The 288358-nt window shown below is 32.5% G+C and overlaps 10 protein-coding genes, 3 long non-coding RNA genes and 1 other non-coding gene across 19 annotated transcripts in view; 9 read left to right on the plus strand and 5 right to left on the minus strand.

The window, feature by feature from the left end:
* The first annotated feature begins 426 nt into the window (after positions 1 to 426).
* Positions 427 to 9445, plus strand: LOC148629590 (uncharacterized). Its single transcript, XR_015916951.1, has 4 exons — positions 427 to 560; positions 4566 to 4650; positions 5925 to 5985; positions 9311 to 9445. It is a non-coding gene; the product is annotated as an uncharacterized LOC148629590 (long non-coding RNA).
* Positions 9446 to 13116: 3671 nt separating this feature from the next.
* On the minus strand, positions 13117 to 31111 carry LOC148629591 (transmembrane 9 superfamily member 4-like). Its single transcript, XM_088554119.1, has 21 exons — positions 31062 to 31111; positions 25421 to 25519; positions 24714 to 24816; positions 23981 to 24024; positions 23541 to 23653; positions 23046 to 23148; positions 22412 to 22464; positions 22047 to 22088; positions 21746 to 21828; positions 20982 to 21134; positions 20361 to 20431; positions 19551 to 19683; positions 19125 to 19206; positions 18582 to 18657; positions 18234 to 18317; positions 17331 to 17426; positions 16977 to 17056; positions 16600 to 16663; positions 16086 to 16205; positions 15609 to 15698; positions 13117 to 15095 (listed from the first exon to the last, which is right to left on the minus strand). Exons 1-21 carry the CDS (start codon positions 31092 to 31094, stop codon positions 14946 to 14948), a joined length of 1872 nt encoding a protein of 623 aa, XP_088410245.1. The 5' UTR covers positions 31095 to 31111; the 3' UTR covers positions 13117 to 14945.
* Positions 31112 to 31441: 330 nt separating this feature from the next.
* On the plus strand, positions 31442 to 36106 carry LOC148629592 (small ribosomal subunit protein uS10). The gene is made up of 4 exons (XM_088554124.1): positions 31442 to 31600; positions 33583 to 33682; positions 35443 to 35642; positions 36005 to 36106. Exons 1-4 carry the CDS (start codon positions 31598 to 31600, stop codon positions 36059 to 36061), a joined length of 360 nt encoding a protein of 119 aa, XP_088410250.1. The 5' UTR covers positions 31442 to 31597; the 3' UTR covers positions 36062 to 36106.
* On the plus strand, positions 35065 to 35260 carry LOC148629593 (small nucleolar RNA SNORA53). Its single transcript, XR_015919389.1, has one exon. It is a non-coding gene; the product is annotated as a small nucleolar RNA SNORA53 (small nucleolar RNA).
* Positions 36107 to 45644: 9538 nt separating the features above from the next.
* Positions 45645 to 64486, plus strand: LOC148629594 (serine/threonine-protein kinase PLK1-like). Of its 3 annotated transcripts, none has more exons than XM_088554125.1 (12): positions 45645 to 45853; positions 46046 to 46475; positions 51075 to 51182; positions 54165 to 54281; positions 55737 to 55954; positions 56197 to 56292; positions 56559 to 56834; positions 58228 to 58348; positions 58960 to 59152; positions 59365 to 59527; positions 62051 to 62300; positions 62758 to 64486. In XM_088554125.1, the coding sequence occupies exons 2-12, from the start codon at positions 46266 to 46268 to the stop codon at positions 62965 to 62967; spliced, it is 1962 nt and encodes a 653-aa protein (XP_088410251.1). In that variant the 5' UTR covers positions 45645 to 45853; positions 46046 to 46265; the 3' UTR covers positions 62968 to 64486. The 3 variants fall into 3 exon arrangements, with proteins under 3 accessions (XP_088410251.1, XP_088410252.1, XP_088410253.1); XM_088554126.1 differs by having other exon boundaries at positions 45645 to 45842; XM_088554127.1 differs by having other exon boundaries at positions 45645 to 45802.
* Positions 64487 to 91521: 27035 nt separating this feature from the next.
* LOC148629595 (uncharacterized) lies at positions 91522 to 92772 on the plus strand. Its single transcript, XR_015916952.1, has 2 exons — positions 91522 to 91743; positions 92424 to 92772. It is a non-coding gene; the product is annotated as an uncharacterized LOC148629595 (long non-coding RNA).
* Positions 92773 to 97971: 5199 nt separating this feature from the next.
* LOC148629596 (uncharacterized) lies at positions 97972 to 100214 on the minus strand. Its single transcript, XM_088554128.1, has 2 exons — positions 100025 to 100214; positions 97972 to 99124 (listed from the first exon to the last, which is right to left on the minus strand). The coding sequence occupies exon 2, from the start codon at positions 99055 to 99057 to the stop codon at positions 98089 to 98091; it is 969 nt and encodes a 322-aa protein (XP_088410254.1). The 5' UTR covers positions 99058 to 99124; positions 100025 to 100214; the 3' UTR covers positions 97972 to 98088.
* A 609-nt stretch (positions 100215 to 100823) lies between these two features.
* On the plus strand, positions 100824 to 139843 carry LOC148629597 (uncharacterized). Its single transcript, XM_088554129.1, has 31 exons — positions 100824 to 100895; positions 101448 to 101535; positions 101875 to 102081; positions 103805 to 103935; positions 105097 to 105205; positions 105694 to 105863; positions 106641 to 106757; positions 107721 to 107832; positions 110072 to 110256; positions 110903 to 111013; positions 112074 to 112160; positions 115188 to 115311; positions 116175 to 116339; positions 116595 to 116825; positions 117265 to 117380; positions 117914 to 117953; positions 118230 to 118327; positions 119036 to 119147; positions 120513 to 120691; positions 122471 to 122581; positions 128904 to 128984; positions 129414 to 129549; positions 129917 to 130090; positions 130342 to 130566; positions 130927 to 131042; positions 131725 to 131791; positions 135645 to 135881; positions 136382 to 136618; positions 137309 to 137539; positions 137960 to 138283; positions 138765 to 139843. The coding sequence occupies exons 1-31, from the start codon at positions 100890 to 100892 to the stop codon at positions 138893 to 138895; spliced, it is 4458 nt and encodes a 1485-aa protein (XP_088410255.1). The 5' UTR covers positions 100824 to 100889; the 3' UTR covers positions 138896 to 139843.
* A 5088-nt stretch (positions 139844 to 144931) lies between these two features.
* Positions 144932 to 149057, plus strand: LOC148629598 (ATP synthase F(1) complex subunit delta, mitochondrial-like). The gene is made up of 4 exons (XM_088554130.1): positions 144932 to 145103; positions 146154 to 146307; positions 148465 to 148553; positions 148871 to 149057. The coding sequence occupies exons 1-4, from the start codon at positions 144978 to 144980 to the stop codon at positions 148991 to 148993; spliced, it is 492 nt and encodes a 163-aa protein (XP_088410256.1). The 5' UTR covers positions 144932 to 144977; the 3' UTR covers positions 148994 to 149057.
* A 13998-nt stretch (positions 149058 to 163055) lies between these two features.
* LOC148629599 (rapamycin-insensitive companion of mTOR-like) lies at positions 163056 to 193329 on the minus strand. Its single transcript, XM_088554131.1, has 35 exons — positions 193248 to 193329; positions 193112 to 193159; positions 190011 to 190170; positions 189463 to 189594; positions 188782 to 188972; positions 188428 to 188600; positions 187594 to 187661; positions 187183 to 187250; positions 186093 to 186175; positions 185608 to 185695; positions 185357 to 185447; positions 184665 to 184731; positions 184099 to 184179; positions 183058 to 183158; positions 179506 to 179683; positions 179057 to 179161; positions 178508 to 178554; positions 177975 to 178110; positions 177644 to 177703; positions 177210 to 177358; positions 176927 to 177053; positions 176366 to 176530; positions 175520 to 175675; positions 174928 to 175034; positions 174311 to 174398; positions 173209 to 173301; positions 172786 to 172892; positions 170811 to 172433; positions 169530 to 169701; positions 168985 to 169036; positions 167892 to 168017; positions 167277 to 167420; positions 164653 to 164776; positions 163794 to 163932; positions 163056 to 163314 (listed from the first exon to the last, which is right to left on the minus strand). The coding sequence occupies exons 1-35, from the start codon at positions 193303 to 193305 to the stop codon at positions 163207 to 163209; spliced, it is 5415 nt and encodes a 1804-aa protein (XP_088410257.1). The 5' UTR covers positions 193306 to 193329; the 3' UTR covers positions 163056 to 163206.
* Positions 193330 to 193478: 149 nt separating this feature from the next.
* Positions 193479 to 204019, plus strand: LOC148629600 (diisopropyl-fluorophosphatase-like). The gene is made up of 5 exons (XM_088554132.1): positions 193479 to 193673; positions 195628 to 195768; positions 196171 to 196302; positions 198168 to 198384; positions 200166 to 204019. Exons 1-5 carry the CDS (start codon positions 193503 to 193505, stop codon positions 200426 to 200428), a joined length of 924 nt encoding a protein of 307 aa, XP_088410258.1. The 5' UTR covers positions 193479 to 193502; the 3' UTR covers positions 200429 to 204019.
* Positions 204020 to 210989: 6970 nt separating this feature from the next.
* LOC148629601 (uncharacterized) lies at positions 210990 to 215455 on the minus strand. The gene is made up of 2 exons (XR_015919361.1): positions 215342 to 215455; positions 210990 to 212350 (listed from the first exon to the last, which is right to left on the minus strand). It is a non-coding gene; the product is annotated as an uncharacterized LOC148629601 (long non-coding RNA).
* Positions 215456 to 227935: 12480 nt separating this feature from the next.
* Positions 227936 to 277353, plus strand: LOC148629602 (sex peptide receptor-like). Of its 4 annotated transcripts, none has more exons than XM_088554133.1 (3): positions 227936 to 228065; positions 246119 to 246203; positions 275932 to 277353. In XM_088554133.1, the coding sequence occupies exon 3, from the start codon at positions 276065 to 276067 to the stop codon at positions 277190 to 277192; it is 1128 nt and encodes a 375-aa protein (XP_088410259.1). In that variant the 5' UTR covers positions 227936 to 228065; positions 246119 to 246203; positions 275932 to 276064; the 3' UTR covers positions 277193 to 277353. The 4 variants fall into 4 exon arrangements, with proteins under 4 accessions (XP_088410259.1, XP_088410262.1, XP_088410260.1 ...); XM_088554134.1 differs by lacking the exon at positions 227936 to 228065 and adding an exon at positions 240712 to 242834; XM_088554136.1 differs by lacking the exon at positions 246119 to 246203 and having other exon boundaries at positions 227963 to 228065.
* Positions 277354 to 283173: 5820 nt separating this feature from the next.
* LOC148629603 (uncharacterized) overlaps positions 283174 to 288358 on the minus strand; it is a 23212-nt gene continuing 18027 nt past the window's right edge. Inside the window, exons 12-15 of the mRNA XM_088554137.1 lie at positions 288277 to 288358; positions 285994 to 286073; positions 284872 to 284946; positions 283174 to 283396 (exon numbers count right to left, since the gene is read on the minus strand). The exon at positions 288277 to 288358 is cut by the window's right edge and continues 21 nt beyond it. Of these exons, the coding sequence (XP_088410263.1) occupies positions 283313 to 283396; positions 284872 to 284946; positions 285994 to 286073; positions 288277 to 288358 (321 nt within the window). The 3' untranslated portion in view covers positions 283174 to 283312. The remainder of the gene's footprint in view (positions 283397 to 284871; positions 284947 to 285993; positions 286074 to 288276) is intronic.

The raw sequence follows: 288358 nt of genomic DNA on the forward strand, positions 1-288358 counted from the left end.
TCATGACACGTGCAACATAAAATCCATTACACATGTATAATTGTGTAACAGATATGTAACACAATATAGTAATTCATTACACATATAACACAATATTATTAAATAGTCAAAGCGACCTACGTAATATGTTTAATTATCAATGATATAATATATCGAGAATTAACAACTTCAAGGATATATTTGTTATCATCAGAGGAAAACCATTTTATGTGTTTTACACTTACTGCAATAAAACGCATGTTACCGATACTAATATCAAATAATTACTATATGAAACAAAAAGTCTACTTTACCATATATAATATCAATCTGTCATTTCATCAGAATAAATATGATGGAAAACATTAATATTGTATTCAGGTTTTTAAAGATTCTTCAGGTGGATCACTCTTAATATTTCTACTATATATAATTTTGTTTTGTGTGTTCTCAAAGACGACCTTGAAGGAAGTTATTACCGTCATGACTTTGGTCATTACACTGTGAAATATTGTATTTGGATAGTACGAGGAGGTATTGGGAACAATATGGTCGTATAGACTTTACTTCTGAAATCAAAGGTAGTTTATCACTTATTCACATATATCGGACAATTTAATTAACGCGTTTCGCACATCAGTGATTTTAATTTTCAAATATTGTCTGCGAATGCTTTCACGTCTTAATATCAATATACATTACTAGACTTGCCATATGTCCCTTCCATCATTTTGCTATATAAACAGTAGTATGCATTACAGTTCTTGCCTTAACGGGGTATTTCGTGTCTATTTATAGATCGTTTGTTAATTCTTAACACCCAAGAATATTTTACTTTATTCGAAAAATAATTCTTTTCGCTCATTCACTTACATTTTTAAACTTATAATGTGATCCGTTGTTTTAATTGGATATGATGTGATGGAATTATTCTTTCAATATTTCCACAGATTAATTTTACCATCTAATTTGAACAAATCATATATTCTTTATCTTGGTTAGTAAAATTAAGTAAAATAAGAGTTAAAAACCAGTAATTTTTTATTACCAAATAAGAGATTGGCTTGCCAAACTGACTCTATAAATATCTGCATTTTAACAAAATATCCGCAAAATATATTCCGACAGTCCACAGTAAAAAAAAATATCTAATTCAACTGTTTATTTTAATTTGATAGAAATATTTAATTACGACACAGTTTTACATCTAACAGTAATTGTAAATTTTGTTTGACGCTATATTTCTTTGATATCAAAATCGTTGGTATTTCAAAAACACTGAATTTTAAAGTTTAAACTTAAAATAATTTATATTTGAATATTTATCCTGCTGCTGGTGAAACTTTGTGTAAAATGACATTTTGAAAAGAAAACCATTGAAAAATAAACATTGCCACGCGTCATTGTCTGTACATTCCTATCTTGTAAAAATAACAGTTTTGTTTTTTTTTAAAGTGAAGTGAAACCAACACTGCTGCTGCCCATCTATACAGCGTGATAATTAGACAATGTATTTTGCATGCAGTATAAATTTTCGATGCAGCATTTGCCTTCCTTTTTCAGTATTTTTGGCTTTGAGTATTTCTTGAATACAGTTTATTTTTGGATTGACATCATTCTATTTACTTGGTCCTATTGGTGGTAATGCGAGGTTATTCATGTTACACTGCTTTTATAGTATTTACGTGATTTGAATTTGTTTATCTTTGCATACTTTGAAGACTGAATCCTCAAACGTCGGAATACTGTCTATATAACAGGTGGTATATATCAAATGAGTCACATCAGCCTAACATGACTAATTGAAAGAACCATAAATGTGTTGTCTAAGAAAGTATTGCAATCAAATACTGAATGCTGACCATATACTTTCTATTCATTGACAGTAATCACTGGGTGTCACGGAAGAATAATATAATACCATGAAGTCCATATCTGTTCATATATCATTGAAGATTTGCTGATCTGGTTACTAATAAGGAATGGCTAAAAACCTTATTTCATAATGTCATAAAATCTCTACTGAATACAAACGAAGCGGATATTTCAATGAAAAAGGCATCAGATTTGGTAACGTTTAACACAGAGCATTTAAAATGTCAGTGACATCATTTCTAGGAAATAAGGTTGAACAAAGTAAGGATCTAGCAATATGAAAAGTATTCACAAATAGATTAAACACCGTGTTTTTAAAATTCAAGTGAAAAACATTTCATTTCAAATAAAACCAAGAAATATTTTGCTATATTCTCTTTTAGACTTGACTGATTTAAATATACTCGTCACAACTTTATTAAGATTCTTATTATAAATGTTTCGAAATCAACGAACAAATGAACAATTTCAGATTTGTTCGTTAAAAAATATTGGTAAAGCATAAAACGATTTCATTCAAATTTAAGATACACAGCAAGGTCTAAAAGATTCGCCTATACAATACAATGTTTGTCAACAATCATTTTCACTGCTTCCGCTATCTTTATGTTAAAACAATTTAAAACCTTTTAAGTTTCTGCATATTTAACATGCTGACTGCAAACCGTTTCAAGAGCATAGCTGTTTTCTTTTCGGACACAACTTTCAACTGGTCCTCACTTAAGATCATTTATGATAGACTTCTTCCATCAGTCTAAGACACAGGTACCTTAAATTACTTTACAATTATAAATGCATCATTTTCTATATAGTTTCATTTGTCGCCAGAAAACAAATTATTATCAAAATAACTAATAAACTAATAATCTGAAAATGAATACCGACCACGCATTTAATATTGCTTTGCAAAGTTAGATTATCAATGTTTTCAAATTTCTTGATTCAAAATTATGTATTTCCTCTAACTAATATAAAACAGTTTGATATTGTGAGGCCACTGTACATTTTCCATTTAAATTAAGATATTAATGAATATTTATTTTCAATTAATTATATGCTTTGTTGTCAGATTTAATGAAAATCTGAGAATTTATTCTTAGTGTTCTGTGAAAACGAATTTGATATTCATTTTGTTTGATATAAAGTGACAGTTTATTAAGTAAATTAAAATAAGAAATAATATAATATTTCTACATCATGAACCAATAATGTCATGTTCAGATTAGGTGAGTATTTCTAAAGAGGAATGAAAATTGTAACGAAAGTAATTTTGATCGAAATATCTCCATGATCGTGAAGTGTGAAATAAATTATTAAAAAAAACAAACAAAACGTGAGTTTAAGTAGACATAACTTTGCATTACACAATGAGTTTGGTTCTACTATTATACGTAATAAAATAACTATTTATATGTTTAGTTTAGGATGACGTCTTAAGAAACCATCTATACTCAAGCTTTGCTCATTTGGAGAAAATAATAGAAACTTTGCGCAGTAATATGAAATAACTGAAAATAATTGTTGCAAAAACATTGGAGTTTTAATCATCTCAAATTACGTTTTATACAGATACCCGCGGTGTAACATCGACCTTTGTAGAATGATTTAATGTATGTTAAAACTCTTTACGGACAGGACATGGAAAAGAAGATGTGGTAAGATTGCCAATGAGATAGGCATCAACCAAGCAACGAACAATAAAATTTGTACAGGTCACCATACGGTCTTCAATAATGGACCAAACCCATGCCATAAAGTAAGCTGTAAACGGCCCAAAAAATGATGTGAAACTATTTTATAAAAGACGAAAATCGACCTAATCTATACAAAAAAAAACGTAAAACGAATAATATTAAAAACAACGACAACCAACCACTGGACTACAGATGATGGCTTGGGACAGGCACATAAAGTATGAGCTGGGGTTAAACATATTTGTGAGCTCTCAATCAATGAATGTATTATTGCCAAATATAAATCATACAACAGAACACTTGATGAAGAGACCTCACAAAGAGTTGCTTGTTTTTAACAAGTTCAGTTTAAAACCAACCTCACTGTTATTCAGTGGATTGGCATTTTTGTCAAGCTGATTGACTAAAAGGTATAACAGCTTTCTCTTGCCGAAATTTATTAGGAAATTTATACATTACAAAACAGTATAACACGATGTTGTTCATATCCTTACTGTACATAAAAAAAACCCCTCAAACTTGAAATATTCAATATGTTAAGTAGCAGACTTTGTAAAAACCGTGCAAATTCTTTAAAAGATGATACACCTTAAAAAAAGAATACATTTTTTTTTTATATTTTTGTTATTAAGTTGCTTTATTTGGTGAAATGTTTAACTATTCATCCCAATTTTGGCTGCTCTTAGGAGATAATCTACATACAAACAGTTTATATCATATTTTAGTGTGATTTACAAAGTTATCTCCATTAATTTTGAATTCTACAGTAGATTCTATATAATTTGTATTTCCTATGAACAAGACTTATATGAAAAGCCACATGTTACTTTCTGTTTACTATGACATATTAAACAAAATACCAAAAAATAAAATAGGTAGGATTTTCAACCATGAATCACATTTTGCATGATTCTTAGCTGGAATGCTACTTAATACAAATAATCTAAGCTATTGAATATAGACGTACATGTATATAGTCATTTTTAATCAGGATTCGCATAATATCTCATTTCTTAGTAACACCAGGATGGAACAAGAAGTAGGCTATGTTAGGAACATATGTGGGTCTTCGTGACAGTGATCAGAAATCCATTAGCTGAGTGTAAGTTTTATATGAAGAAAAAGTTTTTAATGCGATGATTTTCGATGGAGTGAAATTCCCTTGGTAATTCTGTTAACCGGGGAAAAACCATCGATATTTGTTTTTGAATGCTAATTCTAGGGAGAATATGATTGCGCCACGCTTGTCCATTAAATGGAGCATATAAATGGCTTACCGCATTTTTTATTTGCTTAATATCTCCGCTTTCGTCTACTTTTACACGTAAAAAGGTTTATTTGTTCTTCATTGAAGTTAATAAACTGGTTAAAAATGCAGTGTAGAGTAACACAGTAAGTAACGCAACTTTTGTTCTTAAAGCTTAACTTTATCAGCGGGAAATGACAGAAATAAGAAGCAAAATGCAACAAAAATTGAATGATAATAGTAAAAAAGATTTTTACTATATAAAAACTTGAAATGTGTGATCTAACAAATTGAGGTTTGATCTCACGTTTAGTATTAGTTAGTACTTCAGTTCTACAACAAGGTAAAATGCTGACAACGACAATGGTACATTTTATTGTAGTTCAAAAGCATGAAATATCTGCTTCATTTTTCCTGTCTTTGAAGTTTCAATATTTGATGCTATCAACATTTACGGTAGGTTTTATCTTCTGCTTACTCAGATGCATCATTGAATTTGTTTTTTTTTACTAATTGCGTGTTCAACGTCAAATGTCAGACTTAAATGTTGGTAATAACAGGAAATTAGAGTTTGTCACCGTGTCGCATACAATAATGTATATTTACGCTAATATTGGTGCAATGTTGTTACTTGATTGTGTAAATAAGATTATTTCACTTCATCTGTTTCCTTGATTTTACTAAACCTTAGAACCCAGACAGTTTTGAACCACAAGAAAGTGAATATGTGCAATTCTCTCACATTAGCAGCAAATAGCATTTAAAAGAAGTTTTAAAGTCAATACTTTATTTCAAATAGAGCTTTTTGATACTTAATAAGTGACTCATTTGAGATTGTTTTAAGTAATGGACCAATTGTAGGAGTACATTCACTAAGCAAATTAAAATGAAACTAAAATTACAGTCGAAAATAAAATGATCAACAAATATATATTGGAATTTATTTTTTTTTTTCTAAAAGACAATAAACCGGTTTTTTATGGAAACTGTTGCAGCAAATTATGTATTTTCAAAACAAATTGTATAAATGAAAATAATCTCGTATGTATCTATTATTATATTACTACTGCACAAACTTGGTAGACTATGAACATTACTGACATTACTGACGCCATGTCCATTTCGTACAGAATTTTAGAGAACATGACGTCAATTCGGATCATAAATATAATCCAGAGGTCGCTGAAGTAGGTAAGCAGTTATCTACTCTTGAAATATACGAAAAGGATGATATAGCAATCACATCTATTCAACCTTTTCATTTTATTTAGTTTGGTTAATGATTTGTTTGTTGTTTTCTGATTTTTTTCTGGAACTTGACGCAGTTGCACGAAGTTTTTGTATTGAACTTATTGTCGTGTATATGCATTTGAAAATAAGCGTTTTACAATATTGCAGTATCTAATCCACAAATTCTGTCTTCGGATTACAATATCTTATCTGCAACTGATACAATAACACGCGTTATTTTTTTCTATGTATGTTTTGAAAAAAAAATCTATAAAATATTTTGAACCCTAGATTATTAACTATAAATACTATAATACCATCAATCCTATAATCCTTCGTTTCCTCATTCTTCATTTGCAGCTAAAATTTTTATCAAAAGATAGTTATACATTGCTTTTTCACCAAAAACATTGGAAAAATACTACCAAGATTGTAAATACAAATCCAAACCGCTGTAAAAATTCTGTGAAGTAAATATTTAAAAACGATTTCAATGGAACAAAAGAAGGCCCAATGTGCTTTACATAGTTTTCAAGACATTATCTATATTCGAGTAATAACAAAATGTGTCAGCATTCGCCATTTCGTTTCTCCTTTCAATTATATCAGATTTGTTCCCAAAAATATAAAATGAGGAATGTTAAACTATTATTAACTTTCAACTCGGCAGGTGTTTCTAGAAAAGCAGAGGACGCTTACCCTACCGGTGCACCTGGTCCATGCTCCCAGTTTTTAGTGGAGTCCGAGTTGCTCATTTGCTTTTGTTACTTTGTATGTATATTTTTAGTTACTTTATGTTCTTTGTTGTTTATGTCTGTTTTCCATGTCTGGTCTTTGTCCCTGGATTACATTCTTTTGATTACCGCTATAACCTTGGTTCCCTTGATTACTCTTTCAAATTTGTAACATTGTTATGATAAACGGTTTTATTGTCCTTACGCATTCTCCTATTGTCATGGTCTGAAATATGTATGGGCCAAAATTTACGGTTTTATTTTTGGGTGTTATGTCTTTTTTGGGTCGAATTGTCCGGTATAGATAAGCGGATAACGTCATTTTTTCGTAAATATTCGGATGTCATGTTTTGACCATCAGCTAAGATTCGATTTGTGTTTAATCATCGAAGCTAGTTAATGTTTCCTAGACTGGTTTGGTTTTCAATTGCGTTTACCAAGTATACGAGAATGAAGCTGCCTTGATGCTGTTTTAATCTCTCGATTTTACATGCACAAACCAGATATTGATGGTTTTTCTACCCATAAGAACACTGAACCCTGTTTATAATACAACCATTTACGCTCCCTTTGGGAGCATATTAATGATTGAATAGTTAAAATGTTGTAATTCATAATGTTTCACTTTTGAAGTGAATTTCTCATGTGACATTTTTTTCTGATGATATAGCGTGATTATGGTAGTAATTGGTAGCGATTCCCTATACTTTAAAAAGAAGGATTCCAAAACATCTAAATATACCATAAAAGAGTATATCAAAATGCTGAAATTTTTATTTGACAACATATTTGTACAGTATGATGGGTGTGGTTTTTCAACAGACTGTCGACATTTAAGTGGGAACAAATTGTGCTCAGCTACTGGTTGAACAAAAGAAGAAACATCGTTAAGTCTTCGCTTATTAATGGCGTATTGTCTTTAAACCAACCTAGCTTTGGGGCTTTTATACATCGCCTCTATCTTCAAAGAACGTGAGATAAAGGATACTACATGAAGTCAGCTTCATATCTTAATTTACCTTCAAAGATCTATAGAAAGGAAAAACTCATGATCAAATTATACGAAAAACGCGATGACTTCTCGTTCCGCATTTTCTTTCATTCCTTCAGCAACTACGTACGGAGTTTTCATATTACAACCCATAAGTTATGCCAGAACTTGCCGAAACTACTCTGACTTTTTGTAACGTGCTAGACTTTTCACCATTAGGCTTATGGAAAAGAGTTATGTTGCTTCAATATAAAACTCGTTTTATGGTCATCATGGATCGTTATGGCGTATCTATCTGCACCACAGGAACCTATTATTGCACCCTGTCATGGCTTCCCTTTCCTCTTTTATCTACCCTGAACGTGACCTTTTATGAGAATTCGGTGGGTGTTTCTAGAAATGCAGAGGACGCTTATCCTACCGCAGCACCAAGTCCATGCTTCCAGTTTTAGTGGTTGCTAATTTTCTTTCGTTTCTTTATATTTGTTATTTTGGTTATTTCATGCTCTTTGTTCTGTTTGCCTATTTTTCCTGTCTAGTCTTTGTCTTTTTAATATATTCCTTTGATTTCCGCTCGATTCTTTGTTTCCTTGATTACTCTTTTCACAATAAGGACGACTTCCTCGTTGTCTCGTAGGTAACTTTTCTCATTCACCTCATCTGTAACAGTCAAATTTTGGCGGTGCCCGGGTTGTATATGTAAGTTTTTTGTTTAGTTTCTGTGTGTTCTTTTGTGTTTTTGCCTCTTTTTGTCCTCAGCTTTTTTATTTTCTGAATCCATTTTGACTGTGATTGTCCTTAATTTTACTAACATCAAGTCCAGAATCTCTTTTATCCTTGATCATACGTTATGATTCTGAAACATTTAGAAAGTTCACTTTTGTAGAATTTGTATAAAAGATGTGAAACATGGTATAAATGTCCTGACAAAATTCCATTTATACAGAACTGTTATGTCTACTTGATTAAATCATATAGGCTGACAATATATTCCATTCGTAGAATTAATGTCAATTTAGTTGGCTATGATCTATAAAAATATGCCTTCTCATGGAATAAAAGCAGACAGGGGATCAGATATTGTTACGGTAATTGAATTCGCTCTGATGTTGATTGCTGATTGTCTTTGTCAATGAGTTGACAGTCACACACGTGATCCACTCTCTTTTTCGCACTGGAAAATATGAAAATTTGCATTACTCGTTGTGTAAATAACTGCACTTATTACTGATGGGGAAATGTCTTGGGAAAAAAATGAATAGAAAATAAATTAATTTAAATAGGAATAAGCAGTTTACATTTGTCATATTTAACAAGGATCACAACGTTCTTGCCAATGTCATATGGAGAATATCAGGAAATGATACTCTACGTTTACAAGATGGTTGGGAGCTATTGGGGGGACAGCAGGCCATTCAAATGGCTTAAAATGATCTACAGTACTCATAATATGCTAAAACGACCTTATGTCAGCATTTCGACGTATAATTTACGCAACAGTGCGGATTATCCCTTTTAGATTAACTAGTATTGAAATGTCATTTTTGTATTCAACATTTAGGGATTGGAATCAACTGAACTAAGAAGACAAGAAATGCCAGGAACATAAGCAGTTTCGAAAGAGTCGTTACAGGACAACATGAAAACCCCCTGATTACTTTAATTTTTGGTGAAATGAAAGCTATTGTTATTCGTACCAGACTCATAAACATGTCCGTAAACGCCGCTTTATTTCATATAAATGTAGACCTTTCCCCTTCTTGTGGTTGTGGACATCCCTTCAAAGACTGCATTAACTATTTTATGGAATGCAATTTATATAATAAATAGGGATTCCCTCTAGGGACAATTAAGTAGTTTTAATGTAACGATTGAATTTCTGTTGGCCAGTGACATATTTTTCTATATGCTCATCACTTCATTAAACGAACAAAAAAGTTTGAATTATGCTGTATATATAATGATTTTATCTCACCTTACCCATTTTGTAAGGCCCCCATTCTTCTTCTTTCAGTTTTCTAGCGGTCTGTCAAAGATCACACATCGACCGTCTAATACGAATTTACAAAATGATGATGATAAATTTAAACACGTTGATGATGGAAACCAAACATGTATACATTTCATTTCAATTCCCCAGTTTCAGTTTCATATTGTCCGTATTGATTCGCATGGTGTTTTCCTATTCTTTATTTATTTATTTATTTATATTTTTTGCCGTCATTGTGCATTATTGTTGTTGTTATAACTTGAGTCCAGGGCAAGTCTTCTTGCTTATACTTTGGACAAATAAATACGTTTAAACTAAAGTATATAATACCAGAAAGTTGCATTATTTTTCAGGCTAGCTACCGTCAACGGTAAACCTTGAATCTATACCATTAGTTTGTGATCTCCATTGCCCTTATAATTTATATTGTGAATTTTAGGTTATCCATCATTAAATGTAATGAAAATGGGAGGTTTTTACTAAAGGTTCTCAGTTTCGTGGTAAATTGTGTTCACTTTCTGGAATTGTGTTTTAGTCATGGTGACTAATTTACACCATTTACGGCCATTTTAATTAAGAGATCTTTGATGCACCAAAATATTTAAAGCAAACAAAGGGCTTGCTAACAAATTCATTGAAAATAAGATGATATAATGCTTGAATTTTACCAGTGGGGTTTCATATTGACCAAATTATGCCTTAAACAAAAACCTAAGACTTAGAACAGATAATTGACCATCAGATACTAAATGTGATCCCTTCTACTCCATAATAACATTTTCTTTTTTTGTGTGTGTTTTATTTTAGTGGAGGGAGTGGTTTCCAGGAATTATATGTTCTAGCTTTGTATTATGCAAAATGGGATACTTGGAAGACTAATTAACAACTGTACCCGGAAAATCATAAAATTTATATTTCAATCAAAGGCTATAAACCGCCACGAGATGGGCCATTGAGAATATAATATATACCAGGATATTGAAATGTTTCAACAGGAAAATCATGTTAATCCGACTATTGACATGTCTGTGGTTACTGCATCAACTATTCTCATAACGAAGCTATTAGTTTCTAAAAGCGAGTAAATGATTATGAAACAATAAGCGGAAATAGCGTCATCATTTAAGTGTTCGTGGTTTACCTTTATTGCAGTAAATAGTAATAATAACAGAAAGTGCTTGATTACGTAAGGTTTTATTAAGTCAGTAGTCCGGAAGTAGGATTAAATTTTAGCGCTAATGACGTACCTGGCTATTCTGAAATATTCCCACAGTCTGTTGAACCCCGTGCATTTTGGGGACCATTGTGGACACACGGTTCAAATGGGAATTAATTTTATGGGGATGAGACCTAGCACTTTTGACACAGTTTTGCTGCCATTCTAAAACACCAACTCCAAAAATAAATTTGTAATTCTGTTAATGTCACAATAACAGAATATGACTGCAAATTTTCTGTAAACATAAATTCCTGGCGATATGCACACCACAATATGGTAATATAACACTCCGCTCAGTGTCATTACAATCCTGCAATTCGCTGAGGAGTTGCAGACAACATTTGCTGAAAAACGCGTGCGTTTCATTTCTTCAACTTTTGCCCAAACATTATTAATTCCTGACAATATGCACTTCCCAATATGGTAATTTAGCACTCCATTAAGCTTCATGTCGTTGAGGAGTTGTGGACAATGCATCAGACCAAATTTTGCTGAAAAACACTTAAGTCCAACTGCCGTCATTTGTACAACTTTTGCCCAAACATAAATTCCTGCAATATGCAAACTCCGTTGAGTTTCATATTAATGCTGCAAGTCGTTGAGGAGTTACGCAGCCGTCATTTCTATAATTTCTGCCCAAACAAATCCCTGACAATATGTAAATCCCAATATAGTAATTTGGCACTCCACCAAGCCTGACAGTTGTTGAAGAGGATTTGCGGACAACGCATGAGACCAAATTCAGCTGAAAAACGTCCACCAGCCGTCATTTCTATTTTCCCAAAAATTCCTGACATTAAGCACATCTCCATGTATTTATATTACATCTCACCAAGTTTTAATACAATGTGCAAGCTTCTTAGAAAATAGTGACGGATAGACAGGGTGAAATCTATATACCCCACACTTCATTTGCGGCTGTGTATAATTACATGTAAATAATAGAAAAAAGCCGTGATACCCCCACTCCCTCATTGGATAACATGCACCTTTTGACCTCCCAATTAATAATGATCAAATCTTAACTAGAGGCCCTCCTAGTTAACCATTTGCTTATTTGAAAAACTTGAGGAATGCGACAGGCTAAGTTAAAATCAATTAAATTTTCAAATGCTGGAAATGCTTTTAATACCATTTTTATGACCTGAATCAGAATTTCGGCATAGGTCGAACAATATTACCCGTGCCAGATATTTGCTTAAGGCAACGGTTTTTTTTAGTCATTTGCAAAAAAACTGCCTTCAGACCCGTGTTTTATTTTTAGTAATGGCGGCAATGTTTTTTTTTTCACGGATCAACGGTCATTTTGTGCAAAACATTTTAAGGAACAATCATGCTAAGTTAACATCCTGTTGGTCTAGTAGTTTTAAGAGGAGAAGATTTTTGAAAATTTGTCGACGACAAGGGACGCAAAGTGATGGCATAAACTCACTTGGACTTCGTGTACACAATGGGAATATGTACATTTTGTAATAAAGATTGTTAAAGTAGCATTAAATTCCATTTAATTGTGAAGGAGGAATTACAGATAAGAGATTGGTACCCAGCAGATTGGTATCCAGCGTCAGGGAACGATTAAGTTAATGTTTAGTTGATGGGAGACCTAAAAACATTCAGATCAAAGTTTAAAACAGAAGGTGTATATATTCAATATTAAATGAGGATTTTTTTTAAGTTTCATTTAATTCTATTCAGTATTTGGGAAGACTAATGGACCAACATACATGACAAAGTCCAAGTTTTGCTATGTGAAATCTACAATAGGAAGTGCACAATTGGAATATTTGATAAAGATCTGTGTAAGTTTCTATCCAGTGGTATTGGAGGAGTAGGGGGACCCTCCGCCTCGTGGAAGGGACTATGACGTAAGAACACCCCAGTCACCATACAACCACAGTTTACAAGATTGATAGGGCCATCAAATGATTAAAAGGAAAGTCAACAGCAATACACATGACAACCATAACTTATGTAGTACCACAGTATTGCGTTTAATTGTTAACTTAAAAAAATTCTTTGCTAACTATCCAGAACTTAGTGTAATTAATGAACAATTGGTTGAATGAGATGAATAGAGAATGGACATTAGCACCACTACTAATCCTTAACTTCTGAAGCAGTGGTATAATGAATGTAAGTAATGCCTGAAAAGATTAGCTCGCTCAGATAAGATTTTAATCAGTCTTAATATATAACAAATATCTCTACAATATTCAGCAACATAGAAATCATCCAACAGAAAAGATCATGACAAACTATACATTACATACATGGCACAATGGAATGTCATATTTAAGGAGGGTGTGGGTCAGTCATTCATCTATACAACATAAATTAAGGTACCGTTGACTTTTCTATAATTATTGAACAAATTATCAAAAGAAATGTAACTAATGATTCTTAAAAAAAATAACCCTATTAACTTCAAACTTCCTTATACACATAACTTTTTACTACTTTCACTAAATTTGGCTTTATTTCTGTTGAAGACTCTGAGTGATCCAATTATCTTTTAATAGTTTCTCATGATCTTTTGTATAAATATGCAACCCTCTTATAAAACATAGACAAAATATTAAATCATTAAATGACAAACTCTATTAAGCAAAACAAATACAAATCTATGTACATTAGGTACCCCGAGTCAAACACTGTACGAGGCCCGACTGTAAAGGGATTGCTACTGTTACACATGTACATAATATTTATCACAGAACCCTCTTTACACAAATGTAATCACAAAACAGTCTTACATTCATTGTGGGACAGAAAAATATTCACTAATCAATCAAAATCCATGCCTATACTTTATTGTAAGTTTTAACATAAAAATAAAAGAATCCATTCAACAAATTTCAGTGGTCAAGTGCAGTAAATGTTAAAGATGGTTTATATACCCAATCAAACATATGAGAGTATCTCATGAATCATAAATGGATTTCAAGTACTTGTATCATCTGTGGAGAAAAGAAAAGAAGGAAGTAAGCATTCAAAAATGCTCATCACAGAATGACTATTTAGTTTGATTTTTTTTTCTACAGCCATGTCTAAGGCTAAAGGATAAAAGTTGATAAAGAATTAATTTAAATCTGTTAATAAAAAAGCATTTTTTTTTGTAGCAATATGAAATATCACACATATAAGATATAGAAGTTTCCAATGCATTTCACTCATACAAAAATTTTAAATGTTTTAATGACCCAGCTTTAAGAGAACATATTAATCTATTTTTTTTCATGTTCAATATGAAGTATGAATAAATTAAATAAAATATACATTATCGAAGTTTTTGCAAAACATCATATCATAATAAAACTACTTAAGAAGATTTCTTCTATGATAGTAAACGATACAGTTAATAGAAGCCAAGTGAAACAGTTCTATGTATTTACATGATTGCTTCAATAATTATTGTTCTTCTAATGAAAACTTTGACAGAAAATAAAAAATATTAAATTTGGATAAAAAAAATAAGAAATTACCTGCAATATAATACAAAAATGACAATAAGAGATGCTTTATTCAACATTATTTTTAGTAATACATAATACAGGAAAAAATAATAAGTTCCCATTAGCATGATACTGTAAATGTATCAATTTTCACAGATTTCGTCAAGTGTACATATTCCAAGGTATAAATTTTCAATAAATGATAAACGTTGTATAGTGTTAAAAATCAATTTTATGGGTACTATTTTTCGCGCTTTTCTGTCCAACGCAAAAAGAGCGAAAATAAGTCCACTGTGAAAATAAATACTTTTACAATATATGAATGACCATATTAAGAAATGTGACAAAAATTCATAGTCTCTAACATATCATCATCCAGACACATCACATAAGAGGAGTTTTCAAATTCATACAATATACCAAATGTGCACACAATCATGTGTCAAACTTGACAAGTGTCCTCTTGTTATACATCTTTTAATACACCCATTACGATGATACAAGTCCCTCAGGTTCAACTAATGATTTCACAGAATCAATCAATCTTGATTGCCCCATAGATTTTCCTAATGAAGAAATAGGCAGCATAAAAACCTATTGTACCAGTCAATATCCAGAATGTCAATACCATTACAAATGTGTAACCAAAGTACAACAGTGTTGGGATGAATTCTGTGATCTCTAACTGTAAACACAACAAAATATAATTACTCAACACAATCTAAAACCGACAAAGTTTTTTGTAAACGAAGAACTTCCCATCTCTATATATAATACATGATACCATTATACAATCACAAAAACAAAAATTTTGCAGATGTATAAAAAGCAATCACTTTGAAGTTTCCTGACCATTTGTGAAATCAGGAAACATCAGCACTATAGAAGGAATAAAGATGTATTGGTGAGGACCAAGAGTGAAAAGAAAAATGTCATTACACATTGAAGTTTTTTAAATGTATAATATATTTTTTTTTTAAATGTCAACTTGGAAATTTATGCAACATCTTTTTTTAACATTTTTTATCTGGCATAGTTCTGAAATCATGATCATATTTCATTGTTCTTTGAAGAAAACATCAATGAATTTGAATTTAGTGTTTACAGGTCTCATCTAGGAAATAGTAAAATAAAACTGCCACAAAATTTCAGTTTACAAACCCAAGGTTTGGTTTATTGCAAATTCATGAAATCTTACCTTTGTGTAAAAATAGAAGACTGAGTATGCTAATACATAAATGGCAGATCCGCCAGAAACAATAAATGATCTCCACCACCAGTGGTAGTCCTACAAAATAATACTGAGTATCACAACAAAGAATAACAGTACAATGATACTACAATTTTTTGCATTATTTTGCAATACACCACACTGCACACAATTCAATATTTTAGATGCTGTGGACAGAAAAATTAAAGGTGATAGAGAGAAATAAAAATTTGAAATTAACCAGGAGTGAAATTCTACACCCTACTACTTCAGCCAAATATTGGTGACATGACAATGTACTATTTCTGTAACAAAACCATGTTTCCTTCCCTAAAGCAGTTCTTCTTTCTTAAATTTCTTTTAAAAAACAGTATTTTGACTATTATACTGTACACAAGAAGATAAACAAAAAAATGTTACTGAATAATTGAATAAAAAAAGGAATTAAACTTAAATAATGCTTACCTCTCCACACAGCTGGAAATACACCATTACAATAGATATCTGTGATACTGAGATTACCAAAATAACAAATACTAAAAACAGGAAACCAAATAAATAATAAAACTGGTTCTCCCAGATTGCCTGAAAAATATACAAATATTTTACAATATGCTTTAAAATTAGATAAAAGTCATTATAAAGTCAAATGTAGGAAAAATGGAGATCTATAGATCATTCACATAGGAGTGTTTTAAATAATCCAATCAAGATGGTTAAAATTTGAGCCATAGTATTAAAGCATTTTAAAGTCTGAATTTTGACAAAGAGTATGGAGAAATAATTTGCAGAGAACTTGAAAATGTGAAACAGAAGGGAACATCTTGCAGAAAAATAACTAAAAGGTGGCTAAAAAGTTCTTTATGGATCATGTAGGTACATTCTGATAATCACAGAAAGTTCTTTAACTGATTCTACCCTGGTACTTCCAAGGTTAGATTAGCACAGCTATCTCGAGCTAATATCTATGGATACTTACAGAGAAAATGAAGAAAAGCTCTATAAACATGGCCCCAAAGGGCAAGATTCCTGCCATCAAAATCCTGAAATATAGATACAAGTAAATATTAAAGTACATACTCGTGTACATTGTTCACACAATATTGAAATATATTGTACAATGACAAATACCAGTTCATATATTAAAGCAAATTCTTGCAACATCATCCATTCAAGCAGGCCTAACATGCTCGTTTTTATTATAACTGACAAAGGGGGGGCATATAACTGCAAATATATACTTTGTTGCAAAGTAAATTTTCAGAAAACTCAGGGCCCAAAGTTTTGCTATCTGAGTTTATGAATTCATACTTATATTAAATTCAAAATAATGAAGAACTTGTGGACACTGCTTACCCAATCCAGTGATTCATATACCACTGTTGTTCAGGGACCTGTCGTGGAATCTGGTTAGTTCTTACTGGGTGTTGATAAGGCTAAAACATAAGGTAGTACAGTAACAGTGAGTAGAAATTATCTTTAATAGGACAGCACTTTCTCAGTGTAAATAATATATAAAATCAATGAAATTTAAGCAGTCACTTCATACATATCATTGCCATACAAGTATTTTGAAAAATCTTTTATTCATTTAATATTTATGATAAATAAGTCACTTCATAAACTTTCATAATAACAGACCAGAAATTGTATCAACTAATACCTGAATTTAACAAATATGAATAGAGACTAAGTATACTAGTGTAATACCTGTTTTCTGTAACCAAAATAATACCCCAAGAAAACAAGAGGAGTTGATATACCAAACCACATACACAACAATGCCAACATAGTTGTAAAGGGCAGCTACAATACAAAACAGATTACATGGAAAATCAACTATTCAACATTATTATCATTGAGAGCTATTCCATTGCACAAGCCAGGGGCCAGCAGCCCTTTTCATAAAAAATCATTAGAGTAAATTTAGTTGTAAGTTGTGACGTCACAATACTTAACTCTATTGTGACATAACTTATGACTAATTTTACACTTACGATTTTTTGTGAAAAGGACCGCAGACTTTTATCTTGTATTTATTATCACACGTATATCATAGGATAGTTGTATATATTAAGTTCAAGAGAGAATATTTATAATCATTACTTCCATATGCAGAATAAACAGTGATCTACAAAAGCTTACCATTAGTGTTTTACACAGGTATTTTCTCGGTATGATTAATTATATTAAGAACATAAAGATATTTGAGACAATTTTTTTGAGAATTTTCAGGTTTTTTTCTTCACATTTAAGAATACAATATCCTGTCATAGGTAAGCAAAGACAAAATACAGAAGTTCAAATATAATGACAAAGTCAATAATCACAGTCAACAATATAATTCACATTTTGAATGTTGTTAATGTATCTAATAAGTCTTTTTAAGTTATATAATCGTTAATTTCAGACAGATGACTTTTAATGAAATCAAACCAATATTGACTTAATCAGATGAGCGATAATTTATATTTCAATAACTTTATATTACACTATAGAAACTGATTTCTTCTTTAATAATAAAATAAGTGCAACATCTGGCAGTAAAGATGCTCAATAGATCTGAAGTATGTGCAATAATAAACTAGATTTTGTTTCTATGTTAGAACTTACAGCACCAGATGAATGTTTTCCCCAGATAAAGAAATTTAAGAGGAAGATTGTCCCAAATATTAGCCCTGGATACAAGGTGGCTGTCTGAAATATAATAAATAGATATTGTATTATGAATAGTAATCCTCACTAAACATCACCTGAAAACATAATTAAGACTTCTTAGTTTACCTTTGATATAAACTTCTATTTTAACTTTGACAGCATTACACACTCACTATGCCTGGAGACAAGTAATTCTTTACAATTACAAATATTTGATGTTATGATACTTAAACAAAACAATTATTCTAAAAACATACACGAAATTATTATTTTTGATAAATCCCACTTTTCCTTATATTTTACCTGGACTGCAGATTTTTTCCATTGTAGACCTTTCATTGTTTTATACAATCTAGCAGAGAAGAAGCCAGCAAATACTCTAAAAAAAAAAATGTAAATCATACATTCAGATCCATGTTTACATTGTAAGGGGATTTTTCCCCAATACAAAATAAGAACAAATAAAATACTTGAGTAGAGCAGTAAGCCAGGTGTGCCTCAGGACAATAAATTCTATTTCATTAAGTTTGTATGGCCTTGACATTTGACTTTTAATTAATATGTGTTTTCCATATCTCTTAATCCTTCACATTAAAACTTCTCCAAGAGGCTTATTTAAGTTATTTATTGGAAACCAATTTTTAACTGAAAGCTTCTATTTCATAAAGTTCATCACAACATGCGACTGTATCCTTTGACCAACATAGGTGTCTTTTCTAACCCCTAAAGTCTTCACTTGTATAAATTTCTTGAAATCCATGAAGCTTCCAAATGTTGTATCATCAACCAATCTTGCTTTAAAATCCATTTGATAAAGGAAATCACACATATCACTACATCCCTTACCCCATGAATACAAAGAGAAAAATGGCAGCTGTCATTAAAGCACCTCTAGAAGCTGGAGACAACATTCCTAACATGGCAAAGACTGAAATGTTCAATTCATATACTTCACAAATCATGATTAGGTTACCCATTGCTATGGTAGTTAAGGAACATTTAGAAATAAAACACTAATTCTTAAAGACATAATGATAATTTATAGTAAATTTCAAATTTTTATTACAGCTTTGCATAAAAAAATTCATTTGCTACAAAAATACATAGAAGCTTACAATTTACTTGAGAAAGTAACTAAATTTCAATCGACAGAACTTCCACATTATCTATAAAATGAGTATTTTTATTGTAGACTTTTATATAATATTTAATGAGAATTAACCTTATTATGACAGGGTTAAAACAGGAGAAAATAATCAACACATCTCTTACATATAGTAATAACAGCCATGCTAAATATCTGTACACCAGCTCCAACCAGTGATGCCAGTAATTTGGTATGCTTAGGTGGTCTGAATACATCACCATGAACCAACTTCCATCCTGTCTCTTCTAATGTTTCTTCCTGTAATAGATTTATACACATTTAATTTACTACGAAATCAAAAGAGGCAGTGTGTGATTTCTTCATAACAACTTAAGAGAGCCAACATGTTATTATGAGGTCAAGAACACATGAAATAAAAAAAAAAACAGTTCAAGTTGACCTATAATTTCAAAGCTCTTCTAACTGAATTCAACCACTATAGAGAACTTGAAACTCTTATCCTGATGTGCCTAGAACATTCTTAGATTTTAATTGTTTTCAGTTTCATGTCATCTCCAAGTAGATATCTAGTAAATAGCAATAGTGAAATTACAAATACTTACATTATCATTGTATTCATAGTACTGCGATGTCTGTAAATTTGAGATGTATACCTTTAATCATGGGCAAAAAGAATGATGTGATATTGCCATCACATGAGCACAGATAAGCCAACATCTCTTGTTTATTAAGTGTGCTATCCCATCACATGGGCATAGATTAAATGGCATCTCTTATTCACTAACAGCAGAAGTTTACCTATGATACTATGGTATATGAAGTTCTAAATCTTTTATATAATAGGTGAGTGACATTGGTTGCTTAAGCACCACAGTATTTATGGTAAAGAGTTGTCCTGTCCAATTATCTGTTTGAGCTGTTTTGCCAAAAAAAGGGACATTATTCATGCATAAAGGTTTTGACTTGATACTTACTAAATCATCCTCTCTGTTGTACTTAGCAATGTCTTTTCTTAAAGTTCTCACCATAATCATCGTCAAAATACCTATAATAAATGGTAAAAGTATATAAATGTAATGTTCATAATAGAGTAATACAGAAGTTTTAAATATACGTAAATGACATGTAATCTCAATTTTGTTTGAGTTCCTAAACTCAGGGTTTCAAATTAGTGCTGGTCTGAGGTCCGGGACCCTCAATTTCTGATGAGGACCATTGAAATATCCTTTACCTAGGTCCTGGACTTACCTTCTTTCCACTGAAGACTAATGGGTGACCTTGGACTGACATTTTCATCCCGGTGGGGTTATTGCCTCTTTGACATACTCACCATACATTTTCTCATTATATTTAATTAACTCTGATTGAGGACCTTTCACTAATTTCTGGGGGCCTTTCATTTAGGATGCAAAAAGGTCCAGGCCCTTTCACTTTTGAAAGTAAATTTGAACCCCTTTAGACTATTTAAATAAAAAAAAAATATGCACATATTTTTTTAAAATGGTTCTTATTGTTTTGTGAATGATTTTTCCAAGTCTATTTTTAGTATTCTGTCTTATGAAAAATTCTAGTAGGACGAGCTTGATAGACCCTACCTGATAAGAATATAACAACAACTACAGAATTGATGATGGAGAACCAATGAATCTGTACATCACTCATTGTAAGATAGATGTCCCATCTTGATGCCCAACGTATGTCACTTTGGTGCCATTCAACTTCATATGTAAATAGAACTTCAGTTGGTCCTGCAAATTATCAAAGTTTAAATGTCTGTTTTTATTTAGTATGTATCAAGATATAAAATAGGTACTTAAAAGTAATACCTAATTTTTGGTCAACAAGACATTTCTTAATATGAACATCAAAACAAAAAATAAATCATCTGAAAGACAGTCAGTTTGAACCAAAAGTATTAAAAACCATATGGTCAAATTATAAACAAAGTTGACAAACTGGAAGTTATTGTATGGCAAGTCTGAAATTAAAGTCTGATATGGCACACCCATATTGTGTCAAATGTGTCAAAAAGTGATTGTGACAAGTAGTTGCAGAGAAAACGGTTACAAAAAATGTGTAACAGACAGATGTACAAGGATAAACAGTATCCCTTCCTCATTTAGAGTAGGGGTATAATCATTAATTGCAAAACAATCTATACTAAAAACAAAAATTATGCACCAAAATAACTCTTTTTTTTTATTAATTGAGATGTCTCCAAAAATTTCAACTATTTTTGAAAATGCACCTTCTCATTTCTTCAAATGGTCATTTGTAAATATTTTAATTAGAAATATAATAAAAAGTTTTGCCCAGAAAAAATGCTACTTATAAGGTAAAAATGACTATGTATAGTTACCATTCTCATTTATTGGCTGAGGAGTTGTGTCTTTTATTGTGCACTTTCCATCAGTAGATTTTTCAAAGTTTTTACTCCCAACACTAAAACAAAATAAACAATTTAAATTAATGCTGACTGGATATTCCACTTTTTGTAAACTTGTTTTCCAATTTTTTATATAATAGATTTCTATTCATTATGCCAAGTAGCAAAATCAATAAATGGTCAACGAGCAATTTAATTACTTATTGGTGAACAAAATTTTTTAACAATATTCAACAAATTGGATTACAATAAAAACATATAGAACAACATATACCTTTTAGCTTCTATTTCAAATCCCACAACTCTGTAAGTCTGCCTGGAAAAAAAGAATAAACAAGAATTATACCAAATTCTCATTTCTGCCATTTGCATGGATTTTCGAATCTATACTTGTTGTCATTAGCTCTTTTCAACATTAAAGGCAAAATGATTAGCTAGTTTTCCTAGACACCCAACCTTTCACTACAAAATTCTACTGCTCAACCTAAACTTCTTCAATAAAATATTCCAAACATCTATTTTGATCTTAAAATGCTATATGGTCAATTCATTTACTGAACTTTTACCTTCTTTTATAGGTTTGAATACATTTTTTTTGCATAATTTAAGGAAATCAAAGTGTAAATTGTCAATACATACTGATCATCTGTGTGGTACTTGAGTACAAACTTAAGATGATTGTTCAAGTATGGCTGCAAAGGAACAAAAAAAAAAAGATAAAGTGATATATATATCTATCTTCAGCATACAGAGAAGATTAATTAATTTGATAGAGGGAGTGGTATGTAGTATGTAGTTGCAAAAATTATCAAAAAACTGTACTGGTGTATTAAATGTTACCAACTGGTTAGAACAAATATATGTTTAATCTAAGTTTTGAAAAAAAGGGCAGCCCTTAAACTTTTAAATAAATTTATACAGTTATCATTTGCATATTAGCCAAACTCTGTAAACCCACCAGCATTTGTATTAGCCATGGCTGTCGAGTTGGTGGTCAATTTCAAGGACTGAAACATATGCTTGTAAGAAAATTTATAATTAACCATTAGACATGCTAAAGAGTAAGTCGGACAAGATGCTCCTGGTGTTAATAGTCACCTGATTGAAATTCTGTATCCAACTGCCAAAATACTGATAACCTAGTGGCATTCAAAAAACTATTGAGAATTGCTAGCTTCAACTATGTGTTACTTTTTTTTAAATAGTAAAAAGAACAAAATGTTACTGTGTTGGTTATCATTTTTTTAAATATAGTTCTTGTTTTAACTCTTACCACATTATCTTTGACAAATCCGAGTCTGTAGCCATGTTCATACTGCACTTCGCCAGTCTCCATCAGTTCAAACTTAGTTGCACAAGGGAGATTATCAACAATTCTGAAACAAAGAAAAACCTGTCACAAAACAATATGACACTCATATTTATATTGCATAAAGCAAGCTGAAATTTATGTTATTTGTACAAATGTATACTGTTTACATTCATACCAAAAAGATAGCACTGACATTTTGAGAAAGATTACCATTCAACAACAAAAAAAAAACAAGTACATGTAAGGTCAACTAAATATAATTTTTTGGTTCTCACGCATCCTCCGATAATCTCTTTTCTTTTGAATGTGTTCCACATTACAGCCATATCGATGAAATTAAAAAAAAACCCTCTCTCCCTCATAGGTTTTCTTGTAAATGGGATGAGAAGCAAGAAATAGGCTTTGAATACACAAAATGTGCTGGTATATGTTTATTACATTGTTACAACTACTTACAAATGTACAAAATAAGAATGTTTTATTCTTCCTGCTAACTCCTTTGACTGCTTTTCATTTAGTGTCTTCTGTTCACATAAGACAGAGCATCCTTTTGGTGTAGCCATTTGGACCTATAATATACAAAAAAGTTTTCATTAAGTTAAGGCTCCAGGTGTTATCAAATATAATGCACACTAATTATGAATTCATTGTGAGTAATGTACAATTCCAAACAATAAAAAAATCAAGAATTTTTATTGCCATGAACAACAAAATGTAGAGAAAATGGATACACATAAGTTTTTAACAAATAACAATCTGAATGTTATTTGTAATCAACTGCTAACTGATAAACATACAGGATTTTTTTCCTGACCATCTTTATTCAATATGACATTCTAAATAACCCCAAAAAATAATTAATTCATAATTTTAAAGAAACTAATAGTCTAACTTACTTTGTATGGTGTATTGACAATTCTGTCTCCTCTCAAAACTTCACCTATTTTGAAAAAAAATAGAATTCAGTCTGGTGGATTACAAAAAAATAAATAATAATTTAAGCTTCAATTTTCTTTACATGATTTGTTCTCTATAAGCTAGAATATAAATACAATTGTATTTTGGTGATCAAGCAAAGTAAAAATTACTATAAAAATATTTTTTACTTAATTTCACCATTATAGTATATGGTCAATGCCCTGATATTTTTGTCTAGTTGCAAACCTTATTATTGTGTTTCATATTCTCTATCATTTTAAATGTTTACTTGTTTTACTTATAAATTTGTTATCACCACAATCCTTGCTTTATAACAAGTCAGTGTTCCACCTACTGAAACAGTATAGAGAGGCAAAATCTTGGGTACTTAAGGATACTTTAGGAGATTCTAAAGGATTTTCTTTCCACATTTTTGGATTTACAAATGTTCGTACAGTTGAACAATTAATTAGTTAAGGAAAGCATTCCTATGACAGAAGAATAAAATAATGGAGATTTAAGATAGTAAAAAAAAAGTTCTGCTTTGTGGATGTTTCTTTTTTCATGTTTAATTGAAAGAAAAAGGAGAACAGCACTCCTCTATTGAAGGTAAGCTGGGACACTGCATTTGTTTTAAAATTGGTCTACCAGTACACCTGAGTTCCCTAAATTTAAAATAAAATTTCAAAATAAACTGTTACACAGCCATACCAAGGTTTTCAGTCTTATATTCCTTTCCACCAACAGGTTCACAAAAAGGTAAAGAATAATATTCATATGGTAGCTGTGTTTTCACACTGGTCATCTTCACAGCCTGTAAAGTCAATCAACATGTATTTAACTACTGCTAGTTGCCAAGAAACTGTCTTCATCATTACTCTTAATATTTAATTAAAGCTATGATCATGCCTTTCTTAAGCTCCGTAAAAATCACCTGCAAATTGTCTACATTAATAACAATTACTGTCTTTATGATAGTGCATATAAGAAAAACAAGGCTTTTACGAGTAGCAAAGTAGAAACTTAAGTATAAACATTAGGCCAAAAACATAAAATTTCTTAGATTCTCATCCCCTTCCAACCCAATATTTTCACCCTCCCCAAAAAATTTTTTTTTTTTCAATCATGTCATTTCTTTGAAATTGACAGAAATTTTCACTTAAATTGATAACAAAAAAACAAAAAAAATTTGCCTGCCCGACCCTAATTTTGAAAAATGTTGGATGAGAATCTAATCATTTTTTTATGATGGCCATATCTACAGTCTTTTGATCTGAGCTTTTCGTTAATAAAATGACCTATAATTTTCTTGGGTTTCAGTCAAATATATTGATACAAATGATAAACAGCATTTCATTTAAATAACACAAGTTACTCAAAGCCTTACAGAGACCCTGCATTTAATTACATGTACTCACTCTGACTTCAACTACTTGATCTTTCTCGAACTCAACAGGAGCAACACCAGGCACATAAAAACCATGGCAACAGCAGACCATCAGTGTAAAAACAAAAACCTATAAAGAATAGTCATGTACATACACAAGTAAATCTGTTGATTAACAAATGTAGCTAGTGATACAATGTAGTTTTTCAAATACTGACACAAACGTACCTTCAGCGTTACAAGTAAGAAGTAGCCAGGAACTAATTGGCCATCCAGTGGTCAAGAAATATTTTTTATTCAAATGGACAATTTTCAGCATCTTTTACAAACATTTGAAATTTTAATGGGCCATTTATATCATATTAATATTCCAAATAAATTCTGTTACCTTAGTGGGCAATTTTCAGCTTAAATTGGCCTATGGCCCATTACCCCTACCTCTCCCAATCACTGGCAATCCTGAGCACTTAAATTAGTTTAACCCTGGCTTTCAAAGGGATTCATGATCAATGTTAATTTTAGTTTATGCATTTTTTCACTCTTTTGGGTTGCTTGACCTGTTCTTTGTCTGTTGTCTGAATGATGTTCCAAGCATTCCTACGCCAAATCTTGAAACGTCAGAGTAAGATTTGATTGAACTAAGCAGCTCTTAAACTAATTGGGATATGAACTTACATTCCTTTTGGACCATTTCAAGTTTCACCAGTCTTTAATCTATTACAACATTAATATGAGGAAGGCATTTGCCTTAAATGCAAGCAATAGTTTTAGTAGGTGCCTTTTTAAATAAAATAGATTTCATGTCATTTATCATTTTTTTGCTAAATTCAATTTGAAATAATTTCATCTGTGGGCAATGTTTTTTGATGAATAAAAAATCCCACATCAGTTCTATGTAGGATACCCCAAGAAATATACATACAAAGTTTGATTCCAATTGGTCCAGCAGTGTCAGAAGAGAAGATTTTTGAAAATTTGTTAACAATGACAAAAACAGTTGACGACAACGCACACCAAGTGATGGTAATAACTCAAGTGGCCTTTGACCAGTTGAGCTAAAAAATGCCCTTACCTGTTTTTGTATTTGGGAAGAAAATTGGTTAATTGGGAAAAGAAATGCTGGGGTAAACTGGTATGTATGGAAATATTGCGTGATTTTCAAATATTTTGCTACAGAAAACAGCCTATATTCTGGGATAAATTCACAGTAACAAAATAACTGTGCATGATCACCATGAGGGAGGAAAGCCTGATATGGCCAAAAAAAATATGTGTGTTTCCTGTTTCAAGTCTGAAAAAGATAAATAGGTAGGTTTTTCTTTTTTTAAATAAAAAATAGCCAGTGTATGTCTAAATACAAAAAATCCCAGTTTTATACATTGTAAATTTCAATATGCTGTACATGTGTTTAAAGGAAGAACCGCTCATCAGCTGCATTAAAATCAAATATGTAAGAAGATCATAATCAAAATATTGATTGAATACAAGAAGTACGCAATATTTTTAAATTTGGAAAACTTCAAGATTTCATAAATATGATGTAATTCGTGATGTATGTGATATATAATGTAAACCAACAGTTTTCATCTATACCATGATTTCTTTTCTCTTATCCATGTGGTTACATTAAGGAATTTTAATGCCAATAGACTTGTAACTTGTAGAATGGATGAAGCCTGCAACATGTACACCACCATGTTGGGCGATATAGGGGTGCTCTGGCTTCCAAAATTCTATTGCCAGAAAATTTGCCAGCTACCAATTTTCAAAATTCAAAGCCAAAATGGGTGCCAAAAAATTTTTATTTTTTAAGATATGACACTTAGTTAGTCCACTGTTGAGTTATCTTTGTCAATTCAACAAAATAACCCCTTCATTCTTGTCATACATGTACCAAAAATTCACTCTTGATGCGTGTATAAAGCAGGTTTTTAGCTCTAGTCTTCTTCAGGATCTAAAACCATTAGTCACTTTTTATATGCAAAATAATAAAGTACTACTCCAGAAACAGGTGCTTTATTTCTATCAAGGACTTTATATTACTATGCACATATAGACATGTTGACCCTTATCCTTTATAGTCTAATTAAATTTATCTAAAATTATAATTTGATTTTTGATCTATAAATTTTCAACAAATTGGATTCTTTTTTCAAGTGATAAAATTTCTAGCAAACTAGCATGGACCATTAATTACGTCCCTTTTAAATTATCTCTTGTACTTCTACTTGATTTTAGAATCATTACTACTTAATGCTGTCAGTATTTCTGTAATTACATTTTGGGAATCCCTATTCTATTTGTTTACCAATTTTCCTGCCAAAAAAGTGTAAACAAATGTCATCCATTTCCTTTTATCAATTCTTGCATTTTGAAGTGTTTTAGACACTTCCTGATGGGTTAATTCAAGGCCGGAAAATTAGTAAAACCCCCATGCCAGGGTTAGTGCCTGGAAAATTAGACACGGGGGCTCTAACCTAAATCCTGTGTCTCAACCATTTGGCCATCCTGCCCCTATTACGAATGTAACAATTCCACTCCTTCACAATCTAACACCATACCTGTTATTCCTCCTACACTAAGGGGGGGAGGGAGGATGGAATCCCACAAAATCAATAAAAAATTTAGAATCTCCCACATAAAAATGTTATATTTAAGGAAGGTTTATAGAAACAAATACTACATTTTTGTGAAAAATTACTAAATTATATTTTTTTACGTATCAAATATTTGATTTTTCCTAAAATATTTCACACATAAGACAGTGTAAATGGGGGAGAGTCTCCCACATGAGCTGTTCCAAAGATTAACAGGTATGCTTACACATGATTCATGGCTCATGATCAGATTTGTATCCTGATCTTTACCAATAGGTCGCATTGGTGATAATTCTTTAAATATTTCAACAAGTTATGAAAAGAAAAAACACTTGTCACATCTGTAGGCAATGACTAGCCTTTATTATGTTTATTATTATTCATCATAGTTGAAGTGAATATCATTTGTTATCACTGCAGATTTAACAGTTACAGACTGAAAAACTAAATTCCTAGCTGTCAACTCTGTTTTTGGCATCCAGTTTGGCCTATCGAGGTGTCAGAATGATTCAAGTATCTATATCCAGTTGGTAATAGAAAACAGACTGAGATGGACCAGTGAATCCTCCTTACCCCACCCCATTTAGGTTTTTTTCCAGGATTTTGAAAGCTTTAGTCACTTTCGCGTGAGAAAATGAGGACCTTTTTAATGGTATATTTTTTTAAGTATGGTAGTATTTGCATCTGACAAATGATATCTCAGAATCATCTGTTATTTACAGCACTTTGTAAAATAAAACTTAAATGTACATTGCATATGAATAAAGCACACAAGATTTTTTTCCACCGTCATGCAAGCATGTGTTCCAGAGTATCCAAATAGCATTCCTGAGATTTAATTAAAAGAGAAACTCCCCAGCTTTTAAGAATCATCAAAAACAGAAATCCCTTTACACTCTTATACATTAATCAGGGACATACAAGTGTACATCCCTGGCATAGTTTTAAATTCTGACGATTGAAATATTGATCTTGCTAGCCAAAAAGAAATTCTACTAGCCAATTTCTATTTTGGTTTTTTGTCTGTACTATCATCTGTTTTCTCTTGGATTTGACTATCTTCTGCCTTTCTTTTTCTTTCTATAACTATCTTTCATTTGTTTTTCAATTTATCAAACATTTTTTCTATTTTCAAACATTCCCTCCCATTGAAGTTTTTCATGTAATTTACAGTAACAAAATAAGTACTCCATTTCTGAACTCATATTTTAAGAATAAAATTATATTTCAACAGACTCATCATTATGAAACAAGAAAATGTTTATCACTTGCTTCTTGTTCATTTTTATTTTGACACTTAACAATTTGCAAGGTAATAAATCTTAAATTAACAAGATAATTTTGTTTGAATACTAATACGAGATCAGGACTGTCGCATAGGTTTTGGCACATCCCGTGTACCGGAAATTAAAATGGCAGATCATAAACAATGCTTTACAAGTCAATAAAATTGTGCATATCATGCCAAAATTCACTTGACATATTCAAGCTATTCTTCTTAAAATGTAGGAAACATATTTGTAATGTATGATGTTAAGGGGTGTTATACTAAATAATCGGTTGGCTGGTTAACTTTCCTTGGAACTTGCCAATCCAATTACCCACATTTGGTTTACACTCAAGTTTGATGAACAAAAATAAATGATAAATTACTTTTTATGTCATTTTGAGACAAAGTTAATGAGAAGTAAAGGAATTTTCAAAGCAGCAATTGTTACTGGCATTTGAACTTTCATGCTTGAGTGGTCAGAGATCAACATTTACTCCACGTGTAGTGCATGCTTAGTGTAATTGGCGAATTAGGTGACTGTTTACACAAAATGTTGATACCTTTTGAGAGTTGTAATTAGGTTGGGGTAATTAAATTGTCACTTTCGCCACTTGAACCAATGCTGGGCTTACAGCTCATAATGTTTTTTGTACTTTCAAAGATTTCAGGTGACGAAACGAGACTCGATTATTTTTCGTCATTCTGAAGTCTTTCGTCACAGGCGAAAATGACGAGCACTAGAAAAAAAATGCCTATTACTAGCTTTTTGTCCAGGTTAAATGAGACCATACTTCTATCAATGTATATTATACCTGCTTGTTCTATTTAATTTGCTAACCTATTTTGATGACATATCATAACTGAGCGATAAAAACCAACATTGAAATCAAGCAATATAAACTAACAGTACTGTATATGACTTGGTGTGGTCTAAAATGTGTAACCCGTACTCATACCAACTTTTCAAAGTTGTTGAAAAAAAAGGTTTTTTTTCCATTTTCTCTTTTCAAGAGGTCTACAATGTTTAACCCGAAATTACCGTACCCAAAAATCAATGTCCGGTATTTTTGTTATCTGTACAATTTAAATGCATATTTAGCATTAGAACATCATGAAGTTATCAAAATTTTCATTGACGATAAATTAAAATCGCATCAGACTTTGTTTTTCAATCTGGAAAAGATCGTATCCATTCTTTGCTGGTACTGGGATTGACATTAGATACCCCATGGAATTCAAACTCAATCACTTCTTTTTAAAACAATATCAAATCTTTCAAAACTTTATCCAAAGTCTTACAGTGAAGTTTTAACTTCTTAGTGATTTTAGAAAACCGTAAAATTTGGATAGGAAAGTGAGAAATATTTAATAATTAATTTGGTACAGTAACTTCCAGTTATACATTTTACTTTAAGTTTAGACCTTTTGACTTCAGAAAACCGATCAAACAAGAACTGAAGAAATATTAGACAAATATAGATCACTTTCTTGATTAGAAATGGATTTAAACAGACTTTTCCACATCTCATGCAATTTTCAGTCCTTAACATACCGTAAGAATGAATATTTTAGCAAAACATCATTTGGGTACGGGGAAAAGTTGGTACGGATACGGGTTACACATTTTAGACCTACCATATGACTTGAAGATGTTATTAATCCAACAAAAAACACTCAGTGCTTTTTTAATGCTAAATTTCATTTATATCAGTGTTAAAATGGCATGAATTATTTATTTACTCTGTTTTCAATTACTTATTAAACATGATTAATGCAAGAATTCGGAGAATTCTATCGAAACTTACACCGGCAAAGGCAACTGTCATTTTGGTAGCCATTTTGCTTGTCTAAACGTGGAAGCGTTACGTCATATCCTTAATCATTTTCGCAGAACGTCGTACGTTTGAATTAAGAGCTAAATGCTTAAAAAAATCTAGTTTCACTAAAAGTTACAGATAACATTGGTAGAAATTCTAAAAATATATGTTTTTTAATTATTTGCGAAACTATTTGACCATTCCAAATTTGGAAAAAGGGTGGATTGAAATATTACATCTATTTTTCGAAGAGGATCATAACAATTTTATGACAGTTTTGAACCTTTAAGACATATTATACGAAATATTACTCAACCATTTATCATTCAAACGTTAAATATATGAGTCATTTAATGTATTTTTTTTAGAAATATGTGTTGATGCTACATTCGTACCTCACTAATCCCAAATAGAATAACCCATCCATCATGTGCTTTCTTTTTCATTTAAACCTCGTGGTGGGAAGAAGTCTCTGGCTCACCTCTGTTTAAAGACACAAATTCTTTAATTAAGTCGGCCGGAAAATGGTAATCTTAACTTTCCTTTTGAAGTTTTGTAATTGGTTGGGAGGAGAACTCTTGCGGTCAGATCGAAGAACTGACATGATCGACTCGCTCGGTCCGGACACTTGTTTCTCTCACTCTCAGTCTCTTAGAATGGAATTTTTCCACTTAGACATCAACGTGTGTGCCAAGTTGCACGATAATTTGGATACCTGTACACACATGTACATTCAGCACAACAAGTCGAATGACCAACTTGCGACCGCTCTCTTTTTCAAAATAAATTTGATGTTCAAATGTATGCCTATGATTGGCTGCAGAACCGTAGTCCACAATGTCCATTTTCTGCATTTTTGACCTGAAAAAAATCACTAAAATTAGGCCAGTTTATATAATTTTTCATAAAATTTAACATATTTTATATTGCCTAAAAATTACTCTAGGTACAATGTACACAGCCACAGTTTTATCTTAAGTTGGTGGGAAATTGATTTGAAATGGTGGCTATTATTTGTCAAAAGTTAAAGAAATGTCAAGAGAATGTTATTTCAGGGACAAAAACCAGACATGGAAAACAGACACACAATAGAGAACACAATATAACCAAAATAATACAAATTAACAAAGTAAATGCTCAACTCCACAAAAACTGGGTGCATGAACCAGGTGCACCAGTATGGAATGTGTCCTCTTTTCTAGATACAACAGTAGAATTGCTCCTATATAGTCAAGTGTAAGGTGAAAGTCTGACATAAGTTACTAAAATGTACGAGTTGTGTATGAAAACTCAATATGCAGGTGTTCAAGGGATGTTTCCACAGATGAAAGGAAAGTTGACAATTTGGAATGAGAAGTCTTCATGTTTGTTGTATAGTTATGTCAATAGTTTTCCTTTAGAAAAGATCTCAAAGTGAAGGGCCAGATATGAGGCTGACTTCACAGTATCTGCTGTATACTTTATCTCATGTTCTTTGGGGAAGATGTGATGTATAAAATTCATGAAACTGGAATTGTTTAATGATAATATGTTATCTATGTAGTGGAAACTGAGATGAAAGGATCTAGCTAAACAATGTTCCTTCGTTTGATCATTTAACAAAGTGTCGTAAGGTACGTAATAATTGCATTCTTGACATAATGAATATAATTATCTTGAAGGTAATGTCCTAGATATTGACTGAAGTGGAACCTTAACCTCTCCACCTTGAGGTGGTGGGGGGGGGGGGAGTCTCCCACAAAATCAATGAAAAATGTATCTCCCACATGAACTGTTACGAAGGTAAACAGGTATTGGGTCTCCACAGCTAGACTGGTAACCTCCCTAACTCCATTACAAATTCAAATATGTTTATTACATGTGCCTTAAAAAAAAAAGGGCATAGTAATTACAAAGATTATATTTGAACATTATAAATCATTGCAATTATAAGAGGCAATCGATATGTGTCAGACAAAAAATGTCCATTCAAAGAAGAATAACTCTAATTCACAATGAGAGAAATCTTTTATTTCCAAAATGATGCTTAAATATTGCAATATGCTGCACAGATATCAGCAGTATACAAAGGTGTTGACTGGAAAATTCTGAGCAAGAGCTGTAGAATTATTTTCGAAGCAGGAGATTTGCCTAGGTTTTGATTTCAGAACCTTATTTGAAATAGTGATAAATGTGCAACTGAAAAGAAGCTGTGTGTTTTCTTCTACTGCTTAGTTTATAGAAGATAAAGGAATTTAAGTGGGTTGCAATCACTCAGCCATTTAAATCAGGAATTACATGTTAACCCCAAATGGGGATGTATTGTTCATAAGTACAAAATACTATTTTTATGAATGAAAAAAAATGATCGTAGAAATGTCCTTCTGAAAGTGATACGGAACAAAATATATATATTCAGTAAAACTATGATAACTATATGTAAGTGAAGAGATGTCACAAGTTCATTTATGGTCTATTATTATGGTGCAGTTTACAGAGGAGATACTAAAACTAAACATTTTTTTTACAGTCACACTTCAAAGATGGTAAAGCCCCTGCATCAGAGGAGGCTACAATACATAGAATTCGTATCACCTTGACAAGTCGCAATGTTAAGAGTCTAGAGAAGGGTTTGTTTTCATTAATTTCCAAGTAGATGCTTGACACCAATCTTGGTTCCATGGTTTGAAAAAAAAAACTTTCCAAGCTATTTATTCTGAAATGTTGGGTTGATAATGGTTTTCACAATTTACCTTATTCCATCTATACACTAGAGTAAAAAATAAGCATACAGTGTTCTAGAGACTTTGAGATACCTCTTAGTACATGTACATTAAAAGCTGACCAAAGATAGCACAGTGCTACAATAATGGATTGTGTTGTAAGATGTACAGTCGACTCCACTTAATCGCATATCGCTTTATTGCATATTTCGGTTATTAGCATAATTTTCTCCTGCGCAAAACCATTTCCTATTATTCTAATAGGGAAAAAATCGCTTATTTGCATAGGCCTTGCAGGTGCATTTCGGTTTATTGCATAGAAAATTTTGCCTCATCGAGGTAAAGACAGGGTTTCCCAAATTCTATTTAAGCCTTCGGGTCATAAATATGTCAATCATATTTATTGTTGTAAAAACTAGGTTATCATCAATCAGGAGGTGTTAATTATGGATTAAAAACATAATGGACATAAAAGACAATTTAAATGATTTCTAATTGCATTAAAATAAACAAGCACCTAGGTCAACAATGACTTCTGACGACATGCCAAACATCACCTTGTGATGCGGCTTGGGGTATTTTTTGTCCCTATTTAAATTCTTCCGACTACAAATGATTATCAATGTAAATTTAATTTTCTTTAATGAGCTGAACAGTTTTTAGTTAGCTTGGGTTACTAGGCATAAATATCAACCGAAAATTAAAAGTCATCATTCATTCAGTACAATGTCTAATGAAATTCAACTACCCTAAGGTGCCCCATACTATCCACACTTCATAGGAATATATTGAGGTCAATGACACGTATAATACACAACTGTCAGTGCACAATGGTGATTGAACAGAGGAATAAAAACGCACAGACCATTTCAAAAGCCCAGAAACTGCAAACATTGATGAATATTACACTGAAATATGAAATATGGGATTTTTTTCATGGAAAGGTCAGGAAATTACTTGACTATTTATAGATGAGAAACACGTGGTTTTACTTATAAATACACACGACGTAAAGAAGGTCAACAAACAAGATAAACACAATATATATTATTATTTATTGATAAAAGAACAATACAGTGTGAAGGTCTATAACAATTAAATACCAGATCAGAAATGTTGAACAGTGATATATCCCTTGCTGATCCACAGTATCGTCGTCTTACCTGAACTCACACTTCCGGTAAAATCGTAATTTCGGTTATAAGAATAGCCCGGTTATTTGCATATTTTTTACTGGCAAATAGGCTATGCAATTAAGCAGAATCTACTGTATATGCATCCAAACAATTTACACACTCCTTAGATCCACCCTTGGGACTCTGTCATTGAAGCCTGATGTGACAGGTCCAGCAACCTTTTTCGTTGTGCCATCGAGGGTGCTTGAGTCATTAGTGTGTTACAGAAAGATACCTGAGATGACAGACTTTAGATTGATACTGTTCCATCTGAACTTCTAGCATCAGTCAGGCTGTTGCCTCGGACAAAACTTCATTGTGATTTGATTTTATCTGACACGTGGTGTAAAAATCTTCAATTAATGCTTAGATTTAAGTTGTTTTAAAGCATAATTAGTGTTTTGTCAGTCCTGTATTGAATATTGAGTCACATGCCTATTCCAGGTACATGTACATGAAAACGAACTAACTTTCCCTCTGTTGTTCCTTCAGTATGTGCTGACTTGATCAAGGGAGCTAAGGAGAAATCTCTGAAGGTAAAAGGACCAGTGAGAATGCCAACTAAGGTATTGAGAATCACAACAAGAAAGACTCCATGTGGTGAAGGTTCTAAGACCTGGGATCGCTTTCAGATGAGAATCCACAAAAGACTGATCGATCTTCACAGTCCATCAGAAATTGTCAAGCAAATTGTATCCTTTTAAACATACAGTAGTTCGGATTTTATTTTGCCGCAGTTTGCAATGTATATGGCTTCGAGTCTTTTCATTTGGTATATGTAGTGTTGAATGACTTGAAAGGTCATGTTATAGATAAGACTTTACAGAAGTTGATATATATTAAATATGTCAGCATGTTGTTCCTAGTACAAACGTAATCGGAACGGTTAGGAAATGGAAATCATATCTGAACTCAACTCTTCTTAGATACATTGTTTGAGACTATGTAGTTGACCGAGATTGGTTCTAAGGACTCTCTTTACCTCTTACATGCACTGTCTATAACTATTTAATGATTAATATTGATCTTCAGTATTTTTCTTAACACAGATCAGACCTCCATTAGCATTGAACCAGGAGTAGAGGTTGAAGTTACAATTGCCGATGCATAAAGGGACTGAGCCCAATAATTGAAGGAAAATAAAGTTAAAAACAGATTTGTTTCATATTTTACATGATCACAAACAATTTGTTGTCACCTAATGGTATCACGCTGTCATTGTCTGTAAACATTTGATGATAATACGAGTCAGTGTGTAAATCTCATTGAATTTGTACGAATGTATCACAAAGGATCACATAAGGAAAGGGAGGCTGGGATTGAATTTGGGGGTTGTGGTTTGAACTGTCATGGATTAAGGGCCTTGCAAGAAGCAAGAATTTTCGTGATGTTCTGTGAAATCATGCCATAATACAAATAGGGGGCTTGGAAGGAATTGAGGCAGTTTTCTAGGTTTTTCAAGAAAAAAATTGGTTTCGACAGAACTCCAAATGAAGAATAATTATTCTACAATTAAAATCTGCTTTCCAAAAGCAACAAATCCTTTCAGAAAGTTTTCTACTTGCAAAAAAGAAAGTAGAACAACATTAATTGCAACTCTTCCAAATCAAAATTGTAAGAATAGTCGGGTGCATATCTGATAAAACTTGGCACTACAAGGTATATAATTACGTTCATTTTGCTTCCTAGTTAGTTGTTTCTTAATATTTATACTCGGGATTGTGGGTAAGCTAGGGCTTTAATTAAAACTATTTGTGGCATCTTTCAAATAATCTTCGGAGTTGAATATCACTTTCTCAGCTTAGAAGGTATTGTGCTAATATTATCCCTCTTCAATGTTCATTGTATTCATAAAGGTAATGGTACATTTTATATTTTTAAAATCTGTAGTGAATATATGTTTACTTTGTGTTGTAGAAAACCTCCGTATATCCCCACCGGTACTGTAGCCTTTTGAATCGGTATCAAAGTTGAATGCATTTTTTTTATACCCCTGCAAACAAAATTTAGGGTACGAGGTTTCACCCTGTCTGTCGGAACTGTTTTTAGCACCTTGCAGCATTGTTACGAAACTCTATGGGATGTGAGATAACATGGAGTTGTGCATACTGTAAAGAATTTATGTTGGGACAAAAATTGTAGGAAAGACGACTGTTTTAACTCGAGCGTTTTTCAGCAAAATTTTGTCTCCCACATTGTCCGCAATTCCTCAGAATACTCGCAGGATTGTTCTGGAACTAGATGGGCTGTTAGATAACCATATTGGGATGTGCACATGGTCCGTAATTAGTTTGGTCAAAAATTGTAGAAGTGACGTCTGTTTCCAAGCAACACTGTGATGCATTGTCCCGCAACCATCCAAACGACTTTAACGATTGTAATGAAACTCAATGGAATGTTGGGTTATCATAATGGATATACATAATGTCGTGAATTTATGTTGGGGGAGGGGGCGATGTAACAATAGAGGCAGTTGGATTTAAGTGTTTTTCGGCTTGAACTTCGTCTGGTGCGTTGTCCGCAACTTGCAGGATTGTATTGAAACTTTGAAGGGGTGTTGAATTACCACATGTGCATATTGTCAAAAATTTATATTAAAAGTAAATTTGCAGTTATCTTCTGTGGTCGTGTTGTCAGCAAGAATAGTACTGATTGCGGTTTGGAGTTGGGTTTTAATAAATGGCAGCAGAGTGCTTAGGCAGAGACCATTTTCCTTTCGATGGGGCATGGGATTTTATATGTAGATTTTTTTCAGTGGCAATTCGAGTTAAAAGTATTTGGAAATTTACATTGTTAAGTAATGGGGGGAAATATTGAATCTTTTTTTCCATGGCTGAGTTGAAAAATTCTTTGCTCAAATTACGATTTTTTTTTCAGAATCCCAGCCCCATCCCTTCGGTATAAAACCGGTCGGTGCTTTAGTTAACCACCTATAAATATTGTGTAAAATATTGATTGGGAGTCCACATTGGTCCTCAAACGTACCTGGTTTGAACAGTCCCGTTAGGGGACAATGTCTAGTTGTGACATAACTAGAGAGTACTACACTCGGTGAATCTGTTTTGCCCTGAGTACTAAGTATATTTCTAGTATTGTTTTGTTGAGGTTAGATATTCTAGCAAATTTTGACACCGTTTGGCAAAAACATATTTCTCTTCTTGATAGTTTTCTGTTCTCGGCATTCGACTGGCTATACCAATTGTTCTTGATAGTAATATTCAATCGACAAGCTTCTTAAAATATTAAAGAATATGAGCATTTGTTTTTCTGGGTGTGAGAAATATTTCATAATCAATTCTCAATTGTAGATTTTGTGTATTCTAATAGCTGTTATCGGGTATCTTGGTAACAATACACGAGAGTCTTCATTTTCTTCAAAATGCCAGTGCTTTCTTAAGCATCTGACTAATTGTTTGAATATAGTCGCTTGGTTTTTTATACGCCTGGCTTATTATGGTATAACGGTGTCCGCCTGTCGCTCACACTTCGCACAATAACTCAAAATTGCATCCCATTTTTGTGAAACCTTGGTGAATTGTTTTTCTATTGATGGGAGTTCCCTTAAGAATTTTATAAATTTTCGTTTTCGATATATGGGACTTGTATAAATTGCAATCACCTTGTTCGTCCATCAAACTTTTCATGACAGATTTCTCATCTTCTGTTGGAAGGAATGCTTAGATATTTGGTATATTCCTCTTGCACGACGTACAAAATTGGGGTGATTTAATGTTTTTGGACAACATGTATAACTCTAAAACCCTAGCAGCAATGTTAATTGACTCTGGTGAATCATTTACTTATTTCGATGCAACACCAGAGGGTGTGTCATAATATCCATTCTTAACCAATTGTGTCCGCTTTATTTCTTGAGAACCGTTGTTATTTCATAGTTACGTCGATGTGTCACAATACCCCCAAAAATGGATGTGGAGTATCGTACATCAGTCAAAATGTTATTGACAGCGGGGCCCACAGAGATGGCTCTCATCTCAATGAAATCTAGTAACTCGGTAGTGATTGCACCCAATTATATTCATGAGACAGGAAAATAGCGTAAAACATTTCGAGTAACACTTTACTGCTAATAAACAACATCAAAACCGTATTTCCCGAATTAAACACGAATCGAAAGGACTCCGCAAGGAATTTGGTTTTGTTCCTGCAGATAAAGCTGCAAATAATATTATTTGTCGTAAGTTTTGTATTGAGCTTCGTAGTATGGAAGTTCCAACTATGATTGTACTGCATGGCTTCCCAAACTTCACAAATTACCTTATCTAGATTTAATTCCTCTTCAAGTCATCTACAACTAAACTTTCTATTTTACTTACTAGTGCGCTTAATACCATAAAAAAATCTGATTATAATTTTTTGTAACAAAGCTTATGAAAGTTTATCGTCAAGTTATTGGAATTCCCATGGGGACCAATTGTGCACCACTTATCGGAACCTCTTCCCGTACTGTTACGAAACACAATTTATGGCTAGAATAATATAGGCCCTTCCAAACAACATTTTTTGGAGAAAAAAATAATAACATTATGCATCGTTGTTTTGCCAAAAAAAGATGGTACACCTAGATACAAATACAATATATAGTTCTTGGTAGAGATTCCTCACATTTTTTAAGAAATAGTTCCAAATATACAGAAGATGATGTTTATAAAATGACAACGTGTTTGTCCAGTGTGGTGGACGCGTTTTTCAACAAAGGGTCGGCATTCTAATGGGGACAAATTGTGCTCCTCTACTTGCTGAAATATTCCTTCACTCTTATGAGGCTGACTTTATAGCTGATCTGATCACAAAGAAAGAATATTGTTTAGCTAAATCCTTTAATCTCAGTTCCCGCTATATAGATGACGTATTATCTTTAAACGATCCTAATTTTGGGAAGTTTATACGTCGCATTTACCCCCAAAGAACTTGAGGTAAAGGACACTACAGACACTGTGAAGTCAGCCTCATATCTTGACCTGCACTTAGAAGTCGATGGTAAAGGAAATCTATTGACCAAACTTTACGTCAAACTTGATTTTTCATTCAGAATAGTCAACTTTCCTTTCATCTGTGGCAACATTCCTTCAGCACATGCGTATGAAGCGTTCATATCGCAACTCGTGCGTTATGCCAGATCTTGCCGAAACTACGCAGACTTTTTTGTATCGCGCTAGAATTCTAACAAGTAGGCTTCTTGGACAGGGTTATGTTGCTACAAGATTGAAGTCATCACTACAGATTTTTTATGGTCGTCATCATGCACTCGTGGATCGTTGCGGTGTATCCATCTGCGCCACGAAAAGTGATTTGTTCAACGTGTGATAGTTTTCCTCTTTCGTCTACCCTGGACTTGACTTTTTATGAGCAACTCGGCGGGTGTTTCTAGAGAAGCAGAGGATGCTTACCCTACCGGTACACCTGGTTCATGCTCCCAGTTTTTAGTGGACTCCGAGTTGCTTATTTACTTTTGTTACTTTGTAGGTTTTATTTTAGTTACTTTATATCGTTGTGTGTGTCTGCTTTCTATGTCTTGTCTTTGTCCCTGAATTACATTCTTTTGATTACCGCTATAACCTTGGTTCCCTTGATTACTCTTTTAGATATTTGGTTGATATTTTGGCTCTAAACACTGATAATTTTAATATTTATGCTAAAGATATATGTCCGGCGGAACTGCCTTAAACAAAGTAAATATTGATAATAATGTCCATTTCTTGATTTCAGTATTCATATTGATAATGGTAAACTTAACACAAAAATTTACGATATTAGGTATGACTTTTTTCATCCCCTATTGTCAACTATCCGTTTTTAGTTGGTGACGTCCCCTTGTCACCATCATGCATGGTGTTTACAAATCACAACTGGTTCGATTTGATTGTATTTGTAACAGTGTTTCGGATTTCAAGGAGATATTACTACATCAAGGTTCTCGATATCACAAGCTCGAAAAAAAAACATTCACAATATTGTTCAATCAATACAAGGAACTCCCTCTCGAATACAGATGTACTTGTAAAGGATTAATACGTGCGGGTATCTCTCACCCTTTGTTTTACGGTAATATTCTACACAAAGCACGGAAAGCTCTATACTCACCCAATAACAATAAACCGTTGAATAGGCTCATTCGAAAGGGATATATATACGATGTGGACATAACTTTTTGTAGGTTTAAACTGGTCTGGAGCTGGCATAACAGTTAAGTCTGTACATTTATGTAATTTTATATTCAGTTTCTTGATTACCGTTGTAACCAGAAACTCAGACCTTTTTGAACTGATTTTTAGGTGTGTTTAATTGTGTAATATATTATTCACAGTGGCCAGATTTTAAAGTGGGTGGGTTGTGATCACACCAAAGTACTTTAACCCCGCCGCATTTTTTGTGCCTGTCCCAAGTGAGAAATTTTTGGCCTCTTGAGTACGTAGGGACAACTCATTCGCAGTACCTGTGTATAATGATGTTTTTTGGCCACCTGCAACCAGCCCTGTGGTATGAGGATTTCCTCGTCGTTCATTGAAAACTAATGGGTAACCTAGGGCTGACATTCTCATATCTTGGGTTGTTTGTTGTCTCGTCACCTTACATATTCTCATTGTATAGCAGTTCCCTCTTCAATTGTAATAAATGTCTGAATAAAACTTCAAACGTACGTAAAATCATTAATTTTTTGCAGATATTCGCTTGATTTTTTACACAATGCCAAGGTAATGGGTAAATCATTTTTGGCAAAAATTGAAAAAAATGTGTGAACTCCAGTCTCTCAGACTGTCCTATAAACCTTTCTTCTTCTTCTTTATCTTCTTCTTCTTTGTTTTGTTTTGTTTTTTTGTTTTCGATTCCTTTCACGAAAGTTAAGGAAACTGGCGTAAAACATAAATGTATTAAAATATTGAAAGAAAAGCTTTCCATCTTTCAATTATTAAATTAGAAACTTAATTTTCTATTGGTATACCTTGTTCCCAAACAACGTCGACGCCATCCTTGAATATTACGCAGAGCAAAGGGAAACGACGAGCTCCAGTTCTTCCTGGAGAGACTGTCTTGAGCGGCGCATTTCATTTTTATCATTTTGTTTTGAGAGATAACACTACAATGCAATGCCAATATCGGCTATAAATAACATGCTGTGGATGTCGAAAGTCTCGATGTCATTTTGATGCAATATCTGAGAAAAAACTATTCAAAAAAGAAAGATCATATAGAAGTTTTTACATTACGGCGAGAATTGACTATTGGGAATAAATAAATGTTGTTGTTTGACAGCATAAGAGTGTGTAACGATATATCCGATCTGAACAGGCACAGAAAAAAAAAATGAAAAAATAAGGTGTACATTGGCAATCGCTTTATAAAATAGAGTTGTTCCCCTTTATTAAACCAAATAGTATAAAGATATAATTGGTATTAGCCTATACAAATACAAATGGGAAGTAATAATTAAGTAGGTATCATTTACTTGAGAGGTTAGTAAATATCTAAATTTTGACGTGTTGCTAGTAACTAGATTCTCGTTCCATGAAAATGCCATGTAATGCGCCCGTCGTCGCTCATTCTAAGTCATTATTGGGAAGTGGTGTCGATTTATAACCCAACCCAAAAAAAGATTGATTTTGGGGTGTTGTGTCTTGAACAGATAAGGAATGAGGAGTCAGACACAAGCGTTTTCCTGATGTCCAGATAATAAATTGCATGGAAGTGAATGCATATCTTTTAATGTATACCGAAGGTGACATACCCGAAAGAAAACTTGGGGTTGATTTTGGTGGTTGTGCTTATCGGGAATAAGAGGCCAAAAGTGGGCCACTGCGGTTCTAGTCAAATTATTTTCCTGTGTCAAATATTTAATCGCAATCAAAATTCAGAGCTGCACCAAGCTTGAATAGGGTGTCATACTTGCCATAACTGTTCAGGGTTCCACCTCTAAGGTCGTATCAAGCTGCACCGTGTTAAACATTCTTTTAAGCATATCAGATTCCAACGAGATTGATTGATTGATTGTTGAGGTTTAACGCCCGAGCAGCAATATTTCAGCTATATTCAGGCGATGAACATGAAATGGATGATAAAATGAACATGAAATGATGATGATGATGAAATGAAAAAAGGGATGGGACACAAGGATAATAGGGTCGACAAATTTTGAATGCCACAAGATAAAAGGGAGGGATGGGTAGTGTCGGGCAATTAAGCCTCCCATGGCGGAGCGCAAAGGTTCCTACTCCTATCGAATCCCACAGCAGGGTTCTTTAACGTGCGAGAAATCTTTCCCAACATGGTGCACCACTATGGTTTGCGGTCAGGTTTTCCGTATTATAGCATGACAACCCAAGCATGTAACATGCCAGTGGTACCCCATTCCACCACCTGGGGCAGAGCGCCTAGCCCCCGGCTAGGTTTATGAGCACTATTTAGTCGCCTTTTACGTCAAGCTTAGCGCTGCTGTAGGCCTATTCTTTTGACACCCGGACTTGCACGGGGCGGTTCCAAAGAGAGACTCGTTCTCCATTTGTCTCATATTCTACATGTAGTCAATTTTTTTTTATTCCTCTCTCTCTTCGCTGTAAAAATATTATTTTTTTAACTACAGTCAGTACTATCACAATAAATTATGTATATTTTGTTTATTGGTATGAGCTTTCCCAAATAAACGAGTTTGAATTTAAATTGATATATAAAAAGTTCGAATTAACTAACAGTAATGATGTTAGGCAATAAAATGAAACCTGCCTAAAGCGAACCTCTTTCGTACTGAAGGTTTTGTTGGTTTTATGTATTCAAAATGCATAGAGCACTCAAAAGATATCCAGTTTAGATAGATTTCTGTGTTTTAAAGAAGATTTAACCAATATTACTTATGATCCACAAGTACTTGTATTTCCCATGAATTGTAAGTTTTCTTCACATACTGTTGATGTTTCATTTGTATGATACAGCGAAAATTCTCATTCTGGCCACTATCACGATCGAATGATTTTACAACAGCAAGCATTTTTGCGTTTGTGACCCACCCGACACTATTTCTTTTAACGATGGGTACCAGAAATGGCCGCAATTCACATACGTTTTAAAGCTGAGAACACCGTGTGTATTATAACCTTTCTACATCAAAGGAGTCTGTTCTTATTTCTCACGAGTTGTAGTTATGAAGAAGGTCAAACACGATGTCCATCCATTATAAGCTTTGTCTATACATGATAACCAGAATTGATAATCGTTGTACGGTCAGTTATAATTAGTCGGACATAAACAATGTCATACCGTAAACTTAATGCATGTAGGATATGTCACTGGGTTACGTGGTCGGTAATTGGAAATAAACAAAAAGAAAACAAACAGCAATGCATTATATATACTTTGAAATGTCGGTATGAACTCTTTCTGTTTGTACGTATATGCTTAAAATTCGATAATGCTGTTTTGCCTTTTTTCACTTATGATAAAGAACTTAATACTTTTAATCTGATCACTGTTATCTCAACACAACAATAGCGTGTCTTTTTTTAGAAAGTTTACATCCTTCAGTATTATTTTTAGTCTTGAATTGCATAAAAAAACACTCTCTTCTTTGAAAGTCTGAGTGACTAGATTAAAAAAAAGTGGAGTTGAATTAACAAAATGTCATAGATGTGCAATGTATGTTACAATATACATTTTGTGGATGGTGGTGGAAATGCACATTAAAAAAGACACAAAAGTGAACGTCACCCTGAAGATCGGTCAAGATCGTGGTACTGGTAGTTAGATTATAAAAAACCTTTTACGAAGTATAAAATATGGTCACTTAGTGTCACATATAAAGAGTATATATAAAGTGATGTGACTGCAAACTTCGATGAATAAGTGACTATTTAAACATACATGTACGTACAGTAGCTATGTATGACTACTATTGGTAACGGCTGGATCTTACTTCAGTGATTAATGGATGCTCTCATCAAGGTCTCAAACTGTTACAAACCACAACCTTTTAATAAGTTTTTTATATTATGTACATTTTGTGTATATAATATACGCTTCTAGTGAGTAATACATTAAGTATGTCAACTTTCAGCGTGGGAAAGGGTTTTAAACCTTAAGATCTATACTTAAATGTATTAATCCACCGTCTATTAATTCTGTTCCAAAATATTCTTTCTTTTCTAAATGATATCATAATTATATATCCCCTGAGAAAAAAAACGCATATGGTGGGTAGGGTGGAAAAAAAAGTTTCATTCGCGGTTCTGTGTCAAGGCCTATCAACAGTATGTTCTATGTGTTTTGCTTCACAACTTTCAATTTTTTTATGATCAGTTCATATTCTTCAAGATATAATAGGATGGATATCAAAAGAGGCCTACAGTTGTTTATTCTTAGCAGCCATTGTCATTGCAAAATAACTATTTATATTGTTTGGAACTTTATTGCTTAAATAAAGGATGACATAAGTTACTTGCTTTTTACCTATTTAAGAGATGTTTATTTTTACCTGCAAGTTTTGAAATGAATATTCATAACGTTTGTCAATATCTATAGCCGAGAAACTGAACATTTTATCAATATTTATCATGTAATATTTATGTATTTCCTGATAGGTGTATTAAAACATATAATTGTTTGCCTCCGATATTAATATCGCATTATGATATAGTACATAATTTGCCAATAATAATTAGTAGATCTACAGGTAAGACTGGTAGGCGGAGTCAAAATACAGGTAAGCCCATTGTTAGTATCGGCTTCCAAATGGGTGACATCACATTTACTGGTATTGAACACAAATCTCTCATCAGCTGAGTTGAACAAGTTTTCATTTGCTATCCTGACAATGAAAAGGAAATACTGGTTTAAGAGTCGATCTTGTGTTAGTGTTTTATAGAGTTATTTGACAAATTCCATCATAGGTAAATATCAGGTAAGAAATTTAGATCAATTTTCGATAGGAGTTTTATCAATACACACATTAAACTTCTGTGTATTCTTTCAACACGTTGTTCTGATTTTAGTAGTAATTCTCTTATCTCCAACGTTGTGAAAATAGGAACTGATTTCCTGTATTTCCTGCTAACCAACTGGGTTGCCCTGATAACACGGTCGTCTTTTTCAGATTCACTCAGGCAACAAATTAGAAAAAAAGTGTGTAAAAATTGAGAGGCTAAGCACATCTGTTGGGAAGATAGACTAGATTACATCAACATAAGGACATAGAAACTATGTGACGGAAGACTTTAACTTGTCAACATCCGATCTCTCTTCCTTTGTTTGTTGAACACGCAAGAGCAAAATAGTTATTATTTTGAGACGAGGAGTATACAACAACTAAACTAATGTCTGTGGACGTTCTACCACCGAATTCTGGGCATTCTATAGCCCAATACCCTGTGAATGTGAGTGATTCTAGACGTGTTGATAGCAGGACCAGAAGAAAGCTAGCAGATCCAAATAACAGGATAAACATGGTCCATTTTGATCCTAACTACATTATTTATGATTCCACAACAGATACAACTTACCTCAGAGGACGTTTATTAGGAAAAGTAAGTTATGAAATAGAGTAATTTTATGATTTAACTCATTGGTAGGGTTGATACATTACCTTTGTTGGGTGGCTGTACGTTGGTTCTGGGTTCAAAAATCAAAATGAAATGACAACAACAATGACAAAATGGTATGACAATCAGAACTCTAGTGTTTCGAAACAATACTTTTTTATATAAGAAAAAATTGTGTCCTTGATTTTTCTTTGATCTTTGATTTTTAGTATATTAAACGCGAAAATTTAAAGTACTTGAAAAATACTTTGCATATACTGAATGTTTGTTTCGCCAACGACGGTGTTACTCTTTTATTCATATAGAAGATAGTTTGAGTTGTAATTTTTATCTTGTACCCTTGTTTGACTTCCCCTTGTCAACCTGAAATACTAGTTGTTTTAAATCATGTTTTTGTGCATGTTGTATGTGATTTTATGTAACAGTATAGACCGGGCTCCAGGCCATACAGGTTGATCGGGCATCGATCATTTTATGGCAGAATTATCTCCGAGTCGATAGTCCTGCTCTAAGAACTTATGTTTGTACCCCCTCCCTCCATTTTGGGAAGGGAATGGAGGTAATGGGATTTGTACGTATAGTCGGTAGCTATATCTATTTGTGGAGCCCCTATTTTAAACTTGTTTAGATTATTTGAGTAAAAAAAGGACATTGTTCAAAATTAAAATAAGAAGATAACCTAAAGCAGGTCCCGAAATGCCTAAAGAATCTCTTAGGTGAATAGCTGGACTCTATGGTTTATGTAAGCGATACATTTTGGTCACGCTGCATAGAAAATGCAAGCTTGCTAAGTCTTCTGTTTCAGAAACGTGTGTATGCTGTATGTAGGCTTGCATTTTAATGCAACTAAAATTGAATATATATTTATTAATGATTTTTTCCACTGTTTTTCATAAATAAGGTTTGCTCATGCAGTCAGTTTAAAGTGTTTTACATTGATTTCCAATGCCATGACTTGTCTTGATCTATAGTTACTTCAGTAACAGGTTTTATTGCATATTGTGCATTTATCTCGTATAATTTAACGTAATAAAGGTATTTTTTCTCTTGCTTCCTAAATTATAAATTCTCAGTATGGGGTTAATATATTTCGAGACGTATTATGGAAACTTACGAGTTTTATATTCCTTATGTAAGATAGGTTGGTATGTTAGCCAATTGTTCCATTTTATTAGTCTCGTTACCATTTAATGTTTTAGAACTATATCAGTCCAGAATCAATTTTCTTAAGCCTTTGATCTGTAGATAAATTATGTGCTAATTTGAAAACCAGTCCCCTGCGGATTACCACACCTTTCCGTGTCCTGCAAGTAGATGTCATTGCGTTATCTCTGAATCTATCACATTATTTCATTTCCCCCTGGGGTTGTCACAGTACAATTGAAAACACAAATTGTATGAGAGTGAAATGTTTTCGTTTGTTATGAAGTATTTGTTGACATTGTATTAAGATGTCTACCTGTCTGTATCGCCTGCCATTAATTGGGTTATTTCTATTGACCTGATTATCGCACCTGCTAAAACAATAATTACCCAACAATTTATTTCCCCTTTTGTTACTTTTTGATGGCCCTATCAATACCATTCCGTGAACAATATAATGGACTATATTTAACATTACTTGAAATCGAAATCTTTCCCAACATGAGTGATAATGCAAGAAAAAAAGAATAAACAATGTGTGATTAACACACATGACAGGATTGGGTGTCAAATGTTCAATAATGGTCTTCACGATAGTTTATTATAAAATTAATAGTTTGAATATACTTCTTTACAAGATTTAGAATAACTATTTTAACGGGAGCTTCATTTCTCTCTTTTGATAAAAGAATCAATTATATATTTTTTTATTCGTTAATTTTAATTGCTCAATGGTAATCCATTTATTTTCTCATGATTTTTTAAAGAGATCAATATTTATAGAAACTGGACCAAACACAAGTAACTATTGACTAGGGTGATTATCGACATTCCTACAGTCTTAAAAACAAAGTTACAAAGTGACCCACGAGGGAAATATCTGATATTTAAACATATAAACTATTTAATTCCACATATATTACACAGACTATGATAATCAGTTTTATAAACACAGAGCCCACATCGTCCTTAGTATTAGGGTATGTCACCCCTTTATCGATCTCATCCATTCAAATTCTGACTCATTCATAAAATTTAAATTTAGGTTAAGATCCATAGAATCGTCAGATAACCATATTACTGGGCGTATTTACTATTTTTACCACTTCCTCTCGATTATTGCAGTTCTCACATTTTGCATTGACAGAAATTGACTTGACTTTCACATGTTTGGTTTCAACATTGTACTGCACAATGATAGAAAGAAAGAATGAAATCATATTTTACCTTCTTTTGTCTTTCAGTAAACCACAAAGATTTGCCTTTTATGCAAGACAGATGAGAAAGTACAAAAAAAACCTGTATCATTAAAACTTGGTTGACAGAGTTCATTACCAACATCAAATATATCACCTAATTTCTTTGTTCTTGTTAAACCTTAGAATAAAAACTATATACTAAATGTACACGGCAGGGTGGTTATGATGGGTTTCGGGTTTCTGTTGAAGGACATAATGACTAATTCCACATTCTAGTTGCGGACAAAAAGACTGTTGAACAATGTAATAATCACCAAGTATTGTAAAATTAGCTCTTATTTAAAGTTACATACCTAAAAAATCAACCTTAGACCTACATCAGCGTCCGGAAATACTAATTCATTGGACCTAATACACATAATTCTGTAGTTTCATTGGATCCAATACACAAATCTTGTAATTAACTCCATTTACAGTATATGATTTTTATCAGTAAATTGACCAGCGAAACTTGAATAAATGATTTTTGATTACAGGTTTCAAATTTCTTTGATGAAAACTTTTCGTTGCGAAAGATTGCGTGTTAGTACATTAAAACAACGAAAATCTGAAATACAAAACTCGATGAATAATTACAAAAAAAGCTTTTCCTCGGTTGTGACCTCAACTAATGCTGTACTTGGCTTTGCTCGTTTAAGCATCTTATCGGAATTCTGTATTCTATCTGATAAGGTATCTAATGACCCGAAGCATCAGAACTGACAGATAATGTTATTAGTCGATAACGGCCCAACGAAACAAGCACCTGTTTTCTGATGCCTGTTATCACTTTGATGGCCGACTTCAGAGAGAGAAAATTGATAAATAAAATATTCGTTGCTTACAGTTCACTTATATGCATTATATCAACAATTATAAATCATTTGGAAACGTAGATAGTTCCATAGATGTGAATACAAGACCCTGGATCGGCCCTTTCACAAAAGGAGCATATCTTTGTCCGTATGCATGTGTTTGTCGAAGGTACGACCGTGAACAGACATTTCAGTTGCAGAACTTTTTAATTATTAAAGATATGCCCATTTGTTAACTGACCGGAGTAAAAAACAAAAATATTTAAATTTCCTGATAAAATATTTTTGGTATGTTTTAATAGATCATAATTCTTTAATAATTAATATTTTCAGACTTATCCAATTTTTCCTTGGGCCTATTTTATATTTTGCCTCGAATTTTTAAGGTTATTTAAAAGTTCATAGATTAAAGGAATTACCATGAAGAAAATATTTAATCGCGTCGAAGTCTTTGTGGAATCTAATATTTCATTTTAAACACATGTATAACATATTTCTACATAATTGCTTCGATTGCCTTAAGATTTTTTTTATTATTGAAGGATTTCTTTTACAAAAATTCCTTGCCTAAATAGAATTCAGCATGCAACGTAGAAAAAAAGACGTTCTTGATTTTGTCTAAAATGAAGGGCTTTCCAACATTTTACAGTTAAAAAACGATTAAATGATATGTTCAGCGCACTAAATGATATCACTGGAAAATGGGTCATGTTATATCTAAAACCATATGTTTTATGAATTATGAATCTTTTGCACCCCAGGAATCTGTTTACAAAATTTCTTTGTGAAAGAAACTGTGGGAAAATAATTCATTCAGCCACTTCAAACACGTGCAAAACTAACGCAAGCTTGCACCAAGAGAAGTAACAACAAACTTCAGCTGTTGAAGTTCCTGACCTTTAGTTATGCTATATGTGACAAATCATGGTGAACCATAGTATGTTTCGTCTGACCTATCATTTCTATATTTCATTTTTTAGCTATCTGTTCACACATAACTATAACATCACAGTAAATACAGACAAGTAATTATTGCCCTTATTTTTTGTGTCTGGGCGGTGCAATGCTAAATAATCGTTTTGAATGCATGTTTTTTTTTTTGTTTTCTTTGATCTCTTACATTCAGTACATTCCACTTGTATGTATTGATACATAACAATTATGTCTCCTAGCTAATTGTTAAAAGTACATAGAAAATTACTTAAGTTTTTGATCTTATCTCGACTGCAGATAATTTCTCCTTTATTTCTATAATTAAAGGGTAAAGTACAAACCATTTTGTTAACTTTGGTGCAATTTATCAGACCTTTTCTAATGTTTGATGGAATGTGAAGATCTAAACCACGAAATAAACAATACATAATATTACGTTTTTGATTTTTTTTCAGGGTGGATTTGCACGGTGCTATGAACTTCTAGATCTGAATAGTAATAAAATATATGCAGGAAAAATTATTGCTAAAACTAGGATTTCCAAACCTCACCAAAGACAAAAGGTTAGTCTTTATGGAATTTAATCGAAATCATATGATATAGGGCCATTGATCATGTTTGAAATATTCAAACGCATAGTTAACATCCCTTTCCAGATAGCTCTTTTAAATAAGGAAGAAAATTGATCAAAAGTGTCAAATTGCAGTTTTACTTTACCTAAAGCACATACTTTTTGGCATATTTCAACAATCCACCATAATTGAAGATGTTTAGCTGTGTAAAACAGAGAGCAAGTGTCTAAGGGCCAATATTCCCATGTAAACAGAAAAAAAAACAAAATTTTAATATTTCATGAGAAAATTCTCATATAGTATCAGATTTTGTGATAATCAAGACACACCAGATGTTTATGATATATTTCATGAAAGTTCCTTGTCCTTGTACTGTAAATATGATAGGTAACTAATACTTCAAGATAATTAACTGACTGTGCATGTTTCTAAAGAAGAACTGCACACGTGTGACCAAAAGATCAATCAGCTTTGATGTTAAAGGTATATTGAGGTATTTTAGGTATGTAGTTATTTCAGGTGGTTGTCTGGCAATACACATCCATCTACCCAGCATGCCTTTACATGCAGGGAATAAATAAATTTGAACTAGTCATTCAGGAAAAAAAACTAGACAAAGGCAATTAAAGTTATAAAGCATAGTCAAGTCTTTTTTATTGGCTGTGTAGATGTGAGATTTATCTATTAAATCTAATTGTTTGTTTGTCTTTCATAAAAGACATATCAACATATCAAAAAGTATGTTGACTAAGATGGGATGACAAACTTTATGTGAAGTCGGGGTAGTAAATTCTTCTCGTCTTTGTACACTTGAGCTACTGAGCTTTAATCTCTTTCTGACAGAGGTTTTAACACAGTTTGACCCCCTTTGTTGTATACACGCATTGTCATACCGTTAAAAGGTTTTTGGGCCTAATATGTTAGCTGTATGATTCATTAAACAACAAAGTCTCGGATGAGGCTGTTCCTTGTATGGTCAAAGACCGCATACATTATTGTTCCTGATTCTTGGGACGAATATAATTTGATTTTCAAAACTATTCTACTATACGTTTGACTGTTAATAGTTCAAATGATTGATGAATAATTTAAGATATCGATTATGCAAACAGCATAATGATAGGGGATTTCAACTCTGGACATTTGAACTAAATAGCTTTATGACAAATAAAACCCAAGAGCATTCTTAGAAGATTGAGCAATATAGTCACTGAATATAGTTAGCGATTCAAATTTCATTTGTTGTTTGTCTTTAAAACAAGCTAAAGTTTGTAGGGAAAGCAGCAACAATAACAAAAACAATCTTATATATAAGTGAATATGTCATTCCTTATTTTTCTCTCCAGTTCCTGTTAATCCTTTCTTTGTTCGTCACAACCATTGACATTACATATGTCCTATTTATAGCGCCACAGTCTACAGATCATGTATATCGCCCAAGGATAAGTAACAAGAAATGTGATAAAACATTACAAATTTCTGTCATATCATTAATATTTATGTACATTATTGTAAAATATATACTTCTCTCTAAAACTAAGCCACTCTGCCAGATGTCATAGACAGCTAATTTCTCGGTTCAGTGTTCATGTCTTGAGTTATTTTATCAATCTTTACCCTAAAAATATTCATTACCGTCTCTCATTACTAATGGATGTTTGTGGTAAGGGCGAAAAAAAACTTTCTTTCCTTTGTACAAATGAAGCAGGGAGATCTATAAACAACTAGTGTGACAACCGTTCCATGCTTCCCATTTTACACACTTTTGTAATTATAAATAAACCAAAAAAGCTCGAACAATTGTAGTATTGGTGAAACTCCATTGTAACCGAATTAGTTGATTTGCTGATATAATCATGACGCAAGTCAACGAAGGACGTGGGAACTCATAAGAAAAGTCAAATTTATTTTGGATGAATAAATCACTCTCTTTTACTTAAACCCATTAGTACAAACTACTTCATTAAAATCAACAAAATTGTCACCAGTTTAAATGGACATTTGAATATTAATTGAAGGAGCTGAGACACCTATTTTGTAAAGTTTTCAACTTGAAGTCTTTGTTCATTTTGATATATCTCTTATTCCATCAAGTTGGTTTAATTCGTCTATTTCCGACTATTAAATTAACATCGAATTTTAAGATCCATGGCCTAGAGAGGAGGCGTACAATTTTATAGTGATTCAGAGTTTGTACAACACAATGACTTGAAATCGACATATATTGTTCAGTTTGTTTTTGTTACTGATACAGCTAACAATTAATGTACACATTTGATATATTAAAATACACTTTCCTTTGTTGGTGTGAAAAGAAGGAAGTGCTTTCTTGTACAGTTTCGGTTTAGATTATTTTTTTCAATCTACCAGGGTTACGAGTAATAATTTATTGACACAGTTGTCATTACTGAAGGAATGCATTGACAATGTAAGCATTTACTGTCAACGTTATATTTGTAGAGGGTTAATTCATTTAACCATTTACTTTAATTGATTTGCTTTAACTACAATTACGGAACAATTTGAAATATCCATAATAAATTAGCTTTTAAATAATATACCTGTCTTGAGGCTTGACACAAAACCAGAAATATTGATTAATGAAGGAAAAACCCAATAAAGTTGGAATTTCTGATTTCTATAGAGACCATATACATGGTGGATCTATATCAGAAAAGAGAACAAGAGAACAAGAAGATAACAATTATCACAAAGTCATGTTCATTGTGTTTCTAACACGAGTTTTTGTTACTGTTTCTTAAGTCGAAAGGTTAGACACCTAAACTTCAATCGGACTCGAATTCTCGTCACAATACTAAGTCTTATAATTGGCAGTATTGTCCGATTATATATTCTTTTTATGACACAGATTTTGTGTTGTATAAGCTCTGTCCATTTTTCCGTATCCATTTATCACATTGAAGCAGAGGCTAATATCAGGTTTGCAATCCACTTTTTTACTTTACTTTTCAGATTATGAGAGAAGTCGATTTACACAAAAATTTGAAGCACAAACACGTTGTAGAATTCCATAGTTACTTTGAAGACGACGAAAATGTTTACATTGTATTAGAAAACTGTCCAAGAAAGGTAATGGTTGATTTATGTATTATTGTTTCATTGAGCCTAATAAAGTTGTCAATAAATAATATACTTTCATTTTAGGTTGTCTTGGTGTATTTAGATATGTTGTAAACATAAGTAGTAATATAATATCAATTACTATTTTACATTTAAGTACATAAATTATGTTGATTACAGTAAAAAGAAAGCGTAGACTCCTTCTAAGATGTACAGTATATAGACATACACAGTTTATAGTTTGAACCCATTTAACCCTTTAGTCTACGTGCTCTCAGATTGTCTTTGTTTGGAAAATATACCAGTTGTAAATTTGTCTGATATTTATCTACGGACATACTTATCCATACTCTAAACTGTTGTTAGGATAATAAATCCCCATCTACATAGATATCAACCAGTTATTCAGATTAAACCGAATCCGAGCATGTACAGTCATCAATAATTCAGATCTTTTATACCTACAGAACAGCAAGATGATTTGAGTGTCGCTGACTGAGCAATGATTAAAAAGCCTTAAAGGCATGGTTAAATATCTTATTGAAAAAGCCCTAAAATGACAGATGATATACCATTAAATCAGATTTTCTATACATTAACTGACCATAATCTTTTTTGAAGTAAATTGATTAAGTTTACCCTTTATGAGATGTTATACAATAAAAGTTTGTTCCCGTTGCCCTTTATCGGAAAATAATAACGGATCCAAACAAAACAGTCCCATTAGACTCGGTATGGTAGATCAGTAAAACATCTGACTTCACACTAACAAAAGGTGAAAATCTTATCACTTTATTCCGTCTGTAGTCAAATCAACATTATTTACAGATCCAAAAACTGTGTTTGGCAATAAAGTGTTGATTTAAATTCTTTCAAAGATTTAGTAGAAAATCTATTTCCATTCAAATAGGAAAAAGGTTATGACTCCCTAAATCTTGTCGAGATAAATTTTAAATGAATGAGTCAGTGAAATTGAAAGACATGTTAACCAACCAACACGGTCGATCTTAACACACAAAGAACCCAAAACAAGGCCGCACAAAATATTAATAATACCGTTTTGATTTCATGCAGGCATTGTGTACATTGTAAAACCCACTAAGGTAAAGCAGACAATACTAACAATTATTTCGGGTAAATATCTGCCTTGCATACTTGAATATTCTTTTGAAATGAAGTTCCAACATTGCTGTGCTTAACCAGATCACGGACATTAACATTCGCAATACCTAATCATAAAATCAAGCGAAAGGGAGTGTGAATTGCACTGCACTCGACACAAATCAACACATTGTGGGTATGTCCTTAATTGCAGATCTAGAAGCGCAGGTCTTTGTTCGGGTGATGCAGTGTGTCTCTTGTACAAACGAAGGGGTGGATGAAGTAGTTGTGTTATCTCACAATGCTTTGAGGTCTGTTGCGAATTTCACATGTAATTTATAGCTCTGATGTTTTCTCTTGCAGTCCTTGGTTCACATGCTCAAACAGAGGAAAACCCTAACGGAACCCGAGGTCCGTTTTCACCTCAAACAACTAGTCAGTGCCGTCAAATATGTACATAGTCAAAATGTAATACACAGAGATCTCAAACTTGGTAACATGCTCCTAAACGATAGCATGGAGCTGAAAATTGCTGATTTCGGTTTGGCCACCCGGATAAGCTATGAAGGAGAAAAGAAAATGTGAGTGAATGAAAGTCACACATTTCAAAGTTTTTAAAAATATCTTCGCCTCCATTTTACTAATTTATAAGTAGTAAATCTTGCGTGAATTTGTAGCGCATCATTTTTTTACAATGGTCTTAGTACTTTTTATATGATAACAATTTTGCATGGAGAACGAGAAATGCAAGAACTTGAAGTGTGGACAACATTATCCTATCGTAGGGCATGATGTTTCTTGAATGAAAATGTTTTATTTTTAGGACTGTATGTGGTACACCAAATTACATTGCGCCAGAAGTGCTACAGAAAAGAGGTCATAGCTACGAGGCAGATGTTTGGGCCCTCGGCTGTGTCACGTAAGTATTTAAACCGTAATACATGTTTATAACAGGTGAATGTCTTGGCAAAGTTGCATGTCTAAAATGTCAAATGGTGTCCCAAGTACAGGTTTAAAGTTGTTTTATTACATAATATCTTGCTTTGATAATAATTTTTTTGTAATTTTTACTCGTTTTCTTTTTGTACACACCTTCTATTGCTCTGAGCATTGTAATATTTTAAACGTATGTTCTTTTAAACGAACACATTTTGTCAAGTATTACAGTATACTTTTTATCAACAGGTATGCACTGATGGTTGGCCGACCTCCATTTGAGACAAGTACCTTGAAGGAAACTTATGTCCGTATAACCAGTAATAACTACACCCTTCCCTCGAACCTGTCTCAGTCTGCAGCAACCTTCATCCAAAAGTGTCTCCGTCACGAACCTGATCAGCGACCAACAGTTCAACAGTTGCTTTCAGACGAATTCATCTCATCCGGTTTTATGCCAAAATCGTTGCCAGTCTCTTGTTGTACAAATGCCCCAAAGTTTGCTGTATACACTAGGTTGCCTAGGTACGCTTTCCATGTCTATTTTGTTAAAACACTAATAAGTATCTCTTACCCTTTTATGTTAGGAAACAATCTTCGATTTTTTTACAGGTAATGCATTAATTAAGTCAATACGTCATTTCTGTTATATTTGCAGCTGTAATCATTTTCAGGTACTTATTAATGCATGTGGTTTAATGATTTAACAACGAAAATGAAGGTCAGCATATGTAAAAGCATTACCATTAATTCATCTATAATGTTCTTTGGTCATGTTTGTTTTTGCATCAGTTCCTATTTAGGTAAGAGATAAAATCTAGACACAGTATAAACAAGCAGTATATTTGGACCATAATCTATAACAATCAATATAAGTTATAAATGGGATTATTTAGATTTTAATCTTCAAATTGAATGTTTACTCGAGTTTCATACATTTAAAATTTTAAATTTCAAATTGATTTCCACTGCCTTATTTGCTTTGAAATACCAGTTCTCTGTGTTATTGTAAAGAAAAGCTGGAACAATTATTTTGCATTGTAGATTTTGTGGCTTTAATCAGTGGTACGTTTCAAAGATATGATTTCTCAAAACGGTTTAGTCTATCAGAAATAACACACGTTTAAGAGAAAATGATTTGATTGTGATCCATGGCAATATCTTAAATAATGGTTAAATGTTCTGTAAAAGGTTTAAGATTGGGCTATACCACCCATAATCTGGTTAGCAAGGTAAACCTGGTTATATGTAGATATAAAGAACCTGTTCACCACCCATGTCTATCACCTCCCTTAATACCCTCTTAATCGGCTTAGAAAATAAAAAGCTTACAATAAAAGCGTCAAAGTATTGTGTACCAATACAGCTACACGACTAACCAGAATGCAAAAAATTGAACCACTTTCAAGTTTTATGTTCATAATACATGCGAGTTTATAATCAAATTTTAAGGTGTAATACCATTAACAATTATTCTACATCCATAAATTGTCTGTTAGACAAGGTTAATAATTAATAGTGAATGACATCTAGAATTTGAATAATGGTATACATATCTGTGGCCCTTTTCACAAAAAATCGTAAGAGTAAAATTAGTCGTAAGTTATGACGTCACAATACTTTTATTTACTATGACGTCATAACTTACGACTAATTTTACACTTACGATTTTTTGTGAAAAGGACCACTGATGTTTTGAAATAAGACTTGAAACAATAGCATTTTTTTTCAACTATCAGGTTGTGTAAATGTATATATAAATTTAAAGGCATCAACGTTTATCCTAATTGCCCTTTGTTTACTATACAAGGCCAACTCACACCTGTTTCTTTGATATTTTTTACCTTTATATTGTAAACTTTCAAGCACTTCTTTTAATCTGCCTTTTACATAACTCCTTTATGTGTATTATTTATAGGCCTAAGTCATATGCAGTGTCAGACAACAAACAGGACCAGGTAGACAGAATTACTTCATCTATGAGAAAGATTGAAATCCAAGCTAAACCAGAACATCCTAAATCTGAAAAACAAACTGAGGTAAGATAAATCTGAAAAAAAGGCTGAGGTAAGGTGAATGGTTTGTGATGCAAGTGTCCAGTTGAAAAACATTTTACTAAGATGTGTAGATTTTAAGGCATAAACAGTCATATATGTAAAAAATATTTACAAAATCTCTAATATTTTGACGAATTTGGAAACTCACTATCAACTGGCAGATTGAGTTTTGTCAGTAGTTTTCACAGTATCATCCACCATGCTAATTGACAAACAAATATAGTGTTATAGCTTCCTTGGCGTCCTTGAAATAGGAGTTATTTTTATATGCCTACTTAATTCAGCAACATAAATATTCCAAGATATTGCATAGCCGATTTTCCTTGTTTGAACCCTGTTATTTAAGAAATATGTAATAATATTCGGAGAAATTGCAATTTACCAGATTGTTTTATAACATATGTATATATAGAAATGAAAGAATGATGATACATTTACAGTAGAGTTTTCCACCTTGCTTATATTTGAGTTTAAATATTACATTATGAAGTTCTTATATTGTATTTCACATTGATTTCAAAGTTTGATCTGTAATAAGATTATTTAAGAAAAGTCCTTTTGAATGGATAAACTCATATTATACTGTCTTATAGATTCAGACAGTGAGGGTCACATCTCCTGCCGCCTTTCCAGCTATCAAATCTCCTATTCGAGAATTAGAAAGATCAGATTCCCCACCATATACTAGAGATTCTCCTCCCTACTCAAGAGGTAACTCACCCAAGCCAAGATGTGCCTCAACATTATTAGACGTACTCCATACGTGTTTGGAACATATGCCGAAAGGTAATACTGCATTAATACCATATTTACAGCTACCTACGCCTGTTGACAACAAATTAAACGTTCGATGAGATTCAGAATGAATTAAATAAATTTGTATTTAAGTGTAAATATAGTCATCATACTTATTGAGTTGATTCAACAAAGCTTGTTCATGTCAGGTAATACATCATTAAAATGATAAATGAAATATATTGTATTTTTGTTTTCTTTAGATGTCAGCTTCAACCCAACTCCACTGAGTGATCCGTGTACTGTGTGGGTGACAAAATGGGTAGACTATTCCAACAAGTATGGCTTTGGATTCCAGTTGTCTAATGACGTTATGGGAGTACTGTTTAATGATACTTCCAGAATAGTCATGTCACCAGATGGAAGGTGAGTACTGTTCAGTTATACTTCTAGAATAGTCATGTCACCAGATGGAATGTGAGTACTGATAAATTATACTTCCAGAATAGTCATGTCACCAGATGGAATCTGAATATTGTTCAATTATACTTCCAGAACAGTCACGTCACCAGATGAATAATGAGTATTCATCAATAATACTTCAAAATTACTCATGTCACCAGATGGGTGTTGCGTTTCACTGTTACTCATTTAGATGTAGAATTACTGTCAGCCCATTAACTTGATAACAGGTGCCATGTTTTCATTTAAGTTGTGGTTTTCATTTTCGTTGTGTTTGGATAATGAATTTGACATATACTTGAAACAATGTTTTCATTTTTGTCGAAGTTAAGAGAATTTCCTTGGTTCAGTTTAATTGTGTCAGTTACTCCTGTTTGTTCCATTATTACTCTGTGGTTGAATTAAGCCCTGATATTCGTCATCTTTAAAACTTTGTTTTCCATGAGTTGTAGTATGAATGACTATATATGACTGCCCTTTTGAATATGTGTAGATATCTTCCATGAATGAAATGTCAAAGTGGTTAATATAAAATGTCCGATATGTCATTATCAAATAACCATAGCCATTTGCCTTGGTTTTAAGGTCTCAATTTACAGTCTCCAGTGTTCTTTTCGAGTTTTTCTCACATAAAATTTGTTGTGTTGACTGCATAATTTATGCAGTTTTCAAACATTTAATTAAGTGTGAAAGTATTAATAATAGACGAATCATATTTGTAGTTTTTTATTGTCTCATGAATGACGTCATTAGATTGCCAACCTATACCGTAGTGATGACATGAAATGAGACAAATCTGTAGAAATAAACAAACATCATCACATTGATAGTGGCATACTTCATACGTCTTAGTTCTTGCTTTAAAATATACTTCAACGTTTTTGCTTTTTTACTAACATTCAAATCTTAGGTCACGTATCAAGAAATTTAATCCCAATTCTTTAATTTGATGATTAAAAATGCAATCTTCCGTTGTAAAAACATTGAGAAATGTTAGCTTCTTTGACAACGCCCCAACTGATTTGATATATGTACATTAAATGTCTAGAGATTGTTCTATTACATTGACAAAATTATGTGATCAGACAAAGATATAAAGTGTGGATTTCAATCGGTCTCTACCTGATCACCTTAGTTTACTATCTCATATCTTGTGGTGATAAATTCTATAATCAGGTAATTGTGTGTTCCTTCATATCACCTGTACAAGATCAATAATATTGGTCTAAAACTTGAATATTTGTTCTTTCTAAAACCGTTAGTGTACCTGTAATGAATTTGTTGATTTGTCAAATTTATGAATTCAGGCGTGCTTCCTTTGTGGTTTACTGATGGTAAACATTGAAGGATGTTTTTAACGATAAGATTAAGTGTTAAAAACCTGACGCAACAGGACACTTTAATTGACGAAAGATTAAAGAAAGCAATCAGACTGCATAGAAAGCTGGTTTTTAGAATATATTTTTTATCAGATTGATTTTTCTGGATTTTATATGATTTTTATTAAAGCCATCTATCACACATCAAAGGTGAAATGTTTTATCGATGTAGTGTCAATAAAGAAAACTTTAATATAGCAAGATACACATTTAAAACAGTAGTCATGAAATATTTAGTATCAATATGCTCCTTACATCTTTGATTTATACGTACCAGAAGCAACAAATCGGTTATCGAAGTTACTAACTCAGGAGAATGCATTTACTTTCATTATTTTAAATATAATTCCATGCCTATCTGCATCTGATGCTAAAGTACAATGTAGATACTTGAAGGTTTAGTTGGGTTATTCCTTTTCCTTTTTGTACTTTTATTTTCATTTGTGTATTGATGTTTGCTGTTCTTCTACTGTCCTAATGATCTTCCTGTCATTTTTATTGTCCACGATTTTCCCACGATGTTCCTGGCATTGATATGTCCACGATTTCCCCTCGATTTTCCTGGTACTGTTTTGTCTACGACTTCATTTCGATGTTACTGGTATTGTTTTGTCAACGATTTTCCATCGATGTTTCAGGCATTGTTGTGTCCATGATTGCCTCTCGATTTTCCTGGCATTGTTGTGTGTACGAATTCACCCGGTTGTACCTTCCATATTGCTATACCTGTCTTACATGGAAATGGATGTTTTTGCTTTTTTTTTGTATTTGTCTATATTTTAGTAGTATTAAGACAATTTGTTGGATTTCACGTACTATCCCTTCAATTATCAGGACACTACTAGTCGGGCGTTTAGTAACAGCAGAAGATAACCAAATAGTGATTCTAGTCCGTAGGTCTAGTTTGTTTCAGTTGCGTTAGAGAAAGGCATATCCATTTTTGTTTTGTTTCATATTTTGTATTAACCCCTTATGTTAGCTCTGATCCTTGTTTTACTTGTTGGTTAATTTTTCGTGTAGTTCCCATCCTCAGTTCGACATATATATCTGTTTATGAACCTTCTTTAGTTAAAATTGATTTTATAAAAAAAGGTTCTCATTTTTTCAGAACGATACAGTATTATGACATGACAGGGAAAATCTCTACCTACTCTTTAGACTGTGTACCCGAAGACTTAGAGAAGAAAACTACATTATTGTTATACTTTGCCCGATATATGGATGAACATTTAATTCAGGGTGGAAATGTTGAACTTTCCAAAGATTCCGATGATTCATGGTGTGGCCATGCCTATCTAAAAAAGTGGTTCCGTACTAACAAGGCCATAGTTCTATATCTCAGTGATGGCACGTTACAGGTAATATAGTGAATTGATTCATGAACCATGGACTTTCAAACTTTTAATTTTGTTTGAAAGGAAAATCATGTTTTACTTCATTAAACACTTTTTGATAAATGGATGTGCAAAATAATCCCTGAAACAGTCATGTATGACCACGTCAATGGGTGTAATGTTGAATAATGTAATCTGTGGTACTACAGATGTCAAAACAGGAAATAAAACCTTCTTTTTACAAAAACATAAATTATAATGTTATTATCTGATTATTTACATGTTTCCTCCCAAAAAAAACACGACTTATAAGTTTGTACTATAATACTTATACTGTAAGTTCTATACAAACAAGAAAATAATTATTTAGTATTACCCACAAAGTAAACATGTTATGAATATGATGTGTCAACCATACATTATTGTTTTTAATTTCTATGATGTGTCAGCGAAGTTACTGTAATACTATTCTTTTTAACAGGTGAACTTCTTCGACGACCATACAAAAATAATAATGAGTTATGTTAAGAATGACTACTTCGTGACCTACATTGACCAAGATAGAAATGCTAATACATATCCAATGGTTAACCTCATTCAAGACGGATGCAAGAAGGATATAATAGAGAGAATGTCATTTGCTAAAAGTATGCTAAAAAATCTTGTGGACATTGAAGGTGCTGATATTTAGCAGACTCGCCCAGAAGTAGGATCTACTTGTCTTTCGAATGGTGACGTCATTGCATTAATATGATGACGTCAGAGCTGATGATGTCATCTGGCGTGCATTTGATCATCACATGCATTGCCAGTGAAACGTTATGACTTTGTTTTCGATTGATCTCTTACACACTGGCACTGTTTACCACGTGTCTTTCATATGCAATATTATAAATCCATAATAATAAGCATAATCAAAGTATTTTTGATTGGACTAGTCAGTTGGTAAGGACTACTGCCATGTATGTTGATCGTCATGCATTTAATTTGTGGGTTAAATATTGTATCTCTGTGGCAGATGTGTTAAACAATGGGACCATGCCACACGATGACAAAAGTGACCACAAACAGACATAATTTCAGAAAGGGGCCAAACTATGCAGGGGACCATTTGATGGTTATTTCATTCATTAAACGAATTCATATCATCAATAATCATTGTCGTTTTCATATTTCGTTACCAAGGATCATTAATGGATTATTTAAACACCATTCAAACACACCTTACGGTGCCTAAATTTGTTTGCCTTTATCAATAAATACTAACAGTTAATGTAGGAGAAATGTCTCATTTTTTGTATAAAACCGTCCTTGCAGAGGTGCTTTACATGATCCGTTTTCGATCTCCAAATTTACGATTAGAGTTGGTATATAATAACAATAATGAACATCGACTGTAAATCTAGTCAAAAGTCTTATACGATATGTAAAGAAGTTAATTGAAGATCTGATAAAATTAATGAACCCTGGCAAAGGGGTATCAGAAGTGTTCCATGTACATCATTTAAAATTAAAAATAGCTTCACGTAAATCATACGTGCACTTTAGAGGAGAAGTTCATTAAGCAATAAAAAGCTTTAGAGAAAGATATATTTATTTGATATGAGCATTTCTTTGCCAGGTGTACAGTGATATAAATATCTGGTGCCAATGCAAACTTCAAGTGCTTTTTGTAAATATTGTAGTATAATATTTTCTTGATCTCAAAGTTAACAACCTATGAACAAGACACATGTTCATAAAGTGTAGGTTTCTCATGTTTAGAATAGTCATTTTGTGCATTTTGTAAATCTCGCCATTTCATTAAATAATGCATTTACTCTTTGTAAGGTAATGAGGAAGCTAAGTTTACAAGTAGTGTATTTGTCAAGCAAATAAAATGGAGATGTCGCGAAATACATAAATACTCCAACAGGGAATGTAATTCATATTCAACATATGTTCATCAAATTATTTTACTAGTTTGGTCTTGATGTTTTTTATACAAAGTTAAGAGCTCACTTTGATTTGGGAACTTGATGGAGAATGACACTGTATGATATTGTGTACTAAATCATGACATTAATCTGTGATATTGTTAATGAACAGCACAAGAGTTTGCTATTTGTTTTTGTTAAAATATAACGAAAAATGTATAAATGCTGATATGAATGTTTGAATGTGTTTAATAGCAGAAAGATAATTTTCTCGAAATAAAGAAGTTAAACAAATGTTTTAGCTTTTTTTTCTGATACTTTATATTGTAACCAAAATAATTAGAGAGAGAAGGAGGTACTTTATACAAAGAACTGTTTTGATAAGCGCTCGTGGGAGATCTGAATAAGAAAGAATACCACATACATCGCCTTCGTACTTATTTCTCATGTTGAGTTCCTGATAAACTTTATTATTCTAATATTTCACTAGGTGGTTTCTACTGTTCAAGCTCATTCACAAAACGCAGATGTGGTACTATTTTCTGACATGAGTGAGTAGTGCTTTAAGAACATACCTACTAATGGTGCGTGACAAAAAAGATTTTAAAAATTTCTCAAAAGAAATTTTAATTTGTTAAAACGGGTTAGAATAGGATGCACCTATTGAAATCAGAATTACACTCAAAAACCTGTCCAAGGATAATGTTCTCCTTTATTGGCTTTGAAACTTTGTTTGAACACTCCATAGTATATTATCATTCAAATACTAAATATTTAATATATTTATTTCGAATAGGTAAAAAATCGACCCCTAGCCATTTAGAAACATGTGAATAGAAATTTGAAACATATGACCACAAATTCAAGAGCAATACGACCCCAAATTGATTTGAACGAAATCAAAAACTACAAAAAAACGTTCTCTTGAATAAGCGGAAGTCAAAAGGTCAGCTAGGTTGTCATTTTACACGTTGATCTCGAAGAAATGTGTGTACAATGGTCCTTGGAATGATATTGTAAATCGTTTGGAAAAATGGATCACTGGACTTTTTTTCAAGATATGAAGCGTTATCACATTTCATGTCCTACTGAAAAGAGGACCAATACTACAGTCAAACCAATAGGTTTAAGGAATTTGTTTTTGGTTTCTACAACATAGTATATACAGCTCGAATATATCGAAAATAATATACTTATTCGATTTTTAATTGCGCCCAACCAACAGTCTTATATGATAGTCACTCTTCTTGGTAGGCTAAGTCCTACGGAGATCTTTGATACTTGGCCTTTTGGGCCAAGATTATTGTCTCTTTTGAAATAATACAAACATCAAGCAGATATAGACTTAAAATACAACACTGTTGATAGGGACTCGGTGCAATTTAACGTCTTTAGGGATGAAAATCTCTAGATATGTTGGGAAAACCAACATATTACTTTATTCTTCCCATGTCGATACCTAAACATACATTGAAAGAAGAGAGAAAACGGCATTGTTATGTGGAAGTAAATGACCCCTAAATATTGTTAAGAGATGGTGACAGCATATCAAAGCATTTATCCAGATCAAAGGGAAGTAACTTTTAATGATTAAATTGCATTTTATATTCTTTAACTTATTTTGTAACCACATATTATATTATGCAGGAAAAAAGCTCACAACGTTTGATTAATTCAAATGCTTGATAATAGTTTTAAATATTTTAATGTGGATTAACATATTTTGCCCCGTCTTGTTTATTTTCGTATTTCCCAATAACATTTTCAATTAAAATAGAAGCGTTGTCCATACGTGGCTGTTGAATCCATCAACATATAGTAGTACGAAGAGCTTTCAAATTAAGACTGGCAAAATTGCAAAAAACAACAAGCATTCTTGTTTAGAAAATATTAGTGATAATACTTCGTCTTTCATGATAAAATACCGATAAAATGTTATATACACTGCCCAATATTGACCTTATTTTTGACTTTGATACAAAACGTCATACAAGTTATTGTTTTTTTTTCAAATTGCAGTTGAATGTTTTGGCGTTCAAGTTCGAAGAATGTATTTCTTCGTCATCAGATTAAGTAGCACAGCCTTACCTAATCTTTGTTAAACCAGCACGTATAAACATTGATTCTGGTTGTTGTAAAAATGTTAAATATGTATACATTGGAGTATGATATAAAATTGTATAAAGTTCATTTATACATAAATAATGAACTTAATTACTAATAGGATAATTAATTGGAAAGAGTATACAACCGAAATATGATCATGAGTACCGAAGAACGCCTAGATTTAAGGTTACAGACCACCAATTCAACCAATGAGCATTTGGAACGTACGCAAAAATAGTCCTACGCAGAAATTACCCCTGTTCCTCATAGTGCTGTGAAAAAAGTTCTCATCTTATTTAAAAAATTTAAACAGTTTCTGAAAGGAAAAACATTTCTGTACATTTTATAGGTGCATTTTGCTTCTTGTGATGTGAGGCCTAATCTCCATAATGATTTTTAAATATACCCCTATCTTGTGAAAACACTGGGATTTCCCATGCTATTTATAGACCCTTCACTTCTGGTGACCAGTACTGCACTGCAAGTCTGCTAACCCCACATGCCATTCTGAGGATTGTGAGCTGACATATGTAGAATCATGCTGATATATAGTCCTCTGCAGGTTAAAGTTAAGGTAAAGTCCAGAGAAGCCATTGAATATTGTGAAATTAGCATAGAAGCCTATGGAAAGTGGAATTGGTGGTTTTTAGCCTTAAGTTGAAGCCATGGCAAAATGAAAAGTTTCTTGAAATAGCTTTAAACTACTTGAAGATCTTGTTAACTTTGCCATGAGAGGAATACACTACAAAAATCCTTCAAAATATGCATTTTTTAAAGTTATAGGTCCAAATTATGGAAAATTGGTCTTTTTGGCTTATTTTCATGTCCTATCTTGTAAAAAGTGTAGAAAATTTAGTAAAAATATCAAATATTAAACTTTGAGGGCTATATTTACCTAAATATGGTGGTAATAAGTACTTGAAATCAAGTTTTGTGTAGATTTGAGCAAAAATTAGGTTAGAAATGAGGAAAAACTCACTTTCATTACTGCGGTTAAGGCCATATCAGCATTCCCCTATGGCAACATGGAAAATCCATTACTGAGAACTTTTTTTGCTTTAGGTGCCCTTTACTGGTCATGTTTTAATGTGAAAACACTGTATTTACAAATGTAAAGCCAAATATATCACCTTTTGTGAAAATTTAAAGATTTAGGATTTTTGACATGTGATCAAGAAAAAGGGGGAGGCATGTCAGAAATAAATTTTTAAAAATAGACCAATTTCTCAGAAAATGATTACTTTTAAAACTATTTCTTCATTAATATTGTTAAAAAACAAGTTGTGATTGATATTTTTTATTTGAAAAGTCAGAAAAAGTTCTTTGCAAATATTTAATGCATTTAAGTATGGTAGAATATTGTCACTTTTTTGCTCGCACAACTTGGTTACCCTATATTTAAAAATCAAATATTTAAAAAAGTGCTTGTCACATTTCACTGAAACTTTGCAAATGCATTCAGTATGTGTGTAGGAAGAAACCTGTATAGTTATTTATTTTTTCTAAGACAAAAAGTGACTCTTTAGGTTACAGACCACCAATTCAACCAATGAGCATTTGGAACGTACGCAAAAATAGTCCTACGCAGAAATTACCCCTGTTCCTCATAGTGCTGTGAAAAAAGTTCTCATCTTATTTAAAAAATTTAAACAGTTTCTGAAAGGAAAAACATTTCTGTACATTTTATAGGTGCATTTTGCTTCTTGTGATGTGAGGCCTAATCTCCATAATGATTTTTAAATATACCCCTATCTTGTGAAAACACTGGGATTTCCCATGCTATTTATAGACCCTTCACTTCTGGTGACCAGTACTGCACTGCAAGTCTGCTAACCCCACATGCCATTCTGAGGATTGTGAGCTGACATATGTAGAATCATGCTGATATATAGTCCTCTGCAGGTTAAAGTTAAGGTAAAGTCCAGAGAAGCCATTGAATATTGTGAAATTAGCATAGAAGCCTATGGAAAGTGGAATTGGTGGTTTTTAGCCTTAACGAGTGTGCGGAACTTGTTCCGCGCACGAGTTAACCGTTCTTGGCGTGAGTAATAATTTTTTTTCAAGCAATCTCATTTGCCAAGTACTATTTAGAATAAAAACAAAATAAAAAACAAAAACAAAAAACAAACAAAAACAAACAAACAAAAACAAAACAAAACAAAACAAAACAAATGAATTATTTCAAAGGAAATGTTTCAAGGTTCATGAAAATCTTAATTATTAAATCCTTAATATTTTTTTCAAATGAAAAAAAAATTAAAACAAATTTAAAAAAAAACAAATAAAAACAAATAAAAACGAAAAACAAAACAAAAAACACAAATGAAATGTTTCAACTTGAAGATTCATTTTTTATTAGCATTGGAATTGATATGTCGTTTAAAAAAACACCAGGTCATGAGCTTTATACGAGCTAGACCTTATTGATCAGAAGTTACACTAACTTGTGTTTTATCACAAATTCAATTTTGAATGTAATGTGGCCGCAAAATCTTTTTATGCAAAGTTAAAAATACACTATGAAACATTTTATGCACAACTATATATAGAATAATGCATTATGAAGCCCATATCACATGCCGTATCATTCTGAGATACCGCAATAACGGCTTGAAATTGTTCGAAAGTGATACGATATGATATATTATTTACAACATGTGATATATGGTTTGAAGATTTGTACAGCATTTTATCACAAAAATGTTTTACATAAGTATCTTGTTCTCATAATCAATATAAAGATATTTTTCGTTGAGCTGATCTTTATTAACAATATTTGTGTGTGTGTGTGTGTGTGTGTGTGTGTGTTTAACTTAAAAGCCTTGAAGGAGAACCTGGGGAAGGAAGTATCCTAGACTTTTTTCATAACATGATAACATCATGCCAGTTAAAACTTTGAAGAAAATTAAATGGCATAACGTATTTGTTGTGATATGAAAACTCCAAACGCAGATGCTGAAAGGCTGAAAGGATGTTGCCACAGATGAAAGGAAAATTGGCGAAATGGAATAAGAAGTCATCGCATTACTCATACTGTGTAGTCATGGTTTTCCATTACCATCTTAAAGTTAAAGATATGGGAATGACTTCTTAGTGTCCATAGTGCCCTCTATCTCAAGTTCTTTGTATGAAGATGCGATGTATAGAATCCCCAAATCTAGGGTTGTTTTATGACCGAACGTAATCTATATAGCGGAAATTGAGATAAAAGGTTCTGACTAAACGATGTTTCTTCTTTTGAAAAAAATCAGCTATGAAGTCAGTTTCATAAGAGTGAAAGAACTTACTATCAAGTAGAGAACACACTTTGTTCCCATTGAAACGTGTCCGACCATCTTTAAAAAAAAACAATCACCAATTGAGCAAATGATTCAAGCATTTTGACAATATCCTCTTCGGTGTATAAAGAAGATGATCTGGAATCATTTTTACAAAGTATTGAAAATCTCTACCAAATACTACGTATTTGTATCTAAGTGTTCCTACTTTTTTGGAGTTACATCGATGTATAATATTTTGAAGACGGGATATCAACTGAGTATGGGGAAAAGTGAAGAGTCTTGGAGCTATTACATGCTGACATTAATCTATCATTGAGAGTTCCCAGAAGTTCTTTCTTTTTTTCCCCGGTGCGGGTCCGGGTGTCAAAAGAATATGTACACAGCAGCACTAAGCTTGTCATAAAAGGCGACTTAATAGTGCTCAGAACCCTGACTGGGGGCTAGGGTGCTCTGCAACCGGGTTGTGTGCCCCAGGTGGTGGAATGGCATATTGCATGCTGGGGTCGTCAGGCCATAGTGGTGCAACGTGTTGGGAAAGATTCCACGTTTCTCGCACGTTAAAGACCCCTGCTGTGGTATTCCATCGGAGTAGGAACTTTCACGCAAGAGGCTAAATTTTCCGACTCTACCCACCTCTCCCTATTTCCAGTGGCAATCAAAATTTGTCGACCCTACTATCCTTGTGTCCCATCCTATTTTTCATTTTGTCATAATTTCATGTTCATTTTATCATCAATTTTATGTTCATCGCCTGGATATAGCTGAAATATTGCTGCTCGGGCGTTAAACACCAGCAATTAATCAATCAATCTTTTTTAGGATCCACATTGAATTGATACCACTACAGTAATAACAAGTATCGTGACAAGACTGTTAACCTCTTCGCCGTAAGTATGAATGTTCATATGTGTGTGTTCATATTACTAGTGCTTACTATTTTGTATGAAGTCTTATTTCCATTATGCTAAGTTATTATCTGTAATTTTTTGTATTCGATTCGCTACATTGTGTACGTAAATCGTCTCTGTATAATGTGTTCACGTTAAGGCCTTGTTTTTGGATGTTACCGCCAACTTACCAACTTTTTCATTAAGTTGACAAAATGATTTTAAAATTGATTGATTTTTGACTTGAACTATTTTTTGTAAATCAAGATCCTTCAAAACGAGCGCGATTTATGAACACAATATGTTCAATTAAGATGTGGATCAAGCAAGTCTTGGTTAGAATTGCTTACCGTTTACTTTTATTTTCATTATTTTAGGTTTTATGCTTGGTTTGTAATGTAACCTTTTTTTACAATTGATGCAGTCTCTTGTGTGTTGTTTTGTTTTTATTGTCTGCATTTTAAAGAGATGTTGAAGGGTAAGTACAACGACAAACAAGCTCGACCCAGTCACATCCTTTTTTCCAAAGGCTTTCAGCCTTTGTTTATATACAGGAAATTTGAATTTCTGTTTGTGTAGGGTATACTTGGATGGCCTTTTCGAAAAAAACGGTAATGATCGTTTAATAGCCAGCCGAAGAAAACCTCCGGACCCATTGACTTCCTTCGCCTGTTTTTTGTTTTTTGTTTTTGTTTTTTGGTTTTTTTTTGTTTTTTGTTTGTTTGTGTTTAATTTTTTTGAGGGGGGGGGTCACTGTTTTGGAAGGTATATATTCTCTCTTGACCTACACTTAGAGATCGATGAAAAAGGAAAACTATTGACCAAACTTGACGACAAACGAGATGACTTTTGATTCAGAGTTCTCAACTTTCCTTTCATGAGTGGTAACATCCCTTCAGCACCTGCGTATGAAGTTTTCATATCACAACTCATACGTTATGCCAGAGCTTACTGTAACTACGCACACTTTTTGTATCGCGCTAGACTTCTCGCAATTAGGCTTCTGGAACAGGGTTATGTTGCTACAAGATTGAAGTCATCACTGCAGAAGTTTTATGGTCGTCATCATGTACTCGTGGATCGTTACGGTGTATCCACTTGACTTTTTATGAGCAACTCGGTGGGTATTTCTAAAAAAAAATCAGAGGCACTTACCCTCCCGGTGCACCTGGTCCATGCTCCCAGTTTTTAGTGGAGTCCGAGTTGCTCATTTACTTTTGTTACTTTGTATGTATTATTTTAATAACTTTTTTTCGTTTTTTTGTGATTGTCTGTTTTCCATGTCTGGTCTTTGTTTCTGGATTACATTCTTTTGATTTCTGCTAGAATCTTTGTTCCCAATATTACTCTTTCACATATTCAACATTTCCCCTTTTTCTCTAATTGAATTATATCGACAAAAAATAATAAATGTTTTATTAAGATTTTTATTATAACCTGTATAGAATAACAAGTTTAGACCTACAGAAAAATGTTTCAGGTTTATAATCCCTTGTTTAAATGTTGCGACAAGGCGTACACATACCATTATCGTATTCCGACAGTAAAACCAACATATGTTTGATATAAGCTCTGTTTTTTCTATTCGTTCTGTATATGATTACCTCTGGCTTGATTTCAACTATTCCAACGTTTGGTTCCTTTAATCACAGATATCAGATTTCTTTTTCTTATTCTGAATTCCGGAAAGTGGCATCGGAATTACTGAAATATATTTGAAATATAATTTAATATCCCGGAAAATATCTACTTACTTGCTGTAATTAGTTTTTATAATCATGATGTTCTGAAGCATTGTTCTTCGTAAATTCCTTTATAGTTGCAAAATTCAATTTTTGGTTTTTACTATTATAAAAGATTGTAGATTTGAAACATCAGGTGATCTTGTTGAAAATGCAAAAAATAAAAACCAATAATGAAAAAGGACTTTTCTGAGTTAATACATCTACTTCATTTACACAATGATTTGCTTTTATATTACATTTCTCTTGGAAATGTCACTGATTTGTTGTAGCGGTTGTAGAAACGATTTTAAATACATAAAAATTACCTATCATCAACGAAGTATGTTATCTTAAACTGATATCAGCTTTCGCTTCAATTAATAACAATTTTACTCACATAAATGGAATAATGTAAAAAATGGCTGAAATATGCAACCGATTATTTCCATTAACATAACACCAACTATGGCAAAGAAATAAACTAAGATCATTTTGTAACCCATCATCGAATAAAATATGCACCTAACATAGTACATGTATATTAGTGACAATAATTGAATAAATATTTGCTGTAATACAAAAGTATGCTAATTTTGGACTTTTAGACGATCTGTCGATATACATGTACTTTAAAGTTAGAGTCGGTCTTTAACTCTACAACCTGTAGAAGATACTAACTGCAAGTTAAATGATAACAAGAAATTGTTTTTCATATTTCGCCAGTTATAATTGTGATTTTGATTTAATTTTGTAGGTAACTGACAGAACAAATGAAAGTATTATCGTTTGCAAGGTTTTTGTCAAAACAATCACACAACTTACCGAATATTACTTTATTCATAAAATTTATGTCAACACGGTAACTTTTTCAAATACTAAAAAAAATAGTTTTTTTAAAATATCCTTACCTTTCTTAAAAACACTGGCAATACTTAAACTGAAGATAAACATAGCATAGAAAACGACCATTAGAATTAATGGACAAGTTGGAGTCAACTCAACGTTTTTTAACATATCGTACATGATGGTTGCTGGTTACAACAGGATCAGAGAAGCTTAAGTGTTTTATGGAGTAACATCTTTTAAAGCGGAAATTTGTAGTGAAACAATGATCCCCATAATCTCATTAAATAATCATCACATTGATTGTTCTTACATTTTTCTATGTGTCATTTAAAGTTCATCATTGCCTTTGGACACATACGGGTTCCATTTCACCACAATTTCCCATTTACTAAAAACAAGTCTATTCATCTAGAATAATGTTTTGACATAGCGCACCCTAAGCAGCATAAACATACCCATTAAGTATGCGTAAAATTAATATAAAAATGACCAGACTATTGCTACACATTTTGTTCGATCTGTAAAAGACGACAAAATAAAAATCACTTGAGTTTCACTAGACACGGTCCACTCTATAACACAGTTAAATCTCCTGTTGCTTATAGGTCTTAGGACCTTTGTCCTTCCATTGGCCAACATGTCAACTTGAAAAGAGATCACCTTTAATAAATGGGCAACATTTAAAACGTTTCCTCAACATAGTTTATTGTTGGCACTCTTTACAGAATTGGTAAATGTACAGCAAAATCAAGTTGAGATTTTGATATCCTACGACAGAGTTTTCAAATAAATTTTAATCATCTAGGTCAGCCATATCTTATACAATTTTCAAGTGGACATGCTTGTCTGTAATCAGATGGAAAATGGAAGTTAAATTAATGATCAAAAGTACTATTATAACTGAATAAAGTTGTAGTGCTATTTGAAATCAAGGAAAAATAATTTTTGTAATTACGAAAAGAAAAAGGCCAAGAAACATTCAGCAATTAAATTGTTCACTATAAAACAATGCTAACGAAAGATGTATTTTAATTCTGGCCCCATCATAAATTTAGAAATATCGATATGAAGATACCTCCTTATTACCTAAACACAAAAAGAAGAGCAAAGAGGGATAACTGTATTGCAGAGTTAATCTTAAATATAGCCTAGTTGGCCGAGTGATCTTGTGTGCTGGACTATGTGCAGACGGTGTTGTCATATATGTCACAGCGATACAAGTTCGAGTCCCGCGGAGGGGACGACCAAAATCTGCTTCGCGAAAGTTCAAACCTCGCTGGGAATTTTTCAGACCCTTCTATTCGTACGTAAGCTTCCTTGTATCAATCCGATTCGATGGTGCAGTATAATGAATAGAGTTGTCTCATTCTGAGACGTATGAATATATAAAAATTCCAACGATGTTAAAATTGTCACATTTGCGAAGCAATGTTTTGGTCGTTCCCTCTGCGGGACTCGAGCTCGTACCGCTGTGACATCTATGGCAACACCCCCTGCACAAAGTCCAGCGCCCTAGACCACTCTGCCAGCTAGGCTAATATAAAAATATAGCTTTCGCCGGCCGGATTATTCGTTTTCGTAGGATTAACCTAGGGCTGTAACTTAGTATATGATGTATGGTAGTACGGGACAGCTCATCTAGGTATTGTTATGTAGCTAGGATACAGGATCAGATGAACGATACATGTCACAACAATATATATAATATTTTATCTTGGCTTAATTTTTTCAAGTTTTGAAATTTGATAAATATTTTTTTTCTAGAAAGATATGTCTGTTTTATCTTTATATTTCGAGCATGTAAGTAATATATATATAGAAGCGCAAGTTAATATGTATAATATTGAGTTAACTCCCTTTGCACATGTTTTATAGTATATTTTCTTTAGGTCTGCTTTGGGTGTTTTTTTTATTTTTTTATTTTGTTATATTGCTTTTTTTATAAATTGTAAATATATCTGTTCAAAATTTTGTCATCTTTAACTTTCTTTTTGATTTTTTGTCTTTAATCTCAAATTGCTGGTACAATAGAATAAACTTATAAACATTCGAAACTCCATATTTGGGAAACTTACAATTACCAGTAACAAAATTACTGAACTGCGACACTCTATGTTCCAGTCAAAATAAAACCATTCTCCAAAATTAGAATTGTTAATGTAGAGAACATTCGTCAATGTATCTATGTGTGAATGTGCGGGTCTACCTTCTTTAACCTTCTTGTCTTTCATAGGATTTTGAAGACAATCCAATATGGATATAGAAGAAGGGCTGTTAGAAAACGGGCACAAGTATTGCTAATTGAATGGCGACAGTTAATTAAAAAAATGACAAATCCACCATGATTAGTGCTGCGGACAGGCATTTAAAAGTGCTTTAATTTTCGAGTTAGAGGGACTTATAAGGTTAACGGCTATATCATATGTCTATGGAAAAATGAATCCATGTAGTTTTGGAATACCGTATTATGAAAGTGAAAAACGGTTAAGTTTTCTGCTATTTTGCATTAATTAGCGGAGGGGGTCAAAGATCAATCGACCCCAATGCACTTTGATAGATAATTTAAGTGAAATCGTGCATTGTAGGCATTGGGAAACAGGTATAATAGAGCTTATTCCGACAAAATTTGACTATTTAATCGCGGAACTAAAATGCCCCTACACTCGGTTGCATTTTAGTGCATTTTCATTGATTAAAAGATAATAAGACACCCTAGAATATTACCACGAATATTTTGATATTTTGTCCTGAATAACAAAATAAAATAAACACAACGTTCTCGAATCGATCTGCTACAGGAGCTTTGCAGTTGTAGTTGCTCATTTGTTACTTTGTATGTATTATTTCAGTTACTTTATTCTTTATCAGAAGAAAATATGAAGTTGCCAATTTTCACATATTTTAACTACTTATTATATTAAAATAATAAAATACAAAATCACTTTCCGGACAACCTGACCGTTTTATTGGTACAACAGTGAAAAAACGGTTAAAATATGTGAAAATTTGCAACTTCTGATTTTCAATGATTGAGCGCCCAATAATATCCGTTTTGATGAAAAGGGAGGAAGAAGAACACCCATAATCAAGAAAAGGCACTATAGATACAGAAAAATAGTCATAAGAATTAGATTTATAAATTTTAAGAATTTATGAGCTTTTAAAACTATTCTTTTCAGGTTTTAAACTTTTACAATAAAAACTAATGTCAACCAAGGATCGATGTCTTTACTTCACTTTCCCGAAGAATACAAAGAACACAAATATGTCATTGTTTTTACGTCAACAACTATATTAGGAATGCAGTGTATGTAATGGCTCTTCCGTCGGAATTTTTAATTTGTTATTTTAGTTTTTATTCAGATTAATACTAGCCAATTGCCATAAGAATTATAACACAATTCATAAATTAGTCTAACTTTAGCATTGGCAAAAAAAACTGCATTCACTTGATATTACACATAAAAAAGCCTCAGAGCTTACTTTACAGATATTATTGACTACTTCTGGAATAAGATTGAAAATTGTACACAATAATAGCACTTTGATACAAGGCTTCGTAACTGTACAAAGATTTATGGGTTTGCTGTCTAGTTCATAACCACATCCAGCTTTAACACGGCGCACAACTACAAAGTCTTGTGATATATTACTGTAGATATTGTAACACATTATTCACATATTCACATGAATCCGCCAATCAACTTAGTATTCGTGTAGGTTATAAAACTATATTTTGATAGTATAACGCGTGAAATTAATTATTACCTTATATTTTGATATTCTATGACAACCTTATTTGCCAGATTATAGAAAAAGATATATATAAAAATATACCATTTAAAGTAGACAGCAACTTGAGGTATTTAAAACAATTTACAATTTATATTGTTTTTGGTCTTATCTTGAACACGATCAGTGACACTTCGAAACATAAATGTTTAGAAAATAATTCAAAATGTCAATATCCTATGGAATATACTTGAACAAAACCATTTAAATTTAATATTTCTCCATGCGCTTCCTCAAACGATCATTTTCAAACCAGATTGGTGACATTAAACATTTAAGGAAATTCTTAATGTAATATCATTTTTTTAAATGAAGTTTTTGTTTGTTTGTTGGGGTTTAACGTCCGAGCAGCTATATTTCAGCTATATTCAGACGATGAACATGAAATTGATAATAAAATGAACATGAAATGATGATGAAATGAAAAAGGGATGGGACACAAGGACAATGGGGTCGACAAATTTTTATTGCCATTGGAAATAGGGAGAGGTGGGTAGGGTCGGGCAATTTGGCCTCCTGTGGCGAAGCCCTATGGTTCCTACTCCGGGAGAATACCACAGTAGGATTCTTTAACGTGCGAGGAACGTGGCATCTTTCCAAACACGGTGCACCACTATGGTTTGCGGTCAGGTTTTCCGTATTATAGCCTGACAACCCCAGCATGTAACACGCCAGGAGTACCCCATTCCACCACCTGGGGCACACATCCCAGTTGCTCTGTGGGCAGAGCGCCCTAGCCCCCGGCTAGTGTTCTGAGCACTATTCAGTCGCCTTTTACGACAAGCTTAGCCCTGCTGCAGGCCTATTCTTTTAACCCCCTGACCTGCACGGGAAATAGCATGTGCCGAAATACAAAAGTGAAACAATTGAATTATGGAAGTTGTCACATGGTATTTTTTTCAATTAAACTTTAGCATGTATTTCATCCTCTTTCAAGAAGGTACTTTATTTTGAACACACCACAACAACCTTTTATCGGCTCATTGTTCTCCCATTCTGATGGTTGATATGTGTAAGTAACGAAAAGTATTTGATATAATGGAGTTTACACTGTTTAAGATTAAAACTAATTGCAACAAGTATGGCTATCTTTTCTAAGATAAAGCAGGTTTAATAAATGTACAAATTATCTTACATGTATTATGGCATATAAACGCCGACTTTCAAAATCAATTACTTTCATTAGAGTTATCTCCCTTCCAAATTGATCGATATTTTGTGACGTCATTCATTGCTTTCTTGGTGGTTGAATGGAAGCTGTTTGGGAAAAAAATGATTGAAATGAATAAATTGGATATCTTGAGACTCCATGCTTTTTTCCCTTCTTTGAAAATAGTTTGGAGTGAGATTTTACCAAGACGTTACTGGCATTTTGCCGATGATCACTCTACAGCCGAAAAGACTAGAAAAAGAATATATGGCAGTTAAGAAAATAGTTATGGGAGAAATTCGGCATGATTTTGTGATTGGTCATCCCAATATCAGGGAAAAAGAGCCCACTTTATATAGGCATGATGGTACCCACTTGTCCAACGTGGGAAATGATATAAACAATATTGCCAGTGCAGGAGCTGACAGATGAAAACAGGAGTCATAACACTAGATTACTTCAATGGATCATATTTTACACCATCCGGTGGTACCACAAAATGGTGGGGGAATTTAGACGAGGCTTCCTCTTGTTGCCAAAATAGCCGGTTCATTACTGTTACCAGTTCTGAATTTATATCATGTACCCTTCAAACGGGATATGGGAGAAAAGCTTGAAAAATGTAGTCCAGTGAAGTCTTGGGTTGTCCTACCAATTCTTTCTGTAGGGCAACACAGAAGAATTTGTTCTACTGTTACCAGTTGAATACCTACCAGCCCGTTCATTCTTGGCGGTTTGTAAAATTTGTGTCATCTTGTTATTTCCTGCTTTAATTATATTTCTGCCGCCAATGTTCATCCAAATTTCGTCCTTCATTTATATGGGTCTTTTATTAAACACTCTATAGTGTCTATAACTTGACTTCATAGCAAGCGCCGCGAAGTGGTCTGAGCTCTACCGTTATTACGTGTACTTTCTAAATTTCCCTTCAGGTTCCCCAATATACTAACGAAAAAAAGTCAAGTCCCGAAAGTAACAAAAAGTTAACAGTCCTTACGGAGAAAAAATTCATCATTTCCTTCAGTCAAACAAATAAAAAATTATAGGTTAAGATTACGTTTCAGTAAAAATAGATTCATCTCTTCTGATAGTTTTCAAGTCTTTTTCTTATTTGTTTTACTTATTTAAAGAAGTGCATGTTATGTTTATAAAAATTTCGAGAAACACGTGGATGTATGTACGTGTATCTCCGCTGTTCCACTACTGCTGTTGTCAAACACCTAACCCGCCTCGGAAAAAACATAACTCCGATTATAATATCAAAATCGAAGCATAGCTTTTCTAAGATAGGAAAGGCGATCATTTTCATGTTTGGAATATGCAGCTGTCGTCTGATCTGACAGGCCAAAACTGAAATGTATGTTGCTACAGATGCCCTTAAGGATAATAAATGTAAAGTATTGCGAAGTGTTATAAATTTATTTACCATTTTGAGAGCGAAGGGAAAGTGGGGTATGGGTTGGAATTTTGGGGAAAAAATGTTCAATATTAATTTATTGAAAAAAACTCCCCCATTAATTAACAACACAGATTTTCAAATAGAAATATTGATCTTGCTTGCTGATTAAATGTAAACAAAAATATTGCATTTACGAAACAAAAATTTTCATACGGCTCGAACCCCTCTTTGTAATGTCCATTATTATTTTTACGAGTCTCGCACAGATGGTACATGTATGGTAGAGCTCACTGTGCTCCGGTTTTATGCAATGCCTACCCATATTATTTGTTTCGTAATACTAGTAGTTATTTCCTATACAAGTATTATTATTTTATTTGTATTCATTTTGTTCTAGTTCTGTTAAAGAAGGTACAGCATATCATTCATGTCTAAATATCGAGCAATATGTACATGAACACAAAAGATGAGCAGTTGTAACATACACTATATCAAAATATCAAAATAAGAAAAATAAGTGTAAAAACAAAATATGCTATATTGACAGTAATATTACGCATCAGATACATTTCAGCAGCATATATTGCTGACAGATATATGTTTGTAGCAGTCGAGCTCAAGATCGACTTAATATAGAGTTTAACATACGGTTATAGTCTGCAGCAGATCGAACCACATGCGTGAAACACAATGTGCGGAAATCGTTCAGTTCAGATTTAACAAGTTCAGTAGACGGTTGTTTCCCGAGCATAACACAGTATAAAATACCTGGGTTATAATAACTCAACTCAATGTATAGATCTAGGGGAAAGTTTTCGATTATCAGATCAAAGAAAATATTACGTTGATCTGCAGTATGACTACACTCGCACGATGAATGCATCATTACGTCCAAAAATGAACAGTGACATAGGTTACAGTCTTTAACTTCAGTATCAGGTACTTTGACGATTAATTTCGCAATGAAAAAATGCCGTTCTTAGGTCAAAGGAAGACGACGACCAACGCCATGTCAGCAACAGATAAGTTCGTACGCACTTGATGGAACCTTGTGAATTCACAATCAGAACCCACACGGTCATGCCATAAATCATATTGGACTGAGTTAATATCGGCAGTCACTATGTTTCTCCATTGAGATTTACATGGAAAATTACAAAAGTTTAGATATGTATCTAGAAATTCACAAAGATTGTATTTTTGAATAATCTGTAAAGCGTCCGGAACGAAACCATTTCGGGAGTTGATATTTGGTAAACATGTAAAAAGTCTAATAAGAAAAAATGTTGCGATATGTTCTTTGGATCCATTCTACAAATCCCTCTGTCAAAGATTCAGGGCTCTTATACGTAACGTCAGATATGATTATCTCGGGTACACATTGTCTTCGTTTTGGCTTTTGGCGATTTATCATTTTCAAAAAAGTCTCATGTCACATTCTGCTGCATGGTTAATGTCATCAAGCGTCTCGTTAATATACTTTTCATACGCTGCGCTCTGAATGTTTCGAAAATCACGTTTGGCTCGTTTATAACTGTAATATGATTCATGGATCATACCACGGGGCCGTCCCTCTGATACCCAAATGTTACGCATGGCTCTTTCCACTTAGTGTGCTTGTTTTACATCAGTATTCCAGTGAAGGCTTCGTGTGACAATTGAAAGTTGATTTAGGAATCACTCTGTTTGCAGTGTCAATTAGAATATATTCAATGCGAAAGCAGAGTTCATCTACGCCTATATTACAGTTAATATCAATATTTGATGTTAGTTCGGTTAATGGTGATTCTAGATTTTCTTGAAATTGTTCAATTATATCAGGCATAATCTTGTGCCACGAGGGAAGTTTGAGAAACTGTTGTAAATCTATTTGAGGGTTGTAAGGTAACGTAATGGAGCATGTAATGGGTAAATGGTCGGATGTGCTACAGATGCCCTCCTCCTCATAACGTTTTACATGTCTGACCAATACCTCCTGTACAAAAATATAATTTAGCATAGTTTGTTTTAAAGGAAATGTGAACAATGGACCCTCTAAATCTATTTGTCTATCTACAAATTTGGTCGATTCATTTGATATTTGTTTGTTGCACTACAATCTTTTTGTAAACAAGAAGCATTAATATCACCTGCGATCACAATGTTACCGTACTTACTATAATAACTACACAACTCGTCCAGTGTACTGAGGACTTCTCCGTAACTCTCAAGAGAACTCTCAGATGGCAGATAAGCACCAAAAATATACAAAGGATTTGAGTTCTCATTGCTCATACATATACCCACTACTGTCTGAATTTATGTCTACCAAATTATCAAAGAAAATTGTAATGTTTTCTTAAAAAAGAATTGCAATTCCACCTTTACCATGAGTAATGTAAGATATATCTGGAAGTGGGTCAGCTTTGCAAGAGAAATAAAATTATTTATATTGCACCAATTCCCAAGTTATTCCTTTAGAGAAAAAGAGGAGAACTGTGCAAGCTACTCCACTAAGTTTTTTGGTAATGACATAAAATAAAACAAAATATCCCATAAATGCCATTTATTAAATGACGATAATCAAACAGTAAAAATAAGTAACATATGTACATTAAATTGGAGTGTCACTGTCAGAGATGAGACAAATAATATAAAATTGATAATACAGTTGACATTCCCTAAAAAGTATACCAAATTCCTTACAACAAAAAAGGTATGGCCTAAAAACGGCCATAGCCGACATTGAACAGTCAATGGCGGCGCCCCATACCTGGAGTAGCGAGCACAGGGAGGTTCGGGATAAAATCATTAGAATAAAACAATATTTTCAACACATTAGAACACATACATGTATGAGTAATACTGAAATACAGCGTGTACATTTACCGAAGCAGCCACATGCTGACCAACAGTACATACAATTTAGCAGATACCTACATGTATATATGGTATAACAAATATTATGTCGGAAATGAAACATGAGCCATCAGCTAGGGCAATTCCACCTTTACGAGTACTGTAAGATATGTCTGGAAGTGGGTCAGCTTTTGCAACAGAAATAAAATTATTATCTATGCTATCCAAGTAAGATAAAAAGTTCTCTTTTAACTTATGTTCACTTAAAACAATTATGTCAGGATTGATCACTGCTATCAAGTTAGAAATACATATTGTTGAGAATATTATTCCCCGTACATTCCAACTACAAATGTTAACATTCATAGTGACAAATATTGATAACAATACAAAAAATAACATCAAAATCCTGATTAATATGTCTCTAGGATTTAACTTCCCAAAAAACAAACTTTGTTGACTTCGATTTACGTTAATTCTGAAAATGTAGTTCATATTTTACATTTAAAGCTGCATTAGCTGTCATTTTCGTAAAATTTTGTTTCTTTTAAAATATACCTTAACTTTGAATTATTTCTACTAAATTGTACTTTTCTTGTACAATTTCATTTGATATCCACGAATAAAATGCATTAAATAAATGAAATAGGTGTCTATATATTTATTGTCCGGCAAGACAAAAAATCGTCCTAGATAAGTTCGTATGCATGTGACTTCTGGTGACCTTAATCCGCGCATGTGCTGTAAGAGTCGCTTTTTTAATAACAAATCTAATTGCAAAGTGAAAGTGATTATTCAACGGCAAGAAACACCGACGGACTCAAGTTCGAATACAACGCAAGGATCCTTTTGAAATTTTCGTATTGTGATATAATGCGGCTCAAATATGGTCATTATTTATTTGAAATCTAATCTAGAAATAGATGAAATGAAATGAAAATAAGACACGTGCTTACCTGTGTATCCGTTAATGTTATATTTTACCAAGGTTAAAGTATATTTAACCCTGGTGAATGTCCTTTCGGCAATATTCGGAAGTAATGTTGAAAAAAAATTAGATCAGACCTATTGTTCTTCTCTGATTAAAAAGAAAAACGTTGTTTTCACAATATTCTGTGGGTATTATCGACATCTATTGCTTTAATTGCCCTACTGGATTCCTAAACTTCATAAGAATCCATACAAACAACGTTTCATAGCTGGATCTGCAAAATGTACCACCAAATCTCTTTCAAAACTTTTAACTTCTATACTCACAACTGTCAAAGAGGGTCTACAGATCTACCACAACACTTGTTACTCCCGTAGTGGTATTAATTCAATGTGGATCCTGAAAAATTCGAAAGATCTTTTGGGGACAATCAGTTCAAGACTATTATCTGAATATAATAGCATTAAAACCTATGATTTTTCAACACTGTAAACTTCTATTCCCCATACTCAGTTGAAATCCCGACTTAAAAACATTATACATCGTTGTTTTTTCCAAAAAAGATGGTACACCTAGATACAAATATATAGTTGGTAGAGATTCCTCATACTTTGTAAGAAATAATTCCAAATCATCTTCCAAATATATAGAGGAAGATGTTTACAAAATGCTGGAATTTTTAATCGACAACATATTGGTCCAGTGTGATGGACGTGTTTTTCAACAAATGGTCGGCATTCCAATGGGAACAAATTGTGCTCCTTTACTTGCTGACCTATTCCTTCACTCTTATGAGGCTGACTATAGCTGATCTGATCAGAAAGAAAGAATATCATTTGGCTAGACCCTTCAATCTCAGTTTCCGCTATATAGATGACGTATTATCTTAAAACAATCCTAATTTCGGGGATTTGATGCATCGCATCTACCCAAAAGAACTTGAGATAAAGGATACTACAGACATTGTGAAGTTAGCCTTATATCTTGACCTACGCTTAGAAATCGATGGTAAAGGAAAACAAAATTATTGACCAAATTTTACGACAAATGTGATGACTTTTCATTCAGAATTGTTAACTTTCCTTTCATCTGTGGCAACATCCCTTCGGCTCCTGCGTATGGAGTGTTCATATCACAACTCATACGTTATGCCAGAGCTTGCCGAAACTACGCAGACTTTTTGTATCGCGCTAGAACTCTAACAAATAGGCTTCTGGAACAGGGTTATCTTGCTACAAGATTGAAGTCATCACTACAGAAGTTTTATGGTCGTCATCATGAACTCGTGGATCGTTATGGTGTATACATCAGCACCATGAAAACTGATGTATTCAACGGGTCATAGTTTTCCTTTCCTCGTTTGTCTACCACGGACTTGACTTTATATTAGCAACTAGGCGGGTGTTTCTAGAAAAAAAAGAGGACGCTTACCCTACCGGTGCACCTGGTCCATGCTCCCAGTTTTTCGTGGAGTCCGAGTTGCTCATTTACTTTTGTTACTTTGTATGTATGATTTTAGTTACTTTATGTTCTTTGTTGTGAATGTCTGTTTTCCATGTCTGGTCTTTGTCCCTGGATTACATTCTTTTGATTACCGCTATTACCTTGGTTCCCTTGATTACTCCTCTAGTACAAACTTATTTCATTGAATCAGCAAAATTCAATAGAATCAAAACTGAACAAATTTGGCAGTTAATGCAGCTTTAAGTCTCCTGATATTTCAGTTATTTGTTATGTAGACAAAATATCATTGCAATGTCTTACACTAAACATCAAAACAGGTACAAAAACATGTATAATGGTTATTCAATGCTGAAACCTGAAATAATGCGTCATAACATTATTATTATGCAATGTCCGTTTAAATCTATTTATTTGGTTTACTGTTATTGTGTCTTAATAGGAAGTGGAACGATCCTTTTAAAGAAAAAAAACAACAGATATTCAATAAATAGAAATTTGATCACGATCTTCATGTAATAAAATACACTCACTTCATCCGGATTTTTTTCTGTTTAAAGTCGTTGCTTAAATATTTAAATTTGTAGTGCATGAACTAAACATGGACCAGCTCATTGACATTTGACGATTTCCAAGAACTGTTCCATAGTTTTGAGGAGTTTAAGTAAGGCACCTGCCATTTTATTAGCGAGAGGGGCTTGGGATTTTTAGATAAATGTCCAAAATTTGGGAATTTGTTTTTACTCATCAATTCAATATAATAAAACGAGGCAAATTTTCAAATAAATATAATGATTTCGGTTGCTGCTAAAATATTAATAAAAAACATTACACTACGCGAATAAACAATTCTTATTTGACAGTAATTCCAGATACCCTCCCCTCAGGATAAAAAATGGTCCGTATCTAATCCTTATTATTTTTTAGAGAAATCAATGGAGGCAAAATTCGAGCGGATATCAAAAGAACATATTGCAAAGATGAAGTCTAGACAGGGAAAAAAAACACACACACACACACACACACACACACACTACAACGAACATGAAATGACCAAAATAACAGGTATAAAGCGACAAAAGTAGATGAGAAACTTAGACTCCACTAAACTACTGGAATCATGGACAAGATGCACCAATAAGGTAAACGCCTCTGTTTTTATAGAAACACCTGTCGAGTTGCTCATTAACTGTCACGTCTGGGGCAGACGAAAGAGGAAAGGAAAACTATGACGTTCGTGACGACCATAATACTTCTTTAGTGATTACTTCAATCTTGTAGCAGCAAAATTCTGTCCCAGAAGACTGATAATTTAACAATCACGCTGGTAATAAAGAGAAGGAAAAATGTCTGAAGAATATTAAATATTTTTAGTTCAGGTATAAGTGTTTTTATGAATGTTTAAACAGTTTCTTAATACACAATAATAACTTCTCCATTTTGCCGTTTGTTTCCGTGTGTCAAATGTTACGGTACGAAATGGCGATTTTAACAACTATCTCAAGAAATTATCTCTGTGTCTGAAAACTAAAACTTTGAAAAACGTGCAATAACAGATTCGCGTTAACAAACTTCAAAACGGCAAAAATCCTTGATGAACACAAAATGAATATACTGAATATCCACACAAAATACCGAAGTGTAAACAATGAGACAACTCAAATACGTCAAAATCCCTGGACATGACCTGAACGTGAAAACAGGAAACAAAGACGACCTATATACACAATGTAGCTAACCAAATAAAATAGATTACGTAAAAAAACACAAAATTAACTAAAGCCCACAAAAAACGGGAGTACATCGGGGATGGTAAGCATGTCCTGCTCTGCGAACGACATGCGTCACATTTCAAGTGACTAGAATCTAGTAATAGTCAAGCAACAATTATGAAGCTCCTCGACACGAGTCGCAAAGGAGTTGCATCAACAACAATTCACACTTAAATTGTATCATTCAATGCAACGAGTTGTCATTATGTCAATAAATTATATGATGCGGAATAGTGGAAAATTGTCCGAAATAAACATATTAAAAATCAAGACTCAACACAAAACATGGGATCATTCCAACGACATATGTATAAACACCAGAACATTCGACCCTTAATTTGAAATATCATAGCTATAAATCATGCGAAAAACAGACACCATGTCAAGAATCTCAAAGGAAATGAAATGCATCTCTTCGTAATTTCAACCCCTTGGAATGATGGTAGTTTGATTAAAAAGAGTAACCAAGGAAACCAAGGTTACAGCGGCAATCAAAAGAATGTAATCCAGGGACAAAGACCCGACATAGAAAACAGGCATACACAACAAAGAACATAAAGTAACTAAAATCATACATACAAAGTAACAAAAGCAAATGAGCGCAACTCGGACTCCACGAAAAACTGGGAGCATGGACCACGTGCACCGGTAGGGTAAGCGTCCTCTGCTTTTCTAGAAACACCCGTCGAGTTGATCATAAAAAGTCAAGTCCGGTGTAGTCGAAAGAGGAAAGGAAAACTACGACACGTTGAACAAATCAGTTTTCATGGCGTAGATGGATATACCGTAACGATCCACGAGTTCATGATGACGACCATGAAACTTCTGTAGTGATGACTTCAATCTTGTAGCAACATAACCTTGCTCTAGAAGCCTATTTGTTAGAATTCTAGCGCGATACAAAAAGTCTGCGTAGTTTCGGCAAACTCTGGCATAACGTATGATATGAAAACTCCATTTGCAGGTGCTGAAGGGATGTTGCTGCAGATCATAGAAAATTGTAATTGAGGAAATACCGTAGTAAATGATGTGACCTAAATCATTTGACCTGCTCCCATGCAGTGTGTCAATGAAACTACAAAATTGCAGCTGGTAAGTGTTAAGTTCGGTAAGAGGTAGAATCTAATTAAGAGCTTTTCCTACATGGGAACGACCTTTTATTGGCGTTTTTTTTCAACATGGTCCCCCGACACACGGGCGTTACATCCCTTGAAATATCATACTGAAGTTCAAAAAAAAATGGGACTTTCATCAATGATCTTTGGACCACGTGAACTTTCTTTGCATCTAAGATTAAATGCCACAGAGTGCTAGTTTTTTTTTCCCTTCCAACATTTACTTTGACACGGCCCTGTTTCGTCATCTTTCAAGATATCATTACAAAATTTGGACCATCGATAGATCTCATTTAGGACTTTAACATGGATAACCCCATGAAGAATTTCATTATCCACTGTAGACGTTATCTCCCGCTTATTGAGTCTCATCAACATGTCAACATGGCCCCTCGAACTCATTTTCAGGATATCATTATCATACTTGTTGAACATGTAGATGTCATCATGTTCTATTAGAAAATGACCCTGCTAAGGAGTTCATTATCATCTTTAAGAGTTATGTCCCCTTAAAACAATTTCTTTTAACTGCTCATATCTTGAAAACCATAATAGATAGAATCAATCTAAAAACTGTTTCATGCCCATAAGAAGAAGACCTAATGAATAAACATAAACATGTATTTTATTACCAAACCATACAGGAGTGATATCCCTTGAAATATCATATTTAAGTTTTAAAATTTATATTTCGAGAACCAACCGGAAGTTGTAGAAACATGGGACCTTCATCAATGATCTTTGGTTTATGTGACCTTTCATTTGCATCCAAGGTCAAATGTCCTAGAGTGCTAGAAAGCTTTCTCATTGCAAACTACGAGCCTTGATATTAAGAAAACGGTAAGAGATAAGTGCATACATAGAGCGTATGAAATGACCCTCTCGATAAGCCCTACATTTTGAGACATAATTTACAACTGTCAGACCGTCTGCTTAAATGTTATAACAATTTAAATGTTTTGCAGAATCCGGTTTGTGACCTTAACTTAAATGTATGACCTTGACCTTGTAAATTTTTTCAAGGTCAGGTAATTTTAAGATATATGGTGGTAGTTTCATGTCTCTACGACTTCCGGTTCTGGAGTTTGTTATTGCATCATATTTTAATGATCATTGGGCTCAAAATGAGCTCCTAAATTACCCAAATTGATTTGTAATTTTGCTGTATGTGTTCGGCAAAGTATCATATATTTTTCGGATTTTAGATATCTTGTCTAGTTTTGGATCTATTGAAATTTTAAGTTTTGAGAGCGCGGGTATATATTTTAAAATCCACAACAGACACGCCAATGTTAATTCCATAGAATGGAAGATCTGCGCAACTTTTTGATACAATACCATGGACCAATATAAAAATCCAATGGTACTACAACAACTTAAAATTTTCATATTTTCCAATGGTTTGATATATTTCATGATACCAATTTATAGATTTGATATTGCATCATTTTTTCAACTTCGTCGAAGGGTGTCATGTGATATATCATTTTGAAGGTCTAAATGAGCACATTTAAGAAAATTAGAGTTTCAACCATGATTAGTCATACATGTTCAATAGCAGGGTTATAAAGTGCAAAAATTTAAAGTTCTTAGAGGGTAAGGTTGTTGCATATCAAATGAAAGGTCTTCAAGCGTACATCCGAAATACCGATGTTTTGTCTCGAAATAAATGAGTTGGATGAGGTCAATGAGCGCAAAACTTAAGTTGATTATATAGTAAGGTTGTCGCATATCAAATTAAAGGTCATAATGTGTACATCACAAATTTCAATTTGTTTATACAGAAAAAGAACCCAGTTAGGGTTAATAAGTGCAAAATTCCAAAGTTCACAGAAAGTAGTGTTGTTGTATATCTAACGAAAGGTCGTCAAGTTTACATTACAAAAAATATGATGGAAACATCGACAATTGTATTTGACAAGGTCACCAAGTGCAAAAAGTCAAACTGTTGTAGATGGTTAGCATTTTATGTATCAAACAAAATGTCTTAATGTGTATATTACAAAGAGAGAGTTTTCAAGGCAAAGACCTTCCAATTGTGTAACAAAAATTGACATACTAGTTGAAGATATATTTTCTCATCTGTGAGTTGTCAACTTCATATCGGTCAGAATGATAAAGGAGAGACAAGAAATTATTTAACTTTCTACCAACTTTCATAAAGAACAGACCAAACATCTTTTTATGAACAGTAAATGAGTAAATAACCAGATCCTCTGGATTAACTGTTAAGTTGTCTATAAATATGGTGAAAAAATATGAGAATGGAATTAATATGTCATTCTAGTTGAGGTAAGCATACAAAAATAGTCAACTAGTTTACATATGTACACATGACTTTCTTTTTTGGAAAAATTAAAATTGATCACTAAATATTAAACCATTTGTTTGAAATAATTGAGAGTCAGTAACGTAAAACCACATCCCAAAATAGATAAAACTACAGTTATAATTCGACGATAAAACGTTATTTTAAATTTCATTCAAGAAAACCTGTAATAGATGAAGAACATAACACGTGCAGTAGACGATCGGAATTCTGGTTAAGTATATTTTCCTCAATGTTTCGTTTGGGTTTTCAAAGTTTTTACTCTCGTTTATTTAGTTTTAACTTAAGTAGCGGTCTTTATAAAAATCGGACAGAAGGTGATTCATACATGTCAAAACCCACCAAATTCAATTTTATTTGTTGTTCAGAATCAGTTACAGACCACATAACGAGTCGTAGTTTTCCATTTGGGTATTGGGCTTTTGAGATAAAATTTATATAAATTGTACATGAAATTAGCGCTTTGCAAGAGTTATCGTTCTTGATTTTGTCAGATTTGGTTGATTATAGTGGGAGATAAATGTAATATTTTCTCAAAAGTACAGATCTGAATATGGAAAGGACAACTGGTACGTAAAAACATAGCATATGTAGATTGAAAAAGCATTGGTCGGTAGGTTTTTCTTCACCATGAATCACTTTGATATGGGCAGTGTCTGAATTTTATATGGTCTGGTACTTAAAAGTGAAATTGTATTGATTGTGGGTAAAAATTGTGCAATTTACATCCCTAGGAAACATCTGCCCCTTAAAAACACTTCCTGACTTTATTCAATTAGCGATGTCAATGTCCTCTCTACATATGTTCAAGGTAAATATGTTTACATAAAAACAACTTATTCAATGTTATGACCACTTGTATTCTGCAACGTAAGATGTTCACTTTACAAAACGATAAACCTCTTAAGTTTAGTACATCTTTTTCCTGAGTTTCTGTTAAAAAGTATCAACTTTTCAACTATCTGATGTCTATAGTGGGTGTATTACATAAATTTATTTCGTGTTTAAAACTCTATCATCTGCGTATACCATCCGCTTGATGCCTTTATCGATAAAAGTGCTGCTAACAAACCCATTGATTGTTCTGAAGGAACATGCATAATCGTAGAGTTTATCTTTAATATTCTATTAGCAAAATGATGCTTGTGTTTCCTGCACTGGAAACGAGAAGATTATTTGTTTTTTTTTTAATGGAAATGCAAATGACGTTCATGATTAAGATAAGTAATGAACAGTCTTAGGGTAAATACACAAGCACTTGTTCTATATTACTATCATCTACTAAAATGCAAGCCATCAGTCATACAAATGAAAAGAAAACAAAATAAATTAACAAACAGAACAGAATAAAAAAAAACTAAAACGAAAATATTTGTTTTAGTTCATTCAAAAGCATTGAAACAAACCGAAAATTGATATGACTTGGCCGTCGTTATAAAGAGTGACTAAACATAAGAAAGATCATCATGAATAACTGTAGAAGTGGGGGTAAAGAATAATAAATACGTATAGATCTGTCGGTATGATCATTAATAATAACAACAGGCCAGTGAATCATTTGCGTAACCTTGAGTGTTTGTATATATTTTTGTTTTGTAAGTACTTAAACCTGCGTTTAAATATCCTGTCATTTAAAAAGAAAAAGATAAAATCACTTAAGGGCCATGTGACTAAACTGTATAAATAACTCCTTTTTCATATGATTGGATCAGTTTTAAACATAGAGCTCTAAGCATAGTCAAAGGAAAATTCCATTTTTGGTAATATAAAGTTGAGTTTCGATAAGCATTAGAAGTTAGTCTTACACCATGGATTACAAGTGCTTGATGGTAATGTTCATGGTACTTTATCTGGTATTTGTCTATACAGTAGATGCTGTTACTTTCATCACTAAACCTTTGAAGTCTATTGGGTCTTCCTGTAAGTATTAATTTTCGTATTGTTTTAAACTTTGTCGATTTAGTGTTTAAGTTACCAATCTGAGATTTGAGATTTTAAAAAAGCTAGTGTTAAAAATAGATTTTGGGTGAAAATTTAATTCTCTTTTTATGTTTTCTTTTTATTTGTAAATTTTTATTTATTTATTTATTTTTTGCGAAAAGGGTCGAGGGTTGCACTGTCAGAGGAAATTCGGACTATATGACGTTTATATTGAATTGTTGTATTGGCCATTGTAAAGCGTTTTAGATGTGCTTTAAGGAGGTAGACCTAGGGTAAGGGACATAACTCTTGAAATCAGTGATATGTTTGTATTATATTCAATTTCACCAAACCCTATCAAGCTTTCCTTTGAAACAGAATGAAATCAGTCCAAGGTACTTTGATGCTTACATGAGATTGATTTCAAATGCTGAATACAAACGTTCTAATGATTTGTAAGAGTTGTGTCCCTTACCCTAGGTCTGCCTCCTTAAAGTGAAAAAAAATAAAAATCAGAGATTAAGGAGTTATCTGTTTTAATTGTTTGTGCTATATGCCGGTTTGCGTTCTGTGCAGCGTAAAATTTTCATTAACACTATCAAACTGAAAAAGCAAGCATTTTTTCATAGTCTTACAATTTCCCTCACACCATTCAACAATGCAAAATTTTACTTTTCCAGGTAATGGTAAAGGGAGAAAGGTCATCGGACAGAACAGCATTGACACGGACTGAATATGCTTTAGTCGACAAATGGCAGAAAGGAAGATGATCTAATGTGTCTAAAGAAAATAACGACAAGACCTTAAGATTATAATTAAGTTTATTCATTCGTACAGGGTATATATACATTAACAGCAATTTCATGGTAGAGACGAATAAACGGAAAATCTCATGAAACCTCAAGAAATCTTATTATAACGAATAAAAGTGGACAATAAACAATCGTTCAATGAAAAACAAGAACTTGTGATCGCGAAAGTGCTATTCAGATCTATTGAAATAAAGAACAATTATTCCAATCGTAAAAATGAATATTGTTTGTATTCTTAATATAAGTATATGCATCTGTATTTTTCAAAATTTCTTCTCCTGTTTTTTTTTTAACAGAGTGACCGGATTTGTTAGTTTTAAAATGACATTTCAATCTTAGGCACTTATAGCTGCGGAAAGTGGTACATGATGTTGTTTATAAATAGCTACAATTTTTAGAGAAGCAGACATGAAAATATGTCTAGTTCAAGATGTTAACCTTGTTGAGAAAAAAACGGTTAAGTACTTAATTGCGTGGGCCTGAGGACTCTAAACAGGATTAAACATACTGGTTTTAAGATAAAATATTTGAAAAATACAGTAATCCGGATACACTTACGAAGAAATAACAATAAGTACTTAGTCTACAGAACTGCATGTGATCGCCCTTTGTTTGCTAAAAATAATGCGATTTCATCCACTTGTAAAAAAAGTGGTTTAATCGTCACTTTTATTAAGAAGTATAAAATGTATCTATTGAACACCTGTATATAGTGTGTACTTTCCAGGTTAAGGTTGTTCTTTCTGAAAACACACTGTGTAACAAAGAGTTGTGTATTCTGGCCGAAACAAACAAAAGTTTTCTGATGCCTATATTTACGCTGAAGCCTGTTAATACAAGTCAAATCTACATTGTCACCTACAACATGAAAGATTCTGCATCATCAATTACTTTCAAAGTGAAAGCTAAGATTCGAAATTAGATTTTACCAACGACTAACCATTTTTTTTTAATAAACCCCCACTTCATGAAAAAGGTCCCGGTTTTTAGTGGAGTCCAAGTTACTCATTTACTTTTGTCGCTTTGTACGTGTTGGTTTGGTATTTTGTTTTGTTTTGTGTGTCTGTTTTTCCTATATCTCTAGATTACATTCTTTTGATTTCCGCTAGAATCTTGGTTCCCATGACTACCCCTTCAAAGAAAAAGTAGCTGAGACTTTCAGTAGAACTCCGCTTGAAAAGTCTTTACCAATTAACTTGATCTTTTTACAAAGGTTTATTATTAAAGTCCCATTGCAAACAGTAAAGCTGTGTGAAGGTGTGTATGCAATGTAGAAATGACCATATGAATTTTTTCCATGCCAAATTACATGTGTATGTTACAAAGACAGTTGTAGAAAATCTATATACATTTTGTACTAGTAAATCTACTAGATATATAGCTATTTTAGCAAAGAATTTCTTACTACATGTCAAATATACATTGTAGATATATATTTTCGGTATGTCTTATATGAAATACACAAAGAACATGAAAAGAAATAAATAAGGGAAGAACCATAAAATGGTTTTCGCATTGTAGCACCTGTAATAAATTCATAAATACTTAATCGTTTGGATATATTTTCCAAGTGCAGTTGTACAATGAAGCGACATTTCATACACAGCATTCTTATATGAATTTTACAGAAACTAATCTAGAACATCAATAAACCTCCATGTTCAAATATTGCTATAGAAAAGGGTTTATGCAGAAACTTTAATTGCGTAGTTGCAATATCATAAAAGGAGGCAAGTTAGTGTTTGGATGATAAAAATTGAGGAATACGTATTATTGTTTATTTAGTAACTGATTTTGGCTCTTACATTAAGGAAGCAAACGATTCATATGACAACCGTGACGGGAATAAAATGTACTTTGCACAATAGCTATCTCTTTTCCTGTTATTGTTGAGTAGTGTTTATCACATCTGATCAAAATGTAGTGTCTGCGCGATTAATACTTATTTCAGGTGTAGTAATTTAGTCACGTGTGTTATCCTATTACGAATTAAACAAATGTAAAGAAGTGCTTTGGTCTAAGTTCTGTGCTATCGGTCAGCAACCCTTTCCCCGGGAATTTAGGTCAGTGATTTAATTAGTGATTATAATATATCATTATGCACATTAAAAGGTCAAAGGTTGCGGACCAAGAAGGATTTGCCTATCACAGTACTAATAAATTCATTCCGTTTGTCAATTGTTTTCTTCTCTAGGAGACGGTACATCAAGTTTTACCGTTGTCCGTCGTAAAATCTCAGCAACCCTTAAAATCTCACCATCTTGGTGGGTAGTACCGTATTCCACTTTGTGTTTGCCGGAATGATTTGTTGCTTCCAGGCTGTATATCCCAAAAATTTCAGCAACACTTCCTGGTAAGAAAACTGTTCAGCTTCATCTTCATTGTTTGTAGTGAAATTTGAAGTTTGGAGTAGATTGGTCATACTTTCGCTCAAGATTGCACATCTTAATTCCTATTTTCTCACCAACCCTTCGTGTAAATGCTATAAATTTGTTTGAAGCTTCATTTCCATTGATTTGATCATGCTTGAGATCTTAGCTTTAGTGCTTTATTAAAATAAGTTCTGTTAGATGTTCCTTTTAATATAAGGGATGAAACGCTCAATTGTGTCCTATGGAACCATGTCTTATAGTTTTTGTTCGAGTATTTCAAGTTTTTCAAGTTTTAAATTTACTTAATCTGATATATATGAATGACGTGAGTAAATTTGAAAAACTTTAAAACACTTTAAATATGTTTTCTGTACCCTTTTAAAATAAAGGTTGAAAAACGAAATAGATTATCGTATAGGCAAGTTACTTGAGACTGCATTTCAAGTGAATTAGATTAACTCCATAGATAAAGATAAAGGTTAACAGCACTTGCATATTTGTAAGCATTTGTCTCCAGTTACTGATTACGTAATTTCCTTGAATAAGATCCTTTTATTTCGTAACCACATTAGATTATAAAGTGATCTAGTAGTTTTAGAAACACCTTATCGGATAAAATACCAAGACATAGTAGGAATTGTTTTTAAGACGAAAAGTAGCTGAAACCGATAGAGTGAATAGCTACAGAGTTGATAGATAATCACGTGCATGTCCCTTTTATATTTATCTTCAGAAAAAAAATCACGAAAGATCGCGCATAGTCTGTTCGAACGATATCTCTAAATCTCATTGTTAAACGAAGTAATACGATGACAACCATGCACACTTTTGTGTTGATAACTTCAAAATCGTCGCCTTTTGAGCGATTATATTATGCATATCTAAGTATTAGTTCAACCTATCAGTGAGGCCCCGCAAAATACCCTCTGCATATTCGTAAATGTGTGGAAATAAATATGTAAAATCAAATACTTAAGTCTTCAAAGTTGCTAATCGTTAAATATTATATGCCATTGATTTTGCATTGCTTTTAACATCCAGGCGAATTCAATGCTCAACAAAGCAGTCAGTGCTTTTCTTATTTTAACCATAAATAAACATTGGCTCAGATATAAGTATGGACAGTTCAGGTCGACTTAAGGAAGACTATGCAAGGATGATGCTTGAACATATATATTCGTTTTCTTTCTTTATTTCACATCTTTTTGAAACAACTCGGCGGGTGTTTCTAGAAAAGCAGAGGACGCTTATCCTACCGGTGCACCTGGTCCATGCTCCCAGTTTTTAGTGGAGTCCGAGTTGCTCATTTGCTTTTGTTACTTTGTATGTATGATTTTAGTTACTTTGTTATGTATGTCTGTTTTCCATGTCGGGTCTTTGTCCCAGGATTACATTCTTTTGATTACCGCTATAACCTTGGTTCCCTTGATTACTCTTTGACCTTTTTTCGAAAATACACTTGACATTTTTTAACTATATTGTTGTGAAACGCAACAGTTCGTCAATCAGCTAAGATCGGCAAACTTCGAATGAGTCCGAAATGGTGAGAACTCAATCGAAGTCCTTACGTAAGGGGCGCCGAATGGGTCTTGATCTTTTGTAATCAAAATGTATTTTGTGTACACAAAGTTGAATTCCGTCATAACAAAATTATTTCTGTCGTACAAAACTATGTTACGCAGACTTGTTTTATGATCATTTCATTTTGTAATGACGAAATTCATTTTTGGAGACAAAATTCAATTTTGTGTCACAAAAGTCAATTCTATGTCACAAAATTCAATATTGTGTCACAAAAATCAATTTTGTCTGCAAACTGGTTTACAGAACCCTTTGGATATGCAAATGAATTTTCTCTCGATTTTTGTAAGACGGCCTCTCATTGGATGTAGTAACCGCGGGTCTCGCGTTTCGAGCAAGGGATTATCGTATGGTTGATGCGCTATTCTGCAAAAGTAATACTTTATTATATATTACTTACTTTTGCAGAATAGCTCAGGAGCGGGTTCAGACGGGGGCGTGGCCGGCGTGCGGACTCCCCTCCTAAAAGTTGCTAAGCATGGGTTGTCAGGGGGAGATTTAGGCGGTTTTAAGTTGAAACTTTAATTTCTCGCTAATTTTACCACAATATATCTACATTGCACTCGCTCTACAAGAATATTTCAAAAATTTAACCACAAACATTTTTTACTGTGGGCCCCCTAATCTAAAATCCTAGATCCGCCCCTGTAGCTCATCACCCATATGATAAAATTATGTCCTTGCTCGAAGTAATCGGAAACCTGCGTCTGCGAGACCTGCGGTTACTACATCCAATGAGAAACCTTGTCTCACAAAATTGAAATTTGTGACACAATGGACTTTTGTGAAAAATTCAATTTTGTCCCACAAAAATCAATTTTGTGACACTTAATTGAAAATTTGTAATACGTTATAAATTTTGTTAATCTGAACTCATTTTTGTTGAACAGAATTCGCTTTTGTCTGTACAAAATTGAATTTTGAGTACAAAACCACAAGAGTCTCATTCGGCGTCCCGTACTCCTAAAATCGGGTGACTTAAATTCGTAACCGTATAATGACCTGAATGTTTCTCAATCAAAACAACTGGCAACCTCTGAATCGGACACTAGGCGTTCCAACCGACCATTTCATGCAAACTTCCCGCTCTCATACAAGTAAAAAAACGCACGTAAAAATAGAGTTTAGAGATGCAATTCTGATCTGATCAATTTGGATATACGTGTTATCATTTTTGTCCAATCGCAGACTATACAAAATAAAAAACGCACTTTATGAAAGTTATAAGGTAACACAAGGAACATTTTTACTTTGATACAATCATATTATTGGTTAATTTCTTGGGGTGGGGAAATTTACATGACACATGAAAAACACGATCTTTCACCCACAAGATGTAATAAAGTATTTTTCTGATAATGTATATTTATGCTTATATGCACTCAATAAACGCTTGTACTAGCCATTTCCCATTCGATTGGTTTTCCCTATGAGTGTAAAATGCTTATTTTCGAAATTTCAACTTCTTTCATAATTTTTTATTCTAAATTGAACTGAGTAAGATGATTAATACATAAATGATTCCATTGATTTTGATATACAGCTTCAAATCAGTGTTTAGACATCTTTGTAGATTTTTGTTAACGTTTTCTCCAAAAGATATTGTCAGGCCATTGATAAGGTTTTGCCAGATCCAGTGGTTTATTTCTTGACAACTTTTCGTAAGGCAACATTCCATTCCTTAGTAAAAACTGGATGATTTCCTTTCCGTTAGGGTTGTACCTATGAAGCATCCACTCCATCAGAATATATTGAACGTCAAGAACCTGGAAATATTTACTGCCTCCTTTCAAAGCTTTGTGTTCGTTACCCTCTATGTCTAGTTTTAGAAAGATTGAACCGGAGCCTATAACTGACAAAACGTCGTCTAACAAGATGGCATTTACATAACTTTTCCCGGTCTTGTTGTGTTCAATATAACTGCCACCCGGGTTATCCTTTACTATGTTAACCTTCACGGATTCTCGTTTGTCTGAAACAGCATTTAGCAGCAGTGTAACATTTTGCTCTAATCCACCAAGAACCAGTGACTTTTGAACCAATTCTAATGCAGCATTCAGAATATCAATACAGACAACCCGTCTACCAAGTTTCGCATTGAACAGAGTAAATGTGCCAATATTGCAACCAATGTCAACAAACGTTAAACTCGGCCTTCCTTCCAATACGAGACCGGTTTCATTGAGCAGATCTTCTTCCCATGTTTCGTAATCTCTGATGTAGGAGGAGATCATTCTATCGACGTTTGGGTCAAATATACAGATAGGGGTCGGGCCCCGAAATGTTTTCAACGTAACACATTGGGATTCATTTCCTGTTAAGTGGTTTGGATACTTAAAGATATGAAGGCGTGGGATATCTGTAACAAGTTTTAAATTAGACTCCTCGACGTCATCAAACACAGGATGGTTAATGAAATCGCGACTCTTTTTCCTCCCCGGCGGCTTCCCCAAACTCCTATCATCTTGAAGGCTTAAATAGTAAAGAAAACTGAGAGTAACTGAAACTACTAATACGAATATTAAAACAATACGTCTCCTTGGTCTCATTTCTTCTCTTTGCCTTTGATTTCTCAGGTTTCATCTTGTGATATAGACGAGAGTTTCCGTTGAAATACTGCAAAAGTAAAGATAAACACATATGTTATCAGGCATTCTTTCATAAGATTTATACATGTTTTAATTTGATAATGTGCAAGTTGGTTTACGTCTATTTCAACAGCGTTCTATAAGTACACTGTGCACGTATCCTTTCCCCTTAAGGTAGATCATACCTAATAGTTCTAGCAGATTATTTTCTCCTAGTTTTTTTTCTGGAAGATCATATTGAATGAACATACTTAATAATTTTAATTTTAAAACATAGGCCACCGAAATTGATTTCGAGACGGTTGAGCCTCAATAAGGACATTTTTATATGGATTCTATTGGTAATTTTACTATTTCGCAAACTGTCAAAAAACTGGTTGATCAAATTTCTTTTAAATTTTTATATTAAGAATCTTTCATATTTCAAAAAGAAAATTATGGGTCACTGAACTTTTTTTCTTGTAATAATAAAAAATCCCATAACATTCTATAGAACATTTTCCCGCCAATACCCCCCCTTATATACAGTTAATGTTTGTAAGTTTACCATACAATTTTTATGTCAAAAATTCTTTTGAAATTATTTTAAACATACTAGCTGTTTTACATCGTTTTAAACAAAATAAGTTCATTGAAAATTTAAATATAGAAAAGAATGCTCAGTGTAATAGATATGGTATACCTTAAATACCCCACCCCAACCCCCAAATTTGAATGTATGCAATTTCTGTAGCAATTGAATATAACATAGGCTTGGTCATTTTTGCATTTTGTTATTACAGATTTTGTGTTAAACCAGCTAAATAGGTAGTTTGCTATACACAACTGATATGCATATTACATGCGATTATAAATACGTGGATCAGCAAAGACAAATTGTATGTGTTATGAATGATACCTCATTCTAAATATGATCGTTATGACTTACCTGTAATTTCACTGATTTATAAAATATATGCTCATGTCAACTTCTTTCAACGTTGTAGTCCATGTATAAAAGATCGTAAGATCAAATTATATCATGATCAAAAACTATCGGTCCATGTTCCCGGCTGATTCCTTATTGTCTTTCCTTGGTCATATCTACGTATTACATGTGTTATGTAAATATGATTTACCTGTGGGGCATTTATGGGGAGTTATAGTTACATTTCTATGTAATGTGCTAGTTTTAAAAAGCTGTGTTTTTGTATTCATTTATTTATTTAAAGAATCGATGAATTAGTCAAAGTATGTACAATGTTTCCATTAACAAGTCAGCTAACTTTATTGAGTTTATTTCCATAAATATGCATTGTAATACTAGTAATAGGCTAGCAAGAACTTTTTATAGTAGACAGCCTTCTATATTTAACTCATTGGTAATAGTTAACTATTTTAAAAACCATACCCAAAATGCACTTTTGTATTGTATACACATATTGTTTAATGTCAAAAGTGTGGTTGTTTAGTATATTCTAATTCTAGTACTCAAAGTTTGACTTAACTCATCGCGTCTCTTTCATCTATATCGTGCTTGAAACTTATTAAGTGTAGAGGAGTGTACCTTCGTTACAGGGAGAGGATTAAAAGACTGCCTGCTTTCAAAATCCTTCCAAATTATATTGCATAAAATATGGTTTAAACTTAACATATTCATTATTTCTGTTTATTTTGACAAAATTTCCTCATCCTATAAAATCATTTTACATACAACATTCTTACATATGTACTAATTCAACGGAGATAAAATTTGTAATCAGTAGGATCAAAGTGCCAGGTTAATACGGGTACGATTTTGTTATGATCTCAGTATGAAGGTTTGTTATCATTTTCAAATTAATTATGAATATTCTTAACTTATTTTTCAACTTTATGTATGATCTGTACTTATATGTCAACTTTTTTTTATAAAGTCCTTGTTCGTACACGTGTGAAAACTGTTACTTTTTAGAAGCGTTAAGTGTCACGTGATACGAGTTGGTTATAATAATACTTTTTCTCCAATTTTGCTATAACATGTATAATCACAAGACAAACTAGTTTAATAAATTATGTCTAGAAGAATAACATGCATACATAGCCTACGAGCTGTTGGGTTAGATATGTTTAACAAATATGTAACGGTAAAAAATGACAACCTTCTGATCTTTTTCTACGTATACTTTATAAGCCAAAAATATAGATAGTTCGCAACTGTTCTATTAATAACTTATAAAATATAGTCTCATAAACATAGATGCATTTTTATAAGATTCTAATTCAGGGTTCTACACTAAATGGAAGTCAACTTTAGTAACACACTTTGAAGAAATAATTCAACCGCTAGATAAAAACTTTTTTTTCTGTAAACCTCTCAAATTATGTTGTAGTTTACCATACTCCATTGTTGGCTAGTTTTTGTTTTGGTGGCAGATGTAGATGCAGCGTCATTCCTCTGTAATGTCACGACCAACACAGGCATGTATCATATACCTACACTTTTATTTCTTCTAGAACTATATATTTTCTTAAAAGTGAGAGACGTCTTAATAACTGACACATACTATTTGCTATGTTTTTTTTTTATTATTGATTTCTTGTTTGGACCTAGTTTAATTTTTTTCCTCTACGATGGTATTTTAATTAAGTTAATGTGTTTGATACTCAATGGAACTTTGCAAAAAGCCGCCGTTAGCTTCCTATTTTGAACCACGTGTCTCCTTTATAATTTATCATACATTGTTATAAAATGATTTTTAGACCGAAATTGGTTATGATAACTTGGAATAGCCGACGATACTCATGTTCTTTTCTCAGATCCATCGACATGGCCTAAGCTTCCCACAATACCCGATGCCTTCAAGACAAATGTTGAGATTAACCTTGTTGATCAACAATCTACCATGGATGCTGTTCTGTATTTTGATAATTTTGGAAACAGAGCTGCACTTTATACTGTAAAAGAGGGACTGAATGGGGTATCAGTGTACGATTTCCCTTCAAACGAAGTGTTTTATGTCACCAGTTAGTAAAATAAATTGCATGAAAGTATCATCAAATGAGCATCCAATGTGTTTTATAATGTATAATCTTATTACATTAACTTGTGTATACTGAAAACAGAATTCATCAAAAATGAACAAAGAAACAAAATAATAACTTGAAAAATGTGGTTAATATGCTTTTCAAAGAGTCATAGAGGCAAGTCTACTCTTGCCTGACGTTAAATACGAATAGACACATTTTCCTGGACGACACTTTTAAGAGAGATGTTCAGTTTTACTATTTATCAGAATGATTTGGTACTTCTATTGGTCACACATTCCGCATCAACGTATTTTTTGTTTGAAACATTGATTTTGAGACGCGGAAACTTTACGTATCCCCCCATCATTGTTTAAATTTTAAAACAAACGCGGGAAACTGGTTGGTTCATTCCTGTTAAGGCTAAAAACCACTAATTCCACTTCCCATAGGCTTCTATGCTAATTTCACAATATTCAATGGCTTCTCTGGACTTTACCTTAACTTTAACATGCAGAGGACTATATATCAGCATGATTCTACATATGTCAGCTCACAATCCTCAGAATGGCATGTGGGGTTAGCAGACTTGCAGTGCAGTACTGGTCACCGGAAGTGAAGTGTCTATAAATAGCATGGGAAATCCCAGTGTTTTCACAAGATAGGGGTATATTTAGAAATCATTATGGAGATTAGGCTTCACATCACAAGAAGCAAAATGCACCTATAAAATGTACAGAAATGTTTTTCCTTTCAGAAACTGTTTAAATTTTTTAAATGAGATGAGAACTTTTTTCACAGCACTATGAGGAACAGGGGTAATTTTTGCGTAGGACTATTTTTGCCTACGTTCCAAATGCTCATTGGTTGAATTGGTGGTCTGTAACCTGTTACCCCATTCTCTTCGATCTTTCAATATTTAGAATTTACCACTGCTGAAGGCCCTAGAAATTATGATATGATACTCCAAGGCTGTAGATAAGGCGTTTTCCGTAGTAGGGCAGGGTAAATTCCTTTTGAGATTCAGTGTCCAGAGCTGTTTTCTGATTTGGCTTACATCAGAAAACAGCTCCAGACTGAATTCTTATTAAAGTAAAAATTAATAGCACAGGGTGGCCGACTGGTTAAGGTTCCACTATTGTCCAGGTTTCCAGGTACAGGGCTTGGGTGTTTCACCGAATATCCAGCTGGGAATATATGGGAGCTTTAATTTCATTCCCCACAATCTTGGCAACCATGCAAGAAGCTCACATTAGCCAAACAGTCATATATCTCACTGTCAGTTAAAAAGCTCTACAGAGCATAAATATCAATAATAGTGTTGTGCACCCATGCATATTCCCCAACATTAAATAAAATTTACAAATTTACCTTTGGGGCTAAAGCCCTTTTTTGGAGGGAGCCCTAAGGATGAACCTGGCCTCATTCAGATTTACCATATCTCAGCTCAAACCATTCTTATTTCAGTTATATAATTTATGGAACTCTGATCTCATCATTGGTCAATCCCTTTTCATTTTAAAAGATTTAAGCTTTAATGGACATGTCATAAATTTAAAAGATTTGTACTCAAAGAATATTTTTGTTAGGAAGTGACATTATTTTCATTATGATGATGAAATATTAAGTGGGTTGATCATGTACAGACATATTAAATAAGTAAAAAGGCCTGCCATTCATACTTCTGTATCATTCAATCGCTTAAAAATATTTATTTTTGTAGATGGTGTTTGTTTAGTAGCCAACATTACAGAACGGGCTGAAGCTGATTTATTTGGCATTACAGACACAGATGGTAATTATCATGTGATGCAAAGTAGCACTGTCTTGAAGTTTGGAGAAAAATATAACGAGGTAAATTTAGTAACCTGTTAAAAAAATTCACTACTAACCAGACTCTTAACTGACAAAGTCAAACTCCAAGAATAACCACTTATTTAACTGCTAAAACACTGAATAACTAGAATAGTTTTTTTTTCATATTCCTACAGGCAGGCTACTGGGTATGGAAATCACATACATGTTCAGGGGTTCAAATTAACACTGATATGAGTTCGAGAAACCTCAGTTTCTGAGTTGGGACCATTTAAACTTCATAATTACTTAGTTTCTGAACCTACATGTACCATACTTTATACATGTATTTACTATTATAGAGGTCCTTTTACTTTCTTCTGGTGGACCTTTCATTATCGATGTAAGAATATCCTGGACCTTTCGCTCTAGCAAGTGAACCCCTTGCATGTTTAGGAGATTCTTTAAGTTGAAATGTAACTAAATCTTAATTATTTTATTCAATGTTGGTTAAATACCAACACATGGAGTTTAAAAGCATTTAAAAAAATAATTAAGCATTTTAGAATTAATGCAGTATTTTTTTTCAAACTTTCGACATCAGATGTCTTTACCTTGTGGACACCATATGGAAATCATGTATTTTCCATATTTTTTTTACTTAAATCTCCTTCTACTGAAAGATCAATGATGTTATAGTCTTCATACATTCATTAGTTAAATATTTCTGACAGTGTTTATCATTTTCTTCTCAAAGTGATTTAAATTGATACAGCTGGAAGTATATATTCAATGGCAAACCAAAACTTTCAATATTTTCACTCTCAGTGGTAGAAACCCTGAAACAAAAGCAGAACCTCTATGCATTTCAACCACTTGATCTATGAATTAAGAACCAGTGAAGTAAAAAGGTCACATGACCACATGGCTTATTAACAAAAATTGTATAGCTTGGGTGATCTGCGATTTTGAATAAATTTATCTTGAATTAAATGAATTAAGAAACTTCTAGGGGAATTTTTATTATATATTTTAAGTACAGTAAATCAAATATACCAAAAATTTAAAAAGTAAATTTTTGTGTCATGTCTCCATTAAACTAAATGTATGCAATAGCATTTTTAAGAATACATGTAGTGGCAAATTTATTTGATGCTATAAACAATAACACTTTTGAATGGTTACAAAGTTTTGTCAATTTATAAAAGTCTTTTTTTGCAGACTTATGTGGGAACTGACATTGTAAGAGGAATTAACGTTGACCATTGGAGATCTTGTCTACATTGGAATAGATCTAATGCCAATTTTACTGTGGACTACTACTTTTCTAGTGAGTTACATGTATTAGTATTAAATTTTACAATAGATGTCCTCCCTTTATAACAGGGCAATCAGTATTCCTGAACAATGATACTTTAATAGTTGCAAACTTGAAGAATACTACTGTAAGTGTACTAATTTTAGTGGTGTACTTATTTTAGCTATTTTCATGGTGGACAGAAAACTGCAAAAATAGTACACCAGAAATTGATTTTTAACACTATATAATGCTAATAATTTTTTTTGAAACTGCAAAAATTTATACCCGCGAATATTGTTCACTTGACAGAATCTGGGAAAATTAAAATGTTTACAGTACATTTTACATACTGTAAATATTAATTTTCATAGTTGCTAATTTTCATGGATTTCAATTTTTGCGGTTTAAAAAAAATCATAAGCATTATATGATGTTAGAAATCATTACGCTGGCACTATTTTTTGCTTTGTTCTGTCCACCGCAAAAATTAATACATTAATAGTATATTATTTTTACAGAACGTAATGACTGGATGACATCATCAGCATTCCTTACAGTGCCTGTGAGGGCAAATGTTACTGGAGTATACATTCATAAAGATGGTAGCACTAAACCTATTAACCATGTGTATGAGTTTAATGCATTTACTGGTAGTCTGGATATTAATGAAAAAGCCACTGTTTTTGAGGTAAATTTTTATGTAAATGGCTTTCTGAAAATCACGAACTTTTTTGGAGAAAACAGTTTATTTCATTTTTATGATGACTTGCTAAATTCTGACCATCTTCAAATGTACTCTTGTAAAACTGTGTATGAAGTATAAAAAGGGGGTTAATCCAAGGCCTAAAATACATTTTGTTACATTTCATGACGAATCAGCACAAAATCAAAAGTTTATTGCCAAATATATATATGTAAATAAAGGGATGGCAGAGAAAATGAAATGGATTGATCAGTTTACTGGAAACACTTGTAAGTATATTTTAAGCTTTTCGCTATGTATATTTTCAATGAATAAGTTTATTTTCATGTTAATTTTCTGTTCAGTGTTCTCTCTGCCTGAAAAAGTCAGTAACTTTATTCCTCTCAAAATCTGTATAGAATGAAAATGTTTCATAATGATTTGGCGGGTGTTTCTAGAAAAGCAGAGGAAGCTTACCCTGCCGGTGCACCTGACCCATGCTCCCAGTTTTTAGTGGAGTCCGAGTTGCTCATTTGCTTTTGTTACTTTGTATGTATGATTTTAGTTACTTTCTGTTCTTTGTTGTGTATGTCTGTTTTCCATGTCTGGTCTTTGTCCCTGGATTACATTCTTTTGATTACCGCTATAACCTTGGTTCCCTTGATTACTCTTTCGGTCATTTTTCAGTAAAATTAAAGCTACTTTTATGCATTAACAGAGAACCTATCGGAATAATACCATTCCTGTGAGTTTAATTGTAAACAATCTTATGCTTTGTTGTAGACCCCTAAAGGTGTGATATGTAAAGGACGTAAGAAGAGTAAGCCTGTACCAGACCTCCCACGACAGTTCTATTATCGACAGGAAATTGCTTTAGATGACATTATTACTTACTATGATGTAAGAAATATAGCTATCTTAATGATCTAGGTACTTGAAACAACTTGTGAAATCTGAGAAATAAGACCCAACAAAATTATCAGTCAATGAGGGATTATTCAAATCTGTAAAAAAATATCAAGTTCAAGGTTGTCAAGACTTAAAATTATTATACTACTGCATATAAAGTTTAGGGTTATGTGTAGGTAACACTGTCTATTTGTCTGTCCACACAAGTTTAGATATTTAGAAATCACTGTGTTTGTCTGTCTGTCTGTGTGTCAAAACAAAACTTGGGGTATTTAAGAATCATTGTGTTTGTTTGTCTGTCTGTCCACATATCTTTTTATTGCAACTCAGTTGATTTTGATGGAAACAGGAACAGGGTATGTTTCCAACACAAACCCACCAAAGATTTTAAAACACCCAAGGGCATCCCTAGATTGGGACTTTTACTTTGACAAGGTGTATACTTAGCATGACCAGCCATGTAACTTTCTGGTTACATCCTGGTTTTATAGGTATGGTATATTGACCAGCCATGTAACTTTCTGGTTACGTCCTGGTTTTATAGGTATGGTATTTTTGAGAGGCCATATAACTTTCTGGTTTTATAGGTATGGATTTTTTACCAGCTATGTAACTTTCTGGTTACTTTCTGGTTTTATAGGTATGGTATTTAATCAGCCATGTAACTTCCTGGTTTTATAGGTATGGAGTTTTTACCAGCCATGTAACTTTCTGGTTACGTCCTGGTTTTATAGTAATGGTATTTTTGACCAGCCATATAACTTTCTGGTTTTATAGGTATGGTATTTTGACCAGCTATGTAACTTTCTGGTTTTATAGGTATGGTATTTTTGACCAGCCATATAACTTTCTGGTTTTATAGGTATGGATTTTTGACCAGCTATGTAACTTTCTGGTTACTTTCTGGTTTTGTAGTTAGGTATTATGACCTGCCATGTAATTTTTGTTTTATAGGTATGGTATTTTGAGAAGTACCATTATCTGAGATATGACTATAGTCCAATTAGACCAAGTAGTCCATTCTTCTCTACAAACCCAGTCACAGAAATACTGGATTATAATACAGGTACCATTCTTCTCTACAAACCCAGTCACAGAAATACTGGATTATAATACAGGTATCATACTTCTCTACAAACCCAGTCACAGAAATACTGGATTATAATACAGGTATCATTCTTCTCTACAAACCCAGTCACAGAAATACTGGATTATAATACAGGTATCATTCTTCTCTACAAACCCAGTCACAGAAATACTGGATTATAATACAGGTACCATTCTTCTCTACAAACCCAGTCACAGAAATACTGGATTATAATACAGGTACCATTCTTCTCTACAAACCCAGTCACAGAAATACTGGATTATAATACAGGTATCATTCTTCTCTACAAACCCAGTCACAGAAATACTGGATTATAATACAGGTATCATACTTCTCTACAAACCCAGTCACAGAAATACTGGATTATAATACAGGTATCAGTCTTCTCTACAAACCCAGTCACAGAAATAATGGATTATAATACAGGTATCATTCTTCTCTACAAACCCAGTCACAGAAATACTGGATTATAATACAGGTACCATTCTTCTCTACAAACCCAGTCACAGAAATACTGGATTATAATACAGGTACCATTCTTCTCTACAAACCCAGTCACAGAAATACTGGATTATAATACAGGTATCATACTTCTCTACAAACCCAGTCACAGAAATACTGGATTATAATACAGGTATCAGTCTTCTCTACAAACCCAGTCACAGAAATACTGGATTATAATACAGGTATCATTCTTCTCTACAAACCCAGTCACAGAAATAATGGATTATAATACAGGTACCATTCTTCTCTACAAACCCAGTCACAGAAATACTGGATTATAATACAGGTACCATTCTTCTCTACAAACCCAGTCACAGAAATACTGGATTATAATACAGGTATCATACTTCTCTACAAACCCAGTCACAGAAATACTGGATTATAATACAGGTATCATTCTTTTGACTGCTCACAACAGGTGTTTCTTTTAATTAAAATCACTTTAGAAATTTTAAGTAAAACATCTTTCTTATACATCTGAGTTCAATGTGTGTTGAGATAGGAAGGTTTAAGCATCGAATCTACAGTAGTCCCTCCCTTATGTGGCGACCCATACAGCAATCCTTAACTGGCCACATAAGAGAGGTGGCCTCTCTCGAGAGGTTAGGTCAATTTCAGCATTTCATTGAATATGTTTGTTTGCTTCTGTTATATATGCATTTTTGTGTAATAGTACACAAATTATAAGGTTTTATTTCACACTTGTTATGTATATGTTGTGTATCTTTTTATAGCAAAGTGGTAATTAACTATTGAATATAGTTTAGTTTATTTCCCATATTTTTCTGACTTGAAAGTCAATTTTTTTTCAGCATGTTATCACTTCAAACCTTTGAACCTTCAAACCCATTGTTTCCCCAACCTGAGCTTACATAGTAAAATTATTTGATAACATTAATTTTTGATTTGGGAATAAACTGTAAGACGAAGGCTACCAATCAAACTGGGGATCGACTGACTAAGATAATTTGTGTTGCTATCTGTTTTACTAATGGATATGACTATTGTTTTATAAAATCTATGCTAATTGAAATACACATCTTAAAAATTGCCAAAATATGTTAACAAACTATAAAAGATTCTTGGAAAAAACATCAATGGAGCATTCCTGAGTTATGGGTCCTTTCATATGCAAATTTATGCCCACAAAATTTATATAGATTGTATATGAAAGTAGTACTTTGCAAGAGTTATAGTTTTTGATTTGATTTGATTTGGTTGACTTAATAGGAAGGTTGAAGCAATTTTTTTTCAAATGTGCAGGAATGATTTTCGTAACCAAAAAATATAGCATATGTAGACCCGAAAAGCATTGTACGTTCCATGTTTTTTTTCTATGTACCATGAATCACCCTTATCAAAGGCAGAATTTTATATGGACTGGTACTTAGATAATCCCTCCAATGTCTGTTTCCCAAAGAATATTGTATATTATAAGATGATCTTTGACTGGTAATGGTATAATTTGGCCAGGAAATTTTCCCAATTTCTTCAAAGTTGAATTTGGCTGTAAATATCTATTAAACCCATTTCATTTATGAAAACTTGTCTATTAGGCACTATGAATGATATTTATAATATTTTTGTGGAAAAGTTGTTCATGAATCAGAAATTGTTTGTTTTAGCATTATTTTTTTCAATATTGTAAGGGTATTGAAGAACGGGTCAATATCGTTTCTCTCATTTTTGACAGGTGTACATTACTATAAAGACAATGGATATGGTAACTGTACCATTCTACCCCTAGAAAAGACTTCATTTGGTGCTAAATTAATGATTAATTCAAAGAAAACCAATCAGACTGGTTACTTCAAACTGGATATAGAGAACCCAATGGACTTGTTTTATCTGGATAAGAACTTCACTTTTGTTGGAACTGTAAGTTTGTAAAAACTAAGTATTTTGTAATTTGAAATAATTGTTTTAATGTAAATGATACTGTATTTCTACAGTGTAACATAAATAGTCTACCACTTATCTCAGTTGAAGCCAACAAAAACAAACAAGCAATAATCCAAGAGTTTCACTGCAAACATGAATACACAAGTGCATGCAATAAATAAAATATAAAGTTCCCAATGTATAAGAAGGTTTGTTGTAATTTTATTTTAACAATATGGTACATTTACATGCCTGTAATACATGTACATACAGCTGTTTAGCCTGTTTTCAATTTCTCTGCTAATAAAATTGATGCCTTTTGCACTTCTTATTTCATTTTGAATGAACCGATGTAAACAAAGGCATTTCTGAATAGTCCTTTTTATTGTTTTAAACCAATACGAAAATTTTGACTTTGCAATGCAACTACTAGGTATTGCTGATCAGAAGAATAAATAACTCTGGTTTTTATAATTAGAATTAAAATGAGAAATTTAATTCACTATCAAAGTAGTTCAAAATAATACCTCCAGTCAACCATGTGTATCATTTAATAGAACCATTAACACTACTGCCTCCACCGTTTCTCTGTAGTGCAATTAACATTTTACATTGCTGTTCAAACATATTTTTATTACTTCAGAGACCTTGTAGAGAGATGTTATGTGATGTCTACTCAGCGATCAGGAAAAACCTAGTCATTGGTGGAAATGTGGATCCTGCTGATACAGTCATTGAAATGTATATCTTGTCAGTAAGTTGTAAACTCATTCTGTCTGATAGTAGTTTCATGTGTAATTATGGTGTGATACATTTTATAGTAAATAATGTTAATTTCAAAATCTTTAGCAATAAAATGATCAATTATTGAATACAAAATGGATACAAGAGAGATTGTTATGACAGGTTTTTTAGTATATAGCAGTAATACCAGGGGCAGATTCAGGATTTCAGTTTAAGGTGGGGGGTGTTAATTGAAATAAATGCTGTTCAAAGCAAGGCAAAAAATATCATTGGGTGAAACCTGTGGTGAAAAATGTTTTTCTTACTGATTTAGGCAGGGGGCGTACGCCCAGTACAACAGTCCTTGGATCCGCCCCTGAATACTAAGGATTTTTGGGTGGATGTTGGTAGAAGATAAATCAAATGATATATACACATCACATACATTACTATGTAAAGATACAAATATCTAAAGAAATAGTTATTTACACCCAAGTTATTACAAGACTGTCATGATTGAGTAGAAATACAGCTGTAGAGTCCCTGAACAGATCCATGCAAAGATTTGACGGATCGATGACCACTGACCAATCTGTTCTCATTTTTGTTATGTTAAATGATGGATGATCTGTTAAAAGAAAAAAAAACTGTAAAATAAAAATATTAATTGACATTTATATCTACTGCATTATAATGATATTATTATAATATGTGTAAAATTGACAAATAAAACACCAGAATCCGAAAAATATATTGACTGCACTTTGGTCACATGATGCGATCACCGGTTTAATGGATCAGTTTGACAGATTAATGACTGATCAGAAACTGATTGGTGATCAATGACTGATCAGAAACTGATTGGTGATCAATGACTGATCGGAAACTGGTCGGTGATTGATGACCAATTACAATTTTTGTTGCACTGACTGGTTCAGGTACTGTATCCAACTCTCTTGATGTAATATATCTCTCAAATATGGGGCAAAGCAAGCATCAGTTCTTTGTAATCTATAAAATCTTTTATTTCAGAAATTTCGTAATCACATAATCAATCTGTGTTTTAGCATGACCCTTTGTCTTTTTTTCAGACAGATTCTTATTTAATTTATCCTGAGCATGGACAAGGAAAACCCCCTAATGTAGTACCTGTAATGATGACATTGTTAGCAGATAAGGTATGTCATACATGAATATAACTTGTAAAAAGATTCTTACTTACTGTTTGGGCCATACATACAGGTATGTTTATTTTTAAATCTGTACTTACCTGTCTGAAAACATATGCCCATTACCCCTAAGGAACCGCTACTTTTTACTTATCTCCCCTTATACGATCTCTAAAGAAAGAGGTCACTTTTATCTTTAGCGTGGAAAATGTCTAGTTCAATGTTTTTCTCATTCAATCATCTTTTTCCTTTAAAATTTCATGACATGGATAAATTTTATTAATATGGAGGATAAATTTAAGTCTTGTGTTACATGTGGAAACAGGATGTATGTGATTTATTCCTATGATGAATGTTATAGACATCGAGTTTGTAACATGTCGTTTCCTTGTGATATGTGCAAAAACTGGGATAATGAAAAAGGTGTGACAGCGATTATTGATCACATGCTTGATAAAGTTAGACAAAAGGCAGTAAGCTTTCTGTGAAGGAGGCAGGTCATAAAACATTGAAGTCGTTGAGTGCTTCGGTGACAATTTCTTGTCTGACAGACAATCTAGTGTCTGTGGCATCTCAAGATGATTTCCGAGCTGGGGAATATTCATCTACGCAGGTAGGGCAGTAACATACTGTTGATTTAAATCAGTTGATAGCTGATTAGGTACAGATTCAGCTGAAACTATTAATGCCTGAGGTTATACAGTCGACTCCACTTAATCGCATATCGCTTTATTGCATATTTCGGTTATTAGCATAATTTTCTCCTGCACAAAACCATTTCCTATTATTCTATTAGGGAAAAAATCGCTTATTTGCATAGGCCTTGCAGGTGCATTTCGGTTTATTGCATAGAGAATTTTGCCTCATCGAGGTAGACGGGGTTTCCCAAATTCTATTTTAAGCCTTCGGGTCATAAATATGTCAATCATATTTATTGTTGTAAAAACTAGGTTATCATCAATCAGGAGGTGTTAATAATGGATTAAAAACATAATGGACATAAAAGACAATTTAAATGATTTCTAATTGCGTTAAAATAAACAAGCACCTAGGTCAACAATGACTTCTGACGACATGCCAAACATCAACTTATGATGCGGCTTGGGGTTCAGCTTGGGATATTTTTTGTCCCTATTTAAATTCTTCCGACTACAAATGATTATCAATGTAAATTTAATTTTCTTTAATGAGCTGAACAGTTTTTAGTGAGCTTGGGTTACTAGGCATAAATATCAACCGAAAATTAAAAGTCCTCATTCATTCAGTACAATGTCTAATGAAATTCAACTACCCTACGGTGCCCCATACTATCCACACTTCATAGGAATATATTGAGGTCAATGACACGTATAATACACAACTATCAGTGTACAATGATGATTGAACAGAGGAATAAAAACGCACAGACCATTTCAAAAGCCCAGAAACTGCAAACATTGATGAATATTATACTGAATCCTGTCTGAAATATGAAATATGGGATTTTCTTTCATAGAAAGGTCAGGAAATTACTTGACTATTTATAGATGAGAAACACGTGGTTTTACTTATAAATACACACGACGTAAAGAAGGTCAACAAACAAGATAAACACAATATATATTATTATTTATTGATAAAAGAACAATACAATGTGAAGGTCTATAACAATTAAATACCAGATCAGAAATGTTGAACAGTGATATCCCTGGTTGATCCACAGTATCGTCGTCTTACCTGAACTCACAATTCCGGTAAAATCATAATTTCGGTTATAAGAATAGCCCGGTTATTTGCATAATTTTTACTGGCAAATAGGCTATGTAATTAAGCGGAATCTACTGTACTGCCCCTATTGCAGCCCCCTAACATGCCAAACACACATGGGTTTGGTACTTAACCACAGATGGTTTATGACAGGGAAGCATTATCTAGGCCTCATTTTAGCAAGTTTTTACCTTCAGATGAACAGATTTCTGTTAGGTCGCAGAATCAGGAGGACAATATCAGCATTGTAGGTCTCAGTATCGTATAGATTTCTCCATTGGCTCCAATGCTAACGGTGCATGTTTCAAAAAATTTTTAAAAATTGAAAAGTTGATTCAAATAAACTTTCATACATATATCATGTTTCAGGAAATGTTCAAATTTGATTTTAACTTAAAAAACCTAGACCAGTCCACGAAGATTGGAAAATCATCAAACCTTGAAGTCAAAAGCACATGTTTTCTACTTTCACTTTGGTATTGTTGTTGTGCTGCAGTACTCCCTATCAACTGGATATCCTTCCTCTTTCCTGTCTTTGAATCTGTAAATAAAAATCACACATTTTTTCTACTTGGATACATCTTTAAATATGGCCAAAATTCAAGTTCAAAATTAAATGCAGCTCTTTAAAAAAAAATAAGAAAAAAAAGGAACTCTATTTTATTAGCCTCCATGTTTTGACGTACACCCGCTCAAGAATATCAATACGATACTGGTACCTGTAGCATCTGTTTCATCTGATGTTAACAATAAGGAGTGTCAGTCAGTTTATAATGAGTATGACTATTCTGTAGAAGATGAAGGTGCTCCTGGTTCTTCTGATCCTGTACAGTGGAATGATTTTTTGACTAAATTAACTGATCAATTAAATATTGATTGTGCTACTTCAACTTAAGAGGTTAAGAAGCCACGTATATCATATGTATCATCAAATAGAAACATCCCTGAAATACATTACTGTGTTGTTGTCATAAATTTAATGCATATTGTAGTTAACACATGTAAGAAAGTTATAATTATAAGAATATACATGTTTATACATGTAGAACAGCATTGAATTGGTCATATTTTTTTCATATAAATGTCTTTGATTGACACAAATTGTAGTTTGTGGTTAGTAATCAAACCGTTTTCTTCTTTGATATTAGATTTATGCCTAAGCCTACCTATCATGTGCAATCATTTCTTGAACAACTCTTGAGTCATACTGAATATCTAAACTACACACCAAATACAAGTTTCCAAGGATTGAATATTTGTTTCATAGCCTTTTAAGCTTTTTATTTGCAGGTTGGATTTTCTGAAACAATTCATTTCTACGATTTTGATTCAGACCCTCCAGACTTTTCTGTTTTTGATGTATCTAGCTGCTACAACGATATGTCTCAGGTCCAGTTCAGTGTAAAGTTTCCAGGTATAGATATATTTGATATTTATTTAATGAGTGGAGCTTAACAATTACAATCCCCTTATCCAGTAGTCAGTCTGTTTGTTGCACTTTTCTGAAACAGATTTCTCAGTTTCTATTGAAGAGATTGCTTACATATTTGGTATTTTGCTTATGCATGATGACTGGTACTGTGTCTTCCCTTTCCAGCTTTCTTTCTTATCTACTTCTTATTTACCATAAAAGGTTGAGTGGGAGTATTTTTAGCCCGGCATAGCATGCAACATCATGTTTGACTGAAACATTTTTGTCGAGACATTTGCAGTGACTATTTGAAATACATTGCTAAATTTGTTAGTCTGTTGATAAATAATTTTTCATTGTCAAAGAATAATATAGGGTTATTGCATTTATATAGGTGAATATTGTTCTGAGCAGATATTATATTGCCAATGCTTGCAAGTGCAATATATTCAGCAAGGGATAGTAATTTATCAATATCAATCTAGCAGTTTCAGCAACCAATAAAATACATTTTAGATGATTGGCATCTGACATTTTGTATTGACACTTGACAGCAAAGCAATATTATTGGAGTCAATTTCGAAACATTTCTGTTCTTTGCCAAAAATGATTCCTAGGTATCCTGCTAATACATGTATTTATTACTTGTTTTTTCTTTTCTTTGTTCTGTTTAACTAAACAAGCAAATATTAACTGCTTTTTTAATATGATGAATTTAACTACTGTGTTTTCATCGTCCATTCTATTAAAAGTTTTATTGAAAAACCTTTCAAACTTTGTACAATATCATTTTAATGAATAAATGTTGATATAATTTATGTCGTCATTGAATATTTCTTGTGATACTTTTGGACTACTCTTCCTAGGTAGATTTGTTGGGGACAGAGTGAACACCATGAAGCAGATGGCCCAAGTTAAGTTTGCTGAGATCATGGGTATTGAGATTACCAGGCTGCAGCATTTTAGAGTAGACATAGACTATGCTGATGTGTATATCCATGCAACATTACTGGATCGCTTGCCAGCTGCACGTATGGATTTATTTTCTATGTAGGGTAGTTATTTATATCCAAGCATTATAATGCTTAATGGGTAGACTATCTTTGGGGCCATTCATGTGTCTGTCCATCTGTTCACCCATCACTTTACTGTTTACATATTATCCTGAATAAACATTGTTAACTAGCATAATTATTTCAAACTAGATTAGTGAAACATGTGTTATGGTCCTGACTACATGTAGATACAAGCATATATAGCAGTATTATGACTGGTTTTTCTTTCAGCTCAATTTAGTTATATGGGTACTATAGAGATAGTAGACATGGGAGACATGGATATTGGGAAGGTCAATACACCAATGCAGTGTGCAGAGATGTGTATTGGTGTGTCAAACTTTACATGTAACAGCTTTGATTTCTGCCCACAAGATCCACAGAGGACATGTAGACTCAACCAACAACATATATCCGATGGACTTAGAACCAAAAATAGGTCTACTTGTGGACATTATTCCAGTAAGATGTTCATCATAAACACTTTAAAATTGAAAATGTTGCCTGCATTTATATTTTGTTATCCTTAATCTAAGTACAAATTTGGTTTATTATGAAAAGATTCATAAGACATTATTTAATTCATTTAATCACAAGCCATAAAATTTTGATACAAAGACTAGTGAACTTCCATTAACTTTTTCATCATGCAGAGATTTTAGATTGGTGTTAGTCAATGATATAATTTTGCCTTTACCTGCTTTTTTTACTGTTTGGTAGAGTTGTTGTCTCTAGGACACATTCCCTGTTTCTTCTCTACCTTTGAACAACTAAAAGAATTTACATGATTACATAATCAAGTCTGTATAAATGACCAATATTTTGTTGTTTTTCATGTTTTTTTTTTTAAGTTTTCCTATTTACTTTCATTGAATAATTTGTACTTGTATCTGCATTCCAGGAACAGCTGATGGGCCTAGACATAGAGACAAGAGTATTCTTGATGCTTACCAGGCTTTACGGTTGGCTGTATACAAGAAACAACTAACTCTAGAGATAGAAATGGATAATCAAGAGGTAAAGGCATACTTGTCTTGAAGGAAGTTCAATTTAAAATCCAGGATATTTTAGAAAATAAAGGGAAACAACTGTTAGAGCATAAGTGTTAATTTGCTTATGAGATACTAATTTACTCCAACATTCTATCTCTAGCAAAGTCTCATATCTTTTAAGATTTCTGTTCATTGTTCCAGATTCAGACATATTTGATGTTTCATGTTAGAACCAAAAGTGGATCTTCTAAAATCAGCTAAAATGCAATCATATAACATATTGAGGCTCCACAATAGTCAACTTAATAATGGATGTCAAAACTGACTTTTATTTCCTACTTTTAAGAACGGGTGAAAAACTTTATTTTCTTTTTCCTATTACATTATATTGAAAGTTACATTTTAAAAAATTTAGTTTCATGGGAAAGATCTCCCTCTATGGTAGTGGTATATTCAAAACTCCTGAGTTAAAAATTAGCTATCAGTAGAAACTAAAGAAAACATAAGAAAAGCAAAAAGCGATAAATTTTGATTACTTGTATAATATTTTTTTATTAGATGGTTTACTACTTGGCAGTTGACACTTCGATAGAATTTGGTAAGTATTCTGTAAACTAAACAATGGAAAAAACTTATTATTTGTTATTCATTAATATAAAGATAGTGAAATTAATCTTTTAAATATGGTAAAGTTTTTGAACTAACCAATAAATTGTTGGCAATATTATGTACATGCACTTGTTGCATGCAAAGACTGTTTTCAAGAGTTAAACTATTTAGAAAAAAATATACCCTGATAGAGCAGCACAGTCTGGGAAAGTTTAACCTAATCTTTGTGATTATCTAATGACAACCTAAGAATATCTCATTTAAGGAGCTGCCAAACCTACTGAGTTACCACTAATTAGTGCCCAATTCACATATGGTCAGGAAGTTGTCATACCTAGTACAGCTCAAGTTTTTGAAAGCAAAGTAAGTACATGTATATACATTTAATTTAAAAAAAAATGTTTTTGATGATTTAGAAATAAAATGAAAACATGACACATTTTTAACAAGAATAACATTTTTACATAACCGAAACATGATTTGTTCTTTGTATTTCGGAAGTTAAAATCATGTTTTGGGTACAACCACAAAGTAGCAATTAAATGCATGCTATTATTTTTGATTTAACAGATCTTATGCTTAAAGTACCTTTGTTTTACAGTCAGCAGGTGGCTGGTATATTTGAAGTGCCTTGTTGGTCTGTCTGAATTTTGTAGCAATTACCTCAAATTTAAATAGAGGGATTGATTTCAAATTTAATATGTGGCTAATACATAGATGGTGCATACATTGCAAACAGTGTTCATTCCAGAAAATTGCAAAAGGTAGCCAGTGGCCTCCTTGACAGTAAAACAAGGGGGTCATTTTCAGAAAAAGGGCAAATATGGTAGTATGATAGGGGGTCATTTTCAGAGATTCAGCGGTTGACCTACCTAAATATTGTGCACCCATAGGGCTCACATGCCACACTTTTTGTACACCAAAATTTAATAACAGTGCCAATAGCACAAGGGCAACATTTTGTTTTTATTCTTCAAACTTAATGATTTTTTTCCGCCTCAGTCAATGTCTTGAATTTAGGATTTGTTTGATTGTGTTCTTTCCTGACATTGTGAACATTGTTTAACTTAGGTATGGTATAACTCTAAGTACAAGCTGGTGAGATATGATTACCATGACAACAAGCCAACAGCTCCATACTTCACTGTTAATCCCATGACAATGATACATGACTTTAATACAGGTAAGCATAGAAATTGATTTTACTTTTAAAGGTTTTTTAACTTAAGGTGCACTAGATGGTCATTGTATAAACAGTTTTGGACAATTTAATTGGTGTAGGAATGAGACCAACTCACTTACAAAAAAGTGGAGGACTTTATGTAAAGTTAGTGAGTGAGGTTGGCAGTTTATACACTGGTGAAGTCCTCGTAAATAACTTTTGTCTCTTCTTATTCCACAGTTTGCAAATCAGTGTCAGCTTTGAAACTGTTTATTTCAAATGTGTAAACAAACTATTTTACACTGTCAGAAAATCATACACAAAAAATAAAAAAAAGGTCACCGCAATATCTACATAATAATCATTTTTTGAATAATTATTAAGATATTTAGTATTGAATGAACAACTTACATGAACATTGCTCTTTTGGTAGCAAATTGGTCAGCTGTTTAGTATTGTACATTTAGCAGAATATTGTCTAGTAGGTTATTGTAAATGTGTGTTGTTTTTATATTCAAAAGATGCAAAGACATGGATTTGACTTAAGTTTCTATACCATCATGATCTTCTTTGAAATGTGTCGGTAGATAGTGGTCCTGCTGTCAATCCATCTGTCAACCCATTCATCCATCCATCCCCAGTTTTTGTTCGCATCTCCTCAATTGAATTAGATGAAACTTTCAAACATTCTTTTTTTACATGAAGTTCACTTTCTATTTTTTTCCATCTAAATAACTTTTGGGGTTTTAATGTTTTTCCAAATAAGAACTGAATGTTTCATTTATGCCCACCTGGCTAGAATTGCCATCTTTAACAATCTGTGGAGATTTTTGATCTGGCAAAAAACATGGCCACAATTACTAAAAATTGACCAAAGGAGTCAAATTGAAGATTTTTGGAAATAACCTGAGAAACCAATTTATTTAGATAAAATCTGCCAGGATCAGACTAATCAGCATGTTGAGACCAACCTATTCCAGAATACATAAAGATCTGTTGACGGATGTTGGAGTTGTTGTCCTTTCAATGGAATTTTTTTGCCATTTTTACATTCGCAACTTTGAAAATCCATTGCATTTAATCTGAACCTACATGAATGTTCCTTAGAATATTTTAAGCTACCACATAGAAAACTAGGCACAAAGCTAAAAATCAATTTAGATTATTTAAAACTGGATATCTGTGAATAATCTTTGGCAGTTCAGTAATTTTTAGCAAAGGAGTTGGTATGATTTGGATTCTTTTGTTTTAGCATTTAAAGAAGGGTCTTCAATGTTTTGTTCCAGTTAAATTACCCCAACTAGAGTTCTTCAATTATTGCAAAAACTGAAAGGACACCACATGAATGTAATTGATGATATTTAAATATTTGTTTTTTTTTCTTAGGTTTACAGTATGTAGTTGATAAGTTTTTTAATAACTGTACAATCTCACCAATATCACCTGGCCAGTTTGATGCAGAGCTTGACCAAACAGATTATTTGAAGGATCACTCCTTTATTGTTCAGATGAAAAATCCTTTGGAACTGTTTCACACAAATAATCAAATCAAATATGCTGGTCAGGTATGCTTAACACAGACTAATGACTTTTTATATAAAGTTTCCCAAGCAATATGTCATTGTACAAAGGAGAAATCTTTAGCATGGACCTTACACATAATTACTGCTAAAGGTTAGGGAATCTTACTGTATACAGATAGGGAGTTCATGGAGGAATAGTAAAGAGTAATGAAACAATCAAGATTCTAGTGGAAATCAAAAGAATGTAATCCAGGGACAAAGACCAGACATGGAAAACAGACAAACACATGAAGTAACTACAATAATACATACAGTGTAAATGAACAACTTGGACTCCGCTAAAAACTGGGACCATGGACCAGGTACACCAGTAGGGTAAGCATCCTCTGCTTTTCTAGAAACACTTACCAAGTTGCTCATAAAAAGTCAAGTCCAGGATAGGCAAAAGAAGAAAGGAAAACTATGACTTGTTGAACATACTAGTTTTCATGGTGCAGATGGATACACTGTAACAATCCACGAGTTTATGGTGATCACCATAAATTTTTTGTAGTGATGACTTTAATCATATAGCAACATAACCCTGTCCCAGAAGCCTAATTGTAAGAAGTCTATCATGATATGAAAAGCCTGCATAGTTAAGGAAAGCTCTGACATAACCTATGAGTTGTGATATGAAAACTCCATTCGCAGGTGCTGAATGGATGTTGCCACTGATGAAAGGAAAGTTGGCAATTCTGAATCAAAAGTCACGTCTGTTGTGAAGTTTGGTCAATAGTTTTCCTTTACCATCAATCTCTATGTGTAGGTCAATATGAGACTGACTTCACAGTGTCTAGTATCCTTTATCTCAAGTTCTTTGGGGTAGGTGCAATGTATCAAGTCCCTGAAACTAGGATTGTTTAACATCATCTATATCGTGGAAACTGAGATTAAAGGATCTAGCTAAACAATGTTCTTTTTTTCGGATCAGATCAGCTATAAAGTCAGCCTCATAAGAGTGAAGGAATTGGTCTGCAAGTATAGGAGCACAATTTGATTCTATTGGAATGCCAACCACTTGAAAAATGTGTCCACCACATTGGACAGATATGTTGACTATAAAAAATTCCAGATTTTTAAGACATCTCTTTCTGTATATTTTGAAGATGATTTGGAATAACTTTTTTCAAAATACGAGGAATGTCCACCAAGAATTTTGTATTTGTATCTAGGTGTACCATCTTTTTTTGAAAAACAACAATGTATAATGTTTTTGAGTCGGGATTTGAACTGAGCATGGGGAATAGAAGTATAAAGTGTTGAAAAATTATAGGTTTTAATGGCACTTCCTTAAAGGCAAAACAAAACAATTTTCGGCAGAATGAATATCCACTTCAAACACACTTTATTACTTCAAAAATGTTAATATTTAATAGCCTGTAAGATGTTTATACTGCTAAGGTTTGAAGGTTTTGCAGGTGTTTTCAAGATTTATTTGGTCAAACTTTTCACATGTTGTAGATTTACCAACAGACGTCTGACAGTCTTAAAGAAATTAAACAAGTATATTTTTGCTTGGGGTTATTTTCATTGAAATTTTGTGACTGCAGATGTAGTGATAATTACCTCCATTCAAAAATTTAAATATTTACAGTAAATTAAATCTGATACTAATAATGCACAGGTTAAATGCAAACCAAGGTAGGTTTGTTTGATGTTAAAAATGTAATTGTCAATATGTGCATTGAATATGTAATCAAGAGACAAGACTACCTAAATATGTTATTTATTTTATTTTTAAATGGATTGAAATTAAATTTTCTTATATTTCAATTGCAGAAAACTATTCGAAATATATTATGTGATGTGTTCATTGGACTAGATGAGAACTATTACGTACCAGGATTGAATGGCTCTCATCCTGCTATTTTGGAATTCTACTTTTTAACTGTAAGTATACCAAAGCAGAAAGCAAATTCTGAACAAAAATATGATAGAAATTTTCTTTTCTTCTACCGTGAATTCAGAAATTTTGGTGTATCTTTGATGAGGGTGCCTAATTAAATACACACAAATAAACCACCAGTTTGGTTTGAAATATGAGTATTACATAAAAATGTCTTCATCATATTGAGATTTATTTTAAAATTGTATGTTATACACAATTGATGTTTTTTTGTTTTGATAAGGAAGTAATTTTTTTATTTTTAAAATATCACACCATAACAATTCTCTTGCATTTCTGCTTGAAACTGAATACAGGTTTTAGTTTGTATCCAATGTTTAAATTTGGTTACAATATTGACTTCCTCAGTGTCAAGTCATTTATCCAGGAATAAATGAACATTCAAATTATGAAGAAGTCTACAAAGTCACCAAAACTGAACATTCAATAAGGTATCAAAAGGATCCTAAAAAGTTAATAACACCCATCTTGGTAAAGAGTATTGTTCATAAGGATGACACAAAATTTTTATCACAGCTTTATTCAAGACCTTCTAATTAAAACATGATACCACATACACTAAAGTAATACCTTAGTAGCTCATCTGGCCATAGCCCATGTTAGCTATTGCCATCAATTTGCATGCGTCGTCATTAACAATTCTTCAAACATCTTCTCTGAAACTACTGAATGGCTTTGGATGAAACTGAAGATGCTTGTTCCTTAGAGTATCCTGTATGGAATGACTGTTTGGATTTTTGAAGACGGTCTTTGCTGAAATATGTTCCCTGTTGTGGCCCCAGATTTTTTTTTCACTTTTTATGTGTATAACTCTCTGAAACCAATTGCAACAAAATTTGATAAAAGTTGGCATGATTTTTTTAGGGTCCTTCACAAGCTGATTATATAAAATTTGTCATTGGTAAAAAAGCATGACCGTCTTAACTGAAAATAGAACATAGCGGTCAAAATGCTTTATTTTGTTATTATTTCCTCAACTATAGAAGAATAATGAAAATGAAAACTACTCAAGAAGCCACATGAGTTGATTGGCAGCATTGAAATTATTTTTGAGGCGGACTTTTTGCGACCATTTTCACCAGTTACTTGTATTCCAATGAGTTTTGGTTTCTTCAGGAAACTAGGTGTTTTAAGTTGAATGGTGATGATAAAAGATCATTCTTGGCAGCCATTTTCCCGCTAATTTTTAGCTCACCTGGCCGAAGGCCAATTGAGCTTATGCCATCACTTGGTGTCTGTCATCTTTGTCCTCGTCGTCGTTGTGGACAAATTTTCAAAAATCTTCTTTTTTGAAATTGCTAGACTGACAGGTTTCAAACTTGGCATGGTTGTTCCCTAGGGTGTTCTGCACAAAATGATAGTTGGGATTTTTGGTCTATAAAAAACATTACTAAAAATAGAACATAGGGGTCAGATGGCAGTTTTTTTGCAAATAACTCAAAAACCATTGCCTTCAGCATATTTCTGGCGTGGGTGTGAGACGGACCTATGCCAAAATTTTCAAAATGATTCGTCAACTGATATAGGAGTTACAACCCCTGCATTTTTGCATATGCAACATTGCAAATCTTCTTCTCAAAATCCATTGCACAGAATTCAATGAAAATTGGCTTATGTGTTCCTTAGGGTATCCCACTCAAAATGATCGTTGTGATTTTTGATCTATGAAATAATATGGCGGCCATTAATAAAAATAGAACATAGGGGTCAGATGGCAGTTTTTTTGCAAATAACTCGAAAACCGTTGCCTTTTGCAAATTTCTGGCAGGCAAATATTGTTCAGCATCATGTGACAGACCTATGCCGAATTTTCAAAACAATTGTCAACTGATGTAGGAGTTACGGCCCCTGAAACAGTTTTTTTTTTGTTGTTTTTTTTTCTCACATGTGCAATTTTGAAAATCTTCTCAAAATCCATTGCAGAGAATTAAAGGAAAGTTGGCATATATGTTCCTTAGGTTATCCCACTCAAAATGACCGTCGGGAATTTTTATTTGTGAAAAATCAGCTGCTGTTACTTAAAATAGGACATAGGAGTCAGAGGGCTGTTTTTTGCAAATAACTCAAAAACTGTTGCCTTTAGCAAATTTCTGGCATGGGTAAAAATTGTTCAGCATCATGAGAAGGACCCGTACCAAAATTTTCAAAAGCATTCAATGACTGATGTAGGAGTTGTGGCCCCTGAAACAGTTTTTGTTTTTTTTTGTTTTTTTTTTTTTTCACATGTACAACTTTGAAAATCTTTCTCAAAAACCATTTAAGATCATTGAATGAAAATAAGCATAATAGCTCTTTAGTGTATTGTGCTCAAAATGACTTGTGATTTTTAATCCGTGAATAGATATGGCTGCCTATACTAAAAATGGAACTTAGGGGTCAGAAGATTCTGGTTCAGGTCATGAAAATGCTATAAAAGCACTTCCTGCATTTGACAATTTAGTTGATTTTAACTTAACCTGTCTCATTCCTCAAGTTTTTCATTAAAGCAAATGGTTAACCAGGTGAGCCTCTAGTTATACTTGCTTTGATTTCAACGATAATTGGTTTATACAGTAAGTGTGGTCTCCTGATATGAATGAAAATGTTGGATAGTCATGTTTTTACTTCTTTTCATGATCTTTTTCAGTAGATGTATACAGGGCAAATGCTCCTTTGGATCTGGTAGAATAACAGGTCATGGGGCAGGACAGGACCCCTGCCCAAATTTTGTCCAGATGTTCTAAAAACTTTTTTAAGGCATTTCTAACATTTTATAGTGCCTTAGGTATTCTTTTGAACTTACAGCATTTTTCATCACTATATGCTCTTTTTCAGCAATTTTTTGTCAAACATGGTAACAAAGCATGATACCTTTATTTACTTAGTTAATAGGGCATGGTTTGCCAAGTGAGCAATTCAGGCTTTTCGAGAGGCTCTTGTTATAGTAAGACTGGATTGATACTATATTACTTGAGCAATATAATGGGTAAGACTTGATCAATATGCTTGTGTGTGACTTGGGCGTGATAGTACCCTGATGTCACTGATTACAGTATAATCCTATTTAGGGTTGATTTCAGCATTGTTCTTTCTTTCTTAAATTGCATGCCTTTACCTTCAGTTAACTTAAACTGAAGAATCCTTTAGTGAAATATTTTAAACAAGGCATGAACCATCAGTATGAAAGATGAACCATGAGCTTAACTTGTCTTGGTTTGGCCTCCAAATTGTATAAACCAACCACATTTGTTTTTATAATAGTAATGTGACAGGACGGTAGTGAGATTTAAATAGCCAGTTAATTTACTTGCATAAAGGATTAATTCTCTAGCTGAATCGCTGGCTTGTCACCAAGCGGTCTATGATTTGATCCTCAGGGGCTTAGTATAATTTTGGGAGTCAAATCGTGCTCTCCTGTTACATTTGGCACCCAACGTGGGGCTGTGTTTAAAAATAAACATTTAATATTCTCTTTCTATTTAAATTTAAAACACACTATGGCTACTGGAGGTGACACTTCTACCTTTATTGAAAAAGCTGAGTTATTAATAAGCTTAATAAAAGATGCAGGAAACTGAATCTCACACTTGCATTGATACTCCTCGGGAACAAATTTTCAAGTTAGCTAGTGCCCCTAAAGCTAGGTATGAGGATCAGTTTTATGATAGACCCCAAGTTGAAAGGGATGTTCAACCTAGAATTTGTAGGGAATATGTGATTCAAGTTGATAGGGATGTTAGGCACAAAGTATATAGGGAAAGCACACCCTGAGTTAGTAGGTATAATGAACTTAGTAATAGTGATACTAGGGTTAAATGTTATGATACCACTTTTGGTTTACCAGTCTATGAAACCCCCTGGTGAGGTCAATTCAAGTCGAAGCTTATTGTACGATAAAAAGTCTGTTTTACAGACCGGAGTCTACACAGAAAGTGAAGTCAAGGGTCAGGAAAGAGAAAGATTCTGATACTTTTGATGGTAGTAGTATGGATTGGAAAGATTATTCAGTTCATTTTGAGGGAACAGCAGAATTGAATGATTGGGATGATGACGAGAAAGCTCTTCAGTTGTGCATGTGTCTTAGGGGTTCAGCTCAAAAGTTGTTAGGGGATTTAAGGCCAGAGGTAAGGAAAAATTATCTGATGTTGAAAGATATTCTGACTCAGCGTTTTGATCCTCAGGAGCGGGTCACTGCTTATCAAAGTGAGTTTCATTCTCTGTGTCGTAGGAAAGGTGAAAGTATACCTGATTTTGGTTATTCTTTTAGAAGGCTTGTTTGTAAGGCTTCTCCCAAGGACAATTTTGATTCAACTCTGGAGAAGTTGGCTATTAATCAGTTTATGACTGGGTTGTGTAATTGGGATTTGGCTTCACATGTCAAGTGGTATCGTAAAAACACATTAAAATCTGCCATTGCTTGTGCAGTGGAGTATAAGGCGTTCTCAGCATCACAAAATGTGGGTATGAGGAAACCTTTTAATGAGGAAATGAAACTTCCATTTGAAGCAGTCAAAGTGGTTGAGCATAATCCTTGACCTCCTTCATGTTCAAATATTGAAATTTCTGAGCTTACCAAAGCATTGATTAGTTGTAAGTTGTATGGAAAAATAAGTAACACAAGTTCGGTACCCTAATAATAGATGCAGTTTTGCATGTGGGCAGAATGGTCATTTTAAAAGAAATTGTAAGAATGTTTCCAAGGAGAGTACAGATTCAGATAAACGAGAAAAAATTGAAACTCATTTAAACTAGGGCTGAACTAGAAGCCAAAAGTCCAGCCCATGAACTTTTCAAGACTAGGCCAAGCTTAAGAATTAATACAGTCAAACAAAATTGTTTTTTGTTGATTTTCAGATTCAGTACAAACTTGTAAATTTGTTAGTTGATACTGGATCTCCTGTTTCCCTTTTATCTTCTGAGTCATTCAAAGAGTTGGGACTTAACATTCAAACCCTACAAAGGGAGAGTACCCATTGTTACAGCAGCTGATGGGGTGATATTGAAGTATTAGGAAAATTAAAGCTGAATTCTTTTGAACATGAATTTATAGTTGCAAAACTTGAAGGCATACATGGCATTTTAGGTATGGATTTTCTTAAAAAACATAATGGGCAAATTTTGATTAAGGAAGCTGATTTAGGAATCAAAGAAAATAGAATTTCTTTACAGCACTGCCAAACAAAGAATTGCGCATTTATAAAATGTTCAGCACACACAGTTATTCCTGCTTGTTCTGAAGCACTATTTGAAGTGTACATTTCAGGAAAGATAAATCCAGATGCAAGTGTCATAGTAGAACCATTATCAAGTCATGGGAATAAGGGATATCTTGTATCATTAGTTGACCAAAATAGCAATAAAATCAGAATATCTGCTATAAATTATCTAAGTAGGGATGTTACCATTTACAAAAACAAAATTGTAGCAACTGTACAAGAGGCACATTTTGTAGATCAAACATCTGTGATTAATAGTGAAGTAACAAAAACAGGAACTCATGTACACTTACACATTCAAACACTTACCATCACTTATTAAAAGAGGTTCACACTACATAAACAGTTAGATTGTCATTTTCACTGAGAAACTTGCACATACAGAAGACTCCCATTACATTTGGCGCCCAACTAAAAAACCCACAGGGTTTGGTTAGCTGATGAGCTAGTGTTGAGTCATTCGTGGTACGAAGACTCTTAAGGTGGGGGAAATGTGGTGGGACGGCCTGCCTGCATTGTAGTAGGTAGTGAGATTTAAATAGCCACTTAATTGACTAGGCTAAACGATTAATTCTTTAGACAAAACGGTTTGTCATCGAGCGGTCTAGGATTCGATCCTCGATGCCAGAGTATAATTTTGAGAGTCAAATCATGCTCTCCCGTTACAGTAACTTTTCATCAGATAAAACTTTAGGAGTGGAGTTTAAGTCTGTTAGTAGATGCATTTTGTCTTTATTCTGCATCCACTTCCTTTTAACTGATTCACAATTTTTTTATTCCTGTAGATAGAAAGAAATTTTTAATTATTGAAATGATTCTTATGACAAAGCCTATGAAAGTCCCCAAGAGTTAAATTTATTTGATAATAGAGTTATTATCCTTTAAAGGTAAAAAGTGAGCAATCAGGTCTTCTAGAGCTTCTAGCTTGTGGTTAGCTTACAGCACACTCATTGATGTCACCTTCCAATAACAATTATATATCTATTTGACATCAATGATACAATTCAATGCAGTTGTATGTCTTGAAAAAAAAAACGGTTTATTACAATTCTGTTAATAATCCTTCAAAGGGACATAATTCAATATACTTTCTCTTATTTTACTTTTAAAGGAAGGTTGGTCTGATATTGGAAAGGATGATGACAGTCAGAATACATTTACACCTGTCAAGATGGATATAACTATTCCGCAGGTATGGTTTGTAAATTACATAACTATTCCACAGGTATGGTGTGTAACTTACAGAACTATTCCACAGGTATGGTGTGTAAATTACATAACTATTCCACAGGTATGGTATGTAAATTTTCCTATTTTGTTTTCTTTGCTGACTGTTCGCAAAACTTTTCTTATTGTACCAGTAAATCAGATTGTCCCAACCTGTTGAATTGTTGAATATTGTTGATAAGATAGAAAAAAATATTAAAAACAGTTTGAATTAAAGTATTTTCCTCTTTTTTAATGTTGAGGTTGGAAGGATGAAAAAATGAATAAAAAAAAATCCTTGAAAAATGAATTACTAATTTCAAAGACAAGAAATTAAGTATTATATTCTGATATCATGTACCTGCATTATTTGTTTCTGTTTGTTAAGAATCTTAGATGAATTACTTATTTTCAGAAAGGTCTCTTCTTTACATACAATTTTTTCAACTTTGAAGTGGATGAACCCAATACATTCAATGCTTATGACTTATTCAACATACAGAAATGTTATTCAGATAGACAACAACATAGATTCCAGATAAAATTCCCAGGTCAGATTCTGTCTTCAAATATTTCTGATTTCTTATCCTTCTTTGATAATATAATTGTATAGCATCATGTTCTGATATGTGTAACAGTCTGAAAGTGTGTAGCCAGATGTACAGTAGTTATAAAATACTTTTACATAGTTATATCACAATTGTAGGAATATTGGTTTTATAATGAATTTTGAAGCAGCACTACAGGTTATTTGTTTTAATTGAGTATGTAATTATTTATCAATGATGCAGGTGTCTATGATTTTATGTAACTGGCAATTAATCAACATATATTGCAATTCCAGAACTTGTTCTAAAATTTAAACTATTAAATTGATTGTTTTATCGTTTTGTTTAATGGGTTGAAATTATCTTTCAGGACCCTTCCATCCATTTTTGGATATATATCAACGAATGTTTTTAATAGAGACTGTTGCATGTGTTGGAGAAGCAGCTGGAGTTTATCCTCTCAGAGTTCAGGGTGCTAGAGTTGATCATGATGAGGACAATATCTATTTCACAGCTACTTTAATGGACAGAGCCCCATATCTAGGTAAATTCAACTTATAAAGGAAATCTGGTTCATTATTTAGTTTTTATTTTTAGTCATATGGTGATGTGCAGAGAAAGTGTTTTCAGATGCCTGTAAAGGGTTACTCTTATATGTTATTTTTTAATCTCTGTTGAGTAGACATTATTCTTTGTGAGCTTGCTAATATATTTTTATCTGATGTTTGATATTTGCTAGTGTGTTAGGTATTAGGTATTTTTCATCAAGTGTTGTCTTTTGAATTGACACATTAGCCCAGTTTACAAAAGAAGCTGGAATGGTTATGGCCCACAAGACTGCTGGATTCTACCTTGGAGTGTCAACACCAGAGGAATGTGCCAGTGCTTGTGTCCAGACCAAGAGTTTTCCCTGTAACAGTTTTGATATCTGTCCTTCTGTAAAGTACTGTTTTGTCAGCTCAAATCATACATCACATGGTCCAACTCTTAGTAACGGCACAATATGTGATCACTATTCTAGTAAGTTGTATTTGTCATTTGTCTGTCTGTCTGTGCAATGCTATATGAATTGTATTTCCATCATGGGCTACATCTATTTGTCTTACATTCCAGGAACTTGTAATGATTAATAACTATACTAAGGACAGTTTCTAGTAAATCTGCCTGAAATTAAAAAGACTGTGATTTCCTTGATAACAATAAGAAAAGTGATATTCTCTCTTGCTAACAATGAGAAAAGTGATATTCTCTTTACACCATCAGACTATAATCTATAACTTTATATGGTTTAGCAATTGTAGTAATATTTTTTTCAATAATCTAATGGACACTTTTTACATTCTGTGATAAATGAACAATTGTTTCTGATGATCATATTAGGGACAGTGAATGCTTTACCCCAGCCAACACTAGATCTATACAATGCCTACATTAATCTTAAGAATGATGTTTACTCAAATTTGATCCAGATCAGTATACCTGGCCCGAATAACACAGTAAGTTATGTATTAGTTGGATATCATTTTTTTTCTATGGTACAAAAAATAGGACAAATTTGACAATTTTAGGAACTAAAAATAAAGATAAAAGTTAGGTCTATTTAAATTTTATAACATATTCAAGCTCCCTTGTTAATGCATGCATTTTTTGCGTAATTTAATTTTACTGGTTTGTTTAAATCAATACCTATATTTTCTGTTGACAGCCTTTATTTCACACTATTTATAATTATCATCTGGTATTATGTCATAGTTATTTTAAACCTGTATAATTATATATCCATTAATGTTTATCCTTATTGATTTATACCATATAGCAGGAAATTCTTGTGAGGTTCCAATTTTTGCTTTGTTGGTAAGGTTTTGGGAATTGTGAAAATAAAAGCTGACCAAATTAACACTCCAGATATTTAATATATAATTTTCATTTAATAAAAATTAAAGACACGAAAATGAAGGCGCAGAAATAAAGACCACAAAAATTTAATATAAATGTACCATTTGCATAGAGCAAATTGTGAAATTTGGAACCAGCAAAAAATAACCCCACTATACAGTAGGTTAAATATAATGTTTGAACAGACAAGTTTTCCCAGGCTAGGAAAAGACACTAACTAATGTCTGTTACATGTGTTTTTAACAAAAGGGTACATGTTTTACCATCAGTATTGCATTACAGTTAAAGATATATACAGCATCATCAATAAGGGACACCATATTACAACAGACCAGTATACCGCAAGGAGGTATGTGTCATAATTACATGGCAGTTTTTGTTTTGATTAAAAAGGTATTTCAGTGAGCCAGGTCAAGCAAGCAAGCTGTGAAATTAATAAAAATCTGTCAAGACCCCAAAAGCTGACTGTTTTCATCAACGACATCACTCTCAATATGACAAAAACTTGTCACTGATATTTTAAAAGCATTTTCACTCAGACTTAAATAGCAGAAATTGATTAATATATATTTAGAAACTTTTAGTGGATTTATTACTTTTATACCCCTTTAAAATTTCTGTCATCTGTCCACAAATCTTGTCAGTACATCTCCTAAATCATTTTATAGACATTGATAAAATTGTATTGCATGGTTTGGCGTCATATGAAGATATGCATCAAGGAAGAAGGTTATTTTATTCCAAGATAAATAATCCAACAATTGGGGTATTTTTTGTTAAAACCTCCTTACAAGGTTGTTAAAATGTTTGACCAAAATGTTTTCTGTCAGAACCCAAAGTTATGTCAAATCCAGATATGTAGCAAGTTTGTATGAAGTGTCTGTACTTTCCCTCCCTGTCTGTTCAGAGTTTCACATCTTCTTTGTATAAAGCTATGCTCTGCATGGCACTTTTTAAAACTCATTTTGAAATTTACTTCACCAAACACTTGTTTTTTTCTGCACCACAAATGATGAAAGCAGTTAAGTAGCCACTTGACTCTTTGTGTAATCTGCACTTAAAATAGTACTGAACCAATATTTTTTCAAACTTTGCACAATGTTTTTATGAGCATTTACATTTTGGAGATTTGCACCTCTAATTATGGAAAAAATTGTTAGATGTTTTATTTTCTGCATTTTAGCATGTTGAACTTTTGCTAATTTATGTTGTGGATGGTACCTTCTATGTCTAATCTTTATCTCACAAAATAAACACTTAATATAATTCAAACTTTGTACAATACTTATATGCATTGTACATATATATATAGATACATGTTATTTATAATAGTCAGAACAAAAAGATACAAAGAGAGATGGTTTGATAGAGTTGCAGTTATTTAGTTGAATGACCTGCTAAATGAACTACAAAACATCAAATCTTTAAGAAAAACCTTCTCACGTATGGTTCCTTTGGTTGTGTAACATATTTGGATTAAGCCTCATTCCCTGTAGTATATGCCATCCTAGTACATACTTCAGGATATTTTTTACCTACCACTGTAGGTTTTTTTTTTGTTGCATAGTATTTATATGATGACACAGGACCAGACATAATATCAGTCATGTTAATTACCTTTGTAAGAATTTAATTATTCAAAGTGACTTAGAAAAATTCTTTACTGGCTACACAGGCAAATATGCCACATATGATAATCATATATGGTGCTCAATTCATTTAATTATTGTATGATAATTTTTGGTGTGTTCACGTTTCTCCAACATTTAATTATTAGACTAAAACATCAGTTAAGGTTAGGGATTATGGGTCCTCAAAAGGGTTTGATAGTTTAAATTTACCTGTATTTTACCTTTTCCAATAAAAATTGATGGATATTTTTAAATGATTTCATTGACTAGAGACACAGTAATATAATAATAATATAATATTTTTTATTTAATTTTTTTTTTTTTTTTCGTTTTTGCAGAAAGGAATTAGCATATTAAAACAATACATATATTAAAAAATATATTTCTATCTTTTTTATGGTAATTATTTAAATTCTTCTTGAAAATGAAATACTTTAAAATTTGTTTAGGCATAGAATATAATTTTATTAAAATTAATTATAATAGTCATCAGATATACATATATTCCTGATTGTTATTAATTACAAGTTATTAATCAACTTGTTTCAATTTTCATGATTCATGGACTTTAGCTTGTGTCATTATATTTATAAAAAATTATTTATCTAATTGGGACAATTTTCAAGAAATCTAGTATTGTATTGTTCATAGCTCACATGAAAGATTGAGCAGAATGCATTGATGCCTTGTAGTATGACAATGCATAATTATGTCTGTCAATTTAGGTTCATTAAAAAAGTGACAACAATGGCAAATGCAATGATAGCAGTGAACTTTGTAACAAATAAGTTTGGCAGAGTCAGATTTGAGTTTAATGGCTCTCAGTACATGGAGAAGACAACTAGAGGAGACAGAAGATTTTGACGATGTGATGTACCTACTAGTATTTTCCTTCCTTCCTGGAAAGAGTGAACAAACATATGACCGGCTCTTCAACCTACTCAAGGCCGCAGGCCAGCAAAAAGGACTACAACTTTTTGCACCAATTTTGAGACTGCTACCGGCAACTCCGCACAGAGGGTTTTTCCCAACGTGTCACTCGATAGCTGTATCTTCCATTATGCTCAGTGTATGCGATGGCAAAACAGAAACATTGAACTCGCAACAGCCTACAAAGAGAACAACGACCTACGACTTTTGGTGAGACGAGCAGCTGTACTCCGACTTATCCCAACAGACCTGGTAAAGGATATTCGGTTCAACAAACAAACATATGACCGGCTCTTCAACCTACTCAAGGCCGCAGGCCAGCAAAAAGGACTACAACTTTTTGCACCAATTTTGAGACTGCTACCGGCAACTCCGCACAGAGGGTTTTTCCCAACGTGTCACTCGAGAGCTGTATCTTCCATTATGCTCAGTGTATGCAATGGCGAAACAGAAACATTGAACTCGCAACAGCCTACAAAGAGAACAACGACCTACGACTTTTGGTGAGACGAGCAGCTGTACTCCGACTTATCCCAACAGACCTGGTAAAGGATATTCGGTTCAACGCTTTAGAAGATGCAGAAGGGATCGACATCGACATGGACATCGACACAACAGCTTTCGCGGATGATGTAACCAAATACTGGATAGAGGGACATGAAACGAACCAATGGAATCATTTCTCAACCAAAGGACCACGCACCAACAACCACTTAGAAGGATGGCAAGATGAAGAAACTCATTAGACACGTCCATCTCAACATTTACAAATTGATAGAACTGCTCCAAAAAACACAAGCAAACACTTGAGCCAGTTGGATACAGGTAGCAGCAGGTGCAACAGCAAGACCAAAGAAGAAGAAATACTGAAATATTGACAACAGACTTGCCATCCTTAAAGACAGATTCCTCAACCAACAGATGACAGCTCAAGATTATGCTGACAAGACATCCTTTTGTATACATATGGAACTTCGGTAGTGATAAATTGATTGAAATTGACTTTATGCTATGCTTTCAATGTATCTCTGAAAGTGCTTCATGTTTTGTTAATTTTGCATTGTTTTTATCATATGTTACATGTGTATGCAATAACTGCGATATATTTGTAATTTGTAATACAATGATTATAATATATATTTGTCTTATTTCAATATAAAAAAATGAAAGTCAGAAACTAAACATAAAAATAACATTACTGTGATCAAACAAGCAAAACATTGAGAAAGTGTTTTACTTACTTGAAAAAAAGGTAAAATACAGGTAGATTTAAACTATCAAACCCTTTTGAGGGCCCCATAATCCCTAATCTTAATTGATATTGTTTTAGTCTAATAATTAAATGTTGGAGAAATGTGAGTAAACCATATTTTCATATGATAGTCATATGATTCTTACACGTTAATTGGGGCTTGAAAACAAATAATAATCATGTGATAATCAAATTTCATATGATAACTGAATCATATGATTAGCATATCACGTTCACTTTATATGATTATCATATCATGCTCACTTTATATTATTATCATATGTTGCAAATTATATGATCCTCATGTGTGGGTTTTTTGGCTGTAACATATTTGATTGTATACATTTACAGTGTATGACTGAGATTTACAGGAATGTTTTATATTGTAGGAAGACAATTAAGAAGTTTCAGCTTATACAAGAACAATGTTATATACCAACACAATGATGAAACACTAGAAGGTGTTGCTGTTGATGACTGTGCCATAGCTTGTCTAATGGAGGAGTTGTTTGATTGTCAATCATTTGAATACTGTCCTGTCACCGAGATGTGTTATCTAAGTAAAGTACAACCAGATTTAAACACAACTGAAGTTGTCCCCAGTGATTCCTGTAATTTATATTCCAGTAAGTTTGGCAGTTAACAATACTGTAAATATATTATTTGTATTTTATGTTTGCTTATTTTTGCGCATTCTGTTTAGTTAAAAAAAATAATTAGTGTTATATAGTGATACAAATTAATTTCGCTGTTGCTATTTTTGGTGCTATTTTTTCCACTGCGAAAATTAGTATGTTAACAGTATATGAAATATGGCTATACAGAGTCAAAGTCTTATTACATTTATTTAGATTCTGAATGTAGAAACCTCCTAACATATTGTTTTTTTTCTAATTTTCAGTTTGGGATGTAAATTTTTAGCTAAGTTCACTTACAATCTTAAGGATAGAGGTTCTCTTTTTTGTAATTGAATTAAAAACATTTTGTTTTTCATTTCTTCTTATAGAAAAGTTGATTGAAGATATATTAAATCTATATATTTCAGGCATTAATAGGCTTTTGTAAGCTAATGAATTTACATATGCAGTGATCGTAAGCATATTATATTTACATTTCGCAATTTCAGGGTTGTATTTAGATCGTTATGAAAAGTCACCAGGAGTAGTATATTCTACCCCGGGGTATAAGGAGGTACATGATATCTCTACTGATAATATGTGTGCTAAGCAGTGCTCCAGTGACCCACTGTGTAAATCATTTGACTATTGTGCCAATACAGACTTGTGTACACTGAGGAGAACACATAAGTTAGACATGTCAAATGATACCATTATATCACGAGCAACATGTAGCCATTATTCTAGTAAGTAGTTCATTTATCTTTCTGTCCGTTTTTTTCATCACTCTGTGTATAGTGTAACTTAACTAGAGGAAATAATGTGCGACTTAACACTTATGTATTGAATTTACATTCATAATTGTCAAATATTAAGAGTGGCTTTTACTATCTTCATATTGTATGGTATGGTTAGTTTTATAACAGCTAGAATTTTTTTACAGCATGGTTTAAAAGTTTAAAATAATGGATGTGATAATTATTGTAATGTCCATTATGTAATACCAAGATGTGACTATTAAGTGCCTAGAAATTTGTAAATTAAGGGAATCTTTGGTTTCAGGATTTTTTTATGCAAAGTGTGTTTTTTAAATACCAGTTCATATAAAATTCAGACACTGCCTATAGTAGAAGTGATTTGTGGTGCTGAAAAACCCACCAAACAGTTGATGCTTTTTCAGTCTACATTTGCTATATTTTTACACAAAATTCTGTATATAAAGAGATTTTATTTTTAAGAAAAATATATTGTTCTCCCACATAAATCATCATAATCAAGAACAGTACCAATTTCATGTACAATTTCTATCGTTTTATCTGCAAAAATGCAACAACTAAATGACAGACTGGTTTTGTTGTCAGTAACTGTTCTGAAATGAAATTAAAGTAAATTTGATAGATTTTTGACAGCAACTTAATAGAACATGTATTTTTAAGGAAAGTACATCAGTGATTTTGTTGTAAAGTACGGGAGAAATATGATGATAGATTCTATCCATGAAGTAACTGGAGTTACAGCAGATCAATGTGCCAAGCTCTGCATTGATCAGGAAGCCTCTCAGTGTAGTTCCTTTATATTTTGTGGTAATCAAACGATATGCCAACTCAAAACTGAACTACCAAGCCAAGCACCTATTGTGGCCAGTCAGTACTGTAACTTGTATACAAGTAAGAGTTAGACATATCTTGCACATCTTGATTCATAACAGTTGAAACTTTATATTGTTTATATTTAAGTTTTAACTTATTTCAATAGCAATTTATTTTCTATATTAGTGATTACAATGAAACCATAATAGTATATTTATTTGCTGGATTATGAAAAATGTGATAATTATGATTAATCTTACATACATATGATGCTTCATTTTTCACCTTTGAATACATAATGTGCAAATATATTAAATTTATACCACTGAAATACATTTCTTCTTAAACTCATCTTTTAAAATTTTAAGATAAACATTTGTTTTCTGTTTTATTTATGTACTGATATGAACAAGACATGATCGTATTTATAGTGTGTAACACTGTTATGTGCCCAGCACATAGATCATTAATTTTGTACTTTTTACATACTATTTTCAGGACCCTTTACATCACCTTCAGGATGTAATGGATCAAGTTTGCCACATAGTCATCCCTTCACAATACCAGGATCCCTACAGACTACAATGACATCCCCTCAACCAACCCCTGCTGTAATACCTCCTAGTAGGAGCCAATCAAGAGCCAGCAAAACCCTCCCGCCAAACCCATCTGTGATACCTCCTAGTAGCAGCCAATCAAGAGCTACAAAAACCCTCCAGCCAACCCCTCCTGTGATACATCCTAGTAGAAACCCATCTAAGATGACTCAAAATAACACCTTCTGTACTCCTCAGACAGTTGTGGAAACTAAAAATAATCCAGGTATGTTTTAGAGTTACTTATTACTAGTAACTTAAACTAATAATTATTTACCTGTAATTTTTGTTGATTGTTATATTTCACTGTTTTAATCAATTTGGTTATGAATATTGATACAATTGTGTTGTGTTATAATAAAATATGATAGTTAAAACACTTATTTATATGTAAAGCATGTTTACAAATTTTAATTTGTAAGGCTATTGTTAGATCAGACAAGAGTAGTTAAATGAGCATGATGAAATTTCAGCATAATTCTACCACATATATTACAGTACAAATAAGTGTGTAACATGTATTAAAATACTGTAAACAATGTATCAGAAAAAGTTGTATTTCATACTATGGAACTCAGGTCTTCTTTTAAAAACTGGAAAAAAATTCTTTGGTGTTAATATACATTTGATAGAACCTTGAGAAATTAGCTTGTGCAATAATGAATACTTACCCAACATTTTTTCACAATTTGGTACTTGTTTTTCAGGTGTGTTAGTTGGAGTGGCATTTGGATTGTTCATTATAGGACTGATTTTTGGAGGTGTTATTTCTTTCTTCCTCTTTAAAAAATATAATTTGAGATCTGATGATATGAATATGCAATTAATAAACAACTAATGATCACTTTGTGTGGAGATGACAGTCATGTTAGTAACAAAACTGTGATATGTCTTAAATTTATGAAATGATAAAGATGTGGATCGTGACTGTTTTGACTGTTTGAATTGCAATTGCTGTTTTTACTTAAGTACCAGTTTTTGTAAGAATCATACTAATGCTGTAAAATGTGATACAACTAAAAAAAGGCTACATATTTTTAGTCCCCTTCCGGCTATTGCTGAAGGGGACTTAGATTTGTACTCCATCCATCTGTTCTTCTGCCTGTCTGTCAGTCTGTATGGAAATTGTTTCTTAATGCTTGCAGATATTGAGATGATTTTTGTTGTGCGAGTCTACCTTGATGAGTTACAGATCAAGTTTACATTTGTACTGCTTTGCCTATGTTTTCTAAAGTTACAAAATCAGGGTCATTTCCTCAGTCTGTCATTTATACTTGATGATCCAAGGAAGTATTTGGGTCAGTGATATAAACAGCTGGTAGGGGACGATGTATTGTTTTGCAATACTCTCAGAATGCTTTTTATTTTTGTAATTAAGTTGCTGTATAGGTCTATATGATGAGATGTATAATTATTCATTCCAATCTCTCTGCTCTTATGAGATAATTCATATTGAAAATCCAATATATTATATTGTATTTTAGTGTCATTTACAAAGTTATCTACCTTAATTTTGAATTCTACAGTAAATTCTATATAATTTTTATCTCCTATGAGCAAGGATTACATGAAAAGCAACATTAATTTCTGTTTACTATGAAAAAAATATGAAAAAATAAAAATTTGAACCATGAATCACATTTTCCATGATTCTTATGTGAAGTACTACTTAATAATTTTGTGTGGTTCATTCTATTTGTCTGTTACTGATGTTTTCCATAAGACTGTTGCTGTAAGAATACTCATTTGGATGTGGTAATAAAAAGGTGAATTCATTATTATCATATTTTTATGTCTTTCCTATTTCAGTTTTATGTCTTCCTTTTTAATTACAGTAAATTGATGAAAATCACTGAGCAAAAAGTCAGAAAATTGACAGAAAAAAGTAACAAGTCAAAAAGTCTTAATATTGATATTTTAATTCAAGAACAAAAAAGTCACAAAACAACAAAAATCATAACTAAAATACTTGCATTGCACATGAAAGAACCTCATGGATTTGGTTTTTCTTAATTAGTACACAAATAAGATATCAATTAAGATCTTTCCATGTATTGGGTTCTAAAAGACGAGAGGTTATTCTTTAAAACACATGTACAGCATATTGAGATTTGCAGTATTATCATGATTAGTATTTTTGTATTTTATAAACTTGGATTATTGAACCTTTAGGGTCACTTGAGAAAACTTGTCAAGAAGTTAGATTGTAATCTGGTATTGTGATGGCTTTAAGGATGTGTGATTATTGTAAACAAAATGTATCCTGAGAACATTGAAGGAACAATAATAAGGTGTACATGAATAAATACTGATGTCATAAAAAAATACTTAATATACTCTCCCTTCAATAGGTAGAATTGAAACAGTCATGATTACAAATAAAAGAAATAGGAAGTTTTATTATAGTAAATGGATCAATGCTTCAGCATAGAAGTATCGGATCCATCAACTGAACATTTACAGGGCAATTTTCATTAAGATACATACAACACTATACACCTTAGACCATAGTTATCATATTTTTAGTTTTACAAACATTTTTTGGATAAAACTAATAGGTAGGATGATGCAAAAAAAAGTAAACTGTTGTTGATTTTTTTTTTTTTTTTTTTTTTTTCAATATAAAGAGATTTTTAGTTGTGAACTAAAAACACTTTGAGTGGAAAACACTGGGTCAAAGGAGAATTTAAAATAAAAAATTCAACTTTTTCATTATTTTCCTATTTGGCAAAATTTAGGGAAGGAGGTTGAGCATTCATAAAGCAAATTTTTTTTTTTCTAAATATGGCCTTAATATTTACTCAGTAATGTTAGTTTAAGTGCATCTTATACAAACATAATATTTACTGATTTCATTAACCAAATATGAAATTATTAAAAATATTGTTTAAAATATGGATAGTTTCAAATCTCAAGATATTTTAAATGAACCTTATACTTAATACCACATAAACAACAGAATAAGCACCTTTGTTGGGATAGAAGATAAGTGGCCGATCATTCTTTTCAGATGCTTACACAAAAACATACAGACGATGCAATATGCAGCATGGTGAACTAACATTTTATGAAAAAGACACCATGAAACTTCCTAGTTAAGGCCTTTTTCCCCACTTTCTATCATTTTGTTTTGGATATTGTGGCCATGAAAATAAAATAGTCTTTTATCTAATGATGTGTAAATTTTAAGATTATAATTATTTATGCAGTAAAATCTTAATCCTACACATTCCTAAGATATGGTCAGGCAATTTAGCCTCCTGTGGCAAAGCCCTATGGTTCCTACTCCAGGAGAATACCTCAGTAGGGTTCTTTAACATGCAAGGAATGTGGCATCTTTCCCAACACGGTGCACCACTGTGGTTTGCGGTCAGGTTTTCCGTATTATAGCCTGACAACCCCAGCATGTAACATGCCAGGGATACCCCATTCCACCATCTGGGGCAAACAACCCAGTTGCTCTGTGGGCAGAGCGCCCTAACCCCCAGCTAGGGTTCTGAGCACTATTTAGTCACCTTTTACGACAAGCTTAGCACTGCTGCAGGCCTATTCTTTTGACACCCGGACCTGCACGGGTCTTGTTCGATAGGGGTTTATATACAATCATGGAGGTATAATATCTAGACATACATTTGGTACCAATTTAAAGGTAAGATAAAGCAGGGCTACTTCAGATTACCAAATCTTACTGATTTTTTAAAGACTGTTAAAAGGAGGGGAACTTGAATCACTGAAAAATTTGATATTTTGTACGCGTGGTATTCAAACTTTGGTTTATACTGTTAAAGAATACGGAAATTTGTCAACTAATCGATTTGTATGTAGAGCTACAGAGGTACTTTAAAATTGTCCAAACAAATCGGTGAAAGTTTGTTTCCGGTGATCCCTCTGTAACCTTGGACCACTTAAGATAACAAGATGAGGGTGGGCCATTAAAATTTATATTCAACATAGCACATCATACTATGTTGGTTATAACTGTTCGTAATCAAGAACAGAAAGAATACATACATTGATACCATAATTATTGTTACAATCCCAGTCATAAACTAGCTAAAAAAGATGTCAATATTAAAAATAGGTAAATTGAGAAAAATGTGACATTGCCCATTTTTCCTTTTCTGTTCGATATCCACGAACATTTGACCACAAGACCTAACTGTTTGTTATTGGCTATCTGTTTCTAGAGCTACTAATGTTTGAACTACATTTGTCATCGATTTTCTTTCTCTTTACCTGGCTTCATTTGGCAGCATGGCGGATGTTTTGAAAAAAAAATCAGAAAATTTCAACCCTTCAGGGACACCTAAGTTCACTGTTATTTTTTTTTGAGGGGGTGTGGAGTGGATTCGTACTGCATGCTTGTTTTGGTGTTTATATGTTTTCGAACATGTTTTTGCCCATGCATTTACCTTTGATATCATCCATTTTAATCGGCATGTTGGTAATTCGGATTTACTTATATTACAGATGGTGAAAACATTTCTAAGTAATAGTGAAACATTTAGTGACTATGGTAAATGGAACACGCACACAACTATATCTAGTGTAAAAATACATCTTAATGTACCAAGAAAATTGAAATGAAGAAAAACTGTACATTATTTACATTAGCCCTCTATTTGAATACACCGCTGATGTCTTGAAAAATTGTGGTGCTGGTAACTTTAACAATTTCAAAAGCAGTTCGAGTTACAAATAAGACCTTATACATCTATACACTGAAATTGGTTGGGAATATTTGACTAAGAGGACTAAGAGACGAAGTCATCTAATGTTTTAGAAAATGCAATACACCCCTGACTATATAGCTATAAAAAGAATGGATATGGTGAATATGTCAGAGAGACAACAACCCCACCAGGATAGAAAAAAATGTCAGCTCAACCACAGGCCCTTGGGCCACTCACCCCTTTTCTCCATGAGAACCACTATTTCCGTCCAGTTCATTAATTAGATTAAAATTTGTATTTTTGTCAGTTTCTGGGCCCATTCATTGTAAATGCCTAATACTACCATCCAATAAAAATCGACTCGGGTAGTAATAAAAGATTTTTTTTTAGATGTATTAAATTCACGCAGCAGATTATGTTTTGAAGGATCTTTAAACAGTTTAGTCATGAACTGTGACTCGTAATAGTAGAACAAATCGGTTATGAGAGGAGCACAATTAGTCCCCATTGGAATCCCAACAATCTGTCGGCATAGTGTACCAAAACGAAAATAAATATTGTCAAATAAAAAATTCAATGCATTGATCATATCTAAATATGTCCAGTTAGTGTATTTATCCCGCATAAAATCACTGAAAAAGCATTTTGGTCAATACACGAAATGAATTCAGAGCCAGATTTATCAAGAGAGGGCATTCAATTGTGACAACCTTTCCTTAATAAGTTTAAGTGGTAGATTTGTATATATGGTAGAAAATTCAGAACTACCTACGGAATCATACCAATCTTGAAAGTTATGAAGCCGATCAACGAATATATCCAAAAATAGTTAACACAAGAGAAGATGCATACCATTATTCCTTTTAATGTCCCATATATAACAATCACAGAGCTGATATCTTGAAAAACTGGCTACCTCATGCATTATGGAAAAAGACATTAATTCAAAAACACTTGTAAACCTATGCACAGAAGGTAACTATTTTAAAAGTATAAATTAAATCGAAGAGGTACATAAGATGCACAAATACTAAACTGCGTATGGTTATGGTCATACGACACTTTACAACACAAACGCACATTCCTCGTAACATATATTGATTTTTGTGTGTTCTAATATCCAGTGATTCACACATTATTTTAATGCAGGAGAGGACATAGGGAGCAACCATTTGATTTTTTAGGGGGGGCTAGGATCAAATTTTCTATCCTGCCTTTTTATTTTGAGAAAACTTAAGTCCTGCCTTTTTTGTTGAATACATACAAAAATACAAGGGTAATAATAGATCCTGTCTTTTTATTTTTTTATTGAAGATTTCGCCTTTTTATTTCAAATTTTATCCTAGCCCCCCCCCTTTTTCCATAAAAATCAAATGGTAGTTCCCTTGGTAAGTTGTAAGTATAAATTTTATTTAAAGTCGGCATAAAATATATACAATATAGCATAGGTAACATGAGCTCTGTACAGCTCTTTAACCAACCGTGAGAACAATCACAAGCATACAAAAGACATACTTAAAAGCACATTGAGCACAAACAGTACATAAATACAAGGCAGTAAAACAAAATAAAAAATAACATATAAGCAGATTTGTGAGAAAGGCAACACAATGAAGATCGACAGGCACTGCAAGAGGATCTATCATAAAAAAAAACAAAAACAAAAAACACATACACATTTTCGTAGATATAAAATTTTTAATTTGAATGTCCGACAAATGAAAACCCCTTGCCTCGTTTGGCAAGGAGTTCCAAATTCTTGCTGCCTCGATTCCAAAACTTTTCTTACTATACCTGGTTGTTCTGGACGTGGAATTTCACAAAATACGAATAAAAATCCGTTTGTCGATTATTAAGTTTCTAATGGCTAATACTAATAGTTCTCATTCTACGCATTTACAGTGATTTTAGTAAAAAATTTTCAAGCATAGTAGTGTGTGAGCTGTATAGCAGTGTTACAGTCATCATGTAAATCTCATACTTAAATAATTAACTTAATACGTCCAATCCATTTCGTTGTGTTACAAATAAAACATGTTTGAACTAATCCCCTTTGTTAAAAAAACTGATCTTAATTCAGATTTGATACTAACAGGAACGAAAAAAGCATCTGTAAAGACAAAAACATTAGGAATAAAGTGCGTTGCTAAAATATATTGGATATCTTTCATGAATTCGGCATTGGGTCTTTAGTTAAACTTAATCGAGTTATCGCCCTTCACGTCACTTCCTCTTGTATCCCGAGCCATGGCCTTGTTTCGTCAAGTTTTGCGAACACCAAGCTTAATAAGACAATGTGGCCGACTCGCTGCCACTTCACAGCAACAAAGAGGAAAATCTGACATGGCTTTCACATTTGCATGCCCATCCGATGTACGCATATCTTAATTTTAGACTTGATACTTTTAACCTTGAACCGGCGATTGTCTTGCTCTGTACCAATTTATACTATACTAATGAATGTAACCATAACGTTTCCACAGATGAAATTTTACTAGCAACTGAAAACATTTTATGCTTACATTTTATAATAATTATTTGATAATTAAATTAACTGCAGAGACAGACTAGTAGTAGTAATTTATTGTTGTTGAGAAAAGCAGTTATTCTCTTTCCTAACATCAGGGCACTTTGGAACCTAGGAGGTGTTATAAAATCTGGGTGCTTTTTACTTTCTGAATGAATAAAATAGTATGCAATTGCTATTTTAATAACAAAACAGCACTCCACCATAACAGTTGTCCTACCAGTAATGGCAGTATCAAAGAAAAGTAGGATTGGACAACTAAAAACTTAATGAAAAATTATTTAAGACAGCTTTCTGTAAACATATCAATTTTTGCAGTGTACCTATTTTCTCAGTGGATAGAAAAGTGTGAAAAAAAGTTCTCTCAGATTTTTTTGTCACTGCATGACACTAGTTATTTTTTTTGGAACCACAAAAATTGATAAGTGCGAATAGTTCACTTTACAGAATCCATAAAAGATTATTCACAGTGTATTATTCTGTAAAAATAGTTAAATGCTACTGTTTGTGGTGATTGAACTTATAAAGCAGTTTAACAAAAATCTAGGATGACTGCGGGATGATGGTACAACTAAAACTTGATGACATTATTTCTAAAAAAAGGGTTAAAAGATAGGTGATTTCATGTTTTTGGACCACAGCTCTTGAACACTACAAAACTTATCAAATTGTTAGTTTCTGTTGATGAAAGATCACTTTGGATTTTTATTAATTTCAGATTTTATCTTTTTCTTTAATGAGACACACTTATTAATTTTAAGTCCAATTAACAACACATCTCTTAGACTTTTCAGTCTTCCACATGATTAATTGTTTTTATTAAGAGTAAAAGTTCTAGATAATTGCAAAAAAGTAACTGCATTTGTTTTAAGAGGAAAAAAATGTGTTTTTTGTAGGTATATTATGCTAATGCCAAAGTGAACCAAGTAGATGTACCAGCTACAAATCAGACATTTGGTATTCTACCAGACCATGTACCCACCATTGCAGTATTACAGTCTGGTGTTGTTACAGTTTATGAAGAGACTGGTGATCCAAAGAAATTCTTTGGTTTGTATTCCTAACAGAATAGTGAATACTGTCAATTTAAATGCACTATATGTATCAGTGTTAATCATTTGTTAATTATTTAAACTTCTAACATGTGTACTAGGAGAGGAAAGTAGAGGTTTACCATGGGATTGCACACAACCTTTGGAATATATACATGTATATTCCAATGCCTAGCATAAGATTACTTTTAAGTGTTTTTGGCAAGACTTTTAAAGTAATTATCCGTGATTTTTCGAGCAATCGTCATTTTCATCTTTTAAGAATGACAAAAATAATCCAATTTCATTTTGTCACCTGAAATCTTTAAAAGTAATAAAAACATGAAGCGCTTTTAACCCCATATTGGTTCAAGTGGTGATAGTGGCAATTTTATTACCCCAAACTAATTACAACTCTCAACAGCTGTCATCAATCACCATATTTGTAATTACACTAATCAAGCAGGTGGAGTAATTGTTGATTAATTAACATTTACCCAAGGGTGACTTTAATGCATATGGGTTAAAGGTCTATAAAGTTCAAATGCTGGGAAAATTCTTTTACTTCTCGTTAACTTTATATCAAAATGACATAAAAAGTTATTTATCATTTATTTTTGTACATCAAACTTGAGTGTAAACAAAAAGTGGGTTAATTGGTCACTACCGGTATCACAACATTTTGTAGTTGAATGTCAGCAATATTTATGATCTTGAAAAATCGTTTATGCTATCAATGAACTCCTCAGAGTCCGATACTAAATATAACTGTGAAATAATGACATAAATTTGGCATTAATTGGGACTCAATCCCAATAGCACACTTGATATTTTGCTAAAATAGAATCTCATTAGGCACCACAGGGGAAATATCTTAAAACCCTGAATTACATATTGGTCATTCTCTTTAATTTCAAAGTTGTATATAATTTATTACTATTTTTAACATAATATTTAAATTTTGTGACTGGTGTTTTGATATATGTGATGTTGTGGCAGGAGAAAATCCAAGGGTAATACTTTATATATGTGAATTATTGATATTTATTATTGAGGGAATATTCAATAAATTATCGATATCTACATGATAAATTTTATCATATCTTTATTATCTGCAGTATTTCACTGTATTATTATGTTATAATTACATTTACTGTACATATTAAAACTAATTGAATACCAGTAATCAGTTTTATACATTATGTTTCAAGAGTCGATGGAATGCATGTACAAAAATGTGTTTATATGCGCCATACACACAATTACTGTAATACTTTTATTGCTTGCTGTGCATTGCATTTCTGAAAATAAATAAATGATAATCTAATTGGTGTTTTCCAGTAGGGATGCTTTGATTCAGATGAAATAAAATTTTAAAAAACATATAATTATTAGAATTGAATATTTCATATTTAGCTCACCAGGCCTTAAAGGCCATGTGAACTTTTGTCATCACTTGGCATCCATCACTATCATCGTCTGTTGTCCGTCAGATCTTCTCTTATTACTAAACTTGGTCACCAGCATCCTTATGGGATTTACTTCAAAAATTATATTGAATATATAGATAAAGTATAAAACATGGCCGCCATTGCAATTTTTAGACCACAGGGGTCAAGTCGCCAATGTCTACATATATCTCAAAATATTCAGTTGATGAAATGATCCTTATGATAAGGCCTACTGAGATCAAAGTTGTAAGATGACTTCTTGTTAGAGGTATTGCCATTGAAAGGCAAAAAATGTCCTTTTTTTCAATTTTTGGCCAATATCTTGAAAATTGTAATAGACAAAAAAAAAAAAACATCACTTTATGAAATGATACTTAAAAAAAGTTCCACCAAAGGCTCCATTGGGTCAAATTGATGGATGACTCCTTGTTAGAGTTATTGGCCTTGACAGGCAAAAATTGATGTCTTTTGTAGTTTTTAGCCTATAATTACATTGTATAAAAGATAGAAAAAACTTTTTGTTTAGGTTTCATCAGCATGTTAAAGCATTGACCAGTCACACATTCTTTACATAAAGCTGTAGCCGGGTTCATTGAAAATGTGTTTTGATCAACCCTTTTACAAGCTGATGAATTATAAAAAAAAATTCTTAATTGTAACCAGGTAAAGTACATGACTTCATGTTTTTCAAAGGTTTGTTTATGATACTTATATTCTTTAAACAGTGAGTAGTGGTTCAGTTACAGTAAATCCTGACTCATCAGTGCAGGTTTTGGCAGAAGAGGCTCATCCATTGGATAGATTTGATAAGGAGGTATTGTAATTTTGTGAAAAAGAAAGCAAAATATGATAACAATTATTGTCATATCTTGAACTTTTCATGACAGCACAAGAAAATGATACTTATTGGTATTTCTTTATTCATTTATTTTGTGTTTAGACAGAGATAGTGTAAGGATGTCCCACATATTAATTTCAACTTCTCCATTTTCTGCTTAAATGTTTAAAGTAGTGTTGCCTATTTTAGTTAAATGAAAGGATGTTCATACTTACTTTTTGTAGACAGTAATTGATTATCATCTTAGTAGTATGAAGAGTTGACCTTTGTTCATGTTATTTTTTTTTTACCAGGAAATCAGAGAAGGTCTATCTAGGGCAAACCAGGAACTCAGTGCAGCATCTACAGAACAAGCCAAGGCAGAAGCCCAGATTGCTATTGATACATTCACAGCACTACAGAAGTCACTAGAATAGACATTAATTATTTTATAAAGTTAGAGTGCTGAGTTGATTGTGATTATTAAATTTGACAATAATAGACATTGTTTTGCTGTCCTGTTTTATACCCTTCTAATAACATTCATGACATTACATTCCATTTACTTTCATGATGGGCTAGGTTTGACCACAAGAATCCTGATATTATGATGTTGTTTGTTGTTATACAACTGCAAAAAAAATTGCGGTCATACATTAGTGTGGCACTGTTTGTTTGTTTCGTCATCTGTAGACACTCGGCTTTTTGTGAGAACTTGAATAATATGAATAAGGCAATGATCATAAGTGCAAGTGAAATCTAAAGCAAAAGTATCAGGTTCCTTTTTCAACAAATTAGACGTCATGCCATTTTATTTTAAGGAATTTTTTATCAGTACTGAGTGGGAGACGGTAAAGGGCATTCCAAATATTTGTAAAATTATCGGAAGAATTGTTCTGGGTTTTGTGTAGATTGCAAGGTTTTATTATCATTCCAACTGGAGTTTTCTTTTTTGAAAAATAACTTAAACATCATTTAAATGTTTTGTGTAGCCTGCATTTCTGAGGCTTCAATGTATCCTGATGTAATGTTTTGCTTGGTTGAAAGTTTCTCAAGTGTCAGTATGATGAATTTTTAGATGAAGATCTGTATATTTAAGATTAGTTAATGGATCTTTACAAGGTTTCAAAACATAAAGGGTTGCATGGTATCAATTTTGGGGGTCATGGCTCCAACGTTTTAGAATTAGGGGCCAAAAAGGTGCCAAAAACTAGCTAGCATAGAACTTTAGCTATATTACTCCTGTTGAAGCTTACGAATGTCTATGATAATGTTCCACGATAATCTATACCACAATAGGCAGACTGGTACAGATTTCGGGGCTTAAGACTTAACATTTTAGAAATTAGGGATAAAATTGTGGGTCATGAAAAGTGTATAATGTCCAGACAATAACTTGATTACCGGTATTAGTGAATAGATCCTTTAGAAATTGTGTTAAAAGGTGCCATACCACCAAAGGAAGGCTGGAATTGATTTTAATAGTTAAGGCTTCAATGTTTATGGAATAAGGAGACTAGAAAGGACCTGAACGAGCATTTTCTTTATGTCCAAACAGTAACTTCAGTAAAACAGTATGGTTCTCATATAAATTTTACTACAAGGTGCCATACCACAAAAAGAAGACTAGGATTAATTTTTTGGGTTGTTAGAATAAGGGACCAGAAACAAGTATTTTTTTGTCTCATTTCTGGGTGTTTACTGGAGTAAAAAAGAATGGATTGCTTTGATATTGTACCACAAGGTGCCATACCCCTCAAAGGGTGGTTCCAATTATTTTGCACGTTTCAACTGAACCATTTAGGAATAAGTGGCCAAAAATTGACCAGGTTTGAATGGTGAGGCCATACTTGCCCCAACTGTTCAGGGTTTGACCTTTGCAGTTGAATCACGCTGCACACTATGAAGCATTTTATCATATTTTTTATACTACCACAAAAAATTTATGGTTGTATATTGGTATGTGCTGTTGTTTTCTTCGTTATTGAATTTTTCTGATGTCCAGACAATAACTTGACTATTAGTGAATGAATCTGTTGGAAATTGTATTACAAGTTGGTGCCATACCACAAAAGGTAGACTGATTAATTTTTGGGGTTGTGACTTGAGCCAAGTAAGAATAAGTGGCCATAAATAAGTTATTTCTGATTTTTTGACAATAGCTTGTTTATTTTTGGTCTGATTTTTAAAGTGTTTTTATAAGATTCTAAATAAAAATCCCTGTCTGTGTATTTCAGTCAGATTTCAGGTATCTTTTACAGTTTTCCAATTATAAGGGGCCAAAGGGGACTATACCCTAAAAAAAATATTTTTCATTTTTAGTGTAAACAGTATTTTATTAAAGAATGAATATGTTGACATAATGATAAATATATTGGGGATTGGAAAACAAGTGACGCAGCACTTTTATAAATTCCTTTCCTGTAATACAATGTAAGATAGGTAATAGACACAAAAGTGATAATATAATAAGTACAATAAAAAAAAATAGAGATGACCAACTACTAATTACATACTATTTAGACCCACAAGACCAAATATAATAAATGACAATGATATCAACCAAACCGTTTTGAGTTGAATATAAACTCGTGTATGATCAGAAAGTTTTCAGAGTTCTCATTATCTGACAAAGAGGCATCACCACATAATAATTTATCTATAGTAACAGGATGATATGTCAGACATGCTACGTCTCTGTACGTCAAATCTAGAACATACAAGAAAGAAGTGTTCATAGGTCTCAACTTGTTTACAGACGCAAGATGGATCGTCGGCCAAGTTTTTCTGCTGTAAATGTTTGTTTAAGCCGCTACTTTGGGTTCTTATTCTCGTATGAAGAATTTGATCCATACTCTTACCGACATAATAATTCTGTGGAACCGGACTAGTTTTTCTCAGATATTTCTTAAAACAATATAAGGAGGAGCGTCTGACATGAAGTGGTAGTTGATTCCACAGTCTAATGGTTGAGGGAAGAAAACTGTCATGATAGTAACTCATTCGGGTGGGTATATTGACAAAATCGTCGGCGTTGCGAGTTCCATAAGCATGTACACGAGCTTATGGGACTGGGACTAAATTACAAAGATATGCCGGAGCATTATCGTTGACCATCTTCTGAAAGAATAAGCTTGTGGATTGTCCGTCTGTCTCTTAACGTCTCCCATCCCGTCTCATGCAAAAGAGTATTCAGACTGGTCAACTTGGTGGCACCGGTTACAATACGTGCTGCATCGTAGTTAATATGCTCTAAGCGATCCTTCATACATTCAGAGCCATATATCGTCCCATATAACGTCAGCATACTCAAGAATGGGACGAATATAAGAAAAACACATAGTCTCAAGCAAACGCCTATCAACTCTAAATTTAAGACGACGTAACAAATTTAGACGTTCAGATGTCTTCGTACAAATATCATTTAAATAAGTATTCCATGTACCGTTATTGGAATATGTATCATCTGCAAAAAGTTTTATGTTACAGTTCAGTTCATCAACAATGTCATTAATGAAAATCAGAAATAGCACGGGCTCAAATGGAATCTTGCGGAACACCAGCATTTATTGAAACCTAGGAAGATTCTTGCCCATTTAAAATCATCCTTTGTTTTCTATCACTCAAGTAAGTACAAAACCATGATAAAAGATTACCAGATATACCCATTGTTTGTAATTTGTATACCAGTCCCTTGTACCAAACACGATCAAAAGCCTTACTAATATCAAAAAAGACAATTCGAATGTCTTTTCCCTGATCTAAGGCCTTAGCGAATACGTCAAATAAGTATAGGTTACAGACCACCAATTCAACCAATGAGCATTTGGAACATACGCAAAAATAGTCCTACACAGAAATTACCCCTGTTCCTCATAGTGCTGTGAAAAAAGTTCTCATCTCATTTAAAAAATTTAAAGTTTCTGAAAGGAAAAACATTTCTGTACATTTTATAGGTGCATTTTGCTTCTTGTGATGTGAAGCCTAATCTCCATAATGATTTCTAAATAAACCCCTATCTTGAGAAAACACTGGGATTTCCCATGCTGTTTATAGACACTTCACTTCCGGTGACCAGTACTGCACTGCAAGTCTGCTAATCCCACATGCCATTCTGAGGATTGTGAGCTGACATATGTAGAATCATGCTGATATATAGTCCTCTGCAGGTTAAAGTTAAGGTAAAGTCCAGAGAAGCCATTGAATATTGTGAAATTAGCATAGAAGCCTATGGGAAGTGGAATTAGTGGTTTTTAGCCTATACGAGTTGGTTAACAGTAGAATCTTGTAGGGTGAAGCCAGACTGGTGTTCAGAAAGATTGTCTCGAACGAAATTCATGGTATACTTATAAACACATCTCTCGAATGTTTTACTTAAAACACTCAATAATGAGATAGGACGATAGTTACGAATGCAGCTTTTATCTTCCCTTTTAAACACGGGGATAACATTGGCTTGTTTCCATGAACGAGGAAAATACATACTACACAAACTTACATAGAATATAATACACATGGCTTATGTAAAACATCAAATGCCATTCTCAATAGCTTTGGGCTAATACCATCAGGGCCAGTAGCCTTATTAATATTAATTATTTGGAGGATATCTTTTACATCATTTTCAGTGATAGTTATGGAGTTCAGTTGTCTATCTGGGACAGAGTCAAGAGTCATCGTTTAGATTACAGACCACCAATTCAACCAATGAACATTTGGAACGTACGCAAAAATCGGTATTATTAATGTCCGAAATCCCCCTAATATTCCGAAAACCCCATATACTTGTATAGTTGTTTATTTTTTCTAAGACAGAAAGTGATTCTTTAGGTTACAGACCACCAATTCAACCAATGAGCATTTGGAACGTACGCAAAAATAGTCCTACGCAGAAATTACCCTGTTCCTCATAGTGCTGTGAAAAAAGTTCTCATCTCAAAAAAAAAATTAAAGTTTCTGAAAGGAAAAACATTTCTGTACATTTTATAGGTGCATTTTGCTTCTTGTGATGTGAAGCCTAATCTCCATAATGATTTCTAAATATACCCCTAGCTTGTGAAAACACTGGGATTTCCCATGCTATTAATAGACACTTCACTTCCGGTGACCAGTACTGCACAGCAAGTCTGCTAACCCCACATGCCATTCTGAGGATTGTGAGCTGACATATGTAGAATCATGCTGATATATAGTCCTCTGCATGTTAAAGTTAAGGTAAAGTCCAGAGAAGCCATTGAATATTGTGAAATTTGCATAGAAGCCTATGAGAAGTGGAATTAGTGGTTTCTAGCCTTTTTATTCGATTGTGAAGAAGTTATTAAAGGCGCCAGCTTTATCTAAATAGTTAATAATAATATCGTTGTTCATTTTTAACGGAGGGATATCAGGATCACGAGATTTAAAACCGACAACACGAGCAGTCAGGGCCCACCATTTCCTTAAGTCTAACGTATTAATCATTCAAGTTCAGTTAAAGTGCCCCAATAGGAACGGAAAAGCGGCCAGACATTTTGAATACTGTAAACAACTTAAAACTTTAATTTCAATAAAACAAAGTTTGAATTGCAAGAAAACGCATAAGATAGCTCTTGACGAGTTGGTTTATGTGCTGTACGAAATTTTGAACATGCCCAGTGTATTTTGGTAGTGAATTACGTTACTTCTGAACACCTATGTTGAATAATAATAGTTTCATCATACAGTTATTCAAAACTGCGCTTCAAATGATATCATTCGAGAGATCAACAATAAATTCACACCACGCAACAAATATTTGTTCAAAATTTTTTTTATCTTTTTTACTCTATATTATATAACATATAATAAAAAAAATTATAAACCAAAATGAAATTTAAAAAAAGTTATCTTTATTATTCTTTGGAAACATAATTACCAAAATATGAAGGCCAATTTAGCAATATATTTCCATTCATACATCTTTTAGGTGATACATAGAAAAGAATTGTGCATTCAAATACAATTGGAATGACCGACTTTGTAACGTAATTCACTTATAACAGTGCAATATATATTCCATGGCTTTCCCATGCTTTAATTGGAGCACATAACAAATTGGAAGGTTAAACACGAAAAACAACTAATTGCAATATTTTGGCAAGGAGTATTTGAAAAAAATATATATAAAATATCTGTTAAGTTTGTCATTTTTATATACGCCACATGAAGAAATAACGAAGTCTTATTATAAAGTCTAAATTAAATATAACGTAATTCACGGATACAATTTTTCGCTGATATTGTAACGTCACTTGAAAAAGTAATCAAGGGAACTAAGATTCTAGTGCAAATTAAAAGAATGTAATCCAGGGGCAAAGACCAGACACGGAAACAGACAAACACAACAAAGAACATAAAGTAACTAAGATAATACATACTAAGTAACAAAAGTAAATGAGCAACTCGGGTTCCACTAAAAACTGGGAGCGTGGACCAGGTGCACCGGTAGTGTAAGCGTCCTCTGCTTTTCCAGAAACATCCATCGAACTGCTCATATAAAGTAAAATCCGGGGTAGACGAAAGAGGAAAGGAAAACTATGATACATTGAATAAATCAGTTTTCCTGGTGCAGATGGATACACCATAACCATCCACGAGTTCATGATGACGACCATAAAACTTATGTAGTGATGACTTCAATCTTGTAGCAACATAACCCTGTTCCAGAAGCCTAATTGCAAGAAGTCTAGCGCGATACAAAAAGTTTGTGTAGTTAAGGCAAGCTCTGGCATAACGTTTGAGTTGTGATATGAAAATCCATACGCAGGCTGAAGAGATATTGCTAGAGATGAAATGAAAGTTGACAATTCTGAATGAAAAGTCATCACGTTTCTCGTAAAGTTTGGTCAATAGTTTTCATTTACCATCGATCTCTTCGTGTAGGTCAAGATATGAGGCTGACTTCACAGTGTCTGTGGTATCCTTTATCTCAAGTTCTTTGGGGAAGATGCGATGTATCAAATCCCCGGAACTATGATAATACGTCATCTATATAACTGAGAAATTGAAATTGATCGTTGGTATATCCTTAAAGGTGTATTATCAAATATTTTTTTTGTAGTTATGCTTGAGATCAATATATATTCCTTGTTTTCAAGTGATCTGAATAAACAAAAATAAAAAAAAAATAATTTATCTGTGTCAGTTCACGGAGAGGCACATATATCTTTTTTGTGACTACTTAAATTCTTGCAATGATTAAATAGTTTTTGAAACAAACGTGATGACTTTTCATTCAGAATTGTCAACTTTTCTTTCATCTGTGGCAACATCCCTTCGGATCCTGCGTATGGAGTGTTCATATCACAACTCGTACATTATGCCAGAGCTTGCCGAAACTACGCACACTTTTTGTATCGCGGTAGAACTCTAACAAATAGGCTTCTGGAACAGGGTTATGTTGCTACAAGATTGAAGTCATCACTACAGAAGTTTTATGGTCGTCATCATGAACTCGTGGATCGTTATGGTGTATACATCAGCACCATGAAAACTGATTTATTCAACGGGTCATGGTTTTCCTTTCCTCGTTTGTCTACCACGGACTTTACTTTTTATGAGCAACTCGGCGGGTGTTTCTAGAAAAGCAGAGGACGCTTACCCTACCGGTGCACCTGGTCCATGCTCCCAGTTTTTAGTGGAATCCGAGTTGCTCATTTACTTTTGTTACTTTGTATGTATGATTTTAGTTACTTTATGTTCTTTGTTGTGTATGTCTGTTTTCCATGTCTGGTCTTTGTCCCTGGATTACATTCTTTTGATTACCGCTATAAACTTGGTTCCCTTGATTACTCTTTGACTGAATTTGAGTTAGTACGCGACCTTTCAACCAGACTGTCAATATAATTTCGTTTATGTAATCTAATCAGATTGACCTGAACGCAGCCCAGTGTTGAGGAGAATTAGACTTCTTGGCCTTCTTGTGTAATCGACAACGGTAACGTATGGCGCCACGAACACTACTGTTCATCCATGGAGGATCTGATTTACGAACAGTGATTTCCTTATTAGGAATAGATTCCATGGCAGATTTTATAAGACTACTAGTAAATGATTGAACGAGAACCTCTCAGTAATCATGTGCATCAAAAATAATCTTGTTCCAGTCAATAGTACGCAATTTTTCGCAAAACATATTGGCATCGCATCGGTCGTATAACCAGACTCGTCGCTTGAAGCACGTCTGTTGCGGTTTTGCAATTTTAATGATTCCATAAGTCGGGCAATGGTATCTAATTGTATCAAAAAAGGAGTGACCGACATGAACGAGACCGATCAAGTTTCTTTGATTCGCTATGACTAAATCTAAACACGAACTATTGTTCTCAGTGAAGTGGGTAGGTTCATTAACAAATTGAACCATGTCATATCTCGTTATTATATTTTTCTACGCACATTATTATCTTTAAGATAGTCTTGATTGAAATCTCCTAAAATGACAATGTTTTTAAATGCTGTGTCAACAGCAAGACCAATAGAATGCTCGATCAGAGTAAAAATATGATCACCAGAATCAAGAGGTCTATAAAAGACTCCAAATAAAACTTTTTGATGCCCCTTTATGTTCACGTCAACCCACAAGCCCTCAACACCTCTAACAAATAAATCTTGCCTCATAGTGGCAACTAAGTTGTCTTTTACATTTATCGCTATACCCGCACCCCGTCTACAAACACAGTCATTTCTGAAAGGAGGATGAAAACCATCTATAAGAATGTCGTTATTGATTACATCAAAATTAAGCCACGTTTCGCTACCATTAATGTCATATTTTGAAATACTGTATATTTCAAATTTTCATTTGATTAAATGACTTTTATTTAAATCACTCCTCTTCACATGGGCTGAAAAAATTGCTCCATCTTTAACAGTTTCATGGATAAAAGGGTTGAAATTAATCCATACCCTCACACACAGTTTTTTTTTTTTAATTCAAATAGATTTTGAGTGATTGAAACAAAAAAAAAACATGCATTAGAAATTGATTATGGAATACAGTAAATGTATCAAAATTGCAAATTCAATTCAACATTCTAAACGTGTGGCTAACATGAAAAGTGTGTCCACACTGGTCTTCAACATACAAGGTTCAATGGGTTGTGGTTTTATTATGCTGCTTTTGGCAAAGCTTTTTATTTAGTGCAAGATGTTCTTGCCAAGGTATTACAGATACCTCAGAATTAGTAGTCGCTGCTTATGATGTAAGTGTGCAGAAGATACAAGATTAACCGGTTGGCTAGGATGATGTGCTTAGTGGCATGGCATGTCTGCCATTGTGTTTTTGCTTTTTTATTATTTGAATTGATATTTAGGTTTAGTACAAACTAGAGGCTCTAAAGAGCTGGAATCAGTCACCTGGCTTGATAAGCTACATGTGAATTTTTGTAAAAACAGCCATGTTTTTTTAATGGATAAAAAGTCCCAAAAGTCATCTTTTTGCAAAAAATCTCAATGGACATTTTGTGCTGGATACCTAAGAAACAATCATACCAACTTTCATTGAATTCTGTCCTCAAATTTCTAAGGAGCAGATATTGAAAAATTGTTAACAGAAGAAGATGGATGCCAAGTGATGGCAATAGCACACATGACCTTTGGCATTTGGAGCTAAAAAGGTCATATTGATTTACAAACAACTTTTTTTCATTGAGAAATATATACAGTTGCTTTTGAATAAACCTTTTCTTATTAGTTTTCACAGTACTTGTGAGAACATTATTGCTTTAAGCATTGGCTCTTTTTAATAATTGAAATTGAGGTAAGACACAATTTGAATTTGAACAGGGGGTTCTTTGTAGGAATCTTAATCTTGAAATCTGTAAAATATTAACTTTACGCCATTTGATACAGCAAATGTGGTACAAAATATTTCATCTATCTTGTGATGCAAAATATATTTATGTAAGAACTACCTTTTATGACGTTGAAAAAATAAATTCAGAGGACATTTTTTCCAATGTATGGACTGTGACCTATCATTAATGTGATGATTATTCTTATCAATCAATATAAATATGAAGATTTTTAAAGTGTCGTATTACTAAAATTTTGGGTTAAACTTAGATACATAGAGGTGTAGGAACAACTACATTTCAGCTCACCTGTCCTTTTGTCATTACTCCGCATCTGTTGGCATTGCCTCTCATCTCATTAACTTTTCTTTACAAATCTTCTTCTCTGAAACCACTAAGTGGACTATAACCAGCATCCTTAGAGTATCTACTTTAAAAATTGTATCGATTACATACTAACATAGATCAAGCATAGAACATGGCTGCTATTGCTATTTTTAGATCAAGAGATATTGGAAGATAAATGTGACTTCCTTCAGCACGAAGAGCACTACCAAAGTCTGTATTTGGAAAAAGTTGTCTGGCTACTCCTTGTTAGTTATTGGCCTTGAAAGGCAAAAAATGTTGTTTTTTTGCAGTTTTCAGCTTATATTGTGAAAACTGTAATTGATAAAAAAAAAAGTCTAAATTGATGACATGATCTTATGATAAGGCCTACAAAAGGCTCTATTGAGTGAAAGTTGTCGGACAAGTCTTTGTTAGTGTTATTGCCCTTGGAAGGCGCAATGTGATTGTTTTTTTTGTACTTTTTCGGTCAATATCTTGAAAACTCAATAGAAAAGGAAACCTTTAATTGATAAAATGATCTGCATGATTAGGCAGAAAAAAATCTCCATCGGGTCAAAACTGTTGGAAGACTCCTTGTTAGAGGTATAGCCCTTGAAGTGAAAAATTATGTTTTTTTTTTTGCAATTTTCGGCTTATATCACTAAAACAAAAAGTGACAGGAAGAAACTTTCAAGTGATGAAACAATTCCTCTGATAAAGACAACTCCATTTTAGAGTTACTGCCCTTGAAAGAAATGAAAAATGTTCAGTATAATAACATCTACCTTGGGTGCAAATTTCAGAAAAATCTGTTATTTTTCATGTAGTGGCATCCCCTGAAACTGCACTTTTGACAATGTTTCCAGTTTTTTCCTGTTATCCAGAAAACCAAATTTGCTGAATTTGTATATGTTTCACTAATATTTTGATTATAAATGTACAATAATGTAAAGAGTTAAATATGACAATACTTTCAATACTAAACAGGTGAGTGATTCAGGCTCTTGTGAGCCTTTTGTTTGTTTTAACAGTTGCTTACACCTGTATCACTATTCCACACAACAAGTCTTGTTATACACAAATGTCTCAACTCAAAACTTTAAGCTAAATATATTATAGAGGAGAATTAATGTGTAGAATATAAATGTTTCTTTCCTTTTATTTAAAGATTTATCTGGTATAATTACAACAACAGGGTAACAAAACCAACGTACACCCGCACCATACATTTAGCACTTATATGCAACTATACATCTAATGTTGAAGAATAGTATACATAAAAAAAAAAACATTTATTTGTAGATATCAACAGAGTGACCAACACGTCGAGAATGCCCTAGTTAAAAATATTTGTAAAGCTCCATTGACAGTAAAAAATTGTTAGTTGGTAAAATATTGTTCATTCAACAATCATTAAAAAAATTCTTTTCATCATCTAATGCAGAAAAAAAACTAAAGGGTTTTCAACTTATTTGAATTTTCAAATTAAAATACATGTACATTCATTAGCTTTTGTAAGTCACAGTGATCCTACCAACACTACATATTACATTTATATTTTTTTAATTCTATTGCAGCTGAAACAGAAGTATGTGCTCAGAAAAATGTATTCAACATTAAAAAAATGAACACCTTTACACATACATTAACACTTGCCAATTAACACATGCCAATAACTTTTGTCAATTCATATGTAAATAAAGACTTAAAGATAATAAACAAAAAAATTTGGGCATTATAGAGAACACCAATTCACAGCCAGATTTGATGTCACATTTTTACACACACACAGACACATACATTCATGTAACAAAGAAAATCTGATTTTCCTCATTACAATATACAACTTCTGATTAGTTATCGCCACATACAAGCATTATATATAGAACATGGACATTCTCCATGTACATACAGGTAAAAAACTACAAAAAAGTCATGTGCAATTTTACAAAAATAACTGACAGAAAATCATTAGCAAAAAAACCTACTTGACTTTTTTTTCAAAACCTAGCATCTGAATATAAATTCAAATAAAAACTCATATTGGCATCCTGTAAAGCTTCTTTTAACCAAGCCATCACCTTACAGTCCATTGTTGAACATTGGTTTCCCTAACTTCTATATATTTCACACATAACAACATTTTAAAAGGTTTGGTGGGTTAAATTTTTTTTGCTTTTAGAAAAGGATAGAAGTAACAAAATATTGTAAAGTAAATTTTGGCAGATGGAAAGAATATGGCACAAAACTTTGAGAAGAAATTTCAAGTAGAAATAATTCTTCCATTTTTTGTACAAGTGCTCACAATGAACATCCTTTAAAATAAATGGTCTACCTCACAATTATATGGTAAAATATCCAGCAATATCCATCAAAATTATTGCACTATACAAACATTCAAATTTGATATTGTCTTTAATACTATGTTACTAAAACTGAAATCTACAGAGATGGACTTCAGCCTGACCTGTAAGGCATGCATTCTCCTTATAGACAATTTGTTTCTCTCTCAAGTTTAAGGCAAAATATTTTTGAATTCTGCGATCTGCCTGACCTTAAAACTCCATCATCCACCCTGAAAACTTTTGACACAACAGTTTGCGTAGACATCTTTCTGGAATTGGCCATAACTAGTTCTACCACTTTACAACTTAAGTAGATTTTCTGAAATCTGCTGTAAGGTTGTTAACCATATGAAGAACAATACAAGGACCTATAGGGCTGATCCATGCTTTCAGATTAGGGGGGGGGGGCATTAATAGAATTCTAAAAAGGCCTTGTGAAGAGAGGCAACAAAAGTTTTGGGGTAGAATTGGTGAAAAATCAAGATTTCATGCAAAATTTCATTTTTTTTCTCTCAGAGTTTGAGTTGAGCATGAGCTGAATTCACTCAGGATAAATCAATGATGGACCTATTTGTACACCCATTGAACAAATATGTATCAAAACATAAAAGTATACTGTGTAGTATTTAAACCCTCCCATACTTACTAGTGAACTTCTTAAAAATGTATTAAAATATTTTTTTTTTTAAATAAAAAAGTATTAGATAAAACACACCTTGTGTCCAAAGAAATACAAGTATGAAAAAAAGGAATAGCGGAAAGAAAATTCATTTAATTATCCAACTAAAACTATTTACAAGAATGATATGTATGACTAGAAATAAATAAAGGAAATTTTGCTTCATGCACAGATAAAGAAATATATAACTGCATGTGCTTTATATCACTACAAGTTTGAAGTGAAAATGAGAAAGAAGAATGATTGCATTACCCAAGGAAAGAAATAACAAATCCTGAATTGTAATATGAAAATAAACTTCTGTTATCTCTATCTTGTCTAAAGGTGTTTGTTTCAAACACTGTGCCTAAAATACTAACACGTTGTAACTTTATACACTGAACATGATAAACCCTGATTCTGAGAATCAATATATAGCTTGTGTATTCAACACAACAATCATAACACAATAAAGCCACAAGAATACAACAATATCATAAAATCTGACCAATGGTAACAAGGAATGATCAATCATATGTATAACTATCACTCCTTTAAGAAGCACAAAGCTCATTTTAACAACTGTAACAAGATAATTATTTCTTAATTAATATCAAACTGATTAATTACAGCTTCAAATACTGATTAGCATGATTCAGATAACACCATTATATATACACTTGTTATAGTACAATATGGAATAATTTTAAATACCTCTGTATATACAGAATATCACAAATAGATATGCAACTGACACATTGACAATATAATTGTTCCTTAATGTAAGGAATTCAAAGTGTGCATGATAAATAAAACACTAATATATTTCAATATAAAGAAAAATATTTATTGTTCATTGGGTGACATTATTTAATCTACTTTAGAATCTTTTATCACACTTCACATCTTATCACCTGTAACAAGCCTATGAAGTGAACAATGCAGCTTGATTTTTACAAGTTAAAACTTTTCTGTTGAATTGAAATTGCATTATAGCCATGATGGACTTTTAATGGAGTGTAACAGAATCAATTGTAATTATATGATTTTCATGATTATTTTTTTCTACCCACAAAATCAAATTCCAGGTAAAAAGCCAGGTATTCATCGACCTGTAATACAATCATCTATAAACTTGTACAATCCAACTTGTAAATTACAACTATAATTGACAACTATGCATATAAGTAATTCTACAGTAAACAGTGATAACAGTTCAAAGGTCAATCTATTTTTAATTGTCAGTCCAAGAAGAACTGTAACACTACTGGCCAATCTGTCCACAAGGAATACAGGTTTAAATTTTTCACTTCAACAATTTTTTTTACTTTTCTGTTCAAAGTGAAATAAGAAAACACCCGAATGCAAGTGCTGAAACATTACAAAGTTAAATTTAAGAGCACATTCCATGTCTATAGTGCAACTGAAACAACAAATCTCCACATGACATCCATAGTTTGGAATGAGCATTATACAAAACTGTGTTCAGTCATCTACACAATTTCATTCTATCAGAAATCCTTTTCAAAGACACTATCTAGGTTTTCCTGACGGCCAACTCTCCTTGGTTCATGTAAGTCTGCTGTAACACCAAGTATTGTCTTTGCTTCATGCACAAGCTGGAAATAAGAAGTTATATTCAAACTCCAATAGACATGAATTGAATAGTTTGTAGTGACTTATTTTATGTGTCATCAAATACACATTGACCTTCACACATTAGGAGGAGTCTCCCACAAAATCAATGAAAATTTGAATCTTAAACAAAAAATGGAAGATTTGTGGGAGGGTTCTGGTAAAAATTACTATTTTTTCTGTAAAACATACTAAATAATTGAATTTTTACCCCCAAAAATTGCTTTTACATAAAAATATCCCACATAAGGCAGTGTTATTACGGGAGAATCTTCCACATGAACTGTTCTAAAGGTAAATAGGTATGGTAATCATTCACTTTAATTTGTTAATAAACTGAAGTTTTTTTTATTTTGTTTTCCTGTAAATGAAAATAGAATGTGAAAGTGATAAAAAAAACTAGGAAAAAGACAACACGAACAGCCCAAAAGATAAAGTAATTAATATACAATAACATAAATACCAGGTCTATATCAAATTCATCAAAAAGCTCTTGTATAAATCTTCTAGCTGTCAATCTAAAGGAACATGTCCCTAAGATATATACCACTTCAGAGAAAAAACACAGGTCTTGGAAAGCCTTGGGGACCTTCTGTTTCAAGCTACAAACAAAAAAATATTAGTAAAGTACTTGTGTGTGCAGAACACTTTATTAAACAAAACTGGTAAAACCTCATACCGTACAGCCAGTAACTTTTGCTGAGTGCTTAATTTAGCACATTTTAGTGGTCTGTCTAAAAAACACCGAAATGAGTGACATGAAGTATTTACTCTTGCATACCAGGTAGGTATGTAGAACACAAGTTAGCATCCACCAAAGTTAGAATTGCAAACATTTTTTGGCATACTCTTTGCCTCAAAAGTTTAACTCCCACCAAAATAACCTGCCATATGGTTTTTGATAAATGTACTTTCAACAAAACTATAAGTGATATTAGAATAGATAAATTTTGCACAAAAAATGTAAAATTTTAAGGAAGTGTATATGATGTTATATGAGCTGGTTTTTTAAGAGGACTATTTTCAGATGTTTTGTGTGAAATTGGTTGTCCAAAAAATATACACACAAAAACCTTTATCCTGACTATATCAGTTCGATAATAAATAGCGACTAGTGCATGTATTTTTCTGCAGTTCATACATTGTTTATTCTTTATAGGAAACTTTCTTTACAAAGTAATATGTTCATTAATGTATATCCTGTACAAAGACTTTAATTTTTTTTTTATAATGAAATAAACTAATAAAGCTCAAGGATGTATTATCAGATTGCTATGCTACAAACAGATTGAATGTGTAAAATCCTCCCTTTTTTCACTTACGTCAAAAGTCCTTGTTCTGAAGCCTTGACATTGATAAAGCTACTCAAACTAACCACTAACTTCTTTATCTCTTTTCTCAACAATGTTTTACCATGGACACTCTCAAAGTTGATTTTCTTTGACACTGTGGAAAAAACAAACTTTTAAGAGAAATGTTCCAGGCTAAAAGGCTAAGTATTGTACAGTCAATACAAGTTATCCAGTGGATAAAGTTTAAAAAAACTGGGACCAGAAAATAAAAGTAACTTTATCAAATTTTAATGATTATAAAACTTCTATTTTCTTATGTCTATATAAATCTGTTCATTTAAGATTAAAAAATAATAAAAACATTGAGTTGGAAACATAAAAATCAGTGTATAATGATAACATTTAACCACATTCATCCTGTAATCATTGTCTTCATTTATAAATACATGTTGTTAATTACAGCTGATTTTTGTACATGTACATTTTTGCCTAAACTTTTGAAGCCAAGCCCAAAAAATATGATAATAATCTAAGAATACAATACCACATGTATGTGTACTTTGTGCAGGCATAGAAAATGTTTGGAAAAACCTCACATTTTGCCTCTTGTAAGCCTCATCTGAATTTATTTTTTCACAACACCCAAATCTTGTATATATAATGGTGTTAGAAAATTGAATAAAAAATTATAGTATACATGTAATAATACTAAATAGCATAATCAATTGGAAAGAATGAATAACCAAAATATGATCATGAGTGCTGAGGAATGCCAATATATTACAAGTGTTCCACTCACAGGTTAAATTTTAAAGTGTTAATGGCACAAGTACATGTAATTATCACTATAAACAATTGATTATCCTATTTATTATACAAATTTTCTCCATAACTTATTTCTATTATTTCAACATTAATCTTAAATTTAGTGATCATTAGATTGATATTCCTTTTGTGGACTTTAGGCTGGAGAAAGTGTGAGAGTTAAGTTTACAAAATTCTTTGACAGCGTGAATGATCATTTTTTATTACAAAGGAAACAAGGTTTAATCAATGTTATCAACATATAATAAAAAATAAAACAGCTGTGCTAAAGCACATGATACTCCCATCCTGTTTTTAGTGTTAAAACAAGCCCACAGCAACATTTTGTGAAAAAATTGGTATATTCTAGGATAAAATTCTGAAAACATACACTTACAGGTTATTTATAGTATATTAAGAATTTTTTTTAACAAATAGTAATGGCTTATATCTAAACATCAAATTAAAGAAAACAATGTGTAGGCATCGCAAAAGAAGTGAACAAAGAATTTCTGGATAGGAATGGCAAAGCGGAGCAAGACATACCAAATAATGCTGAAAATCAAGATTTCATGCTAATATATTTTTCCTGTTTAAGGCAAAAGGCATTTGATGTGTTCACCAATATGAATCCATGGCTCACTCAAAATTTGAAAAAAATGTAGGATTTCATAAAAAATATTGGGCTTTTTAGACTTTTAAAAGAAAAATAAAGACTGATGTAAAAAGGAAAATAAGGGCCCAGATGAAAGTGTGAAGCCCATTACATGGAACAATTTAAAAAAATCAAAGACTGAAGTCTTCAAAGTCACTAATTGTCAAAATATTCTCTGATTTTGGCTTACTTTCAACATCCGAAATGGCACGAATGTGATATGCTCTAAAATTGTGTGACTTCCACTAGAATCTTGGTTCCCTTGATATGATTACCCTTACATAACTGTGATGACCTGAATGATTTTAATCAAAACAACTGGTTACCAGGAACTAGATTAAGCAACTGGCAATGGCTATATATAGGTATCGGGGCCCTGATGATGTATATTACCTATATAGTCAACTGTAACGAGCCCCTGTGTTTGAATCAGAAACCGGGTTTATTACATACATTCAAGGCAAACCGATCATTTCATCTTTTAATGTAAACTTCCCGTTCTCATACCAGCAAAAAATACACATAGAAATGATATTTTTTAAAAGAGTTACATTTCAGTGATCTTAGGGTCGCTTATGATATTGACCAGGGAAACATATTAGGAACCATTTAAACAACTGGCAATGAATATTTATAAAAATCGGGGCCCTGCTACTGTATATGACCTATATAGTTTTGTAACAAGCCCCAGTGCTTGAATCAGAAACTGGGTAATGTCCAATACTAACTGATCATTTCATGTAAACATTCCTTTCTCATACAAGCACGAAAACCATGTAGGACACACGTGTATGATATTTAAAAAGTACAATTTTATCTGGTATGAAGCTAGAACTATGATGTTATGGTAGTATACATGGCAGGGATCTGCAGTATAATGTGGAATAGTAATATATAATTATGAAAATCATATGCGAATATAAAGTACTGAAATTACAAGTGCAAGAAGTCGCTAACAATATTAGTGACTTAAAAACCCCAAGGATAATGAAAGGAATTTACCCTCCATAATAACAATTTAGGTTAATAAATTCTATCAAAGCATTTATGAGAAATGATATAACATGTAGATGAACAGTGATATTTCATTATAGGTCCATTAGGAAACTGGTATATAACAAATAAAACCATGAAGTTTAAAGGTAAACAAATACATTATACAATAAATATCCCTCATTAATCATCAGACACTTACTTGATTCATTGCTAGTAACACTAGTCACACTCCCAGGTGTGGCTGATGATGGCTCGTTACAGCTGTCAACTCTTGTACGCCTGTAGATTGATGTAAGAAACCTTGTTTCTTCCACATCGGCTGATGTCTCTATATCTTCCTCTTCTGAAATATTATAATAAGCTCCAGTATGCTTAAGAAATGAACAGATATGCCTATTCTTATACATCAAATAATTGTACCAATTATAGAGAAATGATAGTTGTACAGATTTTTTTCTACTTCATAAGCAGAGTTGTCTTTCCTTGAATTTTAATTAATTTTCTTTGATTCTTGTTATTTCTTTTTAAAACTTGAATGGTTGTTGTGATTGGTTGATTTGACTTCTATAAAAACTGCATTATTTGCAAACTCTATTTTTGTTAGGGAATTTATATTTTATGATGACAATGAAAGTACATTCAGCAGTAAAGAAATAAGAAGTCCTCATTAAATGCACAGACTTCTTGCCTAATTTGGATTTTCGTTTCAACATTTATATAAAACTGCTACATTATGAAAGATGTTTCTTCAGTTATCCTTTAGGAAATATGAACTGTTGACTGTATTGTAATGTGAAATCCTTTGGAACCTTACCATTAGGTTCTTCTTTCAAGGCATTAAAATCTTTTTGTGCCTGACGACATAAGATACATATCATTGTCTCATGTTCATCTGTTTCATAAGAGGTTACTGATGAATGCCGAGAACCATTCCCTAATCCTAAAATAGAAATGAAACAAATAAGAACTGTTTTAGTACTCAAAAGCATTTTTCTTCTGAATTCACTAGCAATAAATATTGGTAAATACCAGGAGAAATTAATTACTTAAAGTGGTCAAATCAATAAAAATTTACATTTGATATTCTTGTTAAAGATCAAGGTCACATGAAGGTGACCAAAGTATAAAACACTACTTTATAATGATATATCCACATGCCAAAGATAACCTACGCCAAAAGACAAGAAAGTTTTGGCCACAACAATTTTTACCATTTAACATTTCAACAGTTGAAGCCTGGGTCACATAAAGGTCATCGAGGTAATAATTAAACCAACATGCCAAAGATCTCTGGCCTAGGTAAACAAGAAACCTGTTGTCAATGGCTCACTAGTTATACAATCACTATATAAAGAAAATAAAAAAAAGACTCAGTTAACAGGAAGTTGTTGTCAAATTTTTCCAAAAATGAATCCCACCATATGGCATACCTACAGGAAGATTGTGTAAAAATTTCAAGCCACTGTAATTAGTACTTGCTGGGAAAACAGTAAGGGAAAAATTGTTAGAAACACTGACAAGGGTAAAACTCCTTCAAAGCAGGGGTATATTAACAAAATCATTATGACATGAATGCACTTCTGCATGATAAGTACAAGAATATGTCTACCTTTTAGATGGGGATATATATATCCTACTTCTGTGGTATCCCATGGTTACTTATGTAAACAAATTAGGTGGTGTAAATCACTATATATTTTTTGTGCACACTTCCTAGTAAACCTGATGCAGAGAAAGCTAGAAACAACCTCTATGTATGGTGTACCTCTATACAATGGATCATTGTCGTTCTTGGTGTTTCTACATACATGTCCTTGTAAGACATAAAATTAGACAAGGAGGTTATAGTTTATCAAGCTGAGTGTATTGTAATTGATAATACTCAGTTTCGACTAATGATATCTTACTTTCACTCATAGAAACACTGGAATGTGATCGCTTGTCTTCTCCTTCATGGACCTGGAATTGAAATGATATAGTAACTTACTGAACAGATGGACTAATCTAACTGTTGCTGCACGTGACTGAAACAAACTACAATGAAATGTGTGTAAGCATAACCCTAAATAAACCAGTTTCCTCTCAAACAGTTTGAACTTCTATAAATAGATTAACTACATGTACCTAGACTGAACAAAACCTTAAATTCAAAAGATGACTGGTTTAGATAGGTTTAAATGTATACAAGATGTCCACATTTATAATTTATTGAATTTGTGGCTTAAAAAAAGCAACAAAAACACATGCCTCCACATTTCAGGATTTTATCATTGAGTCTTAATCCACATTACATATACATGTGGGAATCTCCATGCGCAGAATGTGAGACACTCCATTCACAGTCAAATTGGTAAAAATAAACATAGAAAACACAATTTTTGAGATTAATTGAAAAAAAAACCCCAAAATTTCTCAAATATAGTTCCTAAGTACTAAGACATTTAAGAATTACCTCAAATATCATATTAATATCAACAGGCAGTGTAAGGCCTAGAAACTCTGCCTTCCCTGTGTGTGGTTTTCGTTGTAATAAAATTGCCTTTGGTGAAACAGAGAATGGACTAGAGGGTCTGTCTTGATCTGGTAGAGATACAGCACTTGAATTTCGGACCAATCCAGTAGTACTATATTAAAAATAAGTAAATAAGAGATAACCAAGGATATCACAGCTACACAAGAACTAGAACATGATTTCATAAATACCAAGATATAATAAAAACAGCAAAGCATTTCTATTTGGTATTCTATTTGAAAATCACTTGATTACCGTATTTTTCCATGTATTATTTGCATCCGTGTATTCCGCGCACTCCCTTCATGGCGAGGGAGATTGAAGAAAAGTTAGTTTTCGTGTAAAACGCGCACTGGGAAGCGAGGAAAAATCACCAGCAGAAGACCACATTGAGATGAAAGGATTCCGGTAAATTCCCTGAAATATGTGTCCTTTCATCATTTATCTTAAATAAAAGTTTTTTTCTCTGTTTCCCTGCGTTTGCAAGCCATTTATTGATTAAGACACAGCGATGTATTGGATCCATTGAACAAGTCTCCTAAAGTGTTCACATTTCCTGTTGGTATGCAAATCAGGTATTTCACTAAAATAATGGCGTCAAGTCCGACCATTTATGAAAAAGATGTTTTAATTTGCCCAGGTTGTGTATTAACATTTGACCACTGGAAACAGTTCATCAAGCGAATTAAAGGATTAGTGACAATTGGCTTCACCTTTTAAATTGATCTTTTGTTATTTGATAATTAATTGACCATTGAGAGGACAGGTTGGCACTCCACTGTCACAGATAAAGAAGTTATAATTAGGACGACATATTTCGAGAGATAAGAAAGAAGCAAGTCGTGGTTTTTTGTACAAACTATGAAATACAATAAAACGGCACTGTCAGATAAAATAATTATAAATAGCAGTAAAACTATATTTGTTTATTTCACATAAAAAATACAAAAAGGATTGATGTTGTCTTTTGTTGACGACCGGTTCTGATTCCCGAAAATTTTGGACCTTGAAAATTATACCTCCAGAAAAAGAATCTAGAAACTCATTGTTTTGGTGTATACCACACACCTTCTGAAACAAAAAAAAAGGATGAAAAAAGGTATGTGGTATACACAGAAGAATACGGTAACTACAGGTTTCAATATAAATATTGAATGAATTTCCATTACATACATTACAAATATCTTATTACAATAAAGAAATCTGGTCTTGTATACTCACTTCATATTTCTTAGTGCAAACAGGTCAAATGAGATTTTTGACTCAATACTAGATTGTCTACTGAGTGAGTTAGTAGATGTTTCCTCCTGATATAATACTCCAATATTCAGCTCTGACTCTATATCTGAACTGTACGTTCTCTGCCTTCGTAACGACCTCCAAGTAGAATAACCTAATGCATCCTGGGAAGAGGTATACATTATTGCATTTTCTGAGGAAAGATTTTCTGACATACGTGATGATGGGAGAATGCCATAAGCTGGGCTAGCTTGTGATTTTCTGAGACTAGGTATACGGTTTAGATTTAATGATTTTCGTCTTTTGATGGACGGATGTATAGTTGATTTTTCTTGAGAGTTCTGCCTCATCATGGCTTCTAGAGATGAGGTACTTGCAATAGGACTTAAAGATGCCATTTCACTAGCTCCACCACCATGAGGTGCAGATTCTAAAGACCCTGTGCCACCAATATGAGGCCCAGATTCCATGGACCCTATACCACTAGTTGTTGAATCAGTATTAAAACTATCAGTCCTACTTTTACTGGTCTTACTTGAGCTGTCACTACTATTTCCTCGAGACTCCCTTAAATGAGGTGGGAGGTGGACCTCTTTTTTTCTCTCCTCAGGAACTTTATGATCCTCATCCTCATCATCAGAGCCTATTCTAAAATTACATTTTTTGTTCTGAGTGTCAGATTTAGAAGGTTCTACAGATATATGAATGGTAGTAGGTGGAGAGCGACAGTCATTGATAACCTCCTGATTATCTAGGTCAATACTCGGCAGTTTAATCAATGGAATCACAGAAACATCAATATTAAATGATCCACTTTTTCTATGAATATTCTCAGCACTTTGACTGCTATTGTTTTTCTTGTTCTGTTTGTTATCACTAGTAGGACGCTCAGATCCTAGAGTAGCACTACGTCCTCTCATACCTTGTTCTAATTTTGTTCCTTTTAATATTCCTATTAGTTTGTCCTCTGATTTGACCTTATCTTGACTTTCAAAGTCTTTGCTAATCTCAGTATTTTCATTTGTCATTGTAATTATTTCACCCATTTGATTTGATTTGAAATGCACAACAGAGTCATCTTGTGATTTTTCAGAAATCTGATTTTCAGTAACAAATCGTTTGTCTGTGTCATCACTGGCACTACGTAAACGGTCAGAGTGAACTGCCACACTTCGTATAGTTTGTGGACGTATTGGTAAAATATTGCTCCGTCTAGAATCATGAGGCAGTGTTTTAAAGCGATTATTTACTCGATGGGGAATGTAAGCTGATGAGTCAAAGTTTGAGTTCTTATCACAGGTCTGTTTTATATCACAACCATTTTTTCCCTCCTCCTCAATGAAGAACAAGCTAGATGAAAGAGCACCTGGTGAGTGAAGCCTACTGATGTCAGAATCACGGAAGCTACTTGCTACACTGTAACAGCTTTCACTCCTAGCATCCTGTATATCACTAAGCTGTTGAAAGTCTAGTAACTCATTTCTATCCTCTATCACGGGCCATAGTTCTTCCCTAGTTCTCCAACATGACTCATATCCTAGCTGACTTAACATTTCTGCTCCTTCTCTGGTACTGGCCAGCAGTCCCAAAACATAAAATGCAGTTCTGTAAAAATGGTAACAAGAAATATGAGAAGTCTTACTAAATGCAAAAAAAACAACAAAAAAAAAACAATTAAAACAAAACTGTATATGTTCAGTTTGATCACTCAGTAACAAAAGAAATCACACCAAACATATTCAAGATACATTGTGCCAAGTGAAAACTTAATTGTTATTAGGTTCCTTAACTCAAAAAGAAAAATACAAATTTCCTAAAAATGTAAGTTGACTATCATAAGAAAAAACTGAGGTTTGAAGTAAATTGGCTACAGCAGTAATAATTACGTGTATGACAATTGATGGACAGATGTTTAACACCCAATTCTCTAAATCAGGATTAATCTTTAACATCATACCCTCTCAATGAAAATACTCCACATTCCTCAGCTAATTTGATAATTTCAGGTAGTAAATGTTCCTCCTCTAACCACTGTATACCCCAGGTAGATGTCCCGATATGGCCCTGCAATTGTTAAAAATATATGTGAGTCTTTTTAAATCAACTTCAGCTTATCATTTCTCCCTCTCTACTGTACAATTTTTAACTAGACATGTGGTATATAGCTCACTTTTTATTTTAATTTTTGTCTTCTTCAAGATAAAGAGTGGAGTTTCATCTATTTAAAAACATCTTTGCATCCAAAGAAGCAAAAACTGAGAGCAAGCTAACAAAGAGAAAATGCCTGCTTCAAATAAAATTAAAATATAAAATGTAAAACCCTAAAATTTGGGTTACAATTACGATGATAAATGTGATTAACATGAGTAATAAGGCTTACCACAACCCATAATGCAGTTTTCAGTTTCTTTTCGTCTTCATCTGTTATCAGATATTGACACTTAACACATTCAAAATATTCATCTATATAATCCTGTCAATAAAAAAAATCATAATAAGGATAGATACATGTAAATAATAACAATTTTATTTTTAAATTTAACTATTTTTAACTTAGAAATTTGTTTTATTAGAAAATTACTCTTTTATTGATTTACCTTAGATATCTTACACTTTTAATATATAAGTTAAGTTGTTTGTTCAATGAAATAAGCCAGGATTGTCCCTCTAATGAATAAACTGTTAAGGTTAAGTTCGAATGTCAATAAACAGTAACTCTCTATAAGTATTTTCACAGCATCTACTTTTATTTAAAAAAAATTGTCAAAAATCAATGTCCTTTAATACTTGTGTCAATATGACATATCGTATGTTCCTAGGCAGCATTTCTATCAAAGGGATAAAGACTGTTACAACCCCTTTTGTTCAGAATGGTCAAGAACATTTTAGTGAATACTGATGAGAAAAATCCTAGAAATACTATGAGCAAGCTCACAAAGAGAATACCCCTGCTTCAAATGGATATAACTGTAAAACACTGGTGGGATAATCTCCTATTGGAGTCATCCAACAGTAATAATATTCTTTCACACACATCTACATATGATGCCCAACCTTGCTATAAAATTTCATTCAAATCCCTTAAAACGTCATGGGGGAGTGGCACTTACAAGATTTTAACATGTTAAACCCTTAATTTGGATTATCTCCCTTTGAAGCCTCCCCCCCCCCAACAGCAATTATATACCAAACCTTCCTATCCAATTTCATCTAAATCCCTTAAGCGGTTTAGGAGGAGTTGAGCTTACAACGTTTTAACATGTAAAACCCAGAATTTAAATTATCTCCCTTTGGAGTCCGCTGGCAGTAATCACATTCCTTCATAAACAGCTAAATAAGATATTAAACATTCCTATCAAAATCCCTTCAGCTGTTTAGTTAACAGGTGGACGGATGGACATACACATGTGTGGATAGACAGAAGGGAAGATTCTTATATACCTCCCTCAAACTTTGTTTTATAAGACTGTTTTATACAATACCTGCTGTTTTAGAAGTTCAAATCCTTCTTTATGTTGTACTAGTTCACCATACAGATGGACAGGTAGAAATGCATCCTTCTTTGGTTTCCTAAAACGTTATGAACTAAAAATTTCATTTTAAAACAAAAAAAATGCCAGTTTTATCCTTCAAAACAAAAAATATTTTTTGTAGATATAAGATTGTACAGTAACTGGCAAATACTTTATACATTACTGGATGAGAAAATTTCAATGATTCAAACAGACCCTCTTTTTCATACTGAGACTTTTTACTTTTAATTGAACTAAAAGTAGCAACAGCCTGACACATCATTTTGACTTCCAATTTACAGGTCATCTACTAAAGTCTCTCATATACCATACACTAAGTTAAGGAGCAATGATATACAAATTTTCTCTATCATTCCATGAAGTGAAGCAAAGTCCCAGTAACAGAAATTAGATATTAGACAGGTTACAACCTATACCCTGTCTAAATGTATATAAAAACCACATATCAATTTGAAATCGGTAAGTTCATTAGGATTTGAGAACATCCCAAAGAAATCCAGATTTGATGGAATGATGGATGACAAACCACCTACCCAATGAGTGAGGTTATAATATGCAGTACTTACGATTGACTGGACCTTCTGGTAAAAGATCCTTCATAGGTTTTCTCGTAAGTTGTGAGGGCCTCATTTAACAGTTCTTCAACAATTTGTACATACTTAGTATTGTATACCTAAAATGAATGGTTTAAGGAATGATTTTTTAACATTTTTAATAATCTAGTCAATTGTCTTAGAATATCCATCAATACCTGTTTAATAAATGTAAACTTGTAAAAAAATGTTGTTTAAAAAATCTTATTTATGTGCTGGAATACATTTAGAATAAAAAATATCTTTGATTAGATAATACTTTTCTTCAGAGAACAAAACAGAATTTCTAGTTCTAATAAAGTTAACTTTAGGGAATAGAGTCAGTCTTTCCTTGATTGAATGATGATTACCCGATGAAGTGTCTTAAATAGTTAACTGGAAGATTGACAAAAATATTCAAATTTTCTATCAAACTTAGTGAAAATACTTATGAAATAACAGAATCTTCTAATTAATTGTCCAATTAACTACCTTAGACAAACTATTTAACTCACTGCAATATAAGAAATAACCAATCAAATTGGTGCTCCTCAGTTTTCTTTTAAATGTTCATTCAAATGCATACCTTCCTCCATTTTTGAAGTTCACTATTTACATAGTTAGCTGTGGTTAAGCTCTTGAAGCCTTTTGGTGTTGACAACAGACGGCATTGTAATAAAACACCTTTGTCACCCAGATGTAAACAAGATGGTCGTAACTTCAACAACGAGTTAAGACATGTCTGTAGATGCAAGGAAACCATTCAATTGTTATATTCTGCTCACAATATAAACATATCAACTTTACATTGAAGCATAAGATTTAAAAGTGTCTTCTTACTCAATTACATATATATGTGGTATTTTATCAAAGTTAGTTGACTAAAAAGTGTACTATTGAAGTTACTATGGAGTAAAGGGTTAAACAAAACAATTGCACAAACAAAAATATGACTGTGAAATTTCTATGATTATAATTTACTTGTGGATAATCAGACATATATGTTACTTCCTTTGTTATTTTGATTTCACATATCCTCCAAAGATGATGTCCTAAAGCTAGTATTTCATCAAGACATTGGCTGTTAGTAAGTAGTTGCCATATATATACAGAATAATAATGCACTGACTTGACATCAAACTGATATATGAAGTTTAGAAAAAGGGAAAATGCCAGGCTGTGCCAAGTATTTTCACCAGTTCAAGCCAAATTTGTAAATCAAAGTCATTATCAAGCCAGGGTACTGTTTTTGTCTTTCTACTGTTTTTAGTCACACCACAACAGAAAGTCATATTCAGTTAGTGACCATACATCACTCGTAAATAAAAGGTTAATACATTTTGACAGCTCAAATAGAACGGTTGCAGTATATACATTTGTTTAATGACCTTACTCTATCTTTATACATACACTTCAGCGTGATCATACTCACATCTATTTCACAAGCTTCCTCTAAAAGGTTGATTGCTGCTATGGCAATATTTGTACACTTGTCATAGAGCTGTGTGACCATGAGTTCCATACCCCATGTACTAAACCCTGGCACGCGAGAACGCAATAACACTCGCAGGAAATTTGTTGTGTACAATCTGGCAGGCTGAAACAAATTTCAAATCAACGAATTCAAAGTGAAACCCATCTAAACCTAACCCCTATTTGACTGATAAATGTTCGGTGTGTCTGTTTTACAAGTTCAAAAAGGATTGTAACTGATATAAAGGGACTTCAGAAGTTGTCTGGGTTAAACAGATTACTGGTTTGCTGTTGTGGAAAGAATAAAATGTTTCATTGGTTCATATAGGTATTTTTTCGTGCCTTTTTGTCCACAATAAAAATAACCCGCAAGGTTCTGATTCAAGATTCTGTAATTGACCAAATCCCTGAAAATTAATTCTGTTTACAGTATGTTAATGACTGTTAATGCAAAGATCCTATATATGATGAACCTTTAGGTATAATCAGGTATCCACATATTGTCCTCACACATACTTACCTCACTAGCAGAGCTAAGAGCCTTGGCCAGAACATGCCTTGTATTATTATCCCTACTGTAGTTCAGACTTGAGACGATTAGTTTGACATAACTATCCTGGGTTACAGCTGACACTATGTCTAATAAGCTAAAAACAAAAATATTGGACAATAGTTCATCATATACACACAAACAGCTACTAAGTCGATCTGAATTTTTTAATAAAAAGCACAAATAAAAGGTGGACTCAATGACAAGACAAATTGGTCCAAATTCACTAAAAACTGCAAGGAATATCACTTACTACTGATAGATGCCAGTTCTTTCAAGCAGTTTATCTCCCTTTGCATAACAGCTGAATCTCCCGACCAGCAGGAAATAATACTGACTGCAAGTCTTTTGAATATTGGATGGACTTAGCACGGACTCTGGAGCCAGATATTGACTAGGAACCTAAAATAGATCAGACACAGGTAACGATCAAAATTGCTTTCGAGACATGTTACTAACATCAATATATAATGTTAACATACCCAATGACAGTACACCAAAATGTAATGACAATAACATAAAAGAATATTAAAGATAAACAATGCTTACATTTGTTTGTGGGTTAATAAAATGGTTTTTTCGGGTACAGTTGAAGTATTAAGATTCCACTGCTCTATAATATCCATGGGTGGACACATACCTGTAGCTATATAACATGTATCTTACATGTACAATTTGTTTTCTTACCTCTGACAGGCATTGTCCAATGTCATTCAAGAAATCTATAGTCTGTTTCTGAACTTCATCCTGATAATAAAAAGTACTTCTTTATATCATTTGCACTCTTTGTACTTGTTACTTTAAAAACTTAAGTTACATGTATAACATGATTTGATAAATGCAAATTTTAGTACTTTAAAAAGACTACATAATGTTCATAGGCTAGATTTAAAATGCATACTACATTACATAAAAAGCTCCAATTACATGATTACTTGTGAGATTTTTTATGTACCTGTCATTACAAAATACATGCATTACGTAGTATTTTAATTTTTTTTACAAATACATAGCATACCTGTTCACAAGAGAGAAGATAATCTATCAAGAGACAGCCCACATGTGCTATCTTCTTTGATTTGTCATGTTTTAGATCTTGTCGAGAAAAGACATGGTTAGTAGGTTTGAAGTAATAAATTAGACGTTTTATAAATCTGTAATAAAAAAAGGAACTATATCAATTAAAGACACAGATATAAAACTCTTTCACACATTATGCCATAAAAATCTAAAATAAAAACAATGTAGGAAACAGCTTTTATAAGATAAGAACCATATATACTTATTTGAACTAGGAATATGTAGGATGCTCAGTTAAGGGTAATTGATAAAAGGTGTATTTTGTCACTGTTCATTAGTTTGGTCACTGTCTCTTACACATTTTCAATTTCCACTTTCTTTTTTTTTTTAAACATTTATGCTAACGAGAGTTTTCTCTTGATGAATATGTAAAAGCATTTCATTAAAATTACAGGTACATGTATACTAAAAGGATTGCACACACCATCAAAAACTAAATTTAACCACATTATAAACCAGATTGAACCTTACCTTGATTGTATTTGATCATCAACTCTTCTGAATTTATCCTCTGGCCACTAAAATGAATCAAAATGCCATTTAATTAATGTTTTTCATTTACCAAAATATCACCATGAGTCTCTATATAAACTAAAACTTACAATGTCTTATTTTATAATTGTCAAATGTGTGTATGTAATATTCAGCATTTACACAACTAATGTGTATTAGAATTTCCAGTAACATTAAAACAATAATTCTTACAGATCTTTTAGCAACTTTAGGTTTCTTTTAATTCTACTGCTATACCAGAAAAAAAAGATGTCTCTGAGTGCAGAATGCAGTTGATTTAGTAATGTGTTGGTGGAGGGTAAAATTTGAATTTTACTTACAAATGTTTTTCATCTTAATTTTAATGTGTTGGTGGTATGCCTATATATAATGGGTATTCTGCACCCAGGACACACTATTTAATGGAATAGCCCTAAATTTTTTATCACCCTTAATCAATTCTGCTTAACACAGAAAAAATAATGCTAAATATAGTCATACTAAATTAATCTTATGGATAAAAGATACCTTCAAGATAGAAGCAATAAGATCCCAGTTCCACAAGTGATTATTCTTAGTTCCTGGGACAAAGGAATCTTTCATTGCTTGGGTGATTATATCTTCTGATGGGAACTACAATAAAAACAATAAAATGAAATCACAACGTCATTAACAATAAAAATTTTATTTTGTACAAAAATCACAGTCAGTGTTTTTTTTTTTTTAATTTGCACTAGGTGTTTTTGGTGACTTCTCTGTTTTATATGTCCTTGCAATGACCTATGACCTTAGAACAATGAGGTTTTTATTTCAGTCTGACAGAAAGTGATCTGCTGTGCAATATTGGGTAACTTGGCCCACAAACAAGTTGCTCCAAGTCTACTAGGAACTTATGATAAGTTACATATCTATCAATAAAGCCTCTGTAGCTTTACCCTCTTACAGGTTACACCTGCTTCATAATATTATGTTCTTACCTTAGCAAGGTACAAGTCATAGAGTTTGTCTTTCTGTAGATGGAATTGTTTCTTATGACCAGCATTCTTTCCACTACTGTACTGTATCAGCTGATCGAGGTACAGGCTGCACGGGACAACTCCTCGCTTCTTCAAAGCGTGGAATCTGTCTAAATAGTATACTGCTTTCTGAGCTTGACTGAAATGGAAACATGCATCATTATCAAGGCTGGCCAGAGAAAAAAGATTCTTTTAAAACCCTTTTTTTCATCCAACTGTTAAACAAATAATTTATCTCATACTGCCTTACATCTGACTTCAGCCATCCATTCATTAATATCATTATACAGTGAAACTTCTCCAAACCGGTCACTACTGGGACAAGAAAAAATGGCCGGTTTTGTGAAAAATAACAATGCACTCTAAGAGCTGTTTCCATTAATGTGTTCTATAACCCTACACCATGTCATTTTGTTGGTCGAGACATGTTTAATGCCAATTCAAAACTTTTGGCCATTCATTACATTTCAAAGCTTGCATCATTTGTAAATGATTTGATTTTACAAACGGTACTGCCGACAAAATAATGTTCATGGTTTTGAAAGAATGTGTATTAAAGATCAAAGGGCTATTGATGGTAATTAATTATTTGTATTGTTTTCGTAAATTAGCTATCAACAAAGTCTAATAACTTCACCCCTATGTTGTTTTGCCTTGGGCACAGGTAACATTAATTGACAGTTAAAAAATCGTAAAGATCGTATTATTAAATGACCCTGGTTGCCTGATGTGTGCACACACCAATTAACAGCCAAACAATGACAAAATGTAATGTCTGGATTAAATTTGTTGTTTAAACTACTGTCCCCATCAATCACATCTGTCCACTGATGAAATGCAAACCGGTCAGTGAATGAATTATCAATTATGTAATATTATGTAATCTTTTACAGTTTAGTTGACACATTTATTACAGGTGAACAATAACCGGGCAGCCGGAATTGAGAGGTTGTTTTTATTTGAAATATGTAACTAAAACTCTGAAAAACCGGCCGATGTATGGTTTTAGGGGGTGGACGGTCTATTGAAGACAAAACACACAGGTTTTAAGGTATATCGGCCGGGACTTTTGAAAATGGCCGGTTTGAAGGGAAGGCCGGTTTTCTGAGGGTCCAGTTCTAGCATTATCATCATTATTACATTCAATACAAATTAAAAAAGGTAAAGTGTGGTAAAAAAAAAATAGTAGTCTTTTTTAATTGACCATTTCAGGATGCATACAAAATCTAATTTAAACAAGAGGCTCCCATGAGCCTGAATTGCTCACCTTGTTAAATTTTGCCTTTCAAAGGCAATCAATTTAACAAGGAATTGTCCAACAATTTTGACTCAAGAAGTCTTTGGTAGGACTTATCATAAGATCTTTTTAACAATTGAAAGTTTCTTTCAATATATCATAGTTTTCAAGATATTGACTGAAAACTGTTTAAAAAAGTCATTTCTTCCCCTTTCAAAGGCAAAAACTCTTACAAGGAGCCATCTGACAACTTTTATTCCCAACTTGCAGACTAACATTTTGTCAACATTTATCTCCCTTTGGAGCAGGTGTCTATTCGGAACATGTAAGGTTTTCCATCCGAAATCGACGATACTTTAGAAAATCTCGAAAGTCAAAAGGGATTTTCTCGTTCTACTGACCCTGCCATAAATTTTCTTAACCCGGGATACAAATGAAAATCATCCTTATGTAACCTACCAACAAAATGAAACACCCTGTAAATTTTAAAAACAACGTTGTGTTTGTCTGCTGGGGATTCCATTTTCATTCGAGTTACCTCTTTTTTCTGCACCCGAATCCGAACATCGATTAGATAGACTTCGAAATAATACCTGCCCTTACGGGAGGTAACTCTGCAAAAACAGGATAAAATATGGCTGTGTCCCGAGCTCCACAAGTAGGGAATCCCTGAAGACTTTTTTAGTCCTAATAATATGGATCATTTCAGCTATTGAATGAATTTGGCTAAACTAACAGTTTTGGAGATATATGCAAAAAACTACTGCCATGTTTTTTGACAGATCAAAATCCCCACATCAGTTCTATGCAGGGTACATGAAGGAACACTTGTACCAAGTTTGGTTTCAATTGATCAAATAATGTCAGAGGAGAAGATTTTTGAAAGAAATAACATTAAAAATAGCAAAAATCGTTGAAAAAGGGCAATATCTCCAACATGACTCAATAGTTTAAAACCAAAATTTGACCAGAGATAGATCTCATCATGCAGAACACTTTTATGCACGTCAGAATTTAGCTCCAGTTTTGGAGATATATGCAAACATCTGCTGTCTGACCCCTATGTCCTATTTTTAGTAACGGTGGCCATGTTTTTCAATGAATCAAAAATCCACAAATCAGTTCTATGCAAGATACCCCAAGGAACATTCACACCAAGTTTGGTTTCAATTGATCAAGTAGTGTCAGAGGAGAAGATTTTTGAAAGAAATAGCATTAAAAATAGAAATTTTTTTTGAAAAATGGCAATAAATCCAACATGGCTTAACAGATTAAAACCAAAGTTTGACCAGAGATAGATTTCATCATGCTGAACACTTTTATGCATGTCAGAATTTAGCTAAACTTACAAGTTTTGGAGATATATGCAAAAATCTGCTGTCTGACCCCTATGTTCTACTTTAAGTAACAGCAGCCATGTTTATTGACGAATCAAAAATACCCACATCAGTTCTATGCAGGATATCCCAAGTAACATTTGTACCAAGTTTCAATTGGTCAAGTAGTGTCAGAGGAGAAGACTTTTGAAAGAAATAACATTAAAAATAGCAAAAATCATTGAAAAATGGCAATAACTCTAATATGGCTTAACAGATTAACACCAAAATTTGACAAGAGACAGATCTCAACATGCTGAACACTTTTAGCCACGTCAGAATTGAGCTAGACCTAATGGTTTAGGAGATATATGTGAAAAACTACTGTCTGACCCATATGTTCTATTTTTAGTAATGGTGGCCATGTTTTTCTATGAATCAAAAATCCCCACATCAGTTCTACGCGGGATACCCCAAGAAACATTCATACAAAGTTTGGTTCTAATTAGTCAAGTAATTTCAGAGGAGAAGAGTTTTGTATAATTGTTAATGATGACGACGACGGACACCAAGTGATGGCAATAGCTCACATGCCCTTTGGCCAGGTGATCTAAAAATTCAAACTTTTGAAAATGTGATAAAATGAAAGATTGCATTGAAGATATGTTAGAAGATTAGTCTGTAACACAGAAGTTTTACTTAATTTCACTGTAAGCAGTGCTGAAATTTTCCTATAATCTTCCAAAATGATCAGCTAACTTTGTATTAAAAGTAATATACTATAAATAATATCTGTATAAATGTATGTGGGAGGACTGAAACATGAATGTCTAAAAACTGTTCTGTTTCATGCAGACATTGGGGAGAAGTTTTAGGAAGTCCCTTTGATAGAGATATCAACAAAGTTGTTATTTAAGCCAAAATAGATCAGTCCTTTCTTAAATCAAACTAGTTACTCACTTTCTCTGTTCAGCAGGTACATCCATTGATGATGCAATAGATAATAGTGACGGTAAACAATGGTTATGGTAGCTACATTCATGTGGTAACAAACTGCTTGCCTGTAATCAAACAAATTCTAATGTTATATTCATTGTAATGTTGAATTTGATTGGAAAATATTATAGATATTACACAATCCCATCCGGTGTTCTAAGCAGGCCATTATAGTGCTGTACTTTTCAGCACCTTGATTTCTTATCACTGTGCTATCAGTAATTAATTTAGTTGGAATGCACTATGGGAACAGTGCTATAATTTTGGAGGACTGTGCTACTTAAAAATTATTGGGAGAACATTATCATCTAAAATTATTTACCCAAGCAAAAGCACATATATTTGACAGATGAATTAGAATGGGGATAACTTTATTTAAAGATTTTTTGGTCATCATTTTTGAAAAAAAATGGTGGCAAGTAACCACACGCTGGTTCGCTGGTAAACCTAATTTTCTCCCATTATATCTAGGATTGTTGACAACAAATAATACATGTATCTCCTAAAATCAAAAACCTTTGATAACCCTTTTATAATTGATTTTTTATGTTATGGCATGTCAACAAATCATAGGAAACATAGGTAAATTCTTGATTTTATTTGAGTTGTAATTTTGCTTATCAATTCAGTCAGACAAGCCATCAAACATAACATAAACATAAGTACAGCATCTCTAGAAATCTTACTAAACAATAAATAATCATGAACCATAATTGTATCTTCATTTTGAAGAAAAGACAAAAAGATAAAAATAATATCTGATCTATGGCTGAATTCGTTTCAAAACTTTAAATCATGATTATGATTTCTTCCATATAGAGAGAAACCTGTCCAAACAGAATCCCTTTAAATCTGGTTCAGTTTAGACAGGGGTTCAGTTTACTAAGGTTCAAAATACATTTAAACTGATTAAAAGGGAAAATAGGGTCTGGTTTAGACAGGTTTTCCAATAAATGAGGATTCAGTTTAGACAGGTTTCATTGTATTATTGTGCTGTGGTCTTACCAGATGAAGAAGTTCACCAAGAAGGATGGTGGCTCGTATGCATAATTTAGTGCTACTGCTGATAATAACTTCTACTAAAGCCTGCAAGAAGAATAACAGAAGTTATCAATGCTTTAGCTTCATGTTCAAAACAACATCTTAAAAACATAAAAAACCTGAATAGTTTTGAGATATTTCATGATTTTATGCGCATAGTCATTATTCATTTTATTGCAATATTTCAATAGGACCAGGGATTTTTTCCCCTCAAGGTTCAATTTATTGATAGTCAATAGTCTGTCTCAGGCACAAGTGGCATGTAAGATGAAATAAAGAAACTGCACCCAAACAAATATAACAGTCTAAATATCTACATTGTGTATACAAACCTCTAGGATTCCAGCTCCTATCCAGGCAAATATAACAGTCTACATATCTACATTGTGTATACAAACCTCTAGGATTCCAGCTCCTATCCAGGCAAATATAACAGTCTACATATCTACATTGTGTATACAAACCTCTAGGATTCCAGCTCCTATCCAGGCAAATATAACAGTGTAGATATGTACATTGTGTATACAAACCTCTAGGATTCCAGCTCCTATCCAGGCAAATAATATTAAAGCCAGATGATTTTCTATCAAGTTTGGTCTGAAATATAAACATAAAAGAATAACATTTCTTTATGACCTAATCACAAAATAATATTTTTACCACACAATCATTTTAATTTGGTTTAGTGTCCTTCCAAAGCATTTCAATGTGCAAGAATATATAATATAATGTATACAAGTATTGGTATAACATACCTCTGGCCTTCAGTTAAAGTGTGTCTAATGTGAAAAACAAGTTTGGTGCATGCTCCCTGTATGCCAGCAAGTTTGTAATGTGTTTAGTACTTACACAATACACATTAGTGTCTCAAAGAATATTCAGACATTTTGGCATACCTTGACCCTATGTGTTATAGTGTAAAACTGCAACCATGTTACATATCTTCAGCTTTGGAATTGTTGACAAAACATGACCCATATACCAAGAATGACCGAACAGAAAAGCGTCAGGTTTCATGGACAGAACCTTTAGAATGAACTTGTGATTTTAGAAGTTTATAAAAAACCAATTTAATGGATAGTTTGTGTTTCCAATAAGTACCTCCTTGTTTGATAATTTCTGAAATTGCCCTTACTTTAATGATATTTTTATCACTTTACTTCAGATATCTTGATGTTTATTCAAAAAAATTGTTTAAATCCTTATTCTAATCCCTAACTACCTGATTTTAGCCATGTGTGGCAGTAGATATTTTCCTTCCTCAGCTACAAAACCATCTGTCAATCTCCAGGAATCTTTCATTATTGAAGAATCTTAAATTAACACAAGTAACAACATCACTAAAAGTAATTTATGAATGTTACAAAAAATGATCAAAATGGGATTTTTTTTTTACTACAGATAACATACATTATTAGTGTAATAAGTTTGTTCTAAAAACTTGTGTTACCACATAGTTACAAATTAACCTACCAACACTCATCAGGGCTTCTGAAAACTCCTCTGTAAATTCTGGTACTGGCAGTCGAAACAAATCAAATAAGATATCCAGGATCCCTTGCTGCAAATTAAAGGTATAATGTTAATAAATGAACTTTTAAATTTTGCTTCCATACGTCACTTTTTCATTAAATTGCTATCCCTTGAGTACTTTGCTGACAGAATGCTGCTTATAGATCATTTCAGTGATTTTAGATTAGACGGGATCATGCAACCTTCATCACACCAAATTGTTTTTATGAAATTGTTATAGAATGGTCAAAAAAAGTTTCAGTCCTAATCACTGCTTTTATTAAAAGTATTTCCTCTGCCAACATATCATCCATATCTCTACTCAAAACCTACAAAGACAATAACAATATTTCATTTAAAAAGAAGCTTGATAATTGTACCCCTTGTTATTACAATAATTGATAATATTTCTACCAAGAAAAAGGAAGAAATCAGCAATAATTCACCCTGATTTCTGTATATGGCAGGTACAATATTCCCACGATGGACTGTAATCCACTTCCATCAGGCCGACAAAATCTTAGAATACCTTCAACAAAGAAAAAGATTAGTAAAATCATTACATTCACTATTTTTACCATCTAATCTCATTTAAAACTAGCTTGTTGATATCCCCTTAACCTACCTAGAAACTATAAAGTATACCCCAAAAGTTATTCAGATGGAGGCAAACATAAGGATCATGAAACACAGAATGTATGGAAGTTTCATTGAATTCTGTGCATCAACTTTTAAAAATGCAGTTACAAGTTGGGTCAACCAATGACAAAGTCCATGTTTAGCACTAGGAGACCAAAAAGGTTATTCAGACTAATAAACAAAATAGGAGATTCACAATGGCATCATGTAATGAAGAATGTGTGAAAGTTTCATAAATTTCATTCAGAGGTTTGAGAGGACTTGCAGGCAAGATGATGTTCCCCTTTAGTCAACCAATGACAAAGTTCGTGTACACCAAAAATCATTCAGATGGAAACATAAAATAAGAGGTCATTTGGTATCATGTGATGAAGATTGTGTGAAAGTTTCATCAAATTTTGATCAGAGGTTTGAGAGTTGTGGGTTAGAAATGGAATAGACAAACTGAAAGCATGAACACTACTACATGTATATACCTCCTGCTTTTCAAATAGGGATATAATAATAAAATGAACATAGTATTTTGGATTATAAATAATTTGCTAAAAAACATGCACTGACCTAGAAATGTCACACAGGTAACTGATAGCTGACACAGCTTGATCTAACAAAGACAAAATACTATGAAGGTAGTCTATGTTGTGTAAAAAATTAACTCTAAAGTATCATTTTGAAGTAGCAGTCTCAAGTTAACTTTTATCAGCATTTTAAAGATGGATACAACCTTATTTGATCATTTTGGTAAAAGACACCATTTTTGATGACTTTTAAATGAAAGAGGACTTAGGACAAATTTTAGCATACCCTATGAAGGACACATGACTCCCAACTTATTAAAACTATAGGTGAAACAAGTCAAGGTATGATATCAGAAGTTAATTCAAAATTAAATTTAACCTGGCCAAGACTTCATAATGGCTATAACAGCCATTTTACTGGAGGAAAATCTGTGCTCCTTGTCTTCCCTGAAAAAAAAAAAAAACCAAAACATTAAACTTGTTTTAGCAACATTATCATTTTACTTAACTCCAGGAATAGAAATTGATAAATTGGTCACAATATTATGTTATTTAACTTACTAGAAGGATTTATATTTCCATTTACAAGTTTGGTTAATTCAGAGAAATTTACTATATGTATATTTGCAAAGTTATTGTCCACAAAAAAGTCACCAAGAAGACATATTAATTGAACTTCATAACTATCTTTTAAAAAAATCTTGATTTTAAAATATCTGGTATATCAAGTCATTTTTTGTGGTAAACTTCATATTATATCCTTTAATAGCCATTTTAAAAAAATTCTTACCCTTGTGATCCATCTCCTGATTCAGCGCTATATCTGTAGTGGCAATCTGTAAAGGGTGCAAGTAGTTGCTGGAATGAAAAGAAAGGCTTTACGGAACATATACACAGGATAAGATGATAAGTATCATTCATTTCTCATTTTAGCTGTCAGACCAAATTCGATCTTGCACAACAAACAAGCTAATAATTACTTGTAAAGTGGCAACTGAGAGTGTTAATTATTTATATCTAGAAATATACCTAATAAAATAATATTACCATATTATACAATTTTGATAATTAAACATATCAGTTACTATCCAATTATTTCTTTCAATCTTGCAAGTGAAAATTTCAAATACTATCTAGTTTAATAAATAAGAAACTAACACTGCTGAAATTGTAAGACAGAGAAATCTCAGTCACCCAAGGGTAATATTTCAAGTTCCCTGAGGCTGTCTGAGAGTTCTGGTCTTTGCATTTTCTGACTGTGTTTGATTCCTTTTCTCACTTTTTAAAATTAATTTTGTGATTAATATGTCAGCTTAGACTTCTCTGCTTGCCCAAAGTCCTTTGTTTTTACAGAATGAAATATTTTATTGTAACATGTGTAAGGTCACAAACATTGCATGTTTTATCTCACCCATGTGTGATATAAGGATTTCTGACATAGCTATCAATAGAAATATGTTTTTAGTGAGAAAAAGAATTTTATGATAATGCCACCATGACGTACCACTTGATACTACCAAATGTATTTTTTGAGTTAAGCCAATGTCTTTGAGTTGAAATCATTTGTACAATATGTATTTATTTTACTACATTACAACAGGATGTGTTATCATGATATTCCTACCTCTAAATCAGTATTGAACTTGATCAGATGTCTGGTTCTAGGATGATTGAGTAAATATAAGATTGTCGATACAAGTGACTCGTTGATTCTAGGATACTGATCACAGTCTAATGCCGCTCGGATTATTGTAGAGATTCCTCCACATAATGCCACTAATTCAGGGTTTAGAAATGCTAAGAGAGAAAAAAAGAAATGCTTGAATTTTAAAGTGGCTGATATGATAAATCTAACAGTCAAACTCACTTGTCACACAAAAGGAAATTACAATATGCAAAAGTTATTCCTACCCCAAAAAATGTATTGTAAAAGTAAACATATTTTTTCCCAAGTAAAACATCATGAAATTTTTCTTACCTATTTCACAGATGGTTGCCAAAGATATTCTGACCATTCGATCTCTTTCATGAACTCCATCATTTCCAATAGCAACTAATGGGTAAATTAATGATGTAGACAATTTTTGAGGGGCCACATGAGCTATCTTTCGTATCAATTTAATGGCATGTATCCTCTCTACTTCATTGTCCAGACATACATCAACCGATCTGTACAGGAAACAAAACACTGCTACATTGTTATCATTGTTTACAATACATGTATATGTCAGACTGACTATCATACATGTAGATAATGATTACCACACACAGGCATAATGTGAATTTGATTACTTCTGATGTCATGCATTTGTATCATAATTTATTCATAAGATTATCAGCAAGTCTAGAGAGCAATACACATTCAGCAGAATGAAGTATCTATTTAGATTTCAGCTTTTAGAATAAAATTATCTATTTTTTTAGGATGGAACTAGCATTTAATAAGAGTACATATTTTTTGTATATCTGCAGTATATACACATTGAAAATGAGACCGTACCACACAATCTTCTTTCTACAAACAAAGGAAGTAAAACACTTTTAACAGTATCTAAATAAGCAAAATCTAATTACAACATTTCCCTATTTCCAATTAAGTAGCTAGGTGTAAATGGATAAATAAACTGTACTATGTGAATTCCTTTATGGCCTTACTTACCTGACAATTAAATAATCTATTTGCAATGCATAGACTAAATCTATAGCTTCTCCATCTTGGATGAAATATCGCAAGACTCTAAGTGTGGCTGCTCTTACTTCCTTTGCTTCATGAAATAAACTTATTCTCAAACTAAAAAAAAATGGTAAAAAATTTACATTCTATTAAATCATGTTACTTAAGAAAATCTACATCAATACAATTTATTTAAATTATTAAAATTTATTAAATTAATAATGTTTAACATGTACAAATGTACAAGTCAAAGAGACAACAATCCTATTGGGATGAAAATGTAAAGCATTATTTTCTTCACAAGTAGACTCTCCTTGGTTTAAGCATTGTAAGTTTGTCTAATACAGCAAATTTGGGTCTGTTGCCATACTTTAAGAATAAGTTTCATCACAAAAAATATTTGATTCTTATGATTAACAATCACACACCACATTTAGCATACAATAAACATTGCCATTTGACATTTACATTTCATCATCATAAAAAATAAGGGACAAATTTCTATTTACAAAAGGTATTAAAGCACTACTAACCATGCTAAAATGTCCCTTTTAGAAAACCCTGTAATTTTTTCTTGTTTATATTTCTGCAAAAATTTGACAAAAGCATTCAAGTATCCAAGTTTCCTAGACTTGGAGGTCTGAATCTGTGCAACTGTATTAACAAGTATTTCTTTTAAGTTGTCTGTTGGACCTGAAAAAAATTCTCATTTTAAAATTTATACATAATGTTCACTGAAGTTCACATGACATGTGGGAGATCATACATGTAACAGGTATGTAGTTCTAAGAAATAGACAGTAATCATTTAAAAGCACAAATTTAGTAAACAATAACATACACCAGGAAACATTCATGTATCAGATGTGTGATTTCTTAGAAACTTTTATCTTACGTGGGTTTTGTTTTTTTCTAATCTAAAAGGACTTTTACCCAAAGGGTACAAGCACTGAGTGTTTAAACAGATCAACATGAAATTTTAGATATCTCAAAATTAGAATTCCATAGGGGAAAGTCTGAAACTGATCTATATTACTTACTGATGTTCAATGAACATAACTTACGGTATACATATAATTTTCAAAAAAGAATACTAATAATTCCAATCATAATTTAAAGTTCATAGGGCCAAAAGAAAATATATGTTAGCTCCCTACAAAATGTACGTCAAGATTGTAATCAGACTATTTGATGCAGGATACAATATACATGCATGTGTATGGAAAAAATATTTCAATTAAATAAAACATTATTTTGTAAGCATAAATGGTTTAAATTATTTTTCACAATTTCATTCTGAAAGAAAAATCATCTATACAAATTTAACCTATGACCTTTGAATCATTCAGTCAGATTCTTGAGTTTGAGAGATTGAAGGACTTGAAGTTAAATTATTGATAAGATTTGAATCACAACTGCTCCTAATGTATCTTTTTTTGCACTATTAAAAACTCATAACTGGATTTGACAAATCTTGATTTAAGTGGGTTATTTCCTTAAAATAAAAAAAAAAATAATGATTTTATTGCTTTACTTTGCCTGGCTTCCTCATGTTCACTTCGTTTTGTGCTGTGTAAGATAAATGGTACAGGATTTGTGCTACAGTAAGATATAGAATTCAAACTCCAACATTTCTTTTCTAAATCAATATCAAATCTTTTAAAACTTATCCAAAATATTAAAGTTAACTTTTAACCTCTGATTGTTTTAGAAAAATGTAAAATTCTTACTAGAAAGTGAGAAGTAGTCAATTATTATTTTGGTACAATAACTTCCATTTATACATTTCGAGACTTTTAAGAACATAAAATCGACTTAATTTGAAAATATCACAAATTTCAACTAATTTAAACTTCAATTGATTTAAAACATCATTCAGAAATTTAGGACCCAGTTTACAGGGCTCACGCTACTGGGCGATTTAGGCGAAATAGTCGCCTTAGGTCACTCACTTCGTCCTCAGACGACACCAAAAGTAAAGTGCAGTAACCCTCTCATTTTCAGACATCACCCATGATTGGACTGTACTCAATCTATTAGCGGTATTTTAACCAGAGTAATCTTACTTCTGATAACAATTCAAACAAAAATGGTGCCAGTTCAAGAAAAATAAATTGTAAAAATCTTCGAAATCTTTCAAATATTTGGTTAACAAGCAAGTATTTTAATAAGTTTTTCATTTCAAACTTTTAAGACAGGTCACAGGATACAGAAATAACATTCTTCACTCCAGCTTACGATTATTCATGTTTTATCGTTTAAATTTCATTTCGAAACGTGCAAATTTGTTGTGCGGTTTGTTTGGACTTGGATTGAATTTATCTCAATTGATAATTCAATAGAAAACTCATAGCGTTTCTTTTGATCTTCTTATGTCAAAACTGAACAGTGAATTCTCCATTTCAACTGAAAATTTCATAAGTTGAGACAAGTTTGTACCAACCACTACATGTACAATATGTGTCAATAAAGTTTGAGTCTTGATTTGTTAGTACATGTAATAGATTTTGAACATGATTACTGATACACTACTCTTGATCAACTTACATTAAGAGACTGGACATTTTGGACAAGAAATCATTATGGATTAATTGGGACCAGGGAAAAAAACAGAACAAAAAGAAAATTCCAACAGAATGGCACTGCCTGAAATTTTCTATTCCAGTGCTGCTAAAAAGACAAAATTATTAGGACAGTGCATTACATGAAGCTTTGCTTTACTCAATAATATATCAATTTTACTGTTATAAATTTGGTAAGGGGTAGAGATATAGAAATTCAATTTCATGAATATATAATATAGTTAATCTTTCAGTCAGCAGCCTGGGTGAGCAGGCTTTCATTTTGTCCAAAATATTTAGTTACTTACATGTACATATGTAGCTTAAAGATAAAGTAACATTTATCTCAATAAAAGAAAATAAACATATAAAATGCATGCTTATACTGTGTGCATGCAAGTAACATATAATACATATAATTTTTAAAAAACGTGTTGGTGAATGATGCATGTACACGTTCACTTCTTCATTACCACTCTCCATTTCTCCCAGTGGTTCTCAGAAAGAGAAGTCACTTCTCCCTGTTTTTATCAAGTAGCTTAAGCCCTGAGTTTAAGTATAAAATTCCTAATAGTAATAGAAAAATTGGTGATTTCATGATTTGGGTACAAGTTACACATTTCAGTGTATACCCCGAACCCAAAATATTTCTTCCAATAATTTTATGAATATTTGGAATGTCCTTGGCCATCTCCATCTTATTACTGATGAAAAATTCCTAAACAAACTTGGCAAAATTATAAAATGTATGATATCTGTTTGAATTAAAAGGGAACCTGATATTTTTGATAACATTTGGACTTCGCTTGCACTTCAGGCCATTGCCTTTCTAATATTAAACTGCCAGTTGAATAGAGAATACATAGTGGGATATACATGTACAAAAAATGTATGCAAGTGTGAAACAGGTGCCCTTTGAACTGCCGACCCTATCAGTGTAAATATATTTTATACAGAACATTGACAATTTATCAACACTTGGCATTAATTTGGGTTTTAAAGATGTCACATTCCAACAGTTCACGTAATCACGTTTACATTCTCCATCAGCTGAATAAAAAACAGAGGACAAACCTTTGGTAAAGTCCAACCGAAAGCCTTCGTCTCCATTGTCATGGCGAGCTGAAAAACAAAATAGAAATATTTATATAAGAGAATAATGAATGACATGTGCTTAAAATGTGACCGACGTGAATCAAAAGATGCATACATTTAAAACGGCCAGCTTTGTGTGACCGTATGCCTTGGCGAGCCCCAACGGCCGCCATATTTTTTTACTTCCTACATTTACGACATGTCGCAAAGTATTTTTATTCTATAGAAAATTGGCAATTAAATGATAATATTAAATGATCTGATTTTAAACCAAAACATATAAAATGAGATACTTAACAAATTAATGACAGGCATGAATAATTTTTTTTTACGACATATTCAAATCCTTGCTTTTGGCAAAGGTGTAATCATGAGTGCCAGAGTCTCTACACCAAATTTTTCCAAGATAGTTGACAACCTTGCCGGTGCTGAAGGTCCAGTTTTTGACAAAAATGGTGTATTTTATATGGTTGCCCCGGAAGTTGAAAAAGATGGTGCATTTGCAGGTCAAGTTTTCAAAGTAGATGTTCAGAACTGTAAGGTCTGTTTTCTTCATATTCTAAATTTTTAATATATTATAAGTATGGTCTCCAGGGCGGATTCAGGCGGGGGCATGGGGGGGGGGGGGCGGTGTTTGTGGATTCTTGGAGTTATGGTTTTCTTCATAGGACATTTTTGTGTTTTTAGTCCTTTTTTGTCACATTTGTTGACTCAATCATCTTATTTGATTATTTCTGAGTTTTACCATCAATTCCGGATTAGACATGACCATTATTGGTCTAGTAAATACTATTTTACACACTTTGCAAAAATAGGTGATGCAGTTAAATTTGTTTTCAAAACATTATTTTGAACTTGCCTTAGTCAAGTTAGTGTGGGTAGCATTTTTATTCTTAAGTGGACTGTCTATTGGTTTCTAGAATTGTAGAAGCTTTTATAAAGGTAGAAGTGAAATATTCAAAAGTGAAAATTATGTTCATGAAAACAGATGACAGAAGTATACATAAGTACGTGTAAGCCTGTATTGGCTGTAGCCATCTAAGGCTGTGGCATGGTCTTATGTACACACACACACACATCAGAGTGTGACGACTCTATTCTATACACAGCTCCATCGGATCAAATTGATACAAGGAACATAATACATAATAAAAATGGTCTGAAAAATTCCCTAAACAGGAGGAATGACCTGGCCAGCGAAAACTATATTTTATATAGCCTAGCTGGCTGAGTGGTCTAGGGCGCTGGATTTTGTGCAGGCGGTGTTGCCATAGATGTCACAGCAGTGCGAGTTCGAGTCCCGTGGAGGGAACGACCAAAAATTTGCATTGCAAATTTGACAGTTCTAATATTGTTTGGAATTTTTCAGACCTTTCTATACATTTACATATCTTCCCTGTATCAATTTGATCTGATGGAGCAGTGTAGCGAATAGAGTCGTCACATTCTGAGACGTTTGTATATATAGTGTACAATATTTTATATATATATCCGATGTTTATATGAATTGTGTAAACATTTTGTTTATTGTCTTCCTTTCTTTTTCTTCAAATATATGTATACAGTAAAGGAAATGTTCCTATGAACATCACAGCAGGGAGTGTAACACATATAATAAGTCCTAGTGAATTATGTCATTCTGTTTCTAATTTTAAATTATTAAAATTTTAAATGAATTATATTTTGATCATTGACATTACTTGAATTCAACCTCACAGACAACTTTGTGTCCTGGAGATATTCTTGTGTTTGTAATCAGTTTTAATTTAATTACTACTCATGTTTTAGTGATAGCAAACCTTCAATTTTATAATGTAATAAAACTGTTTCATGACAGTGTCATACAAATGTACATGTATATGAATAAAATTCTAACTTTTAAAATTATGAGCTGATTTTTGGCCTATGTGAGAAATATATTTTGTAGTTCTTTCCAGCAAAAAATTCTTGTTACCTGTGTAAAAGATTATGTAATGAGAAATGAAATTTAAGGGAGCATATTATCAAAAAATTGCTTCTGTCATGAAAATAGCTTGATATGCTTACTGTCCAGTAGGATGTATGTGTGGGAAGACATTTTGGGACCTAATTTGCATTATAATATTGTAATAAGCTAGAGAGGCCTTATTGATAAATACATGTAAGTCACTAACCATAAGTTAAATGACATCCTAGGTTTGAGTGGGGTATTTTATGAACCATATACATTGACAATATCACTGTCGTGATAAGTCACAAACACGATGTTCCATGAATTACAGTTTGTACTCAGGCCTTTCTGGCCAAAGCATATAAATGTTTTAATAATGAAAAATATATGAAAATTAACTGAGTTGAATAACAGTTTGTTTTCTCCATCAAGACTGTTTGGCCCACTCTAAATCCAGAAATCGCAAAGAGTCCACATGTTGTAACTCCCTATCAGACTGAAATCAAGCTTTTTTGTTGTAATCACTCATGTGACATACAAATACATTTACAATTATGCATTTCAGGCTACAGTTGTGTGTGAACCCAAGATAGACAACTATGGAGGAATTCCTGCTGGCTGTCAGTGTGATAAAAACAATGTGATATGGATAGCTGACATGAGACTTGGTGTATTTACAATGGATCAGTCTGGACAGTTTAAACAAGTAAATTTAGTAGAATATCTCAAATGGTGATTAGCATAGTGATGAAATATTAATAAAATAGAAATATTAAATATACAAATATTTTAGTTATATTTGAATCACATTTAATACAAACTTTTTTATTCATTTTTTATAATAATCAAATTACTAAGATATATACATGTACAAATGTTTGGTATATTTCTCCTCTCATCTATGCCATTTGCATTATCTTTTTTTATTTGTCTTTAAATGGTATTTAGTTCCATGGTCACATTTTAGGTTAGGTGACTTTTAGCTTGCTTATTAGTTACATTCAATACTTCAGAGTTGGATATTTCTCATGATTCCTTAAAAATACTAAGGTTTATTCTTTTAAAACTGGAAAATATGTGCTACTTCAATACTTTTCTTATATTTCAGTTCTGCACAGTGGATAAGGATGGAAAAACATTGCAGGGCTGTAATGACTGTATTTTTGATTATGATGGCAATTTATGGGTGACAGCACCAGCTGGAGATATAGCTCCTAGTCCATACAGGAGGTCTATGGAGGTTAGTCACTGTTACATATAATAAATAACACAATACTTCTTTTCAATACATGAACATTTTGATGAGGCCATTACTTTTTTTTCGCCTTTTTGTACTGTTTTTTTGTCAATGACGAAAGTCATGATGGCTAGAAATATCACTAACTGAATTATTTAGAAGTCTATCTTTTTTTTTAGCTACAGTGGTTTTACATGTATATTTTCTTTTTCTTGTGTGGAAATAGCAAAAAAAAATAAATGAAAAAAAAGGGAGAGTAAGTCTCAAGGACTTTGCTATAGTTTGTAGATTTTCCATTTTCATATGTTGATTTTTCATTAAATGTGTAAAATACTTTTCTTAAATTGCCAAACTGTTGTAATCAGTTAAAATGAGATGTCTGAAGAAGTTTTTATCTAAAAACTGTCTCCTTGGATTCTTGTGTTTTTCAATGAATTTGATTTAAAAGAATGTGTATGATTGTTGAGTTATTTCCCTTTAATTGAAAATTGACAATTTTTACATGTTCTATGTTGACACTCTAGAATCAACATTCTTTTGTGGTTGAAGGAAAGAACTTGCTAATTATTAGCCCTTACAAATACCTTGTACATATGGAATTTCAAGTTGATAGGTCTAAATTCATGGTCAAAAGGTCAAATTTGTTTACAGCCTCAGGATATCTAGCTTTGTGGATTCAATCTATCAAATATTAGTTTGAACATACAAGCTGGGTCAAATTGATTTTTTAAAAAGGAGATATGTGACATTTCATGACATGAGGTTCGAATGAATTTCATGGATAAAATTGCATGTTGTTGTATTAATACAAAAATGTATGTTGAATATTTTAATGTGATATGCTTTAAAGCTCTTTAGACCACAGCCATGGTAAAGAAGGGATAAACACTTGACCAACATTTTGTGCAACACATAGGCTGCATCTATTCAAAAATATAAAGAAACTAGTCCTATGAGAATCAAAATAAATCATGGGAACTCCATTTTATTATTGTTTTACCATGGGCTGGCCATTCATGTTGCTATTTATCAATACAACATAAATGGCCAGTCTGTGGTAAGATAATAATAAAATGGAGTTTCCAGGATTTATATTTTAATTCATTATTTGAAAAGAAACCCATCAACTTTTACTGTGCATGTATTTGCTACATATATGTGTATAATTTATACAACTAGCAGAAATTACTTTTTATAGCCATCAGTTTTTGGCAAAGGATAAACATAGGTCAAAGGTACAGTATGAAGGATAAACATAGGTCAGATGTATAGTCTGAAGGATAAACATGGGTCAAAGGTATAGTCTGAAGGATAAACGTGGGTCTAAGGTATATTATGAAGGATAAACATGGGTCAAAGGTATAGTATGAAGGATAAACATAGGTCAGAGGTATAGTATGAAGGTTAAACATAGGTCAAAGGTATAGTCTGAAGGATAAACATGGATCAGAGGTATAGTCTGAAGTATAAACATAGGTCCAAGGTATAGTCTGAAGGATAAACATGGGTCAGAGGTATAGTATGAAGGATAAACATAGGTCAAAGGTATAGTCTGAAGGATAAACATAGGTCAGATGTATAGTCTGAAGGATAAACATAGGTCAAAGGTATAGTCTGAAGGATAAACATATGTCAAAAGAAAAGTATTAATGGAAACAAATAATTGAGACAACCTCGGGGCAAATTTTGGACCATGGTTTGTGACTACTGTGACAAATAGATTTTTTAAATATTGCAAGCATGGATATTCATTCCATACTCCCACTTATGACAAGATTTGAAATTCTAAGTCAGTTTTCATGACTCAAACAGTGTAGGCTCTTTGAACAAACAAATGTACTTGTAGTTTTCTTTTATTCCTCCCCCAGGAGCCATTTGGGTCGGTGTACTGCATCACTAATAAACAAGAAGTAATTAAAGTGGATACTGGTTATAAATTTTCTAATGGTATAGCAGTAAAACACACATCAGATGGAAAACCACAGACTCTAATAGTTGCTGAAACCCCAACTAAATTATTGTGGGCTTATGATATTTTAGGCCCTGGAAAAGTTGGACCAAAGACATTGTGGGGAAAACTGCCAGGTTTGTTATAAGATATGAATAATGCTATGGTAATTTCTTCCTCTATCAAATTTCATAAAGAAAATCAAGGATAACGTATTCTTGTAGATTTAGAGTGTTAAATGGGGAACTGTTCTTTTTAAAAATTGGTAAAACACTGCAGTCAGTTTTATATGGTATATTTTGAAGTTATAATACGTCTGCAGTTGTTTTATTAGAGCTTTCAATTGACTTAACACTTATTGTATTTTCTTAAGTCTTTTCCTGGTATGTAATACCACATTCTGTGTTTTCCTGCATTTATAAGTTTTTTAGCCTACCTGGCCAAAAGCCATGTGAACTATTGCCATCACTTGGTGTCCGTCGTCATAGTCTTCTGTTGTTGTTAACAAATTTTCAAAACTCTACTCCTCTGAAACTTCGTGACCAATTTGAACCAAACTTGGTATGAATGTTCCTTAGGGTATTCTACATATAATTGATGTGGGGATTTTTGATTTGTTGAAAATATGGCCATCGTACTTAAAATAGATTGATTGATTGTTGGGGTTTAAAGCCCGAGCAGCAATATTTTAGCTATATTCAGGTGAATTGAAAATAGAACATAGGGGTCAGTCAGACGTTTTTCTTATAGATCTCCAAAACACTAAGGTTTAGCAGAATTCTAACAAAGAGTGAAAATGTTCAGCATGATGAGATCTACATGTATCTGCACACAAATTTTCATTTTAGTCTTTTAAGCCATGTTGGAGAAAGTGCCTTTTTGATGTGTTTTCCCTATTTTTAAAGTTATTTCTTTTAAAAATCTCCTCTTAAACTACCAGATCAATTTAAACCAAATTTAGTAGGAATAGTTCATAGCGTATTCTGCATAGATCTGATGTGGGAATTTTTTATCTGTTGGAAAACTTGGCCGCTTATACTAAAATAGAACAAAGGGGTCAGTCAGGAGTTTTTTTCTTATATATTTCCAGTACCATTAGGTAAGCCAAATTCTTTCAATTGCTGAAATGATCTTTATTATAAGGCCAACAAAAATCTGCTTTATATCAAAGTTGTCGGAAAACTCCTTGTTAGAGTTTTGGCCCTTGAAAGGTGAAAAGTGTTTTTTATTTTAATTTTTCAGCCTGGATCTTGAAAACTATAATAGATTGAAAGAAACTGCAAATGGCTGAAATGATCCTTATGATAAGGCCTACAAAAGTCTTTGGGGATTAAAGATGTCAGACGCCTCCTTGTTAGAGTAATTTCCCCTGAAATAGATAGAAAGAAACATTCTATTGATGAAATGATCCTCATGATAAGTCCTACCAAAGTCTTCTTTTGAGTCAAAATTTTCAGAAAACTCCTTGTTAGAGTTATTGCCCTTGAAAAGTGAGCGATTCAAGCTCCTTGGAGCCTCTTGTTTTTGTATGAAATCAAGAGAGCAATTCCTTTACATTCTGTAATATTGTTTCTGTACCTTATTTAAAACTGGTTTTGCTACTTATTATTTCATTATTGAAACTAGCACAGAAGAAAACTTCAATGAATACCTAGAAAATTGCCTTTTTTAAAATACATCACTGTTAAATACAAAAACTCATTTTTAAATACAATAAGTTTTAGAAAGCATAGCTATCATTTCATTTGAAAGTTAAGAAATACATTATTTTGAACATACATGTACATGTAACTTGTTTATTATAAAGATGTGATGATCATACTTTTTTCAAATTCCTTCATGTTTCAAGAAGATGTTAAATGTATGCGGTGTTATAAAATATTAGGAGCACTATTTTGATCTTACAACTTGCTTTTAGGTGATTTAGAAGGTGGTCCTGATGGAATGGACTTTGATGAAGAAGATAATCTTCTAGTCTCTCATTGGGGCTCAGGCCATATAGAAGTGTTTGGTCCAAATGGCGGTGAACCTCACACTAGAATCAAATGTCCATTTGATAAAGTTAGCAATGTACATTTCCAGCCAGGAACCAATACAGTTTTTGTAACAGAGCACAGTTATCATGGTCTTTGGAAGTTCTCTTGGGAGAGAAAGGGTAAACCTCAGTATTGTGATGTGTAGAGGATTTAATCTTTAGAGGTGATAGATTTTTGTATTTTATTTTTACACAGAACTTGAGGCTTAGCCTGAGAATCTTTTGTTTACTGTAAACCAACATATGTTTATACAACTTTAAACAGTATGTTATGGTGTAATGTTATGGCAATGTGTTTGGCTTCCAGACAATAACTAGAGTATGAATTTATGGATCTATTTGAAATTGTACCACAATGTTATCTGTGGTCATATCAAGCAGCACCTATTAGATCATTTCGTTGGAAGCTAATAGTACAAGCACCTTAAAAAACTGGCAATGACAATATTTTATTTGGACTGAACACATCCTTTAGTTTTCAGTTGGAAAAGAAACTTTTTATACTAGCTTTACAATTCATGAATTCTTGAAAAAATCTTTAAATATGTTGGTTTACAATACACAATGTACTGCTAAATTGATTAATTAAGCACTGGAATCTGTAAGTATCAGGCAAATTGAAAAATGATGAATTATGCTCAGAAAAGACACTTGAATTTGACAATATGGGAGCAAAGAAGACAAATTGGCAGGTGGTTTGTCTTAGAAGTGTCAGAGGATGGGGAAAAGGGAGTTTGAAGTTACAATAGATAGAATGGTATAATAATAATAAGTTCATAATGAACTTGCAATGCATTTCATATAATTTATACCTCTAATTTTTTATACTTAAAGGGAAATGAATGCCGTTTCTGCATTTCATCATGATTCACCCACTACCTGACTCTTACAGAGAATAAATCTTGAAATGTCATGAAAGAAATTATAATCAAGATAGTTAAGTAATCAGTTTGAATGTTAATTTTTATGCCCCTGCAACGATAAGTTGGGGGGATATTGTTTTACCCCTGTCCGTCCGTCCATCTTTTACCAAAATTATGGGCCCTGGACTTAAAAAATTCCATGGAAAGAACAGTTTTTCGCACTTTTTTTGTAAACCCTTGAAGATATTGAACTGATTTTTGGTATGTGAGTCTGTCATGATAAGTTACAAATCGAGTATAAGTTTCATTCTTCTACGCTGAGTTTTACCAAAATAATGGGCCCTGCACTTTAAAAATTGTATTGAAATAATAGTTTTTTGCTTTTTTTTTTCGTGGATCGTTATGGTGTGTCCATCAGCACCATGAAAACTGATTTATTCAACGGGTCATAGTTTTTCTTTTCTCGTTTGTCTACCCTGGACTTGACTTTTTATGAGCAACTTGGCGGGTATTTCTAGAAAAGCAGAGGACGCTTACCCTACTGGTGCACCTGGTCCATTCTCCCAGTTTTTAGTGGAGTCCGAGTTGCTCATTTACTTTTGTTACTTTGTATGTATGATTTTAGTTACTTTATGTTCTTTGTTGTGTATGTATGTTTTCCATGTCTGGTCTTTGTCCCTGGATTACATTCTTTTGATTACCGCTATAACCTTGGTTCCCTTGATTACTCTTTTTGTAAAGGCCTGGTTTTTGGTATGTGAGTCTGTCATGATTAGTTACAGATTGAGTTTAAGTTTCGTTCAGCTATGCTGAGTTTTACTCAAAACCACATGCGGGGGCATCATTTGTGTCTCTCAGACACAATAACACATCTGACAATGTGCTTTTTACAATTATAAGCTGTGATATAGCTGTATGAAGGTTAAATGCGGGGGCATCACTTTATCTAGTTTTTGTTGCATTTTGATTCATTTTTTATTAATTACATATATCTGACAATCTTTGACCCACCATTTTTGTGAAATTACTGATGTACATTTGTAAAGATTGATAAAGAAGTGATTGCACTTGGGAAACAAGTTACAGTTCAATAAGATAATATTTTTAGAATGCATGTAAAATTTTATGACAAGTTTAATGTCTTATGCTTGTATGCTTGTTTGAGATCACAAAATTCTATCCCATAAATGAAACTAAATTAACCAACAGTTAAATTTTTATTAAGAGGCACTCCTTCATATCTTTGGCACAGTTTCTGTGCAGGTGTTTTAACTTTAAGCTCTTTCTTGTTTAGTATTTATTTAATCAATCTTGGGATATGGTAGTTTGTAAAATTAATAAAAAGTCTGAAGTTTGAAATATCTTCATACCAAAATATCATCTGGAGTTATTTACATATAATTTTAAGATAATGAGTTTTTTAGGTTATGCATATTACAATTGTATCTTTCAAGTTTATCATTTTTATGGTGTTATAGCTTGATATATTGAAGACAATATTTTATTTTTTCTACAAATGTTTACACTTGTTACATTCCAATCTACAGTATGCAAAGTTGTTAAATCTATAAATGATAGTGTCATACTTTGTATAACATGATTATCAACTGTATTGTTTTGATGTTTCTGTTTCTTTGTTTACATTTTTTTGCTGTAGTGATACTGACAATGTTCTTGTTAAATGTCAAACATATAATATATATTTTGATAAGATTACTGGGTTGGTTGTTTTATCAATGTGTTTCTCATTACTTGACTGTTATTATAACAGTATATTTTTGAGAAGATTTTTTAAAGAAATTTTTATATTGCAGTAGCAACATTTGTTTTGGCACTGAACTGTAATAACTTATTTGTTCATTAAGTTGAGGGAATTATAATTTTGATTTTATATTTTAAAAATATCCACGTAAAGCTGTAGTTTCTGTTGAATAGCTTGTTAAAATTTTGATGAAAAACTACAGATATAGCTCATTATTCAGGACTTTTTTTGCGAGGATCAGGTATGCTTTAAATTCATAACAATCCACAATTGTTCAAACTTGTATTTTTTTATATCAGTGTTATTGTTTATCTGTTGGAGTTTTCATACATGCAGTGCTATACATGTATATTACATTGTAAATGTTTTAATTTTTCATAATTGCTTATTTCACAGATTCTGTTATGTAAAGTAGTCATGAGATATCAATTTTTGTGGTTTAAAAAAAATGACAAGTGCCATATAGTATTTAAAAATCAATTTCACAGGTGCTTTTTTTTTGCACTTTTCAAAAATCCACTGCAAAATTAATGCATATACAGTATTTGTTTGTTCAGCTGTTATGACCTTAGTAGAAGACATTGAATAAAAATTCAACCCACATTAATGGAAGAAAACTGTTTTGAAACAAGAATTTTCAATATATTGTCCATGATATAGTTTTTAATTCTCAAAATATTTCCCCTGCACTATAGATCATGATCTTTGAAAATTTTATTTTGTCTTTTGATTACAGCATCAAGTTAAATGGCCTCTAATTGATAAGTGTTTGCTATTGACTTTTTAACCCTAATTGTTGCTTGAGTATATTAAGTTAGTTATGTTACATAATATTACATTAAATAGTGATAGAAATTCGTCAGAAAAATTGTTTTAATGGTTTCATTTTCATCATCAGAACTTGATGGTTAGCTTGTAGCTTTATTAAATCTTTTAAAGGTTACATGATTTGTATTTTGGTTGTAATAAGAGCTATTCAAGAGTTTTACATATTATTAATTGACTGATATTTATGAACATTTTTACATAATGTTATCCTTGATTTTGATGATTGTTTACTTTCTAGTCAATGTAACAAAAATTATACATATTTAATAAACAGAATAACTTTACAGAGCATTGTAATATCAATAAAATGGCCATGAGATGACATCTTATTATCATAAGATATTAAAAAGAAGACATGTAGATTCTCCTTCAGAATAATTTCTCCACCTGAGAAAGTAAAATTAAGATTTTTTAACATACAACCTTTTAAATACCATAGATGTAGTAATTTTTGCATATTCTGTCAAGTAAACATATTCATGGATATCAAAATTTGGAAAAATGATAAGTGATATGTAGTTTTCAATATAAATTTCCAGAGTACCTTTTTTTGTACTTTTATATCCACTGCAAAGATAGCAAAAATTAGTAAACCTTGAATATTAATATATTGACAGTCTTTAAGTCTTACCATTTAGAGAAATAGTTTAAATCAACAATAGACTGAAGGAGAATTATTTTCTCCCATGAAATTTTTACAACTTGTAAATGTAAAATGACTGAAAATCTCTTTAATATCAGAAATTGAATCAGTTTTGGTAGTTAACTGTCACTGGGTTAGAATGGGCAAATTTAGTTTTTGGGTTTTTGATACCTTATGTATGGTTCATGTCTGGAACTTCCCTACTATTTCTGAACTCTACATGAAAATATAGTCCAAATATATCTGTTGGAGTTTTCATACATGCAGTGCTATACATGTATATTACGCTGTAAAGGTTTTAATTTTTCATAATTGCTTATTTGACAGATTCTGTAATTGATCAACTCAGTAGTATTCTATTACTATTGCAAATGAAATTAAGATCTGGTCTTCAAAGCAAATGAAAATTTCAGGACTCCTTTTTGGCCTTGATAGATGTTAAGGAATAAAATTGCATTTAGGGAATAATAAACAGGAAGTGAAGAGACGTGATTTCAACCAAGTAATATTGGCAGGAAAATTCAAAGTGTTAGGAAGTTACTAGTTTTGGAAAATCTTACATTCATCGAGGAAATTATTTATTTAAGCTGAAGTTGGTTTTATTTCAGTATAATTACAGTGTAGGATAAATGCAGTTAAAAGCCTTTTTGAAAGTTTATGCAAATTATTTTTTGGACAGGTCTAACTATTTGGGAAATAGGTGAAGTGGTACAAAATTTGTAAATGTGTGTGAAGTTGGATACTGTTAAACTATTGATTACAGTAAGTCTTCAGAAATCAGTAAAGATTGACATTCAGTTTCTACATTTGGGGGGGGGGGACAGTTCTAAACAATATGGGAAGAACAAATGTATGATTACAGTTTCATTTTACATCATGTAATCTTTGAAAGTTTGTTCACACGTCAGTTTTCACTTGAATCAAAAACCTTCAGTACTAACAGCACTTTGATTTCTTTGTGAAGATGAGGATGAATTTGTTGACTTTCATTCTAAGTAAAGTAATAAAACCAACATTGGAGAGTAAAATGTGTATGATATTAAAACAAACACTTCTTCAACTGAAAATATGATAAACTAACATGTTTCATGTATTATCTTATGTAAAAGCCATGAAAATATTGCATATAACTCATGTAAAAAATAGGCAAACCTATTGTAAGATATTTAGAATAGTAAGCTCCTTTATAAACAAATCCTATTGTTATCATAGCAATTACAAACTAGAAAAAAAATCTGTTTTAAAAATACTGGTAATACACATTGAATTGATATATATCTGTTAATAACACCAAATAATTCTACTCTATAATTCCTTTAGATGAGAAGTTTTCATTAGAGGACAGCTGTTCCACTCAATCATTCTTCAGGTGGGAAGTTGTCGTAAGATGACAGCTGTTCTACTCTATCATTCTTCAGGTGGGAGGTTGTCATCAGAGAACAGCTGTTCTACTCTATCATTCTTCAGGTGAAAGATTGTCGTGAGAGGATATTTGTTTTGCTCTATCATTCTAAAGGTGGGAGGTTGTCATCAGAGGACAGCTGTTCTACTCTATCATTCCTTCAGGTCGGAAGTTGTTGTGAGAGGACAGCTGTTCTACTCTATCATTCTTCAGTGGGAGGTTGTCATCAGACGAAGCTGTTGTACTCTATCATTCTTCAGCTGGGAGGTTGTCACGAGAGGACAACTGTTCTACTCTATCATTCTTCAGATGGGAGGTTGTCATCAGAGGACAGCTGTTCTACTCTATCATTCCTTCAGGTAGGAAGTTGTTGTGAGAGGACAGCTGTTCTACTCTCATTCTTCAGGTGGGAGGTTGTCATCAGAGGACAGCTGTTTTACTCTATCATTCTTCAGGTGGGAGGTTGCCATTAGAGGACAGCTGTTTCTACTCTATCATTCCTTCAGGTTGGAAGTTGTTGTAAGAGGACAACTGTTCTACTCCATCATTCTTCAGGTGGGAAGTTTTCATTAGAGGACAGCTGTTCTACTCTATCACTCTTCAGGTGGGAAGTTGTCGTGAGATGACAGGTGTCCTACTCTATCATTCCTTCAGGTGGATAGTTGTCATCAGAGGACAGCTGTTCTGCTCTCATTCTTCAGGTGGGAGATTGTCGTGAGAGCACAGCTGTTCTACTCTATCACACCTTCAGGTGGGGTATGTCATGAGAGGGCTGCTGTTGTATTCCTCTATTCCTCCAGGTGGGAAGTTGCCATGAGAGGACAGCTTTAAGTCTTACAGATTCAGGAGCAAACGTTTGCATTTCTCATGTTACAATAAGAAAAAAATACTAAACTGACTAAAACATATTTCACTTTTCGGACTATTTTGAAGAAATGGCATGTGCCATTTGTAAGTTCCTGTTCATTAAGGCGGACCAAGGATGTTTTCTTGAAAAAAAATATTATATTTTGCAGATATGATTAAAGAGATTCCACGTATATTTGTATATAATTGACGGGTAATATAGGTATTTCAAGTTTTACTATGTCATTTAAGTATACAAAATCTTCACAACTCAAGGATATCTAAAGGTTACTTCTTTTTGAATCAGTGTAACGAGAATAGGTGTGGTGTATGTGTCAAAGAGACAACAACCCAACCGGTATGAAAATGTCAGCCCAAGAACCATTGGTCTTCAAAGAAGGACGATGAAACCCTCATACCGCAGGACAGGCTGTAACTACCCAAAACATCATTATACACAGATACAGCGAAAGAATTGCCCCAATATACTTGAGTAAAATAAAATAAACTAAAGGTGAAAACGAAACAAGACATAAAGAGGCCAGCAATACCTGACTTGGGACATGCGCAAAAAACGCGGCGGTTCAAGTACTTTGGCGTGTTTAACTCCCCCCCCATTAAAATCTGGCCACTGTGGGAAAATATTACACAATTAAACACACATAAAAACCAGTTCCAAAATGTCTGAGTACCTTGTTAAGGAAAAGAGGAAACTGAATATAAAGTTCACAAATGTACAAACTAAGGACTACTAGCAATTAACTGATAAGCCAGCTCCAGATCAGTTGGAACCTACAAAAAGTTATGTCCCCATGGTATGTAAAATCAATCCCGATTCTCCGCATGCGGGGTTCAGAATCACGGTACATCATATGAGTCATACAATAAGGACACAACCCATGTTATTCATTATTAGTTTTACTCTGGAAGAATTTGTCTAGAAGAGTAGTTAAGGGAACCGAAATTCGTGCGTAAATGAAAAGAATATATCCCAAGGATAGGCTAGAGAAGGAAAATACACTCAACGAAGAACATGAAGTAACCAAAAAATAACACGTGCAAAGAAAAAAGTAAATGAGCAACGAACTTAGATGACATATTTTGGTTTCTTCTCCTGTACTAACTATATTAGGCTTCCTATTAACTCTACAATGAAACCAGATACTTGAAAGTACAGGCAAGTCTACGGACTCCACAATGAAACCAGATACTTGAAAGTACAGCCAAGTCTACGGACTCCACAATTAAACCAGACACTTGGAAGTACAGGCAAGTCTACTGATTCCACAATGAAACTAGATACTTTAAAGTACAGGCAAGTCTATCGACTCCATAACTAAACCAGACACTTGAAAGTACAGGCAAAACTATCGACTCCACAAACTAAACCAGACACTTGAAAGTACAGGTAAGACTATCGACTTCACAATTAAACGACGATCTTATTTCATTAATGTTGTTATTTGTCATTAACTTCCTTGAACGGAAATACGAGGCAGATGAAATTGTACCAAAATTTCTCCACACACTCTTCATAGTACATGGTCTTCTAAATTGATCACGTAGTTACGCAATTATCACATAAAGATAGCAAAACAAATCGTGTCTATTTTACGAATGAATTATTACAACAAGGAAATGAACGATTTTGTGATTTTACAAACGTTTTCATTGCCAATTTAATCAAGTCTTCCTCAATTACTAGCATGTAAACGTACATTGCACGAAATTTACTCTATTAAAATGTATCTGTCGTTTTCAGTCAACATTTAAGGTGTATAACTAATGTACTGAGGATGCAAATTAAAGATTCCTGAATTTCTAAGTGCACATTGGCTAATAAATGGTTTTCTATTAAGAAAGCTTCAATTTACAGCACAAACATGGATAATCCCAACCACTGCTAGGTGTAAGCTAAGATATTCGCATATGGACACAATATTGTAAATATCAGAGCAGAGAATTAAGACTGAATTAAACACATCTAAGTTCAACTTTTTTATATCAATATAAAATCATATAACATTACACATTTTGATATGCTGTACACGTGTTTCAAGGAGTAATTTTTCACCAGCAGTATTAGAATCATACACAAAGGAAGATCTAAATTAAAAGGGTATTGTGCCTCAAAATTGATTTTCTGCAGAGTGAGTAGACAGTTGAGTTTTCAAAAGCAAAAAAGGGTTACATCAACTTTCCATTGGCAATATACCAACACCTCCAGCCAACTGAATACACATTTCACGGTTGATTTTGTACATGAATACAAATACTTTCTTTGTAGGGTGATGATACTGTCATATACGCTTGTAAGTCAGGGGTATGTACAGCCTTCTTTGATATCATCACTACAGAAGTTTCACGGTCGCCGTCACATCGATTAACTGATATGATTTTTCCGTTTCACAGCAGCGAGTTAAGATATCTTCAGTTAGACTGACCATCTACCGAACCTGACACCTAGTGATTTGACGGGTGCCACAGGACATGCTTAACTATTCGTATATATCACCCGTTGTCACTTCATGTTATTTTTAAGGGGGTTTTATAACAAATACTTTCTTTTGTCTTCTTTATATTCAGTTTTTAAATGTATTGGTTACTTTTTTCGTCTCTGTTTCCTGTTTTCACGTTTTGGCTATGTACTTGGATTCTGATGTCTCTGTATTGTCCTTTTATTTTAAAGTTTTGGTATGTTTTGCCGACATTCCACACAACGGCTTGAAAACGATTCCGAATGTTTCAAAGATTATGACCGTTACACAATTTGATAATACTTCGATTGCATTGTTAAAGTTATATATGAAACATTGAATAAAAGTTTCCTAACATTAATGTAAATTGTGCGTAATAACTTCCTTTTTCGAACTCATTCGGAAATTTTTTCACAAAAACATCGTCATTTTCAATTGGAAACCCATACCTTTTTATATATGAGACAACCTAGAGGACAAAATGATCAAAAGAAAGGTTTTGGACTGGTTTTATTCAATTGCACATGGCAGATTTAGTTTTTAGAATAGAGCAAAAATATATATTTTCCTCAAACTCGTTTCATGTTACATTTGAGATGCATGAAGGAACGAGAATATTTCATTAAGTAATTAAAACATTCAACCCCAAGACTGGCATCTGTTATTGTTTTGCAATCACAATTTTTCACATACTCTTGTTGGACAAACGATCATTTCTAAAAAGACCTTTTAATTTTTGCATATACAAAAACACGTGGCTCATTACGTTGTATTTGAGATAAACGCAAACAATTTTCATTTGGTCTATTCAAGGATTTTGCAGAGTTAGAGATGTTATTTATCAAGGATGGAATTTTAAAGGAAGTCTTTAGTAATCATAAGTAAAAACGGTAATAAAAAACGGGATTGGCTTGTAGTCAAATTAATGTTCTTACAAGAAAATATTTTGTCTAGTCATTGGAATTCGAATGAGACCTAATATACTTAAAAAGATACAACTGACATAATATATACGAAAAATATCGACAATCTACTTAATATGTTGACAAGTGTGTCGTAGTGGTAAAGATCCTTGACATCTGATATTTTAGTCAAAGACTGAATATGAATAGAATAAATTATCAAAATATGGGTAACCGTGGGGAAAATACAAGATATATAACTAATTAAGATTTAATACCATTGACTCAAATACAAACAAACAAAGGTATAATTGGTGTATTGCTCTTTATTTGCACATTCATTCGACATAAAAGGAAAAAACTCTTCCTGTCTCCTTTCTTGCTGATAGAAATGACAAAACCTTCCTCATGATAATTGTAAAGATTTAATTCACCGATGTAATCAACGAGTTTGATCAGCATGGCTGGTGGGGAAAGACGCAAGATCTATAACATAGGATCAAAAGGCAATGACACAAAGAAAGCTAAAATAATTTTACTGCACTTATAAAATATATCTGTTTTTAACAACACTTTGCAAGTGGGGATATGAATAAAAACCAAAATACAGACAGTATTCCACTATTCATGCCAATGATATATGTTTGTCAGACAATATATCTATCTGCAGTGAAGTTATTACTTTTATTACGAATTTTCTGTTCATTGTGTGATTTATTATACGTAATCTAACTTGTTAAGGAAGTTTTCGTTAAATAATTTGTGTTTTCATGGAGTTTGTATTTAGTACCGTTTTTGTATCTGATTTTTGTTAAGTATTTGACGTTATTTTTCTGGATTCAACTCAATTTTACATGTATTTTTAATATGTTTTTTTGTAAATGCTATTCTGTCTAAATATCTCCTTACTGGCAGTTTCATTGAAAATATTTACATGATCGGAAGCCGCCAGAAAGATGATATTGTGCGCAATAAATTACTATCTAACATTATTACTTTTATTGGACTAGATTTTAATATTACAACTTAAATCCTTCTGCTTTCGATTATACATATCATGATTTATTTAAATATCTTTAATAATTCAGATATAGTTTGCTTTGTACATTGTAATATGTAAGTTGTAAATCTTATTTTAATTGTATTCAACATTTCTGATGGAAAATTTGGAAAATTACTTTTATCCAAACCCTTCGAAGTCAATTTGATTTATTACGTTGCGATAGTTACAGAATTTTACCATTTACCATTTTGATATATATAAAATCTAGAACGGGTAAGTACATTCATGTGTACTTAAATGTAAACATGCGTTCAGCTGAGCACATGGCACTATTCAATTTTATATTATAAGCAGAAGATTCATGTAAAACATATCAAATTACGGTCTTAAGAGCATTTCATAGTACATTGCTTGCATAATTTAGGGTCCTTACGGTAATATTGTATCACAGAAGATTAAGCTCCAAGTGTAATGTGATAAATTATCTATATTTTTCAGCCAGAACTTCGATAAGAGAACCTCTAAGGATTTATTATTGCAGCCTACTTTCAAATCTTTCGACTTCAAGGAGGCGGAAAATACAGTTATCTGAAATTTTTAACACTAACTATAATTTGAGGTTTTTGAACATTGACTATAAAGCGAATGATGGAGACAGAATAAATGATGTACTATAGGCAATTCCCTATATCTCTTTTCTATTATAGACAATGTATAATCTTAAAAAAACATCTTGGTTATCAATAGCAAGTTTTTATTTACACAGGAACCATTTCAAACCCTGCCGAAAGAGAAACCATGCATTTTAACATGTTCTATCAGTTAATAGTTCATAATTAAAATCAATGCTATATGCAGTGTTGTGAGTTCTACACAAAATATTCCAGCAATAAATAAAAACAAATTGTAATTACGGACGTTTGAATTAATTCACTTTTATGTGTTCAGTGTTAATATGAAGTTTAGTAAATAAAGGCATTCCTTTTCTCCATACCGGTTTTTAAATGCAAAATTAATGAATAAGCACATGTCTGTTTGAGTGTAGCTACCACACTATTATGTCAGATTTGTTTACAGTTACAGTAATCCATTCTAACGATAAAAGTAGTATTGGCAGCTCGTTAATCTAACGTTTGAAGTGTTGCTGGAACGAAGGTTTGTTTCTGTTGATTTCAAATCCGCAGACTCTTTTAATCCCCTATCGATGCCACTTGTTAACAACTAAACAATGTGTTTCTAGTACAGGTGTGTTAGATCTGTTATTATTCTTCCGTTCGTATTTCCGGCATTCTACCACAGCATGGTAGGCGATTACATAACCATTACAGAACTTCAATCAGCACTAGAATAGAAAAGATTAACATCTGCATTTAATGTCAAGTTACTAAAAGATATTACATTATCTGAAACGGCCTTCAAGTACCTATGAACTGGAGTGTACCTGTGAAATTCGATTTGAAAGATGTAAATTAACTGTCTGCAATAATGCGACTAACATCTACACTTTATCTTTAAATCATAGTACAAGAGAAACATTTATCTTTTACTCATTTTATGAATATAAAAAAGAGAGCATATAATAGAACTGTCAAACTAATCTTACTTCAAACGTTTATTCTACTGCACCATTTTAAAGGTTAAAAAATCAAAATGATAACATAATAATTACCGAACTCATAATCACAAATCGGGATGGGAAATATCGAATTGTACAAACTTGCCAAATCAAGAAAAAATCGGGGAAATAAACCAACACTATTGCATGTAAAAACGCATTACCTTAGAGTAGAAACGTAACTCGAAAACCCTTTGACTTGTGACCGTTCAAAATCTCCTTATGTTAACAACCCTTTTTGCCATGTCATCACGAGTGATCGTAATATTGTTCAAAGTGAGAATCTCCGGAAAGTGACATCCCATGGCCCTAAGTTCAGAGAATAGGAATTAGTAAAATGGTACCATAATTTCAAAACCATAATGGACGTAGCTGAATATTATGCAAGAGCGTGGATAAAGAGAGAGAAGAAAAGGAACCAAAGCTTTACTCATTGTCATATTTGGTAAAAGTAGTTAGGTCTTTAATACAACGTCGCATTCGCAACCACAAAAACTGCATGAATGATCGACCTTAATCAATATTCAAAAACATATAAGCCGCAATATATCTCTCCTATCACTATGAGAAACATGTCGCCCGTACGAACAAAGCCTCTAACAACATGGTTTTTGTATGTAAAGTGCATTACTACGAATGCTTTATAAAAGAGCTAGGAATAAAAAAAATAAGGGTAATCCTACATACTAACACTGTACGTTCAATAAGGATGAAATCATAGCTATCCACAAGTCCATTATGGCCTCGTTGAATATTCCTTCAAGGACGAAGACTGAGGACTTACCTTATTGTATTGGATTCCGAATCTATATAAAAGTTCATATAAACAAATACACACAGCAGGATTATCTACTTGTTTAACAACAGGAGCTATCTTTCTGGACCACCAAGATTTTGTCCGCAGTGAAGTAGAGACAACAAAAATATTGCAAAACTGTTTACTCGCGGAATGGAATTAATAAAGAACTCTAAAAAGTTTACAGTGAATCTTAAATTTCGCCCCTTCGTTGAAGTTAACTCTATTGACTGCTGGCTTTTCAACATTATATACTACCTGACCCCACGACAAATTGAAAACTCGTCTAAAAATCATCCACAAAACATTTAATTGCAAGAGTGGTAGTTCTTACAAATTTATTGTTTTTGACTGCGATTCTACATATTTTACCACTACAGAACAAAAAGGCAAAAATTACTGCTTTTAGTAGCAGGTAATCAGTATACTAGAGCTTCTAATGGACAAAATATTTGTCACCTTTGGAGGGACGCTTTTTTTCAACAAAATAATTTTGTGAAAGACAGGAAGGTTCAAGAGGCTAGATCATCATATCAATGTTCTCTCCATTAATAATCCTTTTGGAGAATGATTTACATTTATTTATCCACCAGAACTATAAAAAATAGATTACTGACTTAGCTTCCTTCGCGTCATTATTAGACCCTCACCTAGAATTTGACGACAGCAGTCATCTCAGTATCAAAATATATGACAAACGAAGTCGCCTGCATATGGTGTTTGTATTTTACAGTTTTGATGTATGTCTGAGGTAGTTTGGACTATTCTGACTTCTTAATGCACAATTACTACCGGAGAGACACGCAGGCTCTTTTTCACCAAGGTTATAAGTGTGGACACAGACTGGTATTGCCCGAGGAGCAAGTATGGACGCAGACTGGTATTGCCCAAAGACCAAATGTGAACATACATACGTTTTGTCTTAAAAGAGTAACCATTGGACCAAGATTCTAGAGGAAATCAAAGGGACGTAATCCAGGGACAAAGACCAGACAACCATGAACATGAAGTAACTAAAATAATACAGACACAATAACAAAAGTAAATGAGAAACTCGGACTCCACTTACAACTGGGAGCATGGCATACGTGAACCGTAGGGTGAACATGTTTGCATTGTCCAGAAAACTACTCTATTTACTGAAATCAATAATTGAATTATGACATGTTTATAAAAAATATATTTACATGTGTTACTAAATATCTACTGATATCAATAAACGGGGAACAAATTCCACAATGACTTGCCACAAACATAAGACATATCATATACATATTCTTCCTTGGAGGAGTACTTGCATGGCTGCGCTGAACTTGCTATGTCATGTTAATAAGGATTGGGCATTTCACCTTATGTAGGTTAGCTTGGTAAAATTATGGGCTCTCAGTTTGTGTATCTTTTTTTTTTAGATTAACAGAAACCAACAGTGTGGTATCTTACAGTTGCATGGACGGCCCTAATTTTAAAATGGTAGGGGCCATAAAATAAAAAAAAAATTAAATAGGACCAATCATTAATTAATAGTTAATAAAATCATATCAAAATTTCATAACAATTGATCAACCATAACCATAAAGTAATTGAACGAAAATAAAGTGAATATGGACGACAACGACACGGACGCCGCCGACAATGACGTCGCTGTCAGCACCATTTTTCGGTGACACTATTATAATAAATACACACACACACATACACACACACATTTTCAATTCCATAATAGAAAAAGCTTGTCAATTACTCTTCCTTAGGACCAAATTTTAATGTAATTTTTATCTATAATGTCTTTGTTTTTACATCAGATATAGTTAACCAGATCTCTAGCAAAGGAGAATAAAACTGTTAAATGGGAAAAAAATTCCCTTAGAGTCATGTACTCAATGAAAAACATTCGAAATTCTTATGAAACAAAAATACATTACCGATATATAAAGGACTTCAAGGCTAAATCCATCGGAACTGACTCACAATTAACACTTCAAAATCAATATTTCAACTAAATCTTGTATCAAACAATTTTATCTAATTCTAAATAGTCACATACATTTGTAGCACGAAAAATGTTTCCTTGGACAAAAACTGTATACTTGTTTTGCATCATCTGTATAAAATATATCAATATTAATGATAGGATGTTTTTAATAATTTTATTTTTTTCCTAACTGATAAAATACCATTAAGTTAATTATCTATTGTTCTTAAAGATGATTTCGTTTGTCTTTAAACCAGCAGTAGATTCTCGGTTTGTGTGATTAAAAGCGGCTTCAAAGTTTTTAAATGATAGTATTCACATTTCTACCGTGCTCAAAACAAAGCTCCTCTCACTATGTGAAACGGCAAAGTACACCAAAAGAAGCTTCCTATTACACAAAAATATTGACAGAATGATGATTTCAAGATTAAATTACCTGACTTTCCATGTTACAATTCTCCATTCAAGTATAAGGACCCGGATACCTTAAAATTACGACACATCAAGTGGGATTACAATTTTTAAATTCTAAGATGTTTTGGGGTGAAAAAGCGATATCATTTGCAAAAATCAAAAAGACGGGGAAATCCTATTTACCATTCATAATAAGTATGTTGTTGTGGCAGGCAAAACACAAAATAACATCGTTGAGTCTGTAGGAAATATAATAAAGGGTGTAGATGCAGATACTACAAATCGAAATAAAACTTAGATTTCTATCTCACTATCAAAACGCGAGTCTGTTTATAACCATAATGATTATCTTTGTTTAATAACTCCACAAAGGATGACAAAACTGTAATTTTTTGCATAGCAATTATAAAAAAAAACAAAACAAACAACACATTATTTATGGATCATCAAAATTAATTGCCAAGCCTCTTTCCAAATTAATTACATTCATTGTAACAATTATCAAAAGAGGCAATCAGTCTTACCAAGACACATGTTTTTTTCTCGATGTAGTATAAGTTCAATGGGAATAAAGTCATACAAAGATTAATCAAGGGAACCAAGGTTATAGCGGTAATCAAAAGAATATAATCCAGGGACAAAGACCAGACATGGAAAACAGACACACACAACAAAGAACATAAAGTAACTAAAATCATACATACAAAGTAACAAAAGTAAATGAGCAACTCGGACTCCACTAAAAACTGATTTTTTTAACTAAATTTATAGGTAAATCTCTATCAAAGATTTTAATTCAAGTTCATTTTAAGACTTATGATTGTTTCTAAATCAAAAATATTGTATATCACTGCTATGAAATGTAAAACCTAGATACAAAAGTATAGTATTTGGCAGATTTTATTTTATTTTTAACAAATTTGAAATTTTAAAACTGTTTTAATACTCATAAAAATGTTTTAATTCAAAATATTCGTCTTCATCTTGTGCTGTGTGGTGGTCATGCTTTCAACAATCAGTAGTTTACATGTGTACCCAAGGACCAGAGTATGTCCCTCTGCTTGCTGATCTGTTTTTCCCCATTTTTATGGAGCAGACATCATAATAAGACTGGTTCAATAGAAGGAACGATGCCGGGCCTTGACGAGAATGTTTCTAGAATACTCCATATTTCCAGATTATAGTTGCGTTCCGGTTGCTCATATATTTTTTTACTTTCTGTATGTGTATTCGTTAAATGAGATTATATTTTTATGTTGTTTTGTTTGTTTTTGACACCCGAGTTATGAATAAACTCTCATTCTAAGCATGGTTTCCTTTATATGCAGATAAACAGTGAATAGTATTCATGCAATTTCTTCTATAGGACAATGTCTTAAATTACAATTAAAACACTAAGAAGTGGGATTGAGAGGTACAGACCTTTAAAAAAGCGGAAACATATTTGTACGCAGATTTGTGGTTATGCCCTGTTAATAATGTTACATTATGGATAGAGGGATTTTCAATCAGAGTATTAAAGTACTGGAAGTTATTATTAAGTCTCTGGCGTAAACATACTCCCTAAATCCCATGGACGCTTATACATAATGATTAATTTTTGAATATACTCATTAGAAACATATGAATGATTTTTGTTGATATAAAGTTTCATTTTACTCATTTTGACATTGGAGTGTCTAATACCAATAATGTACCGTTAAAGAATAGGAACAAAAGGCATAAAATAAAATAAAATCTAGACAATTACATTATAATTTGAAGACAGCTACTGTCAAGGAAACGCAAATACTGAAATTCTATATTGATATAAAAAATGCACCTTTAAATTCAAATACGTTAATTACCTCAATAGTATATCAACACCAAAATGACTTAGAAACGTTTTGATGGATAAATGAGTAATATTTCATTTTTGAAATTATAAGGATCACGGAAAGTTCATGTATACATTATTTTTCAACATCATAAATCTAATAAATGTTTACAATGGTCTAGAAACGCTAATTAAAGCGCATAAGTACTAAACACGATAAGAGGGTGCATCCATTTCTGTTTTTGTACAATTTCTCAATTGATTGCAGTGTTTGGTACCAGATGTATTATTTCGGTCAATTGAAAATTTATTTGGAAGAAAGATTAAAAGAAATGATCTTACTTCTGAAAGTTCTTGAGTGATATCAAAGATGAGATAAGCAGATCTTCGATGTTTTTTGTTTGTTCTTTGTCAATTTTAAGAGCACATCAAGACATGAGGCAAGGTAACCGTTAAAGCGTCTGTACTGTCCGTTATCTCACGATTTAAGAGCCACTTGCAATGAAAATTAATTTCCATAGAACAGATTGTTTACAAATGAATCTGACATTAGAATTTAATGACATAGCTGAGGTGCATCTTGTCTCCGATCTCATCTTACGTATATATTTTTCCTTCCAGAAGTATTATAAGTATTATAAGATAGTCAAGTCTCATCCACGTTTATTTAAACTTAAATAGAGTTTTTCAAGCATGAGCAATACTAAATGAAAAAAAAATTCCAATCATATATATTGCAAATTTCGCTGTACACGTGTTTCAAGGAGTCAAATAGAATCAAATACATAGAAGATCTAAATCCAAAAAAGAAAAAAAATAAGTAAGGAATAAAATAATGACGCATTCATTTTTTTCTCGTTTCGAAATTATTGCTTCCGAGCCGCTATTTCGATGGGTCAATGTTTATTTTCTTTCGATGGCATACTTCAACTCCTATAAGATTTAATCGCGTAATTAAGAAATGTTAATCTACCGAATTGGATTTTTGTTTTCTGTATTGTTAGGTAAGTAATGATGCTATTACTTATGCAGACATATCGGTCGTATTTCAGGTTTCAAATAAATCTCGATTGTTAAAAAGTCATTTACGCAGCGCACTTTTTTCCTCGGGTCGTCTTGACAATCTTTTTATTCGCATTAATTACTGTGTACAACCACAATGTTGCTAATGTCTTTTGTTAATAATGAGAAGAATGTGAAAGGAGAAATTCGTATTTATGCATTTTGTGAATTCAATTTCCGAATGATGGACCATGTAACTTCAATTTCTTAATGGTTTCCAATATAAAATTATGTAACTGAACTAATTAAATTCTGGTCATGTACAAATAATTTTTTTTAACTCAAATGATACAGAAATAACACGATTGTGAACGTTTCAGTGGGGAAACATTAGACATTTTTAAAATTGGATAATGCTATCTTTGTTTTTTTCCGCAAAATATCAACGACTTTATGTCTGCGTCTTTCTCCTAATGTAAGGCGAAAATGAAAAAATCACATGTTAAAAACACATTATTACAAGTTTCTAACGATACTGTCCGGTAGTTACGGACACCTAAGGACTTATTAACTTTTCTTTATACTGAAGATTTCAAATAACTATAATGAATTTTGAAGTAAGATATCATATAAAGGATAGTTCTTAATTGCCAACGAACACGTTACTTAAATTTACTGAACAACCCACATGTAGCTATGTTATATATTGTTTCCTACCTACACTGTACAAGAAAAAAGGCACCTCACACACTATAGGACGTATAATAAAAGGAAATATAACCATTTACTTTGTGACATACACATTAACGTTTATGGCTAAATGAGTCTTGGTATTTGGTGAAAGGGTCCTGTATTCAGTCTAATTATAATATACTTTGTGAGATACACATTAACGTTTATGGCTAAAGTGTAGTCTTGGTATTTGGTGAAAGGGTCCTGTATTCAGTCTAATTATAATATAAGACTACTAGAATCCTCTATAGAAAAGCCTCTGTCCTGGTATAGGTTTATTGACGACGTGGATATGAAGTGGACACATGACGAAGAAGAACTAAACAATTTTATCGCTCGTGCCAACAATCAACATCTTTCAATTAATTTCACTTACGAAACATCTGCTACTAGCATCTCGTTCCTCGATACCTCCATCACCTTATCGGGGGAAGAGCTCTCCACGGACCTATACTCAAAACTGACACACATCAATATCGTATGCCTAAGAGCTGTCATCCATCTCACCTGACTAAGAGTATACCATTCAGTCAAGCTCTTAGGCTAAGACGCATTTGTTCAAATGATGAATTCTTCAACTGAAGAACAATTTAAGAAGAAGGGGATATAGATACAAGACCATAAATGAAGGGTTCCAAAAAGGCAAAGGAAAAATGTAAAAGAACCCCTTGTGTTCTAACATACCACCCCTGCCTTATAAAAGAATCCCTTGTGTTCTAACATACCACTCCTGTCTTAAAAACAGCCACAACACCATTCGTGAGCACTGGGCCTCTGTCGAGAGAAACTCAACATTATCCAAAGTCTTTCCCGAACCACCTATGATTGTTTTCAGACAGCCAGACAGTTTGCGTAGTCTACTTGTGAGGGCTGAAATATTTAAGCCCAACTTGACTCCAGGCGAGAGTCGCTCCTGTGGTGACAAAAGGTGTAAAAGTTGCAACCAAATGCACCACTCGTCATCATTCACCAGCACAGTCACGGGGAAACGCTACAAAATATTTTGCAACGTGCACTGCAAGAGTGCTAATGGAATATATTTGCTCCACTGTCCCATCTGTGGCCTTCAATTTGTCGGTGAATCTAAACAGCCTTTTCACAAGCGTTTGAACGGACACAGGAGCGACCTAACAAAAAAGCCTTTACTCCCAGTGAGTCAACACTTCAGATTACCTAACCACTGCCTCGATGATTTCAACAAAATGAAAATCTTCATCGTGGAACAAAACACGATCTGGAGCGATCTACAGAGAGTGAAGCGGGAGGGATTTTGGATAAAAGAACTCCTTGTTTTACACCCACATGGAATTAACAAAAAACATTAAGTTCTTCCTATTTTGTATAGTTTCTTATAACAGTGTTTGTAAATATTTTTAGTTTTATAGTTCAGTATTCAAGATCAACACGCAACGTGTATCTCTAGCACAATGTTCAAGATCTTTGTTACTGTCGGTAAAATTTTATACGTTACAGGTATTCACCTGATTAGGTAGTGAGTTGTGTTCACAGACCATTTACTTTCATACACACTCAGTTTATTTAAGGCACTGAAGAAGGTCATTTGTTGACTGAAACTTTTGCCCATTATATATTTTATTATAGTGTGTTAACATCTTTATCGGTATCGTTGTACAATTCTTTAGACTCGTATATATATATACAACGTCTCAGAATTTGACGACTCTATTCACTACACTGCTCCATCGGATCAAATTGATACAGGGAAGATAAAGTAAACTTATAGAAGGGTCTGAAAAATTCCCAACGATGTTAGAACTGTCAAATTTGCGCAGCAAATTTTTGTCGTTCCCTCCGCGGGACTCGAATTCGTACTGCTGTGACATCTATGGCAACACCGCCTGCACTAAGTCCAACGCCCTAGACCACTCGGCCAGCCAAGCTATATTAAATATAGCTTTCGCTGGCCGGGTCATTCCTCCTCGTAGGATTAATCTAGGGCTGTAACTTAGTACACGATGTAAGGTGGTACGGGACAGTTCATTTAGATGTTAATATGTAGGATAGAGGATCAAATTAATGATGCATGTCACAACAAATCAATATTATACAAAAATTTGCATCGCAAATTTGACAGTTCTAACATCGTTGGGAATTTTTCAGACCTTTCTATACGTTTATATATCTTCCCTCTATCAATTTGATCCGATGGAGCAGTGTAGCAAATAGAGTCGTCACATTCTGAGACATTAAATTCGTTTGATTTCCGCTAGAATCTTGGTGCCCTTGATTACTCTTTCACACCATTTGGTCGATACCGCTGCAGCTTGATTTTGTCCCCAAGGGTATCATCAGCCAGTAATATAATTAATGGTTTTAATGAGTAATCAAGGGAACCAAGGTTATAGCGGTAATCAAAAGAATGTAATCCAGGGACAAAGACCAGACATGGAAAACAGACATACACAAAAAGAACACAAAGTAACTAAAATCATAAATTCAAAGTAACAAAAGTAAATAAGCAACTCGGACTCCACTGAAAACTGGGAGCATGGACCAGGTGCACCGGTAGGGTAAGCGTCCTCTGCTTTTCTAGAAACACCCGCCGAGTTGCTCATAAAAAGTCAAGTCCGGGGTAGACAAACGGGAAAGGAAAACTATGACTCGTTGAATAAATCAGTTTTCATGGTGCTTATGGATACATCATAACGATCTACGAGTTCATGATGACGACCATAGTGATGACTTCAATCTTGTAGCAACATAACCCTGTTCCAGAAGCCTATTTGTTAGAGTTCTAGCGCGATACAAAAAGTCTGCGTAGTTTCGGCAATCTCTCTGGCATAACGTATGAGTTGTGATATGAACACTCCATACGCAGGAGCCGAAGGGATTAATAAGAGGAATTGATGAAAACCTGGCTCGGTTGTTGCCCAATCTAAAAGGTTCCGGAGCTGATAACAGACCGGGCAGACTGTTGTCTTTAAGACTGTTGTGTCCTCAGATGATGGGAATCCCAGCACGCTCACATATCCTGTAATCTCAGTTTCCGCTATATAGATGATATATTATCGTTAAACAATCCTATTTTCGGGGATTTAATACATTGCATCTACCCAAAAGAACTTGAGATACTACAGACACTGTAAAATCAGCATCATATCTTGACCTACACCTAGACATGGATGGTAAAGGAAAACTATTGACCAAACATTACGACAAACGTGATGACTTTTCATTCAGAATTGTCAATTTTCTTTTCATCTAAGGCAACATCCCTTCAGCACCTGCGTATAGAGTTTTCATATCACAACTCATGTGTTATGCCAGAGCTTGCCGTAACTACGCAAGCTCTTTGTATCGCGCTAGACTTCTTACAATTAGGCTTCTGGAATAGGGTTATGTTGCTACAAGATTGAAGTCGTTACTACAGAAATTTAATGGTCGTCACCATGAACTCATGGATCGTTACGGTGTATCTATCTGTACCATGAAAACTGATTTGTTCCAACTGTCATAGTCTTTCTTTCCTCTTACAGAATACAGAGCCCTCATTTTGTAATTTGAAAGCCTTTTAAATTTCCAGTAATTTCCATTAATTTAATCAATGTCTTACTAACATATTACTAAGCTGTATGGCAAGATAACAATCGAATCAATGTTTATACTTTTTATATAGCAAAATATAGACCAAATACCTGAATAAATTCTGAATAAGAGGTTTGGCAATTAATTTGCAGCAATCAATCATGGAAACTATCTTTATGCTACACTTGATAATAGACCCTGAAAACATGTTCCACTAATTTTATTAAGGAACCACTTTGCAGTTTTATTTATGAAGTAAATACTGGTAAAATTGTTTTACCAGGTATTCATATGCTTCCCCTATCTAAACCAAACCCATTTTGGATTTTAGAATATGTTTAGTTAAAACATATGTTCGGCTTATTAGACTGTTCAGGATACTTTCTAAATTGCTTTAAACGGACTTGAAAAGGTGTCTGTTTCAGACAGGTTTTCTAGATATTAAAGAAACCGGTTTCACGGTACATAATACATAAATATTTCCGTACCATCGTTTTTGGCATCAGATAATGATGCCATTACACCACAGACTTATTAGATGTCGACAACCCTTTCAATTCTCTGATAAATCTTGAAAGTCTAATAGCTTATGCAATTACCCTCACTAGACTTTTGCGGCTGACGTCTGCAATTCAGCGCTTATTCTACTATGAAGCATAATAAAGGGTTCTATAATAACATTACGTGACATTAAGGTTGCCGTACCAACTAAAGTGATGACTATGGATAAATTACAGCAACACGATTCCAACAAAGGTCATACTTGTAAAGACGTACATGTCCGAATTATAGAGCAAGGGTGTATCCAACATTATTACAGATTACCGATGATCATCACTACAAAGCGTATGTATACAAGCAAATAAACAGTTGGCCAAAGATTACTAACATGATTACTATTGGTTTACATCTACGATGTTAACAAAATAGTTCATGAGACAAGAAGGAAAGACAAAATTATAAAAGCAATTATATGTGGTCATTCATATTTAAAAAAAAACCAATTAAATCCAAATAGTGTTGAAATGTTATATTGTTACAAAGCTAAAATCCACATATATAAATGTCACCATATAGTCTAAAGAACTTTGAACATCTTTTAAACATCTTCTGATTACTGCTATATTCTTGGTTCTCTTGATTACTCTTTAAAACAGTTTTAGTTTGCACCCACAACGCTTTTCTTCTGGATTTGCACTAGGACAAGATATACCACAAATCATGAAGAAACAGTTAACTCAGACGGTATGAATTAAAAAAAAAATCGACTATTAAACATTTCAGTGAGACTTCAGACAGAAATCAAAAGTTAACCAAATAAAACTGAAACTGTCATTAAAAAGTCTACATAGCTATTAACAGAATAAAATATATAAAAACACAAGTAAATGTGACTCTTGAGATAAGTGTATTTCTTCAGACGTTAGTAAAGTGTATAAGACATTAATTTGAAATGAACATCGTCTATGAACCAGTATACTCTTAATGTATGTCTAGTCAGATATGTATGAAGAAATACATTACAAATGGAACACAGCTGCCACATGATTTCGAAATTTGCATTTTTTTTGTAATTAGACAAGGTTCAATAACTCTGACGAATAAAGTCACAAATCTTTTATTAATGGATGAATAATGAGTAAACATTAATCTTGCATTCATGAAATTCGTGAATGTACACGCCACACAGAAAAAAAATATCATGTAATCCTATTTGACACGATTTTCATTTGATTTCATAGCATGGTTTGTAACGCTTTGTTTATAAGTAATTTAAGGTATATTTCAAGGAAAGTCATGGAAACATGGATTTGCATTTAAGAGTAGTGCAACAGGTTGAACACAATTCTTTATTTTGATGCGGAATGTTTTGTAAAGAGAGCCAAAAAGGTAACTGCACATTCATAAGATTTATTTTAACTTTGATTATATTAAACTATAATCATACACAGTTTACACCTATACACAATACATGTATCGTATCATTTTTTACACCTTTTTTACTATACATGTACCATATAATTTTTACACCTTTTTACTATACTTGTACCGTATCATTTTTACACCTTTTTACTATATATGTACCGTATCATTTTTACACCTTTTTACTAAACATGTACCGTATCATTTTTACACCTTTTTACTATACATGTACCGTATCATTTTTACACCTTTTTTACTATACATGTACCGTATCATTTTTACACATTTTTACTATACATGTACCGAATCATTTTTAAGACATTAGAACACGAAGGAAACAATTGATATCAATAAAATATAAAACTATGAAATACATGTATCATTAAGCATACCATGAATGATTTCCCCTGTTAAAGGATTGTGTATTTATTCTTGCTTCTAACTTTCAGTTTATTGATATCATCAAAATGCTTGTATATGTTATATGTATTGGTTTAGTTGTTCTTTCGGTCACTTTAACTAGTTTTGCTTTAGATGGAAAACTAAAAGACATTACATGTGTTTACACAGGAGGAGAAACTCTAAAAACTTCATGAAATTATTGATAGAAAATTAAGAAACATTTAGAGTAAATGACGTCCATGATGACAAATGTTAGAACGCCTTTTTTTTTTATGAGCGATTGATTTGTTCAAGCGTTATTAAATTCTTACACAACATAAAAATATGCAAAATGCTGCAATGGAATCGCAATTTCCAATTAGTTGACTTATGAATTACAATCCCATGAAAACCTTTTCTAACTAATCATCAGCTCTTTGATCTTAATAAAATATTGTAGCTTATTGATTCTGCACAATCACATTAAAACTTGTCATAAAGTGAACGATATACCTTTTGAACTTTCATATGCGTAGTCAAAGTGCCTAATTTAAAAAATGGCAATAACATAATAAGTGAGAGAAATCGAGAGCATTACATACAGCAACAGAAGGAAGCCATACAGTGAGCTAATGGCGCGCCGTAATGTTTTGTAGAAATCCTGATTATATAGCAATGTACCCCACTTTTTAGAAATACTTCATGACTATCTTATTTCAGGCAAGCAACGATTTGGGTCAACTCAACCTAAAATCCCATATTATCACGCTGGATTCCACATGAAAGTATAAATAAACGACAAGTCAATGGATAGATATACATATTTTCACTATGATATCTAAAATAGCTCCGATTTTTTTCTGTAATATCTAAGTAAAACGAAATCGTTTTAGATTTCGTCAATTGTAAATCTCCTGTTTTGTCTTGCACAAATAAACGTTGCTATATTATTTTAAATTTCCTCTGAAATCCTCTCAAACATTTTTTGATCAGCTTAAAACATTTTATATTTCAATTCAACATTTTTCACGCATAGCTCATCCTACTGGAAATAAATATACATTAGGTCAAATTCCAAATTCTTCAACATGACAATTCCATTTTAATCACAGATATAATGACAGTGTTCCTTCTATTTTGTTTTGAATTAATGGCAAAACCAATTTAATTTTTTTTCTAATCTCATATTCTCTATTTTTCATGTTTCGCTGATAATTTGCAATAAAGATTACAAAAGTGCATTGCATTAAATAAATTGCTCTACATTAATTATAGGATTTCCTTCGGAAGACATTTTATGCCCCTTGAACTGCTAACAGCTTCCGAAATATTCGCTTGATTAAATTTTTCTGTTACTTATGTCATTCTTGTGCTAGTTTTGGCATGCAAAAAGACCAGAAAAGTGCATTGAAGCATTCATCTGTTGGTAGATGTTTTACCTTCAAGTGTTCTCAGTCATAACATTTTGCGTCTGAATGAACCATACTTGATGAAGGATTTCTTCAAATGTCCCGAGTGTAAGTTTTTCTTTTGTAGTGACATGTCTATATTTATATTTATCATTAAAATACAATTATTACTTTTATTTTCAACAAGTAAAATAAGGTCTCAAATGTTTTTACTGTAGATGTAAATATAAAGATCTTTCTTCTATGTTACCACCAACATTACTTATAGTTAAAGACTAAGATTGATTTCATCAACTATTTTATTTGGTTTGTTGGTATGGAATAAATGGTGAAAAGATTATCTATCCGCAGTGTTATTAGCATTTACTTCGTTGTATCATAACTGAATTTGATACGTGCCTAGAGATATATAAGCTGTATTTCATGTGCAATACAAAGAATTGTGTATGCACACAATATACGCAAGATACATTTATGTTTAAGAAGCAGCGTAGTGCGATGAGTGAAATTCTTTACTGCTAGTACATAATTAGAAAGATATATAGCATGCATGGACCAACATTAAAGGTTGATGAAAAGAATGAAAAACATGTATTAAATCATGTCGTCTAAAGGTACATACAAAATCGACGCAAGGCCGCTAATTTCTGATGGAATTTTGGTCGCTCCCTCAGTGGGAATAGAAACCTCTTCCCTGTTCCTTTTCTATGATAACACCGCCTGTACCACGTCCAACGATTTTGATCACTCGGCCAGCAGGGCTATATGATATATATATGACTGAACTGGATGAGCATGGTAAATGGGCCATAACTATCTAGCCTTTATGAGCATGCATGTTCAACAAAATATGAATATTGAATCAAAATCATTTGCAATAGACTGGTTTTAATTGAAATAATTTCCCACATTATACACAATAATTAAAAAAAAGTTAGGTTGTACAAAAACATATCAATACGTTTTATAGACTGATGATGATAGTAATGAACCCCTTATTTCTATGACCATTGAAGACAATACTTTTTTTAGGAAGCAATGACCATTTGGTATGTACAGTATACATACGATCATATGGTTTGGAACATATATACACCATGTTATGCAAAAAGGTTAAAGTCCAGATAAACTGTAGATTGACTTGCATTTATCGTCAGGAAAATACGACAAATTCATACTTATTAATTGATTTGTTATTCGGATAGTTATCAAAGTTTGATCATGTTTTCATTCAGTTGATGAAAGTGATATTTTCATTCGCTAAATAAGCAATCTGGTTCTTTAAATGATCAGCTGTTGTTGGTAATATGTGTTCATTATATCCAATCAGATGAAACAACGATTCCACAAGTCTATTCTTAATGTTTAAAACTGTGTGGGCATTTTTAGTTTTGTCGTAATATTTCAGTGGATTGCTGAGGCGAATCTTTGGTAAAATAATAGAAGATCAGGTAAGAATAGCTTGTTTCTTTTAATTTTATCTACAAATGCATTAGATATAAATCTATTAATGTGAAATTTGAATTTGCGACATAGTTTTGCTTAGTAGATTTTAAAGACAGTTTCTATTATTGCTTTAGACTATGAATTGATCATATCATTTTTATTCAAACCTTATATATCGAAAATTGATCTGGAAATAAACTGATTTTGTAACTTATTCATCTCATAAATTCCGTTTGAGAGGAGAAGTAAATCATTTTTACTGACACTTCACGAAAAAAAACAAATTTACATGTGCTCTCAATCACCCAATGAAATTAACAGTACTGCGTATACATATTTGCAAGAAGCCTATCCATTTAACTACCTTATTGATTATTATTTCAAATGAGATGCACACAAACGACAAGACAGTTTATTACTTTTCACAATCATACATTAACTTTGATGATGTCATAGATTATTTAGTAGTTTCTTAGACTATAAACTAATTCCGTGGTATTTTGACAATCTTTTATTTTATTTTATGCCTCTGATATTACACCGTTTCAAAGTCAACCAGAATTTATCTACTTGTGTAAGAAAATAAAATAAAGATGATTTTTATTACCCATTATCAGTAATGACTGTTGTATATGTTTGATAATTTTACTGATTCTTTTAGAATTGTTAAATAACAATAAGTACCAATTATCGTAACGATTCATAGAACCCTTTGATACAAACATTTATGTTTATCAAATATTTATTATCTTCACGTGTTTTGCAACATTTTAAGTAGCACTCCAGCTAAGAATCATGCAAAATGTGATTCATGGGTAAAACGCCTACATATTTTTACTTTTGATATTTTATTTGAATTGACATGGTAAACAGAAATTTACATTCAGCCTTTCATATAACCTGTGTTCTTAGGAGATAAAAAATATGTAGAATGCAATGTAGATTTCAAAATTAAGGGAGATAGCTCTGTAAATGACACTCAAATAAAATAGAATCTATTGGATTTTCATTGTTGATTAACTCCTAAGAGCAGGCAGAGATTTGAATGAATAATTACACCTTTCATAGTATAGACCCTTAATATTGTAATAATAAAAATATGTAGCCTTTTCTGGAGGGTATCACATTTTTCAGATTTTGCATGATTCTTACAAAGACAGCTACTTAAGACCTCAGAAACTGTTAAATGGTTCATGATATTTTATTACGTAATATAACGCTAAATTTGCACATTGTCACAATGTTTTAAACTCTTCTTAAAGGGCTATTTACACTTAGGTGTGTTTTTGTCCCCCTACAAGGTTGAATTTCTAAACATAGACATATAACGTTACCAATTAACGTTTTTGTTAAGGATGAAGTACAAAAACATTACTATATTAGAATTTTTAGTTTATTCTAGTTGAGCAAAGACAAGTTTAATATGGTAGGAAGCTCAAATTTTGCAAAAAAGCTACATTTTGGTATGTAGACATATATAGTTCTTCATTTGAAATATTCACATTTATTCCACTTAATACCAATGACATTATCATGATAATTTGTTAAAAACCTATATTTTAAACAATCGCCGATTTGCCCATAAAAAGTCAAGTCCAGGGTAGACAAACGAGGAAAGGAAAACTATGACCCGTTGAATAAATCAGTTTTCATAGTGCAGATGGATACACCATAACGATCCACGAGTTCATGAAGACCATAAAACGTCTGTAAGGATGACTGCAATCTTGTAGCAACATAACCCTGTTCCAGAAGCCTATTTGTTAGTGTTCTAGGGCGATACAAAAAGTATGCGTAGTTTCAGCAAGCTCTGGCAAAACGTATCAGTTGTGATATGAACATTCCATACGCAGGTGCTGAAGGGATGTTGCCACAGATGAAAGGAAAGTTGACAATTTCGAATGAAAAGTCATCATGTTAGTCGTAAAGTTTGGTCAATAGTTTTCCTTTACCATCGATTTCTAAGTGTAGGTCAAGATATGAGGCTGACTTCACAGTGTCTGTAGTATCCTTTATCTCAAGTTCTTTGGGGTAGATGCGATGTATCAAATTTCCGAAATTAGGATTGTTTAAAGATAATACGTCTATATAGCGGAAACTGAGATTAAAGGCTCTAGCTAAACAATATTCTTTCTTTTGGATCAGATCAGCTATAAAGTCAGCTTCATAAGAGTGAAGGAAAAGGTCAGCAAGGAAAGGAGCACAATTTGTTCCCATTGGAATGAAGACCGTTTGTTGAAAAACACGTCCAGCGCACTGGACAAATATGTTGTCGATTAAAAATTCCTGCATGTTGTAAACATCTTCCTCTGTATATTTGGAAGATGATTTGTAATTATTTCTTACAAAGTATGAGGAATCTCTACCAAGAACTATATATTTGTATCTAGGTGTACCATCTTTTTTGGAAAAAAACAACGATGTATAATGTTTTAAAGTCAGGATTTTAACTGAGTATGGGGAATAGAAGTATACAGTGTCATAGGTATTAATGCTATTATATTCAGATAATAGCCTTGAACTGATTGTCTCCAAAAGATCTTTCGAATTTTTCAGGATCCACAATGAATTAATATCACTACGGGAGTAACAAGTGATGTGGTAGGACTGGAGACCCTCTTTGACAGTTGTGAGTATAGAAGTTAAAAGTTTTGAAAGACGTTTGGTGGTACATTTTGCAGATTCAGCGATTAAACGTTTTTGTATGGATTCTTGTGGAGTTTAGGAATCCAATACATAGACGGTAAATCACAATCATCGTCTTTGGTAGAGAGACCAAAAGAGGATAGCACAGATTTATGATTTTCCACAATCTCTTCTTTGGAGAGTGTGGTAGCAGTATAGGTCTTATCACTGCTATTATTTTCTACCACTACCTATGATTATAAACATTGGATGTAAAACGTTTTGCAGACAAAAACAATGTTGTTTTGGGCTTTGTCTGCTGGTACGACAACATATTTGTCATGTATAATAGACAATGTTTTAGCTACTTGGGGGTCTTTGAAAATCGATGTAGCCTTGGCAAAGAGTTATTTGATCTTTCTAGAATAACAATATACTTAATCTGCAATAATCATAACAAACATTTGAAACAAAGAACGTGTTATGATAAAATGTGGAAAACACCATTTTTTCAAATGTGGAAGTTCTAAAACCCAGAAACTCAAAAAAAGTGTACGGGCCTTGAGACAATTGTGATGTACCACATTTGTATACTATACAATTTCTGTTTTAAAGATTGGTATATAAAAGGAATAACATAATGGATAATAACACAGAACACACATTTGTATCTTAGGCTATAACTAATCTGCTCATCTTATTTCTCTTGTTCTTAGTCATTTACTTTAATTGCTACTTTGGTGTTGTCATCTGTTTAATTCAGGTTTATTCTCACTTTTCAACAAGGTTAAAAAAATTGTAATTATGTTTTATCTTAAACGATTTCCAAATTTCAACTTCTCTCTATTTCAATTAAATTTTGTTTAGAGTGCGTTATATGATATTGTAAAAACATGGAATGCGCGAAAAAGATTGAAAAAAATCAACTCAATTAAGTGTATTATCAAATGAAGCAATAAACGATGGGTGCACGAGCACCTCCTTTTCAGTTAAGTTCGAACAATTACTTTTATACTGCCAAGAAAAACTCATTATTATTGAATTACTGGAGGTGTTTGCGTTTAATCTATTTCACATTAGTTGGATTTTTAGCCTTTCTTCTAATTGTCGCAAATGAGACGAAATAGTTATTTAAAAAGAGGAAATTATGGGTAATTTCAGATCACTACAAATAGTTACCTGTCTGATATTTTCATGGAAGCAAACGTTGCCAAACACCTGTATATAATAAGGATGCCGAACAAATTATCATGATTGTCTCTTAACACAACTGTTACTTTACAGTACAATATGATATAGCTCTTGTGTCTTGATTCTTCGAGTTTAACCTTCCCATTTGGGACAAACAGTATCGACTATGATTATGCTTCTTATTGACTTAAATGATTTTGTAACTGTTTGTTTTTAGAACCACATCCGATCCGATGTTTTTCTTTAATCAGTCTATAGTAGCCTAGTAGCCTGTTACTTGGTATTGTATCTTTATTCACTGGTAACAAGTTGTCGTAATTTGTACAAACTTGGTCTATTCGTGGAGTTTTGAACCAGTGGATTTTAGTAGAACTCCTAAGTTATTAACGGTCATTTTCGTTGGGGACTTGAAACCGTGGTTGAACCAAACAACCAACACCGCGACAATTAGTTCCAAAGGAACAAAAGCTCTTCGTTCTTATTTATATGCAACATCTAACACTTTTGAACCAGTGTTAAAGGTGGAACAGTATTACTTTTCAATTCATTAAAAGATATCTAATGTTAGTTTAAAACATCTTTATAATTTCAATTAATTTTCATATGTAGAACTAAATATTTGTTTTTGTGACTATAACTGTATAATTAAAAGTAGATAGAAACTGATATTTTTAAAAGTGTATGATGAATGCAACAAGAAACAATTTAATAATTGGAATCAGTTGTTTGCAACCAACCTCAAACTCTACCCAAATCATGTGTCATGAAAATTGATATACCAGAAAACAGACTGAAAAGGTTTAAATAATGACGTTTACAAGTACTTCAACCAAAACGTCATATTTTGCAAAGCCCTGTCCACATTGCGGACGAATGTTGATTATCTAATCATTTCGAGGATTTTTTTCGAAGATTTGTAATGACTATATCCGTTTATTAACAAGCAGAACATACTTTTTCTGTTTGATATGATTCCTTTCATGGTATAATTTCCTGGTATAAAATTTACTTTGATTTCCATGTTATTTTCGTGATCTCTGCCCAAATGTAAAAGACAAATGTGAAATAAATGTATAGAAATGAAAAGAAAGGTTGAGTACATATCAAGTTTGTTATTATGGATATAGCAATAAAAATAGATCAGTGAACTTGTTGGTAAAAATCTAAATGCTTAGGTTCAGGGACATAACTTGATAAAACATCTGCAAGCCAAAGAAAGTCACGATAATGTAATTGATATTCCAAGGTTTAAAGGCAAACAATTAAGGGGAGGAAACAAGAGTAATATAGAAAGAAAATGAATATTGTAGATTCTAACAACGCATTGCCTGTAGATCATATCGTAGTTTCCAAGAAAAGTTATTAATATGAAATTACTGTTTTAACCAGTTTAGTTTGAGTCAGTAAATTACACCTTTTGTATTATGAACAACTCATCACATTTAAACAATCAAATGGTATCAGTTTGGATTCATAGATTACCATCTCTCATATTTCTGTTCGTACCAACAAGTGAACCACACGTGAATCTCGACAAACACGATAATTGTCTACAGTATATCCATATGTCCACATAAACTCAACAACCTTAAAATGGAAGTGACATATATTTTTATCAAGTTTCGATCTGTAGTTCGATTTACAATGCTGTTTGCTACAGGAGACGATTTGATTTACTACTTCTTTACTATTTAAAATGGTTTGAATTTCATATTTGGCATCATGAGCTCATAGCCGTTCTTTTGCACTTTAAAGTAAGTTAAGAATATTTTTGCATAGTTTGTTTATTTGTGACCTGAAACTGATACCATTTCAAGCCAAGTTACTGTCAACTGTAAAGATAACGATATCTTTCAAATGATAAGTTTAGGCGACTGTGAAATTAGATGAATGCGTCTCTACCAAAGAAATGAAATCACAGACTGACTGATCATCGAAGGTATTTTTAATATAAGTATATCAGTATTAAGTATTGAAACATCTTCTTTATAGCTTTTAAATTAATTATAGCTCTATCATTCAAAAAAAGATTTAAGTTATACAATATTTTGATAAACTTAAAATTTTAAATGGATAAATATACCAAAGAAGATGTTGACATCATATTGAAATGAAGGACAACTCATGACCAAACTATACGACGCATACGTTATACCAGAGCTTGTAGCTTCTACGCCGACGTTTTGTACAGTGCTAGACTTTTTACAATTATGCTTTTGATTCAAGGTTATGCAGATACAAGATTGAAATCATCACTACATAAGTTTAATGGTCATCATCATAAATTCATTGTTGGTATGGTGCATCTATCTGCATCATTTACTATTTTAATGAAAGTAATGCATTTGAATTGAATACGCTGGTCATTATGGACTTTCCTAGTTTCGGAAGGTGGATGCCTTAAAATAGAAAGAAATTCTTTGGTTTGTAAATTTGCAATTTATAAGCTTTAATACTTAATGTTTATCTTAAGTCTGAGGAGACCATTGATGATATTAAAAGATGAATAACCAAACCAGCAAAATGAAAAGGCGTCTAGTATATTTTATTCAGTGGATATTTTAGGCTGAACCATTCTCATTTGTTGAACCTGTCAATGCAAAATATTGTATCAATTTGTAGGTAGGATTAGGAGAAACTTTAAAGTGAACACCACACCGGTAGAATCTATTTATCGGCAGTATATCAAGAATCAATCTGTTTTAATAGACATTCAGGCTGAAATAAATCCAGAAGAATAAAATGACCATGAAAATTAATTGAGTTACTTAATAAATGTCATATTCTGTTGAATTATGATCAGAATATAGAATAAAAGAAATTTTCTGATAAATACATCACAAAGGAGTTGTGTCAAATAAATTTAGTCTAGACTTAAGAAGAACACGAGAAGACGGAAATTTAGTAAGTACAATAAGTTATTTTAAAGACACAACAGCACCGAAATTTTTGTTATCTGAATGTGACGCGATTTTCTCCGTGTTTGTATATTTTTGAAAAATTCTATACAGTTTTCGTTGATTCTGTTTTCTATGGTTCGTAATGTTTTCTTTGATAATCATTTCACCGCCATCAAGCATCCGGAGCATCATGGTTTACGTCTATCCATAAGTACACACGTCATACTGATTAAAAACCATTCTAACAACGATTTGAGATTTGGTTTGTAGCCTCAGTTGTTTTATGAACAAAACTATGTTTGATACATCCGGCCATGTCGATGGCTACATTTTGCTTTTACGTGTATGATCTAGGATTTTAGCTGTTTGAATTTTCCTTAGCTAAAATCTTAAACTATTAGAAACACTTTGAAATATTCACTTAAGCATGTGTGAGACTGACTTGTGGTTCCATTGATCTCGTGGTTAAATGTTTTATTTAGTGTGTTGATGTATCGGAACATCCGTGGCATATAAATACATTTCTTTTAGTTTCAAAAGCTTTATAATGTAGAAGGCCTTGCTAAAACATATCAAATAAAATGTCAGAATCAATTTTTCCTGATCCATATTCCAAATTTTTTTAGGAGTCCGAGTTGCTCATTTGCTTTTGTTACTTTGTATGTATAATTTTAGTTAATTTATGTTCTTTGTTGTGTATGTCTGTTTTCCATGTCTGGTCTTTTCCTGGATTACATTCTTTTGATTACCGCTATAACCCTGGTTCCCTTGATTACTCTTTCAAATGTACATTGCCGGTTGTATTAATCAAAGAGGCATTTTTAAATTACGATATGCATAAGTCGATATCGTTTGCGCTGAAACTACCCAGCTATTAACCAACTGAATGACTAAAACTGTCTTACGTCTTTTTGTTTTGTTTCAATCAATTTTCTATTGTTTTTAATTCAAATTATATATTGCTATAGATTAAAGAACATCTATCAGTTTGCCATATGCGTTTTAACGGTTTAATGTCTATTTATATGGTTCATATTAGTACGTGGGCTGAGATAAAAGGGCATTCTTAGCGTCTGAATTGATCAGATATGTTGGGTACATCATTATCTTTTATTATGAATGCCTCAAATAAGAGTTTTACAGTGTTAGGTATGCTGTAAATGAGAATTCTGTTTGATACTGAGACCATTTTTTTCTAAGGATAGGGGTATTATTTTTAACTTTGTTTTTGAATATTCTTTCTTGAAAATTTATCTATCGAATGATACCAAATTTTAGACGTTTTAATTAAGTAATAACTTGTAGAGGCGAATTTATGTGACTATTTACGGAAAAATCGAAAATCCCATTTATTTGATTTTGTTTTTTAAATAAAAATTCTGAAAATCGCCACGAGTCATCAAAAGAACCCCAGAAGTATTAATTGCGATAACACTTTAGAGGAAATACCAAATAAGCCATTATTACTGAAGCACAAATACTCTAGTGGTTTTGACATTGAAAAATATGTCAATTTAAGCAATTTTCGGTTGGGTAGGGGTACATTTTTTCATTTTCTCCCAAAACTGTAGTATTACCGCAACGGTTTTGGTACCATTGTAAAGCCGAGACAGTAGGTTACATTGTGATACCTAAATCTGTTTAATTACACATGCTGTCCTAGGAAAGCTGAGACATTCAAACAATTGAGTCACAAAAATCTTTGCTTTGCCCCTGTCGGGTACAGATATAGGCTTATACTGAAAAAGATTCCGAGAATATTCTTTGTGGACCAATTGATTCGATAATGGGACGTATCAAGGTACCTAAAAATCACCATGAAGTTGATGAGTGTGTGTAAATATATCAACACCATGACGAAAGCCGAAGGCATTGATATTGTGCAGTATTTGAATTTCATCAATTATAATACCCTTTTCTACGTAATAACATTGCAATATGTTGCCGTTGACATGCGGCATCTATCTCGGCGGGAGTTCCGTTTGTCATCAATTTGTTTATTTGTTTGTTGGGGTTTCACGTCCGAGCAGCAATATTTCAGCTATATTCAGACGATGAACATGAAATGGATAATAAAATGAACATGAAATGATGATGAAATAAGAAAGGGATAGGACACAAGGACAATGGGGTCGACAAATTTTGATTGCCACTGTAAATAGGGAGAGGTGGGGCAATTTGGCATCCTATAGCGGAGCCCTATGGTTCCTACTCCGGGAGAATACCACAGCAGGGTTCTTTAACGTGCAAGGAACGTGGCATCTTTCCCAACACGGTGCACCATTATGGTTTGCGGTCAGGTTTTCCGTATTATAGCCTGACAACCCCAGCATGTAAAACACCAGGGATACCCCATTCCACCACCTGGGGCACACATCCCAGTTGCTCTGTGGGCAGAGCGCCCTAGCTCCCGGCTAGTGTTCTGAGCACTATTTAGTCGCCTTTAACGACAAGCTTAGCGCTGCTGCAGGCCTATTCTTTTAACACCCGGACCTGCACGGGGTTTGTCATCAGAGGTAGACGTAGAAAATAATAGCAGTGATAAGACCTATACTGCTACCGCAGTCTCCAAGGAAGATATTGTGGAAAACCATAATTCTGTGCTACCCTCTTTTGGTCTGTCTATCAAGGACGATGATTACCGTCTATGTACTGGATTCCTAAACTCCACAAGAATCCATACAAACAACGTTTCATAGCTGGATCTGAAAAATGTACCATCAAACCTCTTTCAAAACTTTAACTTCTATACTCACAACTGTCAAAGAGAGTCTGCAGTCCTACCACAACACTTATCACTCTTGTAGTGGTATTAATTCAATGTGGAGCCTAAAAAATTCGAAAGACCTTTTGGAGACTATTATCTGAATAGCGTTAAACCTATGATTTTTCAACACTGCATACTTTTAATCCCCATACTCAATTAAAATTCCGACATAAAAACAGTATACATTGTTTTTTTTCCAAAAAAAAGATGATACACCGAGATACAGATATATAGGTCTTGGTAGAGATTCTCATACTTTTTAAGAAATAATTCCAAATCATCTTCCAAATATACAGAGGAAGATGTTTACAAAATGCTGGAATTTTTAATCGAAAACATATTTGTCCAGTGTGGTGGGCGTGTTTTTAATAAACGGTCTTCATTCCAATGGGAACAAATTGTGCTCCTTTACTTGCTGACCTATTCCTTCACTCTTATGAGGCTGACTTTAGAGCTGATCTGATAAGAAAGAAAGAATATCGTTTTGCTAGATCTTTTAACCTCAGTTTCCGCTAAAGGATATTATAGACACTGTGAAGTCAGCATCATATCTTGACCTATACTTAGAAATCGATGGTAAAGGAAGACTATTGACCAAGCTTTACGACAAACGTGATGACTTTTCATTCAAAATTGTCAACTTTCCTTTCATCTATGGCAACTGCGTATGGAGTGGAGTGTCCATATCACAACTGATACGTTATGCTAGAGCTCGCCAAAACTACGGAGACTTTTTGTATCGCGCTCGAGCTCTAACAAATAGACTTCTGGAACAGGGTTATGTTGCTACAAGATTGAAGTCATCACTACAGAAGTTTTACGGTCGTCATCATGAACTCGTAGATCATTATGGTATATCCATCTGCACTATGAAAACTGATTTATTCAACGGGTCATAGTTTTCCTTTCCTCGTTTGTCTACCCCGGACTTGACTTTTATGAGCAACTCGGCGGCCGTTTCTAGAAAATCAGAGGACGCTTACCCTACCGGTGCATCTGGTCCATTCTCCCAATTTTTAGTGGAGTCCGAGTTGCTCATTTGCTTTTTTGACTTTGTATGTATGATTTTAGTTACTTTGTGTTCTTTGTTGTGTTTGCCTATTTTCCATGTCTGGTCTTTGTCCCTGGATTTCATTCTTTTGATTTCCGCTATAACCTTGGTTCTCTTGATTACTCGTTCAAATCATAGCAACAAAATTTTAGCGTTCGTTTCGTCAAACAACACGATGGTAACGATACAAATTGTAATTGAACGTGTAAACGTAACTAAATACAAAATAAAGAATTAGGAAGTTCAACCTAGAACACCAAACATCACATGACAATCTAGAAATCGCTTCGGTGTGATTTTTGGATTAATTTTTCTTGACAAAAAAGGACAATACAATATCCTTTTCTAGCATTAAATATGAAAGGACTTTTTTTGTTGTGTAAATTTCAAAATGACTAGTCAACCATATCTTTGTCGAGTTTTAAGGACAGTTTTTCAACGGACCATATGAAAATCTACGAAAAGAAACTTCGGCACTTATAACCAAGCTGATTCTCTATTCGTAGGAAGCTTGACTTTAAAAGTGCTACTATAAGAAAAAGGGAAGAGTGGTCTAGAACTTCAATTTCAGAAATTGTCATGTAAATGTCACTGTAAGTGCTTTAGGCATTTTTCTTTATGTACAGTTTTCATTTGTTATTGCAATAATTATGTCATCTAAATTGTTAATGTTCCCAATAACTCTAGAGTTTGGAGTTTACGCTGAGACCAGATTGACGTTTATGTCTATTAAGTATCAACAGAAAGTTTATATTGTGTTACATTGTATTGAAGAACTTACAAGTCTTTATTTAACAAAATGATTTTTCTTTCTTCAATTGTCTTTCAACTTATTCTAATTTTTGTCGTCAATTAGTTATATATACAATTCCATGTGAATGTGTGATGTTATCACATTATCTTCTTATGTTTTCAAAAGCTTTGATTTTGTTTCACTCATATCTGTGTATTTGTTATTAATATATTTTAGATTTAAAAGAGAAACATTAATGTTGTTGCCTGCTATTGAAAACCTTTAAAAACACTACCATAGTTTATAACAGAACTGTCAAAGAAATTTGTGTGTTCACAGCATCCTAAATTTTAAACTTGTGAAGATCTTATTTATAGTGTAAATATAAATTAGGCTTGTTAGTCTTTTCATTCCTTAAATCGATTAGAATAATATTAATCATCCACATGTCACTTTCGATTACAGGCTTGAGAAATGGGTACACATAATCTTTAAAGTTGTTTAAATTTTTTACAACAAGCGTCTAATAATAGGTTATTGAATCTTAGATAATTGTACCTAAGAAGGAAAAATGAATTGTAGGAAAATTATCAATAAACTTAATTATTATAATTGAGACACTTACGGGTTCATCTAAATGGCAATTCATGTCATGCTAAGATCGGCCACTTAAAAGTATATATATATCTAAACCGTTTTTTAATTTTTTTTTTCAATTTCATTATTGAATTATTTTGAGCATAAAACTGAACAGCCTTTTTTTACGAGAGCCCGTTGAGCTCATTTTCGTAGACTAAAAATAAAATTTCGCGTAATAACGCAAAACTCTCGCGAAACAACGGGAAACAGTTTTGCGGAAGTTTCGCGTTATTTCACGAGACAATTTTTTTAGTCTACGAAAATGATGTCAATGGGCTTTGGTACTTTTTAATACATTTTAATAAAAGTCTTTTATATGCAAGATATTTTAGTCGATAAATTTCTTGACTCAACATAGGTGATAATGATTGATTGAACGATAAACAATGACTTAACGAGCAAATAAACAAGTCTCCATATTGACCGAAGTAAGAATATCATTGCAGTCATAAAAGCTAATATCACTGTGCGAGTATGTTTGTACAAGTAGGGACTGTGATTCAGTTTTAAACGTCATGCATCCTCTTACCAAACAAAAATTGTTATAGCCTAACTGACACCTAGCTCAACCAAACATCTCTACACCACGTACCGTGCTTGGGATGACTAGAACTAAATAATTATATGTTCTTTTAGGTTTCTGGTAGTTCTGTTGTATTATTATTTTTCTTTATGTGGCTACAGACTTATTTAAATAGACGAAACTATTCAAAGGTTTTAATTTGTGTTCATAAAGGAAATACACTGTATATGACTTTACTAGTCAATAACTCTCAATGATACGGGCAAGGCGAAGACTGAAAGTGTGTCTTACAATACGTATACTGTAGACTGTTCCTGAAGTATTTCCGTCAAGATGAACGAGGTTGCTGTCATCAATTTAATGGCAAGTTTTAACGCAGTTTCATTCTTTATATAATTATACTCAGTGTCAACTTTTTCACGTACTATACACGAAGTCCATTTATCTGCCTTACAAATTAACTGTCTTGTGATAACAAAAACAACTAAACAATCAATATTTCTCCTTTCTTTTCACGTTCTTGATGATATGTTTGTTAGAGGAACAATATTGTAAGTGTTGTGTAGTCATTTGAAAGAAGAACGCACGCAACTAAGAACAATAGATACTCAGAAATGGAGTTACACATATGACCCTTCCATTTACCATGTCATAAAGTAACCGGCAACATATCTTAACCTAGGACTGATGGATGCAAGTTGTACCACAACATAACTAACAAAGTTCTTATGAAAAGACAAGAAAATAATGTAAAGATTATTTAAAAACATAGGTCAGAATTAAAAGTTGTTATGCATGGAAAAATGGGTTAAATTTAGATTTTACAGCGCGCCAAACCCCCTCATTCATTGCGGCGTGAATATACCGGTGGTGATTATATAGCGGTGGCATGCTATAGTATCATAATCGGTAAATCAGCAGTCACATTAGCAAAAAGACTTATTTACAAAAAAGCAGTAATTACTCATTGTGTTAGAAGAAACTGAGTATTTTTCAATCAAGAACTGATGTCTGAAAAAGAATTTGGTAAGATAACCTTTTGAGACGCATTTTCTCATAGTCCTGATTCAGAAGTTTGTTACGCAGATAACTATGGCGTCTAAGGAAATAAGAATAGTTATTCTGTTGTATTGAGAATTTTAAACGGTATTAAAACATAACATAACCGTAACAAAATGTGAGAATAACGTAGCAATTCTCGCGTTGTAGCACGATATTTTCAACAATGTAATTATTATTATTTGTTACTTTAATCGATGAGCTGAATTAAAAGTAAATCTTAGGATATCTATAAAAAAAAGTTTTGAATTACTTTTATCTCTTGAGACGACAAATAATTATAGGAAAATAGTACAATCAGATATATTTCAAATATCAATTGCTGTGATGATTCAGATGTAAGACATTGCAAAATATTAATATCTATAAAATGTATATTGAAGATACATTGCAGCGAAATTGGAACGATCTTCACAATGCGGAAATCAAACTTTCGATGAAGTTATAAAAAAAACCTAAGCAAGTTATTGAAAGAAAAAAGAAAAGGTTTGAACATGTATCGATAGGGTAATCGTCTTATGAGGTTTAAGTTTCAAGGTTTACAGTAGATCACATTCAATACTGTGAGTGTTGGTGAAAAACTATCAATTGTCAAATTCATGATGGAGGCTATAAATATAGTATAATCAGTAACATTCATGTGTTAGTAGAAAGTTTTGCAGAGTTACAGTATTCCTCAAAAATGATATACATATTCAAATTATAATTGACGAAAAGTTTTCTCATTACTTTGCCTATCACTGCTTTGAATAGCATGAAGATTGATAAAGTAAAAATGGCATATTGAGGAATGTTTTAAATGTCAAAGAAATTTACAAAAAATAATACACGATTAGGATTCACGGGCAATTATGTAAAATAAACAACGACAGGTATATCTTAACCAATTATAACAAGATGCAACAATAGCACTGTTTTAAAACAGGGGTTAGCAAAAACGGAAAGCTAAAGTTATTTCTAAGATATCAAATTGAAATCACATGAAAGATATCCAAAAAAATATAACAAAGATTGTAAACCTTTTCAATAGTAATAAATGATATCAATTTCACCATGTTAAATCTCAATCAATAAGAATTTATCATAAATATATAAGATTTATAAGAAATGATATTTTTAAACAGAAAATTGACATATTTGACATTCAATATCTTCTTTTCTGATTTTATCTTCTATTTCCTTTCCCTTGATATGCAAAACAGGTAGAAACAATGTGACGGAACAATAGCACCATACATTACAACTATCTAAGTGCGGTTCCATACAAGTATCAGACAGATGTAAGGGTAAGTGGCACACGATGGTTTTCCAATTGTAATTAAATATTTTGCCTAAATGTTTACTTTAAAAATCGAATAAAATAAAAGCTATGATCGATCATATAAATAAGATAATCCTAAAAAGATTTTATGCCAAATTAAGACAAATTGCATAATGATTAATTTGTGTTATTCAAGCCTGTCCCTCGTCTATGAAATTATTCACACATTATTGGTATCACATGTGTTATCTAATATTATTTAGAAGATGTGCCTTAATCAGAAAACTTCCAATATCTGAAAAGTAATGTTAAAAATAAATACATACACACAGAATAATAGGGAATCAATTTCAATCATATTCCGTTTTTTTAAATTTTTTTAATGGAATGGTTTTTAAGATGAATAAATGTATTCAACGCGTGTAACATAATAAAAAGAATTAAAAGACCTTTAATCGTTTTGTACAAAAGAAAGCCCAGGGGGACTTCATACTCCTTTATCTTAAATTCCTTATTCTTAATCCTTTATTTCTAAATTTAAAAAACGATCGACATTCCAATGGGAACAAATTGTGCTCCTCTACTTGCTTACCTATTCCTTCACTCTTATGAGCCTGATTTTATAGTTGGTCTGATCTTAAAGAAGAAAAGTCGTTTAGCTAGATCCTTTAATCTCAGTTTCCGCAATATAAAACGTATTATCGTTAAACAATTCTAGTCTCGGGGATTTGACACATCGCATTTTCCCCAAGAACTTGAGATAAAAGATACTTCAGACATTGTGAAGTCAGACTCATATATTAACCTACATGTGGAGATCGATGGTAAAGGAAAACTGTTTACCAAACTATACGACAAACGCGATCACTTTCATTCAGTATTGTCAACATTTCTTCCATCTTTGGCAACATCCCATCAGCACCTGCATTTGACGTTTTCATATCACAACCCATACGTTATGCCAGATCTTGTCGTAACTACGCATACTTTTTGTATCGGGCTAGACTACATTATGTACTTATAATTAAGCTTTTGAAACAGGGTAATGTTGCTACAAGAAGTCATCACTACAGAATTTTAATGGTCGTCATCAGAAAGAGTAATCAAGGGAACCAAGGTTATAGCGGTAATCAAAAGAATGTAATACAGGGATAAAGACCAGAAATAGAAAACAGACATACACAACAAAGAACATAAAGTAACTAAAATCATACATTCAAAGTAACAAAAGCAAATGAGCAACTCGGACTGCACTAAAAACTGGGAGCATGGACCAGCTGCACCGGTAGGGTAAGTGTCCTCTTCTTTTTCTAGAAACACCCGCCTAGTTGCTCATATAAAGTCAAGTCCGGGGTAGACAAACGAGGAAAGGAAAATTATGACCCGTTGAATAAATGGTGCAGATAGATACACCATAACGATCCACGAGTTCATAATGACGACCATAAAACTTCTGTAGTGATGACTTCAATCTTGTAGCAACATAACCCTGTTCCAGAAACTCATGGATCGTTACAGTGTATCCATCTTCACTATGAAAACTGATTTGTTCAATGTATCATAGTTTTACTTTCCTCTTTCGTCTACTCGGAGTTGTCTTTTAATGATCAACTCGGTGGGTGTTTCTAGAAAAGTAGAGGACGCTTACCCTACCGATGCACCTTGTCCATACTCCCAGTTTGGAGTCCAAGTTGCTCATTTACTTTTGTTACTTTGTATGTAATATTTAGGTTACTTTATGGTTTTGTTGTATGTGTCTGTTTTCCATGTCTGGTGTTTTTCATTTTCATTTTTATTACATTTCATTTAATTTCCGCTAGAATCTTGGTTCTCTTTATCACTCTTAATCCCTAATCTTAAAACTTAATCATACAATGCTATGAATTAAGGATTAAGCATTTCTAATTAAGGATTTGGAATGAAGGATTAAGCATTATGGGTAAAGAGTTTAAGATTGAGAATTAAAGATAAAACATTACGAATATAGAATTAGGACTTAAGGAATAAGAATTAAAAGGTCCTCTATTGGGTTTTGTTGTTAACCTGTTATGTTTATCAATGCATCCTTGATTCGAACTGATATCAAAAGAATATATTCTAGGGATAAAAACTAGACAGGAAAAATAATTATACACACTTTGTACATGAAATAACCAAAATAACGTTAAAAGAAACTTACGTAAATGAGCGATTGAGACTCCCGTAAAACAAAATTGGATGCATGAATCATGTGCAGTAGCTAGTAGGGTAAAAGTCCTCTGATTGTCGAGAAACAGCTGCTCATTTACTCGTAAAATGTCACGTCCAGTGTAGGCGAAAGACGAAAGGAAAATAACTATGGCAAGTTGAACAATCTGTTCTCAGGATTCAGATAGATACACCATAACGATCCTCGAGGACGACCATAAAACTTTTGTTTGACTTCTCATCATTCATTAAGGTTATTACTTTTATAACTTAATTTTTCAATATTTGCATTGTCAATACTGTATTTATTGTAGAAGCTCATTTTTTTGCACTGCAGATTGGAAATCATTAAGGGTTAAGCATTAAGGATTAAGAAGTAGGAATCAATAATTAAAGATTAAGATGTCCTTCCTGGAATTTCGTAATTTTATTTTAAACTCGTCACGTTATATTTTTGAAAATATAAATTCTGTGAAATATCTGAAAAAATGTCTTAAATTCGAAATTTCCAAAACCGTATGTGAGTGTTCGCCTTAATTACTTATTGCAAGAAATGCAAGGCGAGTAACAATTTTGCTTTCTGGTTTATATGTAGACAAAACTGAAATAGCAACGGTACAGCATAAATCAAGTCTTCGCATATTTCCTCGAATACCTACGTTTCGAGGTTTTTGTTGTGCTTTTCAAGTAAATTGTCTCCTCCAAAGTAAAATGCTTAATACTACTGAAACGCTTCAAATATAGATAATAGAAGCTGCACCGTCATGAGCCCACTTCTGTCAAATATTATAAAAGCCGCACAGTTCTACTGAGTGATGGTTAATTATTTTTTTGCTATTAGCAGCTAATAGCATTTAACTGTTTTAATTGGAAATACAAAAGCGTAATGTAATTTTGCCCAATTAAACATTGAACGTTGGGTAAACAATTATAAGGACTTAAGTACCGATCCAAATGTAATTTTCAGATACTGCTTATGGAAAAGGTAATGTTTGGTATAGAAAATACCACCGAAAAAACATCGGGGTTTTTGGTTGTTGTCGTTTTGTTTTGTTTTGTTTTGTTTTGGTTTTGGTTTACATATGCTATATTTTAAGTAATGATATATCTTTCCGTTTTCAGATCTGTATTGTGTAACAATCGAATGACAATCTAAGACTAGTTGTGTGGTCTGTAATTGTTTGAATGAGAATTTAAAGTTAATTTGGTGAGTATTTACATGAATTACCCTCTGTCTAGTATTTATAAAGACTGCCGCTTAAGCAGCGCTTGTCTTAGCACATGTATGATATATAATGACTTTTGATTATAGGAATATTATCAAGATTAACTGGAAATTCATCAACCTTAATGCTTTAAAATTAGTAGTCATATTATAGCCGCATAAAGATCCTAATAGTGGCGTTAAGAATATTCGATATTTATATGACGTTTCACATACTATTGCATAATTGTAAACAAAATAAAAGCTATCTCACACGTTTTAGTTTGTAATGGGAAATGAAGATAGAAAATTCATTTTTTGTTATTCACATGAAACTTCTATCAGAAATAAAGACTACATCTTACTAAACCAATACCTTTAATGTCAGTGGAATATAGTGGCAAATAACCCTTTTCTGATTATAATCCTTTAATATGTACGATACAATATTTCAGTCTCCGATTTATTATTATGAGTTCGGTTATTTCATATTTATTAGGGACATGTATTAAACAAACGAATTGCTGTCGGTTGGGCTGAGGTCTATTAAAAAACCTTGACACATTTGTACATTATAAAAGAACAATTAATATATCAAGTATATTTTCCTTTCGGAAACATCAAGGTGTACGAACACTAAAAATGACAAGCAAGGAAATATTTATGTACACTTGTTTCAGAACCTGTTACCCCATTAAAATTAATGTAAGCAAAAATGTAAGGAATATGTTTTACTGTATTTGTATATACGTACTTTCAAAACTAATATAATATTTTATTCATCATATTTACCACAAGTTGCAAATTTCGAACCCCCCCCCCAAAAAAAAACAAAAAACAAAAAAACACTGAGGCTTCTTGTATTGCACACGGAAGAACCTCTCATTGATGGATTTAACTTCCTATTTCTATACTATTGATCTTGAGTACTTTTTGTATGGCTGTTCTCCACGTCTGGTCTTTGTCTTTGGATTACACTCTTTTGATTACCGCTATAACCTTGGTTCCCTTGATTATTCTTGTATACAATTACCTTTTGGATCTTTCCTTTATATTTCCTTTATATTTGATTCGAATGCTGCTGATTGCCCCTGGAAACATGTGTACAGCATATCGAGTCCCGCGGAGGGAATGACCAAAACTTTGCTACGGAAATTTGACAATTCTAACATCGTTGGGAATTTTTCAGACCCTTATATAAGTTTACGTAATCTTCCCTAAATCAATTTGATCCGATGGAGCAATGTAGCGAATAGTGTCGTCACATTCTGAGATGTTGTATAATATTGATTTGTTGTGACATGCATCATTCATTTGATCCTCTATCCTACATAATAACACCTAGATGAACTGTCCCGTACTACCATACATCGTGTACTAAGTTACAGCCCTATATTAATCCTACGAGGAGGAATGACCCGGCCAGCGAAAGCTATATTTTAATATAGGTCTAGGGTGCTGGACTTAGTGCAGGCGGTGTTGCCATAGATGTCACAGCGGTACGAGTTCGAGTCCCGCGGAGGGAACGACCAAAAATTTGCTTGGCAAATTTGACTATTATATATATATATAAAAGGGTCTGAAAAATTCCCAACGATGTTAGAACAGTCAAATTTGCCATACATATATGGTAAGATTTAATTTAGCCAGTTAATTGACTTGGTTAAAGGATTAATTCTTTATCCGAATCGGTTTGTCGCTGGCTTGTCAACGACCGGTCTAGGGTTCGATCCTCGGTGGCGGAGTATAATTTGGGAGTCAAAGCATGCACTCCCATTACATTTGGCGCCCAACGCGTTATATATATATATATATATATATATATATATATATATATATATATATATATATATATATATATATATATATATATATGTATGATTAGTATCTGCTGTAGCTATATTGTTATCAGTGGTAAAACCAGTGTAGTCTATAGTGAAACAATTTGAAAAAAGTCATGAAACATTTTAAACCATTCGAACATCCATACTAAGTATACTTTCGGTTATAAAACAATAATGTATATTTCACATCATACTCAGTATGATACTGGTATTGTTAAACAGACATTATAATCAATAGTTTCTTACCTTATAAATAATGTTTTATTGTAAGTACATCATATTTTTCTAAAACAAGTCTTTTGCGCCTTTTTTACTCTAAATGTTTAATGTATAGAAATATTAGACAATAATGCAACAACGATTCTTCTTTGTTTTGTGCTACTTGTTTTATTTTCAAACTGAAGTTTTTTGAACGCATATTGACTGCTGTTGACCGATGATTCAAAATTGGAAAAGCACATCGTGTTACTTAGTTGAAGAATAAAAGGGGAATAGGTAAATCCTCCAAGAACCAAATCAGATAGAAAAATGCTTTTTATATTCTTAAATAGTCGTTACTAAGACTGCTTTAGCACAAACAAATCCTCATGTACATCAAGTATTTTACACAATATGTATGTGTTAATGTTGACTTCTAGGATATTGGTAAAGAAAACAATTTTTGAAATTTTACATCAATAGAAATTGATTTGATTAAGTAATCAAAATTTAGTCTTATAGAAAATAATTTCAGTCTCGTTTTCTCATTTTCGATCTTGATAGGACGGCCAGACTACCTTTGTAGAATGTAGTAGATTCAAATAGCCAGTAAACTGACATTACTTAGAACTTCTTTGCTGAATCGGCCTTTCAACGAGCGGTCTAGGGTTCGATCATTCGTGGCGAAAGTATAATTTTGTGACTCAAGTCATGCTCCCGACTAAAGTTATAACCTACGTTTATCAACTTTAACGTCGACCTCTGGAATCTTATCGATATATGTGACTTCAAGCGTTCTCCTAGCAATGACAAGTTGAATTTGAATGTAATCTTGGAAGCGCGCATTTTCAAAACAAACAAAATAGATAAATAAATAAATAAAATAAATAATCGATATAAGGGTTACGTCATTTTTAATTCTTACCGTTTTGTTTAAACCAAATCACACTTCAAATGATATCATACATTATTCATTTTGCCAGCAGAAGAAGATAAAATTCGACAACATGCATATCATTTTGATATATTGAAGAAAGTAAATTGTGCCTGCAATATAATTGCCAGAGTGCAGTATAAGTAAATAGTGGTAATGATGCCACTGATTCACATGTTGATATAATATGATTCAAATATAAGTTTTTTAAAGAGATAATTTGTTGGTAAAATTCTCCTTGATCATTACATCAAGAAGACACGGTAATAATTTTTTTTAAATGCCAAATGTTAACTTTTGCATTTTCGTCTACATTAAAAACTCACAGTTCATGTTCTTATATTGTACCTACTTCTTTCTAATATGATATAAAACTCGTGCTGCAAATATTCCAGTGAAGTAGAACAATTTGGCAGGCAAATTGTCAAAGGGATCTACTGTAACTTGAAAATCAATGGTGTCTTAAAAGTTTCATTTGATATACCCCCAACTTGCGGGTATCTCGATTTATATTTTATGGTAATATTCTTCACAAAGCAGAAAGCTCAATACACACCAAATAAGTTAATTAAACCGATGAATAGCTTAATTTGTAAGGGATATAGTTATGTTATTGTTGTCAAATCGTTCATGGTATGAACATTGATTCACTCATGGGTCTTTACGTAATAAACTAACATACTTTATGATAAAACAGTTATCGAAATGACACGGATTGTGTCCTGATTGTATGACCTATCATGTACCGTGGTTCTCAAACCCGCATTATAGAATTAGGTATTATTTTACATACGGTAAGGGCGTAACTTTTTTGTAGGTTTAAACTGGTCTGGAGTTGGTATGTCAGATAACTGCTAGTAGTCCTTCGTTTGTGCATTTGCAAAGTATACTCAATTTCTTTATTTCTGTTTCAACAAGGGACTCAGATCTTTTTGAACTGGTTTTTGGGTGTGTTTAATTGTGTAATATTTGTTTTCGCTATGGCCAGATTTAAATGGGGTGAATGTTGTGACCACGCCGAAGTACTTCAACCCCGCTGCATTTTTTTCAGGAATTTCTTGCCTCTGTATGTATTATTTCGTTTTCACTATCAGTGTACTATTATTTTGCTCGATTATATTGGGGGCAACTATTTAGCTGTGTAAATACTATTTTAGGGGCAGCTGCAGTCTGTTCTTTGGCGGTGAGGATTTTCCGTCATTCACTGAAAGCCCATGGGTGACCTTCAGCTGACATTATTCATCGCGGTGGGGCTGTTGTCTCTTTGAAATATTTACCATATCCATCATATCCATTCTTGTTATATTGACCTGTTTCCTATAATTATAAATCGTGCTTATTTTATCAACGTAAACTATTTATACGTAAAAACGATGATAAAACTAAGACAGCTTACTTTTTCAAAACAGTTTTATCATAATAAAAAAGTGAAAAAATATTAGAACTATACATCACAAAGATGTACCCGTAGTAGCAAACTAAATACATGGCGATCTTCCGTTTCCAATGCCCCAAACGGCAATAAATAAATCGGGAAAGAAATTTACAAAGTCTATTTTTAAAGAAAACAATAAGCAATCTGTGTCAAGATAATCTGTGGAATCAAACGAAATCTTCTTTAGGTAGTAAGTTCGTCCGTTCAATCGAACATAGAGTTTAGGTATTTAAAATCATACGGTAATCGAGAGCTCCTCGATGTTAGATTGAATTCCAATTATATTATAATCGGATAAGCATTCACAGCGAATTAATATTGCTTCAAACTGCAAATTCACTCTTTTAAAATATGATTTAAAATCAATCTAAAGGCATCTGACCCCTCTTGCAGTTTTGACATTCCTTATGTCTATATTCACTAATACACTTTTAAATCTATTGTCAAAATGTGACCCTCTGCCTTCCAATCTGTTCTTGCTGCCTGATGATTCAGATTTTATAGCAGATCGGGTTCATTAAAACCAACTTCATTTGGACGCATCCTTCAACCTAACTTTTCTCCTTCTCTTTATAGATGACGTTCTATCATTAAATAGTCCAAGAATGCGTGTTTGTTTAGATCGCACCTAACCCAAAGCACTTGAAATAAAGAGAGGCCCGTCTCATATCTCGACTTCTTATTATAAACCCATGAAAGATTGAAGATCATAACTAAATAAACAACAACCACAATGACTTCTAATAAGTTTTCTATTTGAAATATATATATATCACACCTTAGATCTTAAACCAGGGTCTGCCAATGCTATATATACTTAACTTTTTACAAATAATCTACTGCGACACGGATATTTTGCAATAAGACTAGGTTTATCACTCCAAATGTCATACGGTCGATAACATTTTACGGTTTTGTCATCCCCACAAAGTGAACAGTGGTAGTTTCCCGCCAGTGTATTAACCCTATATTTGACATCATACGAGAAACTCATTTGAAGTTTCTTAAAAGTTTAAGAACGCTTAACCTACCGGTGCATCTTGTACATATTGTTTTAGGTGGACTACAAGTTGCTTATATATTCACTAGTTTCGTATGGAATTCTAATAATTTAAAATCTGGGTAACTTGTGGTTTTTGACCCCGGTTTAAAGAATACTGTTTCTTGAACTTATCATGGTCTCATTGCTCTTACTCGTCAAGAAAATAAAAACACATGGGATTTTCCCACAATTTTCTTTTAAGACTGGTTTTTAAACCCAGTCCAGCAAACCACTGATGATTTCAGTAGTTCAGATGTTTTAAATGAGAATGAGAAAAGAAAATTTAAGTGTGAATTTAATCAATACGGTATCTTTGATATTGGAAAGACAATTCAGCTATAATTTCGTGTGTTGAAATATTAATGACACATTGTGACAGTTCAAAATATATCATATTACAAAGAGAAGGTTTAATTTGTAATTCTATTTATGGTTAACCTAAATTTCTATGTATTAATAAAAAAAGACTATATTTATTTTACTCTGAAACTAGTAGAAATGGACACTTAATCGTTGACGCGAATCATTTGTTAGCATAAAAGCGAAAAAAAAACAATTAATACGAATATTATTTCGTCCGTTTCTCATGACACTAATGGTAGAAAATTCGAACACTGGATACAATCAAGATGTTTTACGAAGGTTTTATCGTTCAACGGTTCAAATAATTGTTTAGAAATAAATCTAATTAGACCGTTGTTGCTTGCAAACATTTAAAGGACTCCGAACATCACATTTTATGAAAATAAATATAGAACAAATGTTCTAATTTTCGTGCAATATATAAGAGATAAAATGTTGGTCGACAGCTTAAATGTGGCATGCAAAATACATTTATATTTTAGTTTTCGTCGAGTTTTGAAAGAGTAACTAAACCAGTTTGATATTCGGTTAGTGTGATGTTATTGTTTCTCTTAACCATTGAATTGAATAATTTTGTTATTTTCGCTGAATTTAATAATGGAACAACTATCCATCTTTGCCACAGAAGCATAAATTTGGTATTTAATCAATATACACATATGCTGTACTTTTACATAAGATAAACATTTTTGCATTCAGATTTTTACTTTTTAGAAAATCATACATTTATCTCCAACTAAAATCAACAAAATGAAACCTAATCAAGAACCATAACTCTTACAATTGCCAATTTCATGTACAGTCTATACAATTTTTATCTCAAAAGTGCAACAACCAAAGGAAAAACTAAGACTGTTTATATGATCAGCTATTGTTCCTGAACAGGAAATAAAAGTGTGATCGATGGGTTTTTGACATGCATGAATCACTTCTTGTCTGATTTTTATAAAGACATCGTTTATTCTTTCAAACAAAATGATGACGTTTAATATCTTGAACATATTTCGATTCCTGGTGTTGGGAAATGGGTAGCTTTTGTTGAATGAATGGGACGATGAGTCCACATACCTTCATATAGGTACAATTATTTTTTTATGTCACAGTGAACCACCATATTGGGATTGTACTTTAATTGAGCTTTTAATGCATTAAGTTTCGCTCTTTTTCATGCTAAACATTTTTATGTTTTTTGTGTGTTGCAGTATAAAGACAATACTAGTGTTCTGACAAAACTACAAGTTCAGGTTGAATAGAAAAAAAGTCCGGCGCGACCTCACATTCATCTGCGGTTCTAAGCTTTATCTAGTTATCGGTCAAGTCGATGCACTTTTTTACATTTTCAAAAATAACTTTGATATCTAATAGTATTGAATATTATAAATAACTAAATGTAGAAAAGTAGACAATTAAAATTACAAACATGAATACAATTCATGCAATTAAATCAAATTGATACTACGTCATTAATGCGTCATCCAAAAAGAAAACAAAAACTTTAAGCAAAATGGTAATTAGAGTGAATAGCTGGTATAAAACGAGTTATATACATTTCTAATAACAGAAACCAATTTCAGAGAGGTTACTAATGATCAAATTGGTCGACAAAGAATAAAATACTTATTTAGTTCCACTTTACTTGAAACGCCTTATTTTCAAAATCTTTTAATTGAAACATTGTATATCCTAATCAATCGTTTGTAGTGATTACACTCATAACTACATTTTTGTTGTTCTTCAGCGAATGCTATAATATAAAAAAATACCTGAAAGGCTAACATCACACGTCATCATCCTAGCCAGTTTTGTTTATGGTACCAAATATGAAAGTTGATTGCTAAATAATATTATGATGCAACATTATGATATTGAAATATTAGATAAAAATATTAGATACAAATCTTCGTTTGTTGAAAGTTATAGTAAAACATTTCTCGTGTACAAATCGGGTCCACCGTACTTTTATAGACTGCTGAGAATAAAGTGCAAGTTCGTATATTGGGGGAATGTCCGTGTTTCTCATTATACTTTTAAATATCGAACAATTAAATCTTTGTTATACAAAAAAAAATCTCGTTACAGAAATAAAAATGATAGTGATAGAAAATCCCGCGATGTCGCGACCTATTGATAACTTTACCAATATAGCTTTTACTACACGATAGTGCCATGCATGTTTTGGGATAATCATCAGTATAACATTGCAAAATCGGTCTCGATGATTAAAACATACCTGTAATACTTTAAAAAAAAATGAGTTTATATATTTATTAAGATAAAATGATAAATGATTTAAGATTATAAGATATAGATATAAAAGTGGAGGAAACAGAACATTCAATAGGTTACGTAAATTAAATGTTACTGGGATTGTCTTTCACCACTTTATCTTCATTTTTCTTTTCATGAATGTTATTATAAACCACAATTGAGCTTAGTCTACCAATATTACCTCTTGATCAGTCTGATCAATAATTGTGGTCGTAGTGACCTAACTTCTCAAAAAGTTATTTTTTTCTAGGCGTTCCGGTAAAGAGGGAATTCTTATATTTACGAAAACCTACATAATTTTACGAAACACTGATATTGTGATTGTTTGTTCACTATACAATACTTTTAAGCATGTTTGCAACATTTGAGGAATATCGGCGAAAAACAAATGACATTGATGATGTACATAGTCAATCAAAACTCATTATTTTCGTTATCAAACATTAAATACAAATCTCTTAAATGCCTGTGTTTGATTTTTTATTTCTATGATATTTATCGTTAAATTTTTAAATTCTTCACCAAAGGATCGTCATTTTAGAGTTTATGATTTTAAATGGAACATGATGCTAACGTGAACTGATTTTATTCTGCTGAATAAATATAATCACCTGTCTAACTTTTAACGCAGATTCTACAGTTTCAACGCTGGGATGACGACTTTTCTAACGCTGGTTTATTTATGTGGATTGTATAAATTAATTTCTCTGATGGAAAATTTTAAAAATATAAAATAATATAGGCATTCGGTACTAAAATGATAAAATTCTTGTCTCCATAGATAAAGGTACGCAGATATCTTCATCTATCATCCATGAATAAGCACAATTTGTTTCATACTTTTGCTCTTCCTCCTCCTTCCTCCTAGAGACTGTCTGTCAGCAAAATTCAAATCTGTATCATATACTCTTATATTCACTGTTAGGACTGTAAAAGTCTCAGATTTCTCATTGTAAAACACCTGAATTTAAATTAAGCGTCTAGATTAACGGTTTAACTTTCTTTTAACCACAGTTTGAATGATATTATATTAACATTAAACTGTGGTTAAGTAAAATATTTTGGATATGTAAAAAAATAAAATTGTCTATGTATAATGCGGGTTTCGTCCAATAAATGCTCGGCAGCAAAGCTGTCACCAAAACAATTGTTAAGATGAGGATTTATGGTGAAAAGTCAGGATTTTATTTCATATCGTGCTATGTTTTTGTATCCACAAGTAGTTTGTTACGGTTAGCTATTTACAAAGGGGATTTGACTGCATATAGTATGGGAAACGAGTTTTAGATAGAACATTGGAAAGAAGTTTTTCTTAATATCTGAATGTTTTCTTGATTTTTCTTCGTTCCGATTGCCGATTTTTATTCTTAAATTTTGTTTGGGATATTTCGGACAAATCAGGGCGTAAATGTGCATGTGTATATTTGTAGTTTGTAATGAATGAGTAATCAAGGGAACCAAGGTTATAGCGGTAATCAAAAGAGTGCAATCCAGGGACAAAGACCAGACATGGAAAACAGGCATACACAACAAAGAACATAAAGTAACTAAAATCATAAATACAAAGTAACAAAAGCAAATGAGCAACTCGGACTCCACTAAAAATTGGGAGCATGGACCAGGTGCTCCGGTAGGGTAAGCGTCCTCTGCTTTTCTAGAAACACCTGCCGAGTCCGGGGTAGAAAAACTATGAACCGTTGAATAAATCAGTTTTTCATTGTGCAGATGGATACACCATAATGATCCACGAGTTCATAATGACGACCATAAAACTTCTGTAGTGATATCTTCAATCCTGTAGCAATATAACCCTGTTCCAGAAGCCTATTTGTTAGAGTTCAGGCGCGTAGTTTCGGCAAGCTCTGGCATAACGTATGAGTTGTGATATGAACACTCCATACGCAGGTGCTGAAGGGATGTTGCCACAGATGAAAGGAAAGTTGACAATTCTGAATGAAAAGTCATCACGTTTGTCGTAAAGTTTGGTCAATAGTTTTCCTTTACTATCGATTTCTAAGTGCAGGTAAAGATATGAGGCTGACTTCACAGTGTCTGTAGTATCCTTTATCTCAAGTTCTTTTGGGTAGATGCGATGTATCAAATCCCCGAAATTAGGATTATTTAAAGATAATACATCATCTATATAGCGGAAACTGAGATTAAAGGATCAAGCCAAGCGATATTGTTTCTTTCGGATCAAATCAGTTTCATAAGAGCGAAGGAATAGGTCGGCAAGTAAAGGAGCACAATTTGTTCCCATTGGAATGCCGACCAGGATTTGTTACGTGCATATATGATGACGTATTTCATTGATTGTTGTACTTATGTTTTGCCAATATGCTCAATATTTTAAGATAGTTTTGCGTATATGATACAAACAATTTTCATCGTAATTGTACACAGGCAAATGTTTTATAAGTTAATCCTCTCTACAGAACATTTTCTACAAATAGTTGTCGTTATGTCGTTAGTCGATTCGAATTTGTTGAGAACCAAATGCTTTATACTCTGCATACAAAGAGTACTTTGAAATAAAAACAAGTCTAAAATAAGACTTGTATAGATTAAACAAGTTAAGTTGGAACATGTGAAAGATTGAAACGCTGGAATAGGCATATGATACAATTATACAAAATACGTGTAAAATCATGAATGTTCACAACCAAATCCTCCCTTTTAACAATTCATTTGGTGACAGCTTTGCTGGTGAGCCTTTGTTGGACGAAATTGACAAATTCATTTTAACACTCCAAAATTATTTATTTAACCACTGTTTTGATATCAATTTTATATCATTCAAATCGGCATCTGATTTATCTGACGGACGTCTTGATGAAAAAAAAAAAACAAACATGAGACTAACTTTGCTTCGTAAATGAGACTAGCATTGATTTTCATGTTATCTGTGTACAGAACAAGTTCTACCCTGAAAGGTTGATCACCGAACGATAACTTTCATTTTTTTTTTCAGAATATTTCATTTACGCAATCCACGTCTTTTCTCAGAAAATGACCGTAAATTAACAAAAATAAGCCTTAGAAAAACCGTGACTTTCCTTCCTTCGAAAAGAAGATCATATAGGATATGTAAGTCTCGATATATAATTCTATGGTTTCTCCAGAATGGGTCCTAATTTACTATTCAAATGCAGTATTAAAAGCAAAACAAATATCTGTGTGAAAATACCGATAAAACATGATAAATATATACCACTACATGATAAAAGTGTTAGTAAAAGAAATTAACGGAAGATTTTGCACTGTAATACATCGTTTTGAGAACCCGGAAGTAAACAATAAAATATAGACTGGTTTTCCGATTTCAATATGACCTACATTCACCATTGAAACCAGAACGAGACTTACAACTCCTATTGAAAGTATTTTAGATAGACATGTGGAGATACAATCGCTGAAAGCAATATCCAAAAACTGAAAGTTGCGCAATTTGGGCTTTCTAGAAATGCTGTGATGGATTTTACAACTGTTCAATCAATATGCACTTAATTTTACTTGATTTCAAGAATTCATATATAAAAGTACTTACGAAAGAATAATAGTTTTACAATGACACACAACATTGAACAAAACGTACTTTATCATCCTATCAACAATTAAATAATCGTTCATTGTTGAATTGGCGCTGAATACAATACTTTTGATGGCATATCATCTTTGTTTAACAACTAAAAAACAAACCTTCAAAAGGCGCTGAATGACATGTTGTAAAAATTGTGTCTACAAGTCCGGAAAATTATGACAAAATTAAATATTTACAAACCTAAACCTACAGAAAGCCGTTTACCAAATGCATAATTCAATCCATATCAAAGATTCTAATGAAGACCATATTGACAAACTCCCTTTAATTTATGATTTATATATTTGTTATTTTATCAGATTTGAAATTTTTGCTACATTAAGAGATTTACAATAGACGACCATGTTAATATTTCAGAACAGTAATTCTTTGTTGTTAGACAGTGCGTGCAATGTTGTTCTATTACATTGAAGGTTGTAGCTGTTATTATACTGATATCCCAACGGTTAATGTAATCAAGTGTTAGGTGGTTGCTAAGATTTCGTGCATACAAAATATTTAAAGTATTTTTTCAATAGTCCACTTTTTCAAGTTCTTAAGTTTTGGTATGACTAGACTAAGGGTCGAACCCAGAACTTCCACACCCAAAGAAAACTTGATATCACATAATTACGTAGGTATCTAGAAAGATATATTTTGAAAGATCAATTTCAGAGAGGTATTGAATTCTAAATTCTGCTCTTACTTTTTATTTATAACTATAACTTAAAAAGTTGGATAGTTTTTGTGTGAAAAAGGAAATTATAAAACAAATGCCTTACAAGTAATCAAGAAAACCAATATTCTAGTGGGTGGAAATCAAAAGAAAGTAATCCAGAGACAAAGACCAGACATGGAAAACAGACAAACAGAACAAAGAACTAAAATAACTAAAAATATACATACAAAGTAACAAAAGTAAGTAAGCAACTCGGACTTCACTAAAAACTGGGAGCTTGACCCAGATGCACCGGTAGGATAAGCGTCCTCTGCCTTTCTAGAAACACCCCCGCCAGAGTTGCTCATAAAAGGTCAGGTTCGGGGTAGACAAAAGAGGAAAGGAAAATATGTCACTGGTACGGCAACATATTTGTCATGTATGGTAGACAATATTTTTGCAACATCATGTCTTTGAAAACTGATGTAGCATTGACACTCATCGACCTACTTACAACTTTCATACGTTTCAAAATTACAGACCTCACGGCTTTAACACACTCTGACAGAGAATCTATGTTTTCTTATTCTCGTTTAACCTTTTTCTTGCGTGGTCCTTCACTGTATTCAAGAACTTTAAGGTTATAATAGATAATATGATAAGTGAAGTATAGGAATATGAAATAGTCGGTATTGATTTGTCCTTTAAATTTCGGGGAATTTTGCTGCTTCCGTTTTTGTAATGGACGATGTTAGCCAAATTAATTCATCTATACCTGCCAATGATGAAAACCTCAGACCGTCTAATCAATTAAAGAGCAATAATTGCAAGTTTGTGAGTTCACACTGACATTAGAAGAATGATTGATATTTTGTCGGTCTACGATGAAATAACCTCAACCGCGTGGTGGATACCAAAGAACCTGCGTAGCAGGTTATTTTTAAAGTGAGTACCACAGACATTGAGCTAATTTTAAATAGACCAATAAAATATAACAGGCACTTCTCATAATTTTGTTTCAGTATCTATAATCAACGAGTAAATCATCAAAAAGGGTTGATGACGTCACAGTCACATAACAAAATATGGTCTATAAGATGATGAAAATTTTTATTATCCTATCAGAAAGAGTGTTTCATCTGAAATTACATCTATCAATTTTCTTACTTTGTATTTTACATTTAACCACAGCGATTTTTAAAGTGTATTAATTTTTTACTTTTTAGTAATATATCAGTTTATTTTTGGTTATAAACTTTAAACTTAATATTATCTTTGAATGTGTTTTGATTTGTTTCTTTGTTGCACATTATTTCCTCTATGCTTTGAATATTTTATGTTTCTGATGAACCGTATTGAAGTGAAAAGCATAAATGAGACTAACTGTGCGTTGTTTACATTAAATTTTTACGAATAATTGAGAAATATGTAAATTTTTAATAAATTGTTATTCATTAGACAATGTTAAGTTCCGGAGTAACAACGACCGACTTATTTGGTACATTGTAATAATCAAGGAAAACAAGGTTATAGCAGTAATCAAAAGAATGTAATCCAGGGACAAAGACCAGACATGGAAAACAGACATACACAACAAAAAAACATAAAGTAACAAAAATCATACATACAAAGTAACAAAAGCAATTGAGCAACTCGGATTTCACTAAAAACTGGGAGCATGGACCAGGTGCACCGGTAGGGTAATATAAACATAAGACTAAAAATGAAACGTCACTGTCAGACCCTCATTAACCTCATTTACGTAATTGATTTTTTTCTATAATATCAAACATTGTTTCAGAGATACAATATTTTGTCTAGAATTGAAAATACCTTGGGATATCAAATTTCAATAATTGGAAAAAACGCTGATGGAGTCTGCAATCGGTTTTCCCGGCAAATGATAAAAAATATTTTTATATAATTGAAAAATCATCATGTGCTAATAATAGCTTAAAACATTGATATGATAAGTATGGTTCCGTCTTTATTTAATCTACTAAATCTTTAACTCGTCATTCGCGAAAAACTTCTTGATTCAATTGGAATGGTTTCTTTGAATTCTACAGAAAAGTCTCATTTCAAATTATTGAGACGTATGTCACGTGATACACACTTGTAGAAAAGTAGATTGTTTTCGTAACAAAATTTAAAACAAAATGCTGCTAAAACTTTCATACTGAAGTTGTAATAGTAAAATTTTGACATATTTTAATTATTGTCCGAGGTATACAAAAGCAAGCAAAACAAATCAAAGTTCCTTTTCGTTTTTTTATACAAAGAATAAGAATCTTAGAGAGTTTTCTTTCAAATATATTTGTACTGAATTTGTAATTAAACTTAATTGTTTTGCTAGTAACAATCTTTTCAACAGTTTGATATGTTTGCTTTCTTTAAATACCTTTGTAAAATGTCTTCATTAACCACTGTCTGTATTATTTACTTCTACATGTATTTATGTATCGCTTGCCTTTTTATTCTTTTCAATACAAATGACGCAACCGTCTGGCTTCGACGGCGGCTTAACATTTCCTGTTGATCTCAATTTAGCTTTGCTATTTAAAATGAAACATCTTCTTTGTTTTCTTCAATAAAATTAAATGTTGGTTGAAATATACAGTCAAAATGTATTCATCACAAAATTGTTAAATGAAATACGATTTTTCTACAAATGCATTAAAGTAAATTACTGGACGTTTTTAGTAACATTAAACTCAATAGTCAAAAGTTAATGGGAGAAATATAACTGTAACGAAAAGTAATGCTAGCAGATTAAATTATGTAACAAAAGACTTGGTGTAAGGAAAATACTTCCGGGTTGCTCATTTACTTTTGTTTCGTTGAATGTGTCATTCTGGTTAGTTCATGTTCCTTCTTGTGTGTCTATTTTCCCTTCTAGTCTTTATTCTAGAATATATTATTTTGATTTCCCTAGAATATTGATTCCTTTGATTTCTCTTAAACTTAATCTCAAATGAACCCTGACGATATGAAAAATCAATCTGTTTATACTATACTATATTAAATTTAAAACATATTTTTTTCTGAATTGCAATGTACTAATTTACTGTATGTACTCAGTAAAATACAATTTTTCCTTATGAGTTATATGTATTATTTTAGACAGAATGTGATCTAATCAGAAAAAGCTGAGAAAACATATCCGTTTGCATAATATATATTCACAACTATTTAACTCTATCATTGATTGAAAGAGTTCTTACATATAGCTGAACAAAACAAAGCTAAGCAAAAGGTCAAGGCCAATTATATTTTCTGGTCTTGCCAACCAAAATGATGGTCAGACGAAAATCGAATCCAGGTTAAGCAAATGTTTTTCCATGATCATTACGAATGTAGAAAATATGCTCAATATTCATGACACACGGGTTCATTTGATAAATGAATCAAATTCTAACAAAAACTGTTTGTTGTCATGCTCATGTAAGGTTTTCTGTTCGAGCCTCGTAATGAAATTGTTTACCTAAGATATCAAAGTAGCCAATTCATTATCGTTTCCTGTTTAGTTTAATCTAACTTTGAAGAAAAACTGCAACTAAGATAAGATAGAGGTGTTATATTAATATATGTTTTCAAAAAAAACATATATATATATATATATATATATATATATATATATATATATATATATATTGTACATGTTAATCAAAATGTTTTTCATTTTTTAACTCAGTTCGTGATAGCAGCGCGTACACGATACGTAACTAAACTCTTTTTCAATAAAAATTAAAAATAAAAACAAACAAACAAAAAACCAAACAAACAAAAAACAAACAAACAAACAAAAAACAAAAACAAAAACAAAAAACAAAGCAAACAAACAGTAAAAACAAACAGAACAAACCTCAATATTAAAAAAAAACGCTTAGAAGAAATAATATAATGGTTGAACCTATTCCGGGGCAACTTTTTCGGTGCAATTACAAATTCCGATTTTTTTTAAACGGATCATACATTAAGTTCCGGTCAAAAGCTGATTACTAACATACATTGTATCTAAATTGCTCAACATTCCATATATAGTATATTATTCGTTTTATAAATTCTTCGTTGTGATTTTATATACACCCTAAGAATCCGTGCGTGTATTCAAAATTAGATTCATATATTAATATTTATATTCAACCTACAACAGAACTGATTATTGGTCTGTCATATAGGCATTGTCCATGTAGGAGACATTCCCGAAAAAATTCAGATGATAACTTAATGTGCGCATGACCAAGTATTTCACCTTGGTTAAACAAATACAATAATGGTGATCGATAAACCTAGTCATTCATCCATTCCATAAGTAAGTGAGCACTTATAAACATAACAAATATTTTGACATTTAATGGAAGAATTTACAGGCGACATATATAAAAATAAAACATGTTCATCAACTGAATTCTTATCGGAGGCATAATATTTTGATCACCGGAAAGTGGTTAGCCTACCATACATATAAAAATCCTTTTCTCGTTTGATTGGTCTATTAAAAAAACACTTGCTGTAAACAAGTTCACTTTATAGACGCTTCATATTATCTTTTAGAACCAAGATATTGCACAAAAATGTTTTACACCTAAACTAATTTGTTATGATAAATAAAGCAGTAACAACTGTTTCTTATATCGGTTGCTTTGAATCAACATCTCTTTTATTTTGTTGTCTGATCTTATTAAAATCAAAGACTAAGATATCATGCCATGCCGTCCGAAGAACAGAATGATATGTTTTCTGTGTCTCATGTGAATTGTATATATGTACAAGTGATTCACAGTTCGCGTTTATAATCGTCATGAATTATCCAAAACAAGAAGATTTTCTTTTAGATGAATAAATCAAACTGCATGTGCTTAAATATTTATTGCTATATAAATTGGGACATACGATCGCGTATTTCAGATATTTTGATTAAGCAAATTCATCGATAATCATACAAATTTGAAAAAAAAATATGAAAACTAAAGCTATCATAATTGATTGGCTTCCACAGAATGAAATATTGTTTTGAAATGTATGATCATGCTATTGTCCGTTACTTCTTTGGTGTATGAAGAAATAACTTCAATCACTAAATAGTCTACGAAAATATGATTTGGGTATCGGGGAAAAAGGTTGGTATCAGTAACACACTTTTTAATCATTCCTGTTCGACTCACTCTTGACAGATTTGAAGAAAACTGAATTTAGTTTGAGGCTGTCAGGTCAGGGTCAAGATTGAAAAGGTTTACAGTAGGAGAATTTAGTGCAAATATAACAAAAACAATTATTTTAGCGTTCAGAACTTAAGATTTTTTTTATTCAACACTACTTTTGTTTAATACTGTACTGACATCCTTTGTAAATATCATCAAAATACATGCAATCATCTGATCAAGACCAGTAACTCTGGCAGCTGTTTGCAAGTACGTACGAAAACCATTGAAATATAATCCGACCTATTGATAGAGTGATCAAATTCTGCACATTACACCGTTTTGTGAAAGACAGTTTATACTGTAAGTAAAGTCAAATAAACGAAGACAGAAATTACTGCATAATCCTGAAATTCAATAAATTCAAATTGCCAAATGCCTGTTTTGTCATAATATTATTATATTGAATAAGAATCGGTCATGTATGTCTACGCCCCAATACATCGGGAAATGTCAAAATGCGGTTGCTCTCTAAAAAATATGCTGGAGAAATTATTCATACTAATTTGTTGAATATAAGAAAGCTCTTACAAAGCATAAATTATATTCACAGATATAAATTTTGAAAGTTGTCAAAAAGTAAAGGAGGTAGATCAGGAGCATCTGGTATATCTTCTCTATTTAATGCGTAATAAAGGAAACCAAGATTCTAGAGGAAATCAAAAGAATGTAATCCAGGGACAAAGACTCGACCTGGAAAACAGACACATACAAGAAAGAATATGAAGTAACCAAAATAATACATACAAAGAAAGAAAAGTAAATGAGCAAGTCGGACAGCACTAAAAACTGGGAGCTTGAACCAGGTGCTTTTCTAGAAACACCCGCCGAGTTGCTCATAAGAAGTTAAGTTCAGGGTAGACAAAAGATGAGAGGACAACTATGACACGTTCATGGTGCAAATGGAAATACCATAACGACCCACGAGTTCATGATGACGACCATAACATTTCTGTAGTGATGACTTCAATCTGATAGCAACATACCTCTGTTCCAGAAGTCTTATTGTAAGAAGTCTAGGGCGATACAGAAAGTCTGCGTAATTACGGTATGCTTTGGCATAACGTATGAACATATGAAATATAGCATACATTATATAAGAATCATTGTTATCCAATAATGTACCAAATACTGTCAAATATATTAAGGAAAATCCAATAGTGTACATGCACATGCAATTTCTGACCATAGGGAAATATTCAGATATCTAGGTCATTTTATAATATATATTATCTTGAACATTGTTGAAGTCAGATAAGACTTCTAATTACTTGCTTATATTTCCGAGGCACTTTAATCATATCGTCAGGTCGGCTGTCAATAATGAACTTGTTTGATAGTATTATTGACCTTTTTCTCAATCCAGTGCATATTTCTACAAATTACTTTTACATCAGATTGCTCGAAATATAACGCATTAGCGACTTCGATGGAGTTTGACGAATATTGTATAAGAAATTGAAGTATGCCAAACAAAATCTCAGTTTAACGTATAATTCATGTTACTGACCAAAATTGTATTTAATCTAGTTGTATACCATGCTGGCTTTACAAAAAGTAAAACAGAGTTTATGTTTGGGCTTATTCGTCAGTTACATTTTATTAGCGATTTTTAAGTGCTGGAATTTGTAAAAATCAGGCAAAATCGGAAAATTATTTACTCATGCTCATAAAAAACAAACAAAATTGACTAGATGGGCACATAGTTTACGGTCTAAGAGGTGTCAGAAGTTGCAGAAAAGCGATTTCAAAGTTACAATAGAATGTTAGGGGAGGAGTGAGTTATGTCCTTTTGATGATGAAATGAAAATGCATTTTTTTACTTGTACCCAGAATTACTGACCGGTCGATCAAATTGTAATAACAATCAAAACTTCTGTAGTGGTAAAGTTAACTAAATTGACTAATTGAACAGTAAAGATAACTAAATTAACTAATTTAACAGTACCTTTACTCTTAAGACAGGTAATGAAGAACATTGTACATTCTTTGTTGTGTGCGTCTTTATCTTTGGAATATATATATTTTAAATGTCCGCTTTAATCTTGGTTCCCTTGATACTCTTTAACATTTTGTTACGTCTTGCTTTAAGTAAGACAACCCAAGAAGACAGCTGTGCGTGCTCTTGTCTTATATGGCATTATCAGTTCGGATATTGCCCAGGGAAATGTCGGAGACAATGTTTACGAAATGATTAGTAATGTCACAGGCGATTTTGGACTTTCGACTGCAATGTCCCTACTTTGTTTTTTTTTTTTTTTTTTTTTTTTTTTTTTTTTTTTTTTTTTTTTTTATTTTAATTTTGAAATAGTTTATTTCGTACTCACTTGGAAGTAACAATTCTCTTACATGGCCCAAGTGAACCAGTATGTTTTATTTAGAAAATGTATAATGAAAAAGAGGACCGTTGTTAAACAATATGTTAATGTTGCCAAAAAAGTCTCTGGTTTAGTATATAATGAAAATTGTCCAGCTTTTGTATTTTACAAACTGACACCATGTATTTAATGCCTTTTTATAATCCATAGGTATTTTTTTATCTTGAGATCCAATAAAGTCAAACAGTTGTATATGATGTAATCCTCATTGAATTTATTATCAAATTTACGTAACCAATGACCAATGTTTACCTAACGCATTCGAACTCGCCAGCGGAGCTTGGACTATCTTATAAATATTCTTGATACTAATACTATCAATATAAAAATACATATCAACCATTCCCGTACGGCCTTTTTCAATCTCCATGCATCAAACTTGATTTACTTTCTTGTCCCAAATAAATTCCCAGATTAAATTATGCGTCATCAGTTGTAGTACAAATCTATCGGATATTCCTCGTGTTTGAATTTCGTAATCACTTAATGAAAAAATGTAGTTCTTGACAATGAGCGTCTTGCCAAAGAATGTCAAGTTTCTACTTTTCCAAACATGTATTGAATTATTTATTTTTTTCTATCCTCGAGGACCATAACTTGTCATTATCGATGTTATAACCATGCTGAATTCCAAGCGTTTAAACATTGTTAGTCGTCCATGAAATCTTGTTGAAATGACTTCCCTGGCCTCTGAGACGGCCTATTTTTAAACCCTTGGTTTTCTTATAATTAATTTTTGACCCTGACGCTTTATCATATATTGATAAAATCTCAAAAGATTATTTTGTTGAAGCTTCATCTTTATTAAACAATTGAGTATCCTCGGCAAACACGCTTTGTTTAGATTCGATTTCCCAATTCCCACTGCACTTGGCTATGATACTTATGGAAACGAATGTCGGTGTTTTCCTTGACTTACCGTTTATTGGTAAGAAATACATCGAATTTTCATATGTCGTTTTTTATGTTATTTTTTTTTCTGTTTTCTTGTATTTACGGGAACTTTGATTTTGAGTTTTAAGAGTCAATTGTTTTCGTTTCTATTTCATACATGAAGCGAGTCTACTTTAACTTATTTGAAGCATGTGAATTGATCAATGTATGTCATTGCCTATTGCCAGCCAATCAGATGAAAACGAGTCAGTGTTCATTCATTTTAGTTATTTGTAAATCTATGCCCGAGTACAGTTGTTTTAAAAGATATCTTTTTTGATCTTAATATTGGATGTCAATTGATTTTGTGTACAATTCTAAACATTCGAGGTAAGAAAGCGTTCAACATCCTTATTTTTAGATTTAAAGTTAACTGTTATGTAAACAATGCTAAAAATACTAACAAATACAACATAAAAGAAACTCCGTTCATCAAATTGAGAGTTGCGTTCATATAATAGGGGAACACTCTTAATGATAAGGGGTTATGCCGAAGCATTGTTTTTTAAAGGTGTTTAGTGATTTTTTTTTTTAAAAATTGCAATTATTAAATCAACGTCGAAATTTGTGACAGGGGGATGTATGAAAAAGCAATTTGTTCAGCTTAATCAAAAATTAAAGATCTACTGTTTTTTTAATTACGTCTTATCTTAAGTAATAACTATCTTGTTGAAATCAACCTTCGTACTGTTTACGTAATGATGTTTCGATATCTCATTAATTTTATCGCTATTTTGAATATTTACCAAAACTTCTCACTAGAATTAAGTTATCATATTAACCGCATGACTTCTTTTTTGAAGTTAATATCTTTTCATTAGTTCAACTACCATGATGAAATTATTTTACAAATAGCTCTATGTAGCAATACTGAAACCTATTTTCGGTTTAATTCTGAATATCGGCAAAATATACGAAATATTAAAACTGAACGACAATTCAGACATCATATTCAAAATTTATGCCAAAAACGTCGAAACATACACAATGTTGACAAAAATAAAATTAAACTGATGAGTCAAATTCTAGTGCACTCCGTTCTGTAAGATGTGAAAACAAACTGAAAATATCTTGTCTTATCTCTTATCGGGCGATCAAATTGTAATAAAAATCAAAACTTCGGTAGTGGTAAAGTTAACTAAATTGACTAATTTAACACTACCTTTACCCTTAAGAAAGGTAATGAAGAACAGTGTGCATTAAAGTAACAGCTGAACTGTTATATTTTTTTCTTGAATATGCCAGTTCATGTATTAATAAGTCTCCCCCAATTTAAGATTTATGATGATAATAAGTTCTATGATTTTGTTTTTTACCTTTATGTTTACTCCATAACCTGTAGAGAAGTGAGTATCTTGCTACTAAGAAAGCGGAAATATTCTAATGGAAAATCAAAACCACCATGTTTGTCATAAACATTCAGTTTGTTCTGTGTCTTCAATGTATATGGAAAGACAGAAAAGATATATCAGCTATCTAAATTTAACTGTGATAGATGCAATGTTAGTAAACATTGGAATGAGGAGTATTCAGGGATAAGCTAATACAGCGTCTATAAACGAAAACTAAAATTGAGAGAATAAGATAGTCAGTTTTCTCTGTTTATGATTGCCTTTATGAACATCTAGCGTCATACGAAGACTAAAACTAATTGGCGCAAAGTTGTCCTACAAAATCCACAAAAAAAATTCTCGACCAGAAATGCCAATATTTTAACGACATCAGATAAAAAAATCTTGTTACAATTAGAGATGTTTTTCACAAAAAAAACATATATATCTTTGTTTACTTTATACCAGATGAGTATAAATTAGTATTCTATTTCCTGTTTTGTACGGAAACATTGGTCAATAAACTGTCAATAGCTTGTCATCTGGAAGTGTTGTGTCGTGGAATAAAAATTGATTGATTTATACTATAAAATATTTAAATGTTATCATTTTTATGTTTTCGAAAAACGTATAGTATATCAAGCAAACAGATTATGATGTTGATGGCAATATATGGACCGGTTGGTCGCCCTAAAAATATATACAGACCGAAGCGAGGCAGAGGTCTATTGCATTTTTGGGGCGACAAATCGGTACATACATTGTAACTTGACCCGAAGTAGCACAAATATTTTCTATATTATACTTTTTATTTTTAATTTATCCTGGATCATTCGTGTGAAAAAAAAAAGAAAACAAACGCAACTTCTTACATTATGACGTCTCTTTCTTAATTTGAAAGCGAAGCGGTTCATATAATTTCCCAGGGTTCATATGACGTTATATGGACCGGCTTTAATAAAAAAAAGTAAATAATATAAATCTTAAAATTATGATATTGAAACATAAAGTAAAGGAACTTTTTAATGTATAAAGCGTATTGACGTAATACCGTAAAGGTTTCACTTAATCTCTGCTTTTGTCCATAAACTAAACCAATATTTAAAAAAGTAATCAAGGCAACCGTTGAATAAATCAGTTTTCATGGTGCAGATGGATACACCATAACGATCCACGAGTTCATGATGATGACCATAAAACTTCTGTAGTGATGACTTCAATCTTGTTGCAACATAACCCTGTTCCAGAAGCCTATTTGTTAGTGTTCTGGTGCGATACAATAAGTCTGGCATAACGTATGAGTTGTGATATGAACACTCCATGCGCAGGTGCTGAAAGGATGTTGCCACAGATGAAAGAAAAGTTGACAATTCTGAATGAAAAGTCATCACGTTTGTCGTAAAGTTTGATCAATAGTTTTCCTTTACCATCGATTTCTAACTGTAGGTCAAGAGGAATTATTTCTTACAAAGTATGAGGAATCTCTACCAAGAACTATATATTTGTAGCTGGGTGTACCATCTTTTTTGGAAAAACAACGATGTATAATGTTTTAAGTCGGTATTTTAACTGAGTATGGGGAATAGACGTATACAGTGTTGAAAAATCATAGGTTTTAATGCTATTATATTTAGATAATAGTCTTGAACTAATTGTCTCCAAAAGATCTTTCGAATTTTTCAGGATCCACATTAAATTAATACCACTACGGGAGTAACAAGAGTTGTGGTAGGACTGCAGACCCTCTTTGACAGTTGTGAGTATAGAAGTTAAAAGTTTTGAAAGAGGTTTGATGGTACATTTTGTAGATCCAGATATGAAACATTGTTTGTATGGATTCTTGTGGAGTTTATGAATCCAGTACATAGACGGTAAATCACAATCTTCGTCCTTGGTAGAGAGACCAAAAGAGGATAGCACAGATTTATGGTTTTCCACAATCTCTTCTTTGGAGAGTGTGGTAGCGGTATAGGTCTTATCACTGCTATTATTTTCTACGTCTACCTCTGATAATAAACATTGGATGTAAAAGGTTTTGCAGACAAAAGTTGTTTTGGGCTTTGTCTGCTGGTACGACAACATATTTGTCATGTGTATTAGACAATGTTTTTACTGCATCGGGGTCTTTGAAAACTGATGTAGCCTTGGCCCTCATTGACCTACTTAAAACTTTCATTAGTTTCAAAATTAAAGACCTCACGGCCTTTAACCACTCTGAAAAAAAATAGCATTTCGAAGAATGAATAAAAGAAATAAATCTATTATTTTTTATGAACACATAGTCAGTAGCATCTGCTTACTTTCTTGTGTATATCCTTGTTGCTGCAAATTTAGCATGGTACATTTTTCTTGAGCTTGCTTTCAAATGGCATATGTTGTGCACAGAGAAACATTAGAAACATGTGTACTATGAATAGAAGAAAATTGTATTCCCATTTGTCATTGATCCATTGACACCAGACCAATGAGCATTGTGATAATTCATTCATAGATAATAGTTAACAAATAATGTCTCTGAAAGTTGTCATCAGTGACAAATGATATTATTGAAATATTAACTGTATTTTATTTATCATGGTCTATAGAATTGTTATTGTTTTTTTTTGTATATCATCATAAATAAGACCATTGGATATTTTATTATTAACTTATTTTTATTTATTTAATTACTTATCTATTTATTCATTTATTTATTTTTGGTTTGCTGAGCATGGAAAAATATCATATAAGATCATAGTTCGCCGTTGGAATTATGATAGGCAGCACATAAAAAAATACATAACCTTTGTGAAGATTCAAATCTTATTCTTCTACTTCCAAAACCAAAGTTGATGGTATGCCCATTTCTGATAGTGTGCATTTACATATGTACATGCAAATGATATATTATCGATTGATGTTAATTGTTTCTTGTATAACTGTCTTTTTCTTAACATTGGAAACTGAACTTACAAGTGGACAAAATTGTTTGTCATTAAAATGCCACCTTTACATATACTTGATTTTATAAAAAAAATATCATTTTAAACCTGCCTTAGCATTAGGCTTCACCTTGTACATATTTACACCATAAACATGTCTTTATGCATTGATCTTCAATATATTTCTAGAAAAAAAACACGACGCGACCTTTTTTACGTTGCCGACATTCCACCTTTTTGGTTTATAAAAAAATTATCTAAATTCACATATCAAAAACAAACAACAATTGTTGAGCCTTTTTTTCAAAAACCGTAAATTAGCCTATTTTTACAGTTCTGCTGACCTTATGAACATCATTAATAGGAATCTCACCTTCATGAAAAACCCACTGAGAATTGTCGTTTATCATTGTGATCTGTGCACATGATTTTTGTATTACTAAACTTTGGATTTATGGCATGGTACTGTATTGTGTTTTACAAGCATACATCAATCCTACAATGGAAAGAATTTTTAAAGGAATTAATTATTTATTGAATTCCTGTTTCAATGAAATGACTATTATGATTAATATTTGTGGAACTGTTCTCGTTACTATGTCTTGTCCGTTTGGTGTTGCATTTGGCTTCCTATTTCGATGGTATTGGTTTTGAGTACTTCTTATATACAATTGATTTTTGGATTTATATCCTCCTATTTGTTCGATTTTAAAGCCGCTGATGAGAGGTTACTCTTTTAATTTGCATATATATATTAAGCATTTTTGTATTTGTTTAGCAGTCAGTATGTCTTCTTAATATCAAATACATCTTATTGAATCTGGATTTAAGGATAAATAGTCCAAGTCCAAACTAAGCGGTGGCCGCTTTGTCAATGTTCATACATTTTGTTTCAGATATTCATTACTAGTTTAATGTATTTCATCTTCCCTTGTTTAATGAGGGAATGTTTTGCAAGCTTATTCAACATAAAAGCAATGAAGTAAATTATCATTAGGTGAATGCGAAATTTGTGAAAAAAAAAGTAAATTAAAGCAAAACAGTTAGACTAATAAGTTGATTCTCAGACGAAATTGTGTTTTATCCATTCGAATCACAAAAATCTAATTAAAGAGCCATTGGTAAAATCATTCTTAATACTAAGCCATGTGATTAAGTACATATCTATAAATTTGTCAAGGAGTGTGATCCATCAGCGACGTTTATTGATGTGGCTAAAGAAATAGGATTGAAGTCTAAATCAACTAAAATCCCTGATTGTAATTGCTGTAAACTCGTATCCTCGTGTGATGTACATGTATCTGCATTTCACCAACTTTTTAAATAGCACAGATTTTATTTAAGGCATTCTTTCAATTAAGGAGACAAAAGTCAATAACTTGAAAAGCAAAATTCACTGTTACAAACATTTTCTAAACAAAATGAGAAAGGACAACTGTAACATGAATTATTCCAGAAATAAAGTCTCCTGAAAGCTATGGATAAATTGGCAACACCGGTAAAGGATTCAGGCAATGACTCTTGGTAGATGGTGTCTCCCGAATGTAAGCTGTAACTGATCTCTTGTTTCATCGATTTATTTACTTTCCCTGGCATAAAGTAAATATTATCATCTTTATCGTGTAAATAATTACCTGTTTTTTCCTGATTCGGGTTCATTCCAAATATGATTTAGTTTTGACTTGGTATGGTTCTTTAATGGCTCTTCATTAGCTTATTTCACTGTTGGGTATTGTATACCTTTGTGTGTATTCGTAATCTAAATCTAATTTAAAACTGAAATTTGAAATTGTTTCGTACACTGCGACATTATCACTTAAGACAAATTATGCGGATCACTACCTTGTAAGATGACAAAACTCTATTGAAATATAAGAGAATAAGTTTATTCTAATGATGAGATTTGCCATAAAAAGTCTTATTCCAAGAACGAATCTTGCAAAATCACTTTACAAGCAAACCCGATACTTATGACTGTTTGGTGTACTTTAGAAGGCTTGAATATGTTTATAGTTAGTTTTTTCTCTGATTTATTCTTGCCACTTTCTACATTTCGTAGAAATTTTCTCCATCATATTGAAAATTGTACGTTATGTTACAAATTCTGTTTTTGAAGGATGCGTTTTTAAAATGATATTTTGTAAAGGCAGATTTTTATCATTTCACCAATTCATTCACCATATAATTACCAATAGACTCAAAAATGGTTTAATGGTCTCGTTTTCTGTATCATGCGTTCCCGCATTTATCCACGGAAAGCAAATTATTGCTCTTCAGTTTTCTTTTGACAAAAAACAATGGCGAAAAAATAGGCCGAGACAAAATTCATTTCTCGACTTGACTGTCACTTAATCATCATCGATGGGCATTTGCTAAGAAAAGGTGATTAAACATAGAAATGGTGAACAAAACAGACCAGTCTCAAAATCATTCGTCGGCTGTCAACTAATCAGTTTACCTAAAATTCATCCCGTCAATGTCCATACATAAATCTGAAATAGAATCTAATCAAGTAAGCCGTTCCTGATGAGAAAACGTCAGCCATTACTAGGGAAAATGAACTGATCAGTTTATAAATGCCAGGAGAATTGTTTATATAGAACATCATTTAACTACTTCTTAGTTTATTGATGTCCATCTGACCCCTTGATCTTGATGTCATCATATCTTACTAAAACTCTGAAGTAATAGGATTTGCTTTACAATATTTCAAGTAACTCATGCCTGTTGACGATACCTACCAAGTAAATATGTCGTTTATCATTATACACATAGCAATATCGAAGTTGTTCCCTGAGTTCAATAATTCACCTGTAAAAATATTTCGTCAAATCTTCACAAAATGTGCACATTTACTTTATTTGACGTCACTGATGGCTTGGAGGAGTATCAATCAGCAGATTACAAAATTTATAAGCCACGAATTTAAGGAAAGCCCATATAATAATTAGAGAACTAGACCACAAAACTAGTTCCGCGCAAATGGTAAATCCTGGCATTCTATGTTATTCTTGGTGATCATATTAATTCATTTTATTCACTCATTCCAAAGGGAAACCAAGGAAACCAGAAGTCAAACAGTATTAAAAAAAAACATAATCTAGTTAACGACAAAACAACGAAAATACACGAACAAAAAACATGATATAACCAAACCAACACGCACACAGAACCATAAGCAAATAATCAACCCGAACTCAACTTAAAACTGACAGCATGGACCGGGTGTACTGATATTTGCCTCTTCTCTTTCAGAAACACACGTTGAAATGGTCGTCGACGTAGACATTATCTGAAAAATATGGCACGGTGAACAAATCGGTTTTCATTGTACAGATGGATATACCTAAAAGATCCATGTTTTTTTTTGTCTTGGTTCATCTCTCGTTTGATTATTTGTCTTTGTTTTGCTCTGTTATTATTAGTTTTTTTGTGGTGTTTTTGTGTTTTACTCTCATGCTCCTTACTTCACATGAACCCACACCACTTTTACTTGCAAAATATATAATATCTATTCGTAAATTAAATGGTATGTTGTAGTAAGACAATATATACTGAATATTACATGTCAAAATCTGTATTACATGCTGTATCAACTCGACACTCCTATATCACCTCAAAGGCTACCTCCTGCGGGGTCGTATAGGTCAAATGAAATGTATTTGTCAAAAAACAGATTTTATAACATGTTATGTTAATTTTATCATATATTTTAATCATACTTCAACTATGGTCTGTGAAGGGGCGTGATATAGGGTTTGCAAGATAGGTCCAGCGGTGTGATATAGGGTATGCGATATAGGGTAGATGATATAGGGTTTAAACAAACACTTATAACACATATGCGAAAAAAGTTATATTTTAATCTAAATATGCGATATAATTCTTTACTAATTTAAAACAAATGTTTAATAATACATGCAACCAAAATGTTATAAAGCAAGTATTCATAAGACTTTTATCTAATACTACATATTTTCCATGAAGGTTTATTAAAATATTTGAGGTTCTTTCAGGGATATACATTTAATAAAACGATTTATTTTGCATTGTTAGCTTCATAAAACTAACAAAAGCCACGACCCACGACCTTATATGAATTCGAAGTCTTGGACATTGCTTTTCGTGGGTATATACACGGAAGGTTTTTTTCAATAACTATATGTTTTATCATTGGTTCTGTTCTCCTTACTTTCAGTCTTTGCTAGTTTAGTTAAGTTTTCGATGTGTTAATAACAGTTTAGACATGCAGACTTTTGTAGAAGTTGAATACCCAGCCTTATAAAAAAAACATTTCTTCATTAACAAGACTGACGTGTTAAAGCTTTTGTAAGGGGTAATGATCTGAGTGTTAATGAAGCTTTACTACAAATGACTTCTGAAAGAAAATGTTTTTATTTGCTTACAAATCAGTTCGACGAGTTGTTAATAATGGTTTTATGCTTCATGTCTGTTTTCTGTTTACGTCAACCAGAAAGACCCCATTGAAATCTTCGGCATTTCCCTTGTAATGATTAATGTACAGAAATTAGATCGATCATATTTTTCTTTTGTATAAAGTGGTCCCACAATAGACAATAACCAAACACTTACAGCTGTCAGCTTAGTATAAAACTTACTTGTTTTACTTAACCTTTTTTAGAGCGTTTTATGTTATTGAAGAGGAATTTCTGGACCTAACTAGCAACTCGTATATAAAAAAATAAATAAAAGAAGCGAATGTGGATGTAACCTTATAACATGAGCTGACACAAGTGACTTAAAGGGAGAAAACAATGCATTTTGAGAACAGTGGAGCCCAAATTGTTCTTGAAAACAGTAGCTATATTCAAGATTATTACAACAGTGTAAGCGTAGATAATTCAACGTGTAGTTATCAATACTTCCACCGTGATATCAGTGTGCTTTGGGAAGTAATACTTAGTCCATTAGTGACTCTAATGACGGTTTGTACAAATTTGTTCGTTATTTGTATCTTTACAAGTAAAGTTCTACGATCACCTACCACAATTATATTGATAGGATTAGCTGTCTCAGACTCCATGTCATCGGCATTTGCCAATGTTATCCACCCGTACTACTACATCACAAGAAACAACGAGTGGAGTATATTTCCCTATCCATTGTGCTGGATTTATATGACTTTTCAACATTTAGGAGTATCGTTCCATAATGTATCAGTCTATCTCACAGCGTTTTTAGGAATTCAAAAGTTCAGTATTGTTGCCTTCCCGTTTCAGTCTCGGAGAATTTTTACAAAGAACATGTCTTACTGGGCTACTGGTATAATTTATATCCTAGGATTTGCTATATTTTCGCCACATTTTGTATTTTTGGAGTTTTCGCGAGCGGGAGACGTTAAACTTCCAGAATGTAAAACGATACTATTGAAAGACCCAGATTATTGCTTGGCACGAACAGCTTCTTGGCTTGTTATTCGGGAAAAACAATACCACATGTATTACTTCATGACAAGATGTATATTGATTCAAATCATTCCGTGTTTTCTTATCACATTTTCTACCATATATCTAGTTCGGAGCCTTGTGAGCACTAATGGAATTTCTATGGCAACAGCGGAACAGTCCCGACGGAAGCGAAGGTTGACAATAATGATCACTTTAATAGTTGGAATATTTCTTGTCGTTGAACTACCAGGCGCTATATTCTTTGCCTTTGATTTCCATAGATTTCTGACGGATCATACAATAATTCCGAAGGACATTGATGAAATATCAACCCGAATTCATAACTTTCTTCTCTGTCTAGGATATGCTTGTAATTTCTGGATCTATTTTGCGTTAAGTGATCAATTTAGAACTCAGATCCGTAAAAGTTTACGACGGTTACATTTAACTAAATCTACAAATACAACTAGAGTCATAGTCACAAGGTCTTACTAGCTATTGTAATTTCTTTTTTTTTCCCAATAAAATATGCTTACTTTGAACTAAGTCAGAGGTCTATAAAATATCACACTATGAAAGCAGTAAAAACAGATGATGTGTATGTGGACAACACAAAAGCACATTTATTTCGTCTTTTCTGTAGATTGTGAGAAGTTTATCACGTTTCATTTATAAATTAGTCAATTTAATGAGTTGTGAAAGGCATTTTTTTTAAGTCAATAGTCTTTTTTTAAAACCTGAATTTGAACAAAATAGCAGTAGTCGATTTCACAAAAATCGTAAGTGTAAAATCAGTCGAAAGTTATGACGTCACAATACTTTGATATATTCTGACGTCAAACTAACGACCTATTTTACACTTAAGATATTTCATAAAAAGAACTGCAGCGATATAGGGTATGTAAGTCTCGTCACGCGACTCCGTGGTTTCGTAAGAATGGGTCCTAGTTTACCATTCAAATATATGGAGATTCGTTATTAACATAGCACTGAGTTCAATATTAAAAGCGAAGTATCATTTTTGGGTAAAAATACTGATTAAAAATGACAATCATCAAGTTCTAAGAGATAAAAATGTTTAGAATAGCATAAAATAGAAGATTTTGCATTGTGAAGCAGCGTTTGAATTTCTCTAAAATGCATATCGGTCTTCGGATTTCAATACATTCTACACCGGAAATTCCGGAAGGGAAACTGAAACTAGAACGAGACTTACAAACCCTATAAAAAGAACTGCACAATTATATATATACTTTTGGTGTAATAATGTATATTAAAGGTGAGAGTCATATTATTGAAAATTAACGATAAAAAAAAACGTCCTTCCATTAGAACTACACATCACCAAATGTATGCGTGTAGAGAAGTGAGAATAGAGATTTAATTAATAAAAAAAAGAAATATTGCTAAAAAAGAGTAATCAAGGGAACCAAGGTTATAGCGGTAATCAAAAGAATGTAATCCAGGGACAAAGACCAGAGATGGAAAACAGACATACACAACAATGAACATAAAGTAATTAAAATCATACATACAAAGTAACAAAAGCAAATGGGCAACTCGGACTCCACTAAAACTGGGAGCATGGACCAGGTGCACCGGCAGGGTAAGCGTCCTCTGCTTTTCTAGAAACACCCGCCGAGTTGCTCACAAAAAGTGAAGTCCAGGGTAGACATACGAGGAAAGGAAAATTATGACCCGTTGAATACACCAGTTTTCATGGTGCAGATAGATACACCATAACGATCCATGAGTTCATGATGATACCCATAAAACTTCTGTAGTGATGACTTCAATCTTGTAGCAACATAACCCTGTCCCAGAAGCCTATTTGTTAGACTTCTAGCGCGATACAATAAGTCTGCGTACTTTCGGCAAGCTCTGGCATAACGTATGAGTTGTGATACGAATATTCCATACGCAGGTGCTGAAGGGATGTTGCCACAGATGAAAGGAAAGTTGACAATTCTGAATGAAAAGTCATCACGTTTGTCGTAAAGTTTGGTCGATAATTTTCCTTTACCATCGCTAAAAGTGATGTCAACAATGGCTGTAAAGCAAGCAATAAAAAATAATATATAATGTGTGGAAGGATGAAATTGTATTCACTGAATTCAAACTGGAGATAGGTATTTATATGCATGTTCAATTTTTACACCTGAATCATTGTAGATAAAGTTTTACACACCAAATAATAATCAAGCACAACATGTAAAAAGTATCCTTGTTTCGGAATCCATTAGTGTTAGTCACTAGAAACTGTGTTTGTTTAACGCATGTGTTACCTGGAAATATTTAAGCATTGTTTTAAATTTTGACCAGGTTATGCAAAGCGGTTTATGAACAAGCCTAAACTGCTCCAAAGTTGGTTATTGGAACATAACTTGGTCAAAAATTTAAACAATCCATATAATTAAATTCTAAATCGATTAAAGTCAGAATTAAGATTTTTCCCTTCATTACAGCCTTATTTAGTATAAAATTATTTGAATTGCGCGCTTCGGACCGAATGGAAAAAAGCATATCTATCTAATTAAACGATGCAAAATTTATGGGATCGAATGTTAATGAAGTCCCATACGGCCCATGCCAATAAGGATTTAAAAAATGAATACTAGATTCATTGTTCATGTGACCTTTTAACAATAAAAATACACGTATTGATGTTGACTTCAAATGACCAAATTGATAACCGATCAAGATAATGCAATATCGTTATAGATTATTTTTGTTTAATACAAGAAGTAAAAAGTTTTAGGAACATACAGTATTTTACGTCTTTTTAACTTTACATAATTTCCATACTGTTATAAGAAGTAGTGTCATGGATTGATGTATTTTCTAAGCATTTTAAAATTCATAATCAGAATTTTAAGAAATCATAATCGTTAGTAAAAGTGCATGGATCTTGGTAATCAAATAAAAAATATTTATAATAGTAAATAAGTAGGGAACACTACATGTAGGACTTTCACGCGGAAGGGGAAAGTGTTTTCATTTTAAGTTTATATCAACCGATAAAAAGACTATTAATTGATCTCTACATCACTAGATTTACTCAGAATTTTTTCAAAAGAATGTGAGAAAATTGAGGGTTTTGATAGAATTGTCTGACCCTTAAATGTTTCTTTCCAGTGTATTTTAAAGAAAATATAATTCAATTTACCAAAATGATATGGAAAATCTTGCCTTTTTTCTTGATTCTGATGGTGCAAATATTCAAATTAAATTTTCAAAATGGTGGATTTTTTTCATACCATATTTTACCCACTGCCTGATTCTTACAGAGGCTGGCATATTTTGTTATTCATCACTACTTAAGTTTAATCTCATTTTTAATTGCTTACAAAATCATTAAATTCCGGGTATTAGGTATTTTATTTCACATGGATGAGCGGAATGATATCTTTCCAAGTGTCCGTATTGCAATAGTTATATGAAAACGCACATTTGATGACAACTCAATAGCTAACTTCTACCGCTTGATTTCAAAGAATCATACGATATTACCATTTCAGATCGTGTTCTATTTCCGTCGTCCTTAAAAGCAAGAATTTATAGTGATAAAGAAGCTATAAAAATAATTTACGTCTACTGTGCTTCTTTATTATTGACGGAAGCCTTCAAAGAAAAGAATCACGCAGGATAGCGAGTAAGTAGTTTGACATTCGAGAAGTTCAACTCTACATCGAACCCCGGTCAGGCTGCTTTTTAACTTCATGACCGCACCATAATCAGAGCGTGAAGAAAAGCTGTACAGTACAAAATATGTTACAAAAATATATTTGCACACATAAAAATACTCAAGACAGAGTTAATTAGACATCAAATATATCTATCAAATATATTATTTTTATGGATAGTAAATCTGTCACACACTTTCACAATATATAAAAAATACAGTTGTTCCATTGGATTACCGTTATCATGTCAATTTTGGCGAAGAAATACATCATTTCATGGTATTGGTGCAATTTACATGAAGTGATAAAAATCTGAATGGATTACTAAATTTAGATTTTTCCTAACTTGTTCACACTGTATGCCAAAATATTGAAAATTAAAACCAGCACTGGAAGCCATGAAAATGTGGTGTAAAGAGCTTTAGTACAATAAATAACCATATAAATCTGCTTATCAGGATTTTATACAATTAGGTACAATGTCATTTTCAGCTGGCAGTCTGACATATTTGAAGGAACCATGTGGTAGAAACTTATTTATTATTAATTAATAAAAGTTGTAGCTATATCATATACGGTAATATAATATTCTGCCAAATAACGTCAAAAGAAAGTTACTGCAGGATAGAAACTTTAATTCAACATATGTTACCACCTCTTTCTCTCAATTATTTATAAGACAACATGACAAATTTCAAAGGCCATGTTCTGATTTCTGACATTTGGAAAATATATCGAAGTTAGCCTTTGGATAAGGCGAATAATAGCACAATATTCATTTCTAGAGCAAGTTCATGTGAAAAAATCTGTAAAAAAAAACAGCAAATTATGTCCAAACGAAATATTATTTTTTAATAAGACTAAATAGTGACTTTTGTACACAACACTGTCATTTTTTACGATCTTACAATTGTAATCATCCTGACTTGGTACAGGCATCGTCAATGGAAATGGTTGGTTGAACCAATTAATTGTTTCCGGTTTACTGCTATACAAACAGGCAGCATAAATTGGCATCAAGTAAAGTTAAAAAAATCAGGAGTAAAAACAAGAGAAAAGATAAATTGATGAGATTATGAACATACATGATCAATAATATTTTTGTGCGAACAACTGAACAATAATAACGCCATATGCTGGTGACGCTATTGTACTGATATTACTACATACGAAAGAGATGTATCCCGATTTTGTTCACAGAAATGAACTTACGAGTCAATTGTATAATAAGGCCATTTTAATACGTCACGAATCGATGATATTTGACTGGAAAAACAAGACATCGACTTTAAATATAAATTTAAATACAAACAATTACCTTATGTAGGATTGTAAATAGAAAGAACATCGTCAATAAAGCGATATGTGAAATTAAAAGATTTGTCGTCTTTAACCTTCTTGTATTTCATTGAACTTTGGATAAATCTCCAATGTAGTTAAAGAAATATATCAGGTAGTAAATGTAAGTGTCCCTTGGAATGCCTATTATTAACTGAAAAAGTGTCATTCCAAGGTTTACAAATATGTTGTCAAGGAGAAATTTGTTTTGTTTTGTAGTGGTGAAATGTGTAACTTTAAACAACAAATGTAAAAATTGCCAGTCTTATGCTTTATGGGCAATTCCTTAAGACGGGTTTTAATTTATCAAGAGAAAAAGTAGGTAATAATGATGAGAGGTAAAAGTTTTACTTGAATTAACTTCAGCGAATAAGTGTGATTTAAGGCTATCTAAAAGATCATTATAGTGGTTTATAGTATTGTTGTAGTCCTTCCCTTCACTGCAACAATATTTTAGTCAACCGTAAAGACAACTGTTTTGTACAAGTATGTAATCCTGCTAAGGAACTTTATTTGTATGAACTTTTTTGTAGTTCCAAAATCAAATACAAATAAGGGAAGACTATGACAAGCCAAAGTGGACAAAAATCAATATATTGTAATATTAGAAAATGAATTTTTAATATTACAAAATCATTTTTTAATATTAGAAAAGATTTTCTAATATTATAAATTCATGTTGTAATATTACAAATTCCTGATTTCGTAATATTATAAAACATCACACATTTTGTAATATTACAAATTGAATTTGTAATATTAGAAAAATGAATTTGTAATATTAGAAAATCACTTTGCAATATTGCAAAATCAGTCACATTTTTTAATATTACAAAATGATTTTCTAATATTAAAAAATCGTAATTGAATACAACAAACCCATTTTCAAACATTAGAAAATCAATTTTTTATATTAGAAATTCAATTGAATTTTTAATAATAAAAAGTGTTTTGTGATATAAGAAATCTAATTAGTAATATTAGAAAATGAATTTGTAATATTAAGAAATCATTTTTTTAATACTAACAAATTCTCCTTTTTGTCCACTTAGGTTTGCCATAGAAGTCTTCAGACATATCAAAATCATAATGCATGAAACAAATGCAATTAAACCAGAAACACACTACGTTCAGTAATGATAATCTAATCTCGTAAACAGAAACCGCAGTATGCATCAGCAATGTCCGCCTATAAACAATGGTTTATACTACAAGTAGAATGAGCAAGAAAATATAACTTTTAATAAATCAGGCACCAGTATGACAACTTCCTTCAGCACAAGACAGTTTAATGAACGAATGATTGAAATTAGGGTAGATTTTCCAGTCTTATAATGATTGTGTCCACGATGTATGTCATTTTAAGGTTTTAACGCTATTCCCATGACAATTGCCAACAATTTAGAAAAGCAAAAAAAAAAACAATCCTTTGAGCATAAAAAGGCAACAAAGATGTATACTTTCATTTTATTCTACACAAAGTTTTATATCTAGTATTCTAATTGTTAACAAAACTAAACTGATCCAATGAGATACTACTGTGATCTTTTCATTACTTTGTACGATGATAATTTCATTCCGTTCTGTCTCGGATCTAAATGTAGGAGTTTAGCATTGATTCATAATGTTCCTGGCGACCGGAAACAGCGTCTGGTTCCCCATTCCTCAACACATATTCCTGAAACAAAAAACAGCAAAATAGGGTAAAAAGACTAATTCATTTGCAAGATTTTATTTATTTTTCAGTGTTTAAGTTTGTAACAATGATATCTAATTCAATTTTAATGGTCACACTAAATCACATTTACCATAATTCATAGTCACTTTGGCAATGATGTGTCGTACAAATTCACAAATGGAAATATTGCGTGATATTTGTTGTCAATAGCAAACATCCTGAATCGTGCAAGACTTGTCAAGGAGAACTACAAGGTGAGTGGATATCGTTTTAAATCATCATTTTCCGATGAACTTACCATCCTACGTTCCTTTTAAGTGTGGGAATTTAAAGTTGGAAATATAAATTCGATTTATCATAGACATTCAACAAGTAAATAAAATGAAAACCAATAATTCGATTTCACTTAAGAAAAACTAAGAAAATATCTTAAAACTTTCATTCTTTATCGTTTTTCTTTTCCGAGTTCAAACCTTTTACAATAACTTAAATATCTGCCACTATTCAGTAGCAAGCCAGCTTAAATATATACTGAATTTTGTTTTCAAATATGCATAAGCAAATACTTTCATGCAACATCAACAAGAAAAAAATGATAGATCCTCGAAAATGAAAAGTGGAATTTAATTTTTAGCGGATTAACGGAATGTCCAAATTTTGTATACAAATTGTGAAATGAAGTCGAAGCTACAAACTGTTGATTCAAATAAATGGCAGTCTAGCAATATACTTTGTAAACTTGGAAAACACATTTAATTAGTAGAACAATAGAAAGAGACATGTAAGTCAAGTTATAAAGAAAGAGATACACGTCAATCCACAACGTTATAACTTAATTAATTCAAGATCCAAGCAGTTAAAACATTTCAAGCACATTAAGGAGTCAATAAAGACTTTTTTAGAGTGGTTTAAGAAGAGACTAGTACCAGTAGCAGTTCAGAGTGAGTGAAAATAAAATGGATTTAGATAATAATTTTAAAATCAGCCCGTTTCTACGCATTCATTATTTCGAAATACTCTTGAGTGCCCTACAAAAGGCAGTCAAACGCTAACATGATCTATATGCGTCTTAAGACTAAAAAGTTTGGCATCAGACGGGTAAAATTATAAAATGATGAAAGACTTAATTCAACAATAAATTTGATTTCCTGCAATAGTTGGCCCGCTTCAAACTTGTGCGACAAAGTTGTAGTTCAGGACGTGGAAAAAGGAAATTGTTCAATACGAATCTACGCCAAAATTAAAATCCTGACGACAGTATGTTTACTTCTAAATATAAAGCAAATCGTTGATGACTTTGGGGTAAAACCTTTGGTAAGAAGTAAAACAAATATAAACTAAGAAAATAATGAGATCTGCCAATTAAACAAGTGTAATGAAACAATGAACGTTAGTTTCGGGAAAGTTTATACTTATACAAAAAAGATCATTTGATTGGAATATTTTTAATTATCGTGAAAACTAAGTTTTGTTACCTCTAATTCTTCCAGTGAAGTTTGGCCCTTATTGATCTTTTCTCCAATTCCACTCTCATAGCTACTGTATCTTTCCTGTAATGAAATGGTATCTGTAAACTTTTGAACTATTTATCTACCTTCAAATGCAACTTATCATTTTGAAAATGACCGGTTTTTTTATTATCAAAAAGAAAGTTTTCCTAAGAAATGGAAAATTAAACACAAAGAAAAATTCGAGGAAAACATGACGACGACGAATAATACATTTGTACGTCTTAAATACGATTGTCCTAAAGACGCAGTAAACTTATAGCATTGCTTTAACCTCTAATCGTTAATAAAAAAGCCAACAAAATCCGTTGGTTTTTTTTATTAGTTGAACGAATTGTTCTTAATAATGTGAGTTATCTAACACGTCAAGTCAAACAGTGTTAAAAATATTGTTTTATCTCTTACATTCTTCAAAAAATGATAGAATTACATATTTTTATTTTAGAATACCTAAATGAAATTAAACCTATACTGCACTCATTAACAGTTACTAACTTTAATATGATAGTTCCACAGGAAACGATTATATTTTGTAAATCATTTTTAAAGGACAATGCATAATTATATGAGGATACCAAACGTATCTCGACGGAACTCGGCATTGTTAAATCCTTGCAGGAGATGATCTATCAGCTGTAGAAGATCATATGGCCAAATCTCCCCCCCCCCCTTTTCAATGTCTCAAATTTAATATTTTAGTAGTTTGGAAATGCTTTTGATGTGTTTTTATACTTACGGAATACTTAAATGGCTGAAACTTGTGTAAGTCAAAAACAACTTTGTGTTTAGTCCGAAAGTACGCCTTGTTATTAGGATATAAGAAATGCCGTTCTATTATTACATCGTGTAAAAGAAAACTAATTTATACTAAGCTAACACTGTATAATATGACAAACCATTTCTAAAAGAAAAACGATGAACAAAATAATTACTTAATTTCATATACAGTAGTAGACCATCAAGTTAATCAATTCGTTTTAATCAACAGACAAAAATGACAGCATGATGCCATTTTCTTTTTTCTAAATGAATCAAATATGAGCCTATGTAATTGCGTTTTTGATGTATGATGATGTGTTGATGTATTACCTTAACATGTCTGGGAATAACCCCATCTGACAATATTTTAGCTGCTATCTCCAAGCCTCTGGCAAACGTGTCCATAGCTCCTGGAATACAATATTGCTAGCTCTTATATTCAATAACAAATTATGAAGTATGAAAAGCTATAGATTTTGTTAAAACCAAGATAAAGATGACGATTGAGTAAGACAGTTTGTATATTTTGTTTGTATCAAAATAATATTGTAATTAGAGTACTACCAATTTTGAAAGTATTTCATTTTATCACCGGTATATAAGGCGTTTCAGTGTCTGTTTAATCTTATAAAAAATAAAAAAAAACGTATAACTGAATTGCAAGATATTCATTTTGACTCTGATTTCATTACGTTCATTACGTTTCGCGAACGGATTAAACATAGCAAGCGAAAATCATTTTAAAAGATTTTTAAACATCTTCATCCCAGGAACAACCTGTAAAAAGTTTCTTCTATCATACTTCACACTTCAAGTGAAAAATAATGTACTTCATTGGTATAACTATTTCATTTATAAAGGATAAGATTTTCATTTTGAAAAAAAAAATAATTAAAAACATAGCAAAACCATTTAAAAAGATTGGCAAATTTAAACAGAAACATAAACAGAAGTTAGGTTAACTCCCTAAACAGAGAAATCGTTGCCTGATGTTGTCGATTCATATTGTAATAGTGTAGTAAGATATATAACATTAGAGAATACTCGAATTATTTAGCTCAGGAACGACAATAAATGTTAAAATTGTTTCGTTAAATGGTTTTGCTTAAAAGATTTGATTTTTTTTACCATTTTTATGTTTTGCTTTAACAGTGATCGGTGTAATGTCCTTTCAAGTACAAAAAGGCAATAATCGAACAGAAGGATAAAATAAATCAATTCTCGCAACAGCATTCAAGGAAAATTGCAATTGAATGTCATAGTTGAAATAGGCAAAATTAGCAAAAGGTCAATAGATATGCCAAAACCATACTGATCAAAATATATATATATACATGTTTTTTTAAAGATTTTTTTGCTCGATCGAAAGTGTTACTTAATAAATTACGTTGAAGTATATATAGTTACTGCAATCAGACATGATCATTGTTTCTATAAGATGACCAATACAAAGTGACATAACACTTCAGGGCTGTAGCAAAGTTTTCCATTCAATAGTTATACCAAAACTGGCATCTAAGACTTTGATAGAAAATATTTCCTTATACGAAACCAATAAATTCCATGATATACAAGCACTATCTGATATTTCAAAATCTATAAGGTTGTACTTTACAATGATAAAATTCAATACACATTCCAAATGTAATTTTAAACAGAGGACGCTTACTCTACCGGTGCACCTGGTCCATGCTCCAGTTTTTAGTGGAGTCCGAGTTGCTCATTTATTTTTGTTACTTTTAGTTACTTTATGTTCTTTGTTGTGTATGTCTGTTTTCCATGTCTGGTGTCCCTGGATTACATTCTTTTGATTACCGCCATAACCTTGGTTCCCTTGATTACTCTTTCAAACTTGAGAAATTTTGAATAAAAATTCTTCAATGAAACAACCATTAAAAAACGAAGAACAAACAAATAACATACATTCAATATATTAAAGACCATCATGTTTCTTGATCTTATTCACTATGAAAACCAAATACTCTAGAATGTGTATGCGAGGGACAATCTGGGTTAAAGTTACAATTTATCATAGCCATTTTACTATTTCATTTTTTGTTCATAACCTGCTTCAGTGTAAAAAGAACAAAATGTCTTTCTACAGAACTAACACATCAATCGGGTTACATATCGAACAATATATTGAAGATAATGCGTAAAACTACTGATATTCCTAGCTGGTCTAGAATAAAAGAATATTCAGTTAAATCAATAAAAACAATTAAATTCTCTTCTGTAGTTTTCGTCGTTCATAATTAATTTAAGTAAAATCCATCAGTTTGTTATGTGTTTTACAGGGACGTTTCTTAGTTAAGTAGTTAAAATCATATCATTTTAAGCCAGGTAAAATTATCACTTTTGAATAAAAAGTAGTATGGAAAATCTGCACAGTTGGAAAACCAGTAAAAGTGTGATCAAACTGGCCAAAACAAAAAAATATTACCAAGACTGTTTAACATGCAAAATAAAGTATATTCCAAAAAAAGTAATTGATATTTAATGAACGAGGGAAGATTTTACAATTGTTTTCCCTGAAAGGTAGCTAAGGTAAATATTCTCAGCATTGAAAAGAATAAGATGGATATCCAATAGTTCTAAGTAATCATGGAATACCTATGTGAGCTATGAACATATCTTTCAATTCTGTAGACTCCCTCCTCACTTTGCAATCGAAGTTTAGACCTCCAGGTTGTAT

The sequence above is a fragment of the Perna viridis genome, chromosome 1 (genome assembly GCF_037379345.1).
Source record: "Perna viridis isolate PV_CMFRI_1.1 ecotype Kerala chromosome 1, ASM3737934v1, whole genome shotgun sequence".
Taxonomy (NCBI): domain Eukaryota; kingdom Metazoa; phylum Mollusca; class Bivalvia; order Mytilida; family Mytilidae; genus Perna; species Perna viridis.

What these genes read in the sequence shown, in the direction of transcription:
- LOC148629594 (XM_088554125.1), top strand. Translation starts at nt 46,266, where the DNA reads ATGTCTGTGGACGTTCTACCACCGAATTCTGGGCATTCTATAGCCCAA. An exon ending in TAGAAAACTGTCCAAGAAAG is followed by an intron (nt 54,282 to 55,736) that starts GTAATGGTTGAT and finishes TTTCTCTTGCAG; the next exon opens with TCCTTGGTTCACATGCTCAA. An exon ending in TTTGGAACATATGCCGAAAG is followed by an intron (nt 59,153 to 59,364) that starts GTAATACTGCAT and finishes TGTTTTCTTTAG; the next exon opens with ATGTCAGCTTCAACCCAACT.
- LOC148629602 (XM_088554133.1), top strand. Translation starts at nt 276,065, where the DNA reads ATGCATTTTGAGAACAGTGGAGCCCAAATTGTTCTTGAAAACAGTAGC.
- LOC148629592 (XM_088554124.1), top strand. An exon ending in TGTTAAGAGTCTAGAGAAGG is followed by an intron (nt 33,683 to 35,442) that starts GTTTGTTTTCAT and finishes TTGTTCCTTCAG; the next exon opens with TATGTGCTGACTTGATCAAG. An exon ending in CAGAAATTGTCAAGCAAATT is followed by an intron (nt 35,643 to 36,004) that starts GTATCCTTTTAA and finishes AACACAGATCAG; the next exon opens with ACCTCCATTAGCATTGAACC.
- LOC148629599 (XM_088554131.1), bottom strand. Translation starts at nt 193,305, where the DNA reads ATGGCGGCCGTTGGGGCTCGCCAAGGCATACGGTCACACAAAGCTGGC. An exon ending in TGCCATATACAGAAATCAGG is followed by an intron (nt 185,696 to 186,092) that starts GTGAATTATTGC and finishes TTTAATTTGCAG; the next exon opens with CAAGGGATCCTGGATATCTT. An exon ending in ATGAATTTGATATAGACCTG is followed by an intron (nt 163,315 to 163,793) that starts GTATTTATGTTA and finishes TCTTATTTCCAG; the next exon opens with CTTGTGCATGAAGCAAAGAC.
- LOC148629597 (XM_088554129.1), top strand. An exon ending in TGTGGACTACTACTTTTCTA is followed by an intron (nt 105,206 to 105,693) that starts GTGAGTTACATG and finishes TTATTTTTACAG; the next exon opens with AACGTAATGACTGGATGACA. An exon ending in TTGAAATGTATATCTTGTCA is followed by an intron (nt 111,014 to 112,073) that starts GTAAGTTGTAAA and finishes TCTTTTTTTCAG; the next exon opens with ACAGATTCTTATTTAATTTA.
- LOC148629600 (XM_088554132.1), top strand. Translation starts at nt 193,503, where the DNA reads ATGAGTGCCAGAGTCTCTACACCAAATTTTTCCAAGATAGTTGACAAC. An exon ending in CATACAGGAGGTCTATGGAG is followed by an intron (nt 196,303 to 198,167) that starts GTTAGTCACTGT and finishes TTCCTCCCCCAG; the next exon opens with GAGCCATTTGGGTCGGTGTA. An exon ending in ATTGTGGGGAAAACTGCCAG is followed by an intron (nt 198,385 to 200,165) that starts GTTTGTTATAAG and finishes ACTTGCTTTTAG; the next exon opens with GTGATTTAGAAGGTGGTCCT.
- LOC148629596 (XM_088554128.1), bottom strand. Translation starts at nt 99,057, where the DNA reads ATGAGACCAAGGAGACGTATTGTTTTAATATTCGTATTAGTAGTTTCA.
- LOC148629591 (XM_088554119.1), bottom strand. Translation starts at nt 31,094, where the DNA reads ATGGCTACCAAAATGACAGTTGCCTTTGCCGGT. An exon ending in ATCAAGTAGTTGAAGTCAGA is followed by an intron (nt 24,817 to 25,420) that starts GTGAGTACATGT and finishes TTGACTTTACAG; the next exon opens with GCTGTGAAGATGACCAGTGT. An exon ending in GAAAACATTCATCTGGTGCT is followed by an intron (nt 17,427 to 18,233) that starts GTAAGTTCTAAC and finishes TTTGTATTGTAG; the next exon opens with CTGCCCTTTACAACTATGTT.
- LOC148629598 (XM_088554130.1), top strand. Translation starts at nt 144,978, where the DNA reads ATGGCCTTGTTTCGTCAAGTTTTGCGAACACCAAGCTTAATAAGACAA. An exon ending in CATTTGCATGCCCATCCGAT is followed by an intron (nt 145,104 to 146,153) that starts GTACGCATATCT and finishes TGTTTTTTGTAG; the next exon opens with GTATATTATGCTAATGCCAA. An exon ending in TGGATAGATTTGATAAGGAG is followed by an intron (nt 148,554 to 148,870) that starts GTATTGTAATTT and finishes TTTTTTTACCAG; the next exon opens with GAAATCAGAGAAGGTCTATC.